Source organism: Phyllostomus discolor, chromosome 5, assembly GCF_004126475.2.
Source record: "Phyllostomus discolor isolate MPI-MPIP mPhyDis1 chromosome 5, mPhyDis1.pri.v3, whole genome shotgun sequence".
NCBI lineage: Eukaryota > Metazoa > Chordata > Mammalia > Chiroptera > Phyllostomidae > Phyllostomus > Phyllostomus discolor.
In genome coordinates, this window is record NC_040907.2 from 57,234,108 (window position 1) to 57,438,223 (window position 204,116).

General features: G+C 39.7%; 1 protein-coding gene across 1 annotated transcript; it reads left to right on the forward strand.

Moving 5' to 3' along the window:
• The first annotated feature begins 23,444 nt into the window (after nt 1-23,444).
• On the forward strand, nt 23,445-181,730 carry ST6GALNAC5 (ST6 N-acetylgalactosaminide alpha-2,6-sialyltransferase 5). Its single transcript, XM_028513097.2, has 5 exons — nt 23,445-23,763; nt 24,546-24,800; nt 162,677-163,086; nt 169,334-169,441; nt 180,493-181,730. The coding sequence occupies exons 1-5, from the start codon at nt 23,749-23,751 to the stop codon at nt 180,722-180,724; spliced, it is 1,020 nt and encodes a 339-aa protein (XP_028368898.1). The 5' UTR covers nt 23,445-23,748; the 3' UTR covers nt 180,725-181,730.
• Nucleotides 181,731-204,116: the final 22,386 nt, after the last annotated feature.

Here is a 204,116-nt window from a genome sequence, read left to right on the forward strand (position 1 = left end):
ACGTGGGCTCTTCCTCCTCACACAGTAATTTCAAAGCTGGACAGCATTTCCCTCAGTCTGGGATCATCATCTTTTCCAATTACGTTAACTTGCTCTTCTCGGTGGGAATTTAGAGGAGGGAGTAAGTTTTTACCCCATTGCAACAGTACTTGGCACAAAGTCAATTCTTAATTTAGGTTTGTTAAATGAAAGACTATCCATAGCATCCCTTCCCTCTTAATTCTAAAACTTTCCTGTTTGTAAGTGTGAGGCAATGATCTAATGTCACCTCTAGAATGCCAAGGCTTACTGAAAAGAGTTTTATCACAGTTGGCAGCAGCTGACACCAATCAAAGTTCAATTAGTCGATGAGAATGTCAGAGAAATGATTTTAGACTCTTTTAGGGCTGGGAGTTGGAAAAGCAATTGGTCAGTGATGTTAGACAAGAGGCTGGGAAATTTACTGAAGTGTTTTTAAGAGTTGGAACACCTAAATGAACATATCCTAATCAAAGATAGACAGAACAGCTGAAATCTGTTCAGAGGCATTTAGAGCTTTAGCACTGAGCTAATTTTAATCACCATCTTTAGATAAGAGAGATATACGCAGGTCATTTTGGTACATTTAAAAATTCTATGTGAGTTTTGAGACTGAGAACAAGGAGGTGGAATACAGAGTCTCACACCAAGATTGCAGAGGCTCAAATAGCTCTCTCCATCATGAGACCAATACTCCTTTGCACATTCTGGAATAAGTTCAAAGGAATATTGAATTTGGAAAATAGAATGGAAATCATTTTGGAGCCAGCAAATTAATCCTTCTTTAATGATTAAAAACATTTTTCATCCAGGACCAAAACAAACCATAACACGGCAAGAGTCAAACTATATAAACAAGCTAAGAGAATCTGAAGGATAAGAAAATACAAATAAATATTCATACCTTTATGAGCTTACATCTCAGTGGACTTGATTCTGCCTGGCACAGAGAGAAGTTGGTCAGGTCAGATCGAACCCATGGTTGTTCATGACGGTTTACTTAGTAGCACCTAAAAGGAGGCTGCACCCCCAAATGGAGCCAACCCCACCTCACCCTAAATGATAGCATTAAACTCTTTTATGTTAAGCCACTCAGAATTTTGAATTTATTTATTACTGCAGTATAGTCTAGCTGTTTCAGTTAGCTTTCACTAAATAATGCTGTTAAAGCAAACAACCTCTAAATACCAGCGGTCTACACAGTGTTGGACATTCTCCTATTAGATGTGGTTATAAATGGACTGTCTCTGCTTTGTGAGTCTTCATTCTGGGACTTGAGGTGAAGAAGCAGCCCTTATTTGGTATGCTGTTATTCTCATGGCAGAGGCAATAAAGCTGGTGGAGCCACATGGTGACTTTTAAACCTCCTGTTCAGAAGTGGCACACAATACTTCTGTCTCCATTCCATTGCTCAAAGGAAGTCACATGGCCAAGAAAATCACAACAGGGCAGATCACTATAATCCCTTCACAGGTAGGGTAGCAAATAATGGGGAAGATTAATCTACCACATTACCTCACCCTGGTTAATACACATTTTGGGAATGGAGGGGTGAGCTGTCACCAAAAAACAAAGCAAAAACAACCCCCACAAAAAAAATTAAATAGTATAATATGTGACTGTTGGTCTGGCAGTGAAGTGTGGAGGAGACTGCTATGGGGAGTTGAAGAGACGGATACCCATGTAATATATTTGGTGAAACTATCCCCTAAGGTAGCATGGAAGGCAGATCATATGTCTTCTGGATAGGCATCTTTAGAGAGAGAGGGAGAAAAACTGAAATTTAGTTTTATATTTGACTGTGTTGGTAATATTACAAGGCAAGCAATACACCAGGGAAAAACTGAGCAATATCAAGCAGAAACGAAGTGGGCAGAGTCTAGAAATGTGGGGTCTTGCAAGACTGGAAAAACTGACTACTTTCAGACCCCAAATGGTAAGAGATGAGATGTAAAAATAACTTCAGTGACAAACTAAAACAGAAATTTGGTCTTTGGAGAAGAATTGCCTACTCATCCTGGAACAACTGTTCCTCTAACCCTGGGCTGATACACGAAAGATAAACTTCTGTCTTTCTGGAGTCAGTATGTTTTGGAGTTTCTTTGCTACAGCAGGTTAGTTTGGGCCCTGACTGGCATGCAACCATAAAGTCACTCTGAGTACCAAGGCATCCAAGACTGGGTTGTATAGTAGACCTCTTGGAGGCCAGAACAATCGTCCAGGCTTGTTTGACATCTAACCTAACCTTGAGTTACTTCTTGCTCAATTAGTCTTTATAATTACAATAAAAGGAAAGGTCTTTTCTAATTTGTTTTCCTCCTATTCTAAAGTGTCACTGAGGCAAATATCAAGGGATTCAAAGACCTGCAGGAAATTATAATCTGGTATAGAATTTACATTGAATGTATGGAAAGGTGGATATACAATATCACATCTTGGTACTGACATTCTCCCCAATTCAGTTCAGTTCTTCAAACACTTATTGCAAACCAAAGAGATTGAGAGATAAGCAGTTTTTGCCCTCAAGAAGTTATAATTGATTAAGGGAAACTTATCAACCTGCATAAAATTGTGACATAGCACAGTAATGCTATTGCAGAGGAAAGTAAGCATGGGGTGCTCCAGGAGCACAGATGTGAGACACTTATCTCAGTCGCAGGCAAGGGCTCAGGGGACGTTTTGCAAAACAAGAGATGCCTTACTAGAGTCTTAAAGAAAAAAGTGAAAGAATTATCCTTGCAAAAAGAAAGGAAATAGTGTTCCAGGCAGAGAGTGCCATGGGAACTAAGTCAAGTATGGGAAGGAGGTATCTTCAGTCCTATTCCAGAGTCTCTAGTTGAGTATTTTATCCAGAACTGTCACTTGTCATGAGTGCAGGCCACTGGGACTCTGGAAGCTACCTATTATGTTTGCCTCCCTTCCACTGGTGAATTATTTCAGACAACTAGCCTTAGAGAGTGTCCTTAGATACACTGGGCCATGTGTATAAAGTTGTAAGGGCTTAGGATTCTTTCTCTCACATGTTGGTTGACAATTCTTCATGGTGTTTCTGCATGTCTTGTATCAGCTTTTGTTTCGTCTTTTCAAGGATATTTGTATAACAGACAGCCTGTGAAGACAGAAATAGTATTCCCCTCCAGGGCAGAAAGCACATTTGTTTCTTGATCCAGGATGATAAAGATAATGTTTCACTCCAGACATTATCCCAAGATTGGTTAGAGGTTTACTAGCAACACCCTTTCAACAATAGGCATTTCTCAGCTGTGATGCAAACCTACTATGTGCACATCACCTGTGTGCTTTGTGAAACTTGGGGGCAAGGAAAAGCAATGCAAACATGAAACTCATGCAGTCTGCTCAGCCCTCAGTAATAAAGTCCTCTGTCTCTGACCCAGGGGTCTTATGTATCCTGCTAGGACCTATGAAATTGTGGCAGCCTAACTAGTTAGCTTGTAAGTGAATAAAATCTCAAGTTTCTCATAGTCACTGACATTCCAGAGATATTTTCATTTGGTGTCAGAAAATATTCTAAACCAAGGGGATGAGTTTCTAATAAAGAATTTCAGACATTAGCAACAGAAACAACAATATTTTTAACCAATGGGCTCTTCCATCATCACCACCTTGTCTGCTGTGTGTTAGGACAGCCCTGGCTGAGCACTTCGACATTGGCTCCATGTCTGAATGATGGAGTGGGAAAATCAGGGAGAGTGGAGCCTTCAGAAGGAGAGTACTGATGCTTCTCAGTGTATTGCAAAAAAAAAATAGTTTAGAAGCCTGACAGTGATTTGTGTGTGTAAATACATTTATATTGTCGAACGTATTGTGTCATGTTCTAGAAGAGTATGGGTCTGCAGTTAAGTTGACTTTATAGGAAGCCATACATGTCAAACTCCCTGCCTTCTGAACTATCAAGTTTCTGCCATCTCCTAGGTCCTAGGAAGTGGTCCTGGTCGTTTAATAAAAGCTGTCTCACCAGCAAGGTGTCCATTTCCAGCCTGTGGGGAAGCAGGAAGACAGCATGTGGAAGGCAAGCAAATTTCTTCAGGCAAACGGCATGAGATTATGAAAGTTGCCCACTTTCCTTCTACTCATCCTCTTTTGAGAGAGCTCAGTCATATGGCCACACTGAGCAGCAAGGGGAGCTGGAAAATGTTGCCTTTGGCTCGGTTGCCTCTACATGCCCTGGTAAAAATTTGGTGGGGTTAGGCAGGGGCTCTTTAACTACAGAAAGTGAGGAAAAAACACTGGGAGGCAGGTAGCTGCCTCCTTCACAGATTGAAAATATGATGGCCCACTGTCCTGCACTTCCTTACCATAACTCTAAATATCAGTAACCTGGATGAGTCATTTCCTTAAAAAGCCTGACCAACACATGTGTAAGCCCTCAACAATGCTTCTTAATTAACCTGGTGGGACAAAAAGAGTGCTCTCTCCTTATGTGTGCAGAGTGATTACAGCAGCACCTGTGGGTGTCCCTGGTAGGTCCAGGGTGAGGTCCAGGGTGGATGTTCACATGGAAATGAAAATCTCTTGTGTGCTTGGCCAACTGCACTCACTCAGTGGAAAGAAGTCAATATCACTCACATGAAGAGTAATGGACACCTCTCTCTCACCACCTTACTGTTGATTAAAAGAGCGGTGGGGAGGGAGTGGGAAGATGGGACTTATCTTCCTTTTCCCTCTGCTTGAGGCTGCTCAGGGCAAAACACTATGAGAATGAGAAAGGGGGGTAGTCTTTCTTGCCCGGACACAGGTTGTTTTAGACTAAAGAAAAAAAGCAATGTCCAGATAAGATGAGTCTGTCTTCCTAGCGAATAATCTAAATAATCCAGTGACATATTTCCTTGCTTAATGCATGGAATGCAGTTAAAAAGGTGCCAACCAGCATTTTATTCACTATTTTGAAGACTTTTTGGAAATGAATTACTAAATTGTTTGAATCCCAAGAGCAATTCAAATAAAAGTTAAAAACCCAGCAAGTTCTCCATCAGTGTTTATGCGTTAAGTGAAAACACTCAACTAAATAAAAACTAAGTTGGGAGCCTAGTGTTATCAGCATACTCTCTCATTAGCAGTTCACAGCCTGGGAGAAAGACACTTCTAACAGCTTAACCCTTCCGAAGACACCACATGTGCCACTGGAACATTTGCTGTGTACTTCCACTACTACTTACTCCTCCACTTAATTCCCTCCAGTAACTTCTCAAGGCCAAGGACAGCGGTTCTCAGTGGCTTTCCCATTGCAACACACAGGACAAATGTCATTTAGATGCAAGAACTCAACCATTGCTGACCAAGGTAAAGAAGCAAAGCAAATATTATCATAAATATTTGTCAAGGAAATATTTGTACATGGAACCAGCTAAACATCTCATTTCATGAACAGAAAAAAATAGCTAAACACAGCCAATCTTTATTTTTAAGGGGAGTTTTGTTTTTTCTACCAAAACCCTAAGGTTCTTCCTACTTCTGGACCTTTGCATCCTCCAAATCTTTACACAGTTTGTCCTCACTTCTTCCAGCTTCTGCTCTGTTGCCACCTCCTTAGGAGACATCTCTTAACCCTTTATGTGCTCCATTACATTTCTGAATTTCTTCTTCACTGCATTAATCACTCCCTGAGATTTTATAATGTATCCTTATTTTTCTATTTATTCTATTTTCTCTCTTCACTTAAGAGAATATAAACTCTCTAAGGGCAAGGTCTTTGTTTGCTGCTATGGTCTCAGTAACCACATGAAGAGTGAATAAATAATTTGTTAAATGAATGGACAAATGTCAATGCACAAGTCAATATCAAGTTACAGTTATTTTTATCCTTAAACTTCTTATCCTAGTATAATATACAGCCAGGGGAGTACACTTATGTATCCTAAATGTACAAACACATGTTAAGTTTCACAAACAAACACATATCTGTAACCAGTAACCAGATAAAAATATAACATTACCAACTTCTCTAAAACTCCCTCATGCTTCATTTCAGTCATTAACCTTCACCAAAGCTAATTATCATCTTGAGTTCTAGATTATAAACTAATTTTAAATATTTTTAAACTTCATTTAAATGAAACCATATGTTTTTTGTCTTTCACATAATGTGATGCTTGTGAGAATCAGACACACTGTTGTGTGTAGTAGTATTTTATTCATTCTCACTGCTGTATAGTTTTGTACTGTGTGAATATACCATAATTTTTATCATTATAATGTGCTGTTGATGGCCATGTGGGTAGACAAGTTTTTGGTGCATGTGCACCCACACTTCTACTGGGTCTATCCTTACAAGTGGAATTGCTGGGTGGTAGGGTTTGCTATACAATTATATTTAGTAGACACAACCAGTTTCCCCAAGTATTTGTACCAATCTGCTCTTCTACCAGTGGTATATGAGAGTTTTGGATGCTTTGGAACTATTCATAATTTCAATGATCATATTTCTTCTAAATGTTTCTGATTATTTCTGATACTCTCTTGTTCTTTACTTTTTGTTTTCTATTTCTTTGATATGTCACACATAGGTATGTTATATTCTATATCATACAATACAAATATCTCTAGTAGTTTATTGAGTTCAAATCTTTGATTGCTTGTTTCTGCTGATTTTCAAACATGGTGGCTTGTTTTCTCATATGTTTGGTAAGTTTGTTTGTTTTTTAATCATAAGCTCATATTTGCCTTAACTTAATTTCAGGAAATTTAAGTAACCAAGGTTTGAGATGTCTTTTTCCATCTTTAAATTTGCAAAAGCTTTAGGTGCCAGAACCAGTTTAATTTAATCTCTTGGCTTGATATTTGCCTAGCTACAGAGGTAGTATAAATTTAAACCCCCGTCACCACACAGGAATAGGTCTATGGTAGCAAATCCTCAGGAGATACTTTTGTTTTTCTGCTTAGCAGAGATAAGCCAGTTTCACTGTCAATTTCTAGTTCTCATTCTCCATGAGGGTGAAGCCCCTTATAATGTCCCAGATGTATATGAGATGGACCTGCTCAGCCGCTTGCATTGCAATATTCCGTATCCCTGTATGTGGCATCAATCCCCAGATCCCTATTTTACTGGAAACTGCATTTCTCTCTCCTTCCTCAGCCAGAACAGGACAGGATAGGACAGGACAGGACAGGACAGGAAGCCCAGCTTCCTGTACCCACTTACCACTCTGGTTTCAGCTCCTAAGTAATATAATTTTATTTTTATTTTATTTATGTTATTGGGCGATACTGGCTTTTGAAAATTTTTCTTACTTTCGTGCACATTTAGTAATGTATTTATCCATTAACTGGGCATTTGTCAGTGAAAAAGCTTTTCAAAAAATCTAATCTGTCATGCCCCTAAATGCCTATATTTGACTTATTAATATAAAAAAATTATTTCTCCCTCCTTTTTCCTCTCCTCCCCTTTCCTTCTGTTCCTTTGGAGACAGAGGCATAGCTGGAGCTAAGGATGGTGTATGGCTGAAAGACAGCAGAGCTGAGGGGGTGGCTGGAGGGTGGGGTGCCAAGAAAGCAGTGATGGGGAGGAGGTGACTGTGTGGCCAAGAAGATAGCAACAAGGCCAGGGAGGCAGCAGTGGGACTGAGGATCAAAAAGACGGCTGACAATCTAAATGGTGACGTGCGGCAAGATGGAACATGTAAATACATAAAAGGGGGGACCAAAAAGAACTGAAATTATCTTCTGGAAGGCAGGCCCCTTATAGTACAGGCTTCCCTCGCTAGATGAGTGTGCTAGGAACCCCTCTGTATCAGTGTACCAGAGGGCTTGTTGTGAGATGTTGCATTTGGCTTCAGTGAATTTTTTGGAAGATTCTTTCAATGCCTTTGCCCATGTCATGATGGGTGATTTATGAGCACACCTGCCCACACTGCAGTGAGAGTTCGGCAGTTACCAAAACCAGCATGACTCACCCTTCCTATTCATCCAGTCTCACCCCCAGTGACACTTTTTTGTTTTTCCAGATGAAAACAGTCCTCAAAGGGAAATGTTTTTTTTCTGTGGAAGAGGTGAAACCAAAAATGGCAGAACCACCAAAAGTCATTAAAGTCAACGAGTTCAAAAACTGTTTTGAGCAGTGGAGAAAACATCTCAATAGCTGTATTGCATCAAAATGAGAGTACTTCGAAGGTGAATGAAGTTTAAACATGAAAAAATAAATACACAATTTTTTATAAATAAATTCCATTTGGGGGGTCTCTCCTTTCATATTCATAATAATAGGAACCAGGTTTCTCACTGTCAGTGTAAGGATTAAAAATATAGATAAAATGGTGACTAGAAAGAATGGTAGGCATTGGATTAGAATTGAAAGTATCAATGTGAACATAGATTTTTAATAGAGATGTAAATAAATATTGAAATATATGTGTATATATGCAGTTATATGTATCTTAGCTCTGTCTAGTGACCCAAAATAAATAAGCAAATCACACACCAAAATCTTGGTTTCTAAATATTGGGTTGACCCAAAGGCCCATATGGTTTTTTCTGTAAAATAAAAGACACAGTTTTCATTTTCACCAATAACTTTATTGATTTGGATATTTTGAGTATGTTGGCTATATCTGCACAGTAGAATGTTGATTGTTCTCAATGTCTCAATTTGATTGCCATTAATTTCAACTGGTCTACCTGACCATGGAGCATGTCCAGTGAGAAATCTCCAGCATGAAACTTTGCAAACCACTTTTGACATGCTAAAGTAGTCACAGCACCTCCTCCATACACCGTAAAATCTTTGTATAAGTTTAAGTTTCATTTTTACCTTTCTTGTAATAATAAAGCACAATATGCCAAAAATGTTGTATTTCTTCCACTTGATATTAAAATGGCTACCCCCAAATTTACCGATTTTGATGTTTTTTTAAATGCACACTGATATAACAGTTGTCACAATACAACATAACAAAATTGTTTCAAATGGTTTTAAAGACAGCTAAGCACTACTAAAGCCATCTTACAGAAAAGAAAAAAAAAGACAAAATTTCTGGCCAATCCAATACCATCCAACACCAGAAGGAATCAAGGCTCCCTGGGAAAATAGCTGATTTTAAGGGTGAGACAGGGAAAATAGAAGATAAATCTGGAATATCTCATTGACCAGAATTTAAGGAATACTCAAATAATGACAAAGATACTTCAAAGGGACAGGAGTCAGCTTGAAAAAAGCCTTCCACTAGTCAAATCTGGGACATTATAAGCAACAAAATAAATATTGATAGTAATAGATTAAAATCTGTTATTAAATAAAACAAGTATCCATGAGACCACACTGATAGGAAGGGAGGGAGGAAGGGAGGAAGGGAGGAAGGAAGAAAGGAAGGAAGGAAAAAGTTTTTCCTTACAATAGAAAAATGAACTATAATAGAAAACACCATCTGGCAAACAATGTACTGGCAAGTGATTTAGACAGAAGTTGTCTTTGAAGTAAAGGCTGGTGGGTGATGGTTTGATGAGGAATAGGATAAATGCTATATTTTGTATGTATAATGCGCACTCACATTTTTGACCCAAACTGTCAGGGGAAAAAATCTTTCATTTTAATTATTTTTTTTATTTCAATCATTGTTCAAGTACAGTTTTCTCCCCCCTACTCCCGTTCCAGCCCCTCCACCCAACCCTCCCCCCTTCCCCCCATTACCCCCCACCCCTAGTTTTTGTCCATGTGTCCTCCAAATTTGTTCCTGTAATCCCTACCCATTCCCCCCTGAAATTCCCTCTTCTCTCCCCTCTGGCCACTGTCAGACTATCCCCTATTTCAGTGTCTTTGGTTATATTTTGCTAGTTTTTTGTTTTGTTTTGTTTTGTTTTGTTGTTTAGATTCCTGTTAAAGGTGATCTCATGTGGTATTTGTCTTTCACTGCCTGGCTTGTTTCACTTAGCATAATGCTTTCCAGCTCCATCCATGCTGTTGCAAAGGGTATGAGCTCCTTCTTTCTTTCTGCTGCATAGAATTCCATTGTGTAAATGTACCATAGTTTTTTGATCCATTCATTTACTGATGGGCATCTAGGTTGCTTCCAGCACCTAGCTATTGTAAATTGTGCTGCTATGAACATCGGGGTGCAAAGGTTCTTTTGTATTGGTGTTTTAGTGTTCTTAGGATAGAGTCCCAGCAATGGAATTGCTGGGTCAAAAGGCAGATCCATTTTTAGTTTTCTGAGGAAGTTCCAAACTGCTTTCCATAATGGTTGTACCAGTCTGCAGTCCCACCAACAGTACACTAGGGACCCCCTTTCTCCACATCCTCTCCAACACTTGTTGTTTGTTGCTTTGTTTATGATGGCCATTCTGACTGGTGTGTCATTTTAATTTTTTAATTCAGTTTTTATTTACTTAAATTCAGATACTGGCTTTTTGTATTATAAAGGAATTTTAGCATTTATTTTTTAACATATTGTGGTCCAAGAAATTTTATGCAACAAATAATTACAAAACACAAGAACAGATACAAAATATTTCAGGTACTACCCATATATAATGCACATCCTTATTTTTCTCTCAAGAATTTGGGCAAAAAGTACACATCATACATGGCAAAATACAAAAGGAAAATGATAACTTTGCAGTAGAGAAACCTGGCAGGCATACCATCATGACCAAGTGACCAAGGTAATGTTGGTGAGTCAGGTGAACACTGTGTATCTTCTGATATGACAATCACAAAGAGCACAGCTCTCTTCCTGCAGAGCAAGCCTGCCAAGCCTGCTCAGGAGCAAACATTAAGCAGACCCAGATGGGTCGTGCTAACACTGCACTATCTGGAATCATAGCCACTTAACCATATATGACTACTGAGCACTTAGAATGTGACTAGTCCTGGTCTATATGCTGTTTAGACACTGAATTTCAAATACTTTGTATGAAAAAATGTAAATATATGATGTTATACTGATTATATTACATTCTGAGTACAACGGATTCAATAAGCATATTATTACTATTAACTTCACCTGTTTCTCTTAATTTTTTTCTAATGTGGCTCTAAAAAATTTAAAATATATGTGGTTCATGTATTGAGCAAAGAGTTCCTATAAAATGAAAGGCCTGCACTGTTTAATTTTATCATAGATGAGAAAGGCAAAGAAATATTGAAGAACTATTTCATATTGAAGGAGCCTAAAGTGCAGGACAATTAAATGCACAAACTGAGTCCATCCAGTTTCCTGAAGACCCGACTTGGGCAAACATCTTTGCAAGAATACCACAGAGGTAAATGGTTGGGATTCAATTCATGGAAAAAGTTATTGTGTCTGCTGGCAGAACCTAGATTCATAAGGACAGGAAGCTCAAATGTTGCTAGGAGGCATTAAACATAATAATGCAAGGTAGCACTCCTCTCTATCTGTTGGTTCCTAGAGGTCTGTATCTTGGTCACAGAGAGAAGGAAGAAAACAGGCCATATATTGATCTCTGATTTATAGCAACCTATAGGATAGAACATTAACTTTATAGGATGTTAGCTTCAGTCAAGAACAATAGTCTTTACACAGAAATAAAGAACAAAGTGACAGTAACCAGAAGGGAGAGGAGAGGGAGATAATGGGGGAAAGAAGGGGAAGGGTCAAGGCAAGGAAAAGGTATAAAGGACCCATGGACAAGGACAACAGGGGATGGGGAAGGGAGGATTGAATGTGGGAGGTGGGGGTAGGTAGGGCAGAGGAGAGTAATGGGGAGGAAATGAGGACAACTGTAATTGAACAAAATAAAACTGTTGTTTTTCTCCAATGTTGAAGAGTAGCTGCTTCTGAGAGTTGAGCAATATAATAGTACCAGTGATGTCCATGAGCATCCATTTTACTGACCTTTATCTTTTGGTCCAACATTGCATTACCATCAAAACACTGCATAAGGCATTGGTTTGCACAAAGGTGCTGGCAGAGACACATGGGGAAGGGATCAAATTCAAATCCTCTTATCAATCCTATGACATAGATATTCTTATCATTTCCATTTTACATATGAGGGAACTGAAAAAGAAGTTAATTATTGCTGGAGGTCACACAGTAAGTGGCAGAGACAGGATTCATATCCACTGCCTGCAGCCAGTGGATGATCTTAACCACTGGCCTCTTTTTGGAGACGTTAAGTGACTCAACCAATGGAACATCCAGGACATTGGTCCTCTAATTACCACCTTATCACTCTGTACTCTCTGCTGTACTACCTGCCTTCTTGAAGGGTGCTGGAAAGAGAACACTAAGGATTTATAATCTGCAAGAAAGAGAGAGTAAACATTCCTTACATAACCATTGAAAGTGCTAAACATATCATGTTGTTTATCTTACAAAAATGAAATGTGAAACCTCATTAATTTTTAAGTAGCATAGATTTAGTAGCATATATTTTCACCAAACAGAAGTAAACTGAAATCATTTGTCACCCTCCTATGTAAAACCCTTCAGTTATTCTTCACTACCTTTCAAATATAGTCCAAATTCTTTAGGTAGGCAAACTTCATGAACTAGCTCCTGCCCACACAATGCCCCACCCCACCCTGAGCCCTACTGCTTGTGTTATAGTTCCCCACTCCAGACTCCAAACAAACCGAAATATATGCCTGGTCTTCCATGTCCCTTGGCATTTGCATAAACTGAACCATTTGCCTACAAAGCTCTTCTCCTCTGGGCTGAGGCCTGTTCTCCTGGCTGCTCTGGCCCCACATGGTTGTATTAACAATGTTTTATTATTTTGTATATTTTGATGCTTTTATACTTGGAATCTTGCTGATTCTGGAGGGATTGCCTCTCTGAGGGTTTGCTAATTCCTAGAGATAACAAACAACTAACCCAGGAGCATGCCTTTATGTGCAAACTAAGCAATCCAGAGCCCATACCCTCAACTGCCTTCTGTTTTTCAGCTCTTGTCCCCCTATCCTAATTACCCAGAAAACCAGGGACAGCTGTATGCCCCAGGACCCACTGAAATTATTCAATTAGCCAATCCTAAACTTGCTTACCTTGCCTTGTTCAACCATAAGAAAGGCTCTTGCCCATATCCTTCTCTTTCTCCACCTCCTGACCAAACCTGGTCCCCTGTGGCATGGCATGCCATGCCATCAGTCGTCTCCTGATCTCTTGACCTCATCATACCTAAATAACAGCCAATTTAATAACCAATACTTTCAAACCTGGTGGGCTAATTGTTCTTGCTTTTCTGCTGCCACCACACCATGGACATGCTGCTATTATTGCAATTTTCACACTGCCATCCTTTACAGAACTGGCTCCCTGAGACACCCAGCATGCCATGTGCACAGTGTAGGCTCTCAGGAAATGCTTCACAGATGAAGCATTTAATTAATCAATTAGTCCTAGGAGCCGCAGCGTGTCACGTCACTTAGATACAAATTTCATCACTTTTCAATTAGTCTTTCCACTTATGACACCTATAAATCCAGATACCAAATTTGTACATGTAAAATTAAAACTCAATTAATAGTACATATCACTAGTTAATATAAGTATAAAATAATCCAAACTGTAGTAGCAAATAATCCAAGTTGAAAAAAATCTTTTGCAACTGCAAAATATTATTATTAGGTACAAAAATGTGTGTGAAAGACATTCTGAGCAGAAGTATGTAATGGAGTTTTATTACCTCAATTTTATACCATTCATCCCAACCCCATAAATCTGAGGGTTCATAAATTCTATTTGATGATAACTTACAAAAAGAAGAAATCACTTCTATATATTTAAGATCTTGATGTATAACAATGCATAAATTTTAAATGATTCCACAGTATATAATTTCAGCTATCCTGTTCTTAAAGAGAAGGAGAAATCACATATAACGGAGGGCCTACTATGTGCCAAGTAGTAACTGAATTACAGAGGTTAAGTCTCATGTTAATCTTGCAAGTTAGGAGATGTGGCAATCCTTTCCCTCCAAAGCCATCATTCAAAGGACAGCCCAGCCTTTTAGCTGACTTGTAAAAGGAGTGAATTTGTGTGAGAAGTTAGCCCTGGTTGAAAGAAAGTGGAAGGAAGGGTCTGTAAATAGAGAATGAAACAATGCATGCCTCTACAGGAAGAGAAGATAAAAACGTTACAAAACACATAAGGATACGTGGGAAAAGATAATAGTTTCTGGACTGAGAAGTCACAACAAAGAACTGGTCATCCACACCCACACAGGACAAGTGGGCAGACGCAGGCCAAGTGAGATGACTTGGAGGGAGGACGCGTAAGCATGTATGACTTGGTTTCTGCTTCGGTATTGTGAGCCCAGCTAGCAACACCTAATTACCAAAGCCATGTCTGATAACACACTTTGTATTCTATCAATAATTAATGAATGAATGAATAAATGAACAATTATTCTTAAAATAGTTTAATTTGTTATTCAAGTACAAATCTTCATGCCAAGTCATTTGGTTGTGCCACTGACATACCCACGTTTTGGCTCTCATAAAAACGGTTCCCCAAAGCGTGCTGTCATGGCTCTGCTCTGTCATCGTAGGAGATGCAGCTGTTTACCTGAGGGATGACGGAGAGGATTTTACTCCTGAAATATCCAATAGGCCACAGAAGGCATGAGAGACAGAACGCGTGCAGGGATATGTCAGCTTGTTTTCATTTTTTATTGATGCTTGTGTCTCTACACCAGCATTAGAAAGACCATCGGTTTCCAAGTTATGCTAGTTTTCCAGGCGGAGCCTCCATGGCTGCTGCCTCAGGAGGAGCAAAGAGATCTGGGCTTCCCACTTCAAAAGGGGAATGACATCAACTTTAACTCACATAGGGCGACTCCAGGTACAAATTTATTTTTAATGACAATAATAATTGACAGGAGCTTGTTTTTTAAAAAAAAGTTCAGTGTATATGAGCGTCCAAATATTGACACAGCCACTTAGTAACTACATGATATTGGGCAAGATACGTCGTCTACCCATGCCTCCATTTCCTTATATGTAAAGTGGGCATAATAATGGTATCTGAGATGGTGGCAATGAGAATTTAGTACACAGAAAAGGCTATCTACATATTAGGTATTCTCATTATTTTCCTATTTAATCCTTAAAGTCGTCCCTCTGAGGGCAGTATCACCATCATCCTGGTGTGGACAAGACAGCTGGGGCTTAGAGAGATTTAGTATATAGCTCAAGGTCACAGTCTACAAAAGGCAGAGCTAGGATGCAAACATGAATCTAGTCAACAGTGAAGCCTGTACCCTTAACTTTGCTCAGAGGTAAAAGTGTCTTTTCCACAGATTAAAAAAGAAATTTGAAATCAACAAATTAATTCTCATAATGAGGAGGCAAAGTTCAAGTTGACTTTTTTAAAATGTTGACTTTTTAAAAGTTGAACATTTTCAATGCCGCTTAAACAAAATCAGCTATTTTAAATGGCATAGGCAACATTTTGAAACAGAAGTAAGAAGTCACAAGAATGATATAAACTGGTGTGGGAAAGGAGGCAGAAAGATGCATATAGATCTATCACACCTTTTACATTAGCAGAAATATTACAGGGTCACTCAAGAATGTACTTCTCCTTTTTAAGATTTTAATTGTTTATTTTTAGGGAAAGGGAGGGAGAAAGAGCAGGAGAGAAACATCAATGTGTGGTTGCCTCTCGCACACCCGCAACTGGGGACCTGGCCCACAACTCAGGCATGTGCTCTGACTGGGAATTGAACTGGTGACCCATCTAGGTTACAGGCTGGCGCTCAGGCCACTGAGAGCCACAACCAACCAGGACCAGAATGCACTTTTCAACCCATTTTGAAAACTCTTTAACTGGTTCCCCCTCTCGCAGCTGCTAAGCCTTATGTTGTAAGCTGTTTTTGAAAGAATAGTGAGCCTGCCTTTGCCCATGTAAGCCCAGCATCACCCGTGAGTTTCTAGGTGAGCCAGGAGCACAGGGAGCTTTGCAGCACACAGCCTCACTCAGCTATAAGGTCGTTACATTGGATCTTGTAAGGAAGGAAAGAAATATGAATATCTTTCATATTTGGAGGAAAAATTTCCTTTCTTTTAAGGGGTCACAGTGTTCCCTGATATTTGTTTTACCCCACTTTACTTTGAGATATTACCAATAATAAAACAAAAATCAATTCTTAATGTGAAAATCTTCCTCTCCTAAAGTTTCCTGGTCTTCCTTCATCACTATTGGCCTGCCCTTAAATACTCCAAACTTCATAGGTCTGGGGGTTTATGAATCCCCAACAAAGATTCACCATGTCCACCTTGTTGAACTGTGTGTTGTGGCAACAAGATTTCTCCACAGAAAGGTGGAAAAGCTGAGTATAAGTGCTGTCTCTACTGGTCTCGTGACTTTGGGTGAGTAGTTTTAGTTCAGTCCCAATTTTAACAAAGTTCAAACGGTGATGATAATAATCTTCCACCCATTCACTCATTCATGTTAACTAAGCACCTACTCTTTGCCAAGTAGTTAATGTTGGGAAAACAAAGTTAACGTTGGGAAATTTTGAATACTACAAAATTTCAAAATTCAACTGCTCACAATCTGCATCAGGAGATAGACGTTTAAACAAATCATTGGTGAGAAAGGGGAGGGACCTTGACAAGAGATGCTTCTGTTTAAACACCTGCTGTGGAGGCAGGAGGAAATGGCCATGAGTAAGGGGTACCCAGCTAGCTGCAAACCACACGTTTTTTCTACCTCACTGGGGTCTTAAAGTGCTAGAACATATGAGTCTCTGCCTGGCAGATTTTTTTTCTGCCTCCAAAGCCTACCTGCTTTGCTACCTGTGCGGCTAGGGACTCACACCAAGGAATCAATGCCCACAGCCCCACACCCAGAGCAGCCCTCAAGCAAACAAATAACATGATTCCTTCAGCCCTTGGGTGGAATAACCAGGACCTGAGTTCTACACAAGCTGCCGGAGTTTCCCTAACAGGACTGAGCCCCATGTGTCTATGGTAATAACTTGCCTTATAACACATCCAATTGGCTACTTTCTCCTCCAGGGTCCCTTCCTTACTCCCCTCACCAGGGGTTTCCTCACCTGATAAACAAATACACTATGTTATTTGTCGATTGTACCTCAAATTTAAAAATAAAAATAAGAAAAAATGACATACTGGAGCACAATGTTTCAGGTTCCTGGGCTTACCTCAGGGACAAAAAAAAAAAAAAAAAAAGAATGGTTGAATGCATAATCAGAAAGGATCCTGGGTGCTAAGCAAGGATTTCTAACTTTATCTTGAAAACTGTTCAAAAACAAAGGTATCTTTAAAAAATGAACACACCAAGTGCTGATAAAGATTTAGAAAAACTGGGACTCTCATTCACTGATGGTGAAAATAAAAAATAGCACAACTACTTTGGAAAACACTTTGACAGTTTCTTCTGAAGTCAATCATATACCTATCACATGACCTAACTATTCCACTCCTAGGTATTCATGCAAGAAAAATAAAACCATACAGTTACAAAAAGACAAGAATAGTCTTAGTAACTTTATGCATAAGAGCCCCTAAAAGGGAGCACACTTTTTTTTGGAGGACTTAGCCATGGTTTCTCCTTATCTTTATTTGTTTTTTATGTAATATACTTTTTGTTGTTGTATTTTTACCATTACCACTTAGTCCCCTTATACTCCTCTGCCCCCGACACAATCACATACTGCCATCCGTGTCCATGAGTCCTTTTTCTGTCTTGCTCCATCCCTCCACTCCCTAACCTCCCCCATCCTTAGCTGTCATCCTGCTCTCTATCTATGAGTCGGCCTCTATTTTGTTTGTTAGTTCAGTTTGAAGGGAACAAACTATTAATACACTAAAGAACATGATACACCTCAAAACTTTATGCTAAGTGAAAGAAGTCAGACTAAATTCTATATATTTTCATCTATATAAGTTCTAAAATGGGGAAAGCTAATTTATAGTGATAAAAATCAAAACGTTTGCTTATTTGCTTATCAGGGGGTTAACATGAGTAGAAGATAGCATGAGGGTATTATTTGGGGTGACAGAAATGATCTATTTCTTGACAGTGGTAGTGGTTAACAGATGTATAATTTTGACAAATCTCATCAAACTGTACACTTAAATTTTGTGTATTTTACTGTATATAAAATATATCTTGAATAATAAAATATCAAAAAATATGTCACAAAATAAACAAGTACCTTTGGCTATATTACATGTATACAGGATGTAAATTATATCTTCTTATCATCAGACCAGTTTACAGTTCAGTAGAACTGGGTTATAGGAACTCTTACAAAACTTCTATTCATTTATACTTTAACAAATATTTATTTATTTATTTTTAATGTTTATTTTTACTCTTTTAGAGAGCGGGGAGGGAGGAAGAAAGAGAAGGCAGAGAAACATCAATGTGAGTAAGAAACACCAATCGTCTTCCTCTGGTGGGCGCCCTGGCTGGGGACAAACCCACAACCTAGGCCTGTGCCCTAACCAGGATTTGAACACATGACGTTTTGGCTCTGACCAACTGAGCCACACTAGCTGAGGCCAAATATTTATTTTTTAACAAATATTTAGCCCAATACTACCACTTACTTATCTGGCAACTTTGGACAAATGACTCAATGCTTCAGTTCATTCATTTGTTAAATGGGGATGTAATAATGCCTACCTCATGGGTCACGTGGGGACTAAACAAGCTAATATATGTAAAACTCAGACCAGTGCTGGCATATAATAAGGGCTGGATGAATGTTAGTGATTAATATTATTACCCTCAGTTATGTGCTGGACTTGTAGGGTATAAACAGTAATAGGACATAGTTCCAGTTCTAGAAAATTTATGATCTAGAAGGAAGAATGAACAATAAATATATAAATGAATATGCTTAGTACAATAATAGAATTTGAAAAGTGCTTTGAGGACATAAATGACTAACTGTCTTGGAATGGAAAATCCATTCAAAATGACAGTAATCAGCCACCTAAATCAAATCAAGTTCAGAGAGTCATTTTTTTTTACTTTTCAGTTTTATCATTATTATAATGACACCTCCTATTCTTGGCAGCATCTGAAATTTGGAGCTCCCAGGGCTCAAGCCTGTGACCACTTTCCTTCTGTGCCCTGGCTCATTGCTACATGACCTCATCCTTTCATGAACTGTCATGCCCAGTTCATGTCTTTAAGCCCAACATCATGCCTAAACTCCAATTGCCTGTGACATCTCATATTGAATACATCTAAATCCAAATTCTCCATTCTCCCAGCTGCCCAGTCCAAAAGGCTTGCATTTGCTTGCCTCTTTTCATTTTCTTATATCTCCTACCCAATAGTCAGCAAATCCTGAAACCCATCACTCCTCTTAAAAGTGCTATGTCCTCCTTCTAGTTAGACTACTCTAATGGCTTCATAAGGGGGTCTTCCTGCTCCCACTCTTGTTCCCCCCAAAAGCTTTTCCCAACAGAGCAGCCAGGTGACCTTTCCAAAACATCAAGAGTACATGTCCTTCCAATGCTTTAAACTTCAGCTGGTTTTCTTCACACCACCCTTTTCATGGCCTGTGAGGCCCTAGATTATCTGGCCACAGACTACCTCTCTGCCATCCTCTACCAGTCTTCTTGCTTCCTAAACTCCAGCCACACTGACCTCCTTGCTGTCTCCTTAATATGCCATTAAAGCTCTTACCTCACGGCCTTTGTACATGCTGCTTCTGCCTGGAATTCCCTTCTTCCAGATAGCCTCATGGCTCACTCCCTCGCTTTATTCAAACCTCTGCTCAAATGTCACCATCCTAGTTTAAACAGCACATACACCTCCACCCCAATCTCTGACTGCTTTACTTTGCTTTCCCTTCTGGTGTCTGACATTTTATTATATTGGTTTATTGACCAAGCTTGAAATGTGAGCCTCATGGGGCAGGTTCCTTGTGTGTCTCGGTCACATTCCCAGGGGCCAGAACAGTGCCTGGCATACAGTAAATGCTCAACTGATACTTGTTGGATGAAGAAATGAGTTATTATTATCTTAGTTATTACAGAGCTCCATAGTGTACAAAACAATCACAAACATAGTATTCCAATGCACCCTTTAACAATTTGTGGAATAGGCTTTGTTGTATGCAATTTAGAGGTATGTTAAGAGTTTGCTTAATATTTTTTAAGTCTATGGCTAAAAGTCACACAGCTCTTGGTCACACAGGTCAAGCTCTGGTCTTTTGCCTTCACACACATTTTATTGTATTAATCATAATCATAAAGTAAAATAGTTAACAATCTCTTAGTACTCCTCTTGACACTTCACTTATAGTATCTTATTTAATGCTTCACAATAATGCTTTGAGGTAGGTACTCCTATGATTGCAGTTTTACAGATAAAGAAAGTAGGGCACAGCTAAGTAAGTTACCCAAGGTCACAGAGCTTGTAGGTGGTAAAAACAGAATCTGGGTCTTGGCAGCCTGACTCTGGAAACTTGTTCCCAACCAACAAGCTCAGCTGGCACAGACTATGAAAAAAAAGAGAGCTAAGTAAACTGTAGAACACCAATGGATAAGTATCACATTTGTTTTAGGACTCTCTGCCACATTAACCTTTTTGCTTTTACTGCACATGGCAGAATCTTTCTCTTTCCTTTTAATATCATAAGGTAAAAAACAGCTGTATCTCAAATGCAGTTTACATTATGCTGCTATCTGCTTTTTCATCCATCTTTGAAATGGTTAAAATATTTGTTTCTGAGATGAGAGGTTATTTAGGAGTCAGGGGTAGGGCTCAGGGATTTTCAGCAGCCTGTCTTTCTGCCTTCTTTGGTAGTTTTGTAGCACCTCTGTGGCTGAGTGCGCAGGCTCGCCTGCCCTCTGAGCTTCAGATTCCACCTCCTCCCTCCCCACGCCTGATATGCCTTGTTTCATAAATTCTCTCCTTTAGTTTATCACATAACCTACATTGTGAAACACTCAAATTCTTTTCCTTTCTTATTTTTCACTATAAATCTATTTGATTGGATGTGATGGCACTGGAGGCAGAACTGTGGCAAAATTTTAAATGCTAAGAAATCCATCTCAGCTACCTGGATTTTGAGAAGCAAATTGTGATTCTCTGACTCACTTTGTATTAAACTGGACAAGTTAGATGAACTAAAAAAGCTTTATTGACTCGTCTACTTGCCTCCAAGTCAATCAGATGTCTGTGAACACCACCTATTCTCTGCTCTTTCTGGCTATCCAATTTATTAACTTAAATGTGTGCATAAAGTTACACAAGCATAGGTGGATATCTTTAAGATGTCACACTCCTCAGATCTGAAATAAGCAAGCTCTCAGAAGTTGAAAAATAAATCAAGTGCTTTGATTGTTTCCTAGTCCTTTGTAGCATAAGGGCTTATAGCACTTATCTGGGAATAGGCTGTGAGTCCCTGAGAGCTAACATGTGATCTATTCATCCAGGTATCCCCAATACCTCCCACATTGGAGGTGCTCACCAGAGTAGGTGCTTAATGTGGTAGGTACTTGGTAAATATATGCTGAATCTCTAGCATTCTGTCTTTCATTGCATACCTTTTGACTTGAGATGTGCACACACGTACACATGCATGTATGCACTCATGCACACAGAGTGGTGACCCCTTAGAGAAGAGGATCTCTGTCCCATTTACCTCTGTTTTCAAATATAGATCCATCAGATAGCAGGAAATCATTAAATGATCACTAAATTGAACACACAAGGATTTTAATTTTTGTTACTGATTTTCTCTGCCCTTCTCTCACCCCACCTTGTCCATTTGGCTCCCAAGGCAGAGTACCTAAAACCATTGCATTAATCTAATCAAATATTCAAATCAAGTTCAGAATTGTATTTTTTAATTTAACCTGGCCATTTCATAAGTAGATTTAATAACTAGCTAACTGCTATCTCAGGAGAGAAAAAAAAGCATAAGCTTAATGCATTTGGTCAGACATACTGTGTAACAGATGTCCAATGTGCTGCCATGAGCTTAAATCATAAATTTGATGGCTCTGTTTGGCATGGCAAAATATATTAGAAGTGCTTTATCGGTCACTGGGCAACTTGCTAGATGGAAGGGGAATAATACTGAAAAATGCAGGAGCCAAATCTAGTAGCGTCTCGAAAGGAGCTCTGGAGAAACACAGATAATCTGCCCGCAATGATTCATCAAGTTGGTCCTTTGATTCACTAATTTGAGTGTCAAGTGCAACCATACAATAAAGAATTGCCAAGATCTAATAAGATTCTCCTCTGGCTGCTGCTTTTCCTGCTTTAACAACTGGTACCATTCATGCCTAAAGCACAAACTGAATAAATAGCTTAAAGGCTGGCAGTGTTAGACAGTGTTTACAATATTTTGGCTTTCCTTGTAAGGCTAAATTCTGTATGCTTCTTCCCCCAAACACATTGCATTGATAGCCATAGTTGCACCAATAATTTTAACTTTCCTAATACTAACTATGGAAGGATGCCTCACAAGTTAAAAATAGTTCCTGTTGTATCATCAGTCCAGCCATGGATTAGTGGAGATTAAAAAAAGGATTGTAATGCCTTTTTTGGCCTTGAGAAAGCTCTTATTATGCCTATGGTTCAGTTGGCCTGCTGATCATCTCCATCTTAATGTAATCTTTAACATTACACTGCTACAGGTGAGGTGTTAAGTAATATATTAATATAACTATTTTCACTGACCTATTTCACAAGAAGTATGTTTTTAGCTAAATTAGACATTTAACAAATTTCATTGGCAATTCAGTGTGGGGTGAGAGGATCCTTTAAACAGGCTATTGGTGTGACTTTCTCAATATAAAAAAAAATTTTAAACATTTTAATTGAAATTTTGAATATGAAATTGTGTACTGTCAGTGCAATAGACTAAGGCAAGAAGAGCACCAAAGGCCCTAGGAGACTTACAAAACAAGCAGTTAAGCAGTTCTGTCTCTGGGAGCCACAAGTCTTTCATTAAAATTAGGAAGATTCTACAGGTCTAGTTAATCATGTGGATATGATGTGTTGAATGTTTTTACACTTTAAAATCATTTAGATGAACACTAAAGACCTCAAAGATCCAATAGCAATATCAATGGTAATATTGAAAACAAGCATTGAATGAAATAATTTAGATAAAAATTATGATGCAAAGATTGCATGAGAATAACTGGATTTGAAAAGTAAAATTAAGGGAGAAGAGAATATGAGAAAGCTTACTATTGGAAAACGGAAACAATAAATAATTTTTGAAAAAAATATTTTGTGATAGATTTCCCCATGCTATGAACATAAATGCAAAAGCTACAAATGGGGCAACTGACATTTGGGCAGTTGACTTGTTTTTATCAAAATCACAGGGGAGAAAATTTAGTTTGCAAATTTTCAAATGGGAATCACGCTCAGAATCCAGTTCGGTTTTCCCTTTTTTTTTTTTAATTTGATGATTTCATAAAAGATAAATAAGCCCTCGGACCAAGAGGTGGGTATACTGGCACGGTTAACTCTCTCGCCCCAGAAATTCCACTAGGCTAGAAAGAATATTTGGGGGCGGGAAATGGGGATAAAGAGGTCTTTAGGACCCAGCAGGCGGCGGCAGGCGGCAGTTGTGTAGATCACTGAGAGACTACTAGGGTCCGGTTCAGTTTTAATTCTGTCTCTAATCTCTGCAACGGCGGCGCTTCCTGGGTCCCAAGGCTCGCGTGCCCACTCAGCTGCAGGCGGCCGCCTGGCTAAAATCAGAGCCGCCTGCGCCCCATCACCCATCATGGAAATCCTCCAACAAAAAGTAGCCCCGGACGCATGTGCCTGAGGATTCCGCACAAAAGAGGTGCCCAAAATGAAGACCCTAATGGTGAGTCATTTGTTGCAACTCCTCTGGGCAAAGGCGGGGACCCTTGGGCACTGCGTCCTCGGGGTGCACGGGAGAGCTCCAGGGGCGCCTAATCCAGCGCTGCGAGGTCGTCTGTTACAAAGGGATAACTTTCCACCTGCTCCGCGTCCCCTCACGATTTCTCGGTTCTGCGTGGGTAGGAATCCCAGAGCCGGGATGGAACTCGGTTGCCTCCGCCCCTGGATCTCCGCAGGAAGTCTGAGGGACCAGCGGAGAGCTGGAGTGGTGGGCTCAATGCTCGGGGGATGGGAGAGGCAACCGCCTGGCAAAAACTAAGAGGGACAAGAAAGGGGGACCTTTGCAGACTTTCTTGGTTTCCTTGTATTTCAAACTTGCAAGGATCCCCTACGGGTCTAGGAAGGAGAGGGTGCAAGGGTGTAGAGATTTCCAGCAGGCGAGTTGGCGAGAGGGTCCCCTTCCCAAAGTGCGAGCCCACCCCTGTCCTCACCGCCGGCGCGCTCTCCCACCAGTAGCCAGGCGCCGCGCACCACCTGCCCTCTGCCTAGAGATCTGGGAGGTGGCGTCGGCTGAGAGCAGCTACAAGCCGGGAGCATCCCCTGCGGTACGCACTGGGACTCTGCCGCTTCTGCCCCGGCTGAGCGCTGCCGAGACCAGGACCCTGGCCAGTTCCCGCTCCAGGACCTCCCCCTGGCCAGTCCGGCAATTTTGAGGGTGTTTCCAGCAGGCGCGCTCCTGCCGGGTCGGCTCTGAGCCGCTCTCTGCTCTCTCCCGCCCGCCCGCAGCGCCATGGTCTGGCAGTGTGTTTAGCGCTCACCACTATGTGCACCAGCTTGTTGCTCGTGTACAGCAGCCTCGGCGGCCAGAAGGACCGGCCCCCGCAGCAGCGGCAGCAGCAGCAGCAGCAGCAACAGCAGCAGCAGCAACCAGCGGCCACAGGCAGCGCGCAGCCGTCGGCGGAGAGCAGCCCCCCGTCGCGCCCCGGAATCCCCGCGGGACCGCGACCGATGGACGGATACCTTGGCGTGGCGGACCACAAGGTGACAGCTTTCTCGCCAACCGGCACGCCACTCAGCAGGGAATCCCGCACACCTGAACCTGCCCTCTTTCCTGGGGCTGAGAGGTGCCGTGAGTAGGTGCCTTTCGGACTCCGGAAGGCACAGTGGACCCGCTGGGGTGGGGTGGGATAGTTCTTACTTGACATGAATGCCTATTTGAAAAAGGATGCAAAGTTTTTCAGGGAATAGGGATGGAATGAGTGAGCCCCAAAGCCTAATTTCCTAACAGGAATGGGCCCTGGAACTAGAATCCTCTGATCCCCAAAATTTCAACTGCTGGGGGCGGGGGGACGGGGCGGGGGGCGGGGGGGGGGCGGTGTGCAGGTTTCCTGCAGCTTTGGGTTTGGCAATCCAGGCGCGCCCCTGTAGGAGGAGACCTGGGATGGTGCGAGTGTCAGTCCTAGCATCCCTCTGACCGCTAACCCGAGGGTGAGCAGCAGCCAGTCCACGGCGACTGCTCTGGCTCAAAGATTCCCCTCAGACCTGTGTTTCCGATTGCTCTGAGCAGAGGTACCACAGCCCTGGGGAGCGGTGCCCGAACAGGCGCGGAAGGCTGGAGGCGCAAACTCAGCCTCCATTGGCTTGAAACTGTCGTTGAGGGCCTGTTTTCCTCTGCCTGCCGGGAAGCCGGCTACATGGCGTGGCTAATAATTAATAAGATAATTTTTTAAAGAAAATTGAGCCTCCTGTCCCTGGAATAATGAATTTCTGGTTTCAATGTGTGAAGCCTCTGGGAGAATCCTAATCAAGTTTCCTGATTCTGAAAAGGCAATTTAATACAGTTTAAATGTATTCCCTATTATTTGAATCTGCTAATATATTTTGATTAAAACAAAATTCCACTCTATGTCTTCTCTATAAAGCTAGAGGATTTCTTGAAGCCACCCAACTATTCTGCTTTTTATATTACTAGACCTTACGGTTGTGAACCAAAGTAATATTTAGCAGGTGATCCTTTTGTGTGAAAAGATTGCTCTTACTCTCCATGAAAAAGTCAAACTTTTTTTTTCAAACTTTTTGAAAGTAACAGTCAAGAAGAGGAAGGGTCATCCGGGAACATGTATAAAAGACCCATGGACAAAGCCAAAGGGGGTAGGATTGAGAGTGGGAGGTGGGGTGGGTGGGGCAGGGGAAAGTGGTGGTGAGAAAATGGAGACAACTCTACTTGAATAACAATAAAGAAAAAAAGCAACAATTAAAATATTTCCATTCATTTGTGCAATGAATGATGCTAAGCATTTTGGAAGGTACAAAAGAAGTTAAGACAGGATCCAGGCTTTCAGGATCTTTGCCTGGGGTGGGGAACATGCCAGGAAGTATAGATAGATAGATGATAGATAGACAGATAGACAGACTGGTAGATAAATGTATAAGAAGTGCAAGACATAATAAACTGTTAGTACTCTTGGGTCTAGAGATGAGAAGGATCAAGGAAAGTTTCTTCAAAAATGTGGAACTTGCACTGGGAAGAATTCAGAGAAGCCAAAAAGAGGAAGAGATTTCATTAGGAAGTGATTTGTGGGAGGGGGTTGATGGTAAGCTCAAAATCAAAAGTCGAGAGGGTCATCAATTTTACAATTATAGCTTCAGTTTTCTAAGTTCTTGATTGACTCCACACTTTGTATCTGCATGTAGGAGAAACCGATAAGGGCTGGAGTTCTAAGAAAGTTCAGACAGTGACCTCTGACAGCGAATGGATGTGGTGATTGTGTGTAATTGGTATATGATGAGTATATGGAACTTAGTGGATCTTCATGGTGATTGTTTTGTAGAATTGGCTATTAGCATGGGTGGAGTTTTGATGAATAGGGGTGTCAAAAGGTACATTTGCTGAAAGCTTTGGTTGGCCTTCAGGAACATATTGGTAATACTTTTCTTGCCTGTGCCCTTCTGCTGGACAGACAGGCCAGCTAAGAATGTTGATAATCTGATGCAAAATATGATGCCCTCGTGTTTGTTTTCAAAACAATGCTTCTTCAAGCAAATATGTTAGATTCCATTTTCAATGTATCAGAGCCTTATTTCATTAAAATGAAGAGCAGCTCTTTTTTTGGAAGGAATGTTGAAATTCTATATGAGAAAGTTAGATAATCTGTAGTAAAGAGTTTTATAACCTGGAAGTATTATGTGTATGATAAATATGTGTGAATGTCTTTGGAATTGTTAACAGAGAATTATAAATGTGACCAGGAATATCTCTGCAGATAATTAAATAGTAATGAAATTCTATAACAGAAAACCAACATCTCACAAAATTCCATTCCCAAAGGGTTCAATAAGGTTTATCCCACCCCAAGCTAGGGAACAAATGCAAATCTTAAAATCTATGCCCTCTTTCTAGGCTGCACCCTAATTGTCCCACTGAGTTATATGTAAACTTCTGCCCAAAATGCAATCCTCAACCCTTTTTACTGTTACTATTTAGCTGGCTAGAAATTAGGCGGAGTTCAATTTCTGATGGCTGTCTGAATGTGCATGTGTAAAATGTTTTTGTGTTCTTCAAAAGGTGCTGTTCAATCAGGTTTATTTGGAATCCTCCTATACTCTTGCTTAGGCAGAGATTTGTTAGAATATTACTAAGAATTTTTTTCAGTTAACACTAGGGAGGGTAAAAAGGAAAGCTTTTCTGTTCCTGTTACGTTACCAGATGATACTGTGATTGCTTTTTTTGTTTTTTGTTTTAACTCTCACATCAGGCCTTAGAAAAATTACAGGATGTGCTGAATGCAATGACCAGCAAGCCATATGCTGCTGCATATTGAATCAGAATTCCAACAGACTTTTTATTTGCCATTGATTTAGAGATTCTGGAGAGAGTTACAGATACTATTTAGGAAAATGTTCACATCTCCATGGCCAGAGGTCCCAAAGACTGCTAAATATGTAGTGTTTCTGTTCAGTTGCATGACAGTATTAACATTATAACTCCAAGGTTAAATTCAACAGGTGGTCCTAATCCCAAGCACCTGAATTTCACAAATTACAGCCTGTCTGCAATGATAGTCTTGTCTCATATGGCTGCAGACTAAATTACTGTTGAGATTAAATCACTATGTGCTTTTGTTGAAAGACATGCTGCAAGTCAAGTCAGTGATGAGCAATATGTGTTGAAGCTTAAAATATCACTTTTCATGGTCATATTTCCGACTTCCTTTTTTACAGACTATGTGAGCTGAAATCGTAATTACAGCAAGACCAAGTGAAGAGTACTTGTGGTTTCTTGCAATAATGAAGGCATTCATTTTCTGTTACATTCTTTCTCTCCATTTCCAACCCCTTTCCCCCAGACCTTTTCCCACACATGTTTCCACCAATTCATTTCCACCTTGTTACATGTCTGTCATTGCAGCAAGTGCATCTGTGTCTTGCCATTACTTTCCTGGTTCCCATTTTTAAAAACCATTGACTTCTAACCTTACTGGCCAGACACAAGCAAAGAAGCCAATTTTCATGGCTTTGAGAACCTTCTGCATTTAGAATTGCAGCATAATATATAACCAAACTGAAACACATATGGACACTCAATCAAGCAACCCTCTGAGGAAAGCCCCAAGTCTCCCAAGCAGAGTGGAAGGGGCATGGAGCACCATTTTATTTCCAGTCTGGATCTGGTCTGGGTAGATAAAGTCATTTGCCATCTGGTGGACTTTGTGAAATGAAACTGTGAGCTGATTACCATTTCCAGTGGACAGGAGCCCTTATCACAGAAGGCCCATTTGTCACCTGGATTGCCCTTTTCTGAGATGGCTTAGGAAAGGCCAATGATCAATGTGGTCTGAAACTGGGCTGCTATCTCCTTGCTTCAGTAGTAGCTCCCAGAAATGGATTTTATACATACCTGTAACATGCTTCTTGCTTCTTTCTTTGCTTCTTTCCTTCTATCAGTCTTAGTTATTTGAACAAAACAAACTACTTAGAGGTGATAATACTATAACTATTAGTTGGTAGATGTGCATTTGAAATAAGATAAATCAATACCAGAATTGAAAAATAATTCAACACCAGGGAAAAAAACCACATGCTATGTAAATTACTTTGAAATTATGATATAAGTATTCTTCCTTTAGAAAAGCATACAAATTCTCTAATACAAGTTTATATCATTTATTAAACTTTATTTTATGGTATTGGAGTTATCCAATAAGTTATAAATAATTTGGACCTTAAATAAATTCAAAGCAAACTCACTTTAAATACTCACATATTACAAAATATAATCAGCCAATGATAATGAAATCCTTTTTTCACAAAGCAACAACCCAAAGGAATCATGTGATAGACAGTGTTTTTTGCATGGGTGAGGCATTGTAATAATGTGATTGGTTTGGAAGAATTGTTTATATAACATGTATTAAAATACTTAATCTTCCTTAATTTTATGAGAGCTGGGAGTATTTATCCAGCTCCCCACAGGAGGAACCCCAAGATACCTCCGTGCCAAAGCCCAAACCACACCTTGGAGATGAATCTGACCTGGCTCCCTCTCAAGTATCTGGCATTCTGGCCTCCTGGCAGATCCTGAAACACTCATTCTGCTTCAGGACCTTTGTACTGGCTGTTTCCTTTCTCTGTAAAGCTCCTGATTAAGATTTTGCATGGTTCGTTTCTTCTGGTCATTCAGCCCTCAGATCAGATGTCATCTTCTTGTGGCCCCCTCCTCAACAGTCTTTAAACAGCCCCCTCCTTAACAGTAATTCTCTGTTACATCAGCCTGTTTTATTTTCCGTATAATTCTTATTATCTGAAATCATTGTAAAGTTTAGTTGTCTACTGTTTATCCTCCCCCCAAGAGAATCTAAGCACTATGATAGCAAAGTATTTGTTCATCTTGTTGACCAGTTTAACTTTAGGCCCTAGAGCAGTGTTAGGTACTTAGTGGGCACACAATAAGTATTTACTGAAGGAAGAAAAAGAAAGTAGGTGTGTGGGGGGAGGGGGCGTGTGCCAGGAAGGACAGAGCCAACTCACCCTGTGTCAAGTCCTTTCTCTACAAGAAACATCAGTGTAGTCCCAAGGCCCTAGCATGCCTCATCCTTCTTAAATTTGGTATAATAATAATATAATAATGGGAAGGAAAGAGGCAATTATTTAAAACATAAGAACCTTTGGGAGTGAGGTCTAGGAACCTATACTTTAACAGGCTTCCTTTACAATTCTTATGAACATTAAAGTTTGAAAATCATCGTTTGAAACATTTTTAATCATCACAAGGTGTAGTTCTACAGCTAATTTGTTTCTGGGTTTTTTAATTAATCATTGCCCTTAGTAAATATTCAATGAAGGCCTAATAGTTGAAAAATTGGATATTCTAGAGAAAGAACACAATTCCTACCCTCAAAGAACCTTTGATCTCATTGGAGAGAAAAGACAAAGAGGCAAGGAAGGTTAAATAATAAAGCAAGTTCTGAATAACAATGTGAAACCAGGAAACAATAAATCAAGGCATTGAGACTAAAAAAGAGGCAATTTCTGTGATCTTTCTCTTTTATAAAACAAGTTCAATATTATTATTACCTTAGAAGTTATAAGATGTTCAAACTAAAATTTTGTTACTCATGAGCTTTTTAATACATATGTGCTTGTATTATATATAAATTATATATGTGTGTATATATGTGTATGTATATGTATATAATTTAGTATATGACATCCAATGAATAGTTAATAACTTAGATATCAAAGCAACTTCAAAGTGGGTTGATTTTATTAAAAGTAAACAACCTCTTTATGTTTTTCTTAGGCATGGCATAGGGTCTTCCATCTTTTGAAGGGAGCTAGCCCAGTTACCTTGTTCAACTATCTTTGTAACACATGGTGACCATGTTTTCCAAACCAAATCTCATGACCTGTGCCATGATGAATTTGAATGTAATTGTGTTGGCTACAAGACAGAATATTTGCAGTCAGACCTGTCCTGGCATTTTGGCATTTGCTTTAGAGAGGACTCTTTATAACCCCAGGGCCAAGTGGCAGCACAACATAATTCCTGTCCAGCAAATACTGGGGTAAAGGGAGATTAAAGATTTTTTTAAAAGACTTTGAAAAATTAAAACCCATCATTAATCAACAAATCATTTCAAAAGCCTCCTATATACCTATTATATGCTCTTAGAGCAGCTGTGAAGGATCTTAAAGACAGGAAGACAAGGAATGATTATATCTTAAATAATAATAATATTACCCATACCTTGTGAACTTGATTCAAGAGAAGAATTATCTTGGGAGTCAGTAAATTTATGATGAAATGGCTGATAAAAACTTGGGCGTGGGGACTTTTATGAGATGTACTCGGGTTCTTTTTTACAAGCTCTTTTAGTCTTAAGTGCTTAGTCTGGGCCTGGGACAAATAAATATTTTTATTGCATGCTCTGTTCAATGTGGTTTCCCAAATAAAAGTCACAGGCATGTATATTCTCAGTTAGACAGCATGTCCACAGGGAAACCTTTCTGACTTATAGCCCAGGTCAGAGCTGAGCTGTAAGTTTTGTCTTCATAGCCAGGATCCCTTGATAATACTTATTCTGGTTCATTGTCATTTCTTGTCCAAAATTGTCTGCCTTCCCCACTTGACAATCAGCTCTTAGAGTCTAGGAATTTTTCCTTCTCTTTGTTTGTCATCGTATTCTCAATCTTTAATAAAATGGTTCTTGAACAAATATTTGTTGAATAAATTAGTATATCTATATAAAGATTTTGATTTTTTTGCAAAATAAGCCTGCATTAAGAGTGTCTGACCATTTGGAGTTCCTGAAAATGAATAGCTACACATCATAAGTAACTATTTCTCAGAAACAGTTACAAAGCTACCATAATGTGTAGCTTTGTGACTATTTCATTTCTTCATTCAGGTACTTATCAGATCTCTAAAAGCACACTCAGAATTTTAGGACTAAAAGAAAAACTTAAAAATTATCAAAAGGAATTCATGAGCGGTCATGTGGTTTGACCAAAGTTTTGGGTTAGTGGCAGAGCTGATGCTAAAATGTGGGTCTCTGCTGTGAAAATCATTATACCATAAGGGAAATTCAGACTCAATATTATTTGAACATAATTTATTGAAACAAAGAGCCTGGACCTACCCAATTATTGGAAAGAAATGAATATTTCAACACCTTATTCTGAAATGAATACCAGAATATGCCTCTGGATAGTTAAGAGCTTCTTCCACCAACCACTGACTTAGCGATGGGTACTCTCTAACACCTGCGTAAAATGTATGGTGGCCATAAAAATGGAACAATTTACAAATCGGAGTGCCTTTAAAGAGTAAGCCAAAAGAAGTCTTGTGTTTAATTTTTGCAGAAACTGTCCTGACCAGACCACTCATTTAGCTGAATTACCTTCTCCACTGTGGGGAAGAAAACATCATAAAAAGACTCAGTTAAACGAGGGTGTGAAGAACTGCCATTCTACAAGTGATCATCCACTCCTCCTGGGTTCTAAGATGTAATACGTACTGTGAGATAAAATCCCTTTGGGCAACTAAGAAATCATTTTATCTATGGTAGAGGAAAGTAACCTCGGTAAGTTGTAGCTCAGCATGAAAAGGAAACTTTTTTATTTTATTCTCTTTAAATAGCTAAGAAGGTATCCCGTAGTGTTCTGGGAAGCTCACAGATTCTGAGGATACTCTGGCACACTGAAATGCAGAGTTAAAATGTTTTTTATGAGAAAGCATATTCTGGAAATTAATTGCACATATGGGACTTCTCTACTGACTGAGCTGCAATCTTGCGTTTCTAATTTACAGATCTGTTCATGTTCCTTGCGTGCTTCTAATGGCTTCCCATTGCCTAAAGCATCAAGTTCAGACTCCACAGGAAGGCTCCCAAAGCCCGGACAGGGTCTACCGGGCCTACTCCTTGAACCTCACCTCCCACAGCTCCCCTCAGCCCAGGCTCCACACACCCTGGGAACACAGCTTGCTGTTTCACACTTACCTGCTTTTCCTTCATTGAGGAATGCCCTTTCTCACTGTATCCACTGGTGAAGAACTGATCATTCATTAAGATCTAGTGCAAGCATCTCCTTTCTAAAGTTTTTCCGGATACAATCCCTGTGCAGGGTTGATCCCACATTCTCTTATGCTTGCCATGCATTAGTCAGTCACATATTGACTGGGTGCCTGCCTACCATGTGTTAGACACAAGGGAGAAAAAGAGAGGAAGGACTCAGTCCCTACTGCAGGAAAATCAGTGTGGAGGAAATACATATTACCATTACTGTACCTTTATAAGTGCTGAAGTATTCTCTGTATCCTATACATGCCTATAATGACACCATATTGTGATTATTTTTCTGCATACTTGTCTCACTGACTAGCTCTACTTTCTTGAGGCTAGGAACGTAACTTACACATCCTGGTATTTCCAGAACCTAAAACTGTACCTTACACACATCAAACTCAATAAATCTTTGTTGAATGTTTGGTGAGCAGAGTCCTGCTGTAATTACATGTAATAGAAAGAGATTTGAACAAGTCCAGCTAATAGACTTACTAATCATTGAAATGACAGAAATGATAAGTAGGGGCAGAAGGATTTCACATATGTGGCATACGATTAATTTGTGGTTTCCCTTTAAGTACAGAACAGCATTTGCTGACCTTTCCAGAGCAGTTGACCAGGTGTGACATCCAGGGATGTCCATGTGTGAGGAAAATATGGTGTTGTAGGAGGCATGGGACATGCTGAAGCTTTTTACTTGTGAGCTTTTCGCATGATGGGAAACTTCTTGGCCTGAGCTTGTCTGTAGAAAAGGAGCTTAAACTATTGGGTAGGCTAAAAAGGCCATCATGTTTTTTTTTCCCGTGGAGTAAAAGACACACTTTTCATTTTCACCAATAACTTTATTGATTTGGTTATTTTGAGTATGTCAGCTATCTCCTGCTATTGGCTTCTAGAGGGTGGAGGCCAGGGCTGCTGCTAAATGTCTTCCAGTACATAAGACAGCCCCACAGCAAAGAATTATTTGGCCAAAATGTCAATAGTACCAAGAAACTTTTCAAATCACTTTTGACATGTTTGATCAGTCACAGCACCTTCTCCATACCCTGCACAAATCTTTTTTGTGTGTTTCAGTGTGTTTTTACCTTTCTTGAAATAATAAAGCATAACATACCAAAAATGTTGTGTATTTTCTTCCATCATCAATATTAAAATGGCTGCACAGAAATTCACCAATTTTGATAAGTTTTTTAAAAATGCACACTGATGTGGCAACTGTCACAATACAATCTAACAAAATTGCTTCAAATGAAGTTAAAGACAACTAAGTACTATGAGAGCTGTCTTATGGAAAAAGACATAATGGACTTTTTGGCCAACCCAATAGATTCACTCATTCCCTCATTTGCCAAATAATATTGTTTATCTACCATATATCTCCCATTGTATTCAGAACCCAAGTGGCAATAATGAATAAGGTGTAATGTTTGACTCCACAAAACTTACAGCTCTGAGAAAGACAGGTAAATACCAAAAAGTACAGTGCACATTTGTCTATTTACAGGCTATGGAGATCAGATTTTATCCTGAAAGCTTTGGGGAAGTCTTTAAAAGGTAAATTAAAGAAGACACTCCCTCATATGTGTATCTCAGTGTATCAACATTGCTTCAGTGTGGTACAGGTCAGAAAGGTCTTAGGTTATGGGAAGAGGGACCAGTTAGCAGACTGTTGCTATGACCTGCATTAAGTGATGTTAGTGGCCAGAGGATAAAGGGACCTAAGATTTCTGCTCTGGTTGGTATGGCCTATGGGTTCAGTTCTCAGTCAGGACACATACCTACATTGTGGATTCAATCTCTGGTTCGTGGCACATACAAGAAGCAATCAATCAATGTTTCTCTCTCTCTTTCTCTCTCCCCCCTCCCTCCCTTCTTCTCTCTCTAAAAGCAATGAGCACGTCCTCGGGTAAGGATAAAAAAATAAAAATAAAAATAAATAAATGGACCTAAAGTTTCTGCCAACCACAATTTTCTGTGATTGCCCATCCCAATGTGTGGGCACAGACAGTCTGAATGCAGCTTTCAAACAGCAGAAGGTTAGTGGTTCGAGACTGCCTCTCTGTAGTTAGTGAAGAGAGTTTGAGGATGACGCCAGATGGCATTCCACCTTTGTCTAATTTTGAACCTTACCGTGCATCTTAACACCACATACTGACTTGAGCAAAAACGATGGTGTTATGGTTAAGGCTGAAGCAAGCTGTTGGTGGAGACTCCACAATGTATGCTAGCTATGACAGGAATTAAACCCACCACCTGCAGCAGAGCAGTAGGGTATGGAATGAATGTGCTGGAAGAAACTTTATTATGTAATAGTTCTACTGGAGGAAGCTTTATTCTAGAATAATCTTGTCAAGGGAGACTTGGTTGCATAATAAATCTTACCCCGCATAGATCTGTTGGAAGTACGAGGTGGAGAGCAGTTTCCGCTCTTTTCATTTCCCACATAGTTACAGACAGAGCAATTATCATTCTTTTCAATCACCTAAGTTTGTTAACAACTTCTAAGAAAAGTAAAGTTTCTATTTCCCTTGCATCAGAAGGAAATTGGCCATAAAGTAATGTAAAACTTGCCAAGAGGGAGTCTGATTCCTAATTCATTCATTTGGTTGGAAGCAAAATTATGTATACCTGAATGAACTCTGGTTTTATGGTTACTTGTCAGTGTCACACCTGCCAGGCTGCTGGCGGGGATTTCCAGGTTGTCTTGAACTACCTGACGTGGTATCTGCTTCCACGCTGTACTGCAATCTAAAGCTGGTTCATTTCATTTTTACTCTGCTTGTTTCAAGTTTTGAACAAAGTGCAGGAAATGATAACATTCTTCTGTATTCCAGATCCTGGAGAAGGGAAAAAGGATTGTAGGAACTTGTATGTTCCTTGCCTTACTCTTATTAACAACTGTGTGTAGTTTTTGGTTCTGTTTGAAATATGATGGGTTTTTAATGGGCCCCCAAAATTTCAGAAATAAAAGTCAGAGAGAGCTGTCATAGAGAACAGGCTTTCCCAATGCAATGACCCTGTAATAGTGAGGTGTTAAGATGAAATAATTGGACCCAGGACCAAGACTAAGGACCAGAATGAGATGTTAACATCAGTTGCTCCCGAGTCTTAGGAAGGCAAGTAGGAGTGTCTTATTGTGGGCTGTGCAGTGTCTACAGACAGGTCACAGTTATTGACATTATTACATTTGAATGGGACCTGAGGTGTTGTTTGATAACAGAACAGAACCAGCATCACTTCCTCAAAAATAAGTCCCTCTGACTAGGACTCACAGCAGTTGTTTTTTTGTTTTTGTTTTTCTGGAGTGAGCCCCATAGTGCCTATGATGAAAAGTCTCAGGTCATCCAGGGAGTTATGAATAGCAATATCGATTGGTCGGCTGAGTAAAGACTATTCTTAATAGGCCCAGTGAACATTCTGATGGTGTCTCACTCTTTAGAAGTCTGAATTATGGAAAAGAGTCAAATTTCACTTTATGTGTCTTCCAGGGTATTCTGACAACCAGCAAACACCAAAACATAGTAGTTAGTATTTCACACAAACTGCCCCCAGACTGTATTGGAGATTATTGAATGCCTTTGTCCTTCCTCTGCATTATTTGCACTCAGCCACGTTAAAAAAAAATAGAGAAGGGAGCAGAGGCAGAGTGCTGGTTCTGAAAACCAACTTAACCCCCGCTCAGTTGTAAATGCATAATACTGATCTCAAAAATGGCAAAAGGTAGAAAAAATAATTATTCATAAACCTACTACCAAGATATAATTACTGCTGATAATTTAATGTATTCCCTTACAGATTTTTCATACATATCGAATGTGTATATGTGAAATTTTAATATCCTCCCTTTCTATTTTTTATTCACATGTGTTGGGCCTGTGGGGCCCATGTGTATACAGTATTACCAACAAGATATGATCCGTGGAATACAGAAGGGCATGAACAACACTGTTAGATCTTAGTGAAAGACCTGTCTTATTTAATGGCTTAAAATCAAAATATTTTCCAATTAGAGGAAATGTGTGTTGATCGTTGTGGTGAACTCTCCACTTATTAAGCTATAGACATCTTTCCACTAACTTAGAAAGCACCTTTCTTTCCCTGGTGTTTACCATCCTCCAGTACTTTTTAATTGTGATGCTTCTGTCCCTACCATTCATTCTCTGCATGTTTGCTCAGCTACAGAATGTGTTCTAGAATTTATGTTTTAAAAATCATCCCTTATAGTCCCTTAATCCTTCTTGTCACTTTTCTCTAAATTTCCTCCAACCCATCAGTAGCTATTTTGGCAGCTTGGCCCGTGGCTTCAAGGGTACAGCTAAGGATCATGAGCTCCATCTTCACAGTCCCTCTGCGTGCGCCCTTTCCAGAGCTGTGCCTCATGTTGGCCTTTATTTTCTAGGGTTCCTCCCTGGGATTCAATCAATCCCCTATCCATATAGAGTACAGATCTCCCTCCTTGTTTATATACTGTACAACTTTACTTTGACATAACCATCTTTCCTAAAAAGAAATTTTACAGCACAAATAATTATCGCCTCTTTAATTAGTAAACTTTTATGCATTTCTTGTTCATTTTCTAGTTTTATAAAACACTTTTTAATTCTTTTATCTTATTTTAACCTACCACTTATTAAATTCTATGACTGTTCTTCTCTACTCCTTTTTTTTTCTTTTGGTGCTCGATGATTTCTCTGAGCAACTCTATTTCTTGCATTTTTCAAATATGTACTAGCTGTTATTTCTTGATTTTGGTATAACCTCAGAACTCTCATTACTCTTCCACTCCACGGGTAGAATAATTCTGTCATTAGAGACATCAGGGCCTGCCTCTCTCATGACGGCCAACTGGCAGGGGATATATTTTATACATTTTGGTTGGCGGCTTCCAAGTAAAGGAATTTGTCTGAAAACACGTAATCTTTGCCAAAAAGCTCCTTATCTAATCAGCCCTTCCTGTTGCTGCCTGAGCTCTCTCCTTTATCCTCCAGGTTAAAGCGTCACTCAATCCATCCCGTTCATTGTTTAAATGTTTTCATTGTGGTAACACATACATAACATAAAATCTGACATTTTACCCATTTTAAGTGTACGGTTTAGTGCCTTAATATTCATAGTTTTGTCAACCATCACCATTATCTGTATTCAAACTTTTTATCACCCCAGAGTTCAATAACCTAAGTAATAACTCCCACCCCCACCCTTCACTATAGCCCTGGTAATCTTTATTCTACTCTATGAATGTATTTATTCTTGATATTCCATAGAAGTGGAGTCACTCAATACTTATTATTTTATGTCTGACTTATTTTATAATGTTTTCAAGATTTATCCATGTTGTAGCATGTATCAGAAGTTGGCTCCTTTTATGGTTGAATAATATTCCATTGTATGGATAAACCACTGTATGGATTTTATTTGTCCATTTATCTTTTGAAGGGGGCTTGCATTCTTTCCACCTTTTGGCCATTGGAAGTAATGCTGCAATGCACATTGGCACTGTTATTCATTTTTGCAAGTCCCTCCTTCACCTTTCCCTCCTTTCCCATCCTCAGGGCAACACCTGAGTCTTTAGCTCCCTTACCTCACACCTGTGCATGCCACCCTACCCCTTAGCTGTTCCCATCTCCATGAAAACATGTAAAAATAAAAGTTAAAAAAATGAAAGGGAGAAGCCATCAGTTGTACTAATTAATTTCTTTATCTCAAAATAATGTAAACATTTTGAAAAATAGGAGAGAGGAACTGTTCTCATAATCCTGCCACTTTGGTGTAACTAATGATACAGTTTTGATTTATTTCTGTCAATATTTTGCATTGCATTCTTTATTTTTTAAAACCTAAATGTGAGAATATTGTGTATTTTTTAAAAGTTATATGATTTTAAGTCTTTTGTTTCCCTTTTGCTGACTTTAAATAGCCATTAAAATTTCTTTTGGTTCTTGTGTACTTTTTATATCTATTTGTACCCTATAATTCTCAGTCATCTTGTGTGCTTACATTTTATGCTGTCCAGACCTAACCCAAATATTTGCTTGGCCTGATGCAAGAGTACAAATGAAGGCTCTCATACATCCTAATGGGTTATCAATGATTATGTCTTCATTTAAGAAAAATTTTCAAGTTTCAAAGGTTTCATCTTTATCAGTAATTATGTCTTCATTTAGGAAAGATTTTTAAGTTTCAAAAGTTTTGTCTGAGCCATTGGAATTATGGATTTGATCAGAATAATTTCCTTGGTCATTCTGTTTGAACAGTAGTTAAATCTTTATTAAATAAGAATGGATAATACCATGCTTGAGAATTTTATGTGGGTAATGCTTGAGAATTTTATGTGGGTAATGCTTGACAAAAGTCTACTTGAATTATCTCCAGTTTTCCAAAATGTAGGCAGACTACCTCTTTGAAGATTTCCTATTCTTTTTTTTCCAGCTTTCCCCCTGCCTGAAGTTCCTTTTCCAATGTTCAAACTTATCAGAATCTCACATTCTTCTCATTCTACTCCCTTCTCCCCATACATACTCTGAAACAGTGACCTGCTCTACCTTAGCAGTAGTGCAACCCACAAATTTTCATGGCATTTCAGCACAGTGGCCTGTTGTTTTGAGGCTAGAGGGCAAGAAATGCGGGTAAGTGCTTTCTCTGGGGCGAGTGGTATTAGACATGAGTGGTTGTCGACAGTAATGGCTGATGCAGGGACAAAGAGATGGAGGTGCCCCAATGGTCCTCAGTGTAACTCGTGCATTGCTGGTGCTATGCTGTGTCCTGCAAGCGGTACTTATCAAGTGTCAGTGTGGGTATGAATCACCTAGGGGTCTTATTAAAATGCAATCCAGAATCTTCAGGTCTGAGTTGGGGTCTGAGAATTTGCATTTGTAACAGACACCTTGTGATGTTGTTGCTATTGGTCCTGGAACCACATTTTGAGTGGCAGGACTTCCATAACATAAGGCCCTGGTCAGGGGCCCTCTCATCTGATGCTGTGTGTGAGTAATATTATGTATGTCCTATGTGAATAGCATACAGCTGGAATTTTTCATCTTAACTAGCAATCATTGCCTTTTAAGGGTTTAGTTCATTTACATTTATTGTTTTTTTCCTATATATTACTAAAATATTGGAGGGTTGTCTTTTTTCTAAACATTGCTTTTGTACTTGTCTCTTATTCTATGCCTTTTTCTTCATCTTTTTCTTTTTCCCCTTCTTCTGGATTGGTGGAGTTTCATGGGGTTTTGTTTTTGTTATATTTTGTTCCTGTTTTGTTTTGTTTCATCATCTTATTCCATTTTTAAACTATATTGACTTGAAAATTATATTCTTGGTTTCTGTTCTTTTCATAGCATTCTTATTTTTAACATGCATACTTACTAACGTCCTAAGTTAATATCTTTATCCTCTTTCCAGGTAATTCAGGGACCATAGAACATTTTAAGGCTGGTCAACCCACATGCTAATCTTACATGCTCTTCCATTTCAGGTGTTTTTTCTTAAAGACCAACAAATTAGATATTAGCATTATTGTTCTTTTAGATCATGTTTATATAGATTTACATATATATTAAGAAGTTCTTCAGTTGTTTTGCTCATCATTCCTTCTTACAACTTAGATTTTTATCATCATCCTTCCTGAAGTAAATTTTTCGGTTTACCTAAAAATATCTTTATTTTGTCTACACTTTTGAAAGAGAATACCACTTAAGATCACCAATAATTTTCTCTGATAGTATTTTGAAGACCTAATTTCTGTGTTTTCTCCATGTCATTGTTGATAATGAGATGTTTGGTATCAGGTGGATTGTCATTACACTTTAGGTAGTCTAAGCCATTGTCTCTTCAAATATATTGTCTTTCCTTTATCTCTTCACCATGTTTTATTTATTTCTCTAACTATGTTGAATTCTGGGTATTTTCTTCTGATTGTTCAGTTGGATAATTCTTTATTACACTGTGTGAAATCTGCTATTTAACTCTTCCACCAATTATTTTTTCCCCAAGTCATTTCTAGATTTTTCCCCAACCTGCTCTGATCTTTTTAAATAGTGTCTCCTTCCTTACATATGACTACATTTTATTTTTGTATCTGATAACTCCAGTACATTAAATCATTGGAAACCTAAATATTTTTGGCTTTTGTTATTATTTTATTCAAGGAAACTTATTTATTTACATGTAGCATTTATGTTTATGTGGGTGTGTAGGTTTATCATGACTTTGTTCATCTGACCTATGTCATCAGAAATCTTTAGTGACCTCTGTTGAAAATGCATGCCTCCAAAGTAAGCTTGCACTTGTTTCTGCCAAGAACTACCACTCTAAAATAAGCCTGACCTTCTGCACACATTCCAATAATGTGGATATAAACCACAAATCTACATGATTTTTATGAATTCTCAAGGAAGAAATTTTTTACTCCCTTCACCCAGAGCCAAGGGCAGAGTAGACGAGTTTTCTCATACTTTCCTCGTACTACAAGGACTTTATTTTTCTAGTTTACCTTTTCCTTGAGGGTTTTGGCCATTTGGGGTTTCCCTCACTTTCTTGGGCTTAACACTTGCCTTCTCCATGTGGCTGTTAAATACCAAGGCTCTAGGCAAAGGATCAGCACTTATCCTTAAAGCATCAGCTGTCTACAGTGTCTACTCAACCAGCTAGATTTGTACTGTGGCTTTATTCTCAACCTTTGTGTATTTTCCTTGCTTTGTTGTTAATTAACTTAATAAAAAGATTTTAAAACATTTTATCCAGCTTTTTAAAGAAATTTTACTTGATGTGCTTATGTCAATGGCTAACTTTAAAATATTATTTTTAATTGATATATGGCTATTGTGGTTATTTTAGAAATGTACAAGTAGAATAATAAATTAAAAATCTCCAAGAATTTTATAAACTAGAGGTAGCATTAACATTGTAAAAATTTTGAAATGATTTCTTATGATCTTTTTTATCTATGTACTTTATTTTTACATAGGGTAGACCACACCATATGCCTGAATTTGAGCATAACCAAAAAGTGGGAAAGTGGAAGATTACATAAAGAGGTTGACAACAAGTAATATCAAAACTTTTCTCAATTCTCATGTCATTCAATGTTAGTTTTAAATATATAATAATTCATAATGTATAGTTGTTACAATAAAACTTTCCATTACGCAGATTTCTCTTGCAGAAGGTAGAAAATATTTTCATTTAGTAATTCTTTTAGCACAGTATCCCAGCCATATTTTTTAAATACCCCGTTATAGCAAGTATTGGAATGGAACAATATCAGTAATTTATTTAAATGATCATCAAACATGGAAAGAGATTTCATCTAAAGCATAGAGTTAAAAATAATAATAAAAGACCTGGTTCTGTGAATGTAATGAAAACCATAAGTGGAACAACTGAGAAAGAAAGATAATTTAAGGGCAACCTTATCCCCAAACAAAAATCCCAGAAGAAAATGTAATCCAAAATTGGATTACTAACTTTGCATTTAAATCAGATAAGAGAAAACTTCCCTGTTGTTTTTAGCCCAACTTTCTTCTTATTGTGTTAATTTTTATCTCATGTGGCTAGAATACACATGAAAATCACTTTTTCAGTGAGAATAGGTTTGTGGATGGACTTTCTAATTTGCCTACCTGATATGTTTAGATGCTTTCTATTTAGCTGTCAAAAAAATTTTTGTGTGGCAGTTTGTATTTCTGAACTCTCAGTGAGGTACATTGGAAGATGCAGAAGAACTCTACCTTGGAGCTCCTAATATATTTAGAAAAAAGCAGACAATAAAGAAAATGTTCAATGAGGTTTTTGATCAGATTAGATTTTTGATAAGTTTTATTCACATATCATTCACCTTTTAAAGTATATAATTCATTGTTTTTTCCAGAGTCGTGCCATCATCACCACAATCTAATTTGTTTCTTTTTTTATCATTTTTATTGTTTTTCTATTACAGTTGTCCCACTTTCCCCCCTTTGCACTTCTCCACTCATCCCACCATATTTTCATCACTCCTAAAAGAAGCCCCATGTTCATAGCAATTTCTCCTTGTTCTCTTTTCCTCTCAGTCCCTGGAAACCACTAATATACTTTCCGTCTCTATGGCTTACCTTTTCTGTACATTTTATATGAATGAAATCATTCAATACTTAGCCTTTCTGACAGGCTTCTTTCACTTAACATAATTTTAAAGCTTTGTTCATGTATCACAACTTTTTATTGTCAATTAATATTCCTTTGAAAATTGCCATATTTTATTTATCCATTCATCAATTCATTGAAATTTTGGTTTTTCCCACTTTTTGGCTATTAAAAATAAAGAATAATGAACATTTGAGTACCAGTTTTTGTGTGGACCACATTTTCATTTTTTCTGGGTATATACCTGGGAGTAGAATTGCTTGATCATATGGCAATCTGGAGTTTAACCTTTTGAGGAACTGCCAAATTATTTTTCAAAGAGACTCTGCCATTTTACAGTCTCACCAGTAATGCATGAGGGTTGAGATTTATCCCTCTTTGCCAACATGGGTTATCATCATTTTTTTTATTCTAGCTATCCTAGTGGGTATGAAATAGTATCTCATTGTGACTTTTATTTGCATTAACCTAATGATGCATACTTTTTTCATCTTAATGATGCTAACTTGTCTATTTTTTTTATCATTTGTGTTTTTGTTGTCATATTAAAGAAACTATTTCCTAATCAAAGGTCATGAAGATCTGCTCCTATGTTTTGTTTTAAGAGTTTTCTAGTTTTACTTCTTAGGTTTGTGATCCAACTTGAATTGTGTATATGATGTTCCATAGAGGTCTAACTTCATCCCTTAACATGCAGATATCTAGTTGTACCAGCACCATTTGTTGAAAATACTATTCTTTCCCCTATTCAATTGCCCTGGCACACTTGTCAAAAGTAAATTGACCATAAGTATAAAGGTTTATCTGTGGGTCCTCAAGTCTATTCCATCAATTATGTTGCATATACAGTGACTAGTCATACCAGCCATCACACATTCTTTTGTGTTAAGACTAGCATGCACAATGATTGATTATAAGTTGTCATGGAAAAGAACCATGATTTTCAAAAAATTCTCACCCAAGGACATTTTTCATTGCTTTCTTAAAGAGAGAGGGAAACATTGATTGGTTGCCTCCCACACACATGTGGACCAGGGATTGAACCCACAACCTAAGTATGTGCCCTGACCAGAATAGAACCCACAACCTTTGAGCTATAGGACAACATTCCAACCAACTGAGCCACATAAGCCAGGGCAAAGCACGATGATTTTTTATTAACAAAGGTCATGTGAAGATGTCTGTGCAGCTGAGCATCTGTTTGGTTTATATAGACTAAAAATAGGCCTGCTTTATACACTATTGAGTAAGTAGTTACAAGGTTGTAAAATTTCTCAGGTCTCTCGGAGCTCACACTTGTAGGAAGCTTGATTTCACAACTCTTACATGACAGTCTCGAATAAAAGTATTCCCATGAGAGTGTTACTATGGACAGAGAAAAAGATTGTGCCTCTTTTATTACTGCTATTGTTATTTAGGGCTTCTGTGTTTCTTGCTGTTGTTTCAAAAGAATGCATTTTGCAATAAGACACAAAACCATAAGATAGATCTTAAATAGGGAGAAACATGTTTAGGAATTTTGTTTTCTTTAGTCACAGTGATTTTCTATTTACTCTGGAAGGTAGTTACCATTATTTGTAAGCAGGGAAGATAAATGTGGTTTCTGATGATACTCGTCTGTATGAATAAAGCAAATGCAGTATCTCAACTTTCCCTTCCATTCTAGAAAGATCTGAATATATTTTAAATGTTTCACTCAAATTACCATCATCTTAACTGCTAAGAAAAACATCATATTTCTGAGGTGAGAAGAGAAGACCCTTAAGCAACAGCACACAATTACATATTTCTTTAGTAGGAAGATCACTTGTACTAATAGCTGATACAGAGGAAATTTGGGAAAAAAGGAAAAAATCAGCTTTTCTATGTCTGGAATCCTTTTGGCAACAAACAAATGAACCAACATAAAGTACACATGCTAACAAGAACTCACATAATTAAATCTCTTATTTTAAGTTTTTGTCCTCAATCTGTCTAGTTGTGCAAAGAAAGTAGGAGGATTAAATATGCAATGAGTAGTGAATGCCTCTAGCTGTCTCATAAATTCTTCCTCAGAATGAGTCAACATGTGTTCATCATCCACCATAACCTGTTTATTCTCACAAGCAAGACATTTTCAAGAATGTCCAGATTCGTTGCTGTAGCCCCAAGCATGTAAGGTTATCAGAGACCAGGGTTTTGTTCTACTCATGTATTTACTCCATAATTGACACCTGTAGTCTTGGCAAACACAGGAAATAACACAACGAATAAAATGTAGATCCTGCCCTGAAGGACTGTGTGAGATTTGGAGATCCATCACTCAATAGCTTGGAATAGAGTGTTTAGTAATAGCTGGTTAATAAAGAAGGAAAGAGGGGAGGGAGGGAAAGATGGACAGACAGATGGATGGACTGAATTGTATTTCATATCTCATAGCAGTGAAAGATAAAATCACATAATGACACATTGAGACATGAAGTGGTATGAAAGACGAGGAAAGATGAGGTAAAAGAAGGCAGAACCCCAGGAAAGGAAAATTATAGCATAATGCTTAAGGGCACCATCTTTGAAGACAAAAGAGACCAGATTTCAATCTCAGATCTGCCATCCATTGCCTGTGATTTGGAGAATTCACTTAATTATTTTTGAACCTCAGTTCCTTCTATACTGTGTATGTAATCACTGTAGCTACCTCATTGGATTGTTGGGTGGATCTAATCAGGTAATAATGAGCTAATAGATGCTATTCCTTTAGTGCGATACCCAGGACACAGGAAGCATTCAAGCACCATCAGCCATTAATGGAAGATGCAAGTTATATTCAGGTTTCTGTTAGCCCTAAAATGTAACCATGGCACACAAAAGTAAACATTTTTGAATCAGTCATAGATAGAAAGCCTTTAGATTTTTCCCCTACCTTTGAAACATGTTGAAGACAAGGCTGTTATGGAAAGCTTCTGTATGAGAAACTATTATTTTTTGTTCCACTTGTGTTTCTAAAATCCATCAAATGCCCAAAGTTTCCACCTTGACCTTCCTAAAGACTGAAACAAAAACTGAATCATCATAAACTTTTTTGAGGATTGCATTAAATCTACTCTGGAGCAATATGAATGAGGTCTCTTTGTAACTGGCCTTCTGTCAACCTGAGTGGTTTTATTCCAGGACACAGAGTGTACACCCCCACCCCCCGGCCTGGCCACTGTCCCTGTGGCAGCAGTGGTTCAGATCCTAAGGAGTTTCATGTGGGGAGTTACAACAAAAATCAGTCAAATGTATGTGATGATATCAGGTGACATATGAGTTCAGAGCACACAGGCAGGGGGGAACTTTAGGCAAGGGAATTTGGTATCCAGCTGTTCCCAATGTACCTTCCCTACGGACTTTATGGGCACCCCACTGCCACTTGTCATTTGATAACTGAGGCCATACTCAAAAGGAATAAAAACCCTTTACCTTTCACAATGCTATCTCTGAGCAGTGTGATTCATGAGTACAGATGGTGATGTTCTAATAATTAATCCAAACTCTTTAAAATGTTAGAACTAATCAACAAATTAAGTAAAATTGCAGGATATAAAATCAACATACAGAAGTCAGTTTGTTTTTGTAGTCTAGCAATGAAATATCTAACAAAAAATAAGGAACACAATCACATCACAATAGCATTCAAAAAATAAAATACTTAGGAATAAATTTAACCAAGGAAGTAAAAGATCATTACAATTAAAACTATAAGAAACTATAATTTGATGAAAGAAATTGAAGACACAAACAAATGGAAAGATACTCTGTGTTCATGGATCAGAAGAATTAATACTGTTAAAATGTCCATACTATCCAAATTCATCTAAAGACTCAGTGCAATTTCTATCAAAATTCTACCCATTTATATCATGTGAAACAAAATTGCCTTTAAGTATTCACTGATTATGCTTTTGTGGATTATCCAAAGGCTTAAATTCTAAATAAAATATACTTGTTAATGCATTTAAAAATATCTCAACGGTACTTTTCACAAGTGTAGAAAAATTCTAAAATTTATGTGGAACCACAAGATCCAGAATGGCCAAAGCATTTCCAAGAAGGAACAAAACTGGAGGCATTACACTTCATGATTTCAAACTATATTACCAAGTTGTAGTAATAAAAACAATATGATACTGGCATAAAATAGATACATAGACTAATGAAATATAATAGAGAGGCCATAAATAACCACCCACATATACATTCAACTAATATTTGACAGGGGGGTAAAATACAAAATAGGGGAAAGTACTGTTCAATAAATATTGGAAAAATTGGACAACCACATGCAGAGAAAATGAAATTGGATCCCTATCTTATACCATTTGAAAAAAATAAATAACTCAAAATTGATTAAAGACTTAAGCATAAGACTCAAAACCAGAAAATTCCTTAAAGAAAACATAGAGAAAAATATTTTTGATATTGGCTTTGGGAACAAATGTTAGACATGACACCAAAAGCACAAACAACAAAAGCAAAACCCAACAAGTGGGACATCAAACTCAAAAGCTTTTGAATGGCAACAAGAAAATCAACAAAATGAAAAGGCAACCTATGAATGGGAGAAATTATTTTCAAACCATATATCTGATAAATGTTTAATATCAGAACATATATGAAGAATTCATGCAAATCAATGATAAAAATATCCACTTTAAAAATGGGCAGAAGACCTGAAAAAAATTTTCCAAAGAAAACATATAATATGAATGGCTGACAAGTACATGAAAAGATGTTCAACATCACTAATCATCAGGGAAATTCAAATGTAAGCCATAATGAGATATCATCTTGTACCCATTAGAGTAGCTATTATCGAAAAGACTAGAAATCACAAGTGTTGGCAAGGCTATAGAGAAAAGGGAACTCGTGCACTGTTGGTGAGAATGTAAATTGGTTCAGCCCTTATAGTAAACATAGAGATTCCTCAATATGTTAAAAATAGAATTACCATATAACCCAGCAATCCTACTGAAGGGTATGTATCCAAAAGAAACAAACACAGGCTATCAAAAAGATATCTATACTCTCATGTTCATTGCAGTATTATTCACATTAGCCAAAATATGAAATTACCTAAGTGTTCATCAGTAGATGATTGGATATATATAATATCACTTCTATGCTGGAATCTAATAAATATGAACTCACAGAAACAGAAAGTAGAAGGTGGGTACCAGGGTCAGAGGGTGGGGTAATTGGGGAGATATTGGTCCAAGGGCACAAACTTACAGCTAAAAGAAGTTCTAGAGATCTAATGCACAGCATTATGACTATAATCAACAATACTGTATAACATACTTCAAAGTTGCTTACAGACTAGATCTTAAATGTTCTCACCATGAAAAAGAAATGATAAAAAAAGAAAGAAAAAGAAATGATAACTCTGTGATGTGATGGAGGTGTTACCTAACATTACAGTGGCAATCATATTGCATATATAAATAAATCCACGTTATTCACTTTAAACTTACAGAATGTTACATGTCAATTATATCTCAATTTTTAAAAACATCATTCATCTAAAAAAGTAAAGTAAATAAATAATAAAATAAAATTATACTAAGTACTTTTCAGGTGCGATATGTGTGATGAAAGTTAGTTGGAATGAGGTAAGTATGGAAATTTGTTTGAGATGTGAAATTTTAAGATTATGGTTTGGTGTTCCCACCACAATTTTAAGAAATACCAAGCATCTTATATTTACTCTTCACTACAGTTATGAAAGATTGTGTAGATCACAAGGGAGTGGAAATATTCATTTCTCAAAGAAATATTTGGTGTTAGCCCACAATTAAATATACTTTCGCAGGAAATTTTTATCAAACCTGACATAAGGAGGAGTCAGTTATTTGTATTTTTCCAGGATTTTAATAAATTCCCTAATACCTGGTCAAAACAGTTGAACGTGTTAACAATGAGCAAAATGAAAGCAGGAAAATGACCTGCTTCTGATTTCAAAAGAAGACAAACTGGTAAAAATAGTGGTCATTTCAAATATTTCATCTTTACACTTTGCCAGTAGGAATAGTTTTTCTTAAATATGTGTTTCTTCTTTCTTCAGTGATTAAAAAATCATATTTAGACACATTATTACTAATAAATATTTTCCTCAGTTTAATGACACCGGTTTGCTGAGAATTTTCTGGATATATAATTAATTAAGATAATGAATTATGAACAGATTTATGGGTTAATAATTTCTCAGAACATTGGTATTTTAGGAAATAACATGATATTTACAGTCAGCACATTATTAGCTTCATTAGATATCAATGTAGTTTCAAATAAATGTATTACAAAGTTCCTTGGTAGTCTTGAATGAGCAAATGTTTTGCTTTAGAATGCAGAGCTTGAGGAAATGAAATAATAGTAGTGTGTTCATGCTACATTAATTCCAACATCCTCTTCTGATGAAAATAAATAATTGGTATATTCTGACACATCAACAACAGGACCACAAAATACTTCAAGGACATAAGAATCATGAATTCATACAATACATCTTACCTTGTTAATCCTCAGTGTCCTTAGGATAGAATAAAACTTACTGTATATCAAGTATACTGGTCAACCTTTTAGGACATTTCCCAATAAAGGTTGAAAAGAGCCTGGGTGCTCCTGCTAATGGCTTGTGCCTAATCTCTGTCCTTTCTCAGCATCTGCCTGGAGGGCACAGCACTGAGATCGCCTCAGCCCAGGGCTGGGTTTACTTCCTTGTACAGTAGGGAAGTGTTCTTCCTTATGAGTATAGTTAAAACCTAGGTTTTTATGTGGATGAATTTGGGTCCAGCTGTGATGATATATGTTCTTATGGTCAACTATAGTATCATTTTAGCTTTTTTATTACAAGTCATCAACACTATACCTGGGAAACATGAAAATAAATTATGCTACATTCAGAAACTGCTGAGAAATAACAAGAAACAAGAGAACAGGACACTTTGGGAATATAAGACCTATTGAATGAGAAATATTTTGTGCTTGCTATAAATGGATTTGCTACTTGCAGAGAAACTCTATTGCACTGGTCTTCTGAACTGGCTAACATTTTTCAGATCTTTTGCCTAGTGTAGCAAATAAAATCCTATTTATTCTTTTAGAAAGGTTCCACAGTGTCTTTATCAATTTAAATTTTGCTTTATCATTTTATTATAGAGTTGATTTTTAATTTCTCTAATATGTTCACGAGGTGGCAATATAAAATGTAATACCAATTTCTGATTGCAAAACGTTACACATGGTTTTTTTTCCCAGCCCAATTGTATAATCAGCTGAGAAAGCAGAATGCATCTCTTCTCCCCTGAATTCCTTTGCAGAATATCTCTTAGAGGCAAAGGAAGTTATCGTCCTATCTCCAGAAAATTGCCAGAAGATGATACATTGTGATTAATTGGTTCCATTTTTATTGTGATTATGTTTCTTTAAAAAAGAAGACACAAGATCTTGTATAAAGTTCTAAGGAATACACTAAAATAGAACTAATAAACAAGTTCAGCAAAGATGCAGGTTATAGATCAATATGTAAAATCAATTGTATTTCTATATAATTGTGATGAACAACCTAAAAATGAAGTGAAATAATTCCATTTACATTTGCATCAAAAAAGAATAAAATACTTAGAACTAAATTTAACAAAAGACTTTAAAACTTATACCCTAACAACTACAAAACATTACTGAAATAAATTAAAGAAGATCTAAATAAATAAAAAACTTTTTTAGTTCATGGACCAGATGACAGAATCGTCACATTGGCAGTACTCCCCAAATTGATCTTCAGATTCTATGCAATCCCTATTGTAATTTCAGTGTGTTTCTTTGTACAAATTGACAACCTGATTCTAAAATTTATATGGGATTTCAAGGGACTTAGAGTAACCAAAACAATCTTGAAAAAGAACAAAATTGAAAGCTTTCAATTTTCAAAACTTACAATAATGTGAAAGTGATCATGATAGGGTGTGACTTCACAGAGATATTGTATATCTCTATAGATCAGTGGAACAGAACTGAGAGTCCAAAATTAAACCCATGTGTCAATGGTCAAATGATTTTAACAAGGGTGCCCAGACAATTCAATAGAAAAAGATCTTTTTAAATTATAGTTTATTGATTATGCTATTACATTGTCCTGATATTTCCCCATTTGTTCCCCTCGACTCAGCACCCCCAACACCCTCAGGCAATCCCCCCACCATTGTTCATGTCCGTGGGTCATGCTTATAAGTTTTTTGGCTACTCCATTTTCCATACTGTACTTTACATCCCCATGACTATTCTGTAACTACCTATTTGTACTTCTTAATCCTTTCACCTCTTCGTCCATCACCCCCTCCCACCTGGCAACCTTCCAATAATTAACTTCTTTTCTCTTGCTTTTAAAACTCTGTCTTTATCTTTAACCTTTGGCCTTTTAATAAGATGTGTATTGGAGTGGACTTCTTTGCATCCATCATAATTGAGACTCTTTGCACCTCCTGGGTTTACAGGTCTATTTCCTTCACCAAATTAGGGAAGTTTACTTTCAATATTTTTTCAGATAAATTTCCAATTTCTCGCTCTTTCTCTTCTCTTTTTGGAACCCTTATGTGGCAAATGTTTGACCTCTTAAAGTTGTCCCAGAAGCTCTTTATATTATCCTCATTTTTTTTTGGATTCTTTGTTCTTGTTCTGCATGATTGTTTTTTGCTTCCTTATGTCCCAAATCATTGATGTGATTCTCAGCTTCACCTGTTCTACTCTTGTTTCCCTGTAAATTATTCTTTATTTCAATTGGTGTATCCTTCATTTCTGACTAGGTCTCTTTTATGCAGCTGAGGTCCTTACTAACTTCCTTGAGCAACCTTATAGCCAGGGTTTTGATCTCTGCATCTGATAGATTGCTTATTTCCATTTCATTTAGCTCTTTTGGGGGAGTTTTAATCTGTTATTTCATTTGGGCCATGTTTTTTTTTTCTACTCATTTTGGCTGCTACCCTGTGCTTGTTTCTATATATTAGGTAGAGCTGCTTCGACTCTATGTCTTGGTAATATGGCCTCATGTAGTAAGTGTCCTGTCGTTCCAGTGGCACAGCCTCCCCTATCACTCAAGCTGGGTACTCAAAGTACACCCTTTGTGTGGGCTGACTACAACTTCCTCTGGTAGTTGAGCCTTGGTTGCTGTTGGCAGATCAATTGGAGGGATTTACCCAAGCTATTCAACTGCAAAGACTGGCTGTGACCACTGACCACTGACCACCAATTTCTGCCCTCTGTGGAGGATCAGCTGTGCAGGGGCAGAGTGGTGGTGCTCCAGCATGGTCTGTAGATGTCCACTGGGTGTGCTGGCTTTGGGGTTTCCTGGGTAGTACAGGTCGAGGTCATCCCTGACTTGTGTTTTGCCCAGGGCACCCTGCCTGAGCTATAAAGCAGTCTGAGATGGCTGCTACTTATGCTGGGCTTAGAGATTCCCAGGTGAAGCCAAGCTGTGACTAATCTGGCTGCTGCTAGGGCTCACTGAAGCCAGCTGTTGGTTCTTTGATAGGATTTAGGGGCCAAGACCAGCCATTCTTTTGGAAAAGCAACTTGGGTAGGCCTGTAAATTGGGTGGGGTAGAACCTCTTGGATCTCCAAGGTGGGTCACTCAGTATAAGCCAGGTTGATGGAGCCTCACATATGGCACCAGCCTACTGGCTCGGGAGGGGAAGGTGGGCTCAGAAAAGAGACAATGGCCTCTGCTCACCCCAATAACAGATACTTCAGTCTCTCCCTATATACCACTGGTGCCCTTCAAGCTGCCACCCTGGTGCTGGAGCTCGGAGGGAGTGAGTCTGAGTAAGTAAGTCTGTGTATGGGTTCCCCAAGAGGAACTACTTAGGGCTCCAGCAGCCTCCTCTACCATCTCAGTCCCTGCTGGTTTTTGCAGCCAGAAGTTATGGGAACTTATCTTCCTGGCATTGGGATCTTGGGTTGGAGGACTTGGTGTGGGGCCAACCCGTTCAGTGTCCGCAGCTCTCCTACCAGTCTGGATCGATGTGGTTTCTTCAGTTCTGTTCTATCAGACTTCCATTCAACTCAATTTCTGAAGTTCTTGAGTGATAGTTGTTCTATATTTTAGTTGTAATTTTGATGTGGTTATGCAAAGAGGCAAGCTGTATCTGGCTGCATTGCCATCTTGACCAGAGGCCTCAAGAATAATCTTCTTAAACAAATGATGCTGGGATGACTAGATAATTAAAGTAAAACAACAAAATTGGACCCTTACTCACACCTGCTGAAAATTAATTCAAAAAGGATCAAAGGCTTAAATACATAAGATAAAATATGTATAAAGAGATACACATATACATGTAAGTATAAATCTGTAAAATTCTTAGAAGAAAATTAGTAGTAAATCTGCATGACCTTGGATTTGGCAGTGAATTCTTAGGTCTGATAACATAAACATGAGAAACAGAAGAAAAAAATTGATCTTCATCAAACTTAAAAATTTCTATGCTTAAAAGAACACTATCAAGAAAGTGAAAAGATATCCCACAGAATGAGGGAAAATATTTGCAACTCATATACGCGTCAGTCTGTCCAGAAAGTATCCAGCCACATACTGTGGAAAAAGAGACGTTTATTGAACAAGATACAAAATAAAAGAAACATTGTACATAGGACAATGACACTTCAGTTCCCTTCAAAGTTAAGCACCTTAAGATCTCACACAGTTCTCCCCATCACAATCAGCTGCCCTATCTTTCCTGAATCTCATCGATGATCTGAAATCCCTTCCCTTTGAAAGGTGATTTTCGTTTCGAGAAAAGCCAGAAATAACAGGATGCCAAATCTAGGCTGTAGGGGGGCTGAGTCACCTGAGTGATTTGATGTTTTGTCAAAAAACTCGGCACAAAATGTGAGGCATGAGCAGGCGTGTTATGATGAATCTGCCAATCACCAGTTGCCCATAGCTGCAGCTTCCAAATCATCTGAATAGTTTCTGCAGAGGAATGTTTAATCTTGATGCAAAATTTGATGGAGATTCATCCCTCTACTCACTCAGTCATTTCGAATGCGACAGATACACAGTACACATGGTCACTCAATGACATCTACCACACCTATTGAGCAGTACAGTGAAGTTGTCATTGTTCACACATGTACATTCCAGTCCACTGTCCTGACTGCCAGGTTACATCAGTGTCTTGCAAACCATTCTTGTTATGTTAACAATAACTAGACTTTTCTGGATAGGCTTTTGTGTCTCACAAGAAACTTGTGTCCGCAGTATGTAGAACTCTTACAACTCAGTAATAAAAAGGCAGATAACCCACTTTTTAAATGGAGAAAGAATTTAAATAGACATTTTCAAAGAAGACATACAAATGAATAATAAGCATATGAAGATGTCCAACATCATTAGCCGTCAGGAATGTAAATCAAAACCACAATGAGATAACCCCTCGGTTATATCTTGTACCCAGTAGAATGGTTATATTTAAAAAACAGATGATAATAAATGTTGGCAAGAACATGAATAAATGAGAGCCCTTATAGACTACTAGTAGGAATGTAAAATGGGTGCTACCACTTTGGAAAACAGTTTGTCTGTCCCTCAAATGGTATACATAGAGCCACTTCCAAAACACATATTTCCCAGCAGTTCCATTTCTAGGTATATAACAATAAAAATAGATACAAAAAACTCATACATAAATGTTTATAGCACTATTATTCATAACAGGCAAAAGGTCGAGAAAACCTAAATGTTATCAATCTATGAATCAATAAACATCATATGGCATATTCATACAATTGAACATTTTCAACCATAAAAAGAATGAAATACTGATACCTGCTACCATACAGATGAACCATGAAATCAGGCACGTGTTATGCTAAGTTAAATAAGCCAATCACAACAGACGACATATTGTATGATTCCATTTCTATGAAATGTCCAGAATAAGCAAATACATTGAAACAGAGTCAATTAGTGATTTCTTAAGGCTGGGGGGAGGCAGCAATTGTTATTTAAGTGAGTGATAACTGAAGGGCATGTAATGAAAATGTTCTAAAATTGATCGTGGTGAAGGTTTCACATATCTCTGAATATACTAAATATCATTTAGAAAGGTGAACTGTCCGGTATTCCATCTCAATAAAGCTGTTATAAAAATACAACAGGAATATGATGCCCTAATAGGCTTAGCCTCAGGCCACAAACTCTTGCCTGTCCCAGGGGAAGAATTCCATCCCACCTGAATAGTGAGTTGTAAATAAGCAGAGGGCAATCTTCCTGGAAGAAGGATGAGTAAATGCCAGATGTTAAAAAGAGAAAAAGTTTGCTACACCTGTCCTTGAGGTGATTACGAGATCTGGTCTTTACAAAAGGAGGGTTATAGTAGAGTCTTGGTTAGGCAGAGAAAGGAGAGCAATTCAAATACACAGTTAGTGGGTGCCATGACAGGCATCAATGTAGTCATTAAAAGACACCTACAAGAATGTCCATAGCAATGCTATTTATATTAATCCCAATATCCATCAGTATTTAAGCAAATAAATTGTGGCATACACAAAATGGAATGCCATGTGACAGCAAGAGCAAATAAACTACAAAAACACATAATACAGATGAACCTCACAAACCTAACATTGAATGAAGAGGGCTATTCACAGTAATGCAAACAATATGATTCCACTTAAATAAAGTTCAAAAATAGGCTGAATGAATCTGTGTTTTATGAAGACAGATTAGTGCTTATCTTTGTCAGGGTGCTGTGAATGAAAGTAGAGAAAGGGCTTCTGGAGTGTGAATATGATTCTATTTCTTGATCTGCATGCTGTTTACATGGGTTTCTTTACTTTGTAAAAATTCATTGAGCTCTACACTTATTATTTATGCATCTTTATTTGGTTATTTCTCATGCAGGCATAGAGACTTCCCCTAAGGCTGAAGTGGATGGATAGTAACCACTTACAGAAATCAGAGTTGTGGGGCATTTTCTGAGTGTGGAAAGAAAGATTCCTTCCAGTTTAGCCATTTCGATTTTATCATCTTGGAAGCAAACAGTGCGGCAGCTTTTCCTAGTATCAGGTTAGCCATGATGGTGGCCATCCCCTGCCACACTGTTCAGCTGTCCCAACATGCTTCCTAGCAGATTCACATGGAGGACATGGGTGAGGGTGCAGATTGAGTAGGGAACAGTGTGTTTCTCTATAGCTTGCTTCTATCCAAAGTAGAAGTCATGCTCATTCTTTCATTAAGAAATGAAATTTTTTCCTATCAGGGCACTTTTCTTCCAACTGTGATTAAGGGAAGGGATCTTTCTCTGAGTTCTGTTCATTGAAAATTAATTTAAAATTTTTCCAGTTATAAATACAAACTTGTATTCTGTAGCCAAAAGTAATTTTCATAGAATAAAATCTTAGTTTCTTAAGTCAGTTTTTTTTGTGTAAATTGGGGTCATGTGTGCATTATCAAGAAAACCTTCCCAATAAATGTACTAGAGATTGTTTTACTTTTTTCAATATAGACAGAAAGCTTTGGGGGAGGTGAGTGAAACATTCATTTCTCAAATTTACCACAATTTTTCCTTATACCAAAGTGATTTTTGTCTGGTGTTAAAATTCAGAAAGGTGCCTTTTGTAATGTGGCACAAACTTCTTATTCTCATAAGCATACGAAAGTTATCCTGACCTAAGTGCTTTTGAAAGGAAGCAAAATGCTCTTATCTTAAATGTATGCATCATTTTGAGGTAGGAAAAGCCATAATGGGTCCTTTCCCCTTTTCTTAACCAAACAGCAGCACATGCCATTTAGGCTATTATCTAGTAACAAAAAAATTTCAAGCTAATGTAAAATAAATTACCTGCCAAAATTCTCTTCTATTGGGCTGTGATGTAGCCAAGTTAAAAGCCCTTTTGAGTTGGAGAATATGACAAGGAAAGTGACACACCCCCTAACCGAAGTGAGCTTTCCGAGAGCTTCTAGAACAATGTCACTCTCATTAAGTTTTCTCACACTGGTGTTTGTGGGCAGCACTTCTCAGGGATCATTCTCCATGGAGGAAATAAAGTGGCAGAGCTGTTCATGAATGTGCAAAAGGTGAAGTAAGATTTAAATTGAGAAAGGTATTTCAAATATTATCTGAACTTTTGAACTTCCTGATCAGACAATTATCCTTAAAAGTATGTACATGATGGGAAAGAGAATTAATGCCACTTAAAGTGTTGCATTTTAGAGATATACTGTCATTAAATAGAGTACTTTTCTCATTAGTTTTTGATTGTTGAATACAGGCATGACAAGACTTTCAAGACGATACTTCTGATTGATAAGATGGAGTATAAACAGAAAGCTCTTAAGTAGTAAGGCACATGTGTTTGGAACTTGTCTCTTTTTGCTAAGAAGTGTGCAGATTAATGCAAGATGTCTCTCTGTATGTATCTCCACCCCAGGTCTCTCTCCTGAGCTGCAAATCTTCATATCCAGACACTTTCTAGATACATTACCTTGAATGCTCCACAGGTACTCTAATTCAACATATTCAAAAAAAAAACACTCATCATCTCAGCCATAATTGGGCCTTTACTAGAATTTCCTATTTCTATTTTTTGTTAATCATTGATAAACCCTATTCCAGAATTAAATGTTTATGTACCATCCTTGGATTCCACCATCTCAAATGCTAAACACACCAACCAAGCACCTCTCACACATCTCTTAAAGCACCCACTTTCTGTGTCCCCACACTTGCCCAACTAGAAGAGGCCAATGTCATTCCTCCCCTGACTCCCTCAGCATTATTCTAACTAGTCTTACAGTGGCCATCCATTCCCTTGCCTCCTTTATTCCATTACCATCAAAGGAATCCTTTTAAAACTCAATTCTCATGTCTTTTCTTTACCTATTCATTGGGTTTCTGCTCTTAGAGTAAAATTCTTAACGTGGCTTATAAGATTGCATTGTGCTCTTGACCCTGATTACTGTTCTAGCCTCTGTGACCCCTCATTCCTAGCATCTCTGAGCATGCCCAACTATCTTTGACGGTAGCTTGGGACAGAAAGAGCAACTGAGGCCACAGGTTTTCAGATCTGCTACTAGCCCAGGCCAACTCATAAAAGCCTCCAAGTCCAAGACAAAGTCTTTTTGTGGGGTGATGGTGACAAGACATTTAGCTGATTCTATCTGTAACTACACTGGTAAGAGAGGACTGTTCCCCACACTTTCTTATATATCACCAGACTCTGGGACGTTCCTCTCATTTACCACCTGAGTGCTTTGCCAGATGATATTACTCTTCGTCCTGAACTCCAGTTCTGCCAACTTCCCCTGAGGGTCCACCCCACCCTACTCTATTCTTGGTTACTGCATTCTTCAGTTTGCTCCCTACCCTGGATGGGGAGAGAGATCTCCTATTTGGGGCCATCAGGATAGGTGTTTGAACTTAGCCTTTGACTCTGCTTTATTTAGTGGGTTCCAGCCAAGTGCATATTCTTAGTTCACCTTAGTTTTAGTTCCAAGATAGTCCCCTTCTTTATATTTTGTCATTATTTTCATATAGCTTATTAACAAGCATACTAAAAAACTTAATTTAGTGCATTATATTTCTATGAGGGTGATATACATGGTATTTCTGACATGCAAGACCACCTGTAGAACCTGTGGAATTGTTCATTTTGCATACTCATGATCAGCCAAAAACCCTATTTTAATGCAATAGGTTTCCTTTCTGATGATCCTGCCTATTACTCACATCTCAACCCTTCCCTTCTCGCCTATAGCTCCCAGCAGACTAAACTCTCAGGTTCTGATGTTCACCATCTTTTCTTTCTTCTCAAGGCTTTTACACTACAGATTGCCTCTGGACCACTGGGGTTTGACCTTTTCTCTTTGTTTGGCTACTTTATAATCTCAGTTGAGACCATATTTTCTCCAAAACATCTGGGTTAGAGGTTTTCTGTGTGCTCCCACAGCACCATCCCCTTCCTTTCATAGGCTCTTCACACACTGTTGGGTTGGAGTGTCTATAAGCACTATTACAGCAGGATTCTCATCTTTCTGGTTTATCCTTGCATTCTCAAAGTCAGTTGCAGTACCTGGCCCCAAGCAAGGACTTAATGATCATTTCTTAATGAATGAATAATAATAGATCACATTATTAATCATTTAATCAGTGAATCAATGAACTTACAGTTTTATGCAAATATCTGATGCTCTAAGAAATTGAAATTTTATATTCTGAAATTATATATTAGTTTCATTTACTAAAGATTTATCTCTATTTTAAATCATAATTACCATTTTTATTATTGCCAGACTGCTACACGGTAAAATACATGAGACATCGAGTATTGCCTTGAGAAACCTGTTCCATCATAAAAACTCTTTAGGCCTCTCTCAGCACTTTCCATTTTATATTGAAATTGCTCATGTTTGTGTCTTTGTAACCTATAGAACATTAAGTGCTCCAAGGACAGTCAGCACGTCATATTTACTTTTCTGCCCTCACAACCTCATATCAGAGCAGTGTCAGTAGTCAGCAAATGTTTATGTCAATGCTTAAGATAGGCCAGAATTCAAATACTGGCTTAACTACTCTCTATCTCTGACACCTATCTCTGTACCTAAGCGTTCAAGCCTCAGTTTGAGCTTCTTCATCTGTAAAATGGGGATTTGACTAGCATAAAAGATTACTTTGCAAGGTTGTTATGAAGCATAATGTAAAATATAACGTGAAGAAGTGCCTGAAACATATAGAAATTATAAATAAGCTAGATCAAAGGGTAGATCTAAGCTGCTCTGTGAAGAATTCTGGTATGTCAGAATGTTAATTTTTTTACTGTCATGAGCTGGCAAGACACCATCTCAGATCTAATAAAATCTTTGCAAAAGAAGCTAAAGAAGCAAACTTCCCAATTTTTGTATTAAGAATATTTATCTGGGATAGAAAAACAAACAGGATGTTAGGATGCAAATAAAATACACTATAAGACAATTTATAGAGAGCTCAAGTGTATCAGTTGTGTGATCTGCCTTATGACTATTCTTTTTAAAAAAGGAAATGAATTGGATGAGTAATATTCTCAGACTAAATCCTTGAAAATGAGATGTGCACTTGGAGACTGCACAGAGAGAAAAGGGCAAGAAAATCATAGCAGAACTTGCTCTCTCCTAAACTAAAATTCTACAGAGTTGTCTGCATTTCCTTGTATTGGTTTGTCTGATGATTTTCATGTCATTTCCTGTTATTTTAGTGAGATTTTGGAATTTTTTCAATTGTTGCCTGTTCCTCTGTAATTATTGTAGTTGTATCTTATATAATTTGTGAAAATATATGCAATCATGGAATTAGAACATGCAGTTGGTGATATGCAGTATCACAATTGCAGAGGTTGAAGGTGTATAATTTTTTTAATCTTTGGGAGAAAAAAGCTAAGTAAATATAGTGATCTCAGGGGACAGCATTTTAGCTGTCTAAATTGATTGCCCAAAGAAGTCAACCAAACATTTTTATTTAGATGTAGATAAGATGTTTTGTTTTTTCCTGACATAACTAAGAGATTTGGACATATTTTGCGGTTGGCCAAAAAGTTCATATAGTATTTTCCATACAATGGATTTAGTAGCACTTAGTTGTCTTTAACTTCATTTGAAACAATTTTGTTAGACTGTATTATGACAGATGTCATACCAGCTACCAGCGTGCATTTAGAAAAAAACTTATCAAAATTGGTGAATTTTTGTGCAGCCATTTTAATATTGACAATGGAAGAAAATATATAATGTGACATATTAAGCTTTATTAGTTCAAGAAAGGTAGAAATGCAACTGAAACACACAAAAAAAGATTTGTGCAGTGTATGGAAAAGGTGCTGTGACTGATCGAAGGTGTCAAAAGTGGTCTGAAAAGTTTCTTGGTACCACTGACATTTTGGGCAAATAATTCTGGGCTGTCTTATGCATTGGAAGATGTTCAGCAGCACCCCTGATCTCCACCCACTAGAAGTCAATGGAAGGAGATAGGCAACAAACTCAAAATATCCAAATCAATAAAGTTATTGGTAAAAATGAAAAATGTCTTTTATTTTACAAAAAAAATTACAGATTTTGTGGCCAACCCAATAGTTTTAAATAAAAAGCCTGAAACCTAGTGAAACACTTATAAAAAAAGTTTCAATATTAACTTTAAAACATAAGACACTGAGGCCCACATGCTCCTAAGGACATCTTTCCTTTAGGTTATTCATGTGTGTTTGAAGATGTATTTATTAATACTTTGAACTGGAAGTGTATTATCAACATTGACATCTCAATCTATAAAATTAAAAGTGTTGATGTTGATGTAGATAAAAACACAGATGGTGGTGATTTTTATGCCTTTCAAAATCCCTATGACTGTGAAATTTGTTCCTCTATTTACACATTAGGTAAATAAACAGTATACTTAAATAAGTAGTCAAGGCCAAAAAAATATTGTAATTCAAATTCAGCACCCACAGGAATCCTAGATGAATAAAACCAGGCTTTAATAAAGGAACCCCATTAGCTCCAAGACTCCCTGTGCACAAAGCAAGCACAGTCTATTCAGCTACATTCATCGTTAATTAAAGGACTGCCCTTGCTATTAGATGAGGGGCAAGTAAGCAAATATCCTCACTCAGGGAAAACTTGAGGCTGGCATAGATCTTTAAGATTTTAACATGTTTATAAAAAATTCCTTGGTAGTAATAACAATCATTTTGGGTATTTGAGAATTTGGAAAGTGAATAGAAAAGATGTTTTTTACCAAAATAAAGCAAAATTGATCTAGTTATCTGCATTAAAATTTTTAAGCACTCCTGTATATTAATTACCCATTTATTGGCTGTATTCATAGTTTTTAGGACAGAAGTATCTTTTTTGCCTTCAAACAAGAAAAGAATCCAAATTTGGATTGAAAACAAAATTTCCTATACCTGTGTTCTAAGTAAGTGTTTCTGAGGCACAGAAGTTACAGGTGGGAGGCTGGGACGGACGACCTCAAGGAGAGGTGACTCAGCTGCCTCCCACAGCTGTTTTGCATTGTTTCTGTCAACCCATCCCTTACGCAGAATCTTAAGATGAACCGTGCATTGCCAGAGAGACCCTCAGTCTTCTTGTTGTCCCTTTTGTTCCTTTAAAAAGAAAAAAGCCCAACTCATTATGCCCTATTCAGATGTCACACATTGGTCTTAGGGGCTGGAACTAAAAACTTCATGATCCAGACATTTTCTCTTTCAAATTTAATCTTGTTCTAAATTTTATTCTTTAGGTGATGGAAAAAGCAAGATTACTTTAAGTGTCATGATTTTGGTATACACTGGAAAATGAATGAAATCATTAAGGGATAGGATTTTGAAGCAATCTTCAGTGCTCAGTAAGGAGAAACCACAAAATAAAGCTTGAATAAACCTTTCCATATATTTCCTTTAGTGCTGCAGTTAAAATCTAGCTGGTGTGTCATTGGCTTTGTAGAAAATAGGATTACTCTCTCAATACAAATTTTGAGACTTTACTTTTAGGTATCATACTTGCATATGGGGTGTGCCTTAAGTGTTACCTTGGCTAGAGCTTCATGGTTCAAGCTACAAGTTTTTCCTTATGTTTGGTTAAGCAAAATGTTAGCATAGGTTCTTGTAAATTAAGTCTTAGTGCATTAAATGCCACTAGACTTTAGTATAGATATTCACAAAGTACTTGTTAAATAATTGTAATGAATAAACTAAATCAATTTTTTAAATCTTTAGTAGAATTGCTGTATTGCTCCAAATCCATTCCTCCTAGATTAATTGTGGAGTCTCCCCAGGTATCCCTTCAGGGTGAGTGGAAAGTCAGGGGGGGAAGGCCCTGAGCCCTACTTCCTTCAAGGAAATTTTGACTTTATTATTTGACCCTGCTTATGACTGTGATCTTATGCATGTGCTTTACTATTGCTCTCGCAAACACATAAAAAAAGAGGGGGTTTTTCCTTCAATTTATAATGAATGTTACTGATATAAATAGTCAACACCAAACAAAGCTAAAAAAAAATTTAAAAGCATAGAGTAAAATTTTTAATAGACAAAAACACTTGCTTCCAACATTGAACATTACTAAAAATCAAGCTAAGAAAACTAAGAGTAAATATGAACAGCAGAGTCAAATGTCCTATATTTGTTTATGATCTATTATTGATCTAGGATCACTCACAAATCTATGCTGCCCTGTGATTCAATTAAACTGCCAACTCACACATACATAAGCACATGAAATATTAACCGTTGCCTCTAGTTAATGGGGTTATAAAAATTTTTAACTTTAGTTTCTTATGTTGTAATAGATAATCTATTATTCAGGTAACATACAAGAAGTTATTTTTTAAAAGACATTTAATCAGTTGGGTAGAAATTACCTCTTTTCTGAAGGATAGAGGTATAGATAAGAGTTAAGTTGATGGTGTACATGAAAGCTCTTTTCTGGCTTCTAATAAAATTTGAAAATGAGGAAAAGAGCTCAATAAAATGTTTCTAAGTATGAGAGTCATTTTTATGCTAGAATCTGTGTTGGAAAAAAACGAGGCCCTATGCAAGGTAGCTGGCAATCCTTGTCCTTCTGACTGCTTAGTGTTTGTGAAAATGTGGTACTTTGGACCCTACTGAACATTCTCTTCAGCTGGACAGGAACACAGATAACTCCGTTAAGTGGAGTGTATTTATCTCACACACACACACACACATACATACACACAGATTTAAAAAGATTAATCGACATGAAGAGGCTTCTATAACTAAAGAATCATAAGGACTCTATTCTCTCCACTTCTTGTTCTCTTTGCTACTTTTTTGTATTCGTAAGTTAGGTTTCCTGGGATGTCATTAGAATATCGTAAAATAGCATTGAAATCCTACCTTTTAATTTCTTCAGGTAAGTACCCCTCTCCTCCTTAATTTACCTACACTTTTATCTTTCTCTTCAGTAGTTGAGTACAGACCTTTCAGATATGGTTTGCCTGCTTCTAGGTTTATCCCTTCCAATTCATCTTTCATGTAGCTGACTGAGCAATCCTTCCAAAGAACAATGTGACCACAGCAGTCCCCATCTAACTGGCTTCTGAGTTTCCGTGGCGCCCTGGGACAGGCCATCCTGTGTCAGCCTACACACCTCTGGATTCCTCTACTCCCAGCCAGTGTGTTATTTAATTGAATCACACTGCTTAGATCAGTTTGTTTTTCACACTTACTAATTGTTCACATTATTTATTCCCACTGCCGGACTCCCTCGCTTACCCCATCTTCTCCTTGCCTTGCAAATCCCCATATCCTTAATTTAACGAGTTTCTGTTCATTTTTCAAGGCATGGCTCAGCCATCTTCTTGTCGGAAATGTTTTCCCTGACACCCTCACTCTGTCCCTGAGAAGGACAAGATGCTTTCCCTCTGTCATCCATAGAAAATTTACCAGCGGTCCCATTGAGCATAAATGAACCTTATACGCAACTGTCCCATCTTCGAGGCTGTGAGGTCTTTGATTTTAGAACTGGTATTAGTTCATCTCAACATCCAATGCCTAACAGAGCATAAGCACTAAGTAAACATACATTGAACTAAGCTAAGTTCCCAAAGATGAAGCCAAGAGCTCTTAGTTACTTCAAAAAAAAAATAATAAAATTCTTATTTTTATTAGAATCTTGACATACTCAGAATGCTTCTACCCTAAAATAACTTTGTAACCAAAGACTTGAAACTAGAGTGAGAATGAGAACTGAAATGTTAAATTTCAATCGTTTAGCATTGTGCAAGAAATAATAGAAAAGACTCATAACCAGTCTCTTTGAGAACTGTTAATAAAAATCAGAGAAAACACCATAAACATGGTGGTAAATAAGGTAAAAAGCTACACAAAGCTAGGAATCTAGGAGATGGAAATATTCATGTAAAAAAGAGGCAGTGAGAAATAATGTCCTGTATCGTGTTCTGACACGGTGTGCTCACTGTTTTGGCCATGACTATATTGTACATGTGAAAAAGAACAAAGGGGAAGGGAAAGTGTGTGTGTGTCATGTCCAAGAGAGGAGAGCCAAGTATCTGAGAGGAGCTTCTCTAGTCAGTTTTACTTGTCTGGCTTTTTGATGTCCTGGTGATTTTTTTAAAGCTTGTCTTCTATGAAGAAATAACAAAGCTCAAGAATTTAAAAATCTCAGCTGCTATAAATTCAGTGACTTTTCATAAATCAACCTCATTATTCTTTGACATCTTAAAGGAAAACAGCTATATGACTGATAATCATTGCTGAATTTCAGAATCATGTGCTACAGCAACTGTGAAGAAATTTAAACAAAAGCTACTATAGTTAGGGTTTATTTAAAAACCTACCATTTTAGATATAATGTCAATTAATGAATAGTCCACTTAATCTTCTTTATTAAAAATGGCTAGGGTCCCAAACTAACATAAATATATACACAATTTTAAATTGTGGTTTACCCTGCTTGCTTCAAAAATGCCCACCCCAACTCCTCTCACAAGTTGCTTATGACAGCTACCTTGCTGTGCTGTGCTGATTCCACAGCTGATTGAATCAAGCCATGAGAACAGGAAGCAGCCAGAATGAATGGAAAGTAAAGTGCTAGTGGATGTACACCACCTGCTTGAGAAGTTTGATGGTGAAGAGAAGCAATAGGTTAGTGGGAATTATGCCTGAGGGACTTTATTAAGGGTGGGATGAAGTTGGGAGCAAACTTATAGGCTGAGGAGAAGCTTGAAGATGAAAAGAAAAGAAAGTTACTGAATGTGGTGTGGCCCCAGAGGAGAAAACTGAAATTAACAGGGTCTCTGCCTTTAACAGGAGGAAGAAGGAGCCTTCTTCTGACACAGAGTAATTAAAAAAGGAAGGGGGCAGGGGGAGACACCAAGAACTGGAAAGAAAATTGAGAGAGAACAATAACTCTTCTCTTCCTGTCTTAGAAGAGAAGATCCTCAGTACAAAGAAGAGTGAGAAATTGAATGGAATTCTACATAGCCAAGAGAAAGAAGGAGCTTATACCCTTTGTGACAGCATGGATGGAACTGGAGAGCATTATGCTAAGTGAAATAAGCCGGGTGGTGAGGGACAAATACCATATGATCTCACCTTTAACTGGAACCTAATCAACAAAAGAAAAAAGCAAACAAAATATAACCAAAGACATTGAAATTAAGAACAATCTAACAATAGCCAGAGGTGAGGGGGGAGGGGACAGTGGGAAGAAGGGTTTTCAGGAACTACTATAAAGGACACATGGACAAAACCAAGGGGGAGGGTGGAAGCAAAGGAGGGGGATGGGATTGGAGGAGTGGGGGAGGGGGAGGGAGAAAATACATACAACTGTAATTGAACAAGAATAAAGTAATTTAAATAAAAGAAAACAAAAGAACAACAGAGAAAATCAATGAAACAAAAAGCTGGCCCTTCAAAAAACAAAAACAAAAAAACAGTAAAATTGATAAATCTGCAGTAAGACTGACAAAGATATGAATAGGAAAGACACAAATTACCAATACCAGGAATAAAACAAGGATACCACTTTAAATTATGCATCCATTAAAATGACAATAATAGAATACTATGAGTAACTTTACATTCATAAATTCTACCACTTCAAAAAAAATAGAGCAATCATTTGAAAACCACATACTACCAAGCTTCAACCTGAATAGCCATATAACCATTAATGAAACTGAATTTTTAATTTAAAAGCTCTAGAAATGGGAATATCAAGGTGTGTAAAACTAATTTGCCATTTGAAAAATCAATCGATGTAATCTATCATATCACAAGTTAAAAAAGAAAGACATATAATTATGTTAATTGACATAGTAAAACATCTGAGTAAATTCTACACCCATTCACAATCAAAACTCTCAGCCAACTAAGAATAGAAAGGAACTTGATAAATATCTACAAAACACTGTAGGTAACATCATACGTAACAGGGAAAGACTGCTCATTTCCATCTAAGATGGGGAATGAGGAAGGGTGTTTGGCACCACTCCTCTTAAGCACAGTACTGGGAGGTCCAGGCACTGAAATAAGGTAAGAAAAAAATGCTTTAAAAGCATATGTATTGAAAAGGGAAAAAAATAAAACTATGTCTATTTGCAGATAACATGATTATCTATCTATATAGGAAATTACAAGAATCTACCAAAAACAAAAACCTAGAAGTAATAAGTGAGTTCAGTATGGTCACCAGATAAGAGATCAATGCACACAAATCAATTACATTTCGATACACTCACCATGAACATGTGGAAATAGAAATTAAAAACTCAAAACCATTTACTGTCACTCCAAAGAAAATGAAATGGGGTTGGCCAAAAAGTCTGTTTAGGTTTTTCCATAAAATAAAATATGCATTTTTCATTTTCACCAATAACTATTGATTTTGATATTTTGAATATGTCAGCTATCTCCCATGTGGTACAACATTGATTGTTCTCAATTAATGTCTAGATTTGATCACTATCAATTTCAACTGGTCTACCTGACTATGGAGCATCATGCAGAGAGAAATCTCCAGTACAAAGTTTCAGAAACCACTTTTGACACGTTCGATCAGTCACAGCACCTTCTCCACACACTGCACAGATCTTGTTTTGCGTTTCAGTTGTGGTTTTACCTTTCTTGAAATAATAAAGCATAATATGCTGAAACTGTTGCATATTTCATTCCATCTTTAATATTAAAATGGCTACATAAAAATTCACCAATTTTGATGTTTTTTTAAATGTACACTGAAATGACAGCTGTCACAATACAATCTACCAAAATTGTTTCAAGTGAATTTAAAGACAACAAGCATTACTAGAACCATCTTACATTAAAAACCAAAAGAACTTTTTGGCTATTTGATAATTGATAAATTATCAATTGTAAAATTGATAAATTTTACTTCATCAAGATTTAAAATGTTTGCTCAAGAAACACCCTATTAAAAATAAGATATGACTTGGAAAAATATTTGCAAACCACATATCTAACAAAAGATTAGTATCTCAAAGCCCTGCAGTAAAACAAAAAAAAAAAAAACTAATTAGTTAGGAGATGGGCAAAGATGTGAACAGACATTTCACTGAAGCAGATATAAATATGGCAAATAAGCACATGAAAAGATGTTCAACATTATTATTCATTAGTTAAATGCAAATTAAAATCACAGTGAACTACCTACTTCACACCTACCAAAATGACTCGATAAAAATTAGTGACAGACCAAATGCTAGCAAGGATACAGAGAAACCGAATCACTCATACACTGCCGGTAGGGGTGGAAATGATACAGCCAGCACTAAGTTCAGCAGTTTCTCATAAAACTGGTCATTTCAGCCAGCAATAACATTCTTGGTAATTTAGCCCAGAGAAATGAAACTGATGCTTATACAAAAACCTGTCAGAAATGTCCAGAGGAGCTTTATTCATAATGGCCAAATACATTGGGAACAAGCCAGCTGCTCTTCAGTGACTGAATAGAGAAACAAACTGGCGTGTCCATGCGTGGAATACTACTCGGCAATAAAGAGAACAAGCTACTGATACAACAACTTAAAAGAATCTGTAAGGAATTATGCTGAGTGTAAAAAGTAAATTTTAAAAGGTAAGCTACTGGATGGTTTCATTTATATAATATTCTTGAAATGACAACATGATTTAAATGGAGAACAGATTAGTAGCTTTCAGGGGTGGGGAGTTAGGGAAAAGAGATGGGGAGGAGGGTTAGGGAGGTCAGTGTGCCTATAAAAGGCCAACATGAGGGATCCCTGTGGTGAAAAATAATGTTTTCCCCATTGACTATATCAATGTTGATACCCTGGCTGTGATATTATACTACAATTTTTCAAGATGTTACAATTTTGGAGATATTGGGTAAAAAGCATACAAGGCCTTTGTGTATGATGTCATATAACTGCTTGTGAATCTACAATTACTTCAAAACAAAGTTTATTTAAAAAAATAAATAATACTACAAAATGAAAGAGAGTGAATAGAGATTGGAGACGTTCAGCCATAGGACAGGATTTGGAACAGCCCATGTGGAAAGTGTTTGTCCACTAGACAGGAATAAAAGGACTACCCAGTTCCTTTACCAAGCCCACTGAGGTTAGATTTTATGGAGGTGCAGCAAAACAGCTGAGGTAGTTAGTGTGCTTGGAAAAATCATGACCACAAGCTATGCCTGTCCCTGCCACATTTAATGAATACCATGCAGATATTCACAGAAACTGTAATGTATCAGCTCAGCACTTCAAAAAATTAATGTGCCATTTCAATGAAAAGATACCGTATGCTGTACTCCTGGGCTTTTGCAAGTACACCAAATGAAAGTCCAGTTGAAATATTGTCAAATAAACACAGCATGATGGTACTAAAATGAGCATGGGAACCAGGCAGGGGAAAATCAGCACACTGTGGTACCTACCAAAGACAGAGAGAGATTTCTGCTGAGTGGTCTTAATAGGGTGCACACGTGTGTGCATGTGTGTGAGCATGTAACTGCAGATGACGTGTGGGGGATAGGTTTGGATGATCTGAGGCTTGAACTAAAGACCTTTTTTTCCAGATAAATATTATTTATATCTTCAATGCCTACAAACTAGGGTCTCCTCAGAGGTGTTGCTTTTACTCTCCACTGAAGTCCTTTCACTCCAATTCCAACTGTGAGATGGGGAAGGCAAAGCATTGAAGGGATGACCCACTGCCTAAGTACCCAAATGACGCTTTCTATTTGGGGAGGTTCTTTTGAATCTGGATGGCAAGTCTATCTTGTATCTTGACGTTTCAACAGCAGTTACTTTTATGTGTAGACTCAAGTATTTGTTGAGTAGTTGGATGTATCTGTACATACTATTGAAATCAAATTTTGTTTCTAGCAGTTTATTGGACTTTATAGAGGATACCATAGTATTTTTTTTAATTAAAGTGGTTTATTTCAAAACAATTCTAGCGTTGCCCTGACTTGTGTAGCTCAGTGGGTTGGGTGCCATCCTGCAAACCAAACTTGCTGGTTCAATTCCCAGTCAGGGCACATGCCTGGGTTAAGGGGTTGGCCCCCTGCTGGGGATGTTTGAGAAGCAACTGATTAAAAATTCTCTCACACAACGTATGCTTCTCTCCTTTTCTTTCTCCTTCCCTTCCTCTATCTCTAAAAATAAATAAATAAATAAAATTGTTTTTTAAAAAAAGAATTCTAGTGTTTACCCAAGAGTTAGTAGAGAGCTGATCTAATATCCAACACTTTTTTTTACTTTAATTTTTTTATTTCAACTCCAGTTGACATACTATGTTTTATTAGTTTTCAGTATACAACCCAGTGATTAGACATCACATATCTTACTGAGTGGTCATTCTGATAAATCCCATACCCCTCTGAAACTATACATAACTATTAAAATATTATTGATTGTATTTCTTATGCCATACTTTACAGCCCCATGACTATTGCATAATGGCCAATTTGTGTTTCTTAATCCCTTTACTTGTTTTCACCCATTTCCTAAACCTCTTTCCACCTGGCATCTGTCAAATACTCTCTGTATCTATGAATCTGTTTCTGTTCTGCTTGTTCCTTTGTGTTTTAGATTCAATTATTAATAGATATGTATTTATTGCCATTTTATTTTCATATTTTATATTTTTTCTTCTTAAAGAAGACTCTTTAGCATTTCATGTAATAGTGGTTTGGTGGTGATTAACTCCTTTAGCCTTTTTCTTGTCTGGGAAGCTCCTTATATGTCCTTCATTCTAAATGACAGCTTTGCTGGTTAGAGTAATCTTAATCATGCATCCTTGCTTTTCATCATTTTGAATATTATTTTTCCAAGGCCTCCTGGTCCCCAAAGTTTCTGTTGAGAAATCAGCTAGCAGTCTTATGGGAGCTCCATTGAAGGCAACTATCTGCTTTTCTGTTGCTGCTCTTAAGATTCTCTCTTTGTATTTAACCTTCAGTATTTTAATTATGTCTCTTGGTGTAGGCCTCTTTGGGTTCATCTTGTTTGGGACACTGTGCATTTCCTGGGCTTATATGTCTATTTCCTTCTCCGGGTTAGGGAAATTTTCTGTCATTGTTTTTTCAAACAGGTTTTCAATTCCTCTCTCTCTTCTCCTTCTGCCCCCCACCATTATGCAAATGTTGGTACTTGAAGTTGTCCCAGAGGCTCCTTACACTATTCCCACATTTTTTAATTCTTTTTTCTGTTCTCACTTTGTGTTTTCTGCCTCCTTATCTTCCAAATCTCTAATTTGGTCCTCTGCTTCATATACTCAACTGTTGAGTTTTGTAAAATCTTTTTCATTTCAGTTAATGTATTCTTCATTTTTGCCTGGTTCATTTTTATGTTTCCTTTTCAGTTTTTATGTTTCCTTTTTATTTGTTGAACTTCTAAGTTCATCTGCTCTTCCCCTGAGTTCGTTGAGCATCCTTACAATCAGTGTTTTGAATTCTGCATTTAGTAGATTGCTTCTCTCCATTTGGTTTAGTTCTTTTTCTGGAGTTTTGTTCTATTCTTTCATTTGGGACATTTCTTCCTCCTCATTTTGGCAGCTTCCCTGTGTTTGTTCCTATGTATTAGGTAGAGCTGCTACATCTCTTGGACTTGGTAGATTGGTCTTATGGATTAGGTATCCTATGGCATCCAGTGGCACAACCTCCTCATTCACCTGAGCTGGGCAGTCTAAGTGCTCTTCCCACGTCCACATGGGCTGTATATACCCACCTGTTGTAGTTGAGACTTAATTGCTCTTGGGATATCAATGGGTGGGGGGATATACCCCTAGGTGGATTATCTGCAAGGACTGGCTGTAACCACTGTGGAAAATCAGCTGTGCAGGAGCCAACTCCATAGAACAGGACTTATTTCAATGAGGCTCTGGTTCCTGCTGAGTCTGCCCCTTGAGTGTGTTGCTTGTGGAGATTGTTGGGTGGTGCTTTGACATTGTCTGAAGCTGTTCGCTTAGTACACTGGTCTGGGGCCTCCCAGGAGGTACAGGCCAAGCAAGGTCTGCCACAACCTGAGTTCTACTTGTAGCCACCTGGCATGAGCTGCAAAGCAATCTGCAGATGGCTGCTACTTGTGCTGGGCTTACAGGTGCCCAGGAGAGGCCAAGCTGTGAACCAAGGCTGGTTGTCACTACGGCTTGACCTGGGGCCATTTAGCGAGAGGTACAGGGCATATTGAGACCAGATGCTGTTAGTTTAAGAAATTTTAGGAAAATCCAAAACATGAGCCAAGACTGGCCACTTGTACAGAAAAGCCACTGGAAATGGCTTGGGTGGGCGCACAAGTTGGGTGGGGTGAGATTCTCAGGAAATCAAAGGGGTGGGACAAACAGTATGAGCCAGGTGGATGGAGACTTAGATATGGTGCTGCCCTGCTGGGGAGGACTCAGGAAAGGAACAGTGACCTTTGGCAGCACTTCTGTCAGGGTGAAAGCTACCACTCCAGCTTTTGTCTGTATGCAAGATAATTCAGGTCCTCCTCACATGCATCTCATTCCTTTTGAGCTGCTGCCCAGTGCTGAAACTCAGAGCACGTCAGACTGAGTAAGTTCATGGTGGGCCCTTTCAGAGGATTGCCTGAGACTCCAATAGCCCTCCATTTTACCCAGTCATAATCCCCACTGGTTTTTACAACCAGAAGTTATGGGGACTTCTCTTCCTGCACTAGAATCCTAGGCTGAGGGGGGGGGGGGGTTGTTGGGGTTGGGATCCCTTGCTCTGCAGGTGAAACCTCACAACCAAGATATCTTTTCTGATGTTTATCTGCCACACATGAGTATGGGACTGGTCCCTACTTCTCTTACCAGTCTTAATGTGGCATCTTTATACCCTTAGTGGTAGGACGTCCATTCAACTAGATTTCAGGTGATTCTGAATGATGGTTGCTCTGTGGTTTCATTGTAATGTTGATGTGGGTGTGGGAGGTTGTGAGTACAGCATTTACCTACACTGCCGTCTTGTCCAGGCCCCCAAAGTATTTAACACTGTCTTTTACTAAGATTTTCAAGTCTCCTTTTCTCTGCATTGTCAACTTTACTGATGGACACATTCAAAAATGTTTCTTTAGCTTCCTCACATACTGTCACATACATACCAAAGTTCTTCTCTACCCTACCCTGGTGTTCAATAATGATGGGAGCATCAGCAGTTCTATTAGCTAAACATCCAGGGTTTCAGACCAAGGGCAATTTCAGCCAAGGGAACCACGAGGTTCCAAGAGACTCTGAAGGATTAAGAAATGTATGGTCTTTTGGGTGTAAACATTTCTGACCAGTATGAAGTCATGAGCAATAATTAGATTTTGTTCCCACTTTTTTGAAACTAAAAAGAATAAGTTATTCTGGCTGTCCTGGTTTTCTTAAAGATTCCAGCAATCAATTTGAATTTGCCAATTCACAGCTAAAGACATATTTACCTTTGTGATTGAAGTAACTTGTATTTGAAGGTCACAGGGCTGAACAGACCAGAGCGGAGTCTATTTTTCTGCCTTCAGTCAATACTGCGCGCACATTAATGCAAAACTAGAGCAGCCTGTCATTTGCTTTAAAATTTTAGGTGACAGAGGCTCTCATGGAAATGCATTCTGGAGCTTTAAAGCCTCCATAAGTAGGGACAGTCATCCAATCCAAATATGTTATACCTAAAGAAGAAAAGTAATAAAGAGATCTGTGTGCCCTACATTCCATCATTAGTTATATGCTTGGAAAACAAATGTATAAGTAAAAAACCCAGATTCAGATTTTTTTTCTGAAGTTTCAGTAATAAATGTAAATATTTTTTTTCTATTCCTCGCACCTGTGGGAAATACAAACTGCCATTTCAAGCGGCTCTGCACATTTTGTTATTGTCAACTTTAGCAAAATACTATTTTAAAAGATAACTAGTGACACAACTCCCTGGAAGAGATACTGGGACTTAGACTGACACATTTTAATCCCTAAGCCAGCAACACAGACACCAGGACTTCCAAGCCACAGGCAGCTTTTATGGGCTGCCTGGTTACTGAACCTGGCCAGCTCAGAACACTGTCACCTCCGCACCTCCCACCCCATTGGACCAATTTGTGGGACAGCTGAGCAAATGGGCTTCCTGGTAGGATCAGGGGAATTGGGCATTGACAATTCTGTGGCTCTTTTCATTCTCTCTTGTTCTTTTATTTTATTTTTCATGTTATGACTATAAAGCAAAGTAATAGTAGAACACTTAGAAAGGATCAAAAGCTCTAAAAGAGAAAAAACCCACATAATCCTGATATCAAGTGATGATCACCATGATCTTTGTGAAAAATTAAAGTAGCATGTTGATTTAGAAAATTTAACCAATATAAAAAGAAGTACCCCATCACCTAGAGGCAACCAGTGAATACTCAGTCCTCTCCATCCATACCTACACAGACAACTGTCACTGTAATCTATGAAAGGGGTCATTCTCTGTAGCATGCCATGCACTTGGGGTTTTTTTATTCAATTCAATTTCAGTGAGATCTTTCCATATCAGAAAATACAGAAAAACTTTCAATAAATGCAGATAATTCTTTTAGATAGGTGGATGGATATTTTCAAAATTATTCAGTCTATCTATTATTTATGAATATGTAGATTGTTTCTAGTTTTCTGTTCTCCAAAATAATGAAATGCTTCAGTGAAGCTGTTTGCACATTTATTCTTGCACTTAACTTAACAGCTCCTTAAGATAAATTTCTAGGTGAGCAATAATTGGGTCAGTTTTGATATCTGTTTTAGGACTGCCAAAAGAAGCGTTCTGAGAGTGTGTGCTCATCATAATGCATCAGGTGCCTCATCCCCTTCTCAGTGTTGTTAATATTCTCCCAATTTTCTAGGAGAAAGTAAAATACTGCATTTATTAAGCAAAAATAAGTCATTTTTACCAGTAGTTTTTCATGAGTAGTGCAGTCAAACATTTTTCACATATTTATTGACCATGTTATTTATTTTGTAAACTGCCCATTTTCAAATTGAGGTTTTTGTCTTATTTTAAACTGCTTTGTAAAGATTTATTTTATATTATAAATACATGCCTCACTTATTGCAAATATTTTCCCCATTTCTTGTCTCTTGACTTGTTTATAATGTTTTAAATTATGTATAAATTTTAATACCGCCAAATATTGTAGCACCTAATATATAATTTTAGACCTGGCTTTTGCATTTTTAACATTGTGTTGCTTTTAATTCCCCTTATTACTAAAAATTCTAGTTAAACCACTTAAAAAAAAAGTATAAAGCGCATTTTAGGAACATACCATCGTTTATCTGCTTCCTTACTGTGGGCTATATTTCTATTGCTTCAGCTTCTCACCACTATAAATGGTGCTGTATTGGAGACGAGTGAGGTGATAAAGTGACAGAAAAATAAAGTAGCTGTGATCTTCAAAATTTTATTAACAGCAGAAATTGAACATGAAGTGAGACTATTTTTCTTTTGTCACTCTCGAGAAAGGACAAGGATTTAACAAAGGCCCAATTGTGGTACCCTAAAAAAAAGATGAGACATATGTTTAGAAAAAATAGCCCCAGGGAAAAATAAACAGAGGACAGAAGCACTTTAAATTTATATATTTTAGTAACTTATCATTTTAATTGAGCTTCGGGGGTGTTTTGTTTATTTGTTTTGCACTTGTCCTGTTTGTTCTATTTAGACATGAAGTCTTTTTTCCCCTTAGTTTTAGAGTCCCTTGTGACTTCCATTGCATTTTGTTATTCTTGGCAACAATAAAATGTGTTTATTCTCTTTAAACTTTTCTAATAAGTGGCATTATTACACTATTCAAGCACTTACATTTGATTGATGAGTTTATCCATAAAGGTGATTAGTAAATCTGTTGAAGTCATTTATTTGTGATTCCAGTACAATTTGTGTGCCAGTATTAATGCTGCTTTCTAGAAGATTAAGCATATGTTATGGGCCTAATTTGGGGTTCAAAGTGGACAGTGGTGATCTTTGCAATGTGTGATTTGTCAGAAGAAAATGAAGCTTGATGGAGACAGTCTGAGAGCACACAGCTGGGGGGAACCCCCAGATAGACCGCCTATAGTCAGCTGTTAATCAATTATTTATGTTGTGGGACTTACTGCACCAAACAGGGTGAAATATAGTTTGAGTAATTTGAGAAGTTTGAGTAAATGTTAAACTATTGTTTTTCTCTCTCTTTTCTTTACCAAGGCCAGGGAATAGAAGTCGGCAGCTTTAGCCTAATATGAATTGTGTTGATACTGTACTTGTATCTTCATCCTTCATTGATTTTTAGCATGATATGATGTATTATAGCTGTATTCATTACAATGTGATGCACTAAAATTATGCTTTTGCAAGTATGACTTTTGATAAAAGGAAATACTTGTGAATATTAGTGCCATATCAACTGTGTCACATGAAGTTCTTAATATACTGTAATTCAGTAGGGGTGTATTTTCCAGTTTCATTGCAATACATGCAGTACATTGGCTCCATTGCCTGGCCTAGGTTTTAGAGTTGTTTTGAACCACTGAGGGTTTTTCTTGTAGTTTCCATGGCATTGCACCTAATTAAATCAGGTGGGTAAGCCTAGTCCAACTAGTGACTATCAAGTGCATAATTGGGTAGCTGTAAGTGAGAAGGGTGGCTTCTTATTATGTAAATGTGCATATTTACTCTTGCCCAGTTTCAAAGTTTGTCATCTTTGCTTTTGAGAATGGGGCCTCTTGCCATCCTCACACCCCTATTTCCACTCCCTGCCCAGGGTCAATAAATAACTCCCCAGGCTGTTAGGGTTTTGTTCCCTGTTCATATGCACACTGTTGTGCGTATGCTGTTAACATATTTGTCTCCCTTGTGTGTATCTTAACAGCAGAATTTGAGCCTGTCATCTGTATATTCTCAGGGCTTGGTGCCTATCATGGGCTCTAGCACAACATAGTATTTTATTAATTCAATTACATGAACCCAGTTTTACCATCTAAATTGTGCCAACAATTAGACTGAGTTTGGAGGTGGATCCTTCTCTAGTCAAGCCTCTGATGAGGCCACAACCCCTGCCAACAGTTTGCTTGTGGCTGTGTAAGACCCTAAAGCAGAAGGTACAGCTAAGTCTGTCTAGACTCCTGACCCATAGAAACTGTGACAATAAATGCACTATTTTAAGCTGCTAATTTGTAGTAATATTATTATTTAACAATAGATAACTAATACACTGATACTTTGACTTATCCAGATTTTAACCTCTAAGCATATTTTGTGAGGAAAGCGAGGTATATTCTTTGTAATTACTGGAACTCATTTCTTTTCCTCATTTTAGTAGCTTCTGCCATCTTAGCAAGCCTGGCTAAGGGATATAGATGTATGATATTTAACAATAAATCAATTATCATTTCACAATATTTGATAACATTTTAAAATTTACATGTAATAGACCTTAGGTTAGTAGATAATGATTCAGTTTTCACATGCTGGTTTGACAAGGTACTGTGGTTGTGATATTTCAGACACATATCTAGGGTTCCAAAGAGAGATATGGAGCAGAGAGAGATTTTTTTTAAATCATTAAGATTTTTCAGATGGTAATTAGACCTGCAGAAATGAATTCAATCACTTCATCATCTGTGGAAGGTAAAAAAGACTAAGGACAAAACCCAAGAAAGAAATAACAATTAAAAGACAGAAAGAATAAAAATCAACCAAAGGGAAACCAAGTTGGGAAGATAAGCAGTGATTTAGGAGAGAGTGATGTCAGAGATGCCAGGAGTTCCAGAGTGGAGAGAGTAACAACAATAAAAAAATAAAAGTAAAATGAGACTTAAGTTAATTGGATTCAGAAATTAAGAAGTGATTGTTGACCTTAATGAGGTGGGAAAGAAGTTGGATTTCAATTACTCACTGAGTAACTTAGAAAGAGGAATTAGGTGATAGCTGAAGGGGAACACTGAGTCAAGCAAAGACTTTTTCTTAAATGATGAAAGAGACTTTTATGTTTGTTGGCTGTGAAGAGTTACTAGAAGACAGGTTGTCAATATGGGAGACGAAGGGAAGCATAGTTAAAACAAAGTCCAGGATTGATAGGATGGTCAGGGTGGAGTGGACAGCAGGAAGAATTAGCCCTAAATGGGGGAGAACAACTTTCTCTCAGACTAGAGGGAAATAAATTGGCCTCTATGTGGAAGCAGATACATTCATAGGTATGGGGCCAGAAGTCAGGGAATTAGCATGGCTTCACTTTTCCTGTCTGCTAAGAGTAAGTGGAGTGCTGCTGGGTTGAAGGTGAAAGGATTTGGGTTTGTCTACATTAGAGTGATGAACCTGAACTTGAGCAAGACCTTGCAGCCCAGTTTCTAAAGCTGTTGCCAAGGTCATCATTCTTGCACTCATATGAACTATTATCATGCCTCTTGGCTGACAAAGAGGGCTGTTTTGTTTTGTTTTGTTTTGTATTTTAGCATAATCACAAAAGTAAAAATTAGGTTGTCAGTTTGAAATAAGGAATTCCATCTGTAGGACGTGCTTTTTGCAATGGGGTGGCATGCTCCCTTTCCTCACTGGAAGGAGTAATGCTACTTTACTTTTCCAGTCCCCACCTCTTTCTTCCCCAATTTAAGTGAAATGAGGTCTGTCATCCCTCATTTTTCCCGATGACTGTTTCCTCTGGAAACTGCATATGCATTACGACTCTTTAGAGGTAACCTGTTTTTTCTTCAGAAAATCAAAGACTATAGAACTAGAATGCTTTTTTCCATTTCACTTCTTTTAAAAAAAATATTTTCTTTATTTTTTAGAGAGAAGGTAAGGGAGTAAGAAAGAAAGGGAAAGAAACATCTATTGGTGCCTCTCACAAGTCCCCAAACTGGGACCTGGGCCGCAACCCAGGTACATGCCCTGACCAGAAACCAAACCGGCAACCTTTCAGTCTGCAGGCTGGTGCTCAATGCACTGAGCCACACCAGCCAGGGCCATCCATTTCATTTAAGTAGAATCTTAAAATTTTGCTCCCAGAGACATGGTCTGTAAGTAAAAGGTCCTTCCTATCTAGATAGGTTGTGTCTAGACAGAGCTCTGGCAATGGCTGCTTCCAAAGGCAATATTCAGATATTTTGAAATTATTACAGAGTTTATTCTTTCATTTAACATAATTATTAAATACCTGTTATGTGCCTAGTGCTATTCTAGGCTCCAAATTAGAACTCCCCCATGTGATGGGGGAAGGAAGACACAGTGAAGCTGAAAATAAGCAATTAAACATTTTAAAAAGATGAAAAGATACATCAGATAGTGATAAGTGAGAAGTATGAGCAAAATGAAATATGGAGATGATAGATAATAACCTGGAAGAGGCTGGCTTTAGACATCTAGAATATACAGAATTTAAAAGATTATCAGATCGCAATCAGATAGCTAAGCAGTGCAATTACCTTGGCAAGAACATAAATGGCGTAAGACCCTCTGTGAACATATTTTTTAAAAGCTGAATCTAAATCAGGAGAAATAACTGCCTTCTATGAACCTGGTAACCCAGAGACAGATACATCCCTGACATCGGTGGAGGATAGTACATCCAGTCCATCCTTTCCTGAGCCAAGAAAAAAAAGCCCCATAAGCCAGAAAAGAAGAGGCCAGAAAGCGTTATAGATGGGGGAAATTATTTCTATAGAAATTCAGTCTCTTGTCAATAAATAGTTCTCTTAGTGTATTGATTTAAGCTCTCTCCTGTTATTACTCCTTTGTGTTACATTTAATCAATTGATTATATAACACTGATAATAAATACATCATAACCCCCTCTTTTCCCAGTCTTCACATGGATGGTCTCAAAGCATCATCCTTCTTCCCTTTTGTTTAGACTTTGGGTTCTGAACTTACTTTAACTACATTTAGACTCTGGAAAATGGAGGTTTCTGAGGTTATGTTTGAAAGATCTTTGAGTGACAGGCTCCCTTTGGCCACATGGAATTGCAAGAGTGGAATAAAAAACGTGGGTTTAGTTCAGACTCCAGCAGCTTTTTTCGCCTCAGAAATGGAATCTGGCAGTGGCTAGCCCCAGGGAATGTAAACAGAACCTTACCTGTAATTAACCCTGGGCTTCTCTTGTTCTCAATGCAAATGGAGTTATAATGTATAATTGTATTCCTTTAGTAGAATGGAAAGCTTGTTTTTCAGAGGGGAACTGGCAGTTGAATACAGGACACACTACCTGTCCAATTGTGACAGCTTCCTCCTAGCTCCTTCTAGAAAGCCTGAAAGATAATAAAACTGGAGTTGCATTTGAGGTCAGACATATGGTAATTACTATAACAATATTATCACCCGGGTTTTGCAATGGTTTTGTCAGTGAGGTGCAATTTCACATACTATCTGCGATAAAATCCCCGTTTTTGGTTATTGATAGCAATGCCTTTCTAAAATGGTATAGGCGTTTTGTGACAGCTGCGAAGCTCCTGCTTTATATCCAGGTAATTGGGTTGAGAATAAGGCCTGCATGCTAAACCCTGAAGATGGTGAGAGCCCAAGGAACACTGTATATTTTTGGTAGTTATTAGCAGGCTAAAAGGAAAGAAAGTCTTTGCCGGTCAATCCTTCTGAAGCAATTCTGAAGGGAAAGGAAGGAAGGAAGGAGAGAAAAAGAAAGGTAGTTCCCTTTAGAAAGTCTCTGTGGGGCCTTCAGTCATGATTTTTAAATTTGGAGTTAAGCAATTATATCATGAGTCATAGGTAATATTTTAAGACTCTTACAGTATTTGCCAATTAGACTATAATTATTTTATTCTGTTATTGGTTGTTTTATAAGTCAGATTTTACTTCGCTTAATTGTTGATTTTATAGAAACTACTTCAACATAAATGTGTGGGCATATAATAAATACTTTTATTTGTCACAGAAAAAAATTGGTTCTGTAGTATGTTATTCTGAACTAGCTGTATGTATTCAATTTTACAGCTGCTTTCAGGTGTTGTAGTGTATTGAAAACACTGACAGCATGCTAAAAAGCACTACTCTAAGTTCTTTTTTGGAAATACGTGGGAAATAAATAATAAACAACTATAGTATGTCAAAGAAATTTTATTCTTAGACTAATAAAAAGAAACTAATACAAGTTCAGAGAGGGAGAAAAATCAGATTATGGGTTTTTCCCTTTTTAATGTCATCTCTTGTGCAGAATTCATTTTTTAAATCCCACTAAAGACTCATAAAACAGTGAGCTCCATTCAGGAGCTATTATTTGAGCACAAATGATCACTTGTAGCAATGTTCAGTGAGTGTGGCATGGCATACTCTTGTTGAATTGAATAAATATGTGTATGTAAATGTGTACATTAGCATGTTAATTCCGCTCTGAAGGGCTAAATACTAGAAGTAATATTAATAATTTGAGAGTGAGATTGTTGTTGTTTTAGCTGGTTATTATGATTTAAATCTCTTGGTTAATCTTTTTTTTTTGTAAAGGAGAAATTGCCTAGATGTCGAATAACTGAATTGTAAAGGTAGTAGTAAAAAGCTAAAGATCTTTGGCCATAACATTTATAGCCATGCATTTGGGATTTGTATAAAAGATCTATAACAAGGTGGTAATTCAAATCGTTTTGATGCAATTTAATTCAAGAATTATTATTATTGTTAAATGCCTGAAAAGGCCACACACTTTCTAGCCACCTGAGAATAGACCTGTGAACAAAATTAATTCCTGCTTTCATGAGCTTACACTTATTAAGTATAGATTCTGTGCCAAATGCTGTGTATAATATCTCAGGTAGAACTGCCAGTAACTCTTTGAGGTATTGTACCAATTTCTCACCAAATGAATTTGAGACTCTGAGTGGTCATTTTTTAGTCTAGGGGAGAACTAGAAGCTGGCTCCTGTCTGACTCCCCAAGCACTCTGAACGTTCCTCTGGGGCAGCAGAAAGGTTATCTTCTGCAGACGTAAAAAACATCCTTAATTTTTCAAAGGAAACCTAACAGGCAATAAAGACACCTTTACATGGGTTAAAAAATATGTGCATGATTGTTTGCTCATCATATTATTTCCTTCTGTAACTTGGTCTTCGACTATTTTCCAGGAGCTTTAGTATTTTTACATTCATTTGAAGCTCATTGTATGATTAAATAGTGTGCTTTTGTTGTATGTACTATGAAGAGTTCCCTGTCTATCACTTTATCTCTACACAGCTCTTTAAAGCAAATGTCTAATTCATTGTCTTTTATCTGAAGCAACAGTTCTATCTTGAGATTGAAGTAGAAACCAAACTGCAGTTTATTTGGTTGTTCATACTTTAAAATATAGTAAGGAAAAGATATACACCAAAAATAATGTTTTATTTACTTTTGTGAATGAGCCTTTCCTCTTGGAGAGAAGTTCATGGGCAAGTTTTATTGAAGGATGTCCTTTCTTAGACACATTATGTGAATGTGCTGTTGGAGTCTGAGGAAGAAGGCATCCTTTCTATGGAGTACTTTCCTTTGTGAGGTCAATCCTTAATTTAGAGAAGTTTGCTATAAGGTAATTAAATAGTATTTGTGAGGTTGCTCAAATGAAGTAAATCTGGGCGATTTTCAATTGTAGAATCACTTTTCTTTTGAAATTGCATTAATTGTTGTACTACTGATAATGAATCTTAGATACTAAAGATTTTTTTAAGGCCGTAACAGAGGTCATGTGGTGATGTCGTGGAAAGAACACTGACTGGACTCTGGGCCAGAAGATGTGGGTTTTCACCTCCACATGAGGACATGGACTGGATGATTCTAAGGTCCTTTTAGGAGTGTGCAATTCTAGAACCACTAGAAAAGTCTTTCCCTTTTTAAATAGGGACTATTTCCTCTTTTTAAAAATAATTTCTTTTTTCTTCTTTTTCTGGATTTAGAGAAGTTCAAGAATTCAGTCGTACATGTTGAGTCTTAGATATCTGAGTTGGCTCTTAGCCATATGGATTTGAAGTCAAAATAAAAAACTATAACTAAAGATGCACATTTAGAAGTTATTAGTAGACAAATATTATTTAAATTCATGGAAATAGGCAACATAAAAAAAAACCCTGAAATTAGGAGGACTCAGCATAGGATCCTAAAAAGACCCAATATAATAGTTCTATAGAAAAGGAACTGGAAAAGGAGATGGACCACCAGGTCCAAGAATTGGAGGTGCCATTTGATTGTCCCATGAGATGCAGAATTAATTAAGACATCATAGTCACCTGGCTGGTGTAGCTCAGTGGATTGAGCTCGGGCTGCGAACCAAAGTGTCACAGGTTCAATTCCCAGTCAGGGTACATGCCTGGGTTGCAGGCCATGACCCCCAGCAACCCCACATTGATGTTTCTCTCTCTCTCTTTCTCCCTTCCCTCCCTCTCTAAAAATAAATTTAAAAAAAAGACATCATGGTCAGTGTCAAGAAATGAACACAGATAATAAGTAAAAATTTTTAAAAACTATAGTAAAATTATATAATAATTAGGGTATTGGAGGTCCATCTAATAAACCTTATTCCTATAATTATTGTTTGAATTCCTATGTAATTTGCAATTCGCAAAAAAGAGGCCTCATATCCTGTTTTAAAGGGAAAGGGGATCAGGAAAGACTGCATGAAGGAGGAATTAATCTGGGCCTAAAAGGGTGATGGGAGAAGACAGTGTTGAAGACATTTCAGATAGAGGGGAAAGAAACCTAAGCCAAAGCATAAAAGGAACATAAACAGGACATGTTCAGAAAGCAGTGCAGGGCTCACTGTGCTCCAGCCAGTCCTTATGCAAGTGGATTGAAGGCCAAAGGTGGACAGGTAGATGGGCCCTATTATGAAGCACTAAGTGCCAAGTGAGGAGTTTATTCCTAACCAGTTAGGTAATTGGAAGTTACTGAATGAATTTGAAGTAAAGAACTTTGCTCAACATAACCATTTAAAATGGAGATTTACAACCCATAGAAATAGACAAATAATGTGTAACTTATTTATTAAGCATAACTAATGCTTGAACACATTAAAGTTCAGAGAATTTCTTTTGGGTACAATCAGAAGCTATGATTAAAAGGAAAGGCAAAAGACTAAAAAAGAAAATGTCCCTTTGTGTATACAAGGCCATTCCCATACTCTATCACCAGTTTCTTGGCTTCTCCAAGAAACAGGAAATCCCTCAAAGTCCATTTTGTGTTTATTTTCCCAGGGAGGAGAATAAACATCTTCTGATTGAATAGCAGATGACTCCTTCTTTCTTTTTGATGATGGAAAGATTTTAATACAGAATCTAAAATCAGAATGGTGTAGGGGAAAGTGACAGGGAGTTAGTTCCCAGGTTCCTAAGGTACCATCCTTCATTCTGCAAATACCTACCAAGCACCTTCTGAGTGGCATATGCTCAGAAAATGAGCCTCATTCACCACTGATAGCCATAAGATGGAATGAATTTAGGTGATTCTCAGGATAGTCTGACTGCTCTTCTCTGATCTATCTAACCAATAAGATTTTTTCAGGTACCTCATTGCCCCTGAGAGGTAAGGCTGATTCTGACCAAAATGAAAAGTTAAGAATAGCCACTTTTACCTCTCATCTATTCCCCCTGCTGTCTCTCAAGTCTGTCTGAAACCTCAGCATGCAAGACACATTGGCACAGAGAAGGGATATTGTCAGAGAAACAGTTCAAGGTTGGGGTATTTCTTCAGGTAAAAGATGAGATTTTCAATGAGGAATGTGACAACAGAATTGGATGCAGAACAGTCAGATGAAAAGCTATTTCAGAGTGAGAATTATTAGCACTTTGTGACTCACTGAGGGTGGAAAATAAGAAAGAGTGGAGACTCAAAACTGTCTCTGAAGTCATAATTCATTTAACAGACAAGAAGGGAAGCAGGATGTGTGTGTGTGTGTGTGTGTGTGTGTGTGTGTGTGTGTGGTGGTGGTTTGGAAAAGGGAGCTTTAAGATGCTCATTTTGGACACAGTCCTCAGACATGCCACATTGAGATCTTTTGTAGATAACTGAATATCATCTACCTCTCAAGAGGTAGACACTTCTCTAAAAGTTTTCAACCAAAAAGACACTTCTTTAAAGAGGACATACAGATAACCAATAGACATAAAAAAAGATGCTCAGCATCACTAATCATCAGAGAAATGCAAATTAAAACCACAATGAGATAACATTTTACACCTTTCAGAACAGCCATCATCAATAACTCAACAGACAATTGCTGGCAAGGATGTGGAAAAAAAGGGAACCTTAGCTCACTGTTGGTGGGAATGCAGACTGGTGCAGCCACTATGGAAAGCAGTATGGAAATACCTCAAAAAAATTAAAAATGGATTTGCCCTTTGACCTAGCAATCCCACTTCCACTTCTTGGGAATATATCAGAAGGAACCCAAAACACCAATTCAAAAGAACATAAGCACCCCTATGTTCACTGCAGTGTTATTTATAATCACAAAGATATGCAAGCACCCCAAGTGGTAGATGGGTGGATAAAACAATTTGGTGTATTTATACATTGGAATACTATTTGGCTGTAAAAAAAAGAAAAGAAAATTTTACCCTTTGCAACAGTATGGTTGGATCTGGAGAACATTATGCTAAGCAAAATAAGCCAGTCATAGAAAGAAAAATACCATATGATTTCACTCATATGTGGAATCTAATGAACAAATTGAACTAACAAGGAAAATGGGGTCAGACTCATAGATGGAGAGCAAGATGGCAGCTTGAGGGCCTGGAACGGAGGGATTGAGCAAAAAGCCAAAAGGACTCATGGACATGGACCATATTGGTGTGATTGGGGAGGGGGGTCCAAGGGGACTAAATGGTAATGGAAAAAATACAATAAAATTTTTTTAAAAATGAAATACAGTGGTCTGGGCTAGAGTATACAGGTGTGGGATCGCTCCAGGAGTGGGGACAGAGCAGAGGTCCAAACCGGCCCTGCAGGTGGTTTTTGTCTTCTGCTTGCCATTTCTTTTTCATTGTTGTTTTTCATGTTTGACTACACAGGTTTTTCTTAAAGACCGAAGTTTTGGAAAATCATGCACTAAAAGCATTATGGGGAAAAGAGGAATGAGGCAGATCACTCAAAACCCATAAATTTGTAACAAAAACCATGTTAGAGTCCCAATAAATTTCTTAAACAAGAAAATGATTGATAGCTTGATAGAAGGTGGAATAAGGAACTGTTGAAGCTGCTGAATTTTAGAGGAAAGAGAAAAGAGTAAAATGCATTAATTAAGACAAGCGCCTAAGAGGCACTTCCAAGACAGAGTACATGCCAGCTTTACCAAAGAGGGGGTGAATGCACGGGCCTGGCTGGAGCACTTAGGGATCAGCCACTGCTACTTGTTGGTGCAAGTTTTAAGATGATGAGAAAAACTAGTGTAAAAACAACATGAACATGGAAATGAACTTGATACTGATGTCAGTCCCATTGTTACCAGAAGAGCACATAAAAGAAACATGTTTTTTTCTCCTATGACCTACCTGGTGAATAATATCTATGCTCATAATTCATTGTTCTCAGTAAGGCCCCCGAAGAGTTCAAAACTGACTGTATTCCAACTAGAATGCCTTTCAGACTCGGATGTTTAATATCCATTTGCCACAGGCTCCATTACTCCCTATTTATTGTCTTGTATACCCTCATCTCCTAACCATTCCACACATTTATGTTTCCTGCCCTGTCTGTTGGGGTTTGGTTTGCAAGCCCTAGTGTAGCAATGAAAAGAACTTAGGAGAAAGCTTATGATTAAAGGCAGGCCAGGATCTAAAATCAGAGATGTAGATGGATGGAGCATCTGGAGAAAATTTTAGAGGTGAAATCAAAGGAGGAGGGTATTTCCGAAAAATTAAGACAAAAGTATAAGAGACTGTGGGAAAGTTCTAAGAGACCATTGGATTTGTCAGACAGTCTAGGACTGGTAACTTCGGTAAGAACACTTTTTGTGAGTGGGATGGGCCAGGGCCGGGCTGCTGCACAAGAAAAGAGGGCTGAGGAGGGGGAGAGAGGGAATGTGCTTCTTTCAAGAAGTTTGATGAGAAAGGAAGCAGAGGAGCACTGCTTTTTACAAGGAGGCATGTTGAGAGAATTCTCTTTGTAGAATGAGGAACACTTGAACATAATATTTTTAGACTGAAGGGAAGTAGCTACTGGGGAGGAAAAAAGGAAATGATTAAAGATGAGACAAGAGAAAGAAAAAAGACTAAACGGAGCAATTCTCTAGAGAGCTTACTTCCATTACATAATTTGCTAAACAAATGTGGATTCGTCTTTGTTTCATTTCTACCTCCTTCTGACTAGAAGTGTGGTAGACATTGCCAGAAGGCGATATCTTGACAGAATCACCCCTGCTCCCCCCTTCACACCCACTTGGGTAACTGCTCTGCGTTATTCTTTCGACGTGACAGGTGGACCACAGTACTTTCTACAGGAAGACATTCACTGACAGTGCTTTCTGCCAAGTTGAAGTGAAGGGCTGACTCCCTGGAAAACTAGGAATTGGTGCAGGCCATTTCTGCTATGACTGAAGGTGACGAGCAAATATTCAGGATGAGTGGGCCTTCTTCATTACTGATGAATCACCTGACTTATTATGCTTAACATTTCAAACATTATTAATTTTAATTATTTACATTTAATTATCTGCAGTATGTAAGCATCCAAATTCCGCAGCTAATGTTCTCAATGAAATATTTACTAAACAATCAACCCTCTTGGATTCCACAGAGCTAAGTGTTTTCAATTTGCAGCAAATCTTCCCTCCAGGAGGCTTCCTTCGCACACTAGTGTTCTGCATGTGGCTGTGCTCTGGGCTCTTCCGGCTTCAGCTGCTGCATCCATTTTGTCTCAGTGACACTCTGTCAACTCTAATGGAACGGATTGCCCTACCCAGCATTAGCGTTAACAGGTTGAGTGCCATTGGGACAATCACACCATCTCCCTTCTCATTTCTCTTCTGAAAGGTCTGGAAACGCATTAACAAGGAGACAATTCGCATGATAGAATGAAACAACCTTATTTGTGGTCAAAAGGCAGAAGCATGGTGAAAATTAATCATAGTTCCCACAAGAGATGGCCAGTCACACAACTGATCAGCTGGATAGCTTTTCCAAAGCAAAATCAAGACACACTCTCAGTGGAAATGTCATTTCCATAACAAAGACCAGGGGAAAACAGGCTTATTCACCCTGCCATCCCTGACAAAATACCCCACAGTTCCATTATCCTTTGTGCCCATGGTCAACAAAATAGGAACCAGCTGCAGTTGCTTTTCCAGGAGTAGAGATTGATGCAGTCGTGCTCACTAGAGGGATCTCCCTTGTTACCACTTATAAGGTCACTGGGAGGGTTAGTTATGTCATGTATACAGCATAGTGGTTAAGAGCGAGGTATGTAAATTAGGCTTTCATTTATTTCACAAGTGTATACTGCTCACCTGTTGTACACCAGGCACTGTGCTGGGTGCTAGGTACCAGGGAGACAGAAGCAAACAAGACTAAGGTGGTTGTGACCTTCATGGACCTTATATTCCAGTGAATGTAAGACTCCAGGTTTTGAGTCATGACTGCCATCTACTAGCTGAATGGTTTTGGATAAGTTAATCAACATTTTCTGGCCTCAATTTCCTCATCTGTAAAATGGGAATAATTAGAGTGCCTCCCTTGTAGAGTGGTTGTGATAAATATGATTATCTATGTGCAAATGCATGGAAAAATCAGAAATCATAACTGGAACTTGCAGCTGGCTTCACTGGATGGTTGCAGCTTAGTTACACATGTATAATTTTGCTCAATACTTGTATTTGAGGCATTTTACAAAATTAGCATTTTAATTGTGAGTGTTAAATTAAAAATTGTCACTGTGCAAAGCTCTAGTTTAAGTAGTAGTTAGAGACAAGATACAGAAGATGTGGCCATGGTGACAAGATGTTAGAGAAGACGTATTTCTGGATTCACATAGTGGGTGAGACCGTTAGTATAACAGCTGGTGTGAAATAAGTTCCCAGTAAATGGTATTTGTTGTTAGTGTTATTATGATTATTGGGCCCTGAAGCCTTCATAAATAAATAAGACTGACATCATGGGGCACAAGTGTGGTTCTTGTGGGTATCAAATAATTAATAAACATTAGCTGATACACAGACATTAGTGTGCGTTTTTAGGGCAGCACATTTGAAGCATGTATCAAATAGAAAGGACCTTAGAAATTATGTAGTCTGGCTCCCTCAGGATGATGAAACATGGCATCCAGGGAACTAAAATCACTTGCCCAGGTCACATAGTGAGTGGTCGACTGAAAACTAAAATCTGGCCTTCTGCCCCAGCTGCGAAAGGCCTGCTGTGCCCCACACCACCTCTCTTCTAACCACTTCATCTCCTATCCAATGGCAGTGTTGGTAAGTACCATCTCAGCACAGTGGCAAACTTCGAACACCTTTCCTTTCAAGCTTAGTTACAATCTTTGGATTGCACCAATTTTGCCTCCTCTGACTCCACCTTTCTGCTACCTGTCTTTTACCAAACAGAACTTCCACTTCTTCATATTGTATCATAATGAGTATTACATTTCTTAGCTCCAGATCATCTTAACCTGTGATGTATTAGCTGTGGAAGTGATATAATAACCATCTATTTCTGCCTTTTAAAAAGTGAAAGCAATTCCAAAGGAATTGTTGCCAATCACAAAAAATTGTAGGATTGACAATCATAGCTGGTTTTCCTGGATGGTTGTGGCTTAGTTGTGCTTGTTTAGATTCACTGAAAACTTTTGTTTGGAGGCTCACAAAATTAGCATTTTAACTGTGGGTATTAAATAAAAATTGTCATTATGGGGCACAGAGCCAATTAAGTAGTAGTTGGAGACAAGACATAGAAGATGTGGCTGTGGTAAGCAAATGTCAGGACTGAAAACTCTGTAAGCTTGGTCAATGGGTCGGGCATTCTTAAATATCCAGTTCAATGCTCAGCTCTTTGCCCTGAACATATAACAAGCAGCAAGCAGCATTCAGGAACATTAGTCAGCAGCTCCTTCTAAAGTAGACCTGGATTTATCTTTATATCCCATGCTAAGGAGACCACATTATTGTCAACATAATAGGCACTGTCATCACTGGTTTCTGCTTGAAACCTAAAAATTGAAGTAAGAGACTTTGTTGCTGGCCTCACTTGCTACAGCTGGTTGAATGATGGTCCCCAAAGAGATATGTCCACTTCTTCATTCCTGGAACCTGGGAATATGACCTTATGTAGTTAAGGACCTTGAGGTGAGATCATCCTGGATTACATGGATGAGCCCAAAAATCCAATGACAGGTATCTTTGTAAGAGACAGAGAAGACACCTACTCAGAGAAGAGAAGACCATGTGAAGACAGAGGCAGGGATTGGAATGATGCCGCCACAAGCCAAGAATGCCTGAAGCCACCAGAAGTTGGAAGACGCAAGGAAGGATTCTTTCCCTAGAGTCAGGAGGGAGCTCAGCCCTGCGGACAAATTCATTTCAGGCTTCAAGCCTCCAGCCTGTGAGAAAACAAACTCCTCATTTTTTAGGCCACCAAACTGATGGTAATTTGTTACAACAGCCCCAGGGAAGTAATACACATGCTAACTGCAAATGCAGGACTCCCCAAATGAGGTGTGTTAGATGTGGCTGGTCACTCAGAGTCCCTTCTGAAGAACAACTGGTTATGTGGGTGAAGAGGTGAGCAGGCATATGAGACAGGAGTGGTCTTGCCTGCATGAGCAAGAGGCAAGCACACAGAGGCCTGACCAAGATTCTGGAGGAAGTATTCACACATTCTTCTGCAAGGAGCTTTACTTCTACAAGGATTGCTTGTTTGTTTGGTTTCTCACACACGCTTCTACGTTTCTCCTCCTCATATATATGTAAAAGAAGAACATCCAAAACTTGCTTTTATTCTATCCTGTAGTATAAGAACAATTTAGACAGCAGTGTCAGCCACTTTAGCAAGCAATGTTTATTAAATTGTTTTTAACTATTTCTATTATTTACCTAAGTTAGCATTTATTTCTCCTTTACCATTCATTCACATATGTCTGCCATATGACAACCCAATGTTCTCTTAGAATTGGGAGATCATTATGACAGATAAACTAGTCAAGCTGCTCTCATCAATTTACTCTCTAAAATAATAAAAGCAATTGATATTTCATCTATCAGTCACTGAGAGCATCTGGAGAAAAGCCTGCTTACATCCACACATCTGTGCATTCCTTCATTGGGTTTGTGGAGACGTTTGTCGAGCCCTCTATGTGCGCCAGGCGCTGTGATGGGGACAGAGTGCTCAGATGCACAGAGCCAACGGGGTGCTGTCCCCTTGAAGCTCACAGCACAGCCGCACAGCTGGGCCTTGGCAGCTCTGGACTTGGTGTTCGCCGAGATTCCTTCCAGATCTAACTTCGATGATTCACTCTCAGACACTTCCTCCTCCAGCCCAAATCAGAACAACCTGGACTCCCAAAAAACGCTCCTGGAATTTGAGAGCAAATTCCCTCAAATTTCTCTCAAATTTCCCTGTAGATGAGGGCATCCCCACACAGGGCTTCTCAGAATGTAAGATGATGAGTCAGGCTGATACTCCCTCCCCTCTCACCATCCACCTCCACAAACATCCAGAGTACCTCTCCGCTGCCTCGGTCAAGACAGAACTTGACAAAATCTACTATGACAGCCAATTTGCACTGGACTTGTCAGAGCAATCTGAAGAGCTACCCCTCTAGAAGGTTAGTTTGAGTCGTTATCAATTCCATAAACTCTCTTATTTCTGCCCTGAAGAGTCACTTAGTACACATTTCAAACAGTATGGGATTTCTTTGGAACACAATGATACCTGAATATTGCATTCTTCAACAAAAGTAGGGTGTGGGTTTGCACATGTAGGCTCAGCAGAACAGTGCATGCCCAGCAGGTAATTTATGTAGTGGTCACATGCGGAGGAGCACAGGAGTCTGAGTGCAGGCCAATCACAAGAGAGAAGGCCCGTGAGTCCCTGCTGCTGCTTCCTTACCCTAAGGCCACCCAAGGCAACAGTTTTCATCCCGGTAGGATGCAGGAGTGCTTCACTGTTACACAGCGCCAGAAGTCCCAGAGTATACAAACCCTGGTTCTGTCTGAGAACACCGACAACAACTCCTTCGGAATTGCTTTCCTTTTTTTAAGAGAGAAATAGCTATTATATTATTTCAAGAGCTGAGAGTTTGCAGGTCAGATGTTCTGGAGCTAACAAATGTAATATTCATTATGACACAGCGTGAAGAACAGAAAGTTTTGTTTGGTAAAGAAACATTGTTTAATCACAGGTCCCAGGGATATAAATATAAAGCTGTATTAAGGGTACTGAAAAAAATTAGATTGCCCTCTCTCTATCTCCTTTTCTTACCCCTTATTCTGCACCCCTTACCCACTCCCAAAAGTGTGAGTCACATGAAGGTAGGGATTCTTGTCCATTTGCTCATTGTGGTATCCCCGGTGCCTGGCACAGTCTGGCATATACTTGGTGTTCACTATGTATTTGTTAATAAGCAAATGAATGAATGAATGCATTGCAATCTGAAGAACTCTCCTTCCAAAAGAATTAATTTGTCAAAGTAAGCTGGCACGTTGCTTTTAAGGCAGCGTCCTTGATTAAGGGCAGGCTGTAAGGTTAACATGAGGTAGAGTTTGGGATTTTAGCATCTCACCTAATGTCATTGCTCTTCCATGGAAACCATTCTGGGCTGCCCCCCACCAGTTTCCGTGCCCCACCCCCAGCGTTTGTTTTGGATCTATAGTTATAACTTTTCTTCCCAGAACTCACCTGAGGAAAAATTGTGTTTTCCTTACTCTTAATGCTCAGCAAATTGAGTAAAACCAACTTAGGTGAGTATTTGACAATCTTTTGAAAGATTACAGGGCTGGAAGCTCAAGACAGTCGCCTTGGGGATGCATGGCCACGTGGGCCAGGCTCAGAGTGGATCTCAGGGAAAATCAAGACTGACTCTGGATACAGTCCTGGCTCACCCGAAGTGCCAGGGCAATGCCAGAGTCACAGGGTAAAGTGGTCTGTGAAACCCTCCTTACTGGCCCGAGTCCCATCTGCCATTCTAAGATGTTAATACTCATCTAAACCTGATAAAAAGTGTCCGGGAAGCCTGGGGTTAACACAAGTTGTTCTTTAAGTACAAGATTGATTATGGCTTCCAATAAAATGGATCTGTGATGCCTGAGGTGATTTTTTTGGAGAGAAAAAAAAGGAAGATTAAAAGGCTGTGTCAAAGCAGTGTTTTGATTAGGCCAACAGCATAATTTTAGAAAATGGAAAGTAGTAGAAACATAGGAGAAAATGTGCTTGGGGCCTGCCCTCCTGGGATGAACCAAGGCCATAAATCATCCCCTATTTTTCCCAATTTTTCAAGTATAATGTGTCTATAGTTGTAGACTTAAATTTTCTATGTTATGAAAAAAAAACTAACATACAACCCCATATATTTAAGCTCCTTTTATTATATTTGCCATCTTTTTAATTTTTGGAAGATATTTCATTTACCCTTTTCTGAAACATACAGTGATCCTGCGTTTTACTTTCTCATGAAGGAAAGAGAGTAAAACAATAAGCTCCTTGGGACAGGAAGAACTGATTAGTAAATTTCCCACTAGTTCCCCAGGCCTGCAGCAACGAACGGCTTTCCTGACGACTGAAACTTGCATCCCTGCCACCGTCAGTCTTCATAGAAGCCATGCACTCTCTCTCCCTCACTGTGATGCAAGAATGATTTTCCCTCTGAGTGGAATAATGGCTGTGAAGTCATTTAGGTATTCACAGGGAAAAAAAAATAGCCTTTTGCTGTTGTTTTTATTGATTCCAGGAATAAGGCTAAGAGAAACGCTGTTCCATTTTACCATAAATACTATTAATCCAGATATGAGTTCTTAGTGTTCAGAATGATTGGCTTGAATTTAAATGAGCTACTACTCAGAGTTTCCATCTAGACTCAGATATAATAAAATTATTCAGCCACCGTAGCTAAATTTCAGAGTTGCCCATTGGACCGCCTAAACAAAACTTTTATTTTCGATGCACCAAACATGACAAAAGAGAGTAAAAGCCTTGCTGCACAATTCTGATGTACAGTAGTTCTTAAAAATAGTACATACTTCACTGTCACCATTTTTTATTTATTCACTCCTGACCTCATTCCCAAGGCAACTCACCCATTTCTCCCAGCAGGTCCAAGACCAATATCTCTCTGTAAGAATTTTTCACTCTGAAAAATAAGTTGGCTTTTGAATTTGACAAAAGTAGAGATTAGAATTACAGTGCTGTTTTAAGAGAAGAGTTGAGGTCTGATTCCCAGTCTACATAATAATTCAACAGAATTTAAAGCTGTCTTTAGCACTTTGCATTAGCAGCAAGTAATTACCTCCAACTACAATGAAATGAGGGTCAAGAATGGTTTCAAACAATCAAGTGGAAGTGTTACTTGCTTTATTGGACATGCTAATACAAAGCTGTATTTGGGAGAGTCGAAGAAAATGCCTCCAACCCAAATTGCCTTGTGAGCTTTTTCGCAAGAGTGAGCCAGAATGGTTTGTAAATGATAAAAAGTTTAAAGTGTTTAGTTTTAACACTTTAAATGAATCTACCTAGAACTTTAAGTGATTTTGGATTTCCATATTTGTGTCTAAACTTAATGATGCATTCTGTGCATAAAAGGATAAGCACACATACTTTTTTGTACATATAACTTACCTATTTTCAAATGGGTGTTTCTCTCATGGAATAGATAGGTTGGCATCCTACCAGATGTGAATTATATAATTTTAGAATGTGGAAGTATTGAATGAATACTTTCCTCTTGCAAGATAGATCTATGAAACTTATTCAGAATCAAACACATTTTTATTCACTCAGTCATCCATGATTCTAATCAACATGGGCAACAATTCAAATTCATAACAATAATTTATTTATTAGCAACAGATTAACTTCAAGAACAAAAATGTGACCAGGTCCACAATCATGAATAGGGGTGTTTTTTGTTTGTTTTTTTATATTAGGATGAATATATTTTATATATCTAGGTTGATGACAATATAAATAATTTTAACTTAAAAGCCCTATCTTGTAGCTTTTTTAGAAAAAAGTTTTATCTATCATATAACAGTAAGTAGAAATTAAGCTCTTTAAACTAAATAAGTAACTTTAAATAATGGATTGTAAAAGTTTACATTAGATCATGATTATTAAAAACTACAAAGTATTCAAAACCCATCTGAAGCATTTAATTCACTTAAAAGTTTTATCTCTTATCTTAAAAGATTATTTTGAACACAATAAACAAAAGAAGGAACAATTAGGGAAAACTAGGACTTCTACAATGCATCAAAGCAGAAGAAAAAAGTTGGGCATGTGTATAATTTCTCCTCAAATCCCTCTAGCCGGTGCTGACACATTTATACCCCTAACAGGAGAGCAGGAGAGGTTCTCTAGAAAATGCAAAATCTTTAATCCTACAGAAGTCTCTTCTCCTGAATCCTGCTTCCCTCATGGCCCATCCCCCACTCCAGGTCATCCTCAGATGGGGATTTGATAAATCAGAAGAAAAGTCAGGATATGACAGGCTCTACTTCAGTAACAAAACAACAACAACAACAAATGAGTAAGTTGTTAAACACACTAAGGGTTTATTCTGCACCTAATCAAAGTCCAAAATCAATCAGATGACCTCTTCCATCACGTAGCTTTCAAGGTTGCTGTGTGAAGAGGAGAGGTAAAATTTCACTCCAGGTGTTTTGAAGGGCCAGCTTGGAAGAGTCTCGTGTCACTTCCTCTCATATTTTATTGGTCAGAAGTCAGCCACCTTATTCAAACCTGATGCATGGGAGGTGGGAACATGTGGGTCCTGCAAGAGGACGTGGAGTTTGCACTGTCTCTGCCACAGGAGACTTTCTAACTCTCTTCAGCTCATCCCACCTTAGCAGTCTGCTCCCTGATTTCTTTCCTCGGGACCAAATCCTTCAAAAGAAATAAAACTTTGCAGTGAGAAAGAAAGAGATTCAATGAAACCCTGGCTCTTATACCAAGCTCCAACAGCACAGAATCCCAAGATGGTACCATGTCTCAGTGTTAGAGACACCAGGTCACCCTGCACATCATTTTATTAAAGAGTAAAGAGAAATAAAAATATATTAAAATAAGTAAGAATGTAAGAATATTTCTCACTTGACTCCCCTTCCTCCCATAACTACTCCCATTGTAGTGAATATGATATATGTCTGATTTCCTTACTCCAGAAGCATATCAAGAACCTTACAGTTCATGAAGGTTAAGCTACTCATTATCAACCTCATCTTCATTTCTTAAAAAATAGCTACTAGTGAAGCCATTTCATATTCTACTGACTATTCTGTGACACTGTGTTCATCAGTACGAGTGGCACTTTCTGGACTCATCCAACCAACATTTTGAATGTCCTCCAAGTGCCAGGCCTTGTGCCACTTGATGCTGAGTCTGCACTCCTCTCCGGAGCCCACAGTCCAGCAGCCGCCGTCTGAGTGTGGACAGACGTGTTACAGGGAAAACAACCACTGTGCCTGGTAACCACCCCTTCTGGGATGTTGCTTGGTCTGTGCTGCCAACAGGGAGGCCTCTGAGGCATCAGTTCCTTACTGCTTCCCAATAATAACATTTAGAATGGTGTGCAGCTCCATTAAAAATGAAATGTTTGCTATTCTCATGGAAGTTAAGAATTGGAATTAGTTTTCCCCCAAACCAATGCCAACTCAATAGTCTATCATCAGACTTTATTTGAGAATAAGGGGGCAGGGAGAAGACAGTTGTTGGCACAGTGCTTACTTGGGCTAGTTTGGGCTCACTTTTACCCTCAGATTATGCAGACCCCGGCTCATGGGGTCCACCACTTTGTGGATGAGATATGAGACAGTCACACAGACTACCGAGTCCTGTGAAGGAAAAGGGTGAGCATAGCTTTTCTCTCAAGGGGACCAAAAGCAGCAGCCCTTGCCATGACCAGCCTTTATTGGGTTTCTCGGCACATTATGTGATGGTCCTCATTTACTATGCATAGGTTTGCTTTAGGTGGTTACCTTTTACAGAAAACAAAGGAGCCAATGCCCTAATCATATCATAGAAGAAGGATATTTGCAAATGAAAAGGGAAAAGTAGTTGAAACCAGTTACATCATCCTTAGAAGGTTTAGCATGGATTTTAGGAAGTACAGTAAGCACTTGCTGAAGGTGAGGGAGTTTTAGCAAAAGCAAGTCTCAAAGCAGCCTAGGTACAATGCAGGCCTGATTCCTCATGGGAGAACCTATCCATGGGTGTGGGTCCTGTGCATCTCCCAGTGGGAGCTGGGCCCACGCCACACAGAACGGTCTCCTACACTCAGAGATGATCCTTGCCCATGGTGGGCGGGACTGGAGTGGATGTGAAGCTATAAGCCAGGACTCTAGGAGGTCGGCTTCCTAGACCCAGATCTTCTGTTAAGCAGCTCTGTGACCTTGGAAGAGTCCTTGGAGGCATCCTTCAGTTCCTCTGAGCTCCACTTTCATCTCATATAAATCAAATGCTTGGACATGCCTCTCCCAGCTGTGACACCCTGTTCTTCTGGGCATCTATGCTCCTGCCTCTGTAACTGAAGTCACCAGTCCCATGTCATACAGGGTTTCCAGGGCAGAAATGTTGGAGCTTTGTCACCAGGTTTATCAACTCAAGAGGCAGCCCTCCTGCAGTGATGTGCCAAGAGAAAAACCATTAGATACATCACCTAGGAACTCTTTGGCACTGATTTTTCCTCCTTACAACTTCCAAGTGCTCACTATGGTCACAAACTACAGAAGAAAACAATCCTTCTCTAGCCAGTAAAGTCACAAAGTGAAACATCTTGATATCTTTGCATCCACTAATCCATCACCAAGACAGCCTTGCCAAAAGGTACATAGCCCATTGCTGAGACAGAGTCCATGGGTTTAGAGAGAGGAAGTTATAGAAGGCAGAGTACTGCCTGTCACCAGGAGCCCAGCTCAACCCATGGGGACTTGTCATACATCATTATGGAAATATAGATCTTTAGAGCTTCAAAAAGGCTCAGCCTCCTCCCCATGCTCACACACATTTTGCAATGTGGGAACTGAAGTCCAGAGAGGTTGACTAACCCAAGATTATGAACAGTGGGAAGAACTGAAATAAAAACTTCTATCTTCTGACTCCTGACTCACAGGCCCATGCTCTCACATCATACCGTGCTAGAGAATTCATAGACATACTCGCTGAAACCTGAATATGGTATCAGGAACAATAACATTATAATGTAATACCAATAATGGTAATTATATATGCCACATATTTATATTATACATATATCATATTCACTATGCACATACCATTTATTGAATAGTCAGCATTAGCCAGATACTGTGCTAATCATTTAATATACCTTAGCTCTATTTCTAACTCTATAAAATACAATCTCTTTATTACTCTTGATTTATAAGTAACAAAACTGGGGCTTAGAGAGATGAACTATCATTCATTTGGCAACATATAACCCACTCATCCCACTGAACCAACTTTTTTAAGCCTTTATTGTGTACAGGCATTAAGCCAGTCATTGTGGTAGAACTGAAAGATAAATTAGGAAAGAACTATGCCCTTAAGGGGATAAGAGTAACACCTGACATAAGCCACAGACATTTGTAATAGTTTTATAAGGGAGAAATAGAACTGATGTCAGAAAAAGATTTAGCTATATTCCAAGGGACTTCAAAGAAAAGGATGTATTTTTTCAATATCGAATGTTTCAGGGGAAGAAAGACAAAGGCAGAGGTAGCTGAAGTGAACCTCAGCAGAAGGGTAGGTGCTGAGCCCTGGAATTGGAGTGAAAGGCATTCCAGAATAAACAGCAGCATAGAGCCCCAAAATCTCTAACCAAGCCTGGAACCAAGCGAGTCAGTTGGGAAATTTGATCTCTCACCAGTACATGGCCACAGCAGAAGGACAGTGAGTGTAAAATGTTTGGTAAATAAACACCCAATGTGACTAATCTCATTAACCACGTGCTTTAAAAAAATCTTACTTTCTGATTTTGTTATACCAAAAGAAATGGAAAACCATTAGAAAACTTGTAAACTTGTCTAAACTAAAAGCAAAATGGAACTGACCCAGAACACCGTGAACTTCTCTTCATGCGAGAAACTAGAGCATTTTCCTGGAAAGTCAACAGGGTTTACAGTTGGAATAGTCATTGAGGTCGCTGATTCTGTGAATCCACAAGCCTGAACATATTATGGGTCAAATCAGTCTCCCAGAAACAGAGAATCTGCAAAAGGTAAAAGCCTGATACAACACAATAACCTGCATGTCCACTATAGGGAGGAGTTATGAATTGTCTGCACTAGAGAACAGAAAGAGAACATTGGGTTTAAACCTGTGCTAGTTGTTTAAACACTCTCACTCTTTTAAAATACGCACTTAGACATGCTTAAGTTTATTTCTAATTTTTCTAAAATAAAGGTAGCACACAACTTACAATGATAAAATATACAACACTCTCTATTGTAAATTTCATGTAGCCCATCAGTTTGTGCAGAATGCTTTCATTGGTTTTTGCAAAATTCTTGTCTGTGGCCAATCTGTGGTTGCAATTAATGAATGAATATAGTTCTAACATGAATGCAATTGATATTTCTGGTTATTTAATGAGTAAGATGAAAGTGAAACACAAAAGGCCTATGTTGGAACTTGACTTACTCTTCGATAACATAAATGACTTCTTTGTTGACTCAAAAAATAGTTTCAAATAATAAAAGACTATAATTTCAATTTTATGCTATTCATGATGTAATGGCTACAGATACGACATACTTGTAAGTTTAATCTAAATATTATAATTTTCTCTATTATTTTTGTAACAATCAAAAGCATAAAAAGACAAATTATAATCTATAGAGTTTGCTTATCTCTGTGATATAAATACTGCTGTGTGGCTGGTTTCCAGCTGCCGGTGAGATACCACTGAATGCAGAGTGGGGAGCAGAGACACCAGAGCAGACCTTATATAATGTTTCCACTGGTATGGACTGAATCTTTAGGTCCTCCTAAAGTTCATATCTTAAAACCCCAACTGCCAGTGTGATGGTATTTGGAGGTGAGGCATTTGGGAGGTAATTAGGTTCAGATAAGCCCTTGAGGCCAGGACCTCTCGAGGCCAATGGTGTCCTCAGAAGAAGAGGAAAACAGACGAGAGCTCACTCTCTTCCCGCTGTGTGATGACACAGCCACAGCTAGAAGGCTCTGTCATCTACAAGCCAGGAAAAGTCCTCATCAGAAACCAAATGTGCCCAGCATCTTGACCTTGGACTTCCCAGCCTCCAGAGCTGTGAGAAATAAATGTCTGCTATTTAAGCCACTCAGTCTATGGAGGATTGTTATGGCAGCCTGAGCAGTCTAATGCATCCTGCATATAGGCAACGTAAATAACCTGTGCCCTGATTAATAGTAAAATGTGATAAAACAATCAGAAAGTGAGGTGTTTTGAGATTTGTTTCTCCTGTTTTGTTTTGTTTACTTTTTATTTTCAAATAATTATAAATATATAGAAAGTTACAAAATAGTACAAGTCCCACATACCATTTACCCAGTTCCCCCAATGCTGACATCTTATGTGATTGTAGTACAATATCACAGAGAAGAAATGGAGGCTGCTAGAGTACAGACTTAATCAGTTATCACCATTTTTGCATACACTCATCTGTGGTATGAGTGTGTATGTGGTGGGGGGGGCAGGGTACAGTTTTATCCCGTGCACAGATTCATCTAACCATCAGCACATTCAGGACACAGAAAAGTCCCATCACAACAAAAGAATTCCATTGTGCTTCCTCTTTATATTGTCACCACTCCTTCCTTGTCCCTGAGAACCATTAATCGCTTCTCCATTTCTGTAGTTTTATTATGTCCAGAATGTTAAAATATATGTAAGCATGCAGTTGTAGACTTACGAGACTGGCCTTTTTCTTTCACTAAGCCTAATTCCCTGGAGCTTTTACACATTTGCTGTGTGTATCACTGTTTGTTATTTCTGAGGGCTGAGTATTGGGTGAACGTCTCAGTTTGTTTAACCATTCACTCACTGATGGATATTTGGGTTGTTCCAGCTTTTGCTATTATGGGTAGAGCTGCCACAAACATTCCTATACCAGTTTTTGCATGGAAGTAATTTTTGTTTTTCTGGGATAAGTGTCCAAGACTGTGATTGTTGGGTCATGTGATAAGTGCAAAAAACTTCCAAATTATTTTCCAAAGGGGCTGTATCATTTCACTTTCCCACCAGCATGTATGAGTGATCAAGCATGCTACTACATCCTTGCCAGCATTTAATTTGTTTACCATTTTTTATTTTAGTTATTTTAGTATTTGAGTACTGATAAGCTCACTGTGACTTTAATTTTCATTACTTAATGGGCCATGATGTTAGATGTATTTCATGTGCTCATTTGTCACCTGCATCACCTCTTTGGTGATACATCTCTATATTTTCTTCCTGTTTACTGATGGATTATTTGTTTCTTTGCTGTTGAGTTTGAGAGTTCTTTACATTTTCTAGATGTAAGAAATTTGTGAGATATGTGGTTTGCAAGTTTTTTTCTCCCAGTCTGTAACTTATCTTTTTCATCCTCTTAAAAGAATCTCAGAGCACAAAATTTTAAATTTGATGAAGCTTAATGTATCATTAGTGTCTCCTGTTATGGATCTTGGCCTTAGTGTTGTGTCTAAGAACATCTCACATACATTTGAATCTGAGGATTTCTACTAAATTTCTCATGAAAGTTTTAAAGTTTTACATTTAAATCCATGATCCTTTTGGAATTAATTTTTCTATGGTGTGAGGTATAAGTCAAGGGTTCACTTTTTGGCCCATGGATATCTAATTTTTCCAGCACCATTTGTTAAAAAGATATCCTTTTTCTATTGAAATGTCCTTTGTTTCTCATATAATTTATCTCATTGTAAGTTTAAGCTTTTAATTAATGGCTATGCTTAATATCCAACTCACAAACTCCCTGAAAATTTAACAATCACTTCTGAATGCCAGTACAGGTTAGCTTCAGCACTCCTCTGGTTTAAACTCTGCTGTGAGGTTTTGATTAGGGGGAAAGGCAATCACAGGTATGATTAAGGACGTTAAGTGTGGTGTGAATACTGAAATGTGTAACATAAGACATTATAAAAGCATCAGGCCCAAAGGCAGCCTTGATACATCTTATAGAAATTTAAAACTCAAGTTTGAAGCTTACACTTTATAGCTTGGGGAGAGAGTGTAGGAATTGAATGTAACTCATGCTATTAATTTGAAATGTCTTAATTAATAGGTTTCCTTTCAAACTAATTGGGTAACCAGGAAGCTTGGTAGAACCATCGTGGCCTCTGTGGCCAAATAAAGCTGGGTCTGAGTTTTGGGTCTGACATTTACAGGCTTTGAGGAAATACCCACTGACCTTTAATTTCCCATGGTCGTCATTCATTAACAAACACTGGATGAGTTCCAGGCTGTGGAGGAGTTGGAGATACAGCATGAGCAAAGTCATCATGAATTGGTCCTCAAAGAACATACGGTCTGGTGGAGAGCTGGACAGTGACCAAATGAACACACAAGTAAAATGGCATTACAACTGTGATGATGGCACAAAGTAGAGGGGGAAAGCAAGTGCTATGATTCAAACAAACAAACAAACAAACAAACAGAAAACCAGCATGGTTTCCAGCACACTGAGGTTGCTAAGTGGTGTTTTTTCATTACAGATTTAGGGAAGATCACTGTGGCCACTGGAGACCTCACTGAGGGCCTGACCACCTGTCACTTGAGGTTGCACATTGTAGTGCCCTCTTTGCCTGTGAAGCAGAATTGGAAGTACGTTAAGGGCCCTCTTTGACTCTAAGAATCTGTGACCATCTATGTGTCAGGCAGGCATTTGTGTAATATGTTTATATAGAGATGTAGAGAAATTTAGCAATTAATGTGCTACTCATTAGGTCAGAATGTGATATTCATATTATATATATTTATTTCAATAACATTTCTACCATACTCCCAGTCATTATGCCCTTTTGTAACATGCACTAAATTATTGAAAAAGTATTCATAGAGCTGGAGTCCTGAAACCTGTGCCAATCAGATGAGTGTTTGCTCATTTTATTTCCAACTATTGTACACATCAGGTTTTATTTGGGAGTAAGTTATTACTAATCAATGTTTTTTTTGTCATGAAGTCCATAAATCTGTGTTAAATAAGCATCCAAACTTGTTAATGTCCTTTGCTTTCCACTTGAGCTTCTGTAGTTTCATCAGAATAATTCACTAGAGTCAGTTTTAGATACTTCTTTTTTGCTGGTTTTCTACTAAGTCTCCCCTGACTTACTACCAACCAGCCCCACTGTTGGCCACTAGGGCCAACAAGATGGGTAGGGGCTGTGGAGGCACCGGAGCCCTTTGCCTCCTGGCTGAGGTATTTTATTATTTTTCTTATTTAGTTAGATTTACATGAATCATGGTTTCAGGTACACAACATAATAATTTTATATATATACATATATATGTGCACACATATACAGCTAAATTATCTCCATCAGTCTGGTTACATCCATGAACACTCATTATTACAAATTTTTTTTCTTGATCAAAACTTTTCAGATCTATGCTCTTAGCAACTTTCAAATATATGATACAGTATTATTAACAATAGTACTATAAACAATAGTCACCATGCTGTATATTATACCTCCCCAAACTTATTTTATAGCTGGAAGTATGTATTTTTAACTCCCTTTACCTATTTCACTCCCTTCACCGATTTTTCAAAAATATATGTTAGTGCTTTTTTAATGAACATTTGGTTCAGTTTAGGGATTGCTGTCACAGTTTTCTTCTGCTTTGTAGATTTTTGAAGGGAAGACTTTTCACTCACTAAAATATTTGATTCTAATTTTCCAAGGTATTATAGTAACTTTGTGGGGATGCTGTCCTGCTGTTTTAACGTTGAATTAGCTTGTATTTTCCTAGACCAACAATAACAGGTTATTCTGTGTAGACAGTGGCAGGTCTTAGAGAAGCTCACCGGGCTTTTACTTCAAGAGCCCTGTCTTCTACTAATACAGTGAAGAGGACTGTCTAAAACAGACGGCATCTTTTTTTTGGTGGGGGGGCTTTTACTCTTCTGGTGAACCAAAAATCTCACACACTCTATTTCTCCTTCTGCTCCACTGCCTGGGTTCCAAGGACACTTCCCTCTTCAAAAAAAAACCCACCTTTCCAAGACTTGCATCTCTGGACCTATGCACTTTCAAACCTTCCCCTGTAGTTTCCCCAGTAGTGGTGTTCTGGTCCAGCAGGTTAAAGACCTTTGCCAGTGTTACCCTCTCAGAGCATTCTTCTTACTGGGAACAATTCTATCTGTACTCTGCCACTTCTGGACCCTGCTGCCTCTCCTCCTTCCAAGCTTTCTCCACCTGACTCTCCACTCCAGCAGGGGCCTCAGGGCTGGCTCTGCAGGTTCCAGATTTGCATTTTCCTTCCTCTGTGGAATCTGCGATTTGTAGCATTTTCTGTCTCCTAGTTATACTGCAGTCAGTGGCTGTAGGTGATTTTATTTGCTCACCTTGTGGATCCCTATAGAGGTTTGGAAGATACAAGTGGAGAGATCCTAATCTAGTTAATGTCTAGAAACTTAAAACCTGCACATTTTCTTAGCGTTTTAATAGAAATACAATTATAAATTGTGCATTTTTAAATCTATCATGGCAGCATAATAATAGTTATATTTTTCTCTTTCTTGTGGTTTGTTTCCTAATTTAATTCTTAATTCTGTAAGTATCACTTGCTTTTTGCTTGTTTATCTATTCCTTCTGTTCTGGCCTACAGGCACAGTAGAACATAAGGGACCATGGCCTAGTTTGCTTAGAAATGGACAGATGCTTAGAGAATGAGGGGCAAGCCAGGGCCTTGTCCAAATGTGGTCGATGCTTTTTTGAAGCACAAAGTAGACAGGGCTGGGGTGGGCTTGCTTTTACATTTCTTACAAAAGTTGAGTCCCAGCCTCTTGGCACTTAAGGCTCTCATTTCTGCTGAGATTTTTTTAGGACTGACTGCCCTTCAAAGTTGGCTTCTTATCAGATTTCTCAGCTTTATGGGTTGTCACATTCTTTATCACTGGTTTAAGTCATCAATTCTTCATTAAGACCTAATTTTCTCATAAGCAACCACTCCTTCCTCCCCTCCCTGGGACCCTGCTGTAACCTTGCCCAAAATAGTTCTCAGGGACTATTCTGTTGCCTTTGAAAGCCTCTACCTTGAGATCATAAGAGGTGTTACATCAAAAGCAGCTTCTTTTTTCTTTGGATATTTAAAAGAAAGGCACCTAAACAGAAATGAGTACAGGAGCACTTGTGTGCTAAGCAACATCTCTGAGCTGACTCTGTAACATGCAAAGCCCTCTTCATTTTGCTCAAGAAGTAGTGAAAGGAAGGCCATCAATTCTGTCCTTTTAAGTATATATTATATGGGTATATCCAATAACAGCCACTCAAGCAGCTGCTGGGTTATGCCCATGAAGCACTTTTGGAGAGACAAAATTATGAATTCAATTAAGATCTCTATATTGAAAATTCAGAAGGTCATTAGACCTTCTTAAGTTCTGTGTCCTGTTACAATTGTTATTCGTAGTACGCACATATCCCTGGGTTGTAAATAACTAATAGGAAAGAAAGAAGGCGAAAGAAAGAAAGAAAGGAAGGAAGAAAGAAAGAAAGAAAGAAAAAAAGAAAAAAAGAAAGAAAGAAAAAAAGAAAGAAAGAAAGAAAGAGAAGGAAAGAAAGAAAGAGGGAGGGAGGGAAGGAGGGAAGGAAGGAAAGAAAGAAAGGAGGGAGGGAGGGAAGGAGGTAAGGAGGGAGGGAGTGAGGGAGGAGAAAAAAAGAGAGAGACATGAAAATTGAATTATGTCATCCTCCCTTGAATAAGCCTTCATTAGCTTTTCTTGTTTTGGGGTAAAAAAACAAATTCATTGGGCCCATAAGATCATACATTGTCTGCCCCATGCCTGCTTACCCAGCATCATCTGTCATTCCAAATTCCTTGCTCTCTGTGCACCAACCTCATTGGCCTCATTTCAGTCTGTTCCCTCTCCCTGGCCGTGTCTGCTCCCTTGAATATACCTGTCATGGCTCTTCCCTTAGTCAATAGTTGTACATCTTTCAGATCTCAGGCCAAATATCATTTCTTCAGAAAAGTCTTCCTTGAATGTCCCAACACATGTTTTCACAGTAACTTGTACTTCCAAAGTAATTATAATTGTACATTTTCTGCAAGATCATTTCACTAGCAGTGCTCTCCTCCTCCAGATGATAACCTCCGTAAACACAGGAACAGACTGAATCTTGCCACCATTGAAGCCCATGTGCCTAGAATAAATCTGATACATGTGAAGTGCTGAATAAAATTTTTGCTGGATGCCTGAGTGAATTGATTAATGTAAAGCAAATGGTGCAGGCTTACTGTCCAAAATGAAACAAATACAGTACTGAACAACTATTTAATCAGATAGACAGTCAGCCAATTAAAAAAATCATTATAACCTCTGAAAATGATGCTGAAACAAACACATACATAGTCTGAGAAACAGATGGGATAACAAAGAGAGAAATTTGAGGAAGAAGGTTGAAGGAAACAGGATAAAAAATTCCGAGCTACTTGCTGGTTCTGTCTGAAAGCACACTGTTCATTTCCAGTCACATCACTGTCAGAAGGAGTTTGAAGACACAGTGAAGACCCTGGGAAGGGCAGCTTGGATGACTCCTGATCAAATGTCAAGCAGCTTTGCAGAAAATTTAGACTTATAGCGGAAAATCAAGAGGACTTGAGATGTAGTTATAGACCCAAAGCTCAATCACTGATATAGGAGCTGATGTCTCCTACTTTCATTTTAACAAAGACCTGTTTATGCAATGCAGGTCCAGGAAATTCTAAACAAATTTATGAAGTGTTTTTTTATCAGTAGCAACTAAAGCACCTACGGGCATATGGTAATGCTGAGTACTGAAATTGATATTTAAGGATGAAATATTCTTATATCTGTGAATGAATTTTCTCTCTCTTTCACACACACACACACATGCATGCTTGCACATTTGTTTTAACGAAAGTATAAAAAATAAAGGGTATAACACAGAAATGTTGGTAGTTTGATCTTTAAACCCAAATACTACATATTATATTAACACACCGCATTTTAATCAGCCTCTTAGTCTAAAAGAAACAGAAGTATGGCTGTTGTTTTTCACTCATTAGCGCATTTTGTTTGACTCAAAAAGTGAAAGGATATTTATAATCTCTTACTGTTTACCAAGAGCTTTTGTAGAGAATAACTGAACATTGAATTTTTTATGGACTTGTTCATGTTATGCTTCACACGGTTATATAGATGGAATTGGCTTCTCCAAATACAGTTCGTGAAACATAGTTCTTCTATCTTGTGGAAAATGTGTGCATAGGATTATCAGGAACATTTTAGAAGATCTGGTGAGTATAGGGAAGGGAGTTGATAGAATGACTGAGAATAGAGTTAAGGAGGGACTAAGGTGAAGACTAAGATAAATTGAGCAATATTGCCCATTAGCTAGAACTCATCTAATACTTATCACATTAAAGAATGTGGCTAAAGACTCAAGTAGTCATGTACTTTTTTCCAGCTAGAAGATAAATCAAATTGAACATGACCAGCCAATGCTTTATTAATAATAGGCTAAGATCACACAGTGAGTGCTCTGGTTAATTGATTATTGTGCATTTACAACCATTTCTACTAGAGCAGATACAATTCTGCTTATGTTTTTGACCTTGAGAAAAGATAATAAGTAAGACTAAGCAAGATGGGGGCTAAAGAACAAACTCAGGACAGGTGAATTAAAGAGTGGTGTGTCTTAATTATTGATGGCCTCTAGGTTAGATGATCAGCATGTAGAAGAGTGGGTTGGGGATCTAATTTAGTGGCTATGCAGAGGCTACCAGAAGCGCTGAGACTGCTTCTCAAGGCAGATGAGTCCTGTATGTCCCTTTCTCTCCATTTTTGCATTCACCTCTGTGGTAGGCAGAACAAAAAGCCCACAAATCCCTGGCTCATGTGACTCTGTTGGTTTGGAGTGTCATCCCATAAAATGAAAGGTCACAGATTTCATTCCCAGTCAGGGCACATTCCTGGGTTGTGGGTTCATTCCCTGTCAGGTGCATACAAGAGGCAACTGAGTGCCAGGATTGATGCTTCTTGCCTGAAAGAAGCATCTTTCTTCTGCTTCTTTCACACATTGATGCTTCTCTCCCTCTCTCTCTTCCTCCCTTCCCCTCTCTCTGATATCAATAAGCATGTCCTTAGGTGAGGATAAAAAAAAAAGCCCACAATGGTGTCCTAATAGGTCCTAACAGCTATCCTACTCTCCAGAACTTGTGAATATGTTGCCTTAGAATTCCTCACCTGAAGGGACTTTGCAGATTTGATTAAGGTTAGAGACCTTCAGATGAGGCAATTATCCTTTGTTATCCAGATGAACTCAATCTAATCAAATGAGTTATTAAAAGAGGACAATCTTTCCCATCTGAAGTCAGAGTCAAAGGCAGATGTGACTATGAGGGGTGAGAGAGATGCAACATTGCTGTTTCTGAAGATGGATTTCAGGGGCCATGATCCAAAAAATGTATGTAGTTCCTAGAAGTTGGAGGAGTCAAGGAAATGGATTCTTTTTGGAGTATCCAAAAGGGAACACACCACTCTCCTAACTCCTCAGCGTTAGCCCAGCGATACCCATGTCAGACTTCTGGCCTACAAAATGTAAAATAAATTGTGTTGTATTACACTCCCAGTTTGTGGTATTTGTTATAGCAGCAATAGAAAACTGATACAATCCCATAATCTGAGCCACCAACATTACTTAGCTGAACTACAGCAGCCACCTCCTAAATGGTTTCTTTTTCTGCTTGTAATTCTGTTCTCCCACAGCCCACAAATGTTTAGTTGTCATCTTGAAAAATTCCAGATCAATAGTATTTTCAAGCACAAAACTGTTCAATAAATCCATCGCCATTAGGACAAAACCCATAATTCTCTTTTAAAAGATTTTATTTATTTATTTTTAGAGAGGGAAGGAGAAAGAAAGAGGAGAGAAACATCAATGTGTAGTTGCCTCTGGTGCACCCCTTACTGGGGACCTGGCCAGCAACCCAGGCATGTGCCCTAGATTGGGAATCAAACTGGTGACCCTTTGGTTCACAGACTGGTGCTCAATCCGCTGAGCACATCAGCCAAGGCGAAAACCCACAATTCTTAGTGGCCCCACTCTAACCTCATATCACATGGCTTTCTCTCCCATAACCCAGAAGTTCCCCCTCAGAGGTTGCTTTTCGGACTTACCATAATTGTGTCCTTGTTTTTATATAATGTAATCACCTATGTTTATGTCACCAAATTATATAATTTAATTTTGTCAGTATATTGAACATTATCTAAATGGAGTAACACGGTAAGTTTTGCTTTGAGTGTGGCTTCCACTCCACATCTTTGAAATCGTGTGTTGCATACAGGTAAAATTTGTTCATTTTCATTCTAATAATCTCTGAATTCTTTTGGATTTGCTAAGTAAACAATCGTATCATCTGTAAACAAAAAAAAATTTGTGTCCTTCCAAAACTACTTTAAAAATTTTTTTGATTTACAGTTGACATACAATATTATATTAGTTTCTGATGTAAAACATTAAAACATTTATATACCTTAGGAAATGGTCACCCCATAAGTCCATAACCCACCTCACAAAAAACTCCTTTATTTCTTGTTTTTTCTTTAGTGCACTGGTTACTTCCAATACAGTGTTAAATTAAAATGATAATAGCAGCCACTCTTGTCTCATTTCAATTTCAGAAAGGGTTCAGCAATTATTATTAGGTAAGAGGTTTGTTGAGCATTATTGTTTTGTTTTGTTTCCATGATAGCATTTATCAGGTTAAATACCTTCTCTCCTATATCTAATTTGCTAAGTGTTTGGAACATGGATGAATGTTGACCTACTGAGATGAACATAACATTAATTTTTCTCTTTTATGCTGCTAATAAGGTAAAGCATATTAATTAATCCTTGAAATGTTTAACCAAACTTTCTTATTCCTAAATAAACCCTATTTGATGATGAGAGGTAGGGGTGTTTGGGTGTGTGTGTCTTACTAGATTACGTTTATTAATATTTTATTCAGGATTTTTACAGCTATGCTCAGGAGTGAGACTGGGTTGTAATTTCCTGTAGTGTTTTGTTGTGCTGCTTGGATTTATTCATTTGCTTTTTTATGCAGCAGAACCATGCTGCCTTAACTACTGAAACTTTCTACAATATTTTAATTTCTTTTTAAAAATTGTATTTAGTGATTTGAAAGAGAGACAGAGAGACTTGTTGCTCCATCTGTCTATGCACTCATTGGTTGCTCCTTGCACGCACCCTGACCGGAGACGGAACCACAACCTTGGCGCATCGAGACCACACTCTAGCCACCTGAGTACGCAGGTCCTGCAACATTTTAATTTCTAAAAAAGCTAGTTTTCCTGACTTATTTGTTTTTTTGATGGTTCTGGTTTATAAAATTAAAAATCAGTTTATCTGATTACAGGGGAAAAGATGTTGGTGTTTTTAGTAAATTTATAAATTAGGGAAGATTAACATTTTTATGACTTTGATTTTATGTTGTTTGTTTTTTTTAAAGGTATGTAGTATGCCGTTTCATTTGTTGAAGCCTTATTTATATTCTTTATGCCTGTTTTAGAGGTTTTTTCCCATAATAGAATTCTGCACATTTTCTTGGTAAATTTATTTATAGGTATTTTATTAGTTTTGTTGCTGTTATAAATGGAGTCTTTGTGAAGGCCATTGATTTCTGTGTATTGTTTTATAAGCTGATATATCACTGCATTTCTTTATTGCTAGGATAGTTTTTAAAATATAAAATGTTATTATTTCTTCTCCTTTCCAATTTTATACCTCGCATTTTTTCTCATTATAATTTTATGGGATTGTAAGTCTGTACACGTTAAATGATAATGTTAATACTTGCTGTCCTTCGCTTAAGGATATTTCCAGTGTTTATTAAAAATGGCATTGACTGTGGGACAGAGATAGATACACTATCTCCTGCTAACCAACTAACCATTGATTACTGTTTTGTTGGGTGTTCATCAAGAATGTATCTCTCAAATATTTTTTCTGTATCTATGGAGATTTTCATATTATTTTCTTTTTTGACTTATGAAAATGATAATTAGATCTATATACTTCCCAGTATTGAACCAACTTTGCATTCCTCAGATAAATTTCACTTGGTCATCATGATTTTTTATTCTGCAGGGCAAGAAAGTTTAGAGCAACATTATTTATTACATTCAAAAATTGGAAATAATGTACAAGTTCATTAACAGAATAATAGACAAATTGGGGTACTTTCATGAATGAAATACATAGAAATGAATAAACATCACAAAACTATGTGCAAGGTGAATAAATCTCACAAACATAATATTGTGTCCCTCACCCCTCAAAAGAGCCAGACACAAAAGAATATATTGCATGATTTTATTTATAATGTTCAAATGTGGGCAAAACTAAACTATAGTGTTTAGAAATGCATACTTAGGTGATAAACATATAGAGAAAAATGAATTATTATCATAAAAGTAAGGATAATAGTTACTCTAAAGGGGAGAGAGGGATGATTGGACAAAGTTACCTGAGGGGCTCCTAGGGTGCTGGTGATGTTCGAGTTGCTGACCTAGGTAGTATTTGCATAGGAATGTGCTTTATAATAATTTATGGAACTTTCTATTTATATTTCAAGTAGTGTTTTCATATGTCTATATTAGATTATGAAAAGGTTTTCTTTTTAATTAATTGCTAATAATTTATTTAAGGTTTTTACATCACTATTCAGAAATGAAAAGTCTGTAATTTTTCCATGTTTTTCTTGTTCAACATTTGGTATGCTAATTTCATAAAAATAAATTGGAGATTTTTTTTCTTTGTCTAGGTTCTGAAAGTGTTAATATCACTGTACTTTATCATTATTTAATAGTATTTTTTAAATATCACTATTCTTTAAAGGGTTAAGTGTAAGACCCCAAATAATAAAATGACTAGAAGAAAACCTAGGAAAAAATCTTCTTGATATTCATCTGGGCAGTTATTTTTTGGATATGACCCCAAAAATATAGACAACAAAAACAGAAGTAGATAAATGTGATTCCATCAAACTAAAAATCTTCTGAAATGGCAAACAAAACAACCAACAGAGTGGAAAAAACAACCTAAAGAATGAGAGAAAATATTTGTAAACCATACATCTGACAAGGGATTGATTTTCAAAATAGATGTGGAACTCAAACAATTCAATAGCAAAAACAACAACAACTAATAATAATTATTTGTTAAAAATGGGCAAAAGACCTAAATAGATATTTCTCAAAAGAAAATATACAAATGGCTGATAGGTGTGTGAAAAGATATTCAACATCATTGATCACCAAGGAAATGCAAATCAGAACTACAATGAGATATCACCTCACACCTGTTAGAATGGCTATTATTATCAAAGACAAGTGTTGGTGAAAAGGGAACCCTTGCACGCTGTTGGTAGGGATGTAAATTGGTACAGCCACTGTAGAAAACAGTATGGATGCTCCTCAAAAAATTATGAATAGAATTACCAGCAACCCCACTTCTAGGTATATTTCCACAGGTAATGAAATCAGTATCTCAGAGAGATATCTGCATTCCATGCTTATTGCAGCATTATCTACAATGGCCAAGACATAGAATCATCCTGTGTCCATGAGTAAGTGAACAAAGAAAATGTTATAATATATTCAAAAAAGGGATCAGCAAAGTAATATTTCTCTAGCTGTCTCATCTTAAAGTTATGGTTTGTAGCTTTTGTACTTGAAGAGTTTGAATGTACATACAACCCTAATCTTAAACTTTCTTTCCTTGAGAATCTTACAGATTTTGTACCTGATATTCAATGTTGTAAGAAACTAGCTAGCTTTTTTCTGTGTACAAAATTGGCTTGATCTTTTCACTTGTCTGCCCAAAAGATTATTAACCCAGTAACTTTACTGGGTTATGTGTCATTGGTCAGTCTGGGTCTTTGTTATTTCTATTCCATTGCATTAACTTACTCATCCTCCATGAGTCTACTCTGTTTTCCATAGTATCTCTTCACTCTTGTGCTTTGTTTTTGCTTTAATATCTTTAATATTTCTATTTTTTCTTATACACCTTTCCTAGGTTATGTCAGTTTGTATCTTATTTCCCACTACTAGTCTACCATATTTTCCCTGAATTCTTCCATTTCTGTGTTATTATTTATCTTCTTTCAACCAGGTAATCACTTCATTTTGGAATTTTTTCAAATTCATAGCAAAACATTTGTTCAAAATTTTTATCTTGGTAATATTTTATAAAAGGATGTACTTTATTCCAAAAAATTGCTCCTTTTTGTTTTTGTCTTAGAGCACCTTCGTATTAAGTTGTGATCATTTCTTTTTAATTATTCATCATTAAATTCATTTTAGTACATCAGTTCATTGTTTTGCTTTTCTAGACCAGGCACTTTATTAAGAGGTCTCTTAAGGCATGGCCAGGTTAGCATTCCCATCTAGCACAGCTTCACAATGTGAAGGTTCCCTCCTTTTCAGAGCTTCCACAAAGACACAGTGCCTGCTAAAAAATGTGTCCCCTCCGTCTGAATCTTCATTGGCCTTGCTTCCTCTTTTTCATTAAACTCCCTATGGTTCCATTGGGGGTGGAAAGTGACCTGTCTCTGTACACACTTATGCCAACAAAGAGGCCAGATTCTGCCTCTGAAAGGCACACCTTGCCCTTTCCAGAAGTGACTTTTTTTGTGGCATTTCCTGAGATCTGTTAAGGCTGGGCTCCTACCACTGAAATCATAAGATTTTTCCCCTCAGCATCTCTACTTCTTTTTGGGAGAGCTCAGTTGTTTTTAGAAACTATTAAAAATATAATTAAAATCTGTCTTGAAGTTTTAATAAAAACTGAGTCTGTGTTTTTTTTCCATTCTTCAGTTGCTTTAGGGTAGCTTCCAGATGGAGAAGGTGTAAGGCTGCATTACACAGCCATACATAAGGGCTGCGAGGTTTTACCCCATCCCTACCAGAAGAATATTCTTTTATATACGTGCAGATTCTTTTTTCTACCACCTTAGTTTCTTTGTATAACAGCCAAAAATAAATAGTACAAGAACATCTATGCAACTGTAGGCATTGTTTATTGCATGGCAACCTGATTTATGAAATTTTACCACAGAAATGATGGTTCTGAGCATGAGCTCAAATAGCAGTTACCTGACAATCCAGAGACATTAGGTTGCATGTGTCCCAGCCTGTCCGTTCTGCCAGGTTGAAATGAGGACCTTATCAGCATTCTGCTGCCTCTGTTGCTCATTTCAAAATGGCTGAGTAGAAATGCCCCAAAGGAATAATCTTGGTACTAGTTCCAAGGCTCTGTGTAGCTAGCCAGACTCTAAAAATTAGGCAACCTGTGCCTTCACAGATTTATTCCTGCTTCCTCACCTGCCTAACCTTCTCAGATACACTCCTGGTTTACACTAGGAGCCAGTGGAAAAAGGGACCAGTGACAATTGACAAACTGTCTTATGAACTGGCCTGCTCCTGGCAGCAAACCAGAGAGCACACTAAATGGGATGATTTGAGAATTTAATAAAGGAACTACCAAGTAACTCTGTGGGACTATGAACCTTCGACCAGGGACTGAGGAAAGAAATCAAGGAGTTGCGTAGCATCTTGGGGTCTGTGAATGGCAGGAAGCCTTGGATTTTCTCTAGGCATCACAGGGCCAAAAACGGGGGTGATTCAGGAACCCATAGATGGTATTGTGTAGAGAGGGCTTCCTGAAAGAAATCCAGCCCTCAATAGAGGGGTGTAGACTGCATATGGAGGGTAAAATCCCAACCTCCTCCTCTCACTATCCAGATCCTACAGAGCCTCTCATTGGCCAAGCCCAGTTAAAAGCCAGATGGCAAAATCAGCCCATTGAGCAGTTCGTAATGATCAGCCATCAGAGCAGAGGGGAGGAGAGTAGACAGTGGACCTGGAGGAGCAGAAAGAAGATCAGCAGTGCTCTATGGATCACCAATTGACTAAACAAATTCAAAGGGACTTTATATTCCATAGCAAACATGTTGCAAAGATTCTTGGCTTACAGAAAGAAAATACAAGACTATTCTAAAAATAACATACACCTCAGGCTACATGTCAATTGAAGGTGAATTTTAGGGCTTAATACATATGCATCATTTTATGAAAATGAACAAATATCTAGATTTAAAAGCTAGAGCATAGAATTGTTTAAACACACACCCATTAAGCATTATCTGAAACTCACTGAGTTTTTGTCACCATTTCACCCTGATCCGCTCACTGCTTCTCATTCATTTTCCATAAACACTTCTTTTCTTCCCAGCCTAATTTTAATCCCTGGGTTTCTACTCAGCCTTCTTCTCTGCTAGTTTTACTCTTTCTCTTGAGCAGGTTTGTTCCATTCTTTGATGTTGTTCCCACACCTCTCTGATGATGCTCCAAACTATCTCTCCAGCTCAGCTCTTCTCCTGAGCTCCCAGCTCACAGAGCTAGCTGCCTACTGGGCACGCTTACTCGGGGGCTTTACAAGCATTTTAAATTTATGTGCTGAAAACCTAACTCATTATCTTAGGCCCCTCCCCCAACACAACTCATGCCTGTTCCTGAATTCTCAGACTTACTCAACATTTCATGGCCTCCTTAATTTTTGTTTTCTAACGAAGAGACAAATTATGGAAGGAATTCCTTTTGTTAGAGAAATAAGGAAATACTCAAAGGTCTCTATCAGTGCTTCCTACAATGAGGAAGAAATCAGGTATTTCTATAGTCTATATAAGAGTTAATTTCCCAAAAGCACATCTCAAAAGTAATCTTCAATGCCCTCTCCTTTGCTTTCCACACCCAGTTGGTCATAAGTCTATAGTGAAGACATATATCTCATGCCTTTCCCCTCGTACTATATCCCAAGTCTGGCATTGAAATGAATACTTCTTGAGTAAATGAATGACTCAGTCTTCCAACTCTACCTTCTAACTCTCTCTCTTCCATCTCTGCTGCTACCACCATGATGTAGATCCTGATTATCCTTTCCCTAGAGAACTGAAGAGCCTCCTGAAAGTTCCTCAGGCCTCCAAATGCTCCCCACTGCCAATCCTTTCCCTTCACCACAGCCAATTACCTTTCGAAAGTAGGATTCTGCTGTCATTACCCTTTTTCTTAAATAATAAAAGAGAGAGACCACCACTAAGCTTTCCCTTGTTGCTGGGCCCACAAATGGTTCCTGGGTGTTTGTCCAACTGTGTAGTTTACATTTGAATTTGTATGCTTTTAGGCAAGGCATGTGCTCCCTAGTTACCCAATAACCCCTGGGCTACCCAACAATTTGCTGCCACTATTCATAGGATAGAATCCTAAATCCTTAGCATGGAAATCAATGTGCTTTTCTAGCCTCATCTTTCCCTCCTTACCCATCCACTCATTTGAAACTCGGAACCTCAGCTTTCACAGTTTTCTAAAAGGTGTTCTGTGTGCCATGCACCCATCTCCCTTTCTGGGTAATTCCTCCTCATACCTTAACAAACACCTCAGTATCACCCCTGCCTTGATGCCTTTGTGAACTCTCTAGTTTAGTTGTTCCTTCCTCTGTCTGTCAGCACTGCACAGTAATTACATTTTACATTTATGTTTACTCAGCTACTTCTAAACCTCAAAGGTCTGAGTAGATTGCAGTTTTCCTTTGTGCAAAATTTGGAAAATAGCAAGGGCTGAATCAATGTTTATTAAATTAATGAACATTTTATTAACTTAATTGATTGAGCATCCTTAGTACTCATTAAACAGTACCATCTCTCTTATGTTTCACTGAAGCTTTCTCTAATGAATTTTGAGATAAATAAGGAATATTGCTGCACTATCCTTTGGACACATGGTAATTTAATTACTAATTATAATTTCCTTGTATTACTCGAAATAATAACTTCTCCTATAATGGCAAATCTCTGAGATTTCTGTTTAAGGAAATGGGTATTGTTGGAGAAATTTGCAAAGCCTGACTTTGCCAGGCTCTATACCTTGCATCTAAGCTTTCATTCTCTGCTGAGTTATGTTCAGCTTTCAGCTCTGGAACATGGTCCTTGTTCATCTCCTTTGTGTGGATTTACCCATCTGTCTCCTCTTTCTTTCAGTCAGCTCTCCCAGGAAAGCCATATTCCTTCTTTTCTCAGTTGTGAATTTCTCTCCATTGGAGCTTCCTGACATGGAATGTGAGGAAGATTTGGCTGAAAAGAGAGAAAGAACATGTTTTTAAAGGTTTCCCCTTTTTGCCAAATATCGAAGGAAACTTCTTTAACATTAAACAAACTTGTTATAAAAATAATATACACTATAAAATATACATGCAACTGCAATGTCATTATAAATACATTTTTCTTATCAGAGAAGGCAACAGACAAATCAGCCACTCTTGCAAGGTAATATTTCACAGAGACAGCTGAATTCACCCAGTGTTGAATTATGTTATAAAGCCAGCAATTTAGCATTGTCATCTATTTTGATTGACACCAAAGCCTTCTAGGACAGGAAATGTAAAAACATGAGAAAAAATCACTTGCAAAATGGCTTGATAGCTCTTGTTAATGAGTTTTAAAATGTAGCACAACAACTTAATCAAATCAGACAGCTCCATAAAAGAATTAATTTGGTCATTGGCTCTCTTTCCAAAATGACTCTGTTTTACTCTGTAAGGTGAGGATTTCTCTGTGAGTAAACCATTCACTACTGAATTCAGAAAGACACAACCTGGGGTCAGTGACAGGTTTCCCAAAGTGGCTCAGAGCCATTGCATTGTAGCCTCCTGGGGAACGAGCTGTACACCTCCACTGAAGACTCCTTTTCATGAAAGAGAAGAAGAATGCGAATGACAGGGGCGAAAAACCATGAGCGCTCTCTTAGAACCTCGATGTTGGGTAACTTGTACATTAAATTTTAGAGATTGGGTGACACTGAGATACTACTGATGGGCCACCAATGGGAGAGGATTCGGGAATCTGTCCTCACTGTGCCCCAAACCACAGTGATGTCAAGAGGAAAAACACTCACAGGACAATCATCAGCCAAAAGCAGGGAAGTCCCACTTTATTTTTTGCTAGCCTTACAGCCCAAACTCTGGAAGAGATTATTAGAAAGGTGTTCTTGGCCCCTGTAAACTAGACCAGAGGCCTAAGAAGACTCATTTCCTGTCTACCCCTGCTCTAGCCTCAAACGGTTTAGTGCACCTCATAACTGAAATTGGTTCTGAAGACAGCCCTGGGGAAAAATACACATGGCCAGAATTACCCACCAATTTTTAAGTCACCTGACACTGGTATAGATCACGGTCTCCCCTATTGCATTTAGGTCTTGTAAAACCTAGTACCTTTAAATACTAGGAATTGTATTTAATTGAACACGACATTGAGAGGCAGGGAAACTGGAATGAAGTGAGGAAAGAGTAGATGCAGAGGCACTTCCCCAGACTTATTTGGACCACATTCTTACAGATGGCCAAATTACCTGCACATTTCAAATTACTAATTTTTTCTTCTCCCCACTTCTGTTCTATGCTGTCTCTCTCTTCTTGAGTTAAATTCCTGTATATAGTGCTTGCCACCATCTCTATTTGACATTTATATCTGTGTTTATTAAATATAGGTCTGTGTCATCAGTGAGCCTGTGGGCTCCATGAGGGAAGGGTCCATGTCTCTTGGTTCACCATTTCATTCCCAGCAAATAGCAGCGAGCCCAGGAGGAGCAGAGTAGGTATGTATTACATGAATGGATAAAAAAGAGAGAGACCACTAGGTTCCACTGTCTTTGAAAGTTCTGCAGTAAACATGGTCCAATCATGTTGCAGAGCTGTAGACACCTTTATCATTTACAAAGAGCTTCCACAAACATGTCCTTGTTGTAAAGGTGACAGACATGCTGACCCCACCCCATCTACAGATGAGACTGAGAATTGGAGAGGTGAAGCAACTTGAACACAGTTGCACAGCTAACTCCTGTCAGAACCAGGCTTCTCTTCTAAGCCTGAGCGAGGCCAATGGGTGTTCCCCATATCAGGTAGCCTCTCCTACACTACGGGACTCCTTTGTATCAGAGTGTGTAGACAGTGATTATGGCTTATCCCTCACTGGGCACAGGTGTTTGTGTCTGCTCAGCACTAGGCATTGCACACAGCTTTCAGGTGGCAGCCCTTGCCCTCAGAAACACTCATGATCTAATGAGTGTGCAAATCTCCAGCTTATATTGTTAGATTTTTTGGTGGTTAAAATCCTACCCTGCCCACAGTTACAATAATACTCAGTGACATGGAAAGAAAAGCAAGGCTCGATGGCACACAGACAGGGACGACTATTGCTTCAGGTTTGAAACAAGATTTTGATCATTCTGCAGATGCATTTGGAATTCTCATGATAGCACATATTTGCAAAGTTGAGGCCAGAAGGCTTAAATTTATAAAAATGACTGTGGAACTTCTTTCAGCATGTATAGTTGGAACCAGGGTAACATTGTCAGGAAATTGTTCTGAAAAATATAGGCAGGAAGTGCTTTTTAAAATTTTTTAATATTTTTCCAGTGTTAGTGTCTCCATAGAATCCCAAGTGAGAAAAGATCCTGCTGAGGTGTGAGGTGGAAATCATATTCCAACATTCCAGCAAGTGAAATCATCAGAGATGACAGGAGAGAGCGGCATTTTAATGCATGAGAGGAATCTTCCAGGCTTTGTACCAGGATGTGTTATATTTTAACAAGAAGGGTTCCCAAAGGGTCAGTTTCAGGAATGTCACCTCAGCCCCAGGTTGACGGGTTGTCACGCTCACAGATAAAGCAGAGTGGGAAAAGGCACGGGCCTGCAAGGACGTGCAAATTACAAACCAAAGCTATTTTTTGTTTGTTTCACAATGGATGAATTTGAAACAACAAGAAAAAGAAACCTGTAAATAAATAGAACTTGGGAATAAATTAAGTGTTAAAGGGTTAGTTCTCACATGTAGGAGATACACAGAGTGTGTATGGTTTTGTGCAAACAGTAATTCCCTGTTTCAAGAAAGGGTAGAAGAAAGGAGGAGATCATTGTGAACAGAGGTTGAGGACTTGAAGGAACACAACAAGGTTGCAGGGCATTGAGAGGGAGGAGTTTTGCGTGGAGCATGGTAGCAACAGATTAGGTAGCTTGGGTTCAAGATAACCTGAAAATTTTATAAAGAAAGTTTCCAGCCAATCAGTGCCTTAATAGAGAAAACCCTGCCGTGTGACTGAAGCTTTTCTAGGACTTATTAGTTGATCCCTTAAATAGGATCCACATGACTAAATTACCACTCATTCCACACTCTGGTGTGTATCATGTCAAGATCCTATCTTTTGTTTTGTACTAAAGAAATAGAATTAGATACCTGTAATACAGATTACATTTGAAGCTATCAATTTTGGGTTGTACCTAGCATAGCTATAATAAGGGATCTCCTTTGTGTTTTACCTGAAACACTCCGTAAATGATATTTTCAAGGAAAAATGTTTAGGACTATTGCATATTATAATTAAACAAAGCGTAGTCTTATTTCAGATCCAATGATCATCTGCAAGGACTCTGGACAAGGAGATGAATTGTGTTCTGTGCTGAACAGAATGAATGGCATTATTCACAGGAAAAGAAAAGCTAGGTTTTTTTTATATACCACTTGCATATTGGTTTTTTTCTCACTATTAGATAAACTTAAATTTTAAAGTTTAGAGTTTTAAAATTCTCCAGAAACTTTGCACCATCATTGAACAATCCATCAAAAATCCAGAGGCATTAAAAGTTCTGTGACTAATATGTGTGAAATGTTTGAAGATGAAACTCTCTTTTGTAATTATACACTGCAGAATATGGAATAGTTTCTGTCATGTGAATTACCTACCTGAGGATACTGTTTCAAAGTTCTTTCTTGCATAAATAACACTTAGTCTCTTATAGAAGTGTAGCAGTGTTTTCATATCTGGAATGGAAATTATTTTAGAATCATTCTCATGAAAGATTTTTTCATTATGACTTAGATCTAGTGACTGTGAAAGGGAAGTAAACTCACACAGCTGGCTCTTTGCAGAGAGTGATTCAATTTATTCTTGTTCCAATATAGTAGGAAAATAAAAAGGTTACAATCACCTTTTGGATTCAGTGTGGTATTTCCCCTTGATGCCTAAACAAATGGAAGACAGGCAGCTTTGCTAGCATTGGACTCTAGGCTAGGAAGGGATTTCTCATGTGTTTTATCTGAAATCTGGTGCTTTTCCATAATAAGAGATTTAGACACTGAGCTTAATCCTTCAAACAAAACCAACATCTTGTGACTTTTCCAAAGATTGTCCTGGTTCATAAAGAGAAAGAGACTTACTTTAACTCTGATCTGGTGTGTAAGTTTGTTCTTTTGAATTGCACAGGAAAAAACTGGGAAGATGGGATTGTGTGGTTCAACTCCTGCTGCTGCCACTGAGACAGTGACGCAGTAGGTCTGAGGGGTGGTTCCTGCATTTGTAGGAGATTTTTCTTTATCATGATAAAATTGCATAACATAAATGTTTTCATTTTAATCACTTTGTAGTGTCCAACTCTATGGCACTGAGTTCACCCATACCGTGGTGCAGCCAGCACGACTGTCCACACGCAGAACTTTCTGAAGTGGGGTGCCCCTCAGCGATAGCTCTTCACTCCCCTCCTCCAGAACAGTGACCACTGTCCTACTTCCTGTCTCCAGGGATTTCATCATTCTAGGTACCTCCTCTATGGGAAATCATGGAACCATATAACATGCATCCTTTTGTATCTGGATTGTTTCACTTAGCATGTTTTCAAGACTCGTTTATGTTGTATCATATATGATTTTTATTCCTTATTCCTTTTTAAGGTGGCACACACACACACATCAGTCAATAGACATTTGGCTGTTTCTACCTTTTGGCTATTGAGAATAATGCTGAGAATTTGGGAGTACAAATATCTGCTCAAGGCTCTGCTTTCAGTTTTGGGGGGGTCTATATCTGGAAGTGGAGTTACTGTATTGTATTGTAATTCTATGTTTAATTTTTTGAGGAACCACAATAATGTAGGAATTTATAGTTTTTAATCAACACTGCAGATTATTTGATCAGGTGATTTGGGAAACACTTTTTTATCCATTACATGTCACTGGAAAATGAGCCACCTCGATAATTAATAGCTGAAAACAGGAGTCCGCATGGTGGCCACAACCAGGGGGTGTGGATATCAAGAAGCAGAAACAGAGCTGGGACCATTATTATTATCACGCCCTCACAGCTTACCTGCTTAATTCAATTTTCTGATGAATGCTGGGTTATCTAAACTTTCCCCTGCCATCATAAATTGGTGAGTGAAACACAACAGCTTCTGAAGTTGCACATGGGCCTCAAGAACTACGTGTCCCAGCTGCTCTAATATGCGCTCCATTTGTGTGCTCATTCATTCATTTAACAAATCCTCACTGTGCATCTGCTTGTGTCCGGAACTCTTCGAGGCCTTGGGGACAAAGCCATCAACAAAATAGTGCAGGTCTGCTGGTGGAAAAGTTTTGGGAAGGAGAATAAATGTGCTTGGATCGCCACTCATATCTAAGAAGTTGCTTGTTTTTTTTAAACCTGGTGAATATTCTTCATTTCCTATTCTCCACCCCTTTGTGCTTTTATGAATATTCCAATATAGAATAAGTTTGTTTAATTAGAAGTTCCAGATATTTGAATGCCAAAAAGCAGATGTAAAGCTCTATAAGGACATGAAAATTGACTTTTAACTTGGAATCTTTAGCCAAGACAGATGGATTTGTTTCTCACCTCCTTTATGTTTTCTGCAAGGTTTTACAGCTAAAACTCTGGGCCTCGCGGCTTCTTGAGGGAGGGAAGCTGATCTTCACAGCTCAAAGGGTGCTGCAGAGTCACACACAGCTGAATACTGATGGACGACTGGGACACACATTTCCTTTGGACATGTCTCTTTTTTTTATTGTGTGTGTTTAGTCCTGTGGGAGTAGAGTGGAATTCTGTGTTTTTAAACTAGCATTACTTTGTTGGAAAGGTTGACTTTTGTAGACTAGAGGTCTTGCAGCCTTTCAGCACCTGGAGGTGAAATCAGCTCAAAGCCCAGTCAGCGGTTCAGAGGTGCTTCAGAACGAAGCACCTTTGCCATCTAAAACTCACTACCTGACCAAGGGCTTTCTTTGGGCGGCAGCCAAGCTTCATGTTTCTGTGTAATCGGGCGTCACAGTGGAGAGAATTAGAAGGTCTCACTGGGAGAGCTCAAAGCGTGCAGAGTCAGACAGATGTGTCAGTTATCAGCTTTGACCTTGGGCAGACGACTTAACCTCTCTGATCTCAGTTAGTTATTATTACATGGGATGATAATACTGCCTACCTGAGGAAATTTGGAAATAGTCAGGGAATGCATGTAGAGATCTTAGCACAGTCCCTGTAGTAGGCACTTGATAAAATATTAGCTAAAGGCTGTTATTTTCATAAATGCCATTATAATCTACAGTTTTTTCACCACAAAGAGGTGCCTTTGGCCTGGCTCGTGGTGCCAGAGGCGCTCTGTGAGCCCTCCCATCACCATTTCAAACTCAGATAAAGACAGTTATGGAACTAAACTTCGCTGTTTATCCATAGCCAGTCAAGGACTTTTATTTGGGCGGCTGCCCACTGTTGGAGCTAATTTTCCTTGACTCGGAGTTGTTGCAGAGGCAACGACAAATCAGCCTTTCCGTAACAACAACAAAACCCAATGCTTCAAATACTAGCACCTTGCCTGGAATAATTTTAGTGTTGCCGGAAAGAAACTCCCTTCCCCCCAAATGTCCCTTGGAAATTTCCACCAGACTTTCTAGAAGAGCCCAAAATATAGATTTATTCAATCTCATGTTTTCCAGTTTGGACTCAGCTGAAAGTAGCAGCTGGACCCAGTGGGAGTTTGGTTGGGAGTCAACTTTGATGGATGGGAATAGGAGTTTGGATTATGGGTACGGAAACCACGCTACTCACATTATCTGGAGCAATCCGATTTCCACCATAAACAGGAGACACTCAGGAGAGAGTCAGATGCTACTCTGGGCAACCAGGAGGCTTGCATAACTGGTGCTGGGAGAGCAGGAAGATAAAGCAATTAGGGGCAGGAGAGGAATCCAGAGAGGGTGTGAGTGAAGGGTAAAGGCAAACTTTTCAGCTGAGTTCTGTGAGCCACGTTAAGGGTGCAGCAGTGTGGGAAAATACCACCTCCTTGCCTTCTCCCTGTGACGGGAGGAAGCCGATCTGCCTGCCTAGATTTATTTCTCTCTGGGGCTGTATTTCTCCCCTCCTTTTTTCCCCTTACCTTGTTATAGGGTGATCTTTTTCCCCCCTGAGGAAATCATAATCTATCACTGTGGAAATTGAGGTGTCTCCCAGTTTCTTACTAGCCTTAGAATATTTTCTTAGGACAAATTGTCAATTTCCTTTTTTATGGAAAATCCTAAAATACTTCCTTTTTTTTTAATAGAGTGACCTTGATCCCTTCCCATGTGCTTTTCTTCTAATTTCTAGACTGGAGATAGAAAAATGGAATTGAAGGGGCTGTCAGCCTGATGGCAGCAGCCACGGTGACAGCATCAAAGGTTTTGCTCTGAGACCTTGAAGCAGAGTCCTGGGTCGTTTTTATCAGTGACCCTCCATGAAGTGACAGCACTATGGACCCAGGCTTTACTGTGTCTGTCTCATCCAGGCACAAACAAGCTCAGGCTTGGGGCACAACCATTACTCAATAAATATTCATTCAGCACCGATTAGACAGTCTCTGACATAAGATAAAACATTGCCAGACATGACTGAAACCGTTGGGCTTAAGGCCTCGAACAAGTGGTCCCTAGCAGCTCCTCTCTGGGCCATGGGGTCCTCCCTTCTAGGAGGACTCTCGCTCTGCCTGAGACACAACTCATCTAAATGGGTGTGGCCTGTGGACTCAAGCCTCAGAAGCCATGTGCGACCATCATCTGCACCTGCAGCTCCAGGATACTCGGACATGCTGGACTGAGGCCCTGGCTGCCCCTTCCCTCACATATGTCGAAGATCATGCTCTTTTTAGTTTGGGAAGTGGAAATTCTTAGACTATTTCTAAAAGCAGCTGCAACCTGGGGACAAACTGATTCAATTCATCAGTTCTTTTGAAAGTGATGTTTGAAAAGAAACTTGAGCTGCCTCTCTCTTCCCAAAGAAATGTACATGTTATTCCAATTCTGAGGACCCTAAAGAGCTAGAAAGTTTTTTTCCAGCCCCTAACGTTTCAGTGCAAATAAGAACCTTTGATTATTTTCCTGAAGTTGAGGCCACGGCTGTTGGCCTCTTTAAAGCAAGGGGACAGCTCAGCCTAGCACTGTCTGACAGTAGGTGACTCCTTGCTGGGAATAAGCTCCAGCTTTTTCCCAAGGTTGTGCATGGCTGGAACAGTGACTTAGGGTGGCACTCAGCAGGGACTGTGATGACAAGAGCAGTGAGAGCTTTTACTGTGGGAAGCATTGATTCCCCAGACAGAATTAAGAGGCAGAGAAGCATTTTTACTTTATGTGTCTTGGTCCCTCAGCCTGTACAAAGTCACCCACACATTCACACTGGAGGAGGGACTTAGGGATGATAAGTGCTCCCGTGGAAGAAGCAACATGTCATCCCCTGGAGATGTCGGGGGGGAAACCATGAGACATTAACCATTACTCCCCAGGAACGTAGCCCAGTCATTTTCACTTCTCACAAATACAATGACTCTAAAGGGCTGAGAACAGCTGTCTCTGAGAGCACACCCCACTGGCAGTGTATATAGTTGTACCTCAGACTACTTGAACTTGTTTAATTTTTATTTTATATATAATACTACTTCCTTTCATATATAAATAATTTTATTTTTAAATTTTGTATATGTAGTATAAATATAATTATTTTGTACATAGTAACTCTATACTGTAATTTTAGTTAGTAATAGTGATAAAGATAACATACTGTGTATATAAAAACTGTTTATCATACACACAATATTGTTCCAAGTGCTTTATGCACATTATCACCATTAATCACATTTAATTTTTGAAGGAAGTGTTATTATTACATCATTTTACAGATGAGAGAAGCTAAGTCATTTGCCCAAAATCCCATAACTGGTGAGTGGTGGAGCAGAAATTCACCACAGACCTGGTGACCCTGGTGCCTGACACTTTTAACTAACTACACTACCTAAGGCACTGATCCAGTGAAAACTTTTGGAGATCTGATGGGAGAGAACGGCATCACTACGCAGTAGAGAAATGTAGAAGTCTGTGGGAAGGGACGGAAAGATGGCTTCTCTGCAGAAGCAATTGTTAGGAGTGTTTGGAGCCTGAGATAAACTAAGGCCATCTATTTGTGGCCAGGAGCATACTTAGTTGATTAATATCCAAACCTATAGAAATACAGACTTTCCAGAACCTCTCCAACCAGTTGTCAAGATGGTATGAAAGGCCCTGGAGTTCCAGATCAGCACTTACTCGGAAATGAGAACGGAAAAGCATCAACATGAAGTAGCTCCTAGGTGACCCGACCTGGCAATGGCAGGGAGTCTTGCTTCTGAATGCCAGTTACAACCAGGGGCAGTAGAGGAAGGGGTACAAAATGTGATACAATAACTTACGTTTCTAATTAAAAGTCTTATTAGGTTTTATGTTTTTAGGGAAACCCTTCTGTGCTGAGGAAAGGCTCGAAGGACAAGTCTTAATTGCTCTGAATGGACTTCCTTCTGGTTAGGGAGCCCTTGGCCACTGTGAGCCAGTGGATGGGCTTTTGTAACAAGCCAGTCTAGATGCTTTTAGCTAAAGTTCCAGATGATTATGGGTAAATCAAGAGAGGTTTCCAATTCATTCAGGATTAATTTATTCATCCATAAACATTTATTGAGTGTTTTTGATGAACCAGGCAAGACCATAGAGAACACAGAAAGGGATATGGTGGAAGGGGATATAGAAATAAAGAAAAAATAGTCCTTTTCCCCAGGAATCTGACAGTTGAGCGGTGGAGACAGACAAGAAAACCAGCACCAATTTATGGGGTGCTTCCATAGACATTTGTGAGAGTTATTATATATCCATGAGGCAGGGCACTAAACACCTCTTAGGGGTAAGAAAGTCAAGTCCAAGAAAGCCCCCTGAAGGAGGCCTTGCATTATGTCATGAAAGATTTGCAGCTGTACAGGCTGATGTGGAGAACACCCAGGCAGACGGAGCCGTGTGTGCACAGGAGAGCATAAGGCAAAGGCGGCCCCACGATCCTGCAGGTGCATCGTGAACATCAGAAACCAGCCAGCTGGTCACCCAGCTCCTTTGTACTCTGTCGTAGAGTCTCAAGAACCCCAAGCCAGGGTCTATGTTTCAATATGAAGTCAGAATCCCTGATTCTAGAGCCTCATCAGGGATTTTGTGCATAATTTTATATTAATACCACCTGGACAGCAGATGTCCCTTTGGTAAAATTAGAATTGCCAAGGAGGAAAGGAGCAAATATTTTTTAAAGAGTCACTATGTTCCAGGAACAGGGCTAGGTGATTTTTGGTTCTGGGGTAAGGGGGTAGGTGTAGTTCTTTATGTCTTTTTTTCGTCATTGCACTTCCCAGCAACTCTCTCACCAGACTGCAGCTGCTAGCCTTAATCAATCACTGAACAGCATCTTCTTTTAAAAAGGGATGAGTTGTGACTTGTTTTCTCCTGGGCTTCTATTTGCATTTAGATGCATCTTCCAACGTGAGAAGCCTTCCCTAAACCCTAATGCTACATTGTATTTCAATAAGTGACCTGCCTCACAGCCCTACTCCCAGCTGCCATTCAGCCTTTAGGGACTCTTACAATTATTTACATCGATGTGGTGGCTTACCACCTTAAGTGAAAAGATAAACAATTAATGTCCCATCTCACAGTGGCAGCCTGGCCTTCCTGGGACGCCATTAGGACTTGTCTTAGAGAAGGCTGTGCAAAATGGCTGCTCAGACTGAACTTTAACTAATTATTCAATCAACGATTTGGCAGGCCAGTCAATGGGAAACAATGTACAGTCGGCTGAAATTGATCACACTTCATTTCCCATCAATTGTCAAGCCAAATTGTGGATAAAGTCATAAGTAAAGGATCATTGCCCATCATTCTTGGGACCTGCTTTCCCTATCTTTTCCACTTACTTAGACCCCAGACTGATCAATAAAAAGCAAGTATTTTGTTCTTGCAGTGAGAGCCAATATAAAATGTTTACCACCTTCAGAGATGCAAGGGGAGGCAAGAGTATTTTCTATTTCATAATTATGCGGCTGCAGCCATATAATCCCCTAACCTTGTCAGGCAGCTCGGATATGGAAGTTGGTTTTTAAATCCTCCCATGATCCATTATGCATCACTTACTTCCACATCTATTACCATTCCATCAGCCAAATGACAGGATTCCCCATCAGGGCCTCTGAATGTGTAGGGCCCTTCAACTTTATGCCTGTGGCTAGGCATGTGGAACTTCACACATGGGTGATTTACAGGCAATTAGTGGGAGGCAATGGCAGATTTAGTGTAGCTTTTCTGAAGTTATGAATAAGGATGTGGGGAGGCAGGTCCCCCCCCCAAAAAAAAGGCTTGGAAAGATCTAAGTGATGAATTTGTGACTTTAACCACTGCCCTCTTACAGGATGTTGTAAAATGGAATGTGTTCTTGATAAGTTGACTGGCAGCCTCTAAAATCCACTGCTGGCCCAGGTTGGTAGAGACCTACTGGGTAGGCCGGCGGGTCCTGGAGAAAGCAGAGATCCCACAGACTCCAATCTATATACATGTTTCCTCACTCCCACTGTGCTCCCAAACCAACACACCTGCTTCCTTATACCCTGGGGCCTGACGGACCCCTAGGCAGGCAAGGCCCTCAGGGTCCAGACCTCAGACACCAGGAAATAGCCAGAGTGGAATTTTCTGAGAAACATGGCCATGTACAAAAATTATCACATTTTCCTCCCAATTAATTGTGAGGAAATACAGAGTAGAGTCTTAAAATCTTTAAATCTTTACATTTTATCACATAGGAAATGAAAGTGTAGAAATTTGAGTGACCTCCCTAATGTGGCACAGCTATTCATGACAGAGCTGGGTTTTGATTCAAGATCTTCAGTGCAAGTTATTTTTTTCCCTAAACCGTATTTCCTTAATTGGCTGATTTCAACTTACCAGTTTTCTCATACATGATACATCCTCTATTTTCTTCTTTACTCAACAAAAATTTACTGGGAACTCACTCTGAGCAATGTGCTTCCTGCTTGTACCCTGGAGGAGCTCACCACCTAGGGAGGGAGACAGACCAGCAAGCAAGCAATGCGGTGCAACGTCGTGGGTGTTTGTTGTGAAAGTGGTGGAACAGTGACTGCTTTGGGAGTGTGGAGAACCAGCGCTAAACTTCCATCTTTGGGCGGTCTAGCAAAGCATCTCCCCTAGGGAAATGGCTTAAGGCCTCAAGGACAAGAAGGAGTGAGTGAACCAGGCTGAAAGGACTTTTGGGCAGAGGAAATAGCTTATGCAAAGCCCCAGAAGCACCACAAAACTTAACCGGCAGCATGGTTGGAGTTTAGAACACAAGGTGGAAAGAGGAAGAGAGTGGCAAGAAAGCCTCCTTGGCTTATTCATGGAGAAGCTTGTAATCCTGAAAGTGACTGCCTCCATAGAGCCAGGCTTCACCTCCTGTTCCTCCTCCTCTCCCCTTCCTCCTCGTTCTCTTCCTCTCCTTCCTCCCTCTAGGAGGAAGGACATCTGGTCATCATCAAGAACCTGCTAGAGTGGCTACAGTGGAAGTAATGTTTCTGTTTCTTCTGCTTTCAGAGTACGCAGTTGTGGTTACTCACAAAACAACCCCCGACCCTCCAAAAAAGACTGTGAGCTAAATGATTTGATCAGGGTGACTTGCTGCTGGTCAGGGAAGGAGCTAAGAGCTGAGGCGAGGCTCCCTAGCCCACCTGCGTTCACGGCAGTATTTAATACTGCCTTTGACTTCTTTGTATACTTGTCTTTTCACGCAAAATGAAAACAAAAACAAACAAAATAAACCACTGGGATGCACACACTTTTTTAAGTTACGTTATTTTCTTTATCAAATGTCTCATATTGAAGAAAACATCACCATTCTCAAGTCTTTAAACTGTCCTCCATCCACAAAAGGGGTGTGGGATATTGCACAAAAATTAGGGTCTTCAACAAATTCTCAAATGTTCCTTTTTAAATTGAGTGGAAGTAATAACTACTCACAATTATTTCAAAAACAATGTGGTAAGCCTCAGTATTAGACCTCTTAGTTCTGACGGACTTGAACGATTCAAAAGGAAGGAAAATTAGCAATGATGTCGGTGAGCTTCAGGGCGTTAAGCCTAGTCCAAGCTGTGGAACCAGGAAGGGCGTAAAGAACATGGGGACAAGAACCTCTCCACTGCCCCCCAGCAGTAAACCAGGGGACCTGGAGTGAGAGCCTTTCTTTAAGTGCACGCTGCCAATTTCTATTTCCTTCAGCCAGAATGTCAATGAAGTACAACAGGGGATGTTTCCACAGGATATTAAAATGACAGAGTGTTAGTCTCTGTTCACTGGGGAACAGAATGGGCAACTACCCCACTGGTACAGCATTGGGGGTGCAGACACAGATGCCTTCCGGGGCCAGGCCAGAGCTATAATGTGCAAGGTTGGCTTGCTGAGCGCCGAGAGCACATGGCAATGCCCTCTGCATGTACTAGTTCCATGGGACAGGGATCTCAGGGAATGAGGAACCAATGATCCAGTTTCTCTAGGTTTCCAAAGAAAACTAAAATTCTGGGGTTTGTGGTTTCTTTTATATTTTTAAATTAGAAAGTTTCTGGTTTTGAAATGGTGCAACCCTGGTTCGTATCTGTGTTTACTAGGAGGGAAAGTGATTGTTTACTGTATAGTATTGAACATTTCTACCTGAGAACTTTCAATATTATGGAAAAAGGTCAGTATGAAATAAGAAAAAAGAACAAGGAAATCACCAACAGATGAATATGGCATTTCCCCAGGGTGCTAGTGACAGGGGCTATGGGAAAATTCGGGGGCCTCTACCCGCCCCTTGGCCCTGTTGCCTGGACAATTGATTCCTTGAGCCCCAGGAGAAAATGAAACCTAATCAACTCCCTTGAGCTTCTGGGAAGGAAAAATGTCATCTCTGCTTAAACTATTCTAGTATAAGGCAATGACATCCTCTGAATGACAGAGCACGGGAGAATATACCTGGATCTTCCCAAATGTGATTTGTTAGAGGTAGAAGTATTATTAAAATGTTCCCCACAGCTCGATGGCATGGAACAGTGAAAAACACATCCTTTCTCTACACGGTTATGTTGAAAGGAGAAAGAGGCCCTCTCTCTGCCAGCCGAGTGAAGCCTCAGTGGCAGCATTCTATGTCATCACCACCAAAGTGCCCCAGAGCACAGGTGACGAGGGCCAGGAGAAAGCCCTTCGGTGCCGTGAGGACCGGCCTGGCCAGGCCTGCGCCGGCTGCTGTGCTCATCTTACTGTGGCACATGGTGCTCACACCCCCATGAGTTCTCACTCGGTAGCTGCATCTTTGTGGCTAAAGGGGAGCAGAGAACTAGAGGCAGAAGATTCCCACATTGTCCAAAGCACCATCTCCATTCTCCGCTCCATGTTAATCTTAAAGCCTGGCCTGGGAGGGTTTCTGTGCCTTTATAATTAGCCAGGGTCACTCCCGAGTCCTTTGTTCACAGTGATCCAAAGAGCAGAAGGGTTGCTGAAAGTTCTTGCCCAGTTGCAATTATAATATTTAGGAAGTTAGTTCCTTTTGCTAGAAAACCCAGCTTGGATGTGCCTGCAGCCTTGACACATGTGGGGTTTTTTTAAGATTTTATTTATTTCTAGAGAGAGGGGAGGGGAAGGAGAAAGAGAGGGAGAGAAATCAATGTGTGGTTGCCTCTCACTCACCCCCTACTAGGGACCTGGCCGGCAACCCAGGCATGTGCCGTGACTGGGAATCAAACCAGCGACCATTTGGTTCACAGCCCATGCTCAATCCACTGAGCTACACCAGCCAGGACAGCACACATTTTTTAATAATGTGCTTGTCACTCATAAAAATTTCCATTCTTCTCATAATTATGGGGATGTAAGAGTGTCTTGTGTTTCAATTCCCTCCTCCAGATTCCTGTCTTAGACTTTACACTGGCCTGAAAATGAAAAAGGTCTGGGAATCAGAGCACCGACAACAGGCTGTGGTGTGAACACAGCAGTTTAGGGAAAATGACCTGGACCATCTTGGCCATGAACACCCCTCAGTTTGCATTTATACTGTCAGAACACTGCAAGAACTGAGACAAGTATCTTCACTATTTGCTGATAAAGAAAACTAATTGTACTAATAACATTGAATAAAGGACTTTAGGAATAACTTTGAAATGTAAATTGGGGATGGTTTTTCAACGTGGTATAATCCTTATGATCCACATAAAGATGATAAGTGTGCCAGGGAGGGAATTCTCGTGTTTAATTATTATTTTGAAGTGCCTAGAGTATGGTTTTAAGATTGTGGTGTTGCACTCATGAGGCAATCCGGAAGAATTTTCAACTTCTTTCTCATTACAGTTCTACACTTTGGTGAAGAGGGAGCACTGGGTTTATACCATGCCTCTTACTGAATGTGTTAGTAATGAACTACCCCAAACTTAGTGTAAAACCACAAGACACATTTATTGTTATTATTATTATCACCATCATCAACACCACCACCATCATCATCATCATCATCATCATCATCATCTCTCAGTCCTGAGGATTGATTAGACCCAGTTGGACAGACCTCCACTGAAATCCATCATAGGATTCATACTGTTTCAGTCAGAGTCTGCGGTTAGAATCATTATAGGCTCTGTCACATCTATTGCGGCCAATGCTAGCTGTTAGCTGGGACGTCAGGGCGCTGTCAGACAGAACACCTACAAATGGCCTCTTCATGTACCTGGACTTCCTCACAGCGTGGCCACAGCGTGGCCAGGGTCGAGCATCCCAGGACAAAGAGTCAGGTAGAAGCCATCCCACCATTTCTGATGCAGCCTCTGGAGTCACTCAGGGATCCTTTCCAGTGTATTCCATTCATCAGCGGGGCGGCAGTAAGGTCAGCTAGTAGTTAGGGCAGTCAGACTGTACCTCTTGATAGGAGGAGTATCAAAGAATTCTGAGAAATGAAAAAACTTCAAATCAGTCTTTTAAAATAGTAGTCAGAGCAGCCTCCTTTTTAAAAAGCAGTTATACCTTTCCTCCATCCCCTTTTACCCACTCACGTCGGGAGGAAGAACAACCCAAATAAGTTACCAGAATTCAACAAACCAAATTGGCTGGGGCTGGAAAGGTTGCTTTTTTCTTTTCCCAGATGAAGTTATCTACGAAACGAGGATGACAGTTCCTCTTTTAGAAGCCTCTGAAATTAGCAAATGATTCTCCAGGAGGATAGGCACGACTCCTGAGTGGCAATGGCTTCATCACATTTTGGTACTGCCATGCCCACAGCCAGGCTGTGATGTGTAAGTCCTCACACTCTCCTTAAGCCCAGCAGTAGGCAATACCCATTGTTTGAGAACATGCATTGTTCACATGAGCCCTTGTCTTGGATAATAGCTCCTGTTCGTCAATGTGATACATTGCACTCTGATTTTCTACTTCTGTCTTTCTTTTGGGATATTCCTTTCTCCTCTCTGATTGCTTTTTCTTCTTAGACCATTACTTTAGTTGATAGTGCTAGGTTATCATTGGCTTCAATCTCCCTCTCCAATAAGCCTGTGATTAATACTAATCTTCCTCATGGGACACATTTTATAGGATGCACAGTGCAAACCACTCTCTAAATCTGCGCTTTATATGGGCTGACAATTTACAAGGTTGCACCTCACACTCATCTCAGGAAGCTTAAGGGGAAATTTGAGAACCGTGTAATCAGACTCTCGAATAAGAACAGAAATGCCTTTCGTATACAGATGCTGGCAAGCCATTCAGCAATCTGTGCTATGCCCCTATTTGTCCTTTAAAATTTTTTTCCAGCCAATCAAATACTGGGTCTGAATTTTAGATCAGTGCTGGCTGGGACATGGCCAGTTCCCACAAGGCCAGCACACATCATTTCTCCCTTCTAAGGAGAGTGATATTTTAATTACTCTAATGAAAGCTTTCATTTACAATCCTGTCTATAAAAACGAAAATTAATGTGGTTCCAAACACCTCACTGAAGCAGAAGCCTTGCTTCATAGTATAAATGCACCTTTCCTAGGGAAACTGAGCTCCCTAGGGATTTATAGACACAGCATATTACCCTTGCCATTTGACACATGGCTGGGTTGACATTTTATTTTTCCAGACCCAGGAAAGTGTTTTCTGAATAGTTTTGATTCCTCATATGAAGTCTGGACCCCTAAACTAATAAGTTAAAGAAGCCAGTGCAATACAGTGTTTTCTTACAACTGTGTTAGGCCCGGTATATTCTTCAAATGAATGCTCGCATCCCAAAAGAAAGGCACTTTGATCAGACTCAATGCTTTTGAGCAACATGAGTTTACATGAAACTCAGAGGAGGCTTCTGTGTCTTCTACCCCAGTATGTCCACACAGTGCACCAGTAAAATGAATAGTTATGAAAATTGGGCTTGATTGGTATTTTAACTTAAAAATTCAGACCCAGTTATATGTGTTGAGGAAAATGAATGTATAAAAACTTGGGTCTTCGGCATAAATAAATTCACTCCCAGTCTTGTTCTCACATCTGAATACTGGACAATCCCTGGATGTCCTATTTGGAAAGAATAATATCTCAGAACCCTTCTGGGTGTTTTTTCTCTAACATCTGTATTCTTTTTCTGAATAATCATATCTGGGAATCTAGGAATTGTGGCTTGAATTGTGTTCTGCCAAATGTATGTTGAAGTCTACTCATCATTACCTCAGAATATAATTTTACTTGCAGATAGAGCCTTTAAAAGGTAATTAAGTTAAAATCAGGTCTTTAGGGTGGCCCTAATTCAATATGAATGGTGTCCTTAGAAGAAGACATTAGGACACAACACAGGACAAGAGACAACAGGGAGGACGCTGAGAAGGCAGACATCTGCAAAGCAAGGAGAGAGGGCCTCGGGAGAAACCAAATCTGCTGACACCTCGTTCTCGGACTTCCAGCCTCCAGAACTGAGAGAAAATAAATTTCTGTTTTTAAGCCACCCACTCCATGGTATTTTGTTATAGCAGCCTTAGCAAATGAATACATTAGAAGTATTTTCTGCATGCAACAGGAACTCATTTCCTGGTAACTAACTAAAAGTACTTTGCACATTTCTAGCTACAGCTCTGAGCAAGGCGACAGTAGCCTGGTCTCCCTTTCAGAGTGTGAAAGATAAACAAAGTTGGACACTAGTAAAGATGATAAGGATGCATTTGTACCAGAAATATACAGATTCTATAAGGAAACAATAAGGAAAAGAGTCCAAGGTGAACTGACCTCCAGTTCAATTTGTACAGAGGTGATTGGGGGTTTAAAGAGAGTATGAGGGAGGGGAGTGAGCGGGCTCAGCAGCATCAGGGAACTGAACCATTGCAGAAATATGGAACCATTCCATGGGAAACCCATCTGGGCTTGTTACCTGGCATTTTTCAAAGTCCTTCCACAAAGACTGGGAGACGGGGGGCCCTGTCTTCAGGTGTTGGCTGGAACAAACAGGAAAGCCTTGAGTTTTTCTCAGGCAGGCACTTTAAGGGGATCTAGGGTCATCTAGGAACACAGCCCTGGCTCTGTTAGTGTTTGCTCAAGTCTTCACAGGCCAAGTTCACAGGCCTAAGGAGAGAAAAAGGCTCAGAGGAGCCCGCTAGAGTTCAGTCAGGCAATCTTTGTCAGGGACCATGGGAGGTCTGGCGGAAACTAGGCCCTGACAAATGCCAGTTACGCCCTTCTGGCACTAAGAGGCATGGAAAGGAACCAGAGATTTTGTGTTGACATAGCAACGTTCAGTAACGGAATCCAGAGCCACTCTGAATTGTGGGATAACATAGATCTGGGAGGAAACTCCATGAAACCACACCTGAAATCTGGGGCAGGCTTAGAAATTATGGCAGGGTAGGAGGCAGGAGCCTGCAAAGTTAGAATGGAGGGTTAGCATTTTTTTCTCTACCCGCTGCACTTTATTATGCTGTGTTTACACAACACAGACAGAGAAGTAGGAGGCTGAGTGTGGGACTGGGGCAGAACTGGGCCATTGCAGAAACAACCAGAAGAGCCTGAGCGACAAAGTGGGCAGAACAGTTTACAAAAGGAGTGATTTGCATGCCGTAGGTGGCTGTCCTGTGCTAATGCTGGCTGAGTGTAGCCTATTCAGGTAAGGGGTCATTCCCAGGGTGACCGTTCCAAGATAACCCAGGCAACAAACTGCAGCCCAGTGCAAGGCCTCAGGGCAGAGGGCCCCTTGGCTCATGTGGGCTTGAAAGCTCAGGGGCTTCTCAGAAGCCAGGAGCATGTCATGATTCTGACACTGCACGCCAGACTGGCCAGCTCCACCAGAATATTCTCATAACACCCTGTGCTTTTCTTTCCTAGCATTTATTACAGTTTGTAATTACATAGTTGTGCAATGAGTAGATTAGCATATGTCTTCCCAAGTAAACTGTAGGTTCATAAAGGCAGAACAGTGAACTGTTCCACTTTCATTGAATTCCTAGTACCTAACATGGTCCCTGGCAAGAGCTGACACTCAAGAAGGTAGTTGTTGAAATGGATAAATAAATTGATTTATGCTGATGCTCCAAGCTGTCAGAGCCTCACTTCCTTATGAACACTGTGGGATGCTGGGAGGTCAAGGACAGAAAGTGATGGTCTTCCCCAGGGGCCAGCTGACAAGACTGGTGCCCTCAGCGGCCGAGGAGTCTCAAACGGCAGGTTCATCAATGTGTATTGGGAGAGCATTTTGCCTCGAAAGACCAATGAAGGTCTTAGTGCCTTAGCCAGATCCTTGGATTTCAGAAAAGACTTTGACAGATGAGGCAGAAAACTCTCTGCAAGGAAAAAATGGGCAGTGGACCTGCCTAAGGAAGCCAGGCAGGATACAATCCGTGTTTAAAAGTCTACAATCCTTGCAAACAGAAGGATACACCACACGGACAGCTGTTCAGCAGCCTCCAAGCTTGATGTGATAAAGCAAACAAGGACCATCACCGTCCACGAAGCATCAGATCCCCCGCCGCCCCGGTACAGGGAGTCAGAGAAGCTTCCTGTCCCCTGGATTCCATCTGCTGTGACCCACCTTTCCCTGCTACCCAAATCCTGGCCAGGTCATCTCCCAGGCCTTGGCCTCTGCCCCTTCTAACTTCTTCTGTATCCACCTTTGTCCCTTTTTCTCTGCGGATTCTGTTTGTCCAGGCATGAACATCGTAGGCATTAAAAATGTGCTGGAAAAATCCCAGCAATTCTGAACATTCTCCTCTCTCTCTCTCCCCCCCCTCCCCTTTCCTCCCTCTCTTCCTCTCTGTCTCTCTTATTACACACAACACACAAGCACACATACCTGCCCTGTCCCACTCCAAGGACACTAAAGTGTAGGCAATGTCACGTGACACAGTCAAATCCTTTGGCTCAAGGAAATTAAAGACATAACAATTAAACCATTGCCATACTTGGACACAATTTTACTTGGTGCAAGTCCTTTTTCTCTGGGTACCAGTCAGAGGTCTGGAGCATGGGGTGCTTCTGTAGCCACAGTGAGATCCTTGCATGGCCAGGAAGCAGGCAACCACTTGCACTGATCATGTAGTAGGGTGAGAAATGTGTGGGTCATATGGAGATTATTAGAGGAAGAGAAGAGAGGAAAAGGCCAAAAGAGGACAGCCAGGTCACGGCTCTACCACTGTGTCAGTCACCAGCCCTACTCCAGACCTCCTTCCCTCACACTGGCCCCTCCCCGCACGGGCAGTCTCCTCCTTCCTGATGCAGAGCCCCCACCTGCCAAGACTACATGGCCCAAAGGCCTAAGGCCCTCCCTGTAAATACTGGTGATGAGCTCATTGTCCTCTCACAGAGCTTATTTCCTTAGGGAGGCCAGCACTTGTCCAAACTATTGTCAGGAAAGAATACTATTACCCCACAGATTTTCTGTGAAGATGCAGCATTGCATCTTGGGAAGGGAACTGGGCCTGGATTTTAACCAGAATTTTAGTCCCTTGTTGGCACCAAGGCACTGTGTGACCTTGAGCAAGTTCCAATCACCTCCCAGGGCTGCTCTTTCTTTTATGTTAATGTCATGCCACCTTTGGCTTGTTTGCTGCCAATTTTGTGGGGAAAAAGCATCCTGGGAAGTGTGATTATAAAAGAGACTCCTGGCCTCCAAGCCATGGGAGGGACCCTCGTGCTCAGACCCCATGGGCACTTTGGATTGGCCTCGGCTCCTCTGGTGTTAATTTCCTCCTCATCCTTGCCAGTCCTGCTGTCTCCGTACAAGGGCACAGCATGGCCGATTGCATTTAAAACTGCTTTCTAAAAGGCACATACATGCAGCCTGCCTGGGCTGCCTGTGCGTGGGCTGGGACTGAGTCATCTCAGAGGCCTAATTCCAGCCTTGCACAGGCTTGCGGAGGTGTCATTAAGAGGGGTTCTGAAGGCTGACCTCAGTGACTCTTCGAGGGTGGGGGGGAACACAGCCCTGGCTCCCGTGCCAAGGAGCAGCATAGCAGCCAGGTCTCTTCAAAGTCAGCAGAGGGGGACAGCAGGTGTCAAACCTCTGCACATGCCTTTTTTACTTATCAGGTTACTACCCGTCTCCTCAGTTTGTGTGTAGCCCCCATGATGGCAGCGATTGTGTCTTGTTAGCTCCTCTTGTAACCTTAGCATGCAGAGAACTACTAAAAAATAGATTTTGAATAAATGAATGAATGAGATAGTGCAGGACACATTCTTGCAGTCTGGGCCTCCCGCAACAGACCACCCCTAAACAGATCAAAGACAAGGCAAGCAGAGGTCTCAGGAGGGGCACAGTGGTTCTGTCATTAGCTGCCCGATCCCCCTGCTCCTGTGTGACTGTTCTCGCAGGCGACCGAAGGACCCAGGGAGGAGCAGTGCTGACAAAGAGTGCCTGCACTTCCACTCCAAGGAGAGAAAGCTCTGCGGGCTAATGGCAGAGGAGAGCAGCAGGATGCCCGCTGCACACCGTGCTGACAGGTCCTTTCACAGTTCTGTGTCGTAATTAATCCTAAAAACTATTCCCTGACTGTTAATTACTTACAATAAAAATAAGTATTGTCCTTTATACTGAAGATGAATTGAAATGTGTTTAGGTTTCTTTATACTTGGATGTGGGTTTATGACCCAGTCTCAGAGGACCTACACTTGGGAGCAAGGGTGAAGGTCTGCTTTAGTTCCTCATTGTCCTCCTCTAATGGCTGGAAGCGTGAGCTCGAGGGATCATTTACTGAGCATTTATTGAGTGTCAGATACTGAGCTAAGCTCCGTGGGTAAGACATCATCCTCCAGGCATTTGTAGTCTAGCAAGGGGCCCTGACAAATAAATAAACCACAGTTGTAAATAGTGGCAATTCCCAGTAATTCAGGTGAGAAATGATAGAGAGCTGAACTGGGGTTGTCAGAGTAGAAAAGGAGGGAAGTGGACAGCATTGTGAGAAACTGAGGATGAAGGGCAAGAACACCATGCTTCTTTGTTTGAGGTAGAGAGGAAAAGGGAGAGCTTAAGTAGGACTCCCGAGCTTGGGGCTTTGGCAGCTGGGTGGGGATGGAGGCTTCACCCATGAGAGGAGGAGTGGCAGACGGGGGAGACTTATGATGACTCCAGCTCCAGATGTGTTGAGGGTAAAGGTGCTGTGTGCCATCCAACAGGAAAAGTCCATTAGGCCAGTGGAATACCTTAGAGAACAGGGGAGTTTCACTGTTTAATATTTTTAAACACCAATAATGTTCTAGAAGACAGGTCCTCCTACATTTGAGGACTGATTTACAGTCCTGGCATCCCTCCCAAGAAAGTCTGGTTTTTGAAACAAACTTCACATCAGCCATGAGTGCAACTGAAAATGAGTCAGGCCAGACCAATGGGGGATACAGTCTGTCAGGCTCTGTATTTACCATGCCTTCCTTCCACGACCCCTACCCTGGTCTCCTGAACCATCAGCTTTGAAGGCTACCTTAGTCCTTCTAGCCTCGAATTATTTAACTCTCCCATAGCCTTTCAAGATACACCCTGGGTATCTCGACACCTCAGGCATGTCCAGGAATAAACACAAAAGCCAAAGTGTTCACTTCTGCTCAACCAACCAGGATCATTCACTACGTATCATGACTTCAAAGCTGAAACAAACTTTCTAATAAATTAAGTCCCCCACTCACAGGGCGGGCAATCTTATTGGAAGTCAGAGAAATAACCAGAACCTTGTCATCGTGTGATTAGAATTCAAGTTGGAGGAAAACAGCATAGGTCTCTGAGAAAATCATGAGTAACAGGAATAATGAAACCCAATTCCTTCAGCTTTAGAAGTTCATCGATTAATTCACTCAACCAACAAATACATCTTCTGTATTTAAGCTACTTTGTGGGACACAAGTGTCAGTAAAAAATAATATATGAAGGGTCACTCTTTAGCAGACTTTCCTCTGTAGCTCACAGGGCACTTCGAAAGACCTTTAAGCAGGACTGATGTGACCAGAACTGTACTTTAGAAAGCAAACATAGTTCCTGCACTCCAGCCACTCAGTAAAATTAATGGACAAAAAAGGAAATTTCCTGGCTGCCTGGTATAATAATTACAGTTATACTGCCTGCTTCATAAACAGATCCAAAATATGTATAATTGTTCTTGTGCACATTGTCAAAAAGTAATAGTCCCTAATAGCTGTCACCCAAGCAGTGGTCCAGGGACTTGGTCTGCTTCCCTTCTTTGGCTCTGCTGTCTTTGACACATGGCCTCCAAGTTCGCTGCACCATGTATATTGAGGCCTCCAAAGAGGAAAGAGAGTGGAAAAGGCTCTTGTTTCTTAAATTCTCCAATGGCTTCTGTCGCATTGGGAGGCACATGGCTCCCTCTGGAGGACTGGGGACCACAAATGTAATCCCTGGTGGAGCAGCCTGTACTGTGGACGGGAAGCATGAATTGTGGTGGAAAGTCTATTAACACCTGAGTGAGGAAAGAAAAGCTTATTTACCTTTCAGCAATAACTTTTCAATATAGTTTAGCACCTTATTTTGAAGCATGGTTAAGGAATGAATTTGAGGAGCAAATGAGGCTTAAAATAACATAAAAGCACAGTCCCTTTTAGCACAAACTCGTATTTGTCTAAATTATTTTTGAAGGCTCCAAATTGATTTTATACTTCCTTACCTAAGTGAACAAAGCTTAACTTAATTTAAGCTTTTCTTGAGGACTTAGGATCCCCATTATGAATGTCACTTATTATAATGCAGTGTGTTGTATACCGATGGTTTTTGAGTGGTGTGGAAATGTTTGTTTCTGCACTGAATGCCTCCAGAATGCTAGGCTGTTCTGCAAAATTCCCTCTCAATCTTTTCTGGTCTCCTAAGAATTTTTATAGTCACTGTGTAATCTCAATGCCTCTAATTTTTGTTTTCTAATGTTTCTATGTTTTCCCACCATTTTTTTCTCCTGGTCCTTCCCTTCTGTAAACTTTCTTTTTTTTGTTTTTGACTCTCTAATCATCTTTTATTTGCAATTCTTCCTCTTCAACTCTATTTTGCATGTTATGGCAAAAGAGCATGCACACACTGGGGAGAGGGATGAACTTAGGTATCAACACAGGCTGTGTCTTAAAAACTTGATGACCTTGAGCAATTTAACATGCAACCTCTGTTTCCTCAAATATGAACCAACACTGTAATACAGACCTTACTGGTTTACTTTAGAGTTAAGTAAGATTAATAATAATAATAATAATAATAATAACAAAACACATTTCTCTATAAAAATTGGCAGCCAGTATTATTTTCATTTTGGCACTTAAGAAACCTAGTTTTTATGGGCACCCTCAATAGAAATGATAACAGCCCACAGAACTCCAGAAGTAAAAACCCATCAGCGGATGGAGGAAGAGCCCAAATACGGGAGATGTTTCCATGTAGTGGGTGAGGGAAGCCATGGGTCAGGGTTCCTGAGAGTCTCCGAGGAATGTGGATTCACTAACGTGGTTGAGCATGATCTAAAGAAAAAAATCTGATGTAGATGAATGAAGCCAACAGAGCAATACCAAGAGAAAAAGAAGACTGGGTAAACATCTTCCCAGTTTCCAAAAGGAAAAAAAAAAAAAAGAAACTCTAAACCCTGAAGCCATCAATCCTTTCTGCTTCCATCCACTCCCAGTTTTCTTGAAGGAGCTGGGACACCTGCCGCGTCTTGCTAGGAGTCAGCTTCCTTGCATTTGAGAACACCTCTCTGAGTTCAGGTGGAGCCAGAGAAGTAAAGGGAGTTGTGCGCTGGGCAGGCTGCCCAAGAGGTTCCATTACAAAGACAGTAGATACTTAATAACTACATGTGAAGAAAATAAAACAGAAAAAGAAGAAAAAAGGTGACTTTTCACTAATGCAGAATAAGTCATTCTGTGGCCCAGAGGAGAAATCACATTCAGCAAACTGAAGCAGGTGGCAAAGTACCTCCCCAGTCTGTACATCCTGGCTGATGTCCACCAATGGTCAGCCAATGAGCAGGCTGAGCCAGCACCGATAATTCTGTTCAAGCTTCATGTATTATTTATTTAGCTAATGGCTGCCTCACTGGTAGCTCATCGCTATCATGTTTACTGAGCTTGGCAAAGTGAAAAATTATGATTTTGTTTACTCATGTGTTTCGACCTGGGGTGCTGAGTTGTTATCCAGGCTGCTGATGACCAGTCTTTTACTCTCAGAGCTCCTAAAGTAGGCAGTTCAATAAACAAACCATCGGCTTGAACCAAAGCGTCAACACTGACGCAATCTGGTTATTTGCTACTTGGCAGTAGTCAGTGTCTAGAATCTCAGATAATGACTCATTTGGGAAACTTTTTTACGCTTAGGTTATAAAGTAAATGGAAACAAGGATTCAGTGTAATCAGTTTAGTTTGTACTTCTCAGTCTTCTGTGAGAAAAACGAGTATTTGCCCCAAATTAAATATTCTGTTTTGAATGAGTTTGTCTCTTGGTCTACACTTGGGCATATCAAATGGAAATGGAAACCTGAACAGAAAGCCTAGGAGAGGCTGTGGTTCTGGAATGTCCCTCACCTGCATGAACTAATTTAGTTACTTCTATAGCAAATATTTAGCAAACACCTATGTATTAGAGCTCTGGGATATTTTGGTGACCTGTGTTTGGTGACCCCATAGAGATATGAACCCAGTTCTTAAGAATCTGGCCATTGTGTGGAAAAAAGAGACAATGAATCAATAATTGCAGATGGGATGAGAATTATAAAGGAAGAAACAGGATGCTGAGCTAGACTTGGGGGTTAGGGAAGGTTCACTGAGGAAATCACGCTTTGAGTGAGCAATGAAGGAGTTACAAAAGTTATAAATGGAGAGAGGAGAAAGAGAAGGGAAACTTTGAATGTTATTGCTATCTCACAAAGTAACTCTGTAAAGTAGATGTATTGTTCTGGTTCACAACTGAGGAAGCTCAGGTTCCAAGAAAAGCATGGAAAAGACTCTGAGGCAAAGCCTTACGAATAGTGCCTCTTGGAGCTGCATGGAGCCCCAGAGTCACACAGTCAGTGTCACTGGATTGTAGAGAGCCGCAACAGGGTGGCTGTGCCGAAGGACTTAACAAGGTATCGGGACCTGGTAAGCCACTGGAAAGACCTCATTCTCAAAGCAACAGAATGCACTTAGGGACACTAAGCAAAAGCATTTCCTAATTAGATGTACATTTTACAGAGACCATTCTACCTGGTGTGGAGCATAGATAGAGGTAGATGTGAGAGGATGGGCTATGAGGCGTGACAGTGACTGGATGAAAATGTCGGGTTGAACAAGGGGTGGGTCAGGGGAGAAAAATGTGCAGATGGATAATAATGATCAAATTCAACAGAGAGGTTGAGTTAGCAGGCTCAGTGAGTGACTGGACATGAAGGAAGGAGAGAGACACTTTATTCAGTAGGGTTCTTATAGTATCTGCAATAATTAAATAACGATAGTCATAATAGTCACTCCTTGCTAAGTGTCTACCATGGCCATTTTACAGATGTGAAAACCAAATCTGAGAAGAGGAAGGTACTGACTGATAAATGATTGAACTGAGATTTCACCCCAAGTCTGACAACCAAAACAGTGCTTTTTCCACTTTAACACTCCAAATTTAATGTTCTATTTGGTTACATTTTTTCTCATTTGGTCAATTGAAACATTAGCTTCCTCACCTCCCTGCCCCTCCCAGTTAATTCAGCTATATGTGAAACTTACAAATTCTCATAACTATTGCCTTTGACCATCAATTTTCAGTTATCTTCCCAGATTTGAGCCATGCTGTATTTATTTTAAAGCCCTTTCAAATGTAGCAGAAGCCAAAGAAGCTAGTTTTATAGCATTAGGTCTGTCTGGCAGCATTAAATATCACCTTACTCTAATGAAAATGCATCTTTTTGTTTGTTTTAATGAGCACAGGGGGCCTTTATATCCAATCTCCTCCTAGAGGAGGTAATTGCACATGAGTGACCTTTGAAGGAAATCACATCAGGGAATTATTTGAAAGGCTGTGAGGTGAGCCAGAGTGTAACATCAACCATTGCACTAACGCTGCAGAGAAGAGGCAGGCTCTGGAAACAGGTTTGCCTCACTGACAACTCATCCATGCCCGTTTAGGACAGAGAAAAATCACCTACTGCTTGCCAAGAAAGTAGTGAGTAGTAAGAGATTTCTTTATCTCTTGAGCACCCGCTATATGCCATGCGTATGTTGTGATCCCTGCCCCCATAGTACTCGTGTTCTGGTGGTGGGGACAGACAACAAATAAAAAATGGCCCTGGCCAGGTGGCTCAGTTGGTTGGAGCATCATCCCATACACCAAAGGGTTTCAGGTTCGATCCCCAGTAGGGTGCATGTTGGAAAAATCAATCAATGATTTTCTCTCATATCAATGTCTCTCTCTCTCTCTCCTACTTCCCCTCTTTCCAAAATCAATCAATATATCCTCAGCTGAGCATCAAAAATTAAAATAATAATGTAAATCATTAGAGATTACCATATAAAGAAAATAAACAGGATCATGACAGGTGATTAATTTGTGCTTCTACTTCCTCATCTGATAAAGTCAGGAGAGTGGTAAAACCTGCCTCTCAAAGCCGTTTTCAGGGCTAAGTTATATGATGTCCGTGTTGTGCTTAGAACAGTGCCTAGCACGTGAGTCGAACATTTTGTTGGTGCTATTAATGGTTAATATCTTTGTCATATAAGTGACAAAGGCCCATTTCAATTAGGGTGGTCAGGGAAAGCCTCCTGGAGAAGGCTTTTAGTCTAAGACATGCGAGATGAGAAGGGGAAAAGCATGTGAATAACTGGGGAAGCAAAGACCAGAGACCAAATAAAAGAGCACCCAGTCTCTCCCAGGAGCAGAAAGGAGACTGGTAGTCAATGGGGCCGGAGATTGGAGAGTAGAGAGAGTTGAGGCAGGCAAGACTCCCACCAGGTGAAGAATTTGGATTTTATTCTTCAAGCAGGGTAGAGAAATGGCATTCTCTATGCTTGAAAATCTTACTGTGGCAGCTGCGCAGAGAATGAACCGTGAGGGTGAAAGCTGAGAGACCAGGAAGTGGCACTGGTGGGTGGGGACGCTGGTGGGAGGGTGGGTGTCAGGGTATTCATTTCTCAGAGTCGCCAGAACAAATGACCACAAACTCGGCGTCTTAAAAAACCAAAAATTTATTCTTCCATTCTGGAGCCTAGAAATCTGAAACTGAGGATTTGGCAGGGACATGCTCCTTAAACATTCTTCCTTAAAGAATCCTACCTTACATCTTCCAGCTTCTGTTGGTTGCTTCAGGCCTTGGCGTTCCTTGGCCAGCAGGTGCATCACTCCAGTCTCTGCCTCCATCACCATGCTGTTCTCCCTGAGTGTCACTGTACCTCTGAGTCTCTTCTTAAAAGGACAACAGTGATTGGATTTACGACCCATGCTGATCCAGTATGACCTCATCTTGACTTTATATCTTAATTACATCTGCAAAATGTATCAATAATCTCTTGATTATTCCGAATAAGCTCACAATCGTAGGTGCTGGGGTTTTGGACTTTGACATACCTTTTGAAGAGAGAACACAAGTTAACCCACAACAGGCAGGAGGGTACTGACTAGCCACACCTCTGAGGGGCTTTGCTGGCTGGAGAGAAGCCTCAGTGGCCCCACCTCTGGGGCAAGAACAGCCCCCAGCCATGCACGGAAGCATTCAGCATCTACCCTGTCACAGGGGCTTTAGATGATGTACGGCTACTCCAAATACACTCACGCTGAGTGTGGCATGTCAAGGGAGGTTCCTTCTTATTTGTCTGTCTCCACCACACCACTTCCATTTGTACGTTCCATCTTAAGGGCACTATTACCTCGTGGTTCCTCTTTGGGGAGTCCCAAAGAGGACTTTGGGGACTTTGAACAGTCCATGGACATAGATGGATTTTCCCAGGGATTTGGGAGTGAAGAAACCTGGAGTTTATCCCAGGTGCTGCCCTTAGCACATAACCTTGAGCAAATCACATAACCTCCTGAGTTTCAGCTTCTTCTTTTGAAAAACAAGAGTACTGGCCTGGTTTAGGGTTTCTCAACCTGCAGGGTACACCAGAATCACCCAGAGGACTTGTTACAACACAGATTGCTGGGACCCACCTCAGAACATTGGATTCAGAAGCTGTAGGGTGGAGCCTGAGGATTTGCATTTCCAGCAAGTTCCTAGACTTTCTTGTTGCTGCTGGCCTGCGATCCATACTCTTAGAATTACTGGAAGAGAAAATCTCTAAGATTTCTGTTGGTAATGCTATTTTATAATTCCATGAAACTCATTTTAATATAATAAGCCAGGTAAAGTGAATTTTCTAATTTGAGTTATCAAAATCTGTTTATTTTTCCAAGCTTTATTGAGGTATAATTGACAAATAAAGTTGTATATATTTAAAGTGTATAATATGATGATTTGATATACACACACATTGTGAAGTGATTACCACAGTCAAGTTAATTAACACATTTATCGCTTCACATTATTACTGTGTGTGTGATGAGAATGCTTAAGATCAATTCTCTTTTCAAGTTTCAATGCTGCACACTAGATCCCCAGAATTTAGTGATTTTATAAGTGAATGTGTGTATCCTCCAACCAACATCTGCCCTTTTCCCTCACCTCCAGCCCTGAAAACCACCCTTATACTCTCTTTCTATGAGTTGAGTTTTTTTAAGATTTTTTTTTAGATTTTTTAAAGTGAGATCATATAGTACTTGTCTTTCTCTAGCTTATTTCTCTGGCTTATTTCACTTGGCGTAACATCCTCCAGGTTTATCTAGGTTGTCTTAAATTGCAGATGTCCTCATTTTTGTGTCTGGGTGCTATTTAATTGCATAGATGTGGCACATTTTTTTTATCTATTAATCCATAAATGAACACTTAGATCCTTTCTATATCTTGGCTACTGTGGGAAGTGCTGCAATGAACATAGAAGCAAAACCAGCATCTCTCCAAAATATTGACTTTGTTTCCTTCTGATATATATGCATAAGGCAGATTGCTGGATTATATATTAAATCAGAATCTGATTTAAATATAAAATATGACCCAGCCATCATTCATTTTATTTTACATGAGATGTACCTCTCTTGATTTAAGGGTGTTCATCAAATGGTTCTTCCTTCTCTCTATGCTTTCCTAGACCACAAACCCCCCTCCAGCTAGCAGGTTCTGCACATACAAGTCACCAGTAGATCAACAGAATGCTGACCCAAAGTTTGAAAGAATTACGTACCCTTGCTATGATTTATTTAGGGCAGATGTGGGATGATAATAGATGGAATTAGAAATCCAAAAACTAATGGCATAGATAAACCCATGAAAAGATTCTTAACATAACTAGTTATTAAGAAATTGAAAATCAAAAGCACAATGAGATACTTCTTTTCACCCATTAGAATGGTTATAATCAAATAGAGACAATAACTAGTGTTGACAAGGATATAAAGAAATTGGAACCCTTATGTATTACAGGTGGGAGTGTAAAATGGTGTAGCCACTTTGAAAGAAGTTTGGCAATTTCTCAAAATGTTAAATGTAAAGTCATATGACCAAATAATTCCAGTTATAGGTATCTACCCAAGAGAAAGGAAAGCACGTGTCCACATAAAACTTTGTATAAGAATGTTCGTAATTCCTTTATTCATAGTAACCAAACAATGGAAACAACCTAAATATCCATTAACTGGTGAATGGATAAACAAAATGAGATATATCCATTCAATGGGATATTATAGCAATAAAATGGAACCAACTGCTGATAGATGCTACAACATAGATGAACCTCAAAATCATTGTGCTAAGTGAAAAAGGCAGACCCAAAAGGCTGTATGATTCCATTTATGCAAAATGTTCAGAAAAGGCCAATCTGTAGAGACAAAAAGAGTATCAGTGGTCATCAAGGGCTGGGCATGGGAAGGGAGAGTGACTCTATTTAGGCAGGAGGTTTCTTTTCAGGATGAGAGAAATGTTCTGAAATTAGATTGTGGTGATGGCTACACAATTCTGTGAATATACTTAGAGTGATTGAATTTACATTTAAAATGGATGAATATTATGGGATGTAAATTATATATCAATAAAATTATTTAAAACCTTTGGAAAATAGAATGCAATTAAATAAATAAAAAGAAAACTTGTGGGATTTCCTGGGCCTCTCTTTGAAAGTCACCTAGTGCTGAATGTGGTACATGTGTCCAAGATTCCTCTAGGAAATATCAGCCTAGTGACCCGCACAGAAAAGATCAGAAACTGGTTACCAGCAGAATGGTGATACTTAAATACAACTAACATATCTTTCACCCCTGTATGTGCCAAACACTGTGGTAACTTCTATATGCTTTTCCATTCATTCATTTATTCAAAAATATTTGTTGAACTCCTCCTTTGTGCTAGGCACTGTTCTTGGGGCGGAAGATACAGTGTGATTTCGACAAAGGCCCTCCCTTCATGGAGTCTCTATTCTAGAAAACAAGAAAGACAAACATGTAAACACACAAGCCATCATTAAGACTATTTAGATAGAGATAGATGAGTTTAAAAAATAAATCTGGATAATGGATAAAGTGACAGGAGGTAGAAAGGGAGGGCAGCGTGGGGTAAAAGTCAGAGGAGGCCTGTGTGGTAAACTGAAGGTAACACCCGAGGAGCGTGAAGGAGCAGTTATGCAAAGATCAGGAGATGAGTGGCCTGGGTGGGGAACAGCTAATAAAAATCGCATCGGACAGCAGACAGTGGAGAAATGGAGAGCTCCGCACAAGGTGATGCTGGAGAGATTGACAGGATAGAAACTGCAGACCTTGAGGACCAGGGTAAAGAGTTTGATTTAGAGTCTGGCTCCTCATTCCCAGTGCAATAAGAAGCCACTGGAGGACTTAAGCAGGTGAGGGACATAATCTGATTTATACATTAAAGGACACCCCAGAAGCTCCATGGAGACTGAAAGAAGAGAATAAGGGAAGCAAATTCGAGAGTTTGCAGCAAGAGCTGAAGAGAGATTTTCGTGGCTTAGATGAAAGTGGTGGCAGCAGGGATGTTGAGAAGAGGTAAGACTGGAGATGTACATAGGAGGGTAGAGCCAAAAGAATCGGATGATCTGTAAGGGGTAGAGAAAGAGAGCTATTGAGAATGATCCTTGAATTTGTCTTGAGCACCTGGGTGGAAGGTACACTATTAATTGAAATGGCAAAACCTTCCCTCTGAGGTTGGCTTTGGGAAATTCAGATTATAGATGAAAACACTGGGGCTCAGAAAAATGAAGCCACTTAGCCCAAAATTATCCATGTAAGGGGTAGAAGAAGCAAGTTCAAAGCCAGTGATTCCAAAGGCTGTATTGTAAACACTGCACAGGACTGCCCCCTGCTCAGGGAGCACTTTTGTCCTTAGCCAGCCAGTAGACAGAAATCATGGCAGGTGGCATTGCATGGAGAAAGCAGGACTTCTCAGCAGTGAAGGCTGGTGGGTGGGCTTCTCATTGAATAAGAGGGAAAGGAGCAGTTTAAAAGGGTAACATGTTTTCTAGGGAATCACATTAAATAATCAGAGTTGCTTATACCCAGTGTCAGGCTAAACTGAGACTAACAGTTAACAAAAGCCCAGTAATTGTAGGAAAACATCAGATTAGAAAGTACAGAGATTCTTGAAACACCTGAAGCCATTTAATATATCTTATGTTTTCTCCAGACCAATAGGCAGCTCCCAGAGCAAGACTGGTCTCATTACTGAACTAATGGACATTATGCTCTGAGGTACCTTTCTCTCTGCCAAATAAATCAGAATTTTGAAAAGTGAAGCCCAAGATTGCCATGCTACAAATGTTTGCAAGGACATCACTGGGTATTTTAAGTGTCAAGTTTAATTTGACTTGGCCTGCTCTGTTCTCTTAAGAAAAGCTCTGGAGGCATCAGCTAGGTCACGGGGAGAATTCCTTCTGCTCTTGCTCTCTGGGCTGTGACAGAAATCAGACCTTGATTCCCCAAGCGTGCTTTGTCAAGCAGGGATTGCTCCTGTCACCACAGCCCAAAGGAATAAACTGTGATGAAAGCTGCCATGCTCCCCTATTCCCTGAATTTTGGGGGGGAGGGTTAGTGGAGGGGGGTGGGGTGGTGCAAGAAGAGACTCATTCACACCTTTTAAAACATTCTAAAGCCACTACTAAGTTACATACACTGTTCTAGGTACTAATACTTTATACATTATCATAAACCAAAAGTGACAGGGAAAATAAAATGTTAAGCTTTGTGTTTGCCCACATGGTTGCCCATGTGTGTGCGTGTGTGCGTGCACTCCCTCTGGAGAGCCAGTCCGCCTGGCCCCGACAGGCTCCTGTACCTCACGCACCTGGGGCCTAGCCTGCAGCTCTGAGAATCAGTGGCCTGGAGAGTGGGTAACTCCTCTGTGTGCTGTAGATTTTCCTGGGCATTTTTCACCTCACAACAGCTCTAATGACCTTGGCATCAGGCTCTTACTGGGGATTAATAACTGGCTGGGCTTAATGGCCCTTACTGTGTCCTGGACCATTTTCCCAGCCAGCCATTCATTCCAGTGGCTCCCTGGGCTCTGCCCATTATGGCTCCCTGGGCCCAGTGGTTGCCCTGAGGCAAATGGCAGGAGCCTCCTTCTCTCCTTGGCATTAATGCAAAGGGCTGGGGTCTGTGGGCAAGTTATTGGTTAGGGCACCACATTATGTCTTCTTTTTCTGTCTCAGGAGATAGGTTTTCTCAGAGGGCAGAGCAGGCAGGAAGTTGAGTTTCATTCACTCATGTATCGATCCATCCATCTATTCAATACTAACTGAGTACTCTTTGTGGATCAGGGAGCAAGAGAGATTACCAAAATTGGAGTGACCTAATATGGCCGCCTATGTTTCCTAGCAAAGGATGGAACACCTCCTCACCAAATGGGGCTTTCAGGAAAGTGTCCCCAAGAATCAGGGAGGCTGAATACTGTGAGGAGGAAGTCAGAGAGAAGGCCTCGTTGGGCAGTGAGTTCACTGGGAGCCACCTCCCCTCATTGGAGTTTTATCCCCCAGGCTGCCTAGAGAAACCCAAAGTTCACCTTCCCGCTTGGTGCTGAGTGATTCAACTCAGCATCTGAATGCTCAAAGGAAGAACATGCAAATACTACATGGAATCTTAACCCACCAGAGCAGGGGTATTTCCACCCATATCATTAAGACACTAAGGATTGTAATAGCGCTAAGATGAGGAGGATTGTGGCTCTCTCCAAAGACTATCACATCCCAAGAAACAGTCACACAGTTTGTATGATTTGTAATCATTCTGCCTCCCAAGACCTCATTAGTCCCTCCAAACACACAAAAAAACAGACTTCATTTCCTCCTTTGTAAGTGATTCAGCCTTTGGCACATGCCCTTGTCAGCTGCGGGAAGTGTAACATTATGTTTAGAACAGCTATTGTCATTTTATTGGCACCACTTACCAGAAGACACTTAACGTGTAATTCAGACTCCAATTTTTTTTGCATTGTTTGGTGTGTCTGCACAACTCAAAGAGTGGGTGTTGGGGCCGAGGTAATCAATACCTCGGAGCTAAGGCAGATGGGCAGGGGCTGTGAGGTAAAGCATTCTGGAACTAGGCAGACTCCATTGTGTTTGAGCGGTGCCCACTCATCACGGAGGGTCCATATGGCACAGCCAGGAGCCTTCCCTGAAAGCGTCCTCTGCTGAACTCATGCGAGCATACGATAAAGAAGGCAAGAGAAGTCATTGGAATCTCCATAAGGTGACATATAAAGTAAAAGTAAAAGTAAAAGTAAAAGTAAAAAGGGTTTTACTTGTCAACCAGCCTGTGCTCTGAGAATTTCAGCAGAATAATTATGGGAGAAAGAGATACTGGGAACATTCTTCAGATTGTTTTCCTCTGTAAAAATTAGCACAATGCCTTGAAATTATACATCAAACTAGAAAATTCAGAATGACAATTCTAGATGAGTCTAATGAGAAAAAGCATGTTCCAATGGTCTTAGGGTCTAGTGGAATGAAATCTTCCAAACTGACCTTATTAAGCAAATGTACTTAGTTACACAGTACCCCAGGGGTGTATTAAGTGCTAGGGAAATATCTTTTGAATGAATGAATGAATGAATGAATGAAACAATTGAATGTCATTTGGCCACAAGTATCTAGTTGGTCCTCTTTTTGATTTACAGGTGAGAAGGTCAAGTACCTGATTTGTGATAGAGTCAGATTTAGGCCCTAGGTCTCCTGACCCTAATCGTCACTGAGTAACCTGCTATTTGCAGATGCCCTTGTCGTCTTTGTAGAAACTCTTTAGTGGGCTTCTCCATGAGTAGAGTTTTCTTGGGATGCAGGGCTTTCTGTGCTAAAATGCAAACAACCCCTAACGAACAGGTTCAGTTGGTCACCCTAAGTGTCAGAGTCTGTCCTGGGGATCTTCCCTGCTCCACCACCAACTTTCATCAGCCTTCTGCAGCTGGGTTTCAGCCTCCATCACCTCTGACTATTTTGACCAAGGTCACCAAATCCAAAGAACACTTTTTAAGGCTGGCTTCACTTGTCCTATCATGTTTTATGACACTATTGGGCACTCCCTCTTTTTAAAAATTATCTCATCTGTGAGGGAGGGCTGGCCTCGGCACCCACGTGTGGTGGCTGGAAGCCAGAAGGATATCTTGGCTGTAAAAGTCTCCCTTGAGGAGTACGGAGTCTCAACCCCATGCTGGGACCCCCCCACCCAGAGCACCAGGGCTGGGAAGTGGAGCAGAGCCTGCATAGCATCAGATAGTAAAAATCAGCAGGATTCTGTTTGCCTGGAAGAGAAAGGAGTCTACTAGAAACCCAGGTGTTCTCTTAAAGGGCTAACACACAAGATCTTGCTCTCAGGCACTTACTCAAGGCTCCAGTAGAGGGAAAGTGACTCAGAGCATACAGAAGTCACAAAGAGAAGACCTGGGTGTCATGATCCTAAGGAGAGATCTAAAGGGTCAGCTACTGATGTCCCTATCCTGAATCAATATCCCACACTGCCCCTCAGGAGCCATCTTCCCAGAGTCCAGCACTCCTATTCCTACAGCACCAGCCTGGATAGTGCACCAATTCAGTCTTCCAAATAATGGTAACACAACCCTGCCAAGCTTGAGTGTGGCAGAAAAGACTGTCAGCTACACACAAGGGACATTTGGTGCACCCTTTCTCTGGAGAAACTGTAAGCAGACACAGACAGACATTGAGCTGTGAGGCTTTGGAATGGGGGCTAGTCTTCCCCCAACCCGCAGGCTCAACCTGAATCACTCCCAATGGCAGACTGTTTTCTTCTATCTTCCCAAGCCCCAGTGGCCCCACCCTGCTGAGCTCTATTCCTTGTGGGAAGGAAGGGCCACTAAGAGCTGGGTCCACATGTCTCAGAGGTTCCAGTATGGGGCTCAAGCAGGCATGACTATGCAGTTAAGGGAAGGTTTAGAGCTCACTCTCCTGCAAGCTTGACTAGCACCACCCCCAATGGAAGACTATCTTGTTCTGTTTTCCCAAGTCCTGGTGGCCCTACCCTGATGAGCTTGCTCCTGCAGTGAGGACAGCTGGCTGTACCCAACCTGGACCAATGGTGTGCCCCTCTTCAGAGAGCTAGAGTTGGAAACTAGCAGAGACTGAGTGATATAGCTCTAAAGTAGGGGTCACATTCTCCCCATTGAGTGCCTTACCACACTGATCCCAAGTAGCTTTATCCTCCTGAACCAGTCACCTCACCCTAGCAAGCTTGCACTGTGTGGAAAAAGCAGTGGGGCACAGCCAGCTTGGATCTACTCTACAGTATTTCTTCAAAAAGCTGTTGGGGAAGTTCAGGCAACCTCAAGGGGTAGCCAACAGGTGGATGCCAACAGCAGAGACCCTTGGACCTTTTATTGATCTGCTCCCAACTCAAAGCTGCAGGAAGCCAACCCTTGTACACATCTTTGGCACTCCCACACACACCGAGGCCCAACAGACACAGCCACAATCAGCGAATAGTGTGGTAGCTCCAGACAGGTAGCCCAAGGATGGTTACACAAAACCTCTGACACCGACTGGCACTAGAACCCCATCCAAATGGGCCCAGAACCAACACGATCAGTGGTGGGCTTCAAACCTCGCCAGAACTTGACCCAGCTCGCCATACAAACAGCACAGCCAAACGGGGCCTCCAACAAGCACCACACCCTGTCAGAAACAACTCCGCCTCAGGGTGAAGCTCCTGAATAGCAACTCATACACAGTGAACAAGGTCCATCTTTATAGTCAACCAGCCTGAGGGTCAACTCCACCTACAAATGGGCTGACAGCACTCAAGACTCAACTACACCAGGAGGGCCCACATAACCCACACAAGAAACATTGCTGGAGCTCCTAACTCAGGTGATCTAGAAGATTGAGTCACTGAGACCTATTAGCCACCTATATCATAAAGCCTTCATACTAAGCTTGGGAGTCATAGCAGATCTACCTAATACACAGAATCAAACACAAAAAAAATGCATATAAGCACCAACTGGTATGGCTCAGTTGGTTGGGCATCAATTCCCCATCAGGGCAAATGCTTGGGTTGCAGGTTTGGTCCTCAGTTAGGGTGCATATGAGAAGCAACTGATGAGTGTTTCTCACATCAGTGTTTCTCTCTGTCTCTTTCTCCCTCCTTTCCCTCTCTAAAAATAAATAAATAAAATCTTTAAACAAAAAAGGCATACAAAATGAGGAGGCAAAAACAAATATGCACCAAATGAAAGAAGAAGAGAAATCCCCCCAAAAAGAATCAAATGAAAGCAACCAAGATACAAGATGCAGAATTTAAAACAATAGTTATATGGATGCTTAAGGGCCTTAGGGGAAGAATGAATGATTTCAGTGAGAACTTAAACAAAAAGATAGTAAGCATTAAAAGGGGCATAGAAACCATTACAAAATAACCAGTCAGAAATGAAGTATATAATATCTGAAATAAAGAGTACACAAGAACGAATCTTCAGCAGGTTAGATGAAACTGAGGGTTGAATCAGTGATTTATAGGACAAGCAAACAGTAAGCACCTAAGCAGAGCAACAAAAACAAAAGAGAATTTTTAATAATAATAAGGAACATCTAGGGGACCTCTGGGACAACATCGAGCATGACAACATCTGCATCATAGGGGTGCCAGAAGGTGCCTTGTAAATAAGTACCTATCAATAATAACTTCAAATGGGAACAGATTAAACGCTCTAATCAAAAGATATACAGTACCTAAACGGATAAAAAAACATGACCCACAAATATATTGTCTGGCAGAGACCCACCTCGGAACAAAAGATACACACAGACTAAAAGTGAAAAGATAAAAACATATTCCAGTATTATGAAAGTGGAAGAAAAGTAAAGGTAGCAATACTTACATCAGACAAAATAGACTTAACCAAAGGCCATAATAAGAGACAAAGAAAAACATTAAATGATATGCAAGGGATCAATCCAACAAGAGGGTATAACCCTTGTAAACATATATGCACCCAATATAGAAATGCCTAAAAATACAAAGAAAATCCTGGTGGACACTGAGGGAGAGATTGAAAGCAATACAGTCATAATTGGGGATTTAAACATCCCATTGACGTCACAGGTAGATCCTCCAGACCAAAAAAAAAAAAAAAAAACATTCAACAAGGCAGCAGTGACCTTAAATGACACGTTAAACTGGTTGAATTTAATTGATATTTATAGAATATTTCATCCAAAAGCAGCAGGATATACATTCTTTTCAAGTGCCTATGGAACATCCTCTAAGATAGACCACATGCTAGGACACACATAAGCCTCGATAAATTCAAGAAGATGGAATTATATCAAGCATCTTCTCTGACCACAATGATATGAAACTGGAATCATTACATTAAAAAAAATTCAAAAGCACTCAAAGGTATGGAGGCCAAATAACATGTTATTGAACAATTAATGGCTTAACGACAGATACAAGGAAGAAATCAAAAGTTACCTGGAGATGAACAAAAGTGAGCACACACCAAACTAAAATCAGTCAAAACAAAAGCAGTCCTGAGAGGAACATTCACTGCACTCCAGGCCTACCTCAACAAGCAAGAAAAAGCTCAAATAAACCATCTAACCCTACACCTAAAAGAACTAGGAAAAAAACAACAAAGCCCAGAATAAGTAGAAACAAGGAAATAATAAAGATTATAGCAGAAATAAATGGCATAGAGACTAAAAAAAAATAATACAAGAGATCAATGAAATTCAGAGCTGATTTTGAAAAGGTCAATCAGATTAACAAACTTTTAACCAGACTCATCAAGGAAAAAAAAAAGAGAGGGCCCAAATAAATAAAATTAGAAATGAAAGAGAAGTAACAAATGATACCACCGAAATACAAAAGGTTGTAAGAAAACACTATGAACAACTATATGCCAACAAACTGGATGATCTGGCCAAAATCAACAAGTTACTAGAAGCATACAATCTTCCAAAATTGAATCAGAAAGAGTCAGAAGATCTGTATAGAACAACTACAACTAATGAAATCAAAGCAGTAATCAAAAACATTCCAATAAACAAAAGTCTCAGAAAGGATGGTTTCACAGGTGAATTTTACCAAGAATTCAAAGAACTAACAACTATTGTTCTCAAACTATTCCAAAAAATTCAAGGGGAGAGAAGACTCCCAAGCTCATTTTACAAGGCCGGTGTTATCCTAATTCCAAAACCAGATAAACACACTATAAAAAAGAAAATTATAGGCCAATATCCCTGATGAACATAAATGCTAAAATCTTCAACAATTATTAGCAAACCAGATCCAGAAATACATTAAAAAGATCAGACAACATGATCAAGTGTGATTAATTCCAGGGATGCAAAGTTCATACGATATTCACAATTCAATAAATGTGATATGTCACATAAACAAAATAAATGATAAAGTCACATGATCATATCCACAGATGCAAAAAAAAGCATTTGATAAAATCCAGCACTGATTTATGATAAAAGCTCTCAGAAAAGTGGGAATAGAAGGATCATACCTCAACATAATAAAGGTCATATATGACAAAGCCACAGCCAACACTATACTCAATAGACAAAAACTGAAAGTGCTTCCCTTAAGAACAGGAACATACAAGGATGTCTGCTTTCATCACTCTTATTCAACATAGTACTGGAAGTTCTAGCCAAAGCAATCAGACAAAGAGAAAAAGCAAAAAGCATCCAAACTGAAAAGAAAGAAATAAGCCATCATTACTCACAGACAACATGATGCTGTATATAGAAAACCTTAAAAACTTCACCAAAAAATTACTAGAACTCATAATGAATTTAGTAAATCAGCAGAATACAAAATTAATATCAGAAATTTATAACACTTTATACACCAATAATGAACTATTAGAAAGGGAAATTAGCATCATTAAAATGGCCATACTATGGGACGCGATCTATAGATTCAATGCAAATCCTATTAAAATACCAATAGCATATCTCACTGATGTAGAACAAATATTCCAAAAATTTATATGGAACCATAAAAGGCTCAGAATGGCCTCAGCTACCTTGATAAAGAAGAACCAAGTTGGAGGTATCACACTACCATATATAAACAGACATATAGCTCAATGGAATAGAATGAAGTAGCGAGCCCAGAAATAAACCAGTGACTTTATGGTCAATTAATATTTGACAAAGGAGGCAAAAATATATAATGTGGTAAAGACAATCTATTTAATAAATGGTGTTGGAAAAATTAGACAGATACATGCAAAAAAAATGAAACTAGATCATCAACTTACACCATACACAAGAATAAACTCAAAAAGGGAAACAAAGGGAAAGATAAACAAACGGAACTATATCAAAATATAAAGCTTTTGCACAGCAAAGAAAGCATCAACAAAATAACAAGCAACTCACTGAATGGGAAAACATATTTGCCAGCAATACATCTGATAAATGGTTAATATACAAAATATATAAAGAACTTATACATCTCAATAGCAAGAAAAACAATCCAATTAAAAAATTAACAAAGGATCTGAATAGACCCTTTCCAAAGAGAACATGCAGATGGCCAATAGATGAATAAAAAGGTGCTCAATGTCACTAATCATCACAGAGATACAAATTACAACCACAATGAGATATCACCTTACACCCGTCAGAATGCCTATCTTAAATAAATCAACAAACAAGTGCTGTTGAGGATGTGGAGAAAAGGGAACCTTCAGGCTCCGTTGGTGGGAATGCAGATTGGTGCAGCCACTGTGAAAAGCAGTATGGAGTTACCTCAAAAAATTAAAAATGGAACTGCCTTTTGACCCAGTGATTCCACTTCTGGGAATATATCTGAAGGACCCTGAAACACCAATTCAAAAAAATATATGCACCTGTATGTTCATTGCAGCATTATTTACAATAGCCAAGATTTGGAAGTAACCCAGGTATTCATCAGTAGATGAGTGGATAAAAAAAACTGTAGTGCATTTACACAATGGAATACTATGCAGCCTTTAAAAAGAAAGAAATCTTACCTTTTGGGATGGCATGGATGATCCTGGAGAGCTTATGCTAAGTGAAATAAGCCAGTCAGAGAAAGACAAATACCATATGATTTCATTTATATGTGGAATCTAATGAACAAAATAAACTAACAAACAAAATAGAAACAGATTCATAGATACAGAAAACAGACAGAGCTGTTAAAAGGGGTAGGGGGCTGGGTGACAAAAAGGTGAACTGATTAGATAGATGACAGGTAGATAGATAGATAGATAGATGATAGATAGATAGATAGATAGATAACAGAGACACAGATAACTATATAGTTTCAGTGGGAAAGGGGTGTGGGTGGAAGTGGGAGAAGGCAAAGGGAGTAAAAATGGGGGTAGGTAGAGACTTGACTTTGGTCGATGGGCACATGATGCAGTGTGCAGATGATGTTTTATTGAGTTGTACACTTTAAACATGTATGGATTTGTTAACAAATGTTACCCCAATAAACTCAATAAAAAGCATATGCTTTTAAAATAGAAAACATTATACCATCTGTTTGTTTCCATCACATAGTCCTTCCCTGGCTTTCTTCCCACTAGACAGGCTCAAATAGTCCCTCATCTTTAGTCCCGTGGGCTCTTGTGCCTAATCACATCATAGTACTTACCACACAGTCCTGCATTGTTTGTTTGGGGGCACCCTGAACTTAGACTGCATGCTTTTTGAGAAGAAGGACACGGTCTCTTATCTGTCTTGCTATTTACGTCAGCAAATTCAATGCCTAACACAATACAGGAACTCCATCATTGAATATATTGTTGTTGAATTTTTCTTCATCCTTTATGTATGGGATGTGCAGGCAAAAAAAAAAAAAAGAAAGAAAAGGAAAATTAAGTATTTCCTCCTCCTTTGGCTGATGAAATTGTCCTTCAACCCCTGCAGTTCATCAAGGAAATTCAGAAGGTCTCCCTATTCCAATTTCCAGCAGTTTGGGGTGGGGGGAATAGGGGCCACTTTCTGGGTACCTGTATTGTAGCTTTTCTTCAAAGGGAAGGTTTGGTTTTAACCACACATCACCATCATTAAATTAAGGCTCTCGTTGGATGAGTCTACTGTGAATGGGCTTCTGAGGAATGGAGGTGTTAGACAGAAGACCCTCACCTCTTTGCTGCATCCACCCAGCCCAGTGCCCTAAGAACAATGACAACACTACCGATGGGGAAATAGCTTCACTGTGTTTCTGGGAGGGAGAAAAGGAGGTAGACAATGATACATCCCATGATGTTATTCTATTTATTCCGCTGCACTGAAATCCATAATAGTGAATACCATGGACTCTGCAGACAGATATTCTGGTTCACAACCCAGCTCTGCTACTTCCTAACTGTACGGTCTTCACTTTTCTATCTCTCAATATTCTCATTAGCAAAATAGTATCTTTCTTATAGTGTTATCTGAAGAATTCATGTACTTATAGAAAAAGCTCAGAAGAGTCCCTGACATATAGAAAACATCAAAAAATATTAGCTAAAGCAACCACTCTTTCTTTTGTGCCCAAGTCTCAGAGTGCTCTACACAGCCCCCTCCTCATCCTGTTATACTTCATTGCTCACCTTTACTGACCCACTTTCCCTCACTAAGGTATGAACTTTGAGGGATTCTGCTTTTCTATTCAATTTGCATTCTTACTGCCCAGCATGTTCTTGCCACCTAAGAATAATCAGGTGCCAAGTGAATGATGAATGTGCAATGGTAGAATCTCCATTTCATAAGCCCGTGTGTCAATTACCAAACCAAAGTGACCAGTACTGATGTAGTGAGTACCTACGATGCACTCCACTTGGGCCAGTCATCCCAATAACAGCTATCATTTATTGCATGATTACCATGCCTGGTTCTATGGTAAGGTGTGACCCTTTGTATTTTTGCAGGTCAAATAGTGGCAATTTTAAATGGCTCAATGTAATACTGTATTTTAATGTTATCAAGGTAAAAAAGGGGCTACTAATTGTCTTAGTTAAAGATGAAAAGAACTGAGGCTTGTGGAGATTAGTGGCTTGCCAAGGTCATGGGTAGTAGGTGGTAAAGACAAGGCTGGGCCCATACTGTGAGCCCCTCTGGGCCACTATGCAGGGAGGTGGCTGTCCTCAGGTGCTCGGTTTGGTTCTGAAGACAGAGCTACTGGCTCAGGAAACTTGCAGGGTAAATGTAAGACTGAGTACATTGGATCTGGTTTCCTGAGACTACACAGGGAGCCAGCATGTCCTGTTCAAAGTTAACAGGGAGAAAGGGCAGAGGTCTGGGGAAAATGTAACAATGAAACTTCCCTTTAGAACATTCTTGACTGTCATTTTCTTGTGCACTTGCTGGCCTTGGCCTCGGGTCTTAATTACATTATCTTCAAACAGCAAGTAAGAGATGTTTCTCTTTAGACATGAACAGGAGAATGTTTAATTTGTTAGCACGCAGGTGTCTGGAAAGCAAATCATTGGTTCAGGGTGTTGAAATGAGCACTGTCACCACAGCTGTCCCTGGCGGGCACCACACCGCCAGGGCATCCTTGGGGCACGCGCATCCGTGGGGCATGCACATGCTCACTGGATGAGGCCCCTAGCTCCAGGCTTTCTATTTATTTTACAGACAGACCAATTTCTCTCCCTCTCCTCTTAAAACAGGAGAAAATTCCTAATTGTCATTTCAAAATTACAACATCTGAGGGATTACATCTGCATGTCTTTTCCCATGTGATTCTTAGACAATATTTATTTGGGATAGATGTATTTGTACAGCATCCAAGAATACTGATAAACACTTAACTTTCAATAAGGTGAATTAAGAGCATTAGAGCTAATGTCACAGCCATTTGTGGTGCAGTCTTCTCTTCAATTTGGGGGTAACTTTGGATTCAGAAAGACCTGGGTCACTCACTAGTTCTGCATTCTTGGGCAAACATCCCTGAGTATCCTTGCGTGTAAAATGGTTGTACCAGCACCTTTCTGGGTTGATGTGATGGTTCAGTTATTCAACATCAACGAGGCTTGGAGTCCAGTGTCTGGCAGATCAATGCTAGTTCTCTTTCCCTCTTGTCCAATGCTCCCTCGCCAATTTAGAAGAGATTGGTAAGCATGAGAATGTTGATGAGGCAGTAGCAGAAGGAATATATTCCCACAGGATAGGGAGATGAGAGAAGGCAGCCTTCTGAAGCAAGGAAGTGGCCCCCTGGTGCCAATGGAGGGTTGCCGCTGATGGTGTTCTCCCCCTGCCTTTCAGCCCCTGAAAATGCACTGCAGGGACTGTGCCCTGGTGACAAGCTCGGGACATCTGCTGCGCAGCCGGCAAGGTCCCCAGATAGACCAGACGGAGTGTGTCATCCGCATGAATGACGCCCCCACTCGCGGCTACGGGCGCGACGTGGGCAATCGCACCAGCCTGAGGGTCATCGCACACTCCAGCATCCAGAGGATTCTCCGCAACCGTCACGACCTGCTCAACGTGAGCCAGGGCACGGTGTTCATCTTCTGGGGCCCCAGCAGCTACATGCGGCGCGACGGCAAAGGCCAAGTGTACAACAACCTGCAGCTCCTGAGCCAGGTGCTGCCCCGGCTGAAGGCCTTCATGATCACACGCCACAAGATGCTGCAGTTCGATGAGCTCTTCAAGCGGGAGACCGGCAAAGACAGGTACAGAGGCGTGAGGCCCGGGGTCCCGCAGGGGCACGGGGAGGTGGAGGAAATGTTGCTGCTGGCAGATTTCACCAAAAATAAAGTTTTTGCTAAGGGTTTTTTGTGGTGGTCCCACTTCTCATGCCTTTAACGGAGCTCACCTCCTGTAGGTTCCTCCTGGAAACTGGGCTGCTCAAGCTGAATTTATAAGGCAAAGTGAAATGAAGGGAGGAGACCATTATATTGGATAATCCAGGGCCAAATCCCCACTTTGGAGAAAGAGGCCACATAGCTGCTGGCTTACACTGGTAACAAGTGCAACATGATAGCTTTATTGCATTTCGTTTGCCTTGTGTGAACACTCCCAAAAAGAAGTATGGTATATGGGTGTATTTTTCATTTTCAAAGGCAAACATTTATTCAGTCAGCCAATGTTTATCGAGTATCTATTACTTCACTGTACCAGGCACCAGGGATACGGTCAAAACCAAGACTAGAGCATGCCTTCCTGTAATGTAAAGCTTGCAGTGCAGGTGAACACACACCGAGCAGTGGCCCGTGTTCTGAGCGTGAGCAAGGGCAAGAAAATGGTGCTATAACATGCAGGACAGGGAGACCTGCCGTAGTCTAAGGAACGACTTTCCAAACTGTCAGTCACGGCTCAATCATGGACCATGAAGTGCCACACTGAGTCACTGCAAGGTATTTTTAATGGAATAGAATGACATAAAACAATCACTATCAGCATTCATCACCCATAGTAAGTCAGACTAAGTATTGCTTAATTAAATAGTGTTTGTTTGGGTTTTATACATGTAAGTATACAGATGTAGAAGGTGCCTTTGGAGGGGATAGAAATGTTCTAGGATTAGATAGTGGTGATGATTGCACAATCTTGTGACTATACTAACAACACTGAATACACACTTTCAGTGGGCCCTGGATGGTGTGGCTCAGTGGGCTGGGTGTCATCCTACGAACCAAAAGATCGCTGGTTCAATTCCTGATCATGGCTCATGCCTGGGTTCTGGACCAAGTCCCTGGCTGGGGATGTGTGAGAGGCAACCAACTGATATTTCTCTTGCACACTGATGTTTCTTTCCCTCTCTTTCTCTCTCCCTTCCCTTCTCTCCAAAATAAATAAATAAAATATTTAAATAAATAAAATGTAATGAAAACCATACATATGTACACACATATACATGTATATATGCTCAATCATAACATGTATTTCTTACTATCAGTGTAGGAGATGGGGCAATGAGGGAAAGGCTTTCTCAAAAAGGTGTATTTAAGCTGAGACCTAGGCCAACAAGTTTTTATCCAGTAAAAGAAGAACCTGAGAAGGGGAGACAGAAACCTCCTTATGAGTACAGGGATCAGAGGTGGGAGAACGTGCAATGGGTTAGAGAAAAGTCCCCTAAAGCTGCAGGGGGGAGGGGGACAGGAAGTGGGGTGAGGGCAAGTGGCCTGAGATGAGGCAGACATGGCTCATGGGCTGGCCAAATCCAGGTTAAAAAAAAAAAAAGACACCTATGTACCAAAAGGAGAAGAGCAACAAATTCCAAATACACAGCTATTGGTTACAATTCTGACCCTACTCCGTACTGGCTGTGTGGCCTGGGACATGTTACCAATTTTTCGGTGACCTCACATCTGAAAAGGGCATAAGGACTAGGCCTCATAGGACTGGTCTAATAATTAATTTCCCTTGTTTTCTTACTTCCAAACATGTATTTTTATAATTAAGGTACATTTAATGATATAATTTATGATCTCCTTTAAAATTGTTTAGAGTCAATTTTGTATCTTAAAACTAAAGAGACATGATAAATAAAATAAAGGCTATAAAGTACTAAATCCATGATTTGTCTAGTTTAAGCAGCTCATTACTGGAAAACAGAGTCTTAAAAAAAGACCGAAGGCTAATGTTCCCAAATTCTTTGCTTGGAAGAGCTTTCTTTTTTAGTCCTGGTAACCTCATGACCATTGAGAGCTAGTCCAGGCAGCAGTGGGCATGGCGTCAGGTGGAAAGAGGGGAGGGGGAGTTGGCTGCTGGCCACTGGCCTCCTCCCCTGGTCAGCCCACACAGGGGATCCTGGTCATCACTGAGAGCTACACGAAACCCAGTCATTTATTGCCCTTTAAAAAACCATAAGACAGACCATCACTCATTTGAATGAGTTATTTAACCAAGAGAGCATCCTATAAGGAAGAATGAGGGGAGTTATTTATAGTTTCATTTTTGACTGGTTGGAAAACTCTAAATAAGTAGAAATTTTTTTAATGAAAAACACTTCTCTTTTTTAGTGTAATGGTTGTTTGCTCAGTTTAAGTATTCCTGAAACACCACTGCAGTTTTGCCATTTCAGATAGTTAGCCATTGCTGTGAATCTTCTTAACAAATTATTTTCAGTTGGAAATTTGGAGGCTAGTCATTTCACCCTTGTTCCCTTAGATCTTTAGGAAACAACCTCACATCAAGACATGTCTCACTCACTAAATTTATTAACACCTGACCAGTGGAAAACTTTTCCTCAATAGGTCTGTCGCCCTAGTGAGCCCAGTCAGAAGGAGAAAACCAAATCTTTGAGGATGGCTAGCGGGCCCCTCAGGTGCGGACACCAACCCATGAGGGTCCACTTAGTCCCTGCTCAGGGGAATCTCCTTTGTGGACTAGGGGTGCCAAAGTACATTGTGACCTCTGCAATCAGTGTGCCTCTTAGCTTTAGGAAACGATCTTAAAGAGGATAACATTGTATTGATTCAATATTCTCAGGTGTCCATATTCTTAACTTGCAACCTACTCTAAGCTAAAAGAATCAAATCTGAAACAGCCCTGTAGAACAAAACTATATCTGTAAATTAAAACATAAAACTTTTAGGGTCCTACAGTATTTCCTCTCTGTATGCTTTCCTTGAAACCAGGCAAAACCATAGCATGTATTAAAGATACACAAATAGGGCACCTAATTTTACATCGCATGATCAGGGCATTCGTTCCAGGCTAATATTTTGAGAAGGAGAATAATTCACCAGATTTTGATTTATAGAGGTTTCACCCTACTTAAAAGTGGAGAAACAAATGACTCAGGAACAATCTGCAATTAAGAAGCATGACAAATGGCATAGATGGCCAAGTGGTGTTCTTTAACATTAGAAAGTAACTGTACTTGAAAATAACTTTATAATTGAATAAGGGTACATTAGGAAAATATGATTCAGAACCAATATTATAGTAATTAGATAAAGGAAGCATAAATGAAATAACTGCAGGAAGAATATTTCCATGGAGATTATAAATGAGATTCTGGCGGAGCAGAAAGGCCTTTAATTGTAATTTAGTATGCACTATAGAATTATCAGCTCAGTGTGTTACTTCATCATATAAAAGAATATCTGATAATTTTCCCTAATAAGCACATGACAGCTCTTCATATTCCTTCATTACAGCTGATTAAGTATAAAAACAGTAGCTATTCCTTTGTTGGGAAAAGAGTTCGAATCTTTTAAGAAAGACAGCACAAAGCAGTTGCGTTTCTATAGCATGGGATCCCCAAAGGCTATCATTAAAGAAGTCTGGGGAATTTTAAGTGGCAGTTTGAAGAACTCTTCACTGTAGTTTCTTTAGCCCTCCACTTGGTATTCTTCCCACTTTTACCCGTAAAACCTTTTTCTGTAGGGCCACATCCTCCTGTGTGTCGGGCAGTGTCGTATGATCTCTGCTATATCACACACAAGAAAGCCACAGTTCTGGGGGAATTTCTGCCCCTAGGAAAGGCCTTTCTGGTGTTCCCGACAACTCTAAAAGCATGGGGACACAGGTGTGATTCCCAGGTCTGGGCTCCACATCCTCCCAGTTACTCACTCACCCTCTCTGAGTCTAGACAACTGGCCAGCACATGTTCACGGCCACATGGGTGAAGACAAGCTCTAATTTGAGGCACCACACTTCCTTGCCTCCACCCTTCCCATTCAGTCATTTCTGCTCCCTCCCACCTTCTTCATTCCCAAAGATCTTATGAATATATACATGTATACATCCCTGGTGAGAAGAATTGGGGATTGTTAATACCTACATAGGCTGAAGGCTCCAGAACTTTGTGATTACTTCCTTGACTACTGATGATGGCTTCTACACAAGAGTGAGTAGCAGTTTCTTTGTGGGTGCTACAAAGCCCTAAATGGAATGACAATTATTAGGTTCATTTGCTCCAATTTAGCAGCTAAGAGAGGAAAAGGGGGTCTCAATGTATCAACATTCCAGACTAGACACTTTTTATGGTGTTCTCTCCTTTACTCTTCAAAGAGCCCGGGAAGGTGAAGATTCTCATGCCTGCTTTACAGGTAGGAAATGAGGGCCCAAAGACCAGCAATATAACCCACTGTAAGTCGTTCAGCGACTTAGTGTCAGAAACTGGTAAGATTATAAACCCATGGTGTTGTCATCTTCAGGAGTTTTAAAATCATCTCCTGGCCCTGGAATGGGTCACGATACATTGGAATGGAGAGCAGAAAGTTGGGGTTAAGCAGAAAGAAAGAGATTAAGCACCAGAAAGTTGGAGCTGTGAGTTCAGGAATAACTAAATCAATCATACCTGTCAGGTATTCGACAAAACGAAGAACTTAAAACGTATTCCCTTTTTTTGTTCCTTATGTGAAATGGAAATAACGCAAACTGCTTAACAAAAAGTCTTCCTTCTCCAAGAGGGGTGCCACACAGTGCCAGGAGAGGCCTTTCTGCAGTGCCCTTCTTCACATCACATGTGGTGCTGCGGCTGGGCAGTCAGACAGCCTGACCTTGGGGATAGGTGTTTCCATCTGGCTAATGAAGCATGCTGTAAGCACTGGGAAAAAAGTGAAAGTGTAACCCCCAAAATTGAATTAGTATCCACACTAGCATAGTATGGTGAACTGAGTTTCTCACAGGGTCAAATTAGACCTTGATGTTGTGTCTCCACAGTCATCCTCAGACTCAGCCTGTGATTGGAACCCAATACCAATGTTTGAGTGGGCAAATGAATAGACATTGGATGTACAGATTCACTCCTTAAATTTTGTCAACTTTTGGTATTCTAATAAAATTTTTCAGAGGGCTCTGAGGGTTCTGAAGTAAAATAAAACAAATGCTCGTTTAACCATAAGCATTCCTTTGGTCCTTTTTCCTCTGGTCATTAGCCCCTCTCAAGTGAAAGTACAGCAGGTCCTCAAATAATGTTGCTTTGTCATAATGTTAAAGAGGGGAAAAAATCGATTCCCAGCCAGGGCCACTGTGTATGTGGAGTTTGCATGTTCTTCCCATGTTCTTGTGGGTTTTCTTCAGGTACTCTGGTTTCCTCCCACATCCCAAAGGTGTTCATATGAGGTGAACTGGTGTGTCTGCATTGTCCCAGTCTGAGTGAGTGTGAGTGTGGGTGTGAGTGTACCCTGCAATGGAAGAGCGTCCTGTCTGTGTCCAGGCTGGGGTCTCACGTGTGCTCTGAGCTGCCAGGACAGGCTCTGGCCACCCATGACCTTGAACTGGAATAAACAGGTTAGAAAACAATCATCCTACTCTTTTATTAATCTTTCTAAAATGTATGTATAGTTCACACTTATTTCAATGTTCAGTATTAAAAGTGCTTTGGGTCTTTATTTAGATATTTGGTAATGTTTTTGTTAACAGAAATATTCCAAAGAACTTTAAGTCTTGTTTATATCAATTAGCCTATAGTAAAACTGGTTCCATCATAAGTCCTTTTGCTTAAAGTGACAGTTTCCAAGAACCCATTATTGATGTTAAATGAGGACTTACTATACTCCTAAAGAAAGACATTCCATCAAGTTCTAGGTATTAGTCTAGTTGAAGGCCAGTTTCAACTAGATTGTTTGATAGATCAATCAATTTATAGTCAGATACTTTTTTAAAATCATATTATCCACCCTGCTTGGGGAACAAAGAATATTTCTAGTTAGTCAAGTATTCCATTTAATAAGGGGTTGACACAAGGGGACCATCCTCTTACAGGACATTGAGTTGTGGTGATATGCACTTGAACTTGGAACATCACAAGTCCACCATGGTGGCCCATCAGTAGCATTTATCATTGTACCCTGGAACGTGATAATGTTGGTAGAGGTATCTCTCTGGTAAAGTTCCAGCTTTTATCAAATGGAGAGAGGGTGTGTGTGTTTACAGTCAGCCTTGCTCCAGAAAGGGTTTCAGATGGTAGTGGGTATGATGATTATTTCACCAGCTTTCAGACTCAACTGTTGTTCCTTCCAGGAAGATCTCCAACACTTGGCTCAGCACTGGCTGGTTCACAATGACGATCGCGCTGGAGCTGTGTGACAGGATCAATGTGTACGGCATGGTGCCCCCAGACTTCTGCAGGTAGGGTTTACTCTGCAGGTGTAACTCACCAGCAGTGCTGTGCAGGGTTGGTAAATATCTACTTCCAAATATCAGCCACAAGACATGTCTGTCTTCTTGAAGCAATTAATTAACATGTCCCAAGTTCTGGTTCTAGAAATAACAAACAGCATTTAATTATGTGATATAAAATATTGAAAGCTTTTGTTTATACTGCTGGAGAATTAATCCATCTTGTGGGCTTCATTTATCCTCTGAATATCTATCAACCAAAAGTAATGCAATAATTGCCATAATATTCAAGATGAACAAGCATTAAGAAATATTTGTTTTATTCTCATTTGAAAGGAATGTGGTAATTTTTAATGAATTAAAGAGGAGAGGTTTTTATGGTAATGCCTGTTTTCTAAAATTAAAAAACTCCTTTGAGCCTCTTTCCCTTACCACCAAGTAGCCTCAGTTTGTGCTTCTAAGGCCAAAGCACAGGCATGATTATTTTGATGAATCACTTTAAAGGGGACATACACTCACCTCCATTGCTACCTTAAGTTACCTCCTGGCATGTGCCCAAGTAGCGTATGTGTTCTAACACGTGAACTGATCTGCAGGAGCTCGATTGAAAACTCATCTGTAATTTAAAGTTGTGGTGCCAGAAATTCAGAAAGTGCCCTAGTTTTCAGGAATGGCTGATGTTGGTACATTGCCTCAGTCCTGATCTTCAGATGGTAAAACCTGGGGTGAAGGGTGCTTTAAAATTTTTCAGTGAAATGTATGCTTGCCTCATGTGTTTTAAACCTAACGCTTTCTCCAAAGCCATGAGCCTTTATCCAAAATCTGCAATGTGGAGGTTTGACACAAGGATGAAAAATAGGGTATTTAATCACACTGTTTCCCCTTGGCCACTTTTCCCCCCAAAACCCAACAGCAACAGCAGTAGTTTATGTAAGAGCAGGTCACTCTTACAGGAAGAGGAAGCAATGTGTGGACAAAGCAGGCCTTTATTATGTGCCCGGACACACCCCTCCCCCAGAGGGACACAATGTAGTAAGGCAGGGTGTAGAGTCTGGAGCCAGACCACACAGGTTCCAAGCCCGGCCCGGCCTCTTACTAACCTAGCATGACCTTGAGCACATTACTCAGTCTCTCAGTGTCTCAGCTTCCTCGTTATTATAGGTGGAGATGAGGAGATGATAATAATAATAATAGATTCTACCTCATAGGGTCATAGGTGGATTAAACAAGTTAACACATGTAAAGCACTTGGAATAGGGTCTAGTACATGGCAAGAGTTAGCTTGGATTCTCACCCAGTTCCTCATCACCCAATTCACTGGCCTTGTTTCCCTGTTTAACAATCTATGTGCAAAAAGTAGGTGGGATGGCGTAAAAAAGCAAACTGCCTCCTCACATCAACAGGCCAACAAAGACAGTGGGAGGGGCACTTATGGGCATGCAAAGTGCTATCAAAGTTGATGGTTATGCAGCAGGTATAATCCTGTAATATTGCCATTAGGATGCCAGGAAGTGCATGAATCAATTGAAATGTTAATGACTAAAGAAATATTCCATTTATTATGGAAAACAAGTGAAAGGCAAGTTAACCTGTCATTTGTCTCGCTCAGAGTTAGTTCATTAAGCCCTGTACATAGACGGGAACAGTGTATGGAACAGCGCTAACAAGGAAGCTAAGGCACTGCCAATGCACCCTCTGTTGTCACCAGCTCTGGGCTTCTGTTCCTCAGCCACCATCCCAAAGGTTCCATAGTTGTTCTCACAAGATGCTCTCAGCAAGACCTCTTCAAAAGGATCCCTCTGCCCAGGGTCCTATCAGAGAAAGTGGAGAAATGTGTGGACTGTCACCCAGGGGAGAGGGTCAAGCTGGAGAGAGCAGCCTGCTCTGTCATAAACCCAGTTAAGAAGGGTGAGAAGGACCAGGAGCAGCACAGGCTTTCATTTCCTTCATCTTCACTCCAGAACATGTTGGTTGAACCGCCAGGCACCCAATTCCTAACTGGGTGACCTTGAGCCTTGCTTTCCTCATCTGCAAAATGGTGGTAGGAAAATAATGAGAGCAAATAGGTCACAGTGAGGATTAATGAGATCATGAAATTAGAGTATCTGATAGAGTGCCCGACACACAATTAGTGCTCAGGAAAGATTGTTATTATTACTTTAATACAGTAATACCATAGACATATGAAATTACTATTATTACTATTATTATCCTAAGTACTTGAGATTTACCCTGAAAGGTATTGAGAACTTGGGGAAGTTCAAAGAACAGGACACTGAGGCTCACAGTAAGCCTTCCCCACACCAAAAACCAATGCACATGGCAAAGCCTCCTGGAGTCAAATGACTCTTGCAAACAGTATCTGCAACCAAGAATGAAAAAGCAATATGCAGGTCAATTCCTCTACTGTTCTGACCATTTCTGCCCCAGCTTTTTCTTCCCCCTGCTCCTCCTAGCTGCTCAGCCTGGGTGCTCTCCAGCGACAGGGGAGTGGGCAGGGATACGTGGCACCCAAGTGCTCCATGTCTTATTTATGTAAGGGGCTGTGTGTCATGCAGGGTACATGTGTCATGAGCTCTAGGACTTCAGAAGGTAAGGTATCAACAGGACCAGAAGTGGTAAGGGAAGGTTTGGGGAGAACAAAGCCTTTGGAAAAGCTCAAGCAAGTCAAGTTCACCAGAATGTAAACTCCCCATGGCAGAGATTTTGTGTGTTTGGTTCACTGCTGAAGCCCTAGTGCAAAGACAGGAGATGCTTACCATCTAGGCCTACAGCCAATGCTCCATGAACATTAAGTGAATGAATGGTCCTGTCCTCTTCTCTCTCTGTAGTGCTATAGTAAGAGGGTGCTGATGTGGGTGAAAATAACCACTTCTGCCTCTCAGAAGCTGTTGACCTTGAGAAAGTGATAAGACTCACTGAGTCTTAGTGACTTTAGGCAAGTTATTTACTGACTGTTTTAGAAACCTGAGCTTCCGTATCTGTAAGATGGTGATGACAACAGTACTTACCTCAAGGGTTTCTATAAGAGTTCCAGGAGGTAACAGATGAGGAGAGCTTGGCATAGCCTTGGTGTATGTTAAGCATGCATAAATTTACCAGGTGAAGGGATGCACTAAGTTGCAAGTGTGGATAACCATTAGCACATGTTAAGGAGATGCTCCGAGAACACTAATAAGTGATGTGGAACTGGTTGCTAGAAAGGGAAAGATAAACTCGGCCTCCAGTGTGAGCTGGGTCCTGTGTCTCTTTACTCTCGAGAATAGGCCTTATGTGGCCTCTGGCTGCCCACCAGATATCACAGGCCGTTCACCATGTACCTACCCATTCAGTTGCTTCCTTCATGAGCCCAGTTTCTTATGGGAGAGAAGCATTAGCCACATGGGGCCAGATTTCAGCAAGCAAAACGAGAGCCAACTGTTTATGTCTGGTAAATTAACCTTTTTGGAACTTAAGGTACAATGGGAACCCTCAAAAGAAGTCATTTACTAAATTAATCAGAAAGACAAACAGACTTTCATTTATTCAACTAACTTCTTTTAGGCACTGGGGATGTAATTTCAGACAAATAACCGAGGGTCTTTGCCTTCAGTGACCTGAGTGTCACAAATTTGACTCTGTCACTTAAAACCCTCTGTCATCCCCAAAGCTTTTAGAACAAAATTCGCACTCGCTAGCTTAGGCACAAGTCCTCCAGGGCCTGGCTTCTGTGCTCACTGTAGTCTCATCTTCTCTGTTTATACAGACTTACTCCCACCCTACTGGAAAACTGATAAGGGAGCTCACCCTGCTGATGCCGGTCCCTTTGCCTTTAGCCCAGAATGCCCATCCCTCCCTTCTTCACCTCATGGTTCCTAGTGGCTCTTCAGTAAGAATATAAGTGGCTGACGTTTTTTTCTGCACATACCACATGCCAACCCCACATTTAGTACAAATACCTGTGCCATTTGCTGAACCTTTATGATAATCCCACGAGGTAAACATTATTATGATGATCATTTTACATGGGAAGTTTAAAGTCATAAAACAGCTGGGTAAGCCTGGAGAGAAGATAGGGGCAGAGCTAGGATTTCAATCTAGGTCTGCAGGACTCAAGAGCCAGAGCCCCTAACTTCACCATTTCAGATGCAGCAAGTCCTCCTCCTCTTTTCTCTGTCCTCCTGTCTGAGTCAGACCCTGCCTGTGTGCTCACAGGGCCCTCTGCCTCCTTCACCCTACCACACCTCATTGGTCAATTTTTCATCTCTTTCATTTGCCCATAGGCTCCTTAAGAGGAGGCGTTGTTTCCACATTTGTATCTTAAGCACTTGTCATTGTGCCTGCACGTGCTATGTATTTAAAATGGATTGGCTTAATAAATAAATTGAAAACCTCCCTTTCCTTGTTTCCTTGGCGATGTTGAAGAGACTGATTCTAAACTTATCTGAAACTAAAAGTGTCAGGTGAATAAAAAGTGTAGTCGCAAATGGCAAATTCAGATTCTGAGGGTGCTCAGAAGTCACTGGCAGCCACCTGTTTCATCCCCGTGCAGGGCCGACACTGGTCCTCCTTGAGGGGCTCAGGCATCGGGCAGTGATGTCCACCTGCCTGCATCAGCAGACTCCAGGCTCATCGGTGTTCAGAAAGAGGGAGCAAATTAACCCCCTCCTGCATCTTCGACAGCATCAAAATATATGATTGTGTGGACAGTAGACCCTTCAATCATGCCATGTCCATACAGGAAGCCAAATCCTTTCTCTCTCAGTGGACTACAAATTGCAGTGAAAAGATCTGTTATCCTTGCTTCCCAAACTAAGTCATGTTAAATATTTTTAATCTCATTTTCCATTGTAAATTATTGGCAGTAATAATGGGCTAAGCATTTGAATTCTATTTAATAATCTTATTTCTGGTCATACTTAACACATTACCAAGTTTACAACTCTCAGTTACCTATTATTTCTTCACTATTAATTAGAGGAGTAATGACTCAGAGAGATCACTGTCGTGGAACTAAATTAATATCTCATCCATAATGTGAAGGACATCTCAAAGGTATCATGAATATCAGAGAGTTGATTCTGCTAGAATTATTGGCTAGTGAATATGAATAAATCTGCCGGCATAACAGATGAAGTTCCTACAGGGCAACAGCGCACTGTGCAGAATCTGACGCTCATGGAGGACGGGGAGTGGTAAAGCACCCACGTGGTTCACATCTGATGAAGTAGCCTTTAAATATATCGTTGTATTGCTTCCTAGATGCCTGTTGTTTCTTCTTTCTTTGCTGTAATTCGACCAACTCTGACCAGTCGCTGGGTGTTTTCATTACCTTGCATCTCTCTCCTGTGGGTACCACTGATTATAAGACATTATGGAACCACCTGAGGTGCCTGGGCTGTCAGGAGTGAGTTCCAGTGACTCCCTTTGGCTTTTGCCCCATGACAGGTAAACAGCTGCAGTCTCCTGATGCTCAGTGTGCCCCAAATATACAACTATTATTCCACCAGCTTCCAAGGTGTGCAGCAGTTTACTTTCCAAAGAGGCTCCAAAGACAAGAAATCAGGCCGCAGAATAAGGTGGTGCAGTGGGTCTCATCGGCCTGAGGCAGATATTTTGGAAGGCCTATTGTGGGAACATTTTCTTCTGACGCTGCCTAGTGTTCCCAAAGGCCTCCCATGCAGGCCAATTTCAGAACAACGTAGACACTTGACAGCTATTGATTTCACTCCTTTCCTCAAACATTTCCTGACTACCTGCTCTCTGCCAAGTATCATGCCAAGAATAGAAGTGTGTTTAGAGAGAGGAGCAAAGGCACCATTCTTTCTTTATAGATAATTCAGCTGCAAACCCAAGAGCAGGGTTAACCTAGATGATACCATGAAATGGAACTACCCCTGCCCCCTGCTTGTTAATGTTATGAGGTTTCTTACCAATTGCACAGCTTCCAGCATGGGGCATGACGAACTCCTGCTGCCATTAATGCTAGTGGGCAGGATTGTGAATGAGCATGAGGCCTCTGCTTCGCACCCTGACCAGCTGCACCGAGCAGAGGGCACCTCTATAGATAAGTGCTTGGGAAAATGCAGCAAGGACAAAGTTATCCCCAACCATGTGCTGCCAACCCCAGTGGGAACCTGGGGTGCCATTAGTACAGAAACCCACCTGGTGGGACAGGAGCTTTCCCAAGACACAAAGCCTCACCTTTCAGAGAACAACTGTGGTCCAAAATTGGGTTCTGAAACTTCTTCAATTTCTCTGTTGCATCAGTTTTCACATTTGTAAAATAGCAGTAATGACAGTAGTTTTCTCACTGGGGCTTTGTGAGGAATAGATAAGTTAGTCTATGAAGAGTGCAGAGCACTGGGCATTGGGCTGAAAGAGTCAAGTCTAGCCTCTTGGATGACCCATGGATGAGGCCATGGGCTTAAAGCCAGGCACGGGACTCAGCCTGGGTACCAGATGCTCGTCTATCAAATGGAGCAGCAATACTTACCTGAGACCGATGGAGAAGTAAAGATGATAATGCAGGTTAAGAACCAAGGTTCAGCAGGTATTTAATTATATCAGCCATCTCAAACCTGGCTGCGTATTAGAAGCCCCTAAGGAGATTTTTAATGTTGTTATATTTTTTTTAATTTTTGTTTTGATATAGTTTTGACTTACTGAAAAAGTTGCAAAACTAACAGCTTGGATGGAGCTGGAAAGCATTATGCTAAGCGAAATAAGCCAGGCAGTGAAAGATAAATACCATATAATCTCACCTTTAACAGGAACCTAAACAACAAAACAAAAAAAAAAACTAGCAAAATATAACCAAAAACACTGAAATAGGGGATAGTCTGACAGTGGCCAGAGGGGAGAGAAGAGGGAATTTCAGGGGGGAATGGGTAGGGTTTACAGGAACAAATTTTGAGGACACATGGACAAAAACTAGGGGGAGGGTGGTATTGGGAGGAAAGTGGGGAAGGTTGGGTGGGTGGGCTGGATTGGGAGTAAAAGGGAGAAAACTACTTGAACAATGATTTAAAAAAAAAGTTGCAAAACTACACAGAGCTCTGGTATACCCTTCACCCAGCTTCCCCTAACGTTAATATTTTGCATAATTATGGTCCAATTATCAAAACTAAGAAATTAATACCAGTACAATACTCTTAACTAAACTACAGACTTTATTCAGATTTCATCAGTTTTGTGGCTGATGTCTTTATCTCCTTCAGGATGCAATCAGGGAGGCCTTGCATTTACCTATCATCTGTCCTTCGACTCCTCCAACCTGGTACAGTTCCTCAGTCTCTCCTCATCTTTCATGACTTTGATACTCTTGAAGAATCTGGTCACTATGGTAGGATGTCCCTCACTTTGTATTTCTGTCATTAGATTGAGTTTACACATTACTGGGAAGGATATCACAGAAGCAATAAGCCCTTCACAGTGTCTCATATCAAGAGTTACACGATATCAAAATGTCTCATTACTGGCCATGTTAACCTTTACCCCTTGGCTGAGGTGGTGTGTCTGCTGAGTTTGCTCTTTGTCAAGTTACTATTTTTCGCTTTGTCACTTATAAGCATCTTGGGAGAAGATGCTTTATGCAAATAACCTATTTCTCCTACCTATGTCCCCACTAATGTTCTGTTTATTGGTGCATCTTGCCTGCAACCTTTACTATGCTGTTCTAATGATGATTTCTATTCCCTCATTCTTTCTTTTTTTAAGATCTTATTTATTTATTTTTAGAGAAAGGAGAAGGGAGAGAGAAAGAAAGGGAGAGAAACATCAATGTGTGGTTGCCTCTCATGTGCTCCCTACCGGGGACCCAGCCCAAAACCCAGGCATGGGCCCTGACTGGAAATCAAACAGGCGATCCTTTGTTTCACGGTTCTGTGCTCAATCCACTAAGCCATACCAGCCAGGGCTGTTCCCTCATTCTTTCTAGATTTATTAATTGGAATTCTTCTCTAAGAAAATGCTGTTTCATTCCCCTCATTTATTTAATCATTCAGTTGTTTATTGAGGCCACATGGACTCGTGGATATTTATTTTATTTTATGGGCTTTTTAAATCCAATACTGCCATTATTTATTTTGATACTAAAACCTAAGGCTCTTTTTAAAATACACATGCCTGGGACCTTCTCCAAATCAATTAAACCTGAATCTGCAGAGGTAGAACGCAGACTGCAGTATTTCTTTAAAGCTCCCTGCATGCACTAAATGTTAGTTCTCTCCCTCTCCCCACCTTCCTTCCTAAAGAACAAATATCCTTCTCCTCATCATTCTGCGGGACTTGTTCCTGCACTGGCCCCTGGAGTGCGGGTGCCGGTTGGTCGCGGCCACGCAGGTAGCTGGCTCTGTGGCTATCACACCAGCGCCACCCTCACACCGTCCCCACTCCAGCCCGAGGGCCCAGCACACGCTTGTGGTGCCAGAATCCTCCCCTTACAACGGCCGCCTCCTGATGTGGAAACTCTGCTGATATTTATCGTTGTTTTCACTGGGATCAGGTGAAGGAAGGAGAAACCACAGCAGCCTTTAGAAAGTCAGGTCTGAGGAAAGGACTCAGGAATTGTGGCCTTAAAATGCGAAGGGCTTTCGGAATGGAACGGGAGGTCACGCCTGAGGCAGGCTCCCGCCCGCAGGGCTTCCCTCTGGGTGCCTGGGCTCTGCCGTCTCAGCCCCACGGAGCACGATGCCTCTGACAGAGTTTTAAAGGATGCAGACAACCCCCATTTATTTGGACACCTTTGAAATCAAGATTTAAATTTACCAAATATGTAAATTTGATTCTCTCTTTAGGTGATCGATACAGAGCCAGATGAGGTTTCATCCAAAGAGATGGTCATCCTGAATGGGGAAATTGATCCTAGAGCAGCCTTTGGCTGGTTTCCAATCTCCCTCTATTCCTAGGTGCCAAATCAATCTCATGATTATTTTTAGAAACCTAATTGTTTCCTTAGTCAGACTGATGCCAAGAATATGTCCAAAACTTAGATGAGTCAGATTTAAAACCTGACTTGTATTGGAATAAAAACTTAACCCCAAGTATACCATGGCAGCTCAAACTCGGCATGGCTCCCCAAATTACACCACATGAATTTGGGGAGATTTGTCTCAGAAGATTCTACATCTTTTTATTTTTATTTTTTCTTCATAGCAGTAGTCCCAACTTAAGCTTTTCCTGACATGCATTTTCTGTACTGAAAACACCTTCTATTAAACTTTTAAAGGGATTCCACTATTTAGGATGAGTAAATAAGTGATGTCTGTAATAACTGGACAGAACTGTGGCTGATGTTTCCCTATAGAACATGGAGCGACTTTCAAGACCAGCATAAGAGAGGTGCAAAGTATTACTTCAGCACAGCATCCCACCCAGGATGAGGAAGGTTTAAATGCTGCACGACAGAAATAAATCTCTCTTCCTGAAAGAACTTTAACCTCAGAAGAGAGGCAGCTCAAAGGTTTATTGTTCTCAGAGCCACAGACTCGACACCCCTCTTGATAAAAGACTTTGATCCCTGACCCCTGTAAATTTTCTACTCTAAAAGTCATTTGTTTATTGATCTCCCTGGAAAAAAACAAATAGGTATTTAGTGGGATGAGCATCTTTGGGACACCAAGTGACTGTGCTTACAGTAAACCCCTACTGACCGGAGGGGCAGCCCTAGCCACTGGAAGGTGGTTTGCTGGGACACCTGGCCCTTTTAAGAGAAGAGCTAAGAAGAGACAAGGAAGAGCATTAGCCTCTTCCATAAGACTGGTTAGTGAGTGTCGCTCAAGGTAGGAGGCCGTATCTACTGGGACATCATAATCTTACCATCTAGACTTCAAGACAAGGGGTGGAGTGGACTGGCCTAGAATGAAAACCAGTCTGAGACCGAGCTCTTTGGGTCCTAGGGATGTTGGATATTTTAGTGACCCTACAACAAGGGCGCACACTGCCTTCAAGAAATGAGCCAGTATTTCTTGTTTGAAGTAGAGACAGGATACAGAGAAATGAAAATATTGAGACTGCCAGGCTATACAAGAGAGACTGAGGATTTGGAATTTCTGGATTTAGAGATTCTAGATTCGAGTCCAGGATAAACAGCAGGAGGAAAGTGGTGGCATTGCGCCTGCTGTCTCCTTCCCTCCCACAGAACCCCAGTAAGACCCCCATGTCCCATACATGGAGGAGAAATTGTCTTTAGAGGCTTGTTGTGTGGCTGGTAACTCCATATAAATTTCTTTCAACAACAGAAATTCAAAAAGTATTTATTGAGCACCTACTAAGAGCAAGGCAAAGGCCTGCCCTCATAAACAGACAATAAGCAAGGAAAACATCAACAGCAATTTCAGGCAGTGATCATTGCTGTAGAGAAAATAAATCTGAGTGAGAAGGAATGAGGGGGATGTGTGTCAGGTGAAGCCTCTCTGAGGAGAATACATTTGAATTGAACCCTAAGGCGAGAGAAGTGAAGCGGTGAGAGAGTGTTCCAGCCAGGTGGCTGCCTTCAAGTACAGAGGCCTCAAGGTAGGGACAAGCTCAGAGGGGCTGATGACAGAAAGGCCAGTATGTATAGCTGGAGCATAGGAGACGAGGCTGGGTGGGTTAGGAGAAGGCTCTGGAAAGGGGTCAGATCATGTAATGCCCTACAAGGCCATATTCTGAGCATAATTGCAAGTCTCTTGATGATTTGGGACTTGGAATGGGGAAGGGAATGATCTGTTTTTGCTTTACAAATATTTCTAGTTTCTTATAGGAATTAGACTCTATTGGTGCAAGAATAGAAATAAGAACTCTAGTTGGCTTTTTATAATATAGTTTTTGAATCCCAAAAGCCTGAACATCCCACAGCACAGTTTGAATGAACCTTTTTGCTTGATAATGGTGGTTAGTGCTTTTATTTCACAGCCTCAAAATCTCTCCACTTACTTATTGCTTAAACATCCAAAAAAACATTTGTTGCAATTTATTTAACCTCAAAATATGATTCGCTTATCAGTTTATTAACGATAACATCTTACCTCAATCAAAGTAAGGAATCTCAAAAGAATCTCTTTTTTTCTTTAATCGCTTGTTTTATTTTTCCCCTCCAGGGATCCCAATCACCGTTCCGTCCCTTATCACTATTACGAACCTTTTGGACCAGATGAATGTACAATGTACCTCTCCCACGAGCGAGGGCGGAAGGGCAGTCATCACCGCTTCATCACCGAGAAACGAGTCTTTAAGAACTGGGCACGGACATTCAATATTCACTTTTTTCAGCCAGACTGGAAACCGGAATCACTTGCTATAAACCATCCTGAGAATAAACCTGTGTTCTAAGGAATGAGAGTGCCAGCCTGAAACCCTAAGCACCCACTGTATTGGACACCAAGCCGCTGAACTTCCTGAGCCACGATACACGACAGAGGAGCAGAACTGGTAGGAAACAGCTTCACTCCTCAGCAAGTGCTACGTGCAGATGCTCACGAGACATGACTGCAAAGCAGTGCAGTTGGCTTACAGGAAAATCCCAGGATGAATACATTGTAATGAGTGTTCTCCCTCTCAAAAACGGAGAATGCATTTCAGTGATGCTGCCACGGCTAAAGACGTTTTGGATCTCTTTAAGTGTTGCCTTCAAAACTGAAACACGAGCAACTCAACAATATTTATTAGTTGTATTCCTTTCTAGAAATGCCACATCAAAAGACATTTTCTATCGAGTTGTATCCTGACCTGACCTATAACCTTTGCCATCTGCTGGCCCCTGTGTGTGTGTGTGGTTTATAAAAAGCAGCCTGAAAGTGTGGACATGGTTTCTGAAGAGCACATCTCCGCTGACTTTCATAAAGCAAATGCCCATATTTATTTATTGAGAGTTTTGTAGTGTACTCTAGGCCAGTATTTTTATAGATTGTTATGTGGTAATTTATCCTTATCTTTATTTAGATAATTTATCCTCACTCTTGAATCCTGAATGCTGGTCAGAACAGGCCTGGGATGGGGGTGGGGGCACGGGATAAGTCACTGGGCTTGCGATGCTCACTGGTAGCATACAGTTGGAATTGGGCTTGGAAATGTCATCTTGCTTCTTCTGAACCCTTAGGCTTCAAGAACAGCTGTAACATTTTCCAAGATGCAGAAATGCGCCAAATGAGAAAATTGAAAACCAAATACTGTGTCATTAACAGAAAAAATACTAAGGAGAGAAACTTAAAGATAGTTTTCTTTATTAATAATTGATGTAGATCACTTCACTGAAGCCCTAGTTTCCTCTCTGACAGAATGATGTCACTGTACTGGATGATGACCTCTTACATTTCATTCCAGATCTAAATTTCTTTGAGAAAATCTCATTGACCCATTTGAGGGGAATAATGGAGGTCCCACAATGGCAGGAAATTTCTATTTTTTAAATTTTGTTCCTAGAGCAAAGGAAAGGGAAGTAGAAAAAGAGGTAAAGAAACATTAATGTGTGGTTGCCTCTTTTGCACCCCCTACTGAAGATCTGGCCTGCAACCCAGGCATGTTCCCTGACTGGAAATCGAACCAGCAACTCTTTGGTTCACAGGCCAGCATTCAATCTACTGACCCATGCTCAATCCACTGAGCTATGCCAGCCAGGGCTCTAGCAGGAACTGTGGGGGAGCTTTGTCCAGCAAAGCCCCCCACCGCCATCACAGATAAGAATAAGTCTACCAAGACATGATCTGCTTGGGGAAGAAAGGTAGCCAGTCTCTCAAAGGAGAAGGGCCAGGAGCCTGTTCCTCAATGGGATTTTACCAGTTTCAATTTGCACAGGAGTACAGGTAAAGCTCATCAATCATTGTCAGGCAGTAAGGATCAAACAATAGATAACATTCAAAGAACTATGAGGGCTTATTTTGATTCAGGGTCAGATAGCCAAAGGGCCATAAAGCTTTGGGAAACAAAGCTTTATGCTTGGACCCTTATTTTATGCTTGGACTCATTTTATGCTTGGACCCTTATCAGAAAATTAAGGGGATTCTTAGCAAAACAGGTTTCATGGGATTTTATATATGCTTTCTTAGGCAGCTGATTGCTCTAAGGAACTGCCCGGCCATGCCCAGGGCTGCACCACCCTCCGGCATTGTTTCAGGCTTAAGTCAGGCAGGGGAAGTAAGGCATCCAAGAGATTAGGAGACTTCTCAAAGACAGAATGAGGATTCATGCTATGTCAAAGCTGAGGGGTGAGGGTCCACCACCCCCTTTTTCTATAGCCTTCCAAGTCCTTCCCTGATGGCCCCTTCACAGCCATGTCTGTCTTAGGTTGTCCCTCCCTTGAGGAATCTTACCCATCATTGGCTAATAGTCATCCACCCAAGGCCAAGCAGAGTGAAGTAAAGGAGGCAGAGGAGGCATCCCTGTCAGGAAGATAAGCTTTGTCTTCTTAGTGGCTTATGGTCCCAAGGTCTTTACTCAGCCTTAGCCTTGGGGGATGATAGCTTCTAAACCAGGCAGGGAAGTTCCCAACAAGGAACATTCTTTAGGGGGCCTTTTATATTGCCCTGCTACCTATGTTCCTCTGGTGGTTAAAAGCATACTTTCTCCCTGGCCCGTATTAACTAAAATCTATTCCCTGCTTTTCAAGAGATGGAGAGGGAAAGGGGGAGAGGGAGAGGGAGAGAGAGAGGGAGAGAGAGAAACTCCCTTGGTGTTGCCAGGCTGCAAAAGCAAGGGACTGCACTGCTGTGAGTCTGTCAGGAGAAAAGACTACAAGGAGATTTCCTATCATACCACTCATTTATCCTATGAACTATTTAGATTCACTCACTGCAGTCTTATCTTATATTCACTATCATTCATTCCCTGGTGTGGAGCATTATGAAGAACTCATTTTATTCAGAGCCAAGAGCAGTTGGTGCAAAAGATTTTTATTTAAACAAGTAATATTGTTCAAAAATAGTCTTTTAAAAAGTATAGGAGTGTTTTCTTTACCCATGGCTTAGGAGGCATTGGTTTCCCTAATGCCAAATTTGAAGGCACCAGCAAAAATTATTGTAAAGACTGACATTGTTTTTCAAAACAGGACCTGATTTGTGATTAAAGAAGTGTTACATTACCAATTCCTTCCCCTTTCCTTAATTAGTAGTAAGATTCCCTGTCCTTGCACTCACTGGTACTATTAATTATGTGGAGTATTGTTACTGAGATGCAAACAGAGTCTAGAGATTTGCAATGCAAAGTGAAGTGGGTATGAACCTGGTGTGGCTTGAGCTATTAGAAGCCCAGTACAACTGAAATGTCTGTTCAAAACACATTGGAATGTGTCCTATAAATTTTCTCATAGTTTGTAAAGATAATTTTATTCCAGTACAATCTCTTCTGCAGCACGGACTGAACACACAGTACTTTATCAACATATGAAAAGTGAATAAATCTTAGATAATTGACTTACAGGCCCTCCTCACCATCACTTGAAGAGATTATGTTGTACAGATGGAAGTAGCTCCTTTAACTACTTTTATTTTTATGGAGAATTGGAAGACATCCCTGAGAAATGCAAAGAGGTAGTTATATTACTAATCTAATAATAATCTTGAATGTCTGTGTTATCTTCAAGTTTTAGGGTTGGTTGTTTTGTTTTTTAAAGAGCTTATGATAGCTTCATCTTTTTTGGTAACTCCTCCTTGTTGAACACTCGAAATAGTGAAAAGCAACCAAATTCTGAAAATTCTGGCTTCAGTGGGGAATATTTTAAATATACATGTAGCTAGGATGTGTGAGTATATGAGTTTATATTTTTTAAACATGGTATAAATAAATGTAAGAAATTATCACCTAGGCAGTGGTTTTATTACAGTATTTAAAGAAAATGCCTGGAATTCTCATAGATTGTACTGATGGACCTGGATGTGGGCAATTTAATTCCTATATTGCCACTATTTCATAACTATCTGTCTTTATACCATTCAACACCACTAAACATATAAATGGTGACTATAAAACCATGTTTACAGACCTCAGTGACTTCAGTACCTGTGTTTGACACCAAGTCATACTCATTATGTTACATACCTTTTTCTTCTCACCTCAGCTGTGTCATGAGCTTCCTCTTAGCTTTAAGGCCGCAGTGATGCAAAGCCACAGCTGGACGATCCCTGGTGTCTGGTGTTTCAATGCAACAACGTTTGGCAGAGGCCATTACAACAGATAGCTATTATGGGCACAGATATGGGGATTCACAAACAAAATCAGTCACTTCAAATGGCCCATGAAAGGAGGAATCTCACATTTAATATTCTATAGTAAATATTCACCCAAGAAAGCATACATTAAAAGAACATTAGGAGGTAAATACTCAGTGTGCTGCATGGGGGCTTCGCTGTGTGATTTCCACTCAGGTTAATGGGTGTTTGTTTGGTGACTAAGCTCCTGTGTTTCCCTGACCCTGGTATGTGCTCCGAAGGGCTGGATGTAAAACCAAGGTGATTCAGGAACTTCCTAAGGTTTCAGAGTTAGAATTTTTCTTCAAAAAATAAATGAAAGCAAAACACAAAGTACTGTACCTAGAAGGGAAATTTGTGTGTGTTCTCTTGGAATCTTTAGATTACTACTGGATAATGTACATCAGATCCCAAACAACACCTCTCAAGATAGATACCTTTGTTTTCTCAAATTCTCTCCATTACTGATCTATTTGAATTACATTTAAATGGAAGGCTATAACCTCATTTTGATATCAAAACCCTCCTCAAAGATTTAAAATATTGATTTAGAAGCTAATTGAATGCTAGGCAAAAGTGGAAGGAAAAGCTGAGATTCTGTTAGGATTAAGACAGTGTTATTTGAATGCTTACGTACCTATTTACAATAGACCCATATATTTGCCTCGTAGCTGGGACCTTGTTTCAGAAATAAACCCTGGATTCCAGAGAGGGGTGATGATTCAAATTGTCCAATGGACCTACTCTGAGAGAAGGGTTTACGTTCCCATTCTCCCTCTCTTCACTGTTAGGAGGTGATGTTAACACACCTGCATCAAAGCTGACCCAATCGCTTCTGAATCCACCCTCACTGCTTCTCTCTTGAACCTCATTTCATCTCGTTGTTTTCATTCTCCCCTGATTGTCTTCTTCTGTCTACTGTGTGCTCTTAAACCAACAGTTGTTGGGGGCTGTTAAGATCTCCCTTGTAGTTTTTTCAACCAGAGGCCTATCTGGGGAACAGATCTGGGATGCGTTCTGCCAGAGATATAACCATGTAAATGAGAGGACTACATCTGGCTGCAGGACAAGGTACTTTAGAAGTGCCATCTGTTTGCCCCAGGGCCAAGGGAGGGGTGGAGGGGAGGATTTCTAAGACACAGACTTTTGGTGCTAAAACCAGGATAGTCCTGGCCAAACCAGGATAGTAAGTCACCTATCAAAGGCAACCTCAAAGAGAACTAAAATACTAAAGACTTGGAGTGAAAAGTGAGCTCATTGCCTACATTCTAGCACATACCAGAAGATAATTTGGAATGGAAAGAAGATGGAGAATGTCCACAAGGCTCACAAATGAACAGGAGTAACCCCTCTATTCTAGTTCACTCATCCCCACTGACTCAGGGTATTGAGCCACCATAAAAATGAAAAAAAAAAAAAAGGTAAACTCCTGTCTGTTTCTACCCAGTGCCCTAATGTTATATGTTCCCTTGGGTTATCCTTTGTTTTCTTGTGTGTGTATCCTGGTAGCCTAATTAGATTGTAAGCTCTTTGAGAGCAGGGACTGTTTCTCTTTTATCTTTGTAACCTCATGCCTAGTACAGTGCCTTGCACACAATAGGCACTTAATAAATATCTGTTTTTGATGATAACCTCCTAATGTTGACCTATTGGTTGGGTAATTGATATTTATTCGTCCATGTAAGAGGTACAGGGGACCTAATGGTAGTGAAATACTTAAATTTTAAGAGGGTGTTTATAAAGTCAGTCCTTAAACTTACGATGTTTTTAATCAGCAGAGCTGACCTGGGTTGGGTAGGATAATGTTGGTGAATTCATTCAGTTTGTTAATGCTGGCTGTACTGAACACACAAATGAAGTGAAGTTCAGTAAGTTTTGTGTCCTCACTGTTAGTGGCACAAATTAAATTTAATAGTGACAAATGCTATACCATAAGCAGAAAGGTGTAACGGCAGCTTGGGCTCTGATTCCTGTGGTTCAACCAGAAAAGGGAAGCTAAGGTGAGGTGAGGTGATTTGGAGCTTTCCTTGAACTTGACAGTTTCCAAAAGCTGTTGGGGATCCAACTGGTGGTTACTGAAAGTCTATAAAAACTAAGTATACATTTATCTTAAAAATGAAATGAAACCAAAAAACAAAACCCTGTATTTCTATGAAGCAGATCCAAAATAGTTTCATCTCTGCCAGAATGTAAGGGGAAAGAAGAACTCATGGGTGGAGCATCCCAGGCTCCTGAGTCACAACCTGGCCAGCACCTGGTGTCCAGTGATCTCCAGGTTACATGTGAGGGCAAGATGGCAGAAATCAGTACAGGTGAGTTGGCAGCCAATGGCTGCCTTGATAAGAACTGTAATCATTACTCTCTTGAGCATGGAATTTCTTTCTTTCATTGTCTACTCTTCCACATATTTGTGTAATGTTGATTTCATTTTGTAAAGTGTAGGAAAAGTGCTAGAAGACACAACACTAAAATGAGAAAAGTGCTTATTTCTGAATGAATAGGATTAGAGATCTTCCCACATTTTCAAGGTTTTTATTATAATCGCATAATGTTATTTCATAAAATATTTAAAAAGACACCAGAACAAGATTTCAAACAGAATCCCAACAGGGAAGTTCAGAAAAACCTAGTATATGCCATGTCTAACTGCACATTAAAAGAATATCTTTGCTCACTACATAAATTATCTCAAGGGTTAGCATCTTTAGTTCTGTACCATGTGACTAGCTCTTTCATTTCAAAACCAAATCGAAGAAATCCATGAGATTGAATCAAAATCTTCCAATTATATTTTAGCTACTGAATATCTGCTGGATGCTTTGCACAATATTATTTGTTTTGCATATATTATTTCACAACAATTCTATTATTGTGCAGATAAGTACACTGAGACTAAGGGAGTGTGAGTGTCTGGCCCCCAGAGGTGATGAACAAGAGAGTGGACACATGGCTTGCACACACCAGGCCCTATTCTAAGTACTTTACATACATAAATGCATTTAATCTTCACAATTGTCCCAATAAACACATAGATTATTTTATAGTCCCCCTTTTACAGATATGAAAACTGAAGCATGGGACACTTCAGTCACTTTCCCAAGGTCAGGCAACTGGTAAGTGGGAAAGTCAGGTTAGAAGCCACAGGGTCTCGCTCCAAAGTCTGCCCTCAGGCACCGTGTACTTCCTGGCAGAAGTTCAACCCTACAGGTAGGAATTTCTATCAGAGTATTCATATTCTATCACATAATATTTACACTATGTGTAATACCTGATACACACCAAATAGTGAGTGACAAATATGTAACTTATGAAGCAAACATAAGGAGAATATTACCACTAGCCCTGAAGTTACTTGAGTGTTCCTTCTATTGTCCTGGACTTTCTATTTATTTTTCTCTTGCTTTTAAATAGTTTGTTATATCCAGATATATCAATAAATAATCTATTGTTTAGTTCTGCATTTTAACAAACATTATAAGATTGTTATAACATTGTGTTTAGTCTTTTAATACTTGCTTTTTCCAACGATTTATTCATTTCTTTTGCAGCTCACTCTAGTTTATGTTCACTGTTGCACAATGCCATTGTGTGAATGTCATTTTATTTCCATCCATCTTCTTTCAGTGAACATTAAGGTTTTCAGGGTGTTGCTAACATGTACGATGCTTTTATGAACATTCTTGGAAAGTTCTTTTACTGTACGTCTACAGGAACTTTTACACAGAGTAAATGCTGAGGAATAAAATTGCTGAGTTATTGAGAAAAAATGTTCACATGTGCATGATATTACCAGACTGTTTTTCAAAGTGGCTGGACACTTTATATTCCTAAGAATAGTTGTCCATATTTTTGCTAACATTTGGCTTGGTATTTTCAGACTGCAAATTTTGCCACTCTGATACATGTAAATTTTATCTCATTGTGTTTTTGCCTTTATTTCCCTGACTCCCTGTGAAGTTTAGCATGTTTTCTTCTCCATTAGTATTACCTCACCTGTGAAATGACTATTCACCTTTGTCCACATTTCCACTGGTTCCTTCATGTTTTTCTTTTAAAGAATTCTTAATACATGGTCTGTTCAGAAGGTATCCTGCCATGTAATATGAAAAATAGAGACATTTATTGAAGAAGATACAAGATACAAGAAACAGTGTACATAGAACAATGATGCCTCAGTTCCCTTCAAAGTAGGCACCTTGGGACCTCACACAGTTCTCCTAATCGCCATCACCTGCCCCGTTGTATTTTCCCAAATCTCATCAATAGTCTCAAGGCTCTTCTGTTTCAAAGGTGATTTTAGTTTGGGGAAAAGCCAGTAGTTGCAGGGTACCAAATTTTGTGTGTGGGGGTGGGCTGAGTCACCCAGGTGATTTGATGTTTCACTAAAAAACTGCACAAGATGTGATGCATGAGTGGGCCTGTTGTCGTGATAAAGCTGCCAATCACCATTTACCCATATCTGTGGCCTTCTGAACCATCTGAATAGCTTCCACAGAGGAATGTTCAAGCTTAACTCAAAATCTGATGCAGATTTGTTGCTCTACTCAGTCATTTTGAATGCAACAGCCACACAGTACACATGCTCACTCAATGGCGTCTACCACCCCCACTGATTAGTACAGTGAAGTCATCACTGTTCATGCATGTGCATTCCAGTTCACTCTACTGGCTGCCAGATTACATCGAAGTTGTGCAAACCATTCTTTGATATATCAACAATGGCTGGACTTTTTTTGTATATTAAATATATTATACACCCATGTAACCACTACCAAGGTCACAACATAGTACATTCCCAGCACCCTGGAAGGCTCACTCATGCTCTCTTTAGTAAATTTCTCTGTCAACGGTAACCATTGACCTCCATCAATGTGGATTTCTTTTGCCTGTTTTTAAATTTCATGTGAATAGAATTATATGGTATGTACATTTTTGTGCCTAGTTCCTTTGAGTCAAAATTATGTTTTTATGATTCATCCCTGTCAATGCATACAGCAGTAGTTCCCTTTTTTGTTGCTTCATAATATCACTTTATATTTGAATTACCAGTTATAAAGATGATGGTCTTTTTTGTTGTTTCCAGTTTAAGGCTGTTATGAATACATCCGTTATGAACATTGTGGAATGTATATTTTGGTGGACATCATGCTCACTTCCACTGGGTATATGGCAAGGAGGGGAATTGCTGACTCACAGGACTCACCTGTGCTTGGCCTTGCTAGGTACTACCAAACAGTTTTCTGAGCTCCAGTTGCTTCACATACTTACCAACCCCTGGTAGTGTCGCTCCTTATAGATTTAACCCTTTTGTTGTCTATGTAGTTGTAAATCATTATGGGTTTAGATTTATATATCCTTGATTAATAATGATGTCAAGTATCTTTCTATTGTTTATTGACTATTTTATATCTTTTTTAAGATTTTATTATTTATTTATTTATTTATTTTTAGAGATAGGGGAAGGGAGGGAGAAAGAGAGGGAGAGAAACATGAATGTATGGTTGCCTCTCACACACTCCCTACTAGGGACCTGGCCCACAACCCAGGCCTGTGCCCTGACTGGGAATCAAACCAAGGACCCTTTGTTTCACAGCCCACGCTCAATGCACTGAGCCACACCAGCCATGGCTGCATATCTTCTTTTGTGACATGCTGTTCAAAGCTTTCCCCTATTCTTTTATTTTTTAATTTAATTGCATTTTTTGGCATCTTTATTGCATTTTTTCCATTATGATTTAGTCCTCTTATAGCCCCCTTACCCCAGCAATCACCACACTGTTGTCCACATCCATGAGTCCTTTTTCCTCTTTGCTCAATCCCTCCACCCCTTAATCTCCCCACCTCCCCCAACTAGCTGTCATCTGTTCTCCATCTATGAGTCTGTCTCTGTTTTGCTTGTTAGTTCAGTTTGTTCATTAGATTCCACATATGAGTGAGATCATATGGTACTTTTCTTTCTCTGACTGGCTTATTTCACTTTGCATAATGATCTCCAGGTCTGTCCATACTGTTGCAAAGAATAAAAGTTTCTTCTTTTTTATGGCTGAGTAGAATTCAGGACCACAAGGCAGGAGTCCCCAAAGCCCCAGGCTGTGGATTAGTATGGGTCCGTGGCATGTTAGGAACCTGGCTGCACAGCAGGAGGTGAGCCAAGCAAGCCAGTGAAGCTTCACTCCCTGGTGCCAAAAAGGTTGGCGACTGCTGCCTTAAGGAAGTCCAATTGACATAACACCCTTTATTGTAAATATCACCTTCCTCCACTGAATTACAGTGTGGCTTAGGTGGTAAATCAGGTCACCCTTTATATGTTGAATTTATAAATGTTATCCTGGTTTTTCTTGACTCTGAATTCTGTACCATTTTTTATTCTTGCACCATTATTATGTCATCTTAATTATTATCATTTCATAAGTCTTGGTATCTGGAAGTGGAGCACATCCAGCTCATTCATCTTCTATACTGCTTTAACCATTCTGGGCACTTTGCATTTCAACCTACAGTTTTATAATCAGAGTTACCACTGTCCACATTGAATAAAGCATGCTGAGATTTATATTGAGATTGAATTGATTATAAGGATCAGCCTGAGGGGAATTGACAATTTAACAGTATCAAGTCTTTCAATTCAGGAACTAACTCAATTTTAAGTTTTCCATATAAAGGGTTTCCACATTTTTTCTTATATCTATTCCTAGGTATTTGATGGGTTTCTATGGTGCTACTTTAAATAATTGTTCATTCAATTTAAATTTCTACCTGTTTGTTGTTAGTATAAACAGAATTTTTTTTGTATATTGATCTTATATCCAGCATAACCACTAAATGAACTCAGTGATTCTAAAACTTTGTAGATTCTTTGGATTTTCTTCACAAACGATCAGACTTTCCTGAAAACGGACAGTTTTATTCCTTCCTTTTCAATCTTAAATCTTTTTTAATTTTCTATTTAGCACTATACTAAATAAAACTCTAATCAGTGCTGTTAGAATTGATAAGAGTGGTCATCTCTATTTTATTCCCAACCTTGAGGAAAATTGTTCAATGTTTCACCAAAAATAATGATGTTAGTTGTAGGGTTTTGGTAGATATACTTTATTAGATGAAGGTGGTTTTGTTCTATTTCTAGGTTGCCAAGAATTTTTATCTGTAGTATGTTTTAAATGAAAGTGTTTATATTCTGTATCAATTACCATGAGCATATAGATTTCTCCCTTACTAGTAATTGCGCTAAATTACATTGATTTTCAAAAGTTAATGCAAACTTGCGTTACTAGAATAAACCCCATGATGCAATATCTGTTCTCTATATTATTGTATTTGCATGCTAATATTTTTAAAGGATTTTTACATTAGTGTTTATGAAAAACCTTGACATAATATTTCTGGTTTAGCTTTGTCGTGTTTTACTATAAAGGTTATCCTGGTGTCATTAGTAAGGTATCATGAGAAGTGTTTTCTCTTTTTTTATTTCCTAGAAAAGTTTGCATAATATTGGTATTATTTCTTTCCAAAGTGAAGGAATTAAAGCCATTTGACACTTTAATTTTCTGTGTGAAGAGATTTTTAATTTATTTTTAGAGAGAGGGGAAGGGAAGGAGAAAGAAACATCAATGTGTACTTTCCTCTCATACGCCCCCTACTGGGCACCTGGCCACACAACCCAGACATGTGCCCTGACTGCGAATGAAACCAGTGACCCTTTGCTTTGCAGTCCAGCGTTCAATCCACTGAGGCACACCAGCGAGGGCTGAAGAGATTTTTTAAATTACAGCTTAAATATATTTAATACATTTAAAGCTGCTCAGATTTTCTATTTTCTCTTGGGTCAATTTTGGTAAATTGTGTTCTTTAGTAAATTTGTCCCTTTTATCTAAATTGAATAAAGGTTTTCATAATGTTCTTTTTAATTCCCTGGGATATCTAGTATATCTTTTTTTCTCATTATAATTTTCCAGAGGTTTCTTGTCTTTATTGAGTATTTGCTTAATATGTCCTTAATTTTTTTATTTTTGTGATTTTCTTCCTTCTTTCTTCAGTTGAATTTACCCTGCTTGTTCTAGTTTCTTGAAGTAGAAGTTTAGATTGTTGTCCAACCTTCAACAACTCTTGTCTTGTGTAATATATGGATTTAGAGCCATAAATTTTTCCCTAAATTCTGCTTTAGAAGCACCCTACAAGTTTTAAATATGTTGAATCTTCATTATCTTTCAGTTCAAAACATTTTCTAATTTCCAATGTGTTTTTTCATTAATGCATGAGTTATTTATGTGTGTTGTTTGATTTCCAAATACTTAGAAATTTTCTTAAACAGTTCCATTTTGATCAAACATCATACTCTGTATAATTTCAATTTGTTTTGAAATTTATTGAGACATGTTTTATGGTCCAGAATGTTGTCTATTTTGATGAATGTTCCATGTATATTTGAAAAAAAAAATGTATTTTGCCACGGTTGTGCAAAGTATTCTTTAAATCAAGTAAGTCAAGTTCATTATTAGGGTAGCCCAAATCTTTTCTATACTTACTAATTTTCTTTTTTTTGTCTGCTTGTTCTATCAGTTACTGAGAGGGGTGTATTGAAATCTGTAACTATTATTGCAAATTTGTCTACTTCTTTTAGTCAAGAAAATTTGCGTTGTATTTTCAAAATTTGTCATTAGGCACATACATGTTTAGGGTTGTTGTATATTCCTGTTGAAGTGTCATTATGGAATATCACTTATTGTCTTTAGTAATACCTTATCTCTTAAAGTCTATTATTTGCCTAGTATTAGTATAACTACATTTGCTTTTATTTTATTAATGTTTATATCTTTTGCATCTTTTTAATTTCAGTTTTTTGTCTTTTCATTTAAATTGTTTCTCTTATAAACAACAATAATTGATTTTTTAGTCTGCTCAGTCAAACAATAACAGTGAAGCATTTGGAAATTGTCCAATGTGATATTACATTTCCTTCCATAAGTCTATAAATATTTTGCTTTAGCTCATTTGAGGAACATACAAGTTTATAATTGTTTTTATTGTCCTGGTAAATTAATTTTTATCATTTGGTATAAACCACTTTTATCCCACTGCTGTTTCCTTGAAGGTTGTATTTTTCTGCCAGTGTTCTTTTGGTTACTATTTTATTGGAATATCTTTTTTTTTATGTTTTTACTTTCAATCTTTCACATCCTTATATTTTAGACCCTTCTCAAAAACAACAAAACAGTTTTTCTTACTCAAATTTGACAATCTCTTTTATTAGAGAGTTAAGTTTATTTCTAATTTGGGGGATCAATGATATATCTAGACTTGTTAATATAATCTTACTTTGCAATTTCCACTCATTCTTCTTTTTTTAAGTTTTTCTTTAATTTTTTGTTTCAACTGGTATTATTTTTATTGCTATTACTGTTATTCTATGTTTTTATTGTTAGTTTGGAAGTTATATACTCTTTCTCTTAGTGGTCACTCAAAATTCAATTGTATCATATCTATAACTTAAGAAATTATTTTTATTTTATATAATATATAGTTTAAATTTATAAAAACACTAAAAACATAAATTTGTCTATATTTATACTTGGTTTACTTATTTCTGTGCTCCATGTTCCTTTTAGCATATCAGTAATTTTATATGAGGTTTTTTCATTTTTCTTAAATCCTTTAGAATTTCCATTGGTGAAGATTTATTCATAGGGGAAAAATCAGATACATATGCCTGAAAAGATTTTTATTTCATCCTTGCTTTTCTAGACCCAAAGTTCTATGTTAATAGTGACTTTCTCTCACTTCTTTAAAGATATTATTCTGCTGTCTCCTGATTTATGTTGCTGCTGAAAGTTTTCTGTCATTCACTATTATTATTCTGTCCTCCGGCTGGTTATCAATCTTGTTTCTGTTAATAGAGTTCTGAAGTAACACCACAATATGTTTAGGCATGAATTTCCTTTTCTTATTTTGCTAGCTAAACAAGTTACTTCCTACATCTATAGATTGACATCTTTTATTAATACTAGCAAATTATTAGCCATTATCTTTTCACCTATTGCCTCTTCTACATTCCCTCTATCCCCTCTTTTTGGACTGATATTAGATACATAATAGATCTTATAATTTATCTTCTATGCTTTTAATTATTCTTTTATATTTTTCATGTTAAAACATCTCCCACCCAGTCCAATAAGTGCTTCCCACTCAATGCCTTTCCTTTCTCCTGCCCACTTTCTCTAGTGCCAAGTCTTTTAAGACCTGTGTTGCAGCTGATGGAGAGTTTCCTGATCTCACCACTGGACCTGACCTCTGTTCACACTGTGTTCTGTTTCGATGTCTCCCTCAGCATTTGATAAATGTCTCACTTCCCACAGTGGACTGGGGCTTCTTGGGTTCAAGTCTAGTTGGAATTCATCTCTATATATCCAACATCTATCATGATGCTTGAAACCAAGTAGAAGTACATGGGAAAGAGAGAGAAAGAAAGATAAATTATTTCAGTCAACATGAAGAGGTTCCTGTCCTTGGCTCATAATCCAGTGGCTGATAAAGATGCAGATGTAATGCTGACACAGGACAGCTGAACCCAGAAGTTCTATGGGATGAGGGGGGAGAGGAATTCTGACCAGAGTGCCCCAGGGTGGCCTGTCTGAGGAGGCAGAAATCTCTCTATTCCATCTCATTTATTGCAAAGTAATTTAACCATTTGATGAAATAGACTTGTATAATGAGTTACATAATAATTGTTGGGGTTTTTTTTCTATCAGGTAATGTCTTCCCTTTTGAAAGTAAAGCTTTTGGGAATTACTTAATCTTTATTGGAAACCAATGAAATATTAAAGGATCAGTCCTCCTTTGCATAAGTCAGCAGAACTGAAAGTTCATTTCACAGGATTATGAGATGAAGGGGCCTGGAGCTTTTCCCCCACCCTTCTCCCCTCTCCCTGTTAGACACTGCTGCCTGAACTACAAGGACCTTCCAGGCCCGCCTTTCTCTCATTCACTCGGTCCCCAGTGCAAAATGAGTCTCATGAAGACCCTTAAGCAATGCAGGGACCAGGGGTACCAACTTCCCATGCAGTTGAAAATCTACATATACCTTTTGAGACTCCCCAAAACTTTATTAATAGCCTACTGTTGACAGGAAGCCTTACTGACAACTTAAGGAAAATATTCACTGTATTTATTGAAAAGATATCTACTTATTAGTGGACCTATACAGTTCAAACCCATGTTCAAGGTCAGTTGTACTGATTTGCTCAGAACCTTCCCCTGGATTCTGACCAGCTGCTGCAGTCAGTCCTCATCCCGTGGCCAGCACTCAGACCTTTGGTCCCCCTTATTAGCTCTAGCACCACCTCTCATGACACCTCCCTGTGACCTGAAGCTCTGGCTACATCAGGGGGCTTATGGTGGCTCCAGGCATCACTCAGGCCACTCCTGGCACCTCAAGTTGTCATGTGTCCCCATCTCATGACAAGTCTCTCTGCCACAATTCTTTTCTCTCTTGCCACACAGCCTTCAAAACTCAGTGGACTAAACACCTGCCACTGTTAATCTGGCTTCCATTTTCCCACCTCTTAGCCAAAGTTTCCTATATTTTGTTTGAAAAACCATCCCTTCCACTCTTGTGGCTCCAAACCATGGGGTTTGTAGGGGCTTAGCTCTATACGCAGCTCCAGGAGTAGGCCCTGACCAGTTTAAACCTGCGGGCACATCCTGTTCCTCACTCCCCCACACATACACACACAATAACTGGTTCGGGGATGGAAACACGGCCCCATGCAGGGATACACACCCTCCCCCTCCCCGCTCACGCTGCTTTGGAATTTGAGAGGGCTAAAGTTGCATTTGCTAACACAAGGAGCATCACCTTGGGGATGGAGCCGTCACGGGAACAGATGTGAGAGATGGAGGTCAGGATGCCGTTGAGTGCCAGTTCAAGCTGAGCCCGAAGACAAACCTCTTCTGACCATTTAGCTCTGTAAATAAACTCGACTTTTTACCTAAGCATATTTGGGTTGGGTTTTCTGTCATTTTGAAAACACTTGTATCCCACCAATACTCAGTCCAATAACACCTCTGGAAGCTCTCCCGGGCTCTCTTCGGTGGGCTCCAGCCCCCTGGCGCCTGCTGTGAGCACCTTACCGACAGAGGCTGTGCCATTCACACAGAGCTATTCAGACCTGACAAATATCGGAGGAATGAGGAGGCAATGTACAGGGAAAATCAGCACCAGGGAGCAGTAAAGTGTATTGTCGTTACAAGAATGTTTGTAATAATTCTCCCTCCCTGTTGGACATCTTTCTTGGCTGCGCGTCTCCACGCTCTCACTGTGCCTGCATGGTAGGAAGCTCAGAGATGCATATGGAGCCAGATATTACCCAGAACCCATCAACAAAATTATAATACAATAGAAGAGAAAGTTATATGAGTCAGTATTGTTTTATAAAACTTTTAATTATATAGGCACATAAACATCCGTGTGCATTAGGTCACAATGTAAAATATACTTCTTAATGCTGATGGAAGTGAAGTGTTTGAAAACCACTGATCCAGCTCCCACCTGAGACAATTCTATTATACAGGATACAAAAGAATAGAAACAGTACATGAGCCTGAGGGTGCTCATTTTGCAAAACCTCTTGCTTACTCATAACAATATGTACATACATATGTATCGAGTGACACTATGAAATATATTTCTTACTGTAGGTGGTAGCCAAAAAGACTGAAAACCACTGATTTGCTTTCTGAGGCCAGAAATACTACAAAACAGTATGATTGTCTGAAGCCAGCAACGTAAAGAGAAGAAAAAAGGGCCCATAATCACCGCAGTACCAACAGCTATGCAGGCAGGCAAAGATGTCTGTAAAATGACTGCTGGGCTTCTAGGCAGGCAGTGAAGGGCAGGTCCATAGGACTGCTCACAGAGCCGCGGCCGACACCGGGCCCGGCTAGGCCCAAGTGGGTGTCTTTGCACCTGTTTCCCTGCCCAGCCCTTCAGGGCATTGCACTAAAGTCCGTGGAGTCACGGGGGCCTTTGGAGAGGGAAGTTCAACGTTCACCTAAAATTCTATTTCTTTTATCTCATTTTCCCTAGTTATGCTTTATAATTTCTGAACTTCTGGTTTTGTTTTTTAACCTGTTTCATGTATTACTTTCATTCCTTTAGTTTTAATGGTGTACAAGTGTATTTTCTTATTTGTAATTTTAATTATTCTTTTTCTTGCATAACCTGCATTTATCAAGCTGACAAGCAACAGATACACGGAGCTCAGGTTCTTAACCTCCACGCTATTCAGCCTTCTTAATCTGCACGTGCTTCTGTAACTAACCAAACCAGAACATTTCCAATCTGCCTCTAACACGTTTTTTTTTTTCTTTTGATCCATTTCCATTCTTGGCAGGGTTACAAGCAATCTCACTGCCTGAATCTTTCCAGGTCTTTATACTCATTACAAGGAGCAGGGAAAACTGCCTGAAGCCAGAAGAATCCAGGGTTTTTAAAACAGAGTCATCAGGACCCTTGGCAGATGGCGTCCAGGTGTGTGTCACCTGGGCCAGTGTCGGCGCCACTGTCAGGGGAGCTATTTCCACCATGCCCTACCCTTTGATGGGGGTCTCCATGGGAAGGCTTCAGAGTTAGGGGAAGGAGGTGTGAAGGGCCCCAATCCTTTGTTCTCCTCCCTGGCAGGGAGGAGGGCGTTCCCCTGAACCCAGAGGCATAACCTGAACAATGTGAATGCCTGTGGACAAGAATCTTACCATTTAATACCATCTTGTCTCTGTGAGAAGGTGTATCATGAAAATCCAGGCAGGAGACAGAAATCACTTAGTAATTTGACCAAGGATTTAAAACAAGGGGGATTTGCTAGTAAGAAAGAGAACTCCAAAGCACAGAGGATCAGCACGGATCAGGAGCAGCCACCACCCCTCCAGCCACGACAGAGGACCCTTGGAAGGAGCCACCCCTCCCAGTGCTGAGATGTCTCCAGACATTGTTGCAGAGTGTGGCAGGGCTGGCTGACAGCAGGGCTGTGGAACTTTCTAGAAAGCCACTTTTTGAAGGGCTAGGGGAGCTGTGTTCAGAAGGAAGCCGCACCTCAGAATTCACAGCAAAGCACCTGAAATTGAAAGGGTGTGGGGAAACTTGTTTGGGGGTAGGTGCCCTGCACCCAGCATTGCAGAATGGACATGCCCAAGGAGGGGTGCTGGGGGAAGGCGCCCTCCATGCATGGTTCACTGCAAAGCTGCTGTGCATCCATGCATCACTGCAGGCTGCCTGGGCATCCATGTGTGAGGAGTGGTTTGGGGGCAACTCTCTGCTACGAAGCTGCCCACAGAAAAGGGGCTGCCAGGCACTGGGCGCTGCAGACACACACACACTGCAGGAGACCTATGGGAGGAGTACACCAGAAATAGGAAGAAAAGCTCCTTTTTCCCACCAGCTACCCCAGAACCTTCTATTGACAAAGCTTAGCATCATGTTCACTGTAAAGGAGTTCTTTAACGAGTTCAGCTCCTTTATCACAGATCAGTAATGAGTGCATTTGGAGCTAAAAGACAACGAATTGACCATGGGAACAGTACAGCCCTTTGTCCCTCAGCTTCCACATTCCCTCTTCTACACACATGGAGCCCAGTACAATAACGACTCAACCCTGTTTTTGTCAAGCGTGAGGCTGCCATTCACCTTACACGTAAAGAAATTCTCATCCTTCATCGAAATAAGATGTGCAGTCCCAACTGTTATGGTATGCTAGCTATGATAATTATTCCTCCAGTTCCATCAGAGTCTCACAGAATATTTTCTTACATAAAAACTATATTGTAAGTTTGAGCACCACCAACTGGCGTCTCCTAAATAAAAGTGGAAAAAGGAGAACCAGCATACACACATAAACACCTAATAGGCCAGGAGAAGACGTGAAGCCAACTCACTTCAGTAGTTGGCCACGAGCCATATAGATCGCCATCCGTGCCTTCCTCCCTCTCTCTACCTCTCGCACATTCCCCTTGGTCTCAGGCAGAAGCTGAGTTTGTCACTTCTTCATCTGGTGGGGTGCTAAACCTTCATTCCAAAAACCCAGTCTTCAATCATCCTGCCTTTTTGGGGGTTGTTACAGTTTCCCATTAACCTTTGCTGCGGTCATGGAACTAGTAAGGGCACCTTAGGGCATCCCCTTGCTGCCCAGTCCTCCTTGCCTTCAACGTGCAGCAGCTACTCAGTTTGCTTTTGGTAACCAGGATCAATCTCTCCAGCCAGCAGAATGATTCCCAATTTGCGGCATGTTGGTTCAGTGATATAAAGTGCCCCCAAGAGCCATGTGGTGATTTTCTCTTCAAATTCAACAGAACCACTGTTGTGTCCCCCAAGGAAATCATTCCTCTCTACACTAGCAAAGCTCAAAGGTACCAAGACAGGAAGCAAAGATTCTGTGAATAAACTGTTACATGTAACGATGAGAGGAGCCACTTTGGTTTCTAATCCTTGTTTCCAGATCTATGCATTCTGGCTGCGGGAGAAGGTAGGGGTGGGGGTGGGAGTGAGGAATGACACCAGGTAATGGTCTCTGGTTCAAAGCCTGTACCATCCTTCTGGGTCTTCCCAAGCTCTGGTAAGGCCAGCCCCTCTCCCTGGCCTACTAGCAGGTTCATTACAGTTTGTTTGTTTGTTTGTTTGTAACTTGAGGATAATTTGCACCTCTAGAATTTCCAAAGGATCCTTTTTACTTTTAGGCTTTAGTGATATGGCGCATCTATAGACATGGTAGTTTATGAATGCCACAGTTACTGGGTAGGAGGAATTTTAGTCTGTTAAGTGACCTGGTCACACTCTACGGCAGTTGTGATTCACAGTGATTATGGTCACCTAGGGGGAAAACACCCCACGAAGCCTATACTCCACCTTGTGAAAGAGGACTTCCTCCTTTCAGAATGTTGTCTCCCAGCCAGGGGCACACCTGAGTCTTCAGTAAGCCATTCCATGTGGAACTAGGCCAGCCAGTTCCAGATAGGGGGTATGTGATACGTTTGATTAATTCCACAGGCAGAACCCCATTGCTGCACTTGCCTTGCTGTGAAATGAGTTCCTTGATCAGACTCAATACTTTGCAGGATGCCAAGATAATGGATAAGTATTTCTGCGAGCCCATAGAGGGTGATGCTGGCAGAAGAAAAAGAGCAGGGAATACAGACCTATACCCAGAATCTGTGTATTTCAGTGCAGACACACTTCTGCCCACTCTATCTGTGATGGCCAATGTAATCAACCTGCTACCAGTCAGTGGACTGGGCCCCTGGAGAATGGAGGCACCAACCCAGTTAGCAGGTGAGTTTTAATGTAGCTCTCAGTTGCTGCTAAAGCAGGCACTCAGCAGTGGCATTAGCCAGATCAGCCTTGTTAAGAAGAAACGCAACCTGTTGAGCCCATACACTGTCTTCATCCTTGCCACTACCACTACGGTTTTCATGGATGCATCCAGCAAGCATTGGGATGGCTGGGAAAGAAGCTAACTGACATCCACAGAGTGTATCATTTTGCCTACCTGATTATTAAGGGCTTCATCTGCAGAATACCATGGTGAGCACAGATATCTGCACAGTGTGTACCCATTCAGAGAGGGTTCCGAATATAAAATAAGAAAAAGAAAATAGAGAAGGAAGAGCTGAGTAACGAGGTGAAAAGGAAAGATGGTAAGTTCAGCTTGGGGTGCACTGAGTTTGAGAGTTCTGTGGGGCTTTCAAGCACAAAGGGGCACTTCTGGAACTCGAGAGCACTACTAGGATACAGAAGTGTGGCTGCAAATGCTGTGGAGGTGATAGTGGAAACCACAGGTGGGGAGGGAACATTCAGGGACAGAGTGGAATTTGAAGAGTTGAGGACAGAACTGTGTGGAACATCTGAAGCGGCTGTCACAGAAGCACTTGGAGAAAACGGAACGCAGAGTCTAAGGGAGAACAGCTGGGCCACAGCAGCACCATGAGGGCAGAGAAGGAAGTGTTTCCACAAGTGGAAGTAACCAATGTTACATATGAAGGAGAGAGGTAAAATACAGGCAGAAAAATTCCATCGGATTTGGCAGTGAGAGCATTGCTATCAGCACAGAAAATTGTCATACTATACATCCTCCTCCCCGCCGCCCCCAGCAGGCCCCAAGACTGGGTATTCCTCGGGCAAATCTGAAAGCCCTCCGAAGTCCCTGGGGCTGCAGGCAACCCAATGAAACAAGAATGACAGTGACTACCTTGCCATGTTTGAAATAAATGAGTTTTTAATAACTGGTTTCTTAGTCACACCTTCATCTATTCAATCTCATTATTCAAAAGTCTACACAGTTATATTAAGCCAAATATTTCATAGCATATTTCCAAAAGAGTAAAGATTTTGCACTGAAAGGAAAAAATAAGACCAGTTACTCCCAACATATACTGTCCATGAACTGAAACACCTTTACATTTACGCAGCAGGTACACAAGCGGCAACGGATGAGGTACAAGAGGCACTTTCTGTGCGATAAATGCCCTAGGGCGGGAGACGTGGCAATGAGGTAACGAGGCTGATTCCATAGAGCAAAAATGGATAACTGATCTCATTTTAGCCATACCTTGGGCTATGTTTATAAAATATTTCTTTCGCAAGTTAAAACAGTATCTGTTACAGATGGATTTAATTTTGGTAAAAATCAATGAAAAAAGTTCTATGTTAATGCAACATTTGTTGTAAAGATTCCAGAAACACATGAGTCAAAAATTCAAATTATGATTCCCACAGTTACTGTAACTGCTATACAACATACATAATGGAAGGAATGCTACCCACATATACCACAGCAGAAAACACTCAGTAAGCAGAAACAAGCTGAGTTATGCTTGTTGTGGGAATCATCATTTTCAACTAGCTGAGGATATATAAAAATTGAAACCATAAATGCATGCATTATTTTATGTACTTAATTCAAATTTTCCTTGATCCAATTTAATCAGCTTTGCATCCAAACTACATTTGCCTTTCATAAACTGCAAATGAATGTCTTTCATAATTTTAAAATCCACATCATTTGGTTTCTTTTACTCATGCTTGCTGTCTTTGCAGAATGGCACCAATACACCCTGTCCCTCCCCACAAAGGTCAGGACATGTCTGCTGGGACCCATTTTTCTATATTCCTTTTCTCCCTGGAGGATACTGGAGGGAGAGGGAAAGACCACTGAAGGGACAAGAATCACACTGAGCAGCTCAGAAAGGTAACCAGTGCAATAGGAAGGGGGCACTGGCACAAATGCCTTCCCCCTTCACACCTTCCTGAGCAAAAATGGGGAAAATAACACCACCACATATTCACAGATACCAGAGGAGTTAGTCATAACATAATTTACCTGATACTCACAACAAAGAGACGAAAAGAAGACCTTTTGGTTGTTCAGCTCCTTGTGACTCAAGTAAAATATATTTAAGGATGTTCTTTTATGTTATCACTTAAAGTCTAAGCCATTTAATTGTACTTAGAATATTACCCACTTACTATATGCAGAAGATGTACTCATTATTGAAGGCAGAATATACTTTATGTAAAAAGACTATGGTTATGAGCTAAACATTGAACATATCTAAGCTTGTTACTTCAACTATATTCTGAATTTAATAACGAACCAGAAAGAGGCAGACCCATCCTTTGAAACTCCACCTGGGCAAAATTAATCCTGTGTACTATATCCAGTACCACTTTCCCAGTTTGGTTTTAACTAGAAAGGGCACCTTGTACAACCTCGGGAGAGGAACCCTTTTATCTGCCAGCAGTCTTTACCATCAGGGCATGTTTCACTATATTCAAGCTGAGTTACTTTGGTTCCAGAACAGTCGTATCTCCTTTACCCCTCTAAGTAGCTCCGCCCCACCATAGTGTTTGCGACCTTGTGTGTTTGCGTGGTGAGATGGTTAACCTTTTTGTCTCTCAGCATTACTGCAGCTATTAGACTTTAAGTCTGTTTTCATTATGTACAGAAGGATCCTTTTCCATACAAGCAGGTAAAAAATTTTCCTTCATCTATCTTAGTGTACCAAAGTTCAATTAAAATGAAGATCCAAAGCTGGCAGAAAGCCTCAATACCATTTGTTCTAACCTGGGAGATGACACAGTTAAGCCTCTGCTTGTAAAAAGTATGACCATTTTACATATAATTAAAGAGTAAAAATTAAATGCTAAAAGAAAAACAAATCCTAAGGAATATTAATTTTAGAAGGCTTTATTGTAGAGGAAGATTTATCTTCTCAATGTTACCTACGATTATACAACAGGCCTTGGAACAAATAAAGTTTTACACCTAAGTTCTTAGATAAAACATAAAATCCAAAAAGGTATCCCCTAGGCCATAAATATGCAAATTTCAGGGGTCCCCCCCCCATCCTGTGAAGAAACAACATCTGCAGCTGATAGTGAGGCACACTCTGAACACTGTTTCCAGTTATGAGACAGGACAAAGATGGCTGGCAAGTGAAAATGAGCCCTTGCATGTTGTCAGAGACCAGGAAATGGGCTTATTGGCTGCCTTACGTGATATATC

Bases quoted from the DNA above. Each gene is read 5' to 3' on its own strand.
- ST6GALNAC5 (XM_028513097.2), top strand. The intron at 163,087-169,333 runs GTACAGAGGCGT...TGTTCCTTCCAG, and splicing joins CGGGAGACCGGCAAAGACAG to GAAGATCTCCAACACTTGGC. The intron at 169,442-180,492 runs GTAGGGTTTACT...TTTCCCCTCCAG, and splicing joins GTGCCCCCAGACTTCTGCAG to GGATCCCAATCACCGTTCCG.